This window comes from Centruroides vittatus, unplaced genomic scaffold, assembly GCF_030686945.1.
Source record: "Centruroides vittatus isolate TY-2023 unplaced genomic scaffold, ASM3068694v2 contig_738, whole genome shotgun sequence".
Lineage (NCBI taxonomy): Eukaryota > Metazoa > Arthropoda > Arachnida > Scorpiones > Buthidae > Centruroides > Centruroides vittatus.
The window spans coordinates 2,043,962-2,326,665 of NW_027122474.1; the positions used below are offsets into that span (position 1 = coordinate 2,043,962).

General features: G+C 32.5%; 8 protein-coding genes across 8 annotated transcripts; 5 read left to right on the forward strand and 3 right to left on the reverse strand.

Annotated features, from left to right (window-relative positions):
* Positions 1 to 512: 512 nt before the first annotated feature.
* LOC136980944 (patched domain-containing protein 3-like) lies at positions 513 to 4,553 on the forward strand. The gene is made up of 4 exons (XM_067277143.1): positions 513 to 1,497; positions 3,804 to 4,130; positions 4,208 to 4,446; positions 4,497 to 4,553. The coding sequence occupies exons 1-4, from the start codon at positions 513 to 515 to the stop codon at positions 4,551 to 4,553; spliced, it is 1,608 nt and encodes a 535-aa protein (XP_067133244.1).
* Positions 4,554 to 26,117: 21,564 nt separating this feature from the next.
* On the forward strand, positions 26,118 to 28,100 carry LOC136980994 (patched domain-containing protein 3-like). Its single transcript, XM_067277209.1, has 2 exons — positions 26,118 to 26,558; positions 26,644 to 28,100. The coding sequence occupies exons 1-2, from the start codon at positions 26,240 to 26,242 to the stop codon at positions 27,951 to 27,953; spliced, it is 1,629 nt and encodes a 542-aa protein (XP_067133310.1). The 5' UTR covers positions 26,118 to 26,239; the 3' UTR covers positions 27,954 to 28,100.
* A 3,605-nt stretch (positions 28,101 to 31,705) lies between these two features.
* LOC136980945 (uncharacterized) lies at positions 31,706 to 32,392 on the forward strand. Its single transcript, XM_067277144.1, has one exon. It carries the CDS (start codon positions 31,706 to 31,708, stop codon positions 32,390 to 32,392), a length of 687 nt encoding a protein of 228 aa, XP_067133245.1.
* Positions 32,393 to 41,566: 9,174 nt separating this feature from the next.
* LOC136980946 (patched domain-containing protein 3-like) lies at positions 41,567 to 193,123 on the forward strand. Its single transcript, XM_067277145.1, has 7 exons — positions 41,567 to 41,579; positions 45,940 to 46,931; positions 52,600 to 52,926; positions 172,099 to 172,186; positions 188,775 to 189,766; positions 191,386 to 191,712; positions 191,780 to 193,123. Exons 2-7 carry the CDS (start codon positions 45,947 to 45,949, stop codon positions 193,093 to 193,095), a joined length of 4,035 nt encoding a protein of 1,344 aa, XP_067133246.1. The 5' UTR covers positions 41,567 to 41,579; positions 45,940 to 45,946; the 3' UTR covers positions 193,096 to 193,123.
* LOC136980982 (patched domain-containing protein 3-like) lies at positions 148,812 to 163,407 on the reverse strand. Its single transcript, XM_067277182.1, has 4 exons — positions 163,366 to 163,407; positions 153,374 to 154,365; positions 151,503 to 151,829; positions 148,812 to 150,316 (listed from the first exon to the last, which is right to left on the reverse strand). Exons 2-4 carry the CDS (start codon positions 154,356 to 154,358, stop codon positions 148,998 to 149,000), a joined length of 2,631 nt encoding a protein of 876 aa, XP_067133283.1. The 5' UTR covers positions 154,359 to 154,365; positions 163,366 to 163,407; the 3' UTR covers positions 148,812 to 148,997.
* Positions 193,124 to 208,445: 15,322 nt separating the features above from the next.
* LOC136980947 (patched domain-containing protein 3-like) lies at positions 208,446 to 232,366 on the reverse strand. Its single transcript, XM_067277146.1, has 6 exons — positions 232,286 to 232,366; positions 215,936 to 216,927; positions 213,084 to 213,410; positions 211,905 to 213,016; positions 208,714 to 208,831; positions 208,446 to 208,609 (listed from the first exon to the last, which is right to left on the reverse strand). The coding sequence occupies exons 2-6, from the start codon at positions 216,918 to 216,920 to the stop codon at positions 208,446 to 208,448; spliced, it is 2,706 nt and encodes a 901-aa protein (XP_067133247.1). The 5' UTR covers positions 216,921 to 216,927; positions 232,286 to 232,366.
* Positions 232,367 to 247,372: 15,006 nt separating this feature from the next.
* LOC136980948 (patched domain-containing protein 3-like) lies at positions 247,373 to 248,732 on the reverse strand. The gene is made up of 2 exons (XM_067277147.1): positions 248,559 to 248,732; positions 247,373 to 248,493 (listed from the first exon to the last, which is right to left on the reverse strand). Exons 1-2 carry the CDS (start codon positions 248,629 to 248,631, stop codon positions 247,373 to 247,375), a joined length of 1,194 nt encoding a protein of 397 aa, XP_067133248.1. The 5' UTR covers positions 248,632 to 248,732.
* Positions 248,733 to 264,951: 16,219 nt separating this feature from the next.
* LOC136980949 (uncharacterized) lies at positions 264,952 to 271,606 on the forward strand. Its single transcript, XM_067277148.1, has 2 exons — positions 264,952 to 265,610; positions 271,462 to 271,606. Exons 1-2 carry the CDS (start codon positions 264,952 to 264,954, stop codon positions 271,604 to 271,606), a joined length of 804 nt encoding a protein of 267 aa, XP_067133249.1.
* The last annotated feature ends 11,098 nt before the right edge of the window (positions 271,607 to 282,704 follow it).

The window sequence follows — 282,704 nt, forward strand, 5'->3', positions numbered from 1 at the left end:
CTCACCATGCTATTTTCGTTCTAGTGAAGGAAATTGTAACGTTAATACAAATAATATAAAAAATACTGTTTAAAGAAAAAATTACTATGAAAAAAAAGTAAACAACATTTTGCTACGTTGAAAGAGAAAATAGTAAATACTGCAACATTCATTTAAATAATGGCATTAATATTCATGCATGTTGAGATAGAATTGTATCAATACAATTGTCACTGGAGAAACCGAAGCATTGTCAGTTGGCGAAATGCGGGTAAATTCTAATTGTATGGTAATGTTTAATAATTAAAGCAACTGTTCTATTTCAAGTATCCTTTAAATGTTTTTTAAACTACTTCTGAAGTCAGAAGAAGCAAAGGTTTTCTTCTAGAATTTTATATAGTTACCGGTATTAATAAAACCAATTTCGACTCCATTGCGACGTTTTTAAATTTTTATCATTTTTACTATATACTTATAGATATTTTCACTAATAAAACGTTTTTTAAATAGTTTCAGTTTTTTCCAGATTTGCAATGAAACTTAAATACCTGAGTATTTACTTATCGCAGAAGCTGAAGGAATTAGGATTACGTGTTGGTAGAAATCCTATTTACTTTATCGTCGTTCCAATCATTGTATCCATGGTATTAGCTACGGGTCTTCATAAGTGGCACGATGAAAGGAATATTAAATATTTATTTGAACCCAGGAATACCAGACATGTTAAAGAAGAAGAAATTATAGCAAGACTATTTCCAATGGACCTATCTTCCGATGCATACATGGAAAGGATGAACAGAGAACCAAATATAGCAGTAGTCTTAGTTACAGCCAAAGACGAAGGATCCGTGCTTCGAAAAAAAGTATTTCGAGAAATTATTCAATTAGATGAAATTATTCAAAATATAAAAACTGCAGACAATTTCACATACAAAGAGTTGTGCGCAAGAAATAACAAGAGATGCTTCGAGAATTCTATTTTATTCATGCAAAATGAAATGGAAATGATGGAAAATAAAACTTATACCATTAAATATCCGTTACAAGAAATAAGTAGATACAAATTTCAACTAAATAGTTTATTTTTAGGAGGTGTTCGAAAGACTCCGGAAGATTACGTGAAAGACGCGAAAGTATTGCGTCTCGTTTACTACTTAAATGATAATTCGAGTATTGAAAGAAATAGAATAGAACAATGGCAAAATTTGTTTTTGGATCGAATTGCATCTAGCACTTTTGAGCACATAATCGTTGATCGATACACGTCGATCACAATGGAAATGGAACTACTTAGAGTCATGTATCGTTTACTTCCTAAACTTCCGATTGCAATGTTAGCAGTAGTAATATTTTCAATGCTCACTTGTCTGTATAACAGCTGGATCGAGAGCAAACCTTGGATCGGAGTCATTGCAATAATATCGGGAGGAATGTCTTTGGCTTCGTCATTTGGATTGATCATGTATTTTAATACGCCGTTTGTGGCTCCAGCTGGATCTATACCCTTTCTAATTATAGGTAAGAATCGTAAGTTGTTTAAAATTATATAAAACTTGTTTTTCCTATCGTATTAATATAGTCCTTCACTTTTAAATTAATACTATATGCAGATAAAGATAATTGTAGATTTTGAGGTTTATTCGAATTGCTATCTGGTACTGTATACTGATAATTTATCTGGTACTTGATGTATACTGTATAATATATAGAAATCTATATGACAAAGTTGATCGCAAAAAAAAATTTGTAGATAGATATTTGTAGCATTCTCAGTGAAATATTTGCTGAGAGTTGATCTTAAACGCAATATTCGATCTCTCGATATTCCACTGCTTTTATAAGTTTTGGTTTCATTACGCTTTGATAAGAAATTGGTCGCCTCTTTCAGGTTTTTTTGGACCTGAATAAAGCAAAATGATTCTATATATAAGCTAATGATGATTCAGATTAGTGATTAGAAACTTTCTCTAGATGTAAGCTGCAAGGTAACTTCATAAGCCGGCTTTCATAATTGAAGATTGCTGTATACCCCATACTTCACAGCCTTTTAGTGCGTTAGATACTGAAATAATATATGCTGATGTACACCAGTAATTTATAGTTTATTCTTATCTTTTAAGCGGTCAAATTCGGTTTTAATATTTCTCTACATAGAATATAAGCTTTAAAGAGATTGCATAATGGCACGACATAGAAAACGGGACAATAAAATTACATGCTTTCTAAACTTAATTTTACTTCTATTTATCAGTTTTTATTTTTAAAATTTGTTATTTTTAAACATATTCACCTGTTAATTTTCTACAGGAAATAGCAATTTATATTATTTTATAAGACAAGATTTTAAAAATTTTTTAATGTTATTTATTTAATATTGTTTTACTTATTTACCTTGATTTTATCTCATGCAGAACCCTTTTTCAAACAATTTTATCCAGTCAATTGCCTAATTCTTAATTTCGATTTGTAATTAATAATCAGCTCTATACGTAAAAGACTTTTAAAAAATGTTATCTATATTATGTGTGATATAAATTACATCTATTATTTCTTTTGTAAAAAATAAGTGTCATTAAGACCAGAAATGCATTTCATTTATTAATAAAGTTTATATCAATAACTGTTATTTTTGTAATAAGTTAATAAAAAAATCCACAGATACCAGTAACGGTACGATTAATTTTAAGTGTGTACTGAACGTACGAGTCGCAATAAATGAGCTTTTATTATAGTAGGAGCTGGGCTTCTTCACTTGAATCACGAAGATATCACAAGAATCTCAAGCGAATCAAGAGGAAGCTATGCTTCTTGATTCACGTAACGCTACACCTTTCACCAGGTGCGTCAAAATTTAGAACGAGATAGCCGATTGGCCTCTGACGCACCAAGAACACTTAATCACATCAAAAGTTGAACGAAATGCGAGAATCTTATGAGAATTTGAGCAATATATCTAACAGAATGTTATTATCTGCGTATGAAGAGGTGTTTAGATACCACTTAATATTTTTTAAATATTGCGGTTTTTCTGTGGGAAACACGAATTGCACTAAAACAAATTTGAGATAAAAACAATAAAAATCGAAAAATTGCCCATTAGAAAATCATTTTATTATATTTGCTAATGAGCAAATTTTAGCTTCGTTAAATATTAAAAATGGGTGGAAATACCGAATAAAGGATATGCAGCTTAAATATAATGCATTGTAAATTCGTATAACTAAATAGAAGTTGCCAGTCTGAAATTAAAATTCCGAATCCTTATATTAATAACTGCTGTGAAATTGCAATACAAAACACAATACAAGAGCTAATGAACACAAAATAAACGATTCTGTGAAGAAAGAACATTTATTAGATTAGATCAGTGTTTTTCAGCCTTTTTTGTCTCACGGTGCACTTGAACATATTATTAAATTTACGCGGAAAAAATTACGTGATTTAAAGTTGTGTTAACATTCTATTGCCATGTTACTTGCCACTTAATCTAATTACTTTTATTTGTATTTAATGTGAATTAAATAAAACAGGATTGTTTTTCCTTAAAAATAGAAGCAGGCTACTTAAATTAATAATTTTTATTTATATAAGAAAAGCAATTAATATTAAAACTTGATTAGCATTTAAAAGTGGCACGATAATTGCCTTTAGAAACCTGCCCAAGTCTCGCTATTTCTAAGATAAAATAATTTGTATTCAATGCGGACAATTAGAGATATATTTTTGATTTAAAGAAAATTTCGTTTTAAATGAAATAAGTCGGTACTATTTTTGACATTCAATGTACAATTTCTTGGTTTTCAAAACAATAGATTTCGTTTCAGGTATAGGCATGGACGACGCGTTTGTCTTTTTAGCTGCATGGAAAAAAACTGACCCACAGAAGACCGTACCAGACAGACTCTCAGAAGTTTATTCGGAATCCGCCATTTCTGTTACCGTAACTTCTGTAACGAATTTCATAGCTTTCATTTCAGGACTGTTCACCCCTTTCAGAGCCATATTTTATGTTTCTTTATACGGATCGATTGCTGTTGTTTTCTGTTACGTTTATCAAATAACGTTTGTTGGTGCATGCATGGCATTTTTTGGATATGTGGAGAAACAAGGGAGACATTCTTTATTCTTCACAAAAATAAATACTCAGAAAGGTAAGAATCACATAATGAATCTTTTCCTCATTACTACTGAAACTAACAACAATATTTATTCATTTATTTGTTTACAGAAAGCCGTTCTCGGATTCGAAAGTTTCTATTTTCTACTCAATCCTGGAAATCTACCAAGAATAATGTTGTTCCTACGTCATCAATTTTCATTCGATTCGGTTATATTTTATCTACTTGGTACGTGAAAATAATTATTTTCTTGATCAGCGCCAGTTTCGTTGCTGTAGCACTTTGGGGCATGACTCACACAAAACTTTATGGATCACTTTCCTACGCGGCGACATATGATTCATATTTTGTAAAATATTATAAAAAACATTTGAACAATTTTAATCACTTCGAATACAGATTTCAAATCGTTATCGATCAAGAAATAAATTACGCAGATGTACGAATTCAGAATGAAATAGAGAACCTTTTCTCAGAAATGGAGAGAAAAGGATTAATTGCAGATTTTCTTACCGAGTCTTGGCTCAGATTCTATTTAAAATTCCTGAAGGACGAAAGAATCCGATTATCTGTACAATCGTTTAATATAAGCGATACAAAGGATTTTATCGAAATTTTGCGCAGTGTTTTTCTACGTCATCCTTTTGCCCGACGATTTCGTAAGGATATTGCATTCAACACCGATTATACAGCTATTGTGGGAAGCAGATTTCTTTGTCAAACTAATTTTACTACGGAAGAATCGTTTTTTTCAATTTTTTTAAAAATGAGGAAACTCACTGAAAAAATGCCTTTTACTGTATTTTCGTATCAGTTTTTGGCTTTATGGGTCGATAGCATTGAATTGTATGTAAAATTTACTGGGCAATTGTTGAGTACTGTTGTGATTATCGTAATTTTTGTTACTTTCGTTATTATGGCAGATATTTTCGTCACGTTAGGTGTTCTTCTTTCTATCATTTCTATCGAAATATGCACTTTGGGTTATATGGTTCTATGGAATGTTCAGTTGGCACCAGTATCTATAATCGTTTTAGTCATGTGCGCTGGTTTTTCGGTCGATTATTCTGCTCATGTAGCTCATGCTTATAGGCATTGTCACAGTGAAGATCCCAATGAACGTCTTCGTCACAGCATATATTCTATCGGATACGCAATATTTCAAGGTAGTGCAACAACATTAATCGCCGTGTTACCTTTAGCCATTCCTTCGGCTTATATATTTGTTGCGAGTTTTAAAATAATTGTTTTGGTTATTTTATTTTCCGCCATTAATGCTCTGATATTTTTGCCAGTTCTTCTGTCCACATTGAATCACGTCAAATTAAAAATATGCGACAGAAAGAAACGTAATAAAAATCTTGATACAGTTGATGGGCATACAAATGTCGGTTTTCCTGTTTCAGAAACAGCAGCATAAATGTCTTATAAGATAAATATTCGTGTTCCTTTTCTTTTAAATGTGGATAACTCTCGGTATTCGAGATAGTTATTTTCTTTGAAATTTCTGAAATATCAAAAAGGAAGGTTTACGAGAAACTCGGTTAAATTTAACACTACGGTCAGCAATATGGTCTAAAACTTGTAACTTCTTGCACACGCTATCAACGGCGCAATTTTTGAAAACTTAAAATCTTTCGTTGTGAATATTATTTTTTTCCTGTTCATCATCATCTTTGTTGTCATAAAAATTTTTTGTAAAATTCCGTCCAGTTTATCATCCGTGTATCCTAAATCTCTTTGGTATATAGTATGTTCTCAGCTCCTGATGATTAAATTTGCTAAAACCCCTCAACTCCTACTTTCTTTGCAAACTTTTATCAATTTAGCTTACTATAATATAAAATTGTTAATATTATTATTTTTTGGGAGTAGACAATTAATGAATATATATTTGTCTGTTGCATAAATTTTGTTAGGTTTGTTGCTGTACTACGATGACTTAAGTGTTGTATAACAGTAATTATTGTACTTTTCTTGACTTTATGAAAAAGTGTAAAAATCGGCGTTAACAGAGAGTACTTTTTACAAAAATGTGTTGTATTTGAAATATTGTAAAAGCAATTCGCGGATATTAGAAATGTTTCACTGACAGTCATTTGGACGGTCGTAACTTTCTAATCGCAAATAAGTGAAGTAGCGAGTAACTAGAATTATGTTTATGTGGATCAAATAAGAAACATTGTGTCTTCTTATTTGTTGAAATTATATCTTTAATATTTTATTTACGTTCAAATAAATTTCAGTACTCAATCAAAATTTTCTTATATGAGAATGTTTGGACAATCATCAATTTTATTTAAAGGAAAAGTGAGAGGAAACTTTAATAATTTATGTATTTTCCGTTTATATTTAGTTATTTTCTTTAAAGTGAACTTTTTGTACTAAGTTTAAAATTAAAATGATTCATTAAATATTATCAATAATGAATTTTCGTCGAAGAAGCGCGTAAAATATCAATACTACAATATTTTAAGTATTTCTTTGATTGTACCATGGATGACTAACGGTACGATGTGAATTTCATTTAATCACACGTTCATTAACATTTTTACAAAATTTTAAATCAATTAAAGCACAGAATAAGGTGAATTATTATAAAAATGTAATTATAAAAACACTCAGTTTAATTGGAAGATATATACATAAGTAATGTATTTGATCGATAAAATGTACACTTTTACTTCCTTGATTTTATTATTATTTTTCAATGATGAAAAAGTAATACCAATAAATAAGTTCTTGTAATTAAAATAAGTTTTTTATTAACTTCCAATAGTTTTGTGTCTCGAAGGTATAAAGGCAGTGATTACAAATTTTATCCAAATTAATGAATTACATATCCAAACCGTAATTACTTGCATAGTCCTAATGAACAATTTATTCGTGTATTTTGTGCAAAATTCTGTCATATTGCCCATAAGATGTTCATTTTGAAAAAGGCCGAACTACCATTTTGAAAGGTGTGAAATGTCGAGTCGAGAGATTGTCAAATTTTTGACAGACTTTCAGTTGACAAATTTCGTTAGAAAGTAACAAATAAAGCACGAAAAATCAGTAGGAAGGCCATCAAAATTATCGGCAGGGGAGAATTGTAGAGTTATTAGTGAAATTTCTATCGATGGTAGAAATTTGAAATCTTTCCCATCATTACCAGACACTTCTGTATGGAAACTTAACCGCAGAGTAATATCTTTCCGAAACAGAAGGCATTAGTAACTTATTTATCAATCTTTGGGCTGAAATTATCAGAGGATTTTGCATTTTTTTTAATGCGGTGTGAATGATTGAGCAGTTTTTCGCATTTAGATACATATTTCTTAATATAGTTTAAAAAAGCAGTTTCAGGAAGCATTGGTGTGAATGGGCGAAAATCCATGCATTTAGCAATGTGTCGTCATATACTGGCATAAATGTAGATTTTAGTGGTTTTAAAGTGTTTATTTGCGATAATTACGTAATTGTTCAATAGATTTTTTTTAGAAATTTCATCACTGATTCTTTCTTCTATTATTATCAACCGTGACTTATCGTATTATTAGGACTGTTACACTGGTGTACGCTAATAATACGACGATAATACAATAAGTCCCAGTTGACAATAAAAGAATAAAGTACGATTTAAGAACATAAACGCAATTAAATTATCAGTGATTCTTCTCATCTTGTTATACTAATATGTCGAATTTGGTTAAAATCGGGAAAGTTTTCGTTGAGTCATCGCGTCAGACGATCGATCATTTTCGATTTATAAGTCTTCGCTAACGGTTCAGACTAATTAGATTTGAAAATCTTCAAACATTTCATAAAAGTTCAGTTTTAATATTTCACATTTTAAAACTTAAAATTTTTCTTTTATTTCTTAAACACTTGATTTTCTTACTTTCCCGGTTGTTATATATAACAGGAAAAGTTTAGCGATTGGTCAAAAAATGATCCCCCCAAGACGTTTACGGTTTCAGACTTCAAAACACCTTGAAACGTAAACAAATATAAAATGAATTCGGAAGTAATTTCAGTATGCATCGATGTTAGTGTGCTTATAGTAGGGCACAATGTTGTTCACCCTCTTTGAAGCTTAATAACTCCCGTGCATTTTGTCGAAAATTTCTGAAATTTTGCACGGAGGTTTGCTTATTAAGGGAAATTGGTGCTATTACATTTGTGTGATTAAAGGTTGATGAAGTGGGGAAATAATAGGGGCCTTGTGTATCTCGAGTAGGGTCAAACTTAATGACGATTTTACTCGTCACTAGCATTTAAAATTTTCTATAAAACCCATATCTATCCTCAAAATTAAGGTTTAGGTTGATTTGCAATTAGCTTGCCTTACGAATCTTGGAGTTTATGTAAACAAAACTCAATCTGTAGTTTCAGGAGTTTATCTCCTAATGATAAAAGAAATTCCTGTCTAGTTTCTAATTTCTTTCCAGAACGACTTACAGTAAATTCTCTCGACGAACGATGTATGCATTTATGCACGCAGCACTGATCGCTATTTTCTTCAAACTAAAAAACTTTTCTCTGTACTCAATTAACATACATCAGCAAAAGAAACAAAGATTACAAACAAAAACAGCGTTAGTAGAAACATTCTGAGAACTGTCAGCAATGACCGTAAATAAAGAAGTACGCAAACGTCACAGTGCTAACAAAATACATGAGAGTCAAGAATAAAATCACGTAACTGTATCCAGTATGGCCTACCCAAGCTTTCCGATTGTTTGCAAAATTAAAAAGTGATGGAGAAATTCTAAAGAGGAAGCATTTTTGAACAGTAAATGAAAATATGAGATATTTTAAGAATATTTACATGGGTGCAGTGAAGAGTTATATAAAAAGTGCCACTTAGGCCTAATTACATGTTATCTTTGTTCATCAAAAATTCTACACCAATTGAAAATAATTTAATCCAATGTTACTTGAATAAGTTTGTAAGTTTCTGAGAATATTATTATTTACATCTTTGTTGAAATACTAGCATATAAGAATACACAAAAAACTATGTTTATGAACAAGTATTAAGCCAGTAGTATGGGAGAATTCGTTTGTGTATGACGATTGCTGACGATTGTGGAGGAAAGATGAGTCTTTAATGGCGTTAATATCCCCCAGTTTTCACAAAATTATCTGAAATAATTCTTATCTGTTTGTGAATGGTTGTAACTTCTGTCCTAATGACATAATTATGAAAAGAGGATTACTTTGATTTCTGATGACTGCTGATGATGAAGTGGGACGATGAAATAAAAAGCAAATTTTCACTGATGGAATACTTGAACGACACAGGTACTATTTCATCTTACTCTAGTCAATATTACAGAGAAGTTTATTATTATCATCATTTATATTCCACATTGACTAGCGTTTATTTATAATTGTTTGCAATGAAATCAATTTTCAATTGAAAATATCTGTTGTTAGCTAATCTTTAATTCTGCAAAAAAGAACGTAATAAAACGAATAAAAATTATTGTGACATAGTCAAAATGCCGGGTTTCAATTTTTAATTATGTTTTTAATTTAAAATATATGCTTTTACAATGCCCACTCATGGAAGAGAAAACTTAACCAGAGATCATCTATAGATAAAATCTTGTCTCTAGAGAAACCCGTGAATTATCAAAGGATTAATCATTAGAAAATCATGATGGTTAATCTGCAAAGAAACTGCCGACTTTAGAAATGATTCTCATACCACCAGGAAAGACAAAAACCCAGCCCAAGTATTAAGGTAGTTCTCACTAGCCAAATCTTTGTAATCCCTCTCTCTCGAAAGGTCCAGTTGTCATGATTTCATGCACGTTTGGGACCAGTTAGTCTCCTGCTACTTGTATCTGTTGTTCAAAGTTTTTGCATATATATATCTTTTTATCTTGTGTTTTGACTATTTTGACTCTGACTTTTATTATATATCATTAATAAATGTCTTTAAATTTAATTAATGAATCGAGAGAATTACTTCCGTGTTGTTTCTAGTCAAATTCCTCATTTAGCCTTTTAGCCCAAATCTCCATACCTGACACTCGGAGTGAAAGAGGTTGTGATCTAATCTCAACTGGAGTCAGGGGTAGAATGGTTGCACTTTTCATGTACAGTGCAACAGTTGATTGGTAATAGTATTCTACTTGATTGACAACTTTCTTCTTTGCTTGACGAATGGAAAATGAATGGCTCTTTAGAGGTGAAATGTTTTTATTTTGAGATGATAAATTAATTGAATAAATTTTGCATTAATTCCATCTTTGCTCTCATTGTATATGTTCAGTAGTTATATGGTTTTATTCTGCATTAAAGTTTTATATCGCGTTCTTTGTAAGGATCTTGTGCTGGCCAATTGTGTAACACCTGAGTAAATAAGGATTTTTTAAAGTTATGTCGGTAGATATATGGTTCTCAGACAAACGATTCCACGATGATCGTGATAAAGAAGTTAAGAATAAATAGTCTGTTCCAAAAGTTAATATACTGACTTTTTATTTAATGACTGTTCAGCTTAACATATCATTAATTAGTTTTTTCACGTTGCTAGACATCTTAGCAGCATGTCTAGACCTGTTTCAAGATGATCGGTTAAGTCAAACGTTCACAATCTCTGTTTATGTAAGATAGTGTTTTATCGATAACACATCATTACGTTTGAAAGGGAGAAAAATCTCGAACAATGTTACGCTATCAAGTTTTGTGTGAAACTCAAGAAATCTACAAATGAGACATTTGCAGATTTAACCGAAGCTTATTGATATGCCACTTTATCGAGAAACATGGTGTTTAGATGGCACAAAGATCCAGGGTAAAGACGATGCTTATCATTTTTTCATTAGCTGTGGAATTTTGCACAAAGAATTTTTACTTTCAGGACAGACAGTTAATCAGGCCTTCTACAAAGATGTCTTGTAATGACTTCGAAAACGGGTCAAGCAAGTCCGCAGGGACATTTCAAAAGATTGAATGTTGCACCTTGATAATGTGCCTGCTCACACAGCTGTATCAGTTCGAGTTATTGCCCAAGAAAAAATGTTCACACTACCACAACCTCCCTAAAGCCCGGACCTAGCTCCGTGCGACTTTTATCTATTCCCTAAGATAAAATCCAAGTTGAAAGATCATTATTTCGGGACTGGAAAACATCAAAAAAGTTGCAACCAACGAACTAAACACCCTTACAGAAAACCACTTCAAGTACTGCTACGACCAGTGGAAAACAGTTCGAAACCACTGTGTTATTTCGAAAGGTATTACTTGAAGGAGATCATTCATAGTTTGATGTAAATCTTGTGTATTTTGAAATAAAAACTCAGTAATTTATTTTTGGGATAGACCTCATACATCATTGGAAAATTTTTGTAAGTACCATTTGAATGTTTATAAATAATTACTTGAAATACTATTGTGAAGACACGGTAGTATTTTAAGTAACCAAATAAAACATTAAACTATTTAATATGATTATAAAAAAATGCTTATAATATTTCTATTTGCTCAATTCTTGTAAGATGTTGCATTATTTTAAGCGAATGAATGTAATTATCTTTGGATAAAATTCAAATTTAGAAGAGAAAAAATGGAATTAAATTATATTCAATAATGAAATTTAAGACAATACAAACAATGTTTCAGTCCTTTTTTCTAATTATATCGTTTTCATTCCAATCCAGCCTCGTTCCTCGTCCACATACCTCGTAGCCTACAAAAACAGGTCGAGATCATTTTTAATTGTGTGTAAATCGTTTGACAGTATTTTGTCTGTTATTTTTAGTTTTACTTCAAGTCGCCTGCTGTTTGTGGTTCCTGGATTGAAATGAAAACGATATAAATAGGAAAAAGTACTCAAACATTGTTTGTATTGTCTAAAATTTCGTTATTGAATAAAATTGAAATAATACTGGGCTAATATGCACAATGGATTTAAATTGACGTATTTTCGCAAATATGAAACATACATGGATAACATTTTCATATTTAAATTCGAACGGTAGTGAATTGGACGGATGGCGCCACATTCAATTTTAACTGTTGCCAAGAAAGTTAAGCAATTCGTTGCTGATTTCTTCTAACGTAATTTGTTAATTAAGTTTCTAATGTTACAATTGTAATATTTACCATAAAAATGTATTATAAAAAATATAATATAAAATGACAAAGACGAAACAAGTTAAGCAAAACGTTAGAAAAATGACCCAATTAAAACAATTATTTATGTAAAAAATGACATTCATGAGATGGAAAAAAATTATTCATTTCAATTGATTCGGCTTGTTCGAGGTCATCAACAACTGCTTGAATATAAAGGGAGAAAACTGTAATTTAAGAGAGTAAATATTATATTTATAATTTAAAATGAATAATGCAATTAAAGTTTTGCAATGAATAAAAAATTTCTTAAATAAATAAGCAATATAATATGATATATTTGCAATGAAAATCCTTAAAATTTAATCAATAATGCTCGAAATGAGAAAATCTTATGCTTAATCTTCACTTTGAATCAGTCCTGTAAACCTGATTAAACATTATGAAGTATCGTCGTTAGAATGTTTGGCAATCGATTACGTGATGTCATTCCTTTAAAATTAATAACGCCATTAAATTAAAAATTATGCGAATTTTATACATTAAATGCTCTACGAATTTTTACGGGATTTATTTATTTATTTTCCTTTTGTCGCCTCGCTTCGAATCTTTCTTTTACATAAATGGCAGAAAATATATTATTTATATATAAACCTTTTTCAAAGTATAATTAACCGCATTAAAATTAAAAACTTGAATTGTACATATTTTTAAATATTAGTATATTATTTAATTGTTTTAAATAGCTTTAGTGTAAAATTATACAGTGTTGAGTAATATATTGACACTTTTGCCAATTATTAACAGAAATTTTCACGTATTTATTACATTTTATGCTAATTGTTTATATTGTTTACACCGATCTAAAATTAAAGTTTAAATTAGTAACTGTACGCATTGCAGCTTTATACATTTTTTCTGCTAAAAATTACAGATATGAATTAATTAAAAAGAATTAAATATAAGAAAAGCAGAAAAATAGATGGGTTGGTGTGTACGAGAGCACGAAATTTCCAAAAGGAAAGTGGATAGATATTTTAAAATCCATAAATTGCTATTAACTTTCTATACATTAAATAATGCGAAATTTTTTCATTTCATTTCCAATTTAACAGTAGAAAAAAGTAGAAAATTCGTTATTCTCGAATTGTTTTTGCTAAATAATAACGAAAATTTACATAAAAAACGATATTAAATATCTAATGCAGCAGTAAATACAGTAAAATGGGTCGTGTAATATAACAAATTTATAATTGGTTATTCTTACTATTTATTATTATAAATTTGTTATTGTCATGCATGAAGTATAGACTAATTAGCTTAATTTTATCTAATTTTCTGTTATAAATACAACACGTAATGAGAATTACATACCTCTAGCAATTTCCGTTCTCACAGCGATCATCTATCGATTTAATTGTAATTAATACTTCGATAATTGTAATTAATAAATGAAATTCGTGAATTATTCACAGGGACGTGCGTGCATGACTATAAACGTTATTCCGATGTGATAACTGAGTCCTTCCTTTTAAATGTAAACATTTAATGACGTGAATGTATTTAACGATATATATCAAAGCTTTTTTTAAGGTGTTGGTCAGACTGACCAATAGAAAGATCAGGGATAAATCTTTCCATAATATTAATTATTATTTCAAACAAGTTGGAAGTTATCTAATAGAAAAAGTTATTTTTTATGATGTTTTAGATGTTAAATTGATTTTATTGCTATTTGTTAATGTTTCCGAACTTCAAATCATTTATTATCGTATCATTTGATTAATACAGTTAAATTAAGTTAATTGTTTTTAATTTTCTACATTCGGAGATAATACATAAAAAATCCAGCAACGAACTGCTTAACATTTTCCGGCAACATTTCAAACTGTGTGTGTGTTTTGATCTGTTATTTTATGTAAAATCTTTTAATACTTTTTATAATTATACATTTGGAGCATAATTTTGAGAGTTGGCATAAGTTATAAAAAAAAATTGTAAATGATAATAACGAGTAAAATCGTCATTAAGTCCTACCCTACTAGACGATCCCCTTTATCTTTCCACCTTGTCGACCTTTAACTATAAAAATAGAATAGCATCAATGTCCCTAATAAACAAATCTTTCTGTAAAATTACAAAGCTTTTCGATAAAAAGCGCGGCTGTTATTAAGCTTTAAACAGTATGAACAAAATAGTGCCACCCCAAAACTCCCATACTAATAACCATACATACAGAAAACAACCCCGAATTATTTTGCATTTCTCGATATTTCTTCACCTGAGTCCAATAATCTTGGGGACGTCATTTCTTGAGCGATAACCATACTTTCTAAATTTTTAATCATATTTTTAATTTATATAATTTAAAATATCTGATCTCTACCTCAAATTAGTAGTGGCTTGCCCCTGTTTATCATAATTTTTTTTTAGGAATAGAGTCGTGCCGGTCATCTTTCAGGGAAAATATTCGAATTGAAATAACGTGACTTCCTGTTTGTATCGGATGTTCATTTACAGTTAATCGGGCCCTGCTACCTCCGCGGTTTCGAAATGTGGTCTCGACTTTTACTTATCTGATAAATTTCTTGATATTAATAGTGGGAAAGTATGCAAAAACATTCGAGTTTTTTCTGTATGTATGAATGTTAGTGTGTGTGGGAGGCAAGATTTTGTTCACCGTCATTGAAGATTGAAAACTCTTGTGCTTTATGTCGCAGATTTCTGAATCTAGTTTGAATCTAATTAATATGTAAAAATTATGAAAGGTACGTTGAGAGAAATGTTGGAAGTTTCTGTGAGATTCCTATTTGTAACTCTGTACGATCACTTCATTAATATTTGCTAAAGTTTGCGAATTTCAATGTTGTACGTCGTTTATTTCCTAACGTTATAAATTAAAACCTAAAACGCTTCTTCTTAATAAGCAAAAATTACATTTTCTTTTCGAAATAATTTCGCATTTAATTTATATAAGCAAATTTGGTATTGAAACAAACAAAATAAAAAGACTGGATATGTCCTTGCAGTCGTGCACAACAGACGTTTATAATTATTTTTTTGACGAATAAACGAAAAGTTCCCTAACCATTGCTGTATGATCGTCTACCAGTATCATTATTTGGATTACAAGGACGGTACACACAAAATTAGTATACACAGCAACCATATTTACTACGTTTATAATTATGTTTTTTATAGTAGGGTGTAAAATGAAATTCGTAGGATGCGAAGAGTTTGCTGGTACAAAAATAATAGGAGGATTTGTCTCTTCTGTTTTATATGCCACTACTCCAGGGCAATGATAAAGATATTTTGTATGCATAAAATTAAATGTGAAACTCGTAAGCTTTGAAGCCAGTAACATATGTGAATACTATAAACATTGTTGATATTTCACCAATATTTTTATATTTAAATCAATAAGTAGAATGGTGTTTGGATAACATCTAACCTACAAATTAGAAGAGAATTGTGAGAGTCGGAACTATTATTCCGGATTAATTTAATATTATAAATATTAAATGTTTTAAATTTTAACAAAAGCTAAAATCTTGAGAACTGAACGGGAAAGTTTACGAGATTTTATATTTCGATAACACTTCCTTTCGAAATGACACATCATCCGTCGAGTTCGACCAGATAAATTTGAGATTGGATAAAAGTCTCACTCTCCTATCCGATTTTACAAATTTTTGGCATGTCCAGAGGCGTAGAAAGAAGAACCGAATGAAAGGAAAGGTGAAAAAAGGTCGGAGAATGTATCATTTATCGACAGTTTTATGTTAAATGTAGTTTTCTGCCACAATAGAAGACTAGTTAATCTTATGTTTAAATAATCCTTTGTTTTGTTTTTACTGTTAACTTGTAGAAGTGAATCACTTCTCTCTTATTCCTCCTCCATTTGCTTTTCCTCGAGTAACGTTCTGTCTAAAACAATTTAAATCCCGTAAGTTGGGGCAGGACGTGCACGTCCAACGTCATTACCGACAAAAACGTCAAGAAACGTTTAAAATATCCTCATGCGTGACTAGTAGCCTATCAATTCCAGCAACCACTTGAAGTAAGAAAACATGCGCAGCAGAAGGTCGTGCATGTTAGGCGCCTGTCGTAAATTAAAACCAAAACAAATCGTAGGACTCAATGTAAATTGATTCTAATCAGAAACGGGTTTGACAGAAGTACTGTACGTGATCAGCTTGCAACCGGCAATTGTGCCATAGAATTTACATGGGGAATTCCAAGCTGGAATAACTCGGGGCATAAATCGAATTTCGAAATTCCGCCTTCACACCACATCGGCCTTGCCGAATCGTACAGTACTTGAAATCTTATCAGTTTTTCTTTACTACCAGAACATCACTTAATCGGAAAAAATCTAGCAACGACAGTTTCTTAACTTTCCTGCCTGTTATGAGTTTTTACTATTACAGAAAAGATAAAATTGTGTGTGAAGCAATGTGTTATCAGATTTTGTCATAAAATAATTTTTGTATTTTTAATTACTATAAAATGGCAATAAAAAAACTTAATTCTAAGGATAGGGGTGAGTTTTATAAAACAGTGTAAATGTTAATAACGAATAAAATCTTCATTACGTCCTACCATTCTCGAGATACGTGACATCCTTTATCTCCCTGCCCTCTTGACCTTTAATCACTAAAATTTAAAAGCATCAATGCCCCTCGTATGCAAGACGCCGTGCCAAATTTTGTTACTTAATCTTTACTCCATCCAGAGACATTTAGCGAAATATACGTCAACACACACATACATATATGCATACGTGTTCGCCGACTGTTTTCTTTGCCGTTTTCTTACTTGTTTTGAATTTCGGGGGTCTCAAAATGTAGAAATTTGCAGAAAACTCGGAGGGGCAAATTTGATACGACTCCCACACTTTTCCTTGTTATGTATACATAAAAGCCGGGAAAATAAAATCGTTATTCATTTTAAATTATTGATAGTTGACGTCATTTACCGATTTCGCATTCTCACCAATCGATAAAGGCTTTGCATGCTGCCCAATGTATGAGAGAGTCACAAGTTAGAAGCATAAAATGTTTAATATACGTATACACCTCTAATTCATTTTCCGAAGGAAAATATAAAGGAATTTATAATTTATCAAAAAATATTGAGAGTCAAAAATTTCTTTATTATCTATCATGTTTATTTCTATTTTAATGTAAGTGGAAGCCTTTTAAGACTTACTTTTCCTGATATATTGCCAATTTATAAGGAAATCTTCATTGTTTTTCCATTGGTCAGAATCACGATAACAATCGTTATTTTTCATTTTGACAACGTTGATTTTGATTTAATGGAATGTTTTTTAGTCTGCGAAATACTATGAATATTTTTATACTGGTCAAATTTCCACTTTACTCTGTAATATTTACGAATTCTAATTTGATTTATCAATCAGGATTATCAAACTTTTAATTAAAATTAAGACGACAAACGAAGACGATCTCTTAAAAGAGTGAATAAGAAATCCAGAAAAGGTATGTAATTCGCAAAATAATAATTTCTATAATTCGTTGTTAATTTTTATGGCCCATATGTTGTGTTTAAATCCGCTTTGAAATAAAAATAATAATGATGCTACTTTATATATTTCTGTGTAATTTTGAACCATCTTTATAACATATTCTAACATCTATAATAAATCAGAATAAGTGAAATTAATAGGATATTCCTGTTCTTTTACTGCAGTAAGAAAGTAATTTTAATTAAGGTTTTTTTTTATATAAATGTTTTTATAGAATTTCGGGACATTATAATTATTAACTGTTTAAATCTACTGTTTCTTTCAACTATAATTAATTTTCATTTTAATTAATTCATTTCGAAAAGTTGTGCAGTATTCGTGCTTCTGCAGAATACAACTATCGAATATTAATGCACTCCGAAAAAATACTTAATCCTACTTTATACGAATTTATTTTCTTCGCATATTTAGGATGCCAACTCAAGCATAAATCACGCAATCTTCTATCTAATTTCAAGCTATTGTTTAATGTTGCAATAAAGAAAACATCCTTTTTCATAAATTTTATAAAAAAAATATATTGTTAACGAAAACGTATCTTTATTAACAATTAAAAACACTTTCCACTACAATATACAAAATGCATGTCGAACAATCGTTTCTTGTCGACTGTAATTTACAGTACCGTTTTTATACATAAATTCAAAATATTTTTAATTATGTTTTGACATTAAAGCCATATCATAAATACACCTTTTGATATAAAAATTGCATAACACTTTTAACTTGTCTTCGAATCTTTAAATTTGCTATGTAAATACATCCAAGCGACATGCACATGAGCTGTTTCGTCAGCAATAAATAGCCAGGTAATTTGGAAATTTTACTGGAATTTTCCAAAACATGATTTATATAAAGGCCATCAGGTATTCTCTTTGACAATCTGGCCGTGCATATCTGTGTTCGTTGATCGAAATTACTAGTGATAATGCCACGAAGGCGTATTCGAGCCTCTTACCACGAATTAACAACTTTGAGAGACACTTCGTCGGACTGCGGGAAAGTGGTTGGTGTTAGAATAAATAGCTCGGCACCTTGAACATACAGATACAACGGTGGCAAAGTGTTGAAAGCAGTGGGTATAACAGGGTATCCATAAATGCCGTAAAGACTCTGTAAAGCCCGAAAAGACTACTCGAATAACGGACAAATCGTAAATGATTGAATATATTTTTTTCCTTTACCATTATGCGAGACGTATCGTCTTCTTTACTACATCCTACACCATTATAACATGCCTCCCACATAAAGGATTCCATTTTGTATTTGCTTTTATAACCTCATAAACGGCGATCATACTTCGCAATTTTCATCCGCGCAGGACGAAAAGTTTGTTGCTCTATTGTCCACTGTAGGGCTCAGTCAATGAACAAATGCCTTCTTGTTTATACCATAGTGACTATAAATGGTGGCAAATTGAAACACCAAATTAAAACTGGTATTAATACAATTGATCCGTAATCAAGATTGCCTGTTAATTTTTTCATTAAAATTAATTTTTATTCGTTATTGTTCGCTTCGTGTCAAGTTGTATCTATTGAAGATAATTGTGACAAAAATTGTATAAACGTTAGTGATAGCATTATATTGGTGTTTAGAACTGAACGAATATAATAAATCTTCTACAAATATTTTACATATTTCTAAAAATTTATGACGTTTATATGTATAGAACTTCACAAAGTGAACAGAAAAGAGGTCATATGTCATTATTATTGTTAATTGTCTACTTGGACTTTACTTATTAATAGGACTTTATACTGGTGTTTAAAGATTGGCACAGTAATGAGAGTTAGTTCAGGAAAAAACAAAATTTCTTTATTATATCACCTGTAGTAATAATTTCTGTACACATATTATACGTGTTTCGGGCTAGCATGCCCCTCATCAGCAGTATTACTACCAAACATGTAAATACATATTCCAATCCCGAGTATAACTGGATATTTCTCGTTTTACAATTAAACATTTCACTGTATAATTAAAATTAAATAAATAAAGTAAATAAAGACTGTAAATTATTAAAAACTAACAACATCATGTAAAAAATTTCATTAACATCTCACATCAAGGTTTCGTTAGCCACCATTTAATTGCGTTATGATAAGGAGACTATTAACTATGCTTTTTTTTATAAACGTCATCAAGTATGGTGCTCCAGGATTGGTGGATTATACAACCCAAATTATTCTTTATTCTATTTCTTTCATTCTTTATGTTTAAATGTTCGTATAATTGACGTTTGTAATTATTTGATTCTTTTTTCTTAATTTTTATAGTATTTTTGTCGATTTGGCACCCATAACTATTGCAGTGTTTCTACGACTGCAGAATTTGCATAATTACTCCTTATTGCACGTATGTGTTCTTTTATTCTTGTGCTTAATTTTCTTTTTGCTTCTCCTATATAAGTTTTGGCCGGATCACAGCTGCAATTGAATGAATACACAATTTCTTTTTCTTCCATTAAATCTAATTTTTTATCTGACCTATGATATAAATATCTTTTAAATAAATTATTTTCTTCGGGTATTAAACTCACTTTTCCATTTAGTATATTTTTAACTATTTCAAATAGTTTAGGTACATGTAAAACGAGAAATATCAGTTATACTCGGGATTGGAATATGTATTTACATGTTTGGTAGTAATACTGCTGATGAGGGGCATGCTAGCCCGAAACACGTATAATATGTGTACAGAAATTATTACTACAGGTGATATAATAAAGAAATTTTGTTTTTTCCTGAACTAACTCTCATTACTGTGCCAATCTTTAAACACCAGTATAAAGTCCTATTAATAAGTAAAGTCCAAGTAGACAATTAACAATAATAATATATAAAGGTTATTTGAAAATTATAATTTAATAAATTTACTACAGCATTGGCTCTCTCTCAAAAGGATAGAGTATCAACGTCACTACATGAGAAACAAAATATAAATAAAGAACTTAAAACAACTGATGTAGTTTACAAAATATTTTGTACTTGTTAAAATCAAACTAAATATTATGTAGGAGAAAAGAAAAGAACTTGAAAAATGATTAAACGGGCTTCAAGCCACTATTAGATTAGATATTATCGCCTGAGCATATTCTAACGAGCAACTGGACTCAAAATGTGTATGGAAAATTTTGAATTGTGCAGTAGAAATTCCGTATTTGTGCAGTAATTAATTGTCCGATTCTGGTTTTATAAGAAATTGTTTCTTCCGGATATGTTAAAGTTAAGATATTTACCTAAATTTTATAGTGTACGGCAAAACCTATTAAAAAGAAAATCCGAATAAAAATGAAACCACTGTAAGCAAAAATATTTTTTCTGAACGAAGCGATTTTTTATGTAAAAACAGAACCTGTTCGAAACGGAAACCTGCCAAAACGGAAATGTATTCGACACCTTGCAATTCCGGTTTACAAAGGGTTCACAATATGTTTTTTTTTTCGGTACACAAAAAAAGATCTACAGAAAGAATGTCTGCAGGTTTTACCATTTGAATCGAACATATACAATCGATATTTTTTACGCAGCCGCAACATTAATATTATCATTTAAAACTATAATCCACAAACACACTGCACTTATCGAATCGTAAATTATATAACATGCAGGCGCACATGTAACGATTAAAATTAAACGGTAATTGAAATTAATATATAATTATACAGATATAAAATTTGTATTATTGCCCTTTTTTTCCATTTATGTCTTTTTGAAAATCTTATTTAACGCAAAACAAAACCGATAGTTGTGCAGTAGGAAACAAACGTTAAAATAAGGTGTGATTATGACCTTATCTTGCTATTTACATTGTAATGAAGCAGATTGTAACATTAATATAGATAATATAAAAATTTTGTTTAAAGAAACAATTGCTAAGAAATGAAAAATTAAACTTTTTGCTATGTTAAAGACGAAAACAGTAAATACTGAAAAATACATTTAAATAATAGCACTAATATTGATGCATGTTGAGATAGAATTGTATAATTGTATCTGGAGAGGCCGAAGAGTTGTCAGTTTGGCGAAATGCGGGTAAATTATAATTGTATTGTGAGACCACGGGCGAGGATATTAAGCTATTCTAATCCTCTTATCGTCGGATTTGTAGGATCCGCTCATTGTGTCAGTAGATGGCTATGTAGGAGAGACTTAAATGCGAGCGGGGAGGAAAGTCGCGGGTAAGTTCCGATTATAGCGGGGTGAATGTCCGTACTTAACTTATCGAGCGAATCAACAGGTTAACAAATAACAAATAAGATTTAATGAGCAAAATAAGACAAAGAGATACATAAATCAAGATATATAATATAACTTATCGTAAAGACATACGACCTCGATTGTAGATCTTTTCTGTCTCTGAAGGCGACACAAAGACCGCGACGTGCGCTGGACGAGGCTCGAGGAAAAGGATGTAAATGAGGGAACTAGGAGCTTGCTTCTAAGCACAAAACCCTGCCATCAGTTCTGGCACGTTCGAAAAATCATGAACTGCCCCGAATAACGAGAAAATCGCACTTTTTATCATAAGTTTCGTCCAATAGAATTTTAGGATTTACAGCCGCTGACGGGATGTACAGAGGGGTTAAAGGTGGTGAAGACTTCCACCTTTCATACTTTCCCCAGCTTAAAACTTTTTAATTTGTGAAGACCCGCCTCTTTCCTGAACTGAAAATGCGGCTAGAAGGTCAGAAGTTTGAGACTAATGAACTATTGACGATCTTCAAGACAATGTTGTTAAGACCATCTCAATTCACTGGCGGAAACATTCTATGACAAGCGTATGGAAAAGCTGGTCCACAGATATGACAAATTCCTCAATCTTCACGGTGATTATGTCAAAAAGTACACATGCTTGTACCTAACTTTTGCTAAAAAATTCATTTTATTATTTACAGTTGTCTTTGTTTTATGGACCATCAAAGCTTGAAAAAACCCGCCCTCGTAGTTTCGACTTCATTGCAAAGTTTTTAAATTTTTATCAATTTTATTATATACTTATAGATGTTTCATTAATAAATCGTTCATATAAATAGTTTCAGTTTTTTTTCCAGATTTGCAATGAAACTTAACAATCTGAGTATTTACTTATCGCAGAAGCTGAAGGAATTAGGATTACGTGTTGGTAGAAATCCTATTTACTTTATCGTCGTTCCAATCTTTGTATCCATGGTATTAGCTACGGGTCTTCACAAGTGGCACGATGAAACGAACATGAAATATTTATTTGAACCCAAGAATACCAGACATGTCAAAGAAGAAGAAAGTATAGCAAGACTATTTCCAATGGACCTATCTTCCGATGCATACATGGAAAGGATGAACAGAGAACCAAATATAGCAGTAGTCCTAGTTACAGCGAAAGACGAAGGATCCGTGCTTCGAAAAACAGTATTTCGAGAAATTATTCAATTAGATGAAATTATTCAAAATATAAAAACTGCAGACAATTTCACATACAAAGAGTTGTGCGCAAGAAATAACAAGAGATGCTTCGAGAATTCTATTTTATTCATGCAAAATGAAATGGAAATGATGGAAAACAAAACTTATACCATTAAATATCCGTTACAACAAATAAGTGGATACAAATATCAACTAAATAGTTTATTTTTAGGAGGTGTACAAAAGACTCCGGAAGACTACGTGAAAACCGCGAAAGTATTGCGACTCGTTTACTATTTAAATGATGATTCGTGTATTGAAAGAAACAGAGTAGAACAATGGCAAAATTTGTTTTTGGATCGAATTGCATCTTGCACTTTTGAGCACATAATCGTTGATCGATACACGTCGATCACAATGGAAATGGAACTATTTAAAGTCCTGTATCGTTTACTTCCTAAACTTCCGATTTCAATGTTAGCAGTAGTAATATTTTCAATGCTGACTTGTCTGTATAACAGCTGGATCGAGAGCAAACCTTAAATCGGAGTCATTGCATTAATATCGGGAGGAATGTCTTTGGCTTTGTCATTTGGATTGATCATGTATTTTAATACACCGTTTGTGGTTCCTGCTGGATCTATACCCTTTCTAATTATAGGTAAGAATCGTAAGTTGTTTAAAGTTATATTAAACTTGTTTTTCCTATCGTATTAATATAGTCTTTCACTTTTAAATTAATACTATATGCGGATAAAAATAATTGTAGATTTTGAGATTTATTGGAATTGCTGTCAGACTTGGGTGGTAGCCTGTACAAACTTCGCGCTAATTGTGACGTATTCGGTGTTAATTAAAAGGTTAATGCTGCGTAAATTTCGATAGAATAAAGAAATAAACACATTGGTCTATTTATAAGAAGAGACTTTTTCGAAAGCGTAAATTTCCGTTCGCCCACAAGAGAGTTTATCTGATTCTTGTTGTATACTGTACAATAGAGGTGTATATGACCACGTTGATCGCGCAGAAAATTTTGTAGATAGGTATTTGTAGTATTCCCAGTGAAATAGTTGCTGAGAATTGATCTTAAATACAATATTCGATCTCTTTATGTTTTACTGCTTCTGTTATTCTTGGTTTCATTACGCTTTCATGAGAAATTGGTCTCCTCTTTAAGCTCCTTTCGACATAAAGCTAAAACGATTCCATATCTCAGCTAATGATGATTTAGATGAGTGATTAGCAACTTTCTCTGGACGTAAGCTGCAAGGTAATTTCGTAGGCACCGCATACATTTTTTCTTAAGAAGCTTAAAGCAGGCTTCCATGATTGAAGCTTGCTGTATACTCCACAGCCTTCCAGTGCATTAGGTACTGAAATAATATATGCTATTGACATGCACACCAGTAATTTATAGTTTATTCTGTATAGTTTATAGTAATTGACTGGATAAAATTTGTTTACAACAGAGTGCTGCATGAGATAAAATTAAGGTATATAAATAAAAAAAAATATTAAATAAATAAAATTAAAAAATTAAAAAACTTTTTCTTATAAAATAATATAAACTGCTATTGCATGTAGATGGATAAAAAGTTACGCGAATATGCTTTTTAAACCTAACCTTACTTCTATCAGTTTTAATTTTTAGAATTTGTTATTTTTAAACATATCCATATTGTTTTACTTATCTACCTTGATTTAAACTCATGCAGAACCCTTTTTTAAAGAAATTTTATCCAGTCAATTGCCTAATTTTTAATTTCGATTTGTAATTGATAATACGCTATGTAAGTAAAAGAATTTTTAAAAATATTATCAGTATTATGTGTGATATAAATTACATCTATTATTTCTTTTGTAAAAAATAAGGATCATTAAGACCGGAATTGCATTTTCTTCATTAATAAAGTTTATATCAATAACTGTTATTTCCGTGATAAGTTAATAAAAAATCCACAGATACCAGTAACGGTATGATTAATTTTAAGTGTATACTGAACGTACGATTCGCAATATATGAGCATTTATTATAGTAGGAGCTGGGCTTCTTCACTTGGATCCGGAAGATATCAATTAAGCGAATCAAGAGGAAGCTATGCTTCTTGATTCACGTAACGCTACACCTTTCACCAGGTGCGTCAAAATTTAGAACGAGATAGCCGATTGGCCTCTGATCGCACCAAGAACACTTAATCACGTCAAAAGTTGAACGAAATGCGAGAATCTTATGAGAATTTGAGCAATATATCTAACAGAATGTTATTATCTGCGTATGAAGAGGTGTTTAGATACCACGCAATAGTTTTTAAGTATTGCGATCTTTCTGTGGGAAACACGAATTGCACTAAAACAAATTTGAGATAAAAATGATAAAAATCGAAAAATTGCCCATTAGAAAATCATTTTATTATATTTGCTAATGAGCAAATTTTAGCTTCGTTATATATTAAAAATGTGTGGAAATACCGAATAAAAAATATGGAGCTTAAATATAATGCATTATAAATTCGTATAACTAAATAGAAGTTGCCACTCTGAAATTAAAATTTCGAATCTTTATATTAATAACTGCTGTGAAATTGCAATACAAAACATAATACAAGAGCTAATGAACACAAAATAAACGATTCTGTAAAGAAAGAACATTTATTAGATTAGATCAGTGTTTATCAGCCTTTTTTTTTTAATCTCACTTGAACATATAATTAAATTCACGCGGAAAAAACCACGTGATTTAAAGTTGTGTTAACATTCTATTGCCATGTTACTTGCCACTTAATCTAATTACTTTTATTTGTATTTAATGTGAATTAAATAAAACAGGATTGTTTTTCCTTAAAAATAGAAGCAGGCTACTTAAATTAATAATTTTTATTTATATAAGAAAAGCAATTAATATTAAAACTTGATTAGCATTTAAAAGTGGCACGATAATTGCCTTTAGAAACCGGCCCAAGTCTCGCTATTTCTAAGTTAAAATAATTTGTATTTAATGTGGACAATTATAGATATATTTTTGATTTAAAGAAAATTTCGTTTTAAATGAAATAACTCGGTACTATTTATGACATTCACTGTACAATTTCCTGGTTTTCAAAACAATAGATTTCGTTTCCGGTATAGGCATGGACGACGCTTTTGTCTTTTTAGCTGCGTGGAAAAAAACCGACCCGCAGAAGACTGTACCAGACAGACTATCTGAAGTTTATTCGGAATCCGCCATTTCTGTTACCGTAACTTCTGTAACGAACTTCATAGCTTTCATTTCAGGACTGTTCACCCCTTTCAGAGCCATATTCTTTGCTTCTTTATACGGATCGATTGCTGTTGTTTTCTGTTACGTTTATCAAATAAGGTTTGTTGGTGCATGCATGGCATTTTTTGGATATGTAGAGAAACAAGGAAGACATTTTTTATTCTTTACAAAAATAAATACTCAGAACGGTAGGAAGAAGATAATAAATCTTTTCAACATTGCTACTGAAACTAACAACAATTTTTATTTATTTATTCATTTATTTGTTTACAGAAAACCGTTCTTGGATTCGAAAGTTTCTATTTTCTACTCATTCCTGGAAATCTACCAAGAATAATGTTGTTCCTACGTCATCAATATTCATTCGATTCGGTTATATTTTATCTACTTGGTACGTGAAGATAATTATTTTCATCATCATCGCCGGACACGTTGCTGTAGCACTCTGGGGCATGACTCACACAAAGCTTTATGGATCACTTTCTCAGGCGGCGACATATGATTCATATTTTGTAGAATATTATAAAAAATATTTGAATAATTTCAATCACTTCGAATACAGATTTCAAATTGTTATCGATCAAGAAATAAATTACGCAGATGTACAAATTCAGAATGAAATAGAGAACCTTTTCTCAGAAATGGAGCGAGAAGGATTAATTTCAGATTTTCTTACCGAGTCTTGGCTCAGATTCTATTTAAAATTCCTGAAGGACGAAAGAATCCGATTATCTGTACAATCATTTAACATAAGCGATACAAAGGATTTTATCAAAATTTTGCGCAGTGTTTTTCTACGTCATCCTTCTGCCCGACGATTTCGTAAGGATATTGCATTCAACACCGATTATACAGCTATCGTGGGAAGCAGATTTCTTTGTCAAACTAATTTTGCCTCGGAAGAATCGTTTTTTTCAAATTTTTTAAAGATGAGGAAACTCACTGAAAAAATGCCTTTTAATGTATTTTCGTATCAGTTTTTGGCTTTTTGGATCGATAGCATTGATTTGCATGTAAAATTTACTATGCAATTGTTGAGTAGTGTCGTGATCATCATAGTTATTGTTTGTTTCGTTCTTATATCAGACGTCGCCGTAATATTTTCGGTTGCTCTTTCCATTGTTACTATAGAAATTTCCACCTTGGGTTACATGGCCCTATGGGATGTCGAATTGGCACCAGTGTCTATAATCGTTTTAGTCATGTGCGCTGGCTTTTCGGTCGATTATTCTGCTCATATTGCTCATTCTTATAGACATTGTCACAGTGAAGATCCCAATGAACGTCTTCGTCACAGCATATATTCTATCGGATACGCAATATTTCAAGGTAGTGCGACAACAATAATCTCCGTATTACCTTTAGCCATCCCTTTGGCTTATATATTTGTTGAGAGTTTTAAAATAATTTTTTTGGTTATTTTATTTTCTGCCATTAATGCTCTGATATTTTTGCCAGTTCTTCTGTCCATATTGAATTACGTCAAATTGAAAATATGCGACAGAAAAAAACGTAATAAAAATCTTGATACAGTTGATGGGCATACAAATGTCGGTTTTCCTGTTTCAGAAACAGCAACATAAATGTCGTATAAAGTAAATATTCGTGTTCATTTTTTTTAAATGTGGATAACTCTCTGTATTCGAGATGGTTAACTTTTTATTTTATTTATTTATTTTTTTTGAAATTTCGTAAATACTAAAAAAGGTTTACGAGAAAGTCGAATTAGGTTTTTGTGGATTGAGCCGAAGTGGCTGAACTGAAGCATGTTTCTGTCTCAAAAATGCTTAAAACTTTTTCGGTTAATTCAGTAAATTAATAAACCAATTAGTATTTTTTAATCATATGTTTAATGATATTTAAATTATTAGTTTTACATGTTAAGATGGTTGTTAAGAAGTGATGCAATTTGGAAAAACTGAGTTAATGATGCTTGAAGGGCATTTATATTCATGTCCATTAAAACTTCAGTAACGGAAACCACGCTGCTTTAAAACTCGGTTAAATTTAACACTATGGTCAGCAATATGGTGTGATGCTTGTAACTTCTTGCACACCCTATGAACGGTGCAATTTTTGAAAACTTAGAATCTTTCATTGTGAATATTATCGTTTTTTTTTGTTCATCATTATCTTCTTTGTCGTAAAAATTTTTTGTAAAATTCCGTCCAGTTTATCATCCGTGTATTCTAAATCTCTTTGGAATAGAGTATGTTTTCAGCTTGTTATGATTATACGTGCTAAAACCCCTCAACTCCTACTTGCTTTGCAAACTTTTATTAACATAGCTACTATGATATAAAATTGTTATTATTATTGTTGTATGGGAGTAGGCAATTCCTGAATATATATTTGTCTGTGGCATAAATTTGTCAGGTTTGTTGCTGTACTACGATGACTTAAGTGTTGTATAACAGTAATTATTGTAGTTCGCTTGACTTTATTAAAAAGTGTAAAAATATGCGTTAACAGAGAGAACTTTTTACAAATTTGTATTGCATTTGAAATATTGTAAAAGCAATTCGCGGATATAAGTAATGTTTCACTGACAGTCGTTTGGACGGTCGTATTTTTGTAATCGCAAATAAGTAAAGTAGCGAGTAACTAGAATTACCTTTATGTCAATCAAATAACAAAAATATTAGCAGCTACGCATTGTCTTATTATTTTTAGAAATTATATCTTTAATATTTTATTTACGTTCAAATAAATTTAAGTACTCAATCAAAATTGTTTTATATGAGAATGTTTGGACAATCAACAATTTTATTTAAAGGAAAAGTGAGAGGAAACTTTAATAATTTATTTATTTTCAGTTTATATTCACTTACTGTATTTAAAGTGAACTTTTTGTACTAAGTTTAAAATTAAAATGATTCATTAAATATTACGAATAATGAATTTTCGTCGAAGAAGCGCGTAAAATATCGATACTACAATATTTTAAGTATTTCTTTGATTGTACCATGGATGGCTAACGGTACGATGTGAATTTTGTTTAATCACACGTTCATTAACATTTTTACAAATTTTTAAATCAATTAAAGCACAGATCAAGGTGAGTTATTATAAAAATGTAATTATAAAAACAATCAGTTTAAGTGGAAAATATATACATAAGTAATGTATTTGATCGATAAAATGTACACTTTTACTTCCTGGATTTTATTTTTTTTTTTTTAAATAATGAAAAAGCAATTTCAACAAAAGAAGTTCCTGTAATTAAAAACAAATTATTTACCAACATCCGATAGTTTTGTGTTTGAAAGGTATAAAGGCAGTGATTACAAATTTTATCCAAATTAACGAATTACATGTTCACACCGTAATTACTTGCATAGTCCTAGTGAACAATCTTTACGTGTATTTTGTGCAAAATTCTGTCATATTGCCCATAAGATGTTCATTTTCGCAAAAGTTCGAACTACCATTTTGAAAGATGTGAAAAGTCAAATCGAGAAATTGTTAAATTTTTGACAGAGTTGCAGTTGACAAATTTCGTTAGAAAGTAATAAATAAAGCGCAAAAAAAACAAACAAACAGGAGGGCCATCAAAGTTATCGGCAAGAGAGAATTCTACAATTACTGATGAAATTTTTACCGATCGTATAGGTTTGAGATCATTTCCATTATTTCCAGACATTTTTGTAGGCAAACTTATCATACTTCTGTATGCAAACTTAACCGCTGGGTAATATCTTTCCGAAACAGAAGGCATTAGTAACTTATTTATCAGTCTTTGGGCTAGACTTATCAGAGAATTTTACAATTTGTTAAAAAGCTTTTCATGACGGTTTTTTACATTTAGACGCATATTTTGCAATATAGTTTTAAACGGTAGTTTTAGCAACCATTTGTGTGAATTGTGCGAGTATCCATGCATCTAGCAATGTGTTGCCTTCTACTGGCATAAATGTAAATTTTAGTGGATTTTAAAGGGTTTATTTGCGATAATTACATAATTGTTCAAATATTAAATTTTTGAAAATTTAAAAATCTTCAAAAATTTAATGTAAGTACAGTTTTAATATTTCACATTTTAAAACTTAAAATTTTTTATTTATTTCTTAAACACTTGAATTTCTTACTTTCCCAATTGTTATATATAACAGGAAAAGTATAGCGATTGGTCAAAAAATGATCCCCCAAGACGTTTACGGTTTCAGACTTCAAGACACCTTGAAACGTAAACAAATATAAAATGAATTCGGGAGTAATTTTGGTATGTATCGATGTTAGTGTGCTTATAGTAGGGCACGACGTTGTTCACCCTCTTTGAAGCTTAATATCTCCCGTGCATTTTGTCGAAAATTTCTGAAAGTTTGCACGGAGGTTTGCTTATTAAGGGAATTGTTGCTATTACATTTGTGTGATTAAAGTTTGATGAAGTGGGGAAATAATAGGGGCCTTGTGTATCTCGAGTACGTAATGACGATTTTACTCGTTACTAGCATTTACAATTTTTTTATAAAACCCATATCTATCATCAAAATTAAGGTTTAGGTTGATTTGCAATTAGCTTGCCTTACGAATCTTGGAGTTTATGTAAACAAAACTCAATTTGTAGTTTCAGGAGTTTATCTCCTAATGATAAAAGAAATTCCTGTCTAGTTTATAATTTCTTTCCAGAACGACTTACAGTAAATTCTCTCGACGAACGATGTATGCATTTATGCACGCAGCACTGATCGCTATTTTCTTCAAACTAAAAAACTTTTCTCTGTACTCAATTAACATACATCAGCAAAAGAAACAAAGAGTGCAAACAAAAACAGCGTTAGTAGAAACATTCTGAAAACCGTCAGCAATGACCGTAAATAAAGAAGTACGCAAACGTCACAGTGCTAACAAAATACATGAGAGTCAAGAATAAAATCACGTAACTGTATCCAGTATGGCCTACCCAAGCTTTCCGATTGTTTGCGAAATTAAAAAGGGAGGGAGAGATTCTAAAGAGGAAGCATTTCTGAACAGTAAATGAAAATGAGACATTTTAAGAATATTTACATGGGTGCAGTGAAGCGTTTTATGAAAAGTACCACTTAGGCCTAATTACATGTCTTTTTGTTCATCAAAAATTCTACACAAATTGAAAATAAAGTAATCTAATGTTACTTGAATAAGTTTTTAAGTTTCTGAGAATATTATTATTTGCATTTTTGTTAAAATTACTGGCATATAAGAATACACAAAAAAACTATTTTTATGAACAAGTATTAATGGGAGAATTCGTTTGTGTACGGCGATTGCTGATGGTTGTATAGGAAAGATGAGTCTTTAATGGCGTGAATATTCCCCCAGTTCTTACAAAATTGTCTGAAATATCAAGGCTTACATGACTGCACCTAACTCCAGCCTGCAAGTTATTTCACGTAAACCACCCATCTCTGATATCATTGAGATAGAGTGTGATATATGGAACCTGAAATTGGGAACGGACATCAACTTACCCGCTCATCACCTACAGGCTTGCAACTATGAACACTCCAGTCCCTTCTCTCAAAGTATTCCTCCCTACATTAACGACTTTATTGGTACCACTCCTCCACACCACCCTGATCTTGAGATTTTTACGGATGGCTCCGGTTTAAATGATCGTATCGGCTGTGCTTTTGTCACATTCCAGAATAGCATTGAAATCTACAATCAAATAAACAGATTGGATTGTACCTGCTCTGTCTTCCAGGCAGAATTGCAGGCAATTAATCTAGCCATCAACTGGACTGATCAACACTACAACCATAAAACTGTTCACATTATAGGTGACTCTTCTTCTGCCGTTCAGCTGATTCACGGCAGTGAGCTCCATCCCATAGCTACGGCAATTCGAAAATCCATTCTTAAATCTAATAATTTCTATAGTATTACATGGACCCGTGCACATAATGGTACTGCTGGCAACGAGCGTGCCGATCAGCTTGCTAAGTCTGCCACCAACGATGACTCTCTTGAAATCATCTACAATAAAATCTGTCACCGTAGTGTAAGGAAACTTATATTTGAAGAGCTTCTCAATCGTTGACAAACTACTTGGCATCTTAATCATAATAATACCACCTTTAATTACATACCTAACATTGTTGACTACCTTAGTTACCACTGGATCACACCTAATCACCATCTTACCCAGTTTATTACCAATTATGGCGAGTTCTCTACTTACCTGCACAGATTTGCCGGCAAGAATACACCTCTATGTGCCGTCTGTAATAATACTGACAACTCGGACCACTGTCTCTTCGAATGTATTTCCCTGCAAGTAGAGCATCTTACCATCGAACTTATTGCTGATACTAAAAACATACGCTGGCCATGCCGTCACAATGAACTATTAAGAAACAAAGAACTTTTCATTGCATTCAGCAGTCTGGTAAAGAAGCACGAATCTATTGCTGCTCTTGGCATCAGGGAATAGTTCGTCATCATTCATCCTTTGTACTGGACTATTTACCGTCAATTACCATCTGTTCTCTTTCCCTACGACAACCACTGTTGCCACTCTCATCCTCATTTTTGTTATATGGTGTCTGTTACTGTAATTGTATCTTACATTTTATTTTATTTTATTGTATATTTGTACTCTTGTAATCTGAACCATATTTGCCCCTGTAAACAACCTTGCATTGCCCCACATTTTCTGTACATATTGTATATATTTTTGCATATTTTTATTACTGTCTTATTCTACTTCAACTTTGTATTACTTAATTATATTTTTATTTTATTTTATTTTTATTTTCTTCACTCTATTTCTGTACTGCAGCCATTACTGCCATTTAATGTTCATTGTAATTACATTCACTTACTGTACCCAATATTGTAACCTCATTCTTCTATTATTATGCTCATTTCTGTTATTAGTTTGTACACTATTAATTTCATTATTTTATTTCTTTCTCTTGTAACCTTCACCCATTTGTCTGTAACAATAATACCATTTCACTTGTATTTTACCATTCGGCTATGCCTCGCGGAACCGAGTATGTATCTATATCCAATTTACGTTCAATAAAGGTTGATTGATTGATTAATTGTCTTTTTGTGAATGGTTATAACTTCTGAGCTAAGGACATAATTATGTAAAGAGGGTTTCTTTGATTTTTGATAACTGCTGATAACGGGGAGGGACGATGAAATAAAAAGCAAATTTTCACTGATGGAATACTTGAACGACACAGGTGCTATTTCATCTTACTCTAGTCAATATTACAGAGAAGTTTATTATTATCATCATTTATATTCCATGTTGACTAGCGTTTTTTTTATAATTGTTTGCAATGAAATCAAATTTCCATTGAAAATATTTGTTGTTAGCAAACTTTTAATTCTGCAAAAAAGAACCTAATAAAACGAACAAAAATTATCGTGACATCGTCTCAATAATAGGTTCCAATTTCTAATCACGTTATTATTACTTTTTTAAAATTTAAAACATAGCTTTTACAATGCCCACTCATGGAAGAGAAAACTTAACCAGAGATCATCTATAGACAAAATCTCGTCTGCAGAGAAACCCGTGAATTATCAAAGAATTAATCATTAGGAAATGATGATGGTTAATCTGCAAAGAAACTGCCGACTTTAGAAATGATTCTCATAGCATCAGAAGTCATTGTATATGTTCAGTAGTTATATGATTTTATTCTGCATTAAAGTTTTATGTCGCGTTGTTTGTAAGGATCTTGTGCTGCCCGATTGTATAACACCTGAGTAAATAAGGATTTTTTAAAGTTATGTAGGTACATTTATGGTACTCAGACAAAACATTCCACGATGATCGTGATAAAGAAGTTAAGAACAAATGGTCTGTTCCAAAAGTTAATATACTGACTTTTTATTTAATGACTGTTCAGCTTAACATATCATTAATTAGTTTTTTCACGTTGCTAGACATCTTAGCAGCATGTCTAGACCTGTTTCAAGATGATCGGTTAAGTCAAACGTGCACAATCTGTTTGTGTAAGATAGTGTTTTATCGATAACACATCGTTACGTTTAAAAGGGAGAAAAATCTCGAACAATGTTACGCTATCAAGTTTCGTGTGAAACTCAAGAAATCGGCAAATGTCTCATTTGCAGATTTAACCGAAGCTTATTGATATGCCACTTTATCGAGAAACATGGTGTTTAGATGGCACAAAGATCCAGGGTAAAGACGATGCTTATCATTTTTTCATTAGCTGTGGAATTTTGCACAAAGAATTTTTACTTTCAGGACAGACAGTTAATCAGGCCTTCTACAAAGATGTCTTGTAATGACTTCGAAAACGGGTCAAGCAAGTCCGCAGGGACATTTCAGAAGTTTGGATGTTGCACCATGATAATGCGCCTGCTTACACAGCTTTATGAATTCGAGTTATTGCCCAAGAAAAAACGTTCACACTGCCACAATCTCCCTACAGCCCGGACCTAGCTCCGTGTGAATTTTATCTATTCCCTAAGATAAAATCCAAGTTGAAAGGTCATTATTTCGGGACAGTGGACAACATCAAAAAAGTTGCAATCAACGAACTAAAACCCTTACAGAAAACTACTTCAAGTACGGCTACGACAATTGGAAAAAAGTTTGAAACCACCGTGTTACCTGGAAAAAGTAAAACTTCGAAGAGATCGTTTATAGATTGATGTAAATCTTGTATATTTTGAAATAAAAAATCAGTACACTAACTTTTGGGAGATACCTCGTCTATCATTTAAAAGTCCTTGTAGGTACCATTTGAATGTTTATAAATAATTACTTGAAATACTATTGTGAAGACACAGTAGTATTTTAAGTAACCAAATAAAACATCAAACTATTTAATATTATTATAAAAAAATGCTTATAATATTTTTATTTGCTCAAATCTTGTTAGATGTTGCATTGTTTTAAGCGAATGAATGCAATTATCTTTGGGTAAAATTCAAATTTAAAAGAGAAAAAATGGATTTAAATTATATTCAATAATGAAATTTAAGACGATACAAACAATGTTGAAGTCTTATTTCCTATTTATATTCTCTTCATTCCAATCAGCCTCGTTCCTCGTCCACATACCTCGTAGCCTACAAAAACAGGTCGAGATCATTTTTAATTGTGTGTAAATCGTTTGACAGTATTTTGTCTGTTATTTTTAGTTTTACTTCAAGTCGCCTGCTGTTTGTGGTTCCTGGATTGAAATGAAAACGATATAAATAGGGAAAAGTACTCAAACATTGTTTGTATTGTCTAAAATTTCGTTATTGAATAAAATTGAAATAATACTGGGCTAATATGCACAATGGATTTAAATTGACGTATTTTCGCAAATATGAAACATACATGGATAACATTTTCATATTTAAATTCGAACGGTAGTGAATTGGACGGATGGCGCCACATTCAATTTTAACTGTTGCCAAGAAAGTTAAGCAATTCGTTGCTGATTTCTTCTAACGCAATTTGTTAATTAAGTTTCTAATGTTACAATTGTAATATTTACCATAAAAATGTATTATAAAAAATATAATATAAAATGACAAAGACGAAACAAGTTAAGCAAAACGTTAAAAAAATATCCCAATTAAAACAATTATTTATGTAAAAAATGACATTCATGAGATGGAAAAAAATTATTCATTTCAATTGATTCGGCTTGTTCGAGGTCATCAACAACTGCTTGAATATAAAGGGAGAAAACTGTAATTTAAGAGAGTAAATATTATATTTATAATTTAAAATGAATAATGCAATTAAAGTTTTGCAATGAATAAAAAATTTCTTAAATAAATAAGCAATATAATATGATATATTTGCAATGAAAATCCTTAAAATTTAATCAATAATGCTCGAAATGAGAAAATCTTATGCTTAATCTTCACTTTGAATCAGTCCTGTAAACCTGATTAAACATTATGAAGTATCGTCGTTAGAATGTTTGGCAATCGATTACGTGATGTCATTCCTTTAAATTAATAACGCCATTAAATAAAAAATTATGCAAATCTTACGTGTTAAATGAACTTGTTGCAATACATTGTCAATAAAATTTCTTTACATAACCAATATCTTACATTATGAATGATTTATCAATAAAATTTTTAAAACTTTTTTCATGGCAACGACAAGTCTTTACGATTAAACTCAACGGAATTGACTTTATTTGTTTTTTTGTTGGTTTATCTCCTCGCTTCGGGACTTTCTTTACATAAATAGCACAAAATATATTATTTATATATAAACTCGGTTCAAATTATAATTAACCGCATCAAAATTAAAAATTCGATTATACGTATTTCAAATATTATTATATTATTTATTTGTTTTAAATACAGTAACATTGATAGAGTAAAATTATGCAGTGTAGAGTAATATATTGACATTTTGCCAATATATATTAATAGAAATTTTCGGCGTTTATTATATTTTATGCTAATTGTTTATATTTTGTACACTTTTTCTACAAAGCGAACTAAAATAAAACTTTGAATTAGTGACTGTATGCATTGCAGCTTTATAAATCTTGCTGCTAAAATTACGAAAATATGAAATAATGAAAACTAAATAAAATATGCGAAAAACAGTAAAATCAAAATGTAAAAAAAAGGGAAATTTTAGATACGTCGCGAGTGATATTTTGTGTAACATCCTACATCAATAGAACTGAGAGAACACAGCGTGACTATTCACGTGGTGTTCTTTCAGTCTTCAACATTTTATTTTTGCTAGAAAAGTATTTGTGCATTAAAAATACTGTCAAGTATACGTCATCTGAATTATAAAGTTCAAAGGGTAAAATATTTTCAGATATTTTAAACCAAATATTAAATATAAGAAAAGCAGAAGAATAGATAGGTTGGTGCGTACGAGAGCGCGAAATTTCCAGTAGGAAAGTGGATAGATATTTTAAAATATTTTAAAATCCCATAAATTACTATGAACTTTCTATAAACTTTAAATAATGCGAACATTTTTTACTTAGTTTTCAATTTAACAGTAGCAAAATGTAGAAAATTCGTCATTCTCGAACTGTTTATTGCTAAACAATAACTCAAATTTTCATAATAATTATACCTGTATTAAATATATAATGCAGCAGTATATACAGTAAGATGAGTCGTATTATATAAAAAGTTTATAATTGATTATTCTTCTTATATATCATTATGAATTTGCTACTGTCAGGCATGAAGTATGAACTAATTAGCTTAATTTTATCTAATTATCTGATATAAATGGGGATTACATACCTCTAGCGATTTCCTTTTTCACAGTCATCATCTATCGATTTAATTGTAATTAAATGCAATTCGTGAATTATTGATGGGACGTGCATGCATGACTATAAGGGTCGGGTTATAAATTCCGTAACGTAACCGTATCCCGTAGTTGTAAATGTTTGCTACACTGGATATTAATAGCAATAGATATAAAATACCGTAAGGCCGTTTTTGTATTCGTTAAGGAACGAACTTTTTATGGCTTACGAAACATTCAATCGTGAGCATACGCAAAATCATCGGGTGTGTTACTAGACTTAACACTATAATTATGTATTCATTTTCTTATTTTTCTATTTTTCATGACCAAAGTAACTCTCACCTTAAAATTTTGTTCAAAAGTTACGTTATAACCAATTTGTTACATTTTGCTCAATGTGGCAACACACTGGCATCAACGACTACGATTAGTAAAATGGAGATTATTGGAGAATATAAATAAAGAAATAAAGTGAATTGGCAAAGTGACCCATATACGTTGATGGAACGTACCTCTCTGCTTTTTATTAATAATAGAGAAGTTGCGGCCAAAGTTTTTACCTCTAAAACGTGAACGTCGAACGTTGAGCGCCGCCATCTTGTAAGCTTAGAAGTTTGACAATGGAGTTTGGAATGTCATTGGAATCATGCTCGACGTTCCAAACGCCATTGTCAAACTTCTAAGCTTACAAGATGGCGGCGATCAACGTTCCACGTTCACGTTTTAGAGATGAAAACTTCGACAGCAATTTCTCTAATAAAAGCGACTACACTGATTGCCAACAACGCAAACGTAGCAGCACATTCTTGACGAGTATCCATGATGTCTGTTTGTCTATTTATCAATTTCATCGGTTGCTTCAGGCATAACTTCCGATTGTAAATCGACAGATGGCGACTTAGCGCATGCGCAGTTCGTCAAGTCTTCGTATCCCTATGTAAAAGTTTGATTGATCCAAACTTTTCTTACGTAATACGGTACGATGATACGGAGGTTATAACCACGCTATATGGATATGGTTACAGCTATGGATAAGGTTACGTTACGGACTTTATAACTCGACTATAAAAGTTATTCGAATGCAATGTCTGAGTCTTTCGTTTTAAATAACAACATCTAATGGCGTGAATGTAGTTAATTAACATATACAGCAACGCTTTTTTTCAAGGCATCAATCACACTGACTAATAGAAAGATCGGAAATAAATCTTTTCATCTGGAGATAATACATAGAAAATCCAACAACGAACAAATGCTAATTATCGTTACTACAAGTGTAATTTTATGCTCCTAAGGCAAGCGAATGACGTGTGACAGGTATTACGATGCAGAAAATTAATTGCTTTCCTTAGAAATTTTGTCATAAACAACATCATAAAAAGCCTCAACTAAATATAGAAATAAAATAAAAATTTATATTTGTGAGGTTGTTTATATCAAAATTTCTAAGGAAAGCAATTAATTTTCTGTATCGTAATACCTGTCAGACGTCATTCGCATTCATATAAATTCTATCTTATTTTTATATTTAGTCGGTTACGACATAATAAAATTTAAATTATTTATTAAATAATAATAATAATAAAATCATTAAGTTATATCTAAAATTTGAGATTCCGCATACGGAAATATAGGAAATTAATATACCTTTTGACTGTCAGGGGCACCCACTTTAAAGCTTAATAACTTCTGTGCTTTCTAAAATTTCTGAAATTTTGCTGAGAGGATTTTGTTTATTAAGGGGATTGATGCTATTAAATTTTAGTGATTAAAGGTCGAAGTGGTAAGGAGATAGGGGAGAACTTTCCGGGAAAGTTAAGCAACTCATCACTGTATGTTTTTAATTATTAGAAATTCAGTGTGGTTTTATTTGCTTCAGAATAAAACGTCGACAAATGGTAGTCCTATGTGGAGTGTGTATAGAAAACATTTAGTATATATCCAAACGAAAACATGTGAGATAAAAACAAGCAGTTATTTATTGTGACATGATCACAATGTCGGGCTACAAGTTTTAATCATGTTTTTAATTTATTTAATTTAAATATGCTCTCAACCTCAAATTAGTAGGAACTTGCCACTGTACAGTCACACTTTTCCTTTAACAATAAAGTCGTGCTGGTCATTCATTAACTGCTTTACAGTGAAAATTTTTGAATTAAAATACTGTTCACACACATATAATGTTCACATATATCAGATTTATCCACGTATAATAATCGGGGCCTCTTCCGCCTACGCTTTCCACATCTAGTCGATCTCGTCTTTCATCTATATTACTCCGTTCTCGAAATTAAGAAAAGACAGTCAGCCTGACTGGCAGACAGACGACAGTGGAAATTTATAGGTCTACAATTTTTTCAAATTGCAGCTCAAAGAATTTCGTGAAGTAAAATTAATGGGAATTTAGACCACAATCAAAATGTTTTTAGGACTTTTCCTTGGTAAAGATAAGCTTGGCGCCTGGAAGCGAAACGCAGAAAGCAATAATACAGGTAAAACCTTGTGAGTACCTCTACCAAGAGCCAAGCTTATTTTTACCAAAGAGAAACTAAAAAAAAAAAAAAGAAATTCTGATCGTCTTTAAATTGTCATAAGATTTTACTTATCTTATGTTTAAATAAACCTTTGTTGTTTTACTGTTAACTTAGTTGTAGAGTGAATCACTTCTCTCTTATTCCTCCTTCATTTACTTACCCTCGAGTTCCCATACGCTTGTAACCAGAGTCGATAGATATACTGGTCCTTGCGCTATGCTCTCCAGTAGAATTAATGTCTCAGGTTGCCTATAGCTGGCGTGAGAGTAGCGGTTAGGCAAGGAGTTTGTATATCTATTTGGTTAGTAGATAGTTTTCCCGTTTTCAAACATTTTTCTAAGTTTTTTCTACTGTTCTGTCAAAAAATCTTATTTGTGATTACATTTTTTAATTTTATATCATGTATAAAGAAAGAAAAAGTGTATTTGGTTTATACAAAAAATTAATAAGATGATGATTTTAAATTACAGATGAGGATGTAGATAAATCGAAAATAGTTATATTTTCGATTTAATTTATCCAGTTTTTAAATAGATATCTCTTTAAAACTGTTAAAACTAATATCTCAAATACTATAGTAGAGATAACATTGACTTATCACACTGCTACTGGTAACATAAAAATGACACTTCTATCATCAGAATGCAATCTTCTGTCATTTTAATGTTACCAGTAGCAGTGTGATAAGTCTCTGTTATCTCTGTTAGAGTATTCGAGATATTAGTTTCAACAATTTTCAAGACAAGAAGCTCTTTTATAATGCTTAAAACTATTATATTGCTACATATTATGTTCTGGTATAATATATCTGTTTAATAAATAGGTAATGGTAAAATAAATAAATAAATAAATTTGCCTTTTACTGTTTTGTTTTATTACATATGTATGACAATTAGGAAAACCATAGCTTATTCTTCGATACATATAAATTGTCATAGAAATTGAAATCAGATAAAGATAAACTATTTTTAAAATAATTTATTATCTTTAACACTACATAAAATGTGCTGTACAATTTTACTTGATTTAGTATAGCGAGAAATAGTATCTGGGATGAAATAGTTTTGTATTTTTGGCTCTACATAGTTTCGTAATCTATATATATAATCGAAACGCGTTGATAATAATAATAATCAGTGCAGAGCCCAAACGGTAAGGACTTGAAAGTTGAAATTTGATACGCAGTTAGGGTACTGTACGTCACGAGAAAGTACTCTAAGAAAGGATTTTTCGAAATTCCCCCCACGGGGTAGAGGGAGAGGATTAAGGCTTAACACTTCCATTCTTGATGGAAGTGTTACGTAACAATAAAATTGTTAAGAGAAAGCGACGTGCAAGACGCAGATGAGTTTCTTCGTTTTTGCGGGAAATCGAACATATTTTTAGACCCATCTAAAAATTCTCTAATTAGTCTGGAAACAGGGAGACCTAATTCTTGCATTCTGTGAAAACAAGTAAGATTGGCTATAATGTAATAAATTTAATCTTCGCTATCGTTACTTTTTGCCCGAGCAACGCCGGGCTTATCTGCTAGTTTATATAATATTCTGCACTATCAAAAGTAGAACGTGAATGATGATTAATTGATGGCCTACTATACCTGTTCTTTATATATATAAGTTTAAAATATTACTAACATGTCTTTCTTTTAGCCTCCATGTCATCACTAATCACTATCACTTTCAATATCTAATAATACTATTCTTGCCATCCTACATTTATCTATTTTATTTATCAACCTCTAACTCATCATCCTCTGATCATCTCTAAGTTATTATGTGTCTGTAAATATGTTGAATATGTTGTCTAAATAGTTGAAATTTCCTCTTTTTTCTGTAACACTCTATAATTGAAATCCAAGAACTAAATCTACTGACTTTTAATCTCCCTCTTTAAGCTGTTCTTAACTTTTTTGGCTCAACTTTAATTCCTCTCTATCTCATTAATAAACACAATATAAATTATGAAAAGCATATATAACTCTTTTCTCACTGCAAACTACAACAATTTACCCAATATTAATAAATAAAAAAAAGATATGGGCTTAACCTTGATAAACTCCAAAGTCACCCTAAATCCTAAATATCTTTTTTTTTGTAACACTTTAAATCTATCCGCTCTTAACACATTGTTTAACATTTCTAGACATTTTCATAATTAAATGTACATAATTCTCACTATTCCTTTTTCTTCGTGATTCAGAAAGTTCTCAGGAGTCCCGAAAACATCCATATTAATAATGAATATAGCCTACAGGCTTAACTATACATTTTTAATTACATTTTCTTGCCCTTAACGAAAACTCCCGAAAATATTTAAAAATGAACACAAATTGTAAGCAAAAAACAATCAGTCTAATCAATTTAAAATCTAAAATCGCGAAAGCGACAGTTAATAGAAATATAAATATTGACGACATTTACTAATAAATAATGTACAAAACCAGATTTATAAGCAGTCGTTTAAAACAGATAAAAGAAATATCTGAGTTAAAAACAAGAAAATTTCTTATATTAAAAGAATTTCGAATTGTTACAACAGACTCTCCCTATGCTCCAGCCAAATTTAGGACTACACGCGATCGTAGCGCTCGAAGTGGCAGAAATATTGTTAAACCAGAATAATAGCACTACTGCTGTTGGTAGCCCAAGGACCAATATATCTATTGACTCTGTTTGTAACGATCTGTCTAAAACAATTTAAAACCCACGGGTTGGGGCAGGACGTGCACGTCCAACGTCATTACCGACGAAAACGTCAAGAAACGTTTAAAAATACCCGCATGAGTAACTAGTAGCCTACCAATTCCGGTAACCAGTTGAAGAAAGAAAACATGCCCAGCAGAAGGTCGTGCATGTTAAGCGCCTGTCGTAAAGATTAAAATCAAAACTTGCGGTAGGGCTAAATATAAATTGATACTAATCAGAAATTGGATTGACAGGACGCACGTGATCAGATTACAACTGGCAATTGTCCAATAGACTATACATGGGGAATTCCGACGTGGAATATCTCGGGGCATAGATCGAATTTCGAAATTCCGCCTTCACACCACATCGTCCTTGTCGAATTGTATTGTACATATTTGCCTAATAACACGTTTAGTGGACGTGCCGTCGCTTTAAACTTCGAATAGATATAAAACACGTTCTGGCTTTTACAGAGCTTCGCTCATTTAATAAGCTACAAAAACATTTCGTGTCGGTAAAATATCCAAGAGAATAATCGAAAAAATTTTTTAATTTAAACATGAGCGAAAGATGAATCAAGAATTTTTATTTTCACTTTGTGTGACCATTTTATATACAGTACTTGAAACCTTATCAGTTTTCTTTACTACCGTAACATCACTTAATGGAAAAAGATCTGGCAACGAGAGTTACGTAACTTTCCCGACTGTTATGAATTATCATTACAAAAAAACTGTTATATCATTAATCAAAAATAAAATTGGGTGTGGCGCCATTTGTTACCAGATTTTGTTATATAATACTTATATTTTTAATTACTATAACATGGAAGAACATTAATTCTAAGGGTACAGGTGAGTTTTATAAAACAGTGTAAATGTTAATGGCGAATGAAAACATCATTAAGTTTACCCCTCTCGAAATATATAACTCGCTCTATCTCCTCACCTTTTCGATCTATCATCACCAAAATTTAACTGTATAAATGCCTCTCATAGACAAATTACTATGCCAAATTTCGTTACATAATCTTTACTTTATCCTGAGATATTAAGCGAAATACGCACAAATACGCACAAATACACACACACACACACACACACACACACACACGCATATATGTTCACCGATTTTAGTTTTTTTGCCGTTTTTTTTGGAGTATTTAAGGTTCTGTTGGATGAATTATATTTCCCTCCAGTATTTGATTGGACGTTCGTTTGGATATAAAAATATAAAGGAATTTATACATTTATAAAAAATTATTGAGAGTCATAAATTTCTTCATTATCTACAAAATTTATTTCTACTTTAATATAAGCGGAAACGTGTGAAGATCTACTTTTCCTGATATAATATTAATTGCTAAGGAAATTGTCACTGTTTTTCAATTGGTCAGAATCACAATAACGATCGTTATTTTTCATCTTGACATCGTTTATCTTTACTTAATCGAGTGTTCAATAGTATATGAAATAGTAGAAATATTTTTATTTCTTCCACAATTCCACTTCATTCTGTGATATTTACCAATTGTAATTTGATTGATTAGTTAAAATGCTCAAACTTTAAATTAAAATTAAGACGACCAACGAAGACAATCTCTCAAGAGTGAATAAAAAAGTCCAGAAAAGGTATGTAATTCGCAAAATAATAATTTCTATAATTCGTTGTTAAATTTTATGATTGAAATGTTGGGTTTGGATTCGCTTTGAAAAAAATGATAATGCTACTTTATATATTCCTGCCTAATTTTAGAACAATCTTTATAATAGATTCTAACATGGAAAATAAATCAGAATAAGTTAAATGAATAGGACATATTGCACTAACAAAGTAATTTTAATTAAGGCTTTTTATATAAATGTTTTCATAGAATTTCGGGACATTATAATTACTAACTGTTTTAAATTTAATCTTCCTTTAACCATAATTAATTTTCATTTTAATTAATTTATTTCTAAAAGTTATACACTATTCGTGCTTCTGCAGAATACAACTGTCGAATATTAATGCATTTCGAAGAAATGTTGTTGTTGTTTGTTAAGTTATGGCAACGCAAACACTTGGGCGATCTGCCTAGGAGGGATGCCTTCCGGGAGGTCTTTTAAGGAAACCTGGCCCCTATTTAGGAGTACAGACGTGTAGAAAACTCCATGTGGCCAGCTATCCGAGCGAGGAGCGAACCAATGACCGAACTCCCAGTGTTTAGGGTCCCAAATACTGGTTGGCCACTGGTGGGTCCATTTTGAAGAAATACTTAATCCTACTTTATACGAATTTATTTTCTGCGCATATTTCAGCTGTCAACCCAGGCACAAATCACGCTATCCTCTATTTAACTTCATGTTATTGTTTAATGTAATGTGGGATCACCGGGAGGTCGGACGGAGTCATATACCTCCTTTTTCTCGATTAACAGGTCGGTAAAACCTGCCCACAGTCAAGGATGGCAGTTTCCGGTCTGGAATTAATTGCTTGTCAGGTCGAGTGGAGGAGGATAGTGGGCTCGTCGATAAGACAGAGGCGATATTCGAATAAATGACACCAGTTAACCTTAACAATTAAAAACACTTTCCACTACAGTATACAAGATCATTTAGAATCGTTTCTTGTCAACTGTAATTCACAGTACTGTTTTTATCCATAAATTTAAAATATATTTAAATATGTTCTGACATTAAACCCATATCATAAATACACGTTTTGATATAAATATTAATTTAAATAATGGCATTAATGTTGAAGCATAGTTGAGATAGAATTGTAAACTATAAATACATCGCACCAGGATAGGGTGGTATAATTGTCACTGGAGAGGCAGAAAAATTGTCAGTTTGGAGAAATTCAGGTAAATTATAATTGTATTTTGATGTCATTACGGCCGAAGTTTTCATCTCTAAAACGTGTACGTCGAACGTCGTGTACCGCTATCTTGTAAGCGGCGCTCAACATTCCACGGTTTTAGAGATGAAAACTTCGGCTGCAACCTCGCTAATAATTACCGTATTAATAAAACCAATTTCGACTCCATTGCAATGTTTTTAAATTTTTATTATTTTTATTATATACTTATAGATGATTTCATTAATAAATCGTTCATATAAATAGTTTCAGTTTTTTCCAGATTTGCAATGAAACTTGACAATCTGAGTATTTACTTATCGCAGAAGCTGAAGGAATTAGGATTACGTATTGGTAGAAATCCTATTTACTTTATCGTCGTTCCACTGTTTGTATCCATGGTATTAGCTAGCGGTCTTCACAAGTGGCACGATGAAAGGAACATAAAATATTTATTTGAACCCAAGAATACCAGACATGTCAAAGAAGAAGAAAGTATAGCAAGACTATTTCCAATGGACCTATCTTCCGATGCATACATGGAAAGGATGAACAGAGAACCAAATATAGCAGTAGTGCTAGTTACAGCAGAAGACGAAGGATCCGTGCTTCGAAAAAAAGTATTTCGAGAAATTATTCAATTAAATGAAATTATTCAAAACATAAAAACTGCAGACAATTTTACATACAAAGAGTTGTGCGCAAGAAATAACAACAGATGCTTCGAGAATTCTATTTTATTCATGCAAAATGAAGTGGAAATGATGGAAAACAAAACTTATGCTATTAAATATCCTTTACACGAAATAAGTAGATACAAGTATCAACTAAATAGTTTATTTTTAGGAGGTATACAAAAAACTCCAGAAGATTATGTGAAAAGCGCGAAAGCTTTGCGCCTATATTATTATTTAAACGATAATTCGAAACTTCAAAGAAGAAGAGCAAAAGAATGGCAATATTTATTTTTGGATGTTATTGAATCCAATACTTTTCAGTACATAATCGTCGATCGATATACGTCGATTACAATCGAGGAAGAATTGTCTAAAGTTCTGTATCGTTTACTTCCTAAACTTCCGATTTCAATGTTAGCAGTAGTAATATTTTCAATGCTCACTTGCCTGTATAACAGTTGGATCGAGAGCAAACCTTGGATCGGAGTCATTGCATTAATATCCGGAGGAATGTCTTTGGCTTCGTCATTTGGATTAATCATGTATTTTAATATGCCGTTTGTGGCCCCAGCTGGAACTATACCCTTTCTAATTATAGGTAAGAATAGTAAATTGTTTAGAATTATATAAAACTTGTTTTTCCCACCGTATTAATATAGTCCTTCACTTTTAAATGAATACTATATATGGATAAAGATAATTGTAGATTTTGAGATTTATTCGACTTCACGCTAATTGTGACGCACCTGGTGTTAAAAGGTTAGTGTTGCGTAAATTTCGACAGAATAAAGCAGCGTTTCTCAACGTAGGGGTCTCGGTGATATTAAAGGAGGGTCGCGAAACAATAATGAAACATTTTATGAGAAAAAAAATAATTTATTATAAACTTATAAACATTTTAATTATAATAAGTACACATGTAAATTAATGTGATGGTTGCATTTGTTTTTCATTTAAAATTTTCTCCATACGTGGGGATCTACGCTAGAAACACACAAAAGCAAATTGTTTTCGAGTGATAAAAGACGAATCCTGTATTTAGTTTTTAGCACAACCATAGACGAAAAAACCCTTTTTACAGAGATAAGACGTGGCGAAAGGAATTAATATTTTCAATGCTTCTGTGACTAAATTTCCATATTTATGTCCACGAGCAAGCCAAACGTATTTAAATCTTCAGATGTAAATTGCAGTTGTAGCGTTTCGACGAGCTGGTCGTGAATGTCAACTGGTAACTTAGCAGCGGCAACGTTTTCACTAAACGGATTCAGTACCCATCTCTTCGAGAAATCATTTTTATCTTCCGGAAAATACTCCATCAACTGAGTTTTTAGCTCACGCAAATGCATCTTCATGTGGTAAATAATAGTGTCTTGTTCATTCATATTTTTCTCAATATAATCCGAAGTGAGTGGGAACATATCCAAATTGTTGTTTTAAAGGCGAATAATCCAGATATCAAGCTTCTTAATGAACGCATGAACTTTGTCTGTCATTAATAAAATGTTTTTATTACGTCCTTGTAAATTCACATTCGAGTCGTTTACATGCGAAAATACATCAGCTAAGTAAGCCAACAACAACATACACTCATTATTCTGTAAAAACAATGAAAATGGCGTTTGTTTATCCTGGAAAAATATTATTAATTCATCTCGCAATTCCAATACCCGGGTTAACACTTTCCCTCGCGATAATCGTCTAACTTCTGTATGGAAGAGATTTTTTATTTTCGCCCATTCCATCGCATAGTTTAGCAAACAGCCTGTTCTGTAACGGTCGGCTTTTAATAAAATTAACCAACTTTACAGCTTTACAAAGAATTTGATTGAGATTTTCCGGCGTATTTTTTGTGACAAGAGCTTGTCTGTGAAGGAGCAGTGCGTCCATTCCGCCCTTGGTGTAAGACGATCTCTTAATGTTTTCATTAATCCACTGTTCTTTCCCGTTATCGCCTTTGCACCCTCACTACATACTGCAATCCATTTTGTCCAATCTATGTTAGTATAGTTTCTCGTAGCTTCATAAAAACATCAAAAAGACATTGTCCTATTGCATGACCCGGTATTGTTTTGCAAAACAACATGTTTTCTTTAATTGATGTGTCCCTATCGCATTCATACTTCACAAAACATAAGAACTGAGACACGTTTGCTACATCTGTTGATTCATCAAATTGAATACTAAAAAATTCACTCGAACTCACTTGCTGAATTATCTGATCGCGAAAGTCGGCAGCCACGTCATCGATTCGCCTTGATATTGTGCCGTTAGAAAGCGGAATGTTTTTTAATTTTTTTGATTCTTCCACGCCTATTAAAACACTGACCATATCAATTGCAACAGGCAATATGAGGTTTTCGGCGATTGTATGGGTTTTGGACATCTTAGCTACTCTTAATGCTACGAGATAAGATGCTTCAAATACACTTTTATCAGTATGGCTTAACTTACAAATAGAAGTTTGTTGATTTCTCAAGGTATGTAATTTTCTTTCGGAAAATACCAAGGGTTTGTTTTTATGAGACGGATGTTTAGTTTCCAAGTGTCCAATTAATTTTGATGGCTTCATGCTTTCATCGGAGATAACTTGAGAGCAAACAACGCACTGTGGCTTTCCATCCAATGAGGTGAAACCTTAATTTAAATAGCTGTCATTGTACAACCTTATCTTTTTACCAACCGATTCACTGGATGTAGATGGCTCACTTCGTTTTTTCACAAATTTATCAGTTTCGCTTTAGAAATAAAAAAAAAAAACAATTCAGTTTCACGGTTGACCACACACTAAAATAAAATCACCAGACGCACGCTTCGCATTCCAAACTGAACTGAAGTGGTGCAATCGCCAGCGCCTCTTTTATACTAGTAACAGCACGACTTGTTCAAAGGCATCCATTCGTGTGTTCAAACATGCTCTCACAGCGAGTATTATAGAAGGAGATCAAATTACAAAGAGCACGTACAGTACACAACAAGTTGGAACTTGTAAATTGCTCATGTATGTACACGTCATACCTGCATATTTTATACCCGTCGCTATAAACGCAGCGACATAAAATAATAGGAATAGTTGTACTACATTTTTTATACTGTCGGTATTTTCTTAATGTGTAAAATTAGTGCAATGTGATTATATAATATTTTAAAAAATTTACATTTATAATTACAGTCAAAATGCAATTAGTAATAGTAAGGGTCCTTTGGGTGGGGGTCGCAAAATATTAATTTTATTTATATTTACTATTTGGGGGTCGCGGAGCTAAGAAGGTTGAGAATTGCTGGAATAAAAAAATAAACACATTGGTCTATTTATAAAAAGAGACTTTCGAAAGTGAAAATTTCCTTTCGCCCATGAGAGTGTTTATCTGGTTCTTGGTGTATACTGTACAATAAATAGAGATCAATATGACAAGGTTGATCACGGGGAAAAATTTGTAGACAGATATTTGTAGTATTCTCTGTGAAATATTTGCTGAGGGTTAATCTTGAACATAATATTCGATCTCTCCATGTTTCACTGCTTCTGTTATTCTTGGTTTCATTACGCTTCCATAAGAAATTGGTCTCTTCTTTCAGCTCCTTTTGATATAATTAAAGCTAAAAAGATTCTGTATCTCAGTTAATGATGATTTAGCTCAGTGATTAGCAACTTTTTCTGGATGCGAGATACAAGGAGACTTTATAGGCGCCGGATACACTTTTTCTTAGCGAGCATGAAACCGGCTTCCATGGTCGAAGCTAGCTGGATATCCCATACTCCATAGACTTCCAATGCATTAGGTACTGAAATTATATAAGCTATTAATATGCACACAGTTTATTCTCATCTTTTAACATGACCAGAGATAAAAGCTAAATTTGTCATACCATCCCATTCAAATGCACATTACATCATAACAGTTGCTGCACTTTTCTATCGTATGGATCGAATTAAAATGTAAAAAAACGAACTTAAAACTAATGAAAAAGTATAAATAGTAATAAAATACATTAAAATAAATATTATTTGATACAAAACATTTAACTTATCTGAGATGACAACTTTTTCATCAGTAATTTAAATATAAAAATAGATAATATTTTTATTACTTTGTTCTCAAAATTATTTACTGTCACAGGCTTAACAATATATGACATTTTGTTAGAGGTATGCATCGAATCTTCAAATCATATTATTTTTGAACTATTACTCTTGTTCTTTTCACGTATAATTTATTTTAATTTTATATAATGTGTATTTAAGTTCTTTTTCCTAATATCGTGCCAATAGCTTCTCCAACCGTCTGGCCAACTCATGTTTATTTTCTTCTCATCACTCCTCATAACTTCCCACGTCAGGTAATATTTATCTCTCGTCAAAGACTTGTCTTGATGGCTCCTATTTAGAAGCAGAATTTGTTATATATTTTTTTTGTTTTGTAGCTGATTAGATGATGTGATAGCTCTGTATATTGTTGATTTTGACACATTTATTGCTAAATGAGATGCAATTAGTTTCAGACTCATTGTAGAATTAGTAGTTTTCTGAAAAATTACAATTTTTGATGGGAATTCAGTTTCAGGGGGCCTTTCAGATGACTTTTTTGTTCCATATTTGGCACTAAAATTCATGTATTTTGCTGCAACACGAACTATTTTCTTCATCTTATGGTGAAACCTTTAATTTATCATGTATTTCAGGAATATATTTATAGATATTTACTGCTAACACACTACTATCGCGTATTTTATACTATCCTGTGTGCTATTTTGCGCATTAATTGTGTTTTAACTGCTACTCGTAAGACGTTAGATGGATGACTGTATCACTTTGTTGTTATCAATAAAAGTATAATGTACAGGCGCAAGACAACTACTAATTTGTGATCGAGGCCACATATTTTAAATTTAATCAATTTTAAAAAATATGATTAAAAATTGCAACCCGAAATTGTGACCATGTCACAATAAATAATTGCTCGTTTTGTAATGTTCTATGTAAACAAATACGAAGGAAAAGAAATTACTGTTGATGTGGAAAAACTACAGGAAATCGGAAGCCAATTGGGCCAAGAGGTGACTGACTAATGTTAATTACGAAGCTCTACATTTTCTACATTCGTCCAGTAGTGACATTAAAACAATTTGTGTCTGCATGCAAATAAGTTCAAAAATGTGTTTCTTCTTTATGTCAATATTTCACATTGGCTCTTTTATTTCGTAACAGACTGTATTTGCAAGAAGACATGCTTAATGGTCGTAAACTTACTGCTGGTAATCGACCCATAGAGTTTAGATGACGAATTTTAACCACGAGTATCTCAGTCCACAGATCGAATTTTGAAATTCCGGCTTCTTGACGAGATCGGATTTGCCAAGTTGAACACATTTGGAAAAAATCGCTTTTAATGGTCATGGTATTACTTTAAACTGCGATCACACATAAAATACTTTCTGATTTACGAAGAGCTCTGCTCAATAGCGTCAATTTAGGCCTATACAGGTAGAAACTACTACGAACCTCCCTTTATTTGGTCCTAGGGGAAAATCCCAAGATAGCTTCCCCTTTCGACGGCCCAGCTTCTGGGAATGTACGAGAATTGTAATATAACTAACAATCTTGCAAGGCGGTAACGTTCAGCAGAGATACCTATGAGTCGCAATAAAAGAGCATTTATTACAGTAAGAGCTTCTTTCGAAAATAATTTATTTAATACCATTAAAAGATTTTTGCGACACACTGGTTGAAACTCACTGGAATATATGAAACTCATTTATAGAGCAAACGTAATATTGCAGAATTCAACCAAATCTAGAAATTTAATGACAAAAGTTGCATACTATTTAAACAAATACAATTAATATAGATTTTCCATAACCTAAACATTGTTAATGCGCCTAGAAGTTTCATCGACTTGCTAAAAATTCCAGCGTACTTTATTAATTTTACTATTGTCTAGAATTGTCACAATTCTAGACAATGTAGCATTTCTTTCTCGTTGATAATGCATATTTTCATGGGTCTGTACGGAAGATGCATAATCTGCTATAGAAACACTTGTTATTCTTCTCATTTATTGTGCTCTTTAGATAATGATACACAAAACATTCTATATTAATGACAGCCATATACTTTTTATAAGAAATTGCTTAAATGTTAAGGAAAAACAACCTTCTTATATTTTAAATTTACTTTTCTGGAAATAGATTATTTAGTTTAGTTCAATATTTACGACATTCACTGTACAATTTCCTGGTTATCAAAACAATAGATTTTGTTTCAGGAATAGGCATGGACGACGCTTTTATCTTTTTAGCTGCGTGGAAAAAAACCGACCCACAGAAGACCGTACCGGACAGACTCTCTAAAGTTTATTCGGACTCCGCCATTTCTGTTAACGTAACTTCTGTAACGAATTTCATAGCTTTCATTTCAGGACTGTTCACCCCTTTCAGAGCCATATCTTACTTTTCTTTATACGCATCGATTGCTGTTGTTATCTGTTACGTTTATCAAATAACGTTTGTTGGTGCATGCATGGCACTCTTTGGATATGTGGAGAAACAAGGGAGACATTCTTTATTTTTTACAAAACTAAATACTCTGAAAGGTAAGAATCACATAATGAATCATTTTAACATTACTATTGAGAGTAGCAACAATGTATATATATATATATATATTTATTTGTTTACAGAAAACCGTTCTTGGATTCGAAAGTTTTTATTTTCTACTCAGTTATGGAAATCTACGAAAAATAATGCTGCTCCTACGCCATCAATTTTCATTCGATTCGGTTATCTGTTATCAATTTGGTACGTGAAAATAATTATTTTCTTCATCAGCGCTGGTTACGTTGCTGTAGCACTGTGGGGCACGACGCACACAAAACTTTATGGATCACTTTCTCACGCGGCGACATATGATTCATATTTTGTACAATATTATAAAAAATATTTGAATCATTTCAATCACTTCGAATACAGATTTCAAATCGTTATCGATCAAGAAATAAATTACGCAGATGTACAAATTCAGAATGAAATAGAGAACCTTTTCTCAGAAATGGAGCGAGAAGGATTAATTTCAGATTTTCTTACCGAGTCTTGGCTCAGATTCTATTTAAAATTCCTGAAGGACGAAAGAATCCGATTATCTGTACAATCATTTAACATAAGCGATACAAAGGATTTTATCTCAATTTTGCGCAGTGATTTTCTACGTCATCCTTCTGCCCGACGATTTCGTAAGGATATTGCATTCAACAGCGATTATACAGCTATTGTGGGAAGCAGATTTCTTTGTCAATCTAATTTTACTACGGAAGAATCGTTTTTTTCAATTTTTTTAAACATGAGGAAACTCACGGAAAAAATGCCTTTTAGTGTATTTTCGTATCACTTTTTGTCTTATTGGGCCGATAGCATTGAATTGCATGTAAAATTTACTGTGCAGTTGTTGAGTACTGTTGTGATCATCGTAATTTTTGTTACTTTCGTTTTTATGCCAGACATTTTCGTCACGTTAGCTGTTGTTCTTTCTATCGTTACTATCGAAATATGCACTTTGGGTTATATGGCTCTGTGGAATGTTCAATTGACACCAGTGTCTACAATCGTTTTAGTCATGTGCGCTGGTTTTTCGGTCGATTATTCTGCTCATATAGCCCATGCTTATAGACATTGTCGCAGTGAAGATCGCAATGAACGTCTTCGTCACAGCATATATTCTATCGGGTACGCAATATTTCAAGGTAGTGCGACAACAATAATCTCCGTGTTACCTTTAGCCATTCCTTTGGCTTACATATTTGTTGCGACTTTTAAAATAATTTTTTTGGTTATTTTATTTTCCGCCATTAATGCTCTGATATTTTTGCCAGTTCTTCTGTCTACATTGAATCACATCAAATTGAAAATATGCGACAGAAAGAAACGTAATAAAAATCTTGATACAGTTGATGGGCATACAAATGTCGGTTTTTCTGTTTCTGAAACAGCAACATGAATGTCGTATAAGGTGAATATTCGTGTTCTGTTTCTTTTAAATGCGGATAACTCTCGGTATTCAAGGTGGTTATTTTCTTGGAAATTTTTGCAACACTACATACGAAAATTACGGGAAAGTCGAATTAGGTCTTTGTGGATAGAACCAAAGTGGCTGAACTGAAGTATGTTTCTGTCTCGAAAAAACTTAAACTTTTGCGGATGATTCAATAGTTAAATAAACCAATTAATGTTTTTTTAATCTTATGTTTAATGATCTTTTAATTATTAATCTTACATTTTTAGAGGATTGTTGAGGAATGAAGCAATTTGGAAAACTGAGTTAATGATGTTTGATGGGCTTTTATATTCATGTCCTTTAAGACTTCAGCATCGGAAATCATGCTGCTTCAAAACTCGGTAAAATTTAACACCATGTTCAGCAATAGGGCCTGATTCTTGTAACTTCTTGCACACGGTGTCAATAGTGAAATTTTTGAATGCTTAGAAGTTTTCATCGTGAATACTGTGGATGATCAGTTAACGAACAATCCGTTCCAAGACCGTGTTCGCTACTCGAATTGTTCGTTAACCGATTATCGATTTACCATCGATTTTTATGGGATTTCATTAATTTGGTTTGGAGACCGAAGAAATAAATAAATAATTATATAATTTTTTACTGCGTTTATTTATATGTAATAATAATAATACATATATACACAGTCTTGCATTTTTAGCAGTCATGTTATTTTGTTTGTGGGGTGTTAAAGAATCTGTCCAATGTCGATTGCTTTTCTCTCTTCTTCAGGATTTTTGTTGAAATGGAATACAATAGTATGGAAGTAGTTATGTTTAATAGCAATAGTATGGAAGTAGTTAATAGCACTGGCGTTGTAGCGATCCCTAAGTCCATTAACCTCAACCTGGTTTGGATGCTATTCTAAGACCGTTGTTCTGACATCTTTCCACCCACTTCCAGGGATCTTTAATACCAGATGTCTGCATTGGTCGTCTTTCCTTTTCCCCTTTCTCAGATGAAGACACATCTCGCTGAGATTTTTCTGTCGTCAGATCAGTTTCAGATTCTATTATGAGCTCTTAAATGTTCTTTGTTTCTCATGTGTTAATTTCGTTACTCCTTTAGCTAGTTGAGTCTTCTTGATTATATCTTTCTTAGATAAGATTGTGCCTACTGTAGACCTGTTCAAACCATATTGCCTAGCATCATCAGACATTTGCGCACTCCTCTAACTTGGCCAATTTACTCTCACCTTTATAGTCTTTGCTGCTGAACAGTCTCGCAAAGACTATGAAAAAATTCTTTCTGTCAGAAAGATAAACAAAAGGCTGGAATTACAAGGAAGAGTTTCAAAGTTAGGAGGAATCCTACCTGATCAGTATATACCGGGTTGAGCGTCGATGTCGACGTCTCCCGCGCTCCGAAAGGTTACCTGGAGACAAGGGAAGACCAATCGGTATTCACTATTTTACGTCTCTTCTCATTGTGTCTGTTCTGTAAAGTGTTTGTTGTCCGAACATAAAAATCTTTCGCGAAAGAGTTCGTTGTCCCAATCGTTTGCTGTCCGAACTGTTCGTTAACTGTATTGTATTAGCGTTTTTCCTGTTCATCATCATCTTCTTCGTTGTCGTAAAAATTTTCTGGAAAATCCTATGCAGTACCTCATCCGTGGATTCTAAATCTCTTTGGTATAGAGTATGTTCTCGGCTCCTTATGGTTAAATGTACTAAAACCCCTTCACTTCAATGCTTTGCCACGTTTTATTAATATACAATTTTATGGAATTGTTATTATAATTATTATTAATATTATTATTATAGTATGGGAGTAGGCAATTACTGAATATATTAATATATTTATCTGTGACATAAATTTTGTCAGGCAATTTCACAGAAGGTTTTGTTGCCGAACTACTGTGACTTCAGTGGAGTGAACAGTAGTTATTGTACTTTGCTTCGCTTTATTAAAAAGTGTACAAATTGGCGATAACAGAGAGTACTTTTTACAAATTTGAAATATTGTAAAAGCAATTCGCTGATATAGAAATTGTTTCACTGACAGTCCTTTGGACGGTCGTAACTTTCTAATCGCCAATAAGCAAAGTAGCCAGTAACAAGCATTACATTTATGTGAATAAAATTACAAAAATGTTAGCAGTTACGCATTGTGTTTTCATATTTGCAAAAATTATATGTTTAATAACTCATTTACGTTCAAATAAATTTAAGTACTCAAACAAAATTTTGTTATATGAAAATGTTTGGACAATAAACAATTTTATTTAAAGCAAAAGTGAGAGGAAACTTTAATAATTTATGTATTTTCAGTTTATATTCAGTTACTGTCTTTAAAGTGAACTTTTTGTACAAAGTTTAAAATTAAAATGATTTATTAAATATTAAGAATAATGAATTTTCGTTGAAGAAGCGAGCAAAGTACTACAATATTTTAAGTATTTCTTTCATTGCATGCATGAATGGCTGACGATACGATGGTAATTTTGTTTAATGACACGTTCATTAACATTTTTGCAAATTTTTAAATCATTAGAAGCACGTAATAAAGTGATTCGCGTAATTATAAAAACACTCAGTTTAATTAGAAAATATATACACAAGTCATGTATATATGTCAATAATGTAAGCATGTCAATATATACACATTTCCTCAATAAAATGTACACTTTTATTTCCTAAATTTTATTTTTTTAAATGATGAAAAAGTAATACTAATAATACAAGTTTTTGTAATTAAAAAACGTTATTTAGTTATTTGTAAGCAAACTTATCATACTTCTGTATGTCAACTTAAACGCTGAGTAATATCTTTTCAGAAGCCATTAGTAACTTATTTATCAGTCTTTGGGCTAGAATTATCAAAGAATTTTACAATTTTTAGAAAGCTCTGCGTGACGGTTTTTCGCATTTAGACGCATATTTTGCAAAATAGTTTTAAACAGTAGAAAACTACTGTTTAAAACTATACTGGTGTGAAATGCGCGCGTATCCATGCATCTAGCATTACTGTACTACCATCTGCTGGAATAAATGTAGTAATTGTTCAGTAGCTTTTCTTCACAATTTAATCAGTAATTCTTGTTATCTTGTACTAAATTATCCAATTTGATAAAAATGGGGAAAGATTTCGTTGAGTCATCGCGTCAGAGATCGATCATTTTCGATTTATAAGTTTTCTCTAACGGTTCAGACTAATTAGATGTAAAAATCTTCAAACATTTTATAAAAGTACAGTTTTAATATTTCACATTTTAAAACTTAAATGTTTTTTTATTTGTTAAACACTTGGTTTTCTTACTTTCCCGGCTGTTATATATAACAGAGTATGGCGATCAGTCAAAAAATGACCCCACCCAAGATTTTTACATTTTCGGACTTCGGGACACCTTGAAACGTAGAGAAATGCAAATAAAATTCGGTAGTAATTTCTGTATGTAGGGATGTAGTGAGGCACTATGTTTTTCACCCTCTTTGAAGCTTAATAACTCTCGTGCTTTTTGTTAAAAGTTTCTAAAATTATGCAGGGAGGATTGTTTATTAGGGGAATTAACGCTATTAAATTTTGGTAATAAAATGGCGGATAACAGGGGTCGTGTGTATCTCGTGTAGTGTCGAACTTACTGACGATTTTACTCGTTATTAGCATTTACAATTTATAAAACCCATCCCTACTTTGAAAATTAAGCTGCTTGCCATTTTATAATAACTAATTATATAACATTTTTAAAAATAAAATATCTTAACAGACAGTGCCACTCTCAGTTTTAAATCCTATTGCCTGGAAATGTATGCAACTCGTTTCTGGAATTTTTTTACATTAACAGCAAACTACATTATTTGTGCATTGTACACAAGTTAATTACATGAACAGTATGTGCAATTTTCTTCCAGGTTAACTATTACTTGGAAATACCCTTTGAAGTTGAGGAATGTGTCAGACTTCAAAAACTTACACGAGCTTAAAGGATCAGAGAAATTGTGCCAATTACTAGATAGAAAAACAGCTTCTCATATTAGCGTAAGACAGATGTGTGGTTCAAACCTAACGAATTAAGTAAAGAAATTGTCAACAACAAATGCGTGACATATCTAGTGAACTATTAAGGCAGTATTGATCAGTATATACCGGGTTGAGCGTCGATGTCGACGTCTCCCGCGCTCCGAAAGGTTACCTGGAGACAAGGGAAGACCAATCGGTATTCACTATTTTACGTCTCTTCTCATTGTGTCTGTTCTGTAAAGTGTTTGTTGTCCGAACATAAAAATCTTTCGCGAAAGAGTTCGTTGTCCCAATCGTTTGCTGTCCGAACTGTTCGTTAACTGTATTGTATTAGCGTTTTTCCTGTTCATCATCATCTTCTTCGTTGTCGTAAAAATTTTCTATGTCTCTAGTAATTGGTGCAGATTTTTGTGGTCCCTTCACCATTAATTAAAAACAAAACTCAACGAAGGGGGTCATATCATAAGGTTTATATTTGTATTTTCATATGTATTTTAACCACGGCTGTTCATTTCGAAATAGTTCTGAATTGACGAGAGAAGATTTTACTGCATCTTTGAAGAGATTTTTAGCCAGAATTGATGAATATAATGTAATTGTGTCAGACAACGCTTAGCACTTTATTGGAGCCAACAATGATATGAAACGTCTGTATAATCTTGTTAAATATCCTGATGAACCGTTGGCTAAAGATTTGAGATCGAAGAGAATTCATTCTGCCAAGGGCACCTCATTTCGGGGATCTTGGGAGGCAGGCGTCAAATTTCAAATTCCATTTTAAAAGAGCTGTCGGGGCCACCATACTAACATTTCCGGAATTTTTGACAGTTACAAATCAAATTGAGGGAATCTTGAACTCTAGTCCGAAGATCGAAACGACTTAGAAGTCTTGACCCTGGTCCATTTCTAGGTGGGACATTTGCTATCGTCAACTGTTGAGCCAGATGTTACGAGCTTAAAGGACAATACCCATCTGCTCAAAGTAGATGGATATATACCACTAAATTGACACAGCACTTGTGGAAGAGGTGGCAAAGAGACTACCTCCACCATCTTCAACAACGTAACAAATGATATTATGTTAAAACCAATGCCTCTAAAGGAACCATTGTTGTTGTAAAGGAAAACAATTTACCTACCTCTCCCTGGCTCTTTGGTAGAATTAAAGATGTAACATGTGGGCGAAACAATAAGGTTAGAGTGTGTATTATTAAAACTAAGGCTGATCACATAAACGACCAATAACAAAGTTAGCAGTCTTACCAATACCAACGGAATAACTGTAATTGAAATTTGTTAGTTGGAAATTTTGTAACCATAGTTATTTGAGTATAATAATTGTATTTATTTATATAATGTTGTATTGTAGACAAACCCGTATTTTGTCGAATGTTTCACATACAAAGCGGGGTGTACTGTACGTTCTGGTTCGAGACTATGTCGGACCCTCTTGTAGAGAAAAAGAGAATAAAATGTCTCTGAGCCATGAGTGTTCTTTTCCTTGCGTTTTGAACTGTGAGAAAAAGAATTTTTTACAGTCCACTAACAAGAATGAACAGTTTCCGAAAACCTCACAAAAACAATAAAATAAGCAGGTTCGGGTGCAATGTCGGGTCCACGATAGAGACGGCGGTTAAGTCACCATTTAATGACAAAAGTATGATGTATCCCCTGATATATCCACTCTTGTTAGTCATTCATTTCAACCTCACTTTGAATACTAAATGTGATAATAATGGACCTCATTCTTTTTGAGTAACAAGTGAGAAACGTGTGGTGAGGGTGGCTTTTGAGCGACATTTCTGAATTCCACCCTAAATTTCTATTTTATTCAAACACCTTAGTAGCCTAGTTACTAAATTTCCAAAAGTTGTTTAAAATACAGTAAATACAGCGCGTCGATACTATTTCAGAAAAAGCTAAATTACTTGCAAAATATACAGTTAACTAATTATTTGGCAATTGTTAAAAATTACGATGCTTGTTATTAAATCCGCATATTTTTAGCGTTATATAAGGGCGAGTTCAAAAGTTACCGTTCATGGCATCGTGTTCTCATCGCGTGTGACGTGTACTGTACGTGAGTAATGTGGTGTAATCTTAAATATAAAACAGCATAACGATTGTTTTGATTGATTGGGGGCAAATAATTAGATTATTATAGAATTTACTTGCTTGTTCAATAAAAACACATTATTCTTAATATTTAACAAATGATTTTTATTTCAAACTTATTCCAAAAAGAATAATTTGAAATAATATTCGAATATCTTATTCATCTTCGCCTTTTCTCATGTTTATATGGGGTCGGCGTATCCTTCTATAATATGTTTTATCCAATTTTTCGTATCAAGGGCGTCTTCTCTCGCAAGTCCCCTCAGATTCAAGTTTTTACCAGTCTCCACCTTATTTTTCCAACGCAGCCTTGGTATTCCCCTCTTCCTCCTTCTTTTCACTACTAGTTTTCCCGATCCTCTTTCCAATATCATCTTCACTATTTCGCTCTACGTGGCCAAACTACCTCAACCTGCATTCTTGCATCTTCCTGGTCAAGGAACTCACATTAACAGAACCTCTAATAAACTCATTCCTTATTCTTTCCTTCCTTAATAATCCACACATCCATCTCAACATTTTCATCTCCGCCACCTTTATCTTTCTTTCTTGGGCTCTTGTGATTGCCTATGTCTTAACCCCATACAATATTGCAGATCTAACAACCGATTCGTACAATTTACCTTTCAGTTTGCAGCTAACTTTCTTGTCACATAACACACCGCTAAACTTCCTCCATTCCAACCATTCACATTGAATTCTATGTTGCACTTCCGAATTCAATCCTCTCCCATCTCGACAAAGACCTCTAGATACTTAAAACTCGGAACAACAAAAAGCGGCACATTTTGGATTTTAATATTGTACTCGTCACTGCCATTCGGAGTTATATAAGCTGTTTTAGTTCTACTAATCCTCATGCCTCTTTCTTCCAAAATTTTCCTCTACTCTTCCAGTTTCTTCTCAGCCTTGGTTTGGGAAGGCTCACACAGCACAATATCATCCGCAAACAGCATATTTCACGGAACACCGCACTTCACGTCACAAACACACATGTCCATTATCAGGTCTAAAACACATTAGGGCTAAGAGCCAATGATGTAAATTAACTTTAACGCAGAACCGTTCTGTAGTGTCCACGCTACTGTTGAGTCTCCGCTTCCTCGTACATTTCTTTGACGAGCCAACATATTTTTCTGGAACATACTTTTTTTTCAAACATCTCCATGTCTCTTGTCTTGGTACTCAATCGTACTCCTTTTCCTATGAACACTAAGTGCAATCTTCCTTCGTTTCCCTGTGACTTTCCATCAGCTGTTTCAAAGCAAAGAGCATATCAGTCGTATCCCTTCCCAGTATAAAGCCAAATTGTTCCTCTCTAATTTCAGATTCCTGTCTAATCCTTTCGAATTTCTCCCAAATTTTCGTAGTATGAAACAATAACTTTACACCTCTGTAGTTTCCACAATCCTGTACATCTCCTTTACTTATAAAAACCGGCATAAGAATACTTTTTCTCCATTCATCTGGGATCTCCTTCTGACAGAGTTTCTTCATAAGTCCCAGTGGATATCAATTCCTTTCTTATCCAAACCTCTCCAAGCCTCAAACGGAATGTGATGAGTGCTTAATGCTTTCCTCATCTTCATTTCCCTAGGCACCTTTTCACTTCTCTGCTAATATCTTGCACCACTCTTTCATTTGCCCCTCTCCATCCTCGTATAAAGTTCTGGGGTTTTCCTCATTCAATAAATTCCTAAAATATACTTTCCATCTTTTTTTGATCCTTTCGTAATCTTGTAATACCACTCGTTTATCATCTTTAATCAGTTTAATAGAGGTAAAATCTTTTGATGCCTTATCTCTTGCTTTGGCAATTCTCATCAACTGCCTTTTCCCACCTTTCCATTCGAAAACTTTAAAAGCCTCTTCTAAAGCCTTTTCTTTCTCAATAGCCATCGCCTTTTTAGACATTTTATTTGCCAAATGGAATGTTTCTTTATGTTCAGGCCTTCCCATCAATTCCCACCTTTTTTTGTCTCTTTCTTTTCTTTAATTGCGAATTGTACCTCAGCATTCCACCACCAAAGTTCCTTTCCTTCTGACGATCTCTTTCCTGAAGTTTTTCCCAAAACCTCTGCTCCAACTCTAAATGCAATTACTATTCAACAGCCACCAAGATTGCACATTATCCGGGAGCTGGATTTTTTTACACTTTTACCTTAAACTCTTTCCTTAATTCCTCCTCTTTCAATCTCTACCATTTAATGATTTGTACAATCTGGTTAACACAATTCTTACAATGGCCCATAAGAAAGTCATAATCCACCAGAATAACCCTGTTATGCAGCAACACTTTCTCCATTTAACACCTTACTGTTTCTCACTTCATTCAGATGCGTCCTGTGGCACAAGAAAAATCAATCTGGCTGGATCTTCCTCCACTCATGTATGTAACCAGTTGATTCACTTTCTCCTCAAAGTAGGTGTTAACTAGCGCAAGGCCAAAAGCCACAGCATGATCGACTAGTCTTTCTCCCTCTATTTCTTTCTCTCACACTCCACCTCTCAAGAACTCTTCTTTCTGCATTCTTCCTCTGCCCATTATTTAAATCATCCTCACAGACTAGCGGTCATTCCATGTAATTTTGGCATAGGTTTTACGGCCGGATGCCCTTCCTGATGCCCTACTTGTTATAGTTTTTTACCATATTCCAATCTTCCAGTATTTAAACCACAGCAGTTATTGAAAATTTCCAAGAAAATAACTATCGTGAATACCGAGAGTTATCTTATGTAAACCCTTTTCCTAATGTTGTGGTTAGCATAAATAGTAATTATAATTATATGATAGACAGATAATTTTACTATTAATAAAAAATAAGGTTGGACGAACCACATCTAACAGTAGTGCAGGATGATTGGACGAGTCTATTGAAATATGATAGGTAAATTATGCGTGTCGTTGAACTACAGTTGAAGTACAAATTTCTGAAATTTTGCAAGGAGGTTGGTTATTGGAGGGATTGACGCTATTAAATTTTGGTAGTAAAAGATCAACGAGGTGAATGATTGAGGGGAGGTCATGTGTCAGATATGAGTGGTGTCAGAGTTAATGAAGAGTTCATTCATGATTAGCATTTACAAGTTAAAAAAAAATAATAAAACAAAACTCATCTCTACCCTTGAAATTAAGATTTCTGCCATTTTATAGTTGTTAATAATATAAAAAGTTTTTTAAAATAAAATATCATAGCAAATGGCGTCACACCAATAATAAATGTTTCTACCCGGAATGTTACACAACTTGTCGCTAGATTTTTATAAGAGGTGTGTTAAATATTAATGATACTGGATTGTAAGAACATTCTGTTTGTTTCGAAATGGCAGTGGCGTGTTGTCCTTGGAAGCGGTGGAAGCACAGCTTCCCTTGTATTTCCTAAAATATAAATACATACCCTTGTATTTTCTAAAATATAAATACATACCCTTGAATTTTTAAAATATAAATACATACTGTGTGCAATTATTTTCATATTTTAGCGTACTTTGAATTAATTAAAATTAATGTTTCATTATAACCGCATTATGTATCTTATTACATATCTCTATACTACCTGTGAAAAAAACGATAAGATTGCTATTGTATATTCGAATATCAGTGGCGAAATGGAAAATTATACGGATTCGCGCTTTACAGAGCACCAACCTCACGCGGTTTAGCTGGTAGATACTACACACAAAAATATCGTATAGGCCGCCACACACGTTCAGGAATTCCTTTGAGGATAAACTGTGCAGGCTCGGCCTTGAGGACATTCAGAATTTCCTGTCGCCCACACACGAGGAGGAAAATCTTTCGTTAGTCAGTCGTCCATGGCATCTGATGACGACGTACTGGCTGTTCTTGGATGTTTATTGGCAACAAATTGTATTAAAACTCGCGAAAAAAACATGTGCGCAGAAGTCTATGCGTAAAGAGTAATAGTAGTGGTTTGGATAGCAGTAATTACAAAATTAATTTTTCATACCAATAATTTTTTAATGGCATTATTTCAGATCACAAAATGAATTTTTTAAGAGAAACTCGGACTATAGATGCTGTTAAAAAGCATCAATTACCAGCGAAAGATCAATGGCAAGTCGATTTAACTACCAAAAAAATTCATGGGTTAAATTTTATAAACGAGAAACCATCGGAAATAACTGGCTGGATCGAACATAGTAATTTACAAAACTTATTAAATTATTTCTCAACGTATAAAAAATTATTTTTATTTGAAGGCGGCTAGATAGGGGAAAAACAAGTCTTTTTAAAAACGAGCTACAGTTATTTAGACATCGAACTTCTTGGGTATCCAAGATCAGATAATATTAAAAAGAATTATTACCACAAATATTTTAAAAAGCAGTGTTCTTTTTGCAATATTCTATCTTACGAACAATTCTTAATTGAACAAAAAATAGATATTTCCAAAATCAATACGTTGTATAGATATTTAGTAAATAAGTAACAAATATAATTTAAATAATTATTATATTAAACTATTTCCCTATTTTACTTTGTCTGATTATTAAAATATTATTTTAAGTTGTCATGTTTTAATATACTTCGATATTAATGTCTTAAAGATTTTCCAATCAAACACGTTTTGTGAAAATATAACACACAAAATTCGATTATCATTTAATAAATGATAATCGAATTCTATTCCTTAATTCGAGGAAAAGTGTAGAAATGGAAAGATACTACAAATTTTAAATACGATAAAAGGTTCGAAATAGCTTGCACACAGGGTGTAGACACAAATATTACATAATATAGATTGTTTCCATCGCGTATCAGCTGAATAGAAGTGCAGAAGAAAATAGATACTTCGTAATGCGCTGTTTGATGGAGTTATCATCATGCAACTCTGACATCCTCAAAGTCAATACAAAACGTTTTTCGTCCAATTAAAAAAAATTGTAAGAGGAACGAATGGACATTGTAAAAAATGGGTGAGAAGGAAATTGTGTGAGGCTTTTCTGCACTATTTCCAAAGCTGGAGGATCTGCAGTGAAGTCTCACGTTGTTAGTCCAGCCACAGTTCAATTTTTTATAAATAGAAATGCAAACATACTGAAATAAATAATAAAACCGATGTCATTATACACTATTTAATCAAGTTATTCGTTTCAATCCAGAGAATGTCAAGTATTTACAACGAAAATAATTTCTTATAACGCGTGTATCGTGTGATGAGTCATGAAATATTAAATTTTATTTAAAACGTCTTCGATGAAAATTTAAGTAACATTTTTTTTTTTATCTTTTAACATTCTTTCGTTCGAGGGTTTTATAAAAAATATATCAAAAATCAGAATTGGCACCGTTATATTTCAACGCATATTTTATTTTAAATTAAAAGTAAAATTAAGAAACAATTTATATTAAATTTAACAAAAACTTAATTGTATACTGGTTAATCTCATAAGGAAAAACTTGGAAATCACAATAACTGAGAACACTAGAAATGATAGGATCAGGAAAAATCTAGCGCCCACCTTTAGCCAAGTGGATAAAACCATTAAACACTGTTAGTCGGTGATGGGTTTGCACCAGACCAACAGACTGGTCACGTGCAGTTTTCCGAGTTTTCTTTAAGTAAATAACACCTGAATGGAGTTTCCTATAGAAAGTCCTGATGTTAGGCATCGCTACATGGCAAATTGCTCGTGCGATGCATTACATTACCTTATTAATTCTGTAATTCCAAAACAATCTGACCAGAAAACAAACACCTGAAACCGAACAGAGCAGAATCTGAGAAAAACAATAAACCGAAATCATAAGACGATCATCAATTCCAACCCTTCGACAGGAAATGACCACAGATATAAAATATGAATTATATAATTTAATTTAAAATCATTTGAAGGTTTTTAATCTGATGAAATTTATTCTAAACTTTTATTAAATAGCTATATTTTAATGCATTAATTAATTAATTAATTTAGTATTTAACAAGGAAAAATATACATATATGTACTGTTAGAGAAAATACTAGAAAATATTTTTACAAAAAATCGTAATGTTCTAAACTATAAAAGGAAGTTACGACACAAAGCCTGAAGGTAGCTTTAGAATATTTATTATAAAATTAAATTCTAACCACCTTCAGATTGTTCAATGTCGCCTATGGAAAAAGCATATTTTAAAACTAATTAAAAAATAAACCCAGGTGTAATAAATAAATAACCATAAACATTAAAATCTTATTAACTTTATTTCCTTTATTATATTCTGTCTTAAAAATCTTGCAATACATTAAAAGAAATAAATTTAAAATATTTTAAAGTAAATCGTATCAAACCTTTACATTTAAATTTATTATGATTTTAAAGTTTTTCTAAAGTCTTAGTCACTTTAAATTAATTAATAATTTTTATTAATTTAATTTACATTTCGAAACGTCGTTAATAAACACAATTAACTAAAACTAAATCAAAATGAACAGATCCTAGCTCCAATTTGACTGACTAACATTGCACTTTGTGTCATTTTAATTCGAATTATTATTATATTGTTAATGTGAGAATCGGGGGTTACGCGATGAGATCTAACCCGTTATCCGACAACGGGGAGGTGATTCCCGCTCATGTGGTCAATGGATGGCAACTTAGGAGGGCAAAAAAATCGAGTGGGAGGTCGTGGATAAGTCGATAAGGTGTTGGCCGCGTTCGAGTAATCACACCTATTTAAGCTTCTAAACATATTTAATGAGGATATTATATAAAAGATGCATACATTACTAAAAATGACAATAATGGTTATACTAATAATAATAGTTTAGACGCGACGCGACAATAATCCTTCACGGAATAACAAATGAGGTGACTAGCGGGGGTTTGACCCTCGTACTCGCATTCCGAGAGATTTCTAACCCTTTCCTCTGTCTATTATTAACTAAACCTCGACCAACTGAGGGGAGAGAGAGATTTCCGTATGAAAGGTCAAAAATTACCTTGCTATCCGTAAGTCGTCGGCGTCAATTCGAGTGGAGGGCACGGAGGAAGATTGTGGATTAATTCTTTTCGAGATCCTTGACGTCACACACACTAGTGGGGGGTGTGAACACCTTTTTATACCTAATTCAAGGGGTGTGAACTGTCATATAGCCAGGATTTATTTGCACACCTGTTATTGTGGTCATGTCTGGATTTTGTTGGTACGGACGCCGGGAATTGAGATGTTTGTTTTAATTACAGACCTAAGTGCTTCGCAGAGGTGAACTTAAAATATAAATTTCTATTGACATGACAGCTCGCACCCATCAATTAGCGTGTAGCTGACAATAATTATTACAATCTTGTCTACAATTTCGATATTGTTTATGTCCAATGTCGGGTTCGACGACGATCTATGGGATTTATTACTGCTGCACGTGTCACGTGCAACAAAAAAGGGGGATGAGAACATCGCTTATTCCCGTCTTGTTGATTCTATCGTCTATCGAATTACTGTAATACAAACGATTATTTCCTTCTTGTTTATACATATATTTTTAACAGCTATTTTGTAAAGATCGTTGCGGTTGTTAACCTTAGAAAGCCTCTTTAACTTTCTTACTTCACATTCTTCCGTAGAATTAAAGGTTTATAAAAAGAACGATACTATTCAGAAAAAAAGGGGGAAAGTGGGTGTTTCGGATCCTCGCAGTTAATAATCCTCATTGTCAGTAAGGAAATTAAAGATACAAAATAAAAAAGGCAAGTGAAATAAATAAATTTCATTAATCATTTATCTAAGATATAATAATTGATTGGAATATAAAATTATTTACTTATATAATCGAGATGGGTTGGTGATGATAATAATAATAAGCGCAGAGCCAAAATGGTTAGGAGTTGAAAGTTGAAATTTAATACACAGTTAGGGTACGTCACGAAAACGTACACTAGAAAACGATTTTTCGAAATTCTTCTCACGGGGGAGAGGGAGAGGATTAAGGCTCATCCTAAAGAACTCGGCTTCTACTGCACTATTTTAGATGCAAACGGGTAAGATTGGCTATAATATAATAATCTTCGCTATCGTTACTTTTTGCCGGAGCAACGCCGGGTTTATCTGCTAGTATTTTAATAAGATTCTGCAATACATTATTTAAATTTATTATAAATTGTAAGAACAAAAAAAATATTTTTCCTAAATTTATAGTTGTCAAAAGTAATTGTTAATATTCCAATTGTTAATATTCCAAACAATCAACTGCGAAATTTAAATATTTATTTCAAAAAACTTTTAACTATTATATATTTTATAAATAATAGAAAGTTGTTTAAAATTCAACAAATTGCTAAATAGTCGCAATCAACGAAACGATTGGATAATGACTTGTGTGACCTTGTCCTTTTAATGAGAGCTCCACTATTCAAAACCTGCTTTCTTGTAAAATAATCAAAATAATATATGCGTGTTAACTGACTTTGGTGCCCCATTTATACAGTCGACGAATCGACAAAAATTGAAAAATTTCTAATAGAAATTTCTTTTCGAGTAACCTTGAATACAAACAAGATCTGGAGTATAAGATAAGATTCTCGATTCTGAAAAGTAGTATCGTGCATTTCAAATATAAATTTAATTTTCAGTTGAAGGTTTCATTTAAAATTAAAATTAATTAGTTCATAATTTAATACAAGTACATATACTATATTATATGTAGGTCTAATAGAGAAAACGAAAATATAGGCCTACCTGCAACAGTATTCATTCGTCATTGTTCAAAACAATATTTAAACAAAATTATATCATCGTCTCATCTATAAATTTATTTATTTCGGCATTAGAAACATTTCTTAAAAAGTAATAATTACGCGACTTTTAAATCAAATAGCATATGACTATCATGTAATTGATTTAAAACCAGTTACAGGTTAATTATGCAAAAAAAAAATTAGATTGCTTTTCTGAATTTTCTATTGGCCAGAAGACACACGCTAAAAATATCAGAGTTATACGTAAAGAATTGTTTATGTTTCAAAAGAACTCACAAAGTGCATTGAATTAAATTTTGTTACGATGATCATACTTTCCTCTGAATAATTCACCAATCGTAATTGCATTTATTAATTAGGATTATCATCTTGTTAATTAAAACTATATTGAAAGACGATTATCTTTACTGTTGTGACAAAAGGATTTAAAAGAGGTATGTAATTCTGAAATTATTTAATGTATTTATAGCAAAAAATTAGATGAAATTAAGTTTGTTTCTCTACTTATTTCGTGCACGACAGTAGCAAATTAATAATAAAAGACAGTAACAATATTCAATTATATATTTATTATATCACACGACTCATCTTACTAAATATTTAAATTACTCATTCTTTCCACTCGCGCTAACCACACGTATAATTATATACGCAGTAGCTTGTAAATAAAATAATACTTAAAGACTTATTAGAATTTTCTCTTTATAAATAGCACATAATTATAATTCATTTTTAATTTTCTTAATTACTTGATATTACTTGATTATTATCAAGTAATATAATATTACTTGATAATAATTAGTAAAACTCGTAGTCGTGTTAGTTACCATCATAAATAATATAAAAATATTTTTTTGTGAAGGTATATGTAATTTAGACAGATTCGGGAGATAAGGAACGAATTGCTCTAAATTTTCACACAACTTTAAAGACTACACAATATATTATTTTATTGACGATCTTAATTAAGAATGGACGTTTACTCGATTAATATATTGCTAAATATGATTAAACATAAAACTTAATGACTGAACAGAATATTACCTAATTTTTTTATCGTTCATCGTATTTATTATCTTAAGTTTATGAAAATATTTTATATAAATAAAAAAGACGTAGTCGTTTCCAAAACTTGGTCGATCACCGTTTATTTCGTTAACATGTTCTAGAATAAAGATTCGGACGATCCGACCTTCCTTTTTAGGCTACATGATCGCCCAGAAAACAATTCCTTTAAAACATAGAAATAATCCAATTAAAAATATAAAATTTGTAAAAATTGGAATTAGTGACCTTACGACGCCTTTGAATTCATCCTTGACTTCCAGTCGGGAGTTCTGGGCGATCATGTAGCCTAAAAAGGAAGGTCGGATCGTCCGAATCTTTATTCTAGAACATGTTAACGAAATAAACGGTGATCGACCAAGTTTTGGAAACGACTACGTCTTTTTTATTTATATAAAAAATTTCTCATCCAGCGAAAAAACTAAAATTAAAAAGTTTTAAAAGAAATCGCCGCCAGAGGGAGGAGGATAATCTACATTAAATAGCGCAACTTTTCACGTGGATATAAGGATCCAGAACTCCCGACTGGAAGTCAAGGATGAATTCAAAGGCGTCGTAAGGCAACGCCACCTATAACACAAGGCCTGTCGACAGAGATGGATGACTCATCCTAAGTAGGCCATCCTCTTCTCTCCAATCTTGTGCACGCAGAATTGGGTAGTTTAATTATCGCAATTTTCCGCTATAAATTAAAGATTTATGTTGTATAAATACAAATTACATCGTAAATTTACCTGTTGTCACTGTATTAGGAAGAAATACTTTGATAATCATGCTTTGCTGACGTAAAGATGTCGAATAAAATAAATGATTCATTGTCAAATTATATTTTTATATTTCCCAATTTTGTTACAAAATATTATAGCATACATTGTACAAAATAAAATTCACTTGCAGATAGGACTTTTTATTGTCAAAATCAAGTAAATTATAAAATATTTAATATACAAAAATATTACAGAAATAGTTTACATATACAAAGTTAATTGCAATAAATGATGTTATTGTCTACTCTTTCTGATGTATTGAACTACAAAGGAAAACTGGATCCTATTATGTAATGATCCATAGAACTTCCAAAATATGTTGATACTAATAATTATAGCTGTTGTAATTCCAAAATACGGATGCACAACAGATGTTCATATACTACCTTATTTATTATATCAATATACTTTAAATCATATTTATAAGTATATTGATAATAATTTTGGGTAAATAAAAATTAGTTTCATAAGAGCAAAGATGTTATATGTGTCTCAAGTGTTTGGCTTCAAATCAAAGCTGGCTTTTAATGTTTTCTTAAGCTGAAAAGCTTAAGATTTGACATTAGCATAAATTATCACTTTTTGTATAGTAAACAATAGATTCCATACACTTGTCTTTCTTAAAATATTTCTTGGTTTCTTTAAAAACAAGACTAATACAGTAGAACTCCAATTATCTGGATTAAATTAGTGTATCCTTCCCACTTTCATCCTTTTACATTGTGGCATAGTTTTCTTCCTGATATCATCATTTTTTCTCTTTGTATAATTATTTAAGAAAATATTACTAGCAATATGCAAAATATTCTTTTGCATATTGCTAGTACTATGTGAACGACAGTTATGACCCAAAAATATATTTTCAGGCTTGTTTATTAAACTCAGTGCTACAATAACACCCCTTTGGTTTCTTTGCTGCAGAAAAGTTCCTTCATTTTCTTTTGAAAGCAACTTATTTACAATTACATAAACATAAGACATACAAGTCACAACATCTATGTGAGGATAACATAGACCTCCCCTATCAGTTGCCCTAATCAATCTTTCGGCAGCTTTGTTTTCTTTGCTGTCATCGTCAATTTGTGAACATAAAAACACTTGACAATAATCACATTTAAATTTTTTAATCATTGCATAGCTAGTATACCCAGCTATATAAGTTAATAATGGCCACACTGAATCTTGAATAATATCTATGTCATCATCATCAACATGACAGTTGCTTATTAAACTTTGTGGCAAAACACAGTCATAATCTTCTGCCGCATGCTTTATAAAATGTCTCATTTCAGGAACAGCACTTAATGGAAGAGAAACCTCACCAAAAGTATGTGATTTCAAAATTAGGGGCACTGTTGTTTGAATACGCAGCTTTGTTTCACATTCATACAGTTGGCGGATAGAAATATGGTAATGAGATCCAGCAAGTTGACGATACCTACCAAATCTATCCTCTAAATTATCTGTCTGTAACTTGCCACAAAGGAAGTAGCTGTTCCCTTTATCATAAATCCAGAATTGTGCTATCTGAAGCAATGCATGGGTAGTGTGTTTAAGAGCAAAATGTGTTTCTCTTGTTAACATTGCTGCATCATGTAACTTTTCCCACCTCTGTAACCAGTTTAAAAATTTTTGTAGAAAACTTATAATATGATCAGAATTTTTGGTTATAGGTTCTTGAAATGGATTTCGAAGCCTTAGACCTTTTAAAGGGGTTTTCACATTTACAATATCCCACCACCTGCAAATTACCTCAATGTAATTTGCAGTAGTTTCCCAGTTATCAAAATGTTTCACACAGCCCAATTCCCTCATAGCTATGTAGGTGCTTGGAGTAAAAATGTGCAAGACCAACTTTACATTCTGGCGTTCAATATCAGAAGGATACAAAGATTTCAATGACAAATTAACTCCATATTTTAGCAGATTTAGCTTTTCATTTGAATGCAGCTGTTTTAAAGCTGAAAAGGAAGCAATCTGTGGAACTGTAGATGTATCATTAAAATCAGGATAAATCATATCTTGATTGACTTTGTTTAACCAATTATTTCGTATGCATTTAAGGATGTGAACTGGATCAATAACAAAAAATAGTTTTCTGTTGGAATCACTTGGATGGCAGTATTCAGTTTTCACTGATGGTGGTTTGCTAAAAAAGGACATTGCTTTACTGTTGATTGAATTATTGTCAGAGACAACAGCCACTACAGTAAAACCTATCTCTTCTAACTTAACAATAATTTTCTTAAGAAATGTATGAAGTATATCACCTCTAATAGTTTTAACAGGTAAAATATGCACAACTTCCTTGTAAGATGATGACAAGCTAGAAATCATAAAAACATAAGCACTTGTAGCCAACTCTTCTGTGCCAAATGCATTTCCTACCACAGAGCCTCCTTTGTAGTCAGAATTTGCTCTTAAATGAATTTCATCTATTTGAAGAATGACAGTTTTTTCTTCTTCTTTCAGGAGATGACTTTTGAATGAGACATATCTGAGCATGCTAGAGGTATCTTGTTCTAATTGTGGGCTACTTTGAAACTGTGCACATACTCGACGTATAGTACTTGGGCTTGGTATCTTTATAATGTTAGCTGATCTGAGAAACTTATATGCATGAGGAGAAATAGAATATAATAAGCTGAAAAACACCATGATACTGCAGGAATATCGTGATCTTGTTTTGCATACTGGAAGAAGTAAGACCTGCTCTTTCAGGAATGCAACAATTCCAGTATCATCTTCATGCACTATGCCTTCCAACTTATTGAGATAACTTAAAATACATTGTATGCATTCATCCATAGTAAACTGGGAAGCATCATTTGTGAACTTGGTATGACATTCTTGTACAATTTCATCTATCTCATTAACATTACTTACAACCAGTGGCAAAGAGACTTTGATATTAGACAGATGCTTCACTTCTTGGTTTTTATAAAACACTTACTATAAGTTCTTGATTTATTTGTACACTGCAAAGTACTTTCACATTTTGTGTGTCACTGAGAAGCACAATGCTGATGCAATTTTCTCTTGAAATCATGATCCATTCTTTTGGAAATCTCTCAGCATTACTATAAAGTTTATCCTTCATTTCCTGAAAATTTGCAAAAGTTGTAGTATTGACATAATGATTAAAGGATGTGACACTTTCTTGTATTGTAGCTTTTAAAGCTTCATTTTCGAGACGCTCCTTTCTTTTACTTGGTGCCTCCCTTGCCACTGCAGTCTTTTTATCTGACAAATACTTTGGACAATTTGGTAGTTTTGAAGGTACTGCACCTACAAAGAAATACCAATATTGTTTTACTAACATGTGGAGCTTTAATTCATATTCAACAATGTGCAACAAAAACTTAAGAGAAATTAAATATCAACATTTTTATGACATACGTGTAGTGTAATAGTACAGTACACGTATTAATACCACATACTTGATCAGGGCTTTTTTACAATTATAAGAGGGAATACATGTATCATCATTTGACTACATAGTATAAAGAAATAATGATAACTAACCACGTGGAATAAAAGGAGATAAAAACCAAGATTTGACAAAAAATCAAAATTTTAATAGATGTAAAAAAGAAATATTTAACATACTTTGGGAATAAATCATTAGAAACATGAAAGGAATATAATGAAGTTAGAAATAAGGTCAATATGCTGAGAAGTGAAAAATAAATTAAATTTTGGAAATTTAATGTCTTAGACACAACAGATTTACTATGTGGAAAAGAAAAAAACCAACCTTCTACAAGTCTTGGATGATTAAGGGTTACTGTAAGTTTTTCACCAGTCTTACTGTCGTAATCACAAGCCGTCCTCTCAATTTCATGATCATGAAAATGTAATTCACATACCTGCAATGAAGTAATATCTACATGAAACGACCAATACATGTAAACAGCACTATTTCGAATTACAATTACTAAAAAGCTGACACAGTACGCTTACCTTTGAGTACTTTGTTGGAACAAAGTTTTCCCTGCAAATAGCTCTTATCCACTGGCTCTGTAACTCTGGGTTTTTTGGAAATGAAAAAACACTTAATTTAGGCCCACCCTTATAATTTGTTCTACATCCAGGAGCACAACACTTATATGGCATTGTGGATACTGAAACACAGCAAATCAACACTGAAGATAAACTCGTAACACAGACAAACCCGTCGTCTTCCACGTGTAACACAACGTACAAAATGGCCTACTCGTGATTGCACAACACCCCTTCCAGCTTGCTGTCGACAGGCCTTGTGTTATAGGTGGCGTTGCGTAAGGTCACTAATTCCAATTTTTACAAATTTTATATTTTTAATTGGATTATTTCTATGTTTTAAAGGAATTGTTTTCTGGGCGATCATGTAGCCTAAAAAGGAAGGTCGGATCGTCCGAATCTTTATTCTAGAACATGTTAACGAAATAAACGGTGATCGACCAAGTTTTGGAAACGACTACGTCTTTTTTATTTATATAAAAAATTTCTCATCCAGCGAAAAAACTAAAATTAAAAAATATTTTATATCCTCGTATGAAATTATCGTAATTTAAAATGTTTAATACTACAAGTTTCGTTCAAAAACTAATGCACCAGAATTTATTTTGATGCTAGTATGAAACATACAATTATGAAACTTAGGAAACTTACGTTATTTTACGTCCAAGTCTCGCCTTTGTTTTTGGTCATACGCCAGCATTGACGAAGGACACGTGAGCCGGCTCGAACACCAGTCCTGATTCTGTGCATGCGAACACTTCCTGATAGCACTGAAATCATCATCTTTATCTTTGGCTTGCATCATCAGATACAAACCAAGAATTAGTCACCATCAAACTCGTAACGTTACAAGAGTGTCTATGCAATGGTTTTCCTTAATGGTTTTTGGTCAATCGTCAGCTGCTTCGGAACTCATCGTGAACACATTTTGACATACTTAGGTTTACATATGATTTGAGGCACACTCCTAGTAATCGGTCATTCCTCTTGAATCGTTTCATCCACGGGCTGCATCATAGTTGCCACGACAGATGTGGCGCCAAATCGCAGAGAGCTGGGATTCGTTGACTTCGCTCATTTCATGCAACGACTGACGGTGCTTCGGTTGACAGTTGCAGTACCATATACACGCAATTGTTTGTAAATGTTTCCAAAAGTTCTCTTTCAGCAACGAAGAATTTTATCACTGCATGCTGCTTGGAACGTATGTCACTGACATTCGCGATTTTTTAACAAATTTGTTGTGGTTCCACCCGGCATTGGAACTTTAAATTTTTCACGTTATCAAAAGCTTTTGGGTACAACTTTTTCAAAGTGGAACCAATCATATTCTTCGTTTTTCAGATTTAAATTATGGTGCAGTACTTTTTGAACGACCCTTGTAAAAATACATGCTTTTAATTACCGCAACTAAAAGCATGTATTTTTGTATTGCATGTATTGTCATACAGTTAAAAAAGTGGTTTGTCGAGAACATGTTGCCAAATTTTGGAAGATAGTATCACATTGCATGACAGAATATCAGAGAATCAGTGAAGATTAGCTGTTGAATACTGTTTAAACATTTTCATAAATATATTATTACATATTTTGAATGGGGACTATATCGAGCATTTCCCCTGCAATGTCGTATGTCTCTATATATCTGGATTATCTTGTATAAACACAATGCTTATTGCTAGTAGCATTAAAAGTTCCATAGTAGTCAGTTATATTACTAATAATTTTTTTTTCTCTATAAAATGTCTTCTGCATATCCTTAAATGCCTCCGTATAAAATTTTATTGCTTTTGGAGTGTTAAATATTTATCAGGCCGGTATTAAATTTGGGTACTGTAATTACGAACAGTTAGTACTTTTTACAAAATTCCACTTAAAAATTACTGTAATTGGAAATGAAAATTTGAAGAAAACAGATCTGTTTTTTCTATCCAATTATCCCGTAATGTTCGAGTGTACGTAATTACGTGCTAATAAAATATTAAATATGGAATATTTCTGTAAATATATATATTTTATTATTAACATTTAGAAAACATATTTTTCAAGTATATACAATATAGTACGTACCGGTATATACATACTAGGACCTAATTTGGCACAAGGCAGGCAGGCATGGCACTTGCCCGGGGCCCGTAATTAATTGGGCCAGTAATAGGTTCAGGTAATAGGTATACGTAATAGGTAAACGTGCCACTCTTTTATTAGTTTTGCGAATTACTATATTATTTGTGCCATATTCAAGAGTTAATAATTAACCCTGCATTGCTACTCATGGTTCTTATCAACCCTGTGAACTTCGGAAACACAATTTTCCCACGATAACTTTTAGACACCCCCACTCCCCCTTTCGTATATTTTCACGTCTATTCTTGCGTTTGCACAGGGTGGGTGTGCGTCAGTTGTTCTGTGCATATTTCACGCGATAGCAGTAGTGACATTGCCACGTTGACTCTTGAGTAGAAACGACGTCAGTAAGTGAAAACTATTGTTTTTTTTAAATCGTTCTTTCTAGTGTAAACTATATATTATTTTAAGAGGTTTATATTCGCCATTATAGCATAGGTTTTGCCGTATTTTGTTTTTTTTTTTTTTTCATTTTGGGTTTGTGTTTGCTGCAGGTATGGGTAGTAAAAGTATGCTTACGAATGAAGAGATTGTGAATGCATTGCTTGATGATGATGGTTTTGAAGAGGGGGATATTTTTGCAAGTTCAGATACTTCTATCTTTTCTTCGGCTTCTTTTTCTTTTAGTGTTCATAACAGAGAAAACGCTTTGTCTCGTATACTAAATGATGCTGACTGCAGTGATATCGATTCTAGCGACGAAGAAATATTTAGCGATCACGACAGTTCTCTGATATTGAAGAGGAGATAGACGAAGAGATTTCCCCCACCGCAGATCCACCGCAGATCCGAAAATATTGATACTTTGCTTGGGTCTTCTACAGCGCATCGCTCTAAGTATTAGTTTAGAAAAAATACTTACAAAGTCCAAGGGCGAACTCCAGCTCACAATATTATATCTATATCCGTGGGAAAACCTAAAGGACCTGCGTTTACTTTAGGCCCACAGCAATCACCAGTGAATGATTTTGATCTCTTCATCGACGAACACATACTTGAGACTATCGTTATACACACAAAAGTTAAGATTGAAGAGGTTAATTCAAGTTGCTTTTCAACAAGTCCATAAGTGCTTTAGAACTGGCGTTCACATTATTCTTCGCATGGTAAAATAACATTGTGCATGCGTCAGGGGCTTCTATTGACCTGCCGTCTGAGTCAGCAATATTGAAAAGGTGGCAACACTAGTCAAGGCTGTGATTTTGACTAGGTGGATTGGATATATTATAACCTATCTTTGTAATTATAGTTTTTCTTTCTTTGAAGTACGTTTTGTATGTTTCTATTTAACATATATTATAAGTAATTTTAATATTTGTGTGTCCTGTGAAAACTGATATAACTCGACTTATATCACTTTTACGTTTATTGTTGCACTTTAGTCAGTTTTCAAAGGGCTACATTTCTGTGTTTATAACTTTTTAATATCACTAATAGTTTCTGAGATATTATGATACAAGTTGACCATAAAAAATGAGTAATTACAAGTGTGAGACCGCGGATTTTAGCGGGAAAATTTTTGTATATGAAAGAAAACTTTCATTTTTTTGTCCAAAAATTGATGCACTTAATGTATGAAAGTTTTATGCGCTTAAAATCGGGGAGGAATTTGACCTTCCTTAAGGAAGTTGACTATTATGAAATGTAGTTTCGTACTGTAAGAGCCTTAGGGGCCTCAGAAATCCCATTTCTGACACCAGTGTGACCAGGGAGTCGGCACCTCTTTGATGCCTCGTCGGGATTGTCACCACCGTGTCTTAGTTGACAGGGAAGCCGCGGCGGTTCAAAGATCGGACATGCGAGCGGTCGCGTTACGGAACGATCGGATTCGGGATGGAGGGAGAGACAATGCACCAGGGGTAACATAAGCCTCGTTAACTAAAGTACAACGTTTATTTACACAGAGCATGACTCTACATACAGAGAAAAGCAAAGGGGAAATAGGCCTAACGTGGCGATTCTTAGAGAGAGAGAGTTTACATAAGATCCGCGTGGGAATAAATACCTTGTTGAAGCTGAGGTTGGTTGACCTATTAGTCTGATTAGTCCGTAGGCGAGAGGAGGGGTGAATGGCGAAATTCGTAATGATGACGATAAGCTTAGTCCACTTAAGTCGCCAATTAATTTAATGGACAGCAGATTTAATCCAGGGACAGAATTTTACACATACACAATGGAAATGGCACACTATGAAATTAGCAATTTGGCGAGTGTCGATCGGGGCGGCCACTGACGTATTTTTTATGTGTTGTTTTACTTTGGATCCAACTTAGGTCGAGAAGTGATGAGAAAGCGTCGTTTAGGCGTTGAGATCTAAACAGATGGTTCGTTTTCATGTGTAAAAGTTGACAGTTAATTGCTAAGTATTTGACAAAACGGTGACAAACTATAATGTCATGACATAACACGGAAAATTCAATGTAGGCCAATAATTCAGATCCTCACATTAAATGATGAAAAAGTAATACTAATAAAATAAGTTTTTGTAATTAAAAAGTTATTTAGTAATTTACTAAGGTTTTGTGTGAAAGGTACAGAGACAGTGATTACAGATTTTATCCAAATCAACAAATTATATATTTAAACCGTTATTATTTGTTTAGTCCTAATGAACAACTCATAAAACCCTGCTGAAAGAACCGGAATTTTACTTAAACAAAAGCTTAACCGAACCAATCTCTAGCCGAGTACAGTGGGGACTGATTTCTTCGTAATATTAGATGTAAAAAAGACAGAAATTTTTCCAGTTCAGTGAGAGTGACTGAAAAGTTGTAAATTTTGGAAATTTCCGAAGACACCTGGTCCTAAAACGAATTAGTTAGAAAACAAATGACGGACAATCTATTAAGTTGAACATATTTAGATTTTTACAGCTATGGTGAGAAACGTTTAAAATTTACAACAACCCTGTCGCATCCTTTGAGGTATACTAGGGATGAGTCAAAAGAGGCATTTGACATTGATCAGTATCTGGACCCTCGGGATTTGGCATGCACGCACTGCACATCTACCAGGACCATCTCTGATTCTATCCATAGGGAGCTATTTGACTAAGTGGATTGTTTTAAGATTTAAAAAGAATATTTTATATTATTTTTATGTACGTTTCTTCACTAAGCTATATTTAATTATAATTTTTTTAAAAAGTATATTCATACAATTGAAGAATTTTCTGTACTGGGTATGTATATCCACTGCACATTTTATTTCACCAAGTAAGTTTTTATAATTTTATTTTTAATTTTAGCCTTTATATCATGGCTAGCGATTCAGAATGTAATTGCGATATTGAAATTTTAAAAAAAAGAAGAAAAGAAAAAAGAAACAATACACTTAGATAAACCGAAAAAACAGATTTCTTACATCTTATTTATTTGTGCAAATTTATTACGCAGTAGTCATAAATCAAAAATAATATTTTATTTGTGTTGTTTGTATAGATAAACAGGAAACGCTTTTGGATACATTCCAAAATTTTATTTCGAAAATACAACGCAAACGTAATAAATAAATATAAAAATAATATATATTAAAATTAATAAAATTTTACATCTATAAGCACAAAATTTGATAGTAAAACCGTATAAATTTCTTATATAATTTAGGTATACGTATACGAGGAATATTTCAAATTTTGTGTGCTTTTATTATTTTTTTCAACGATTGCAGTGTCATTTAGTAATAGAAAACAAGATAAAATGTGATATTATTTATAGGAATTAAGTTATTTTCTGTTTAATCGGAAGTAATTTATCAGTGTTTTTATGTTTTGAGTATATTTAATTCTTTGGTGGATGCAGAATTTAAAGGAAACTCGATAAGTAAAGAATGTGTAGTGATTTTTTTAATTGTAATAAACAATTTGATTTTTATTATTATAAAATATTTTAATGAAATAAAGTAGTTTGTAATGCGTTTAAATCACATAATATGATCACTGTGTCGTATATATAAGCGATACTATCGAAAAAAATATGGAAGAGTCAGTTGCATGTTGAATTCCTGTTGAAAATAAAAAAAAACTTTAGAAAAGTAGAAATAAATCTACTTGTTTTTTAATTGATAAATGTCAGAAAATAATGTTTTCTCCGGTAGTATTAAAAATAAGTGGAAATTTTAGACTAGTCAAAAAGTGTCAATTAATTATATACCCGAACACCTATCAAGTTATAAAGCTGCTGTGAGAAATGTTTATTTGAAAACATTTCCTTATATTGGTCAGACAAGCAACAGTCTCGCAAAACAGATTTATACTTCCAGATTTTATCAATAAATAAAAGACTCGAGTGTAATAGTAGATTGTAATAATCATAATGCTGCTACACTTTGTTAACATTTACCAATTCTTAGCGGAGTTATTTTAATTAGCTGAAGAAAAAAGATGAGCAAAAGGTAATTCTGAGAATTTCTTGTTTTATAATTAGATAAAATTATTTTTAATTTACTTTAAATCGTTAACTGTAGCAAACTTATATTAGAAATTACTCGAGAAATTCGACTATAGATGAATTTAACACATCATATCTACATCTTTCTTAACTTATTTTTAATTGTTCGCCTTTTTCTACAGTTATTGTGAAATATTTTACAAACTAATCATTAGTAAATGGTTGTTGGATAATGCTGTTTTCTTAGTTTTACACATGGGTAAACGTACTATAAGGATATTATTTTTCGCATTCAAAAGGAAAATACTTTTTTAAATTCGATCTTGTATTTTCTAAATAAGTTTTTAAAATGTTTAAAATTTTAGGTGTTTTGTAAATAGGTATACATGTAAATTGTGGTGATATTCGAAATATTTAACAAGGGGTTCGCTAGCAGAAAATTTTTCCCTGACAATCACCGACAATGAAATGAAAGTTTTGAATAGAAATATATACAGTATCTTTTCTTGCAACCGTATATCTAACAATCAGTGGCGTACTTGGAACGTAACGAGCCATGGGTGAAGGGCAGGTAACGATAATATTTTAGGGCTGTCGACCTTTTGTGTTTTTTTTAGGCAGGGGTAATCTCTTTACCGCGAAATGGCACTTCTGGAAATACACACTGTCATCATCTCTCGAGATACATTATACTTTTTCTTTCGCTGTCCATAGCCCGACACGTGTTCGACAGCCATCTTGTATTATCTCGCGCGCGTGAGATTGTGGGATCTCTCTTATGACTGGATCTATTTCAAGAACTCTCTTGAATCGATCGCGATTAAACCTCGATTGAAACGGTCGAGAGAGATCGCACCAAGACATACTCCCTGACCTTGCTCACAATCTAGATTGAAATGCTCGGTACGAACGGGGTATAAGGCCCTAGTTTAGTAGTATTACAGAGTATAATACGCATATTTTAATATATTAAAAAAAAAACAAACCCACTGAGAAATGTTCCGTGTGTTTAACAAGGTTCGGGAAACTGAAAATTTTAACAACGGGTTCGGCGGAACCTGTGCGAACCCGCCGAATATCACCACTGAATGTAATTGTTTTTATACAATGGTTAGGTAAATAAGACCCCTCTCTAATCCTTATTGAGGTATTTTTATTTGTTTGTTTAGTTCTATTGTAAAATTGCAGGCGATAGTCATTTATAAAAGTTATAATTGACGTTCTTTTTCGATGTGTTTAAGTTTTAGATTGTTTCAAATGTTTTAGTTTTGTTTCTAAGATAAAGCTTTTTACCTTCTTATTTGTAGGGGAGCTTGTTAATATTGTTATATTGTTATTTATTTTATTATTTATTTATTTACAAATGTGTAGTACGTTTAAATTGTGTTTTGTGAATTCTCACTTAATGACGTAAATTTTTAAATGGCTGTAAAAATTGTAAGTAATAATGCTAATATATTATAAAAATCGCTTTGTATAAAGCGATTTTTATAATATATTAGCATTATTATTAAATGTATATTTAATAATATGTTTATTGTACAATAGATGTGGAAATAAGATAACTCTTATAATGATGCACTTCAATTTATACGCCAACTGAAATATATCAGTTAATACCTTTGTTACTCTTGTATGTGGGCAGAAATAAGTTAACCTCTTAACAGTAAAACAGTCAGGCGTGACGCTACCGCTTAGTTGTAGAGAAGAAGCGTGGGAAATTTTTCAAGAATTTTCCCACGCGTTTTTCTCGTTTCTGTTCAGGAAAAAAAAATTTTAAACAGCTACGTCTAATAAAAAATCTTTCTTTATTGTCACATAATTTTTTTATATGTGAATTTTTTTCGCGGTTATTTTTTGCTAAAATCTTTTTTTTCAAATTTATATTAAATTCTTTTGTGATTTTTTATCCGTTACGATTTTTTCAAAAGTTTTGAATATATTTTCAATTTTATATAATTTTTTAAAGTTTTAGACATTTAAGTTATGACGATTTTTTCCAATCTGCCAATCAAATTCAAGAAAATGTAATTGACAGTTAACGAATTTCATTTACAACGGTAGATGACGTAAAGGTTGTTATGTTTACAACTACGACGCCTGGCGGCCTTTCCCCCCACACTGAAATGTGGGTGAAGGTCGTCTGGTGTTCTACTTTCTGTAGAAGTGACGTAATCATTGTAAATAAAAGAAAATTTCAGTATAACTTTTATTTAAAATTTTAAAATTCGTTGTTCAAGTTTACACTGAAATATTAAAGCGGTTTACAATATTAGCTTTTGGTAATTAAACTTACTTTACACAAAATAAATTTTAAAAAATTAAAGTTTAAGAAACAACAAAACAATAAAAAAATGAAGAAATATTTTTATATTTTACTTCAGATTTATTACATATGTTATCGTCATTGACCGATATTTAATTTTAAAAACAATATTCATCATTGGCACGCATCAGAAAAAAAAACAAAAAGCATAACTTTTCTAAAACACACTTCACTGAGAGGGTCCGTTTCACTCTGAAAAAGTGAACAGTCAGCAATCCAATGTGTGACCTACTTTCTCTAACATAGTAAAACGAAGTAATTTACAGTACAACGATGCACACGAACACTAACCATAATAATCGAAACAAATTGTTAAAGTATAAGTTTCAAAATCCTCCAATAGGCAGACATGTCTAAATAACACGCTTATAAACACTAAGAATCATAAATGTTTCGAAACTAGAACTAGATAATTATATGCACAAATAAATTAGTAGTCCAATAATACATACTTCCACTTATATCCAAGTATTATATCAAAAGAACCGTTCTCGGTAATTGTCAAAAAATAAATTATTTTCAATTTCTCTTTCTGAATTTAGAACTAATTCACAGTAAACTTTACGCCTTAAAATATCCATTAAAATCAACGGGGATACTATAGATTACCACCTATGAAATTTCGGGTCTTTGAGTACATACCTGAACTTATGAGACCGAGACGAGTTCAACAATACCCTACTTTTGGACCGGAAACGAAAAATAAGAAAATTATCATACTTTTTTTCTAGCAATCGCGCGATGATAGGGAGTCATGTCGCTCTCTCCGCTATGTCGGCCTCGCTATCGCGATCGGCAGTCGCCTCGCTTGCTAGTTAAAATTGCCTTTAGTAGACGTTTACCTTCTTTTTTTACTATGTTCAAGAACTACCGTAAATCAATAACTAGTGACGTTTAGCACATGGCGGCCTGCCAGCGGCTCCTCTCCGGCAGGTCAGTCGGGAGAACGAACAGTGGGAACGGCTGCCATGAGTAACATTAACCGAAATGGCGGTCGCGCGATAATCGGAAGTTGCGTCGCTCTCTGCACTCTCGTATCGCGTGTTTAACCCTCTTGGAGATGACCGTAGTCCGACGTCATGGTTTGCAGACTTTACCGCAAGATGGCAGTACTAGCAACTATAGTGCCATTTTCATGAGAACATTAAAAAAGTATGGTAACTTAAAAAGTATGATAACTTTTTACTTTTCATTTCCGGTCCAAAAATAGGGAACCGTTGAACTCGTCTCAGTCCCCTGAGTTAAAATATATAATCAAAGTCCTGAAATTCCATAGGTGGTAATCTATAGTACACCCAAATCAACGCTAAATGTATTGATCCATGTAACAGTGGCGTGCCGTGACATTTGATGACAGGGAAGCTGTGTTTCTGTAAGAAGCCGACTTCCAGGGGCAATCAGTTAATTGCGCGTCAGTGATGGTCTAGGGCAGTGGTTCTTAACCTTTTTATACTCGCCGCCCACCAAATATTTCATAATTTTTTGTGACCCCCATTTTTTAATAATAATTTATATTTGATAATTTAATAATTTATCTATAATAAATTGATTTTTTTATTATTGCTTTATTTTTTATATAATAAATGTAAATCATAACTTTATTATTTCATTATCTATTTAAATAACATTCAAACTTCACAATTAAACATGAAAACTCATTAATTTTTAACAGAAAATAAAATAAGAAACATGTCGATAAATCGATCCAATGTCGATGCTAAAACTAAACTAAAACTAAAACGCCCACTTGTCGTAAGGATTTTGCATATCTTTTGCAAAAATATTTAAATTTTCAAAGCCTACTATTTTTCCTAATTATTTTTAAAATTCCAAGCATTAATAGTTTCTTAAAATTGCTTTGGAATAAAAGAAGTAAATACTGCGGTGTAAGTAGCACATTTACATTTATTTCTTCTGTACTAACAAAGTTGTATGTAGGAAGAAATACAAAATAAATAAATAAAAACTAAATAGGAAAACTTTATCTCTCTTATTTCACTTTTCAATACGATATTCGGATTATACATCAATTTTCTTTTCATTATATTCCGAAGGAAATTTTGCATAATTTGGCGGCCCCCGGCAAACTTCTTACGGACCCCCAGGGGCCGCGGCCCCCTGTTAAGAATCACTGGTCTAGAGTCCATTCGTATTCATTTGTTCGATAAGCCAGTAAAAACTGTAGACTTCTCTAAATGTATTTTTACTATCACAATTACATTCTGAATCGCTAGCCACGATATAAGGGCTAAAATTAAAAATAAATTATAAAAACTTACTCGGTGAAATAAAATGTGCGATGGATATACATACCTGGTACAATGTATTGTTCGATTGTATTAATATACTTTTAAAGAAAATTATAATTAAAATATAGCTTTGTAAAGAAACGTACATAAAAATAACATAAAATAGTCTTTACTTTTTAAATCTTAAAACAATCCACTTAGTCAAATATCTTGATACGAGTAGCTAATGGATGGAACTAGTGCCGGTCCAGGTAGGTGTGTAGTGAGTGTGTGCGTGCCAAATCCCGAGGGTGCCGATACCGGTCAATGTCAAATGCCTCTTTTGTCGCATCACTAGTATATCTCAAAGACGCCACAGGGCTGTTGTAAATTTTAAACGTTTCTCACCGTAGCTGTAAAAATCTAACTATGTTAAACTTAATAGTCATTCGTTTTCTAACTAATTCGTCTTAATACCAGGTGTACACGGAAATCAGTTTCCCACTGTACTGAGCGAGTGATTGGTTCTGTTAAGCTTTTGTTGAAGTAAAATTCTGGCTCTTTCAACAGTGTTTTATTTATGTCCCCATTCCCTAATCTCTTAATTATTTACTCACTTCTTAAGTAGAAATAAGTCGAAACCAGTTACTTTGTACCTGAATATCTGTAGTCTTGGGAAAACAGTGGAAAGACAAATTTTTATGACAACGGATATATAAATCGTAAATTTAAGGAAAATAAATTCTAGAGCTTTTTTTTTGTACCATTGTATGTACTGTACGTCTCATTCATTAAATTTGGTTGTAAATGATGCTGCCAAAGTAACAGTTAATTTTTAACACTGTACTAGAATTGTACACGTTTTTTCTGCATCCCCTTACAGATGGGACATACTAAATCGTAATATCACCGGTTTAACATCGAAATCCGTAAGTAATATAAGATGGGAGAGCGGAATAAACGCAAAATAAATATATCAAATATTTTAATGGAGTTTTTTTAAACTCCTGTCAACTATACAGAACTATCATAAAAACGTGCCAGTAAACTCCTATCGGTTGGGTTGTTATAAATCTAGTCTAGGGTGGGCAACCCTTTTTATAACATGGGCCAGAATAAATTTTACGTTTTTTTCCGCGCCGTAGTAGTTAATTGACGCCTTCTTGTGACTCGTAATTTTTTTAGTCTGCAAATATGAAATAAATAAATGAAAAGTTAATTACTACATTTATTTCTCTTATCGTTTTCGAAAATTACAAAGAATTGGAAAAATAACTATTAATTAGTTATTTTTCCAATTTAATAATCTATTAAAGATCTCGCGGGCAGGATAGAAACTTTTCGCCAGCCGTAGCTGGCCCGCGGGTTGCCCGTTGTTGATCTAGTCTGCTCGTGATTCACATAATCGGGCGAGGGTGGCCGAATATCTAGCAGGCGGCTAACAGCCCACAACCGCTCCGGGATATAAAGTCGCGTACTCTTTACGCGTGTGTCGCTTCTACCAGCTAAACCGTGACGTTTGTGCTATGTAAAGCGCATGCCCCAATGCCTATAATCTGGCTGCTTGGAAGTTGACAGGCAGGCGGATAACAGCCCACAACCGCTCCGGGATATAAAGCTGCACTCTTTACGAGTGTGTCGCTTCTACCAGCTAAACCGGGTGAGGTTAGTGCACTGTAAACCGCATGTGCTAATGCCTATATAATCTGGCTGATTGGAGACTGACCCGGTTTCGACATTCCTTCTGCCACCGAATTATTCGAATATACAATAGCAATCTTATCGTTTTTTTTCACATGTAGTATAGAAATTTGTAAAGATACATAATGCAGTTATAATAAAATATTAATTTTAATTAATTCAAAGTACGTTAAAATATGAAAATTTATATTTTATAAAATTCAAGGGAAGGTCATTGGAAGGTGGAATCGGCGCTTCCATCGCTTCCAATGACGGCACGCCACTGCCATGTAATAAAATTTATCGCAGTGAACTTCGAAAGATAATGAGAATATACAAACACCAAACCGCCCTGTACGAAATCTGGCGCGAACTGATCATATACAATAAACAAAATGAAAATGCTCCTGTCCAGTGACATCACATGACCAAAAGTTTGTGAATAAACGCTAAAAGTTTTAAAGAATTTTTCCACGAAACCCGATGAATTTATTTAAAACACAATTACTAAATTTGTTTAATAAAGGTTAATAATTTACCATTGTAATTATGCAAATTAGATATAAAAAAGGTCATTGCACAAAATCTCCCGCGAAACATCAGATGACTTACGTCACATGGCATTGAAGGTTGTTTTCTGGAAAACACTAAAAATTTTATATAATTATTTTACTAATCCAGTCAAATTTACATAATATAAGATGTGTAGATCTGTTTAATAAAGATTAGTAATGTACTACCACTAATATGCAACTTAGATATGACAAAGATCACTGTAAGAAGTCTGCCACCAAGTTGATCGTGTGACCGAAAGCTAACACCAAGAAATACGAAGAAATATGTTAAAATTTAATTTTTCAGCTTACATAAATTACAATAAATGATTATTTCTTCGAAATAAGTCGATATATACGAATAAATAATAATTATTTAATAATGCTTTTATCTATTTTAAGCTGATATTGTAAAAATTAAGCTATTTGATTTGTTTGGCTTTTATATTTTAGAGTTTTCGAGTATTTTACTGTGAAATTCGATTTAGTAAACAGAAACAAAGATAAGCTATTAAATATAAACAGCACAATACAATAACTTTTGCGTAAATTGAGTGTAAATACAGAAAAAACGAATTACAGTGGTGCTTCATATAACGTACAGGTACTTAATCCGTTCCAGGTGCACGTACGTTAAGTGAAACGTCTGTTATACGAAACGCATTTTCCCACAGAAATACATGTTAAAACATCTAATTCGTTCCGCAGCATAAAATAACCGTACTGTATCATAAAAAATGAACATGAGGTGTGTTCTTTTATTCCTTCACGTAACTCTGCGCGAGCGACATCCGTTTAAAAATTCCTGCGGAACGCGTTCCTAAATTCCGCTGGGATGCACGCTGTCGAACAGCAAAAACGGCCGCTCGTAGGAATAGTTTACGGTGGAAAGCAACATGGCGTCCTCCATGGCTCAGATAGTTTCGATTCCGGGTCCATTATGTGGTTTTATGAATGAGAATTTAGAAATTGTAAAAGTGCGAGTTAACGCACGCGGTGGTGTAAGTGTCTTTACGAATTTTTTCAAGGGTCTTTTCAATGCTCTTTCAACAAACAATCCATTTTATGGTTAAATTTTACAATTGGGACCCTTCTTTTGCCTTTAAAAGCTCATATTTTAAAATTATAGATTCCTCCATCACGATTCTATCGATAGTGCGGGCCCGCCATCTTTCTTTCTTTCACCGTTGTTCCTAAATGCCTACAAACAGCAGCGCACTCCCGTAGTAGTGGAGACGCAGAGCGACCGCTATTAAAGAACGCACCCATGAAGCAGTCACCAATTATGCCAGAAAGTCCGTTGTTCGCAGCATCCGTTATTCGAGGCGTACGTTATACGAGGCACCACTGTATATCAAAGCTGTTTTATGTTGGTAAAAAGTTAATATTTTAAGATAAAAGTACATCTTCTTAGTGAAGAAAGATAAAAGTATCGAAGTATAACATTCACACATAAAAGTATTCATGTATGTCGTTATTAGAAATTTGAAATGAATTATAGAATGTTTAAACCAGTTTAAACAGACTATCACTCGATAGTCATATCGTGTGATCGTCTGTTTCTTCAGGCTTATTTTGTTTTTCTAAGTGAAAATAAGATATATTTTTATAACTATTGATAATATAAACATTTCGTTTCCTTATATGTTACCTTCAATTACAGCTGCAAACTTTAACACGTGGAGCATGTGACAAAGAATTACTATATCCATTATTACTTTATTTTGAATACACCTGAGACCCATGTCATTATATATTAACTTGCTTTAAGTATTATTATTTTATTTAAAAGTCATTTTAAACGTTGTTATTACATCAAATTATGAAATGGAATGTTCCAAGTGTAAGAGTAAAAGGGGGAAAGAAGCCATGCGTGAGAAAAAAAATTGTGTTTTTATCTAAATTATAATAAAATTTACTTATATTTACGTGAAATATCGACAATTTTCTTCTGGAGAAATGTTTTTTGATAAAAGTAATTATCTATATGAATAAAACTTTCAATAATACATTAGTTACAATGACTGACTATCCTTTATTATCCTTTCTGCAGTATATCTTATTTATTAAACATAGTTTCCTAGATTATAGCATAAAAATGTGTATAAAAACTAAAAATTCTGTTAATTGTAAACGCAGATATTTTCAAATAAAAAGCATACTGCACCCTCTGTATATTTAACGTCAGTTATTTGTGATTGAAATTTTCTAAATAAACCTGTTTAATCCATAATTTATTTGACAGAAAGTAATTGTTTATGGCCTGTATTCCATACATCTAGTGTTTTACTCATGATATTATTTCAAATATCGAAAAAAAATATACATTTATAATTTCGACATACATGAATCTTTTTAGGGTGTACTATAGATTACTCCCTATGGAATTTCAGGACTTTGATTATATATTTGAACTCAGGGGACCGAGACGAGTTCAACGGTTCCCTATTTTTGGACCGGAAACGAAAAATAAAAAAGTTATCACACTTTTTAAGTTACCATACTTTTTTAATGCTGTCATGCAGACGGCACCGTAGTTGCTAGTATTGCCATCTTGCGGTAAAGTCTGCAAACCGTGACGTCAGACTACGGTTATTTCCCGGAGCGTTAAACACGCGATAAAAGAGGGGAGAGAGCGACGCGACTTCCGATCATCGCGCGATCGCCATTTCGGTTAATGTTACTTATGGCAGCGAACATGGCGGCCCGACTGACCTCTCGTATGGGCACCACCACACGCCGCCATGTGCTAAACTAGTGATCGATTCACGGTAGTTCTTGAACAAATTAAAAAAGGAGAGGGGAAACGTCTAATGGCAATTTTAACGGCAAGCCACGCGACTCCCGATCGCGATAGCGAGGCCGACTTAGCGACTCCCTATCATCGCGCGATCGCCGGAAAAAAGTGTGATAACTTTTTTATTTTTTGTCTCCGGTCCAAAAGTAAAGTATCGTTGAACTCGTCTCGGTCCCCTGAGTTCAGATATATACCCACACACACGAAATTCTATAGGGAGTAATCTATAGTATACCCTACTTTTATGTGTGAATGTTATATTTCGACACTTTTATCTTTCTTCACTAGGAAGATGTACTTTTATCTTAAAATATTAACTTTTTACCAACAGAAAACAGTCGAAGTAGGAACAGGCTGAAAATGACAACGAATTATAAGCTCTGTTCTGGGGATGTAAGCTTGTTTGTCCCATCTTTGATATAATTCGTTTTTTCTGTATTTACACTCAATTTACGCAAAAGTTATTGTATTGTGCTGTTTATATTTAATAGCTTATCTTTCTTTCTGTTTATTAAATTGAATTTCACAGTAAAATACTCGGAAACTGTAAATTATAAAAACCACACAAATTAAATAGCTTAATTTTTACAATATGAACTTAAAATGGATAAAAACATTATTAAATAATTATTATTTATTCGTGTATATCGACTTCTTTCGAAGAAATAATCATTTATTGTTCAGTTTTTATAAGCTGAAAATTATTCTGTCGCCTTTGATGAAATTTCTTACAGTTTACTAATTTGTACAGAAACATTAAATTTTAAACGATGACATTTATTAAAATTTATTAATTTGTACACAAAAATTAAATTTTAAACATATTTCTTGGTAATAGGACAATCACATGACCGAAAGCCATTTCTATCAACTTGGCAGGAGTTTTCCCCGTAGTGACCTTTGTCATATCTAATTTGCATATTAGTGATAGTAGATTACTAATCTTTATTAAACAGATTTACACATCTTATATTATTTAAATTTGACTGGATTAGTAAAATAATTATATAAAACTTTTAGTGTTTTCCGGAAAACCTTCAATGCCATGTGACGTAACAGTCATCTGATGTTCCGCGGGAGATTTTGCGCAATGATCTTTTTTTTATCTAATTTGCATAATTATAATGGTAAATTATTAACCTTTATTAAACAGATTTAGTTATTGTGTATTAACTAAACTCATTGGGTTTCGTGGAAGAATTCTTTAAAACTTTTAGCGTTCATTCAAAAACTTTTAGTCACATGATGTCACTGGACAGGAGCATTTTCATTTTGTTTATTGTATATGATCAGTTCGCGCCAGATTTCGTACAGGGCGGTTTGGTGTTTGTATATTCTCATTATCTTTCGAAGTTCACTGCGATAAATTTTTGTTACGTGGATCCATACATTTTGCGTTGTTTTTAACGGATAAAACTGAAAATTTTACTGTGAATTTAGAAAGAAAAGTTAAAAAATAATTTATTTTCGACAATTAGCGAGAACGGATCTTTGGATATAATACTTGGATATAAGTGGAAGTATGTATGATTGGACTACTGACTTATTTGTGCATATAATTATCTAGTTCTAGTTTCAAAACATGGAGATACTATAGATTACCACCTGTAGAATTTCGGGTCATTGAGTGTATACCTGAACTCAGGAGACCGAGACGAGTTCAACGGTACCCTACTTTTGGAGCGGAGACGAAAAATAATAAAGTTATCATACTTTTTTCCAGCTATTGCGCGATGATAGGGAGTCGCGTCGCTCTGTCCGCTAAGTCGGCCTCGCTATCGCGATCGGGAGTCGCTTTCCCGCTTTTTTTTTACTCTGTTCAAGAACTACTGTGAATCAATAATTAGTGACGTTTAACACATGGCGGCCTGCCGACGGCTCCCCTCCTGGAGGTCAGTCCGGAGCACAAACAGTGGGAACGGCCGCCATGTTCGCTGCCATAAGTAACATTAACTGAAATGGCGATCGCGCGATGATCGGAAGTCGCGTCGCTCTCTCCGCTCTCGTATCGCGTGTTTAACCCTACTGGAGATGACCGTAGTCCGACGTCATGGTTTGCAGACTTTATCGCAAGATGGCAGCACTAGCAACCATGGTGCCGTCTTCATGAGAGCATTAATAAAGTATGGTAACTTTTTTATTTTTCGTCTCCGGTCCAAAAATAGAGTACCGTTGAACTCATCTCGGTCCCCCGAGTTCAAATATATAATCAAAGTCCTGAAATTCCGTAGATGGTAATCTATAGTACACCCCAAAACATTTATGTTTTTAGTGTTTATAAGCGTGTTATTTAGACATGTCTACCAATTTAGTTATAAAACGTAGAAGTACGTCAAAGAAGAATACAATGTTCAATTAGCAAGTAGTCCCTTTATTAGCAAATTAGTTTGTGTGTAGATATTGATACATTTTAAGTGTAATTAGATGAAACTAAATGGATGTGAATATAGAAAGTGGAATATAGAAAAAAATATGGCAAGACTGATAGATAAAACTATTATTGCGTATTACTCGATCAGTAAATGTTCGAAAAATTTATACTTTAAAAATTTTGTTTTGATAATTATGGCGTAGTGTTTATATCGAAAATATTTTTCAGTTATATTCGTAATCACAGTTCCAAATTACGTAAAATTCAGCTTGATATAATAATATATGATTCGAATCGTTATGGCGCTTAAATATTTACAGGATTAATTGAAGTTTTTGAATTTTGTTTGATGAAAGTGAAAAAGGTAAGAGTATCGACAGTTGTATAATGAACTGAATTTAAGTAAATTAGTTGACTTTGTAGGTTTGGATCTTGTTTTTTCGTAATATTACGATATACGAACTTTTTATTTTGTAAATTGTATTATACTAAAAAAGTTTTATGTAATTTTCCTACTCAATGATGTATTTTTAATGTTTCCGAATTAAATACAGTAATACTTATTAAATTTATTTATTTATTTATTTATTTATTTATTAAGCATTCTGGATTTTTATTCCTTGATGCGGGGAGCAAAACCATCTCCCAAAACAAAACACTTAAATACAATAAACATAATCAAACAAAATTGTACAATGATAAATAACAATTTAGTTGTAAAATAAATTATATAAAATTTACAAAATCAAATACACTAATTAAATAAAGTTTAAAGTTCGGGAGCATCTGTCAATATAATACAAAATACCAAAAAATAGAAACCAAAATGGCAAAATGCTTACCTATAAATAGAAAAAAATTAGTATCGAAGACACAGCACTGACAGATGCTCCCAAACAGCACCAGCAACAAGGCTAGATTTATAGTAGAGGAATCACGCCCCCTAAAACAAAATTTTAACAGATTTTCTTAGAAAACAAAATACATTAAATTTATAACAAGGTTTCGATAAAATTTTAAGAAAAAAAGACCTGGTAAGAACTTCGCAACCAAAAATTTCTTTACGTAACACTTTAAGACGCCCACATTTAGCCAGAATATGCCAGGCATCTACAATTTCTTTCTCAACACAAAAGTTACACAATTCTCTCGAGTAATTATTTAAAAAGTTTAACGAATTACACCTAGCCTGTATAAATAAACACAAAATATTAAGGTAAACATCTGGATTATATAAAGAATTATCAAAAAACGTAACATTCAAATTCTTATACCAACAATTATATACGCTTTTATTTATTTTTTCATTTATATCATAAAAAAAATTATCAAAAATGTTTACAAGGAGAAGAGACCAGTCCATTAGGTCCAAATCATCATTAATAAAATTAATACCATGATTATTGCATGTATCAATAAGATAACGTGTTCAATCTATAGACTTTTTGTTAAGAATAAATTTCAGACAAACCTTACTCAGACGATAATCATCGAGCTTAGAAATTCCATTAATCCAATTTCTTATCCTACTAAATATTATAAGTTTATAGGGGTCAAAGCACATTCCATCATAATTAAATAACCTGGTGTACAACGAGGTAAATAAAATAAATTTTTAATAAATTCGGGGCGCTGCTTGCTGCAAAGAGTGGTGGTGAACTTTTTTGTGAGCTTACTTGGAATTTTAAAATTATGGAAAATATCGAATTTTGGATAATGGTGTTTGAGTTGCTGTTAATAATAAGTGGCATTGAATTAAATCCTGGTCCGGTTGATCGTACTCCGCCGCATTCACAGATCCAATCACCGATATCTACTGTGAAGCGACGTCGTTCTCCGAGCGAACCTTCCTTGAAGTCGGCGAAACTGGAGGATTTTTTCTCTTCAAAGACAGATTCAAGTAAGTCCATTCCTAGGGAGATTATTTCATATTTGGACGACCGGTTTGATAAGCTTTTTTCGACTCTAAATGAAGTTGTTACGAAGATTGACTGGTTGGTTAATTTGCATAATGAACACGACCAACGATTAACTCAGTTGGAGGTTAAATTAGAAGAAATTTTTAAAATTAAAGATGATATGCAGCGAAAAAACAGTTTGATTTTGCATTCTATAGACAAGGTGTCGAATGAAATGAGAAAGAAAAATATTTTGATAAAGGGTTTAACAGACGACAATTCCGATTTGAATAGGAAAGTGCAAAACCTGTTTTCTAAACTGATAGGCGAATCAAGGTCAATTTCAACAGTTAAGATAGTGAAATTTAACCGATCAGATACTGTATTGGTGAAATTGCAATCATTTACAGACAAGAAATTAATTTTCGGTAACGTTAGAAAGATAAAGGCACATGATGCATTGAAGAATATACAAATATTTGATGATTTATGTTGGCGTTCAAGATTGAGACGGAAGAAGCTTCTACCTTTTCTACACGATTATAAGCTGCAAGGTAGGAGAGTTCGACTGTTGGCTGATGTTTTGCAGATTGGCGATGAGAGATATACTTACGACCTAGATAAAGGAGAATTATTGAAACTTGATTTTTTAGTGGAAAATCGAATGGCAAATTCTCAAAATCTTCATTCTCCGATCCGAGCAAGTGTACAGTTGGATTGAAAGTTTCAACATGGAATTCTCAGGGTACCCTCCTGACTAATCTAAGTAATAGTGGTTTTGTTAAACATATTTCTGAAACTGATATTTTGGGATTAACCGAGACTTGGTCTACAGCCCCACTGTGTTCGAGATTTAAAAGCCTTAACTGTAGATTAAAAGTTTTTGAGGTAATGGCTACTAAAAGTTTAGGAAGAGGTAGACCTTCCGGCGGGTTGCTTCTAGGTATAAATGAAGATTTGGGGGAAGTAAATTTGCTGCTGTCGTGGCAACATATAATGGTTGTTAGAGTGAAATTTAACCGGAAGAAAAATAAAGGGCTACGAGAAATGATGGTTATATTGGTATATCTTCATATTCCTATCTTTGAAACTTTAATTGCAAAATTGGAGGATTTGATTTCTGATTATACTCCAGATTATGCTCTTCTGCTGATGGGTGATTTTAATGCACGAATTGGCTTGAGTATGGACACTATTTATCATGGGGATGCGATTTCAAACATCCGAATATCAAATGATAAAATTTGTAATAAAAGAGGAAACTTACTTATTGAACTAGTGAAAACTTATAATTTATACATAATAAATGGTCGATATCCTTCTGAATCACCAGCAGACTTTACTTACATTTCCAAACTGGGTGCTTCAGTAATTGATTTAGTGATCCTGAGTGAAAGTCTGGTAGAGAAATTGAATAAATTTTTTATCTCTGAAGATTATATGTCTGACCATCATTTGGTCATTTCTGAAATCTTGATAGACACTGACGAGGATAGAAAATCTAACTTGATTGACAAGAAAAAAGGATTAATCTGGAAAGAAGACAAAGCCAGTTTATATTCTGAAACAGTTTCGGCCAGATATGTAGGTATTGTCTTAAGTGATGGAATAGAGGGCAGTTATTCTGCTATTCTGGATTTGATCAAGTCATCAGCTGAACAATGTAGAATGATAACATACCTGGGAATGACAAAACTACCGTCTTTGGGTTGGTTTGACAGAGACTGTAGAACAGCGAAGAAAATGAAGAACAAGACGCTGAGGAGGTTTCGAGTGTCCCGTAGTAATGAAGATCTAATAAAATACTGTGATTCTAGAGCAATCTTTCGTTCTTTATGTAAGACTAAAAAGAAGAACTTTTGGTCAAATATTAGTAGACGGTTGCAGTCTGCGCGATCTTCTGTACAGTTTTGGTCCATTGTTAATGGATTTAACAGGAGAAAGAAATTCGATAATCAAATTCCTCTTCATGACTGGGAACGTTTTTTAGACTAACTTTTGCCACCCAAGTTCTGATTCAATTCTTGATTTTGATCATGATAATTTTTCTCCTATTCTAGATGATCCAATTTCACTCTCTGAGTTAAAAACTTCAATTCGCAAACTAAAAAGAAAATCATCTCCTGGCATGGATGGTATAAAAAATGAATTTATTATGCACCTACCTGATGAAATATGTTTAAAATTACTTAAACTTTTTAACAAGATTAAGGAAACATCAAAATTTCCCGAGCATTGGAAAAATGTGTTATTGCAAATGATTTACAAGAAAGGAGACAAACTAAATCCTCAAAACTATTGTCCAATAGCGTTGTTAAATACCTTTAGAAAGTTGTTTACCGGAATTTTGGCAGATCGGTTGAATCAATGGATAATAGAATTTAATGTTATTTCCCAGTTTCAAGGAGCATTCGTTAGAGGAAGAGGGACTATGTACAACGTCTTTATACTTAATGGTTTAATACAGTATGTTTTGTCAAGAAAAAGACGTAAAATCTATTCGATATTTGTGGATTTGGAAAAGGCTTTCGATAGATTCAATTTTAATATTTTATGGGAAAAGTTACATTTATCAGGAGTTTCAACTCCGTTCATTAAGCTACTAAAAAATTTATTTTGTAACACAAGATATCATGTGAGAGGCAATCTGGCAAATACTAAAGGAATCATTTCCGGTAGTGGGTTGCCTCAGGGGAACCTTTAAGCCCCCTGTTGTTTATATTATTTATTAACGATTTACCACAACTGTTTCCTACCTCTGAAACTTCGGATTTTGCTCTTAGAGAATCTGTTGATCTGCATTGCTTAATGTACGCTGATGATGTAGTTCTGCTAGCAGATTCAAAAACGGGCTTGCAACGAAAACTTTCTCTGCTAGTTAATTATGCTAAAAGAAACGATCTTGCAGTTAACTTACAAAAAACGAAGGAAATGGTTTTTCGCAACGGAGGCAGACTACTTAAATCTGATAAGATATTTGTGAATAATACTGAAATTAGTTTTGTGCCATATTTTAAGTATCTGGGGATATATTTTTCTTCGTCAGGTGCGTATAATCATCATTTCGACTTAATAGCCAAAGACATACAGAATAAGACAGGCTATATGTTTACTCTACAAAAACGAATGAAGCTAAGTTCTATAAAAGGTATCTTTCAACTTTTTGACGCTTTTATTGGTTCTAAGTTGACTTATTTATTTCCGGTCTGGGCACTGGAGTTTCTGTCCAAACTAGAAAAAGTACAGATGAAATATTTTAAGAGACTTTTTAAAATAGAACGTTCAGCTTCAAGCTCTGCAGTTCGTCTTGAATTGGGAAGACCTCCATTGGAATTGAAATTTGTCAAGGCTATCCTTCTGTTTTGGTCAAAAGTTATGGAGTTACCCTCATATGATTTGCGCCAAATTACTTATAATGTTTTGCTAACAGCAGTCAAACCTGATAAGAAAAGTTGGCCTGCTTCAGTTAAGAATATTTTTGATAGCTTGGGCTACTCCTTTTTGTTTTCAGCACGATCAGCTTCATTGTTGAGAACTTACTTAAATGATATAATTCAAACTAAGTCAGACCAGCTGTGGAATCAGGATATATCGTCTATTTCAGCTAAACGAGCTAACTTGTTCGAAATGCGCCAGGGTTGGTGTACAAAAAACTACTTAAACTGTGAAACTAATTTTTCCACGAAAAGCCTTATTATGCAACTTAGACTTAATAGATTTCGGATTATGTTAAAGGGTTATCGGATAAATATATCAAGAGAGAAGTCTTGTAGTTATTGCGGTAGTAAAGAGAAAGAGAACCTTTTAATACATTTGTTTGGATCTTGTCAAGTGATATATCAACTAAAGTGTTTTGTACTAGGAGAAGATTTCAAGTATAATCATTTGAAAAATGACGACATGTCAAAATTTACTTTATTTAAGATTTTCTCCTTCTCTAAATCTTTACAATTTTTGTGATAATTTACTTTTTTATGTATATTTAATAACATTATGTAACAATTTGTTCCTCCATTGTAAGAATTAATTTAAATCAATCAATCAATCAATAAATTCAGTCTGTATACCATCACCATTAGTCAGATTAAAACCCCAAATCTCTGAAGCATATAACAAAGAGGGCAAAACCACAGTTTTCAATAAACGTAAATAATCTCTCAGATTACGTAATTTGGCAGATCTCCCCAACTGAATGATTTTATTCATCAATAATCTGGCATGAGTTCTCTTATTAGTGTAATGCGTATGGAATAAACCATTAGACGAAAATGTAACACCCAAATATTTGTAATTGGAGACAACTTGAATTGGAGAACCCTTAAACCACCATTTATCTGCCCTCGCACTCTTACCTCCTCTTCGAAAAACAACAATCTTGGACTTATTCAAATTCAATTTCAAACCATTTTCATCTAAATAAATTGCGAATTTATCAATCAATCTTTGAAGTCCAATCACAGAGTCAGATAAAATTACAATATCGTCTGCATAAGCTAGTATTTTAATTTGGAAACCATCTATTTCTATACCATCACCAGAAGAATTAATAAAACTAAAGAGATCGTTCAAAAAAATACCAAACAAGATTGGACTCAAAATACAGCCCTGCTTAACACCAGTCTTAGAAAACATTAATGGCGAACAGTTCCCACCATCTCTTACCATAAACGAGGAATTTTCATACAAAGCAACAAGTAAAGATATAAATTTATAACTGAAACCATAACGCAACATCTTAGACCACAGCAAGTTCCTACAAACTCTGTCAAACGCAGAAGATAAATCCACAAAAAAAGCATACACCTTCCTCCGTTTCCGTAAAAAAGTTTTCTGAATAACCGTGTACAAAACAAAAATATTATCCAATGTGGAATAACTAGCTCGGAATCCTGCCTGATTCTCATGCAATATATTATTAACTTCTAACCACCGAATCAGTCTTCTATACAAAATAATACAAAACAATTTCGAAACACAAGATGATAGCCATATACCTCTATAATTACCAGGAACATCCTTCCTACCATTCTTAAAAATCGGAATTAGAATACTCATCTTCCAAGACTCCGGTATTATCCCAGTATCAAAAATCTTTGAGAAAAGACACACAAGATGTGGTCTCAGCGTCTCAAAATTCCAAAATTCCATCGGGATCCCGTCAAAACCTGGCGCTTTATTTGGCTTCTACCTCCTCAGAGCATCATTAAGCTCACCTGCAAAAAGTTCATGGTCCAAAAGTTCATCATACCAATTCCTACAATAATTAAAAATAGAAAAATCAACAAAATAAGGGTCCAGGGAACCAAATAAATTAAAAAAGTGATGAAACCAATCATCAATAGATATAAAGCAGAAATTACAAGACTTAGTCCGCTTAACGTGTCGGAAATAATTCCAAAAAAGCCTATTATCTTTCCCGAAACAATTTTGAATTTTTCCAGCAAATAATTTTTTTTTCGCAATGCAAAATCGCTTCACCAAACTTCGTAACATAACAAAACGCAAACGATCATTAGAATCATTACTCTTTCTAAAAGATCTCCAGGCTCTATTCCTAGCGCAAATTAACATCCTACAGTCCGAATCGAACCACGAAAAAGAATTCTTATGTCTCCTAATATTAAATCCACACTTACAAGCCAAATTAAAAAGAAGATTACTCGGGTCTTCCATTGAATCAAACCCATTCAAGATACATATTTCCTCCAAAGCCAACCTTAATTCATCCTTTCTAGATTCATCCCAGAACAATCTGTTAATCCTCTGCCTCTTCTCTAAAGAAACCGATCTATCATTGCCAGTCGTAAAATCAAAGGGTTATGGTCGGAATCCAAAAACTGACCCATCGTTAGAGAGAGAATATCTTTCCAAATTAACGGAGAAACTATGACCAGATCAATAACTGAACAGCCACGACTAGAGATAAAAGAATATTCACCCGCTTCATCACCTAGACATCTTCCATTACCAATAATCAAATCCAAATCATCACATAGATGAAGCAACTTTCTACCAAAAGAATCAATCACCAAGTCTTTCGAATTCCTATGCAAAGGACAAACAATACCAAAAGAATTGCAAAAAGCGTCAGAGATTATATTCCCCAATCCAATCCTAGCATTAAAATCACCAGCAATCATTACATTCTTGTCATGTAATATCAAACCAGTTAAAGTTTCAAAAATAGACTGCCAGTCATTTTCCCTAAAATAAACAAAACATACCAAAATATTACCAAGTTCGGCACCAAATTTGACAAGTATTAGAAAGTTATCTTGATAAATAACAACGCAGGGAAAAGAGGATCTTATTGCCAATAACCAACCTGCACAATAACGACCTTTCGTATGTACTTAAAAGCCTTACCAAAGTAGAGATTATAACCTTGCAAACAATCAGTTACCTCCGAATTTCTATTAGTAGAACCATACCAAGTTTCAGAAAGAAATATAATATCGTACTGCAATAGATACTTCCAAAAAAACTCAGGTTTATTAAACAAACCAGCACAATTCCAAATTAAAAAGGAAGTACCCCTATCCGGCAATTGCTAGGATGAGACAGGCTTAACCTGGTCACAGTCAACATCGTAAAAGTACTTCGTTCCATCAATAATAATTTTATCATAAACTATTTTTACCATTCGCGCTCCAGAAAGTTTTGACTGTCTACCGAAATCACGAAGCTTAAATCTAATATTTCTCAATCTAGGAGAAAAGTCATCATTTACATAAACACCATCCGGTTTTAATTCCAGAATTCGTTTCTTAAAGTTCATTTTTTCATAATAATCAACAAAAGTACAAATAATTAATCTAGGGGAATTAGCCTTTTTCTTTCCCACTCTCATTGCCCTACCAATCTTAATGTCGGGCATCTGTAAGACTCGCGTAGCAAATTCAACTATTTTCTCTTTCGTTTCTAGAAATGATTCATCCCGTACCTCTTCCAGACCGGAAATGACAACATTATTTATACGACGTTGGTTATCCAAAAAATCAAGTTCCCGAGTAATATCATTAAACTTTCTCGTAACATTACTTTGATCGCTTAAACCACAATTTTTATCAGCCAATTTTTCTAATATCTCTAATCTGGTATCTAAGTCACCCAAACCTTCATCCAAATTTTTTAACCATTCCGATACATAATTTAATCTTGAAATAAGTTCGTCAACCTTAGAATTCATGGAAAAATGTAAACGCAACAGAACACGTATACCCTCTTCGAGGTTAAAATTTTCTCCTTCCAGAAGATATGCAAATTCTTCCTCCTCGCGACTCTTCAAAGATTTCTTTTTACTGCTGGTCTCTCCTTCCGTTAAACTCGGTGAAAACGACTTTCTTTTCGGATTAACCGCCATAATTGTAAAGACTTACCTATAAATAGAAAAAAAAAAAAATTAGTATCGAAGACACAGCACTGACAGATGCTCCCAAACAGCACCAGCAACAAGGCTAGATTTATAGTAGAGGAATCACGCCCCCTGGTAAGAACTTCGCAACCAAAGATTTCTTTACGTAACACTTTAAGACGCCCACATTTAGCCAGAATATGCCAGGCATCCACAATTTCTTTCTCAACACAAAAGTTACACAATTCTCTCGAGTAATTATTTAAAAAGTTTAACGAATTACACCTAGCCTATAAATAGAAAAAAATTAGTATCGAAGACACAGCACTGACAGATGCTCCCCTACTTATTAATTTCAAATCCAAGCTTTACAAAGTACTATGAATATTAGAGAAGACCGTTTTACTATAGATTACTACGTTCTTACTCTAATGTTGATTTTACAAAAAGTAGGTCAGACAAGGACCGTTAGACTAATGACGTAGGCTGTTTACTTTTTCGGGTTGCACCGGAGCTCTCGCGATAGCGTGATTTACAGAAGTCACACCTACTTTTTTCTGACGCGAGCCAATTAGGAATATTAATTTTTTTAACCAATCAGATGATGGCGGGAGGTTTAAATTCGATTTATGTCGATGGATGGCCGTCTAAAATTTCATATTTATTTTAATTTTCTCTCTTTTATTGTAATTTCTCGAGAACTAAAGGATACTCCGAAACAAAGTTGGAGAATCCAACTAACCGTGAAAATTCTAAGCCTTCACGAAATGATCCAGGTATTTTATATGATTTTTTTAAAGTTGTGTATAGGAGGTTTTTTTAAAAATATATTCTCTCATATGTAAGTAATTATGTTATTGCAATTTACACGATGTTTTTTGTAATATTATATAATATGTCATGATTTATTGTAAGTTTTTTTTAACAGAACTGAATAGGGGCTAAAACATTATATTAACTCGAAATGCATATGTAATATTTAAAATACAATAAAATTATTCGTCATTAACCAGGGTTGTAGGCTGTGAGAAAAATTAACCTTGATTAAAAAGGATTAAAGTGATTAGAAGATAACAACTTTTACCTTCTGTTTTTGAATGCTCGAATTCATGACGATAATATTTTAAATAGACTGAAAACGTTAGATTTTTAACAGAACATCGCTCTTTATGGTGTTTTTGTTTGCATAAGACAATTATTTGTTTAGGTTGAATTCTTCTCATTCATCTATCCTTTTAAACAGTAAGAGGGCCTCTTTTCCCGGCACATCTTGGCTTATAGGCCCACATTATAGTGACAGTTGTGAAGGATGGGGGTCAACAGATCTCCCACTGAAAACTACTATAGTTGTTCGCACGGATTCGATCTCGTGACGTCAACAGCGTTGGGCTGACGATTTAATCGGACATCTGGATCTCACGATGTAATTAATAATTCTGTAGAAAAACGTAAAAAGCAACTATAAGAATGATAAAAACATTTTAAAAAAGCAGTAATAATAAAGATATAAAAATTGCAACATACCAATTCAGTTGATAATTAACTCCTCTGCTTCTTGTCGAAAATTTCTAAAATGGCATTTTCCGCTGCTTAGTGTTTTTTGTGTCTAGTGTAAAACACTTTGCATATTGTCAGCTGCTACTCTATAAAATCGCTTCACATCCCAGGAACAACAGTAGTTTGCACTAATATCTCATTCTGTTTTTTCACCTTAGAAGCGATAAAAATTTTATGACAGCTTTTATAAAGTCTTTTTTCTTTATAGTCGTTGTCAAACGTTTTGATATTTTCAATATCTATTCAATGCCACACGTTTCACAACGACTTCAACTGAAGCAAAATAGTGATAAATTTTAATATTATGCATCAAACTGTTTTTAAGCATCGATTTTGTGAATGCTAAAAAGAAAAATTAAGCAATATTTAAATGTGATACTTCTTCTGGTGCTAAATTATAGTACAATGAGGTAACCAATCAAAACTCTTCTTACTCACACAGTTTTTTTGTCCAAAATGTTTTCCTACTTTCTTTAGTGTCTTTCTCTGTTCCACTTTATCAGTAGCTTGTAACTGTATATTAAGTTCGATAAACTATATCAAATTTTAACGACTACTTATATAATTTAATAATAATTCATTGAGGTGAAGCGTTAAGAAAGCCTCTTTCGTGTAGCTTTTGTGTGAGAGAATCGCCCCTTTCTTTCAGTCTCCGCCTCACTTCTATCGTCATACGACCGAATCGCTCGATGTCCTAGTACTATAGGCTACTTAATACTGATTGAGGAACGTTATTTTACTTTATTATTATATTTCACATATTATTTTACAGGTATTACGTAGCAGTTATTACTTTAATTATTATTGGCATTTATCAAACGTTTTCCTTGATTTATTGAAGTAGCCTAACTCTCGGATACCGTATTAGATTTTAGTTATTAATATTATATGAAAAATGATAGCAATTGATTAAACAATGACTATTTTTCAGAAACGACATGAAGTTAAATTACCTGAGTGTTTACTTATCGAAGAAGTTTAGACAATTAGGATTACGTGTTGGTAGAAATCCTGCTTACTTTATCGTCATTCCACTGTTTGTATCCACGGTATTGGCTACGGGTCTTCACAAGTGGCACGAAGAAAGGAATATTAAATATTTATTTGAACCCAAGAACACAAGACATATTAAAGAAGAAGAAATTATAGCAAGACTATTTCCAATGAATCTATCTTCTGATGCATTCTTGGAAAGAATGAACAGAGAACCAAATATAGCAGTAGTCCTAGTTACAACAAAAGACAAAGGATCCGTTCTTCGCGAAGATATATTTCGAGAAATTACTAACTTGAATGAAATAATTCAAAATATAAAAACTGCAGAAAATTTTACTTACAGAGATTTGTGCGCAAGAAATAACAAAAGATGCTTCGAGAATACAATTTTACTCATGCAAAATGAAATGGAAATGATGGAAAATAAAACTTATACCATTAAATATCCGTTACAAGAAATAAGTAGATACAAATTTCAACTAAATAGTTTATTTTTAGGGGGTGTCGAAACAAATACAGAAGATTACGTAGAAAGCGCAAAAGTTTTGTGCTTATATTATTACTTAAACGATAATTCGAAACTTGAAAGAAGTAGAGCAGAAGAATGGCAAAATCTGTTTCTGGATCTTATTGCATCCAGTACTTTTCAGTACATAATCGTCGATCGATATACGTCGATTACAATCAAGGAAGAATTGTCTAAAGTCGTGAATCGAGTATTTCCTCGAATACCGATTGCAATGTTAATAATAGTAATCTTTTCAATGCTGACATGTCTGTATAACAGTTGGATCGAGAGCAAACCTTGGATCGGAGTCATTGCATTAATATCCGGAGGAATGTCTTTGGCTTCGTCATTTGGATTGGTCATGTATTTTAATACACCATATGTGTCTGCTGCTGGATCTATACCCTTTCTAATTATAGGTAAGAATTGTTTATTTATTAGTCATAGTATAAATTTTCTTGATTTTTTCTCCAAACTGATGTGAATCATTTTAAAATTAATAAAATATGAAAACGAAAATAATAATAAAGTTCGAAGTTTGCTGGAATCCAGGTCAGGCTCCACCGATATTCTGTTCGAACTTAAACGTAATTGTGATGCACTTTTGTGTTAATTATTACATTTACGTGGATTCCGACAGAATTAAAAGGAAGAAATTTTATTTATTTATAGAAAGGTACATATTACAAAAGTAAAAATTTCCGTTTGCGCTCGAGACATTGGCGATCGCTGAAAATATGTAAATGGATTTATGAAGTATACAGTGTCTTTACAAGAGGTTACCGCCCTTGACAATTGTGTGCTTGCACTAGTAAATGTTAATAAGCTGTTTACTATAAACTAAAAATACATCGGAGTAGCGATTATTTTCTTTTATTGCTAGTTTTTGATTTATGTTTGCGACGTGAAAATTCGGAGTTCTGTTAATCTGCTGATTAAGTAAATAATTTGGATACGCACGTAATTTATGCACAGACTAGAAATTTCATTTTTTCATACATTATGTTCTGTAAATGTGACTTAAATATTTAAATCTTTAAGATATTCGCTACGTATTTCAGTCAGAAACTATTCCTGAAATTTTCGAGCTTCTTCGTATACAGTACACAAACCGCTTTGAACATGAATGATCGTGACTATTACTTGTACTATAATAATCGAATAGAGGCTTCATCTTTTCTCGATTAAAGCAATTCAAACGGCCATTCTTCTTGACTGATCTTAGGTTTAGGTGATTAAGATGTTTTTCAATTTTTAATGGTCACATTCGTGACATTACAATCATTTTACCCCTACAGAAGAGTTAAATTCTGCCACGATTCTAATTTCTGTTAATTTCGTTTTAATGTGTATTCTTTAGGGCGTAAGGTGTGAGCTGCTACAATTGCTGATTCTTTGTTTTGAACCGTGACAGCACTTTAATTTTGTCTTTGATTTTATACCGGAGATTTTGATATTTTACTTCTAGAGTTTATTTAAATGGCATTATTGATTTGCGTGTAAAGTTAGATTTTTCAGCCGTAATAAACTAATACAAGTGTGAAGTCTCGATCAGAGGCCGAAACCTAGACCAAAATTTGTTTTAAAAGAAAAGGGGTTTCAATTAAAAAGCTTTTGATACATAAAATATCGTGAAAGAGCAGATCGGGAATTCGACCAATTTCTTCAACGATCGCGAAAACAAAAAGATAGTATGTATAATAAAAACCAATTGTCACACGTTTGCAGCTGGTGATATTTACAACCAGGGTAAACTCTTGAATTTTAATTACGGGTTGATTCGCGACAAACTTCAATAAAAATTTGCTGCAATTATCCGATCTCCGAATTCTGTTTCGACTGGTCCTGGCAACAAACTAGAGAACAATCGGAGGGGTAGAGAATAAAGATCGCCACCAACCAGAGCGTCCGATCAGTGATGCAAAACCTTTAAGAGGCTCGAATGCAAGGACAGGAATAGCTATTTTTTGTGTTCCTCGCCAGAGGAGATCTTCCCACAGAGAGAGGAAGTTAATTTCTTAAGTTCAGGAGATCTCCGGTTGAGACAGAAAACTTTTATCCTGGATGCTAGAACCAACGAATTGTGTTCTTCGCATTCTCCATCAGTCCTGGGGACTGTGCGTTTAGAACACCGATCCGCTGTTCAAGAGCAACCAACTTGAAAACCCTCCACATTGGAAACTTTCGCATCCTGTCCGGACATTGCAGGTCGGATTCGTTCTAAGGACTTCGGAAGATCTCCTGTATTATGTAAGACACCTTTTGTATATTAATAAACGGGTGTTAATTTGTAAACGAAGTTCGTGCCTCTGTCTAACGTCACCACCCGCATATGTTGTTTACACGTTCTCGCCATCTTGAATTACACCTCGTTAATGAAGTGAGTGTCGATCTCAACGCTAGGAATATCGGTTTGGCGATATAACATCACGGTGGACCTTTACAGAAGTGAAAATTTGCCCAGCAGTACAGTAAGCGTCAAAATTCTCTCAAAGTTTGTACTGTACGTACTATAGAAAACCAGAAAAAAACTATTCCATATGCGAAACTAAAAGGAAATAAATTAGCTGTAAAATTATTACAATGTTCACATACAGTACAGCATCGATTATCCGACTCAATTGGGGACTGGCGTTGGTCGGATAAATGAAAAACGGATAACCGAAAAGTATGAAAAAATATATTATTAGTATATTAGTATATCCCATGTAATTAGTATATTAGTATATCGCTATTAACCTACTTTGCGTTGAATTATCATCGATGTTAAAATTAAACCTAACAATTTTTAAAAAAAATAATAATCGTCGCTATTGTATCGTTGAAAATTATTTCTGTATTTTGCACAAAATAAATACTGGCTTCCCTTTCATGGTCGAGCCAGTGTTACTAGCTAAAACACGCAAAAATTTAACAAAAATAATATTAAAGTAGCCAAGACATAGCTAAATATTGTAGCACCACATCACTAGCCGACATTTTAATTTGCCAACTAGAATGCGGTCGGTTAACCGATGTGGCGGTTGATCAGAGATCGGATAATCGATGCTCTACTGAGTCTACTGTATTACCAAAATATCAAAATAATTTTCATATTTTTGAAATAACTTTGATGTATAAATCCTGCTTGTTGCATTGGGAGGTTTGACATATAAATAAATTTATTATAACATCAACGTTAAACAATGTAATTTTGGGCATATTAACGAGATATTACCGTATAAATATGCAAATGAGCAGCTGTTTGATATGCGTCATCAAGAAGGAGTTTTCCAGTGAGAAGAAAGTACGTATTTTGGACCTGATGAAGAAAAGTTTTTCTATTTAGAAAACTGCATTAGGTATTGGGCATTGGAGTGTTTCCAGAATAAAATATGGTGAGCTATCATATCACGAAAATTTAAGAGCTGGCATGAGAAAACGTTGAGCGCCAAAACAAAAAGACACTATGTATGTTTGTTTGATAACAAGTAGAAGTTACGATACATTATCACACGTAAAGAGGGAATTGAACCATGGCTTAGAAATAGAAATGAATACTTCAACTATCCGCAGATGCTAAAACGTAACAATTTAAAAGGAAGAGTTAAGCCCAAGAAGCTTAAACTTACCAAATTACATACACGAAAACGTCTTAATTTTGCCAAACGCTATAAAAAGCTCGAAAGATTGAAAGAGTATCGAAAGTTAATAGAATTGGTTCAGATGGGCGAAAATGGGTATGAAGTCTATAACTGAGCGAGAAATACAGTATAAACAACATTGAAATTTGGTGATGGTAGTCTTATTGTCTGAGTATGTATTACCTGTTTTTGCCTGGAATGCTATGTTCCATACCTAGTAGAATGAATAGCGTTATTTACACTGAATACTTTACAATTATTTGTTACAATCTGTCGATTTTTACCAGATTGACAGCAACTCTTTCATTTATCAGAAAAAGATAATGATTCAAAACATACATACAGTAGGGCAATGTCGTTGCTTCCAAATCAAAATGTTAGCCTGCTTAAGCAGTCGCCTCAATCGCCTGATATCAACCCAATTGAACACATCTGGCCCTTTCTTAAACGTCCTAGTCTGACTATGCAGCTTGGCCTAAATGTAGCCACCAATCATGGGAACGTATACAGGATGAATGGAACAAAATAACTGCACGATTGGAGAAATATTATTAATTCTATACCTCATCGCATTAGGAAAGTTTTAAAGGCCAAAGAAATACTGATTATTGGAGTAGACTTTTTCCACAAATATGATAAGGATTTTTTTCTACATCAAAATCATCTCCATGCATATGCTTTTTGTATCTTACTAACATTAAGAAATCATTCCGTTGTTTATATAATTATATTATAATTATATACGTAAACATATAAGTACGCAAATAAACATCGCTTTCGTACTAAATATTCTGTGCAACAATTTCCAATTCTTTAAAATAGTATTCTAAGTTCTTGGGAAGGATTTTGACGCTTACTGTATTTTATACGAGACTGTTGTAACCCAGACAGCTACCCTTCCAGATAAGTTTTCCATTAAATAATTTTTTGTGCTGGTATGAGCGGTGGGACTTGATTAACTTCTGTGATTTTCCATCGAAGCCATCTGCGTAATTTTCATTCATAGCAATAGTGGTATAAGCTAAGTGTTTCGAATCTCTTATATCATTATCTACTTTTATCTCTTAAATATTTTAGGCAAAATTTCATTGATTAGAATAACGATATATCATCATAAATAAATTTACTTTTGTGAAAACTGTAGTTTAGTCTTATATTTATAAAATTTACTGTAAAAATTTCAAGTATTTTAAAGAGTAGATTTTGTTTCAGGAATAGGGATGGATGATGCTTTTGTTTGTTTAGCTGCTTGGAAAAAAACCGACCCACAGAAGACCGTACCAGACAGACTCTCAGAAGTTTATTCGGAATCCGCCATTTCTGTTACCGTAACTTCTGTAACGAATTTCATAGCTTGCATTTCAGGACTGTTCACCCCATTCAAAGCCATATCTTACTTTTCTTTATACGCATCGATTGCTGTTCTCTTCTGTTACGTTTATCAGATAACGTTTGTTGGTGCGTGCATGGCAGTCTTAGGATATGTGGAGAAACAAGGAAGACATTCTTTATTCTTTACAACAGTAAACACTCAGGAAGGTAAGAATAAATAACAGTCTTTCAACATTACTATTGTATAATATTTATAAACTGTAATTATATCTAATTTTTTTTTTTACAGAAAATTATTCTTGGATTCGAATGATTCTATTTTCTAATAAATCTTGGAAATCTAACAAAAGTATTGTTTCTTCTACTTCATCAATATTCACTCAATTCGGTCATATTCTATCAATTTCGTACGTGAAAACAATTGTTTTTTTCGTAATGGCTGGTTGTGTCGCTGTTGGATTTTGGGGAGTGACTTATATAAATATTTTTGGATCACTAGCTGATTTGGCGACGTATGATTCATATTCTGTAAAATATTATAACAATTTCTTTAACAATTTCAATCACTACCAATACAGATTCCAAATTGTTATTGATCAGGAAATAAATTACGCGGATGTACAAATTCAAAATCAAATAGAGAATCTTTTCTCTAAAATGGAAAGAGAAGGACTAATTGCAGATTTTCTTACCGAGTCTTGGCTCAGATTCTATTTGAAATTCCTCAAGGACGAAAGAATTTCTCCAATTCTAAAATCATTTAACGCGAGTGATACAAAGGATTTTATCAAAATTTTGCGCAAGGTATTTTTACGTCATCCTTCTGCCCGACGATTTCGTAATGATATTGCATTCAACACTGATTACTCAGCTATCGTGGGAAGCAGATTTCTTTGTCAGTCTAATTTCACTATTGACGAAAAATCATTTGTTCCACTTATTCAAAGAATCAGGAAACTCACTGACAAAATGTCTTTTAGAATATTTCCGTATTACTTTTTTTGTTATCTTGTGGATAGCATTGAGTTGCATGTAAAATTTACTGTGCAATTGTTGAGTACTGTTGTGATCATCGTAATTTTTGTTACTTTCGTTTTTATGGCAGACATTTTCGTCACGTTAGCTGTTGTTCTTTCTATCGTTACTATCGAAATATGCACTTTGGGTTATATGGCTCTATGGAATGTTCAATTGGATCCGGTGTCTATAATCGTTTTAGTCATGTGCGCTGGTTTTTCGGTCGATTATTCTGCTCATGTAGCTCATGCTTACAGACGTTGTGACAGTGAAGATCCCAATGAACGTCTTCGTCAAAGCATTGATTTTATTGGTTTTGCAATATTTCAAGGTAGTGCAACAACAATAATTGCCGTGTTACCTTTAGCCATTCCTTTGGCTTATGTATTTGTCGCGAGTTTTAAAATAATGTTTTTGGTTATTATATTTTCGACCGTTAATGCTCTGATAATTTTGCCCGTATTTCTGTCCGAATTGAATCATGTTACACTAAAAATGTGTAACAGAAAGAAAAGGAGTGTCAATCTCGGAACAGTGGATGGTCACACAAATGTTGGTTTTTTTTCTGAAATACCATAATAAATGTCACATTCGCATTGATATCTTAAATATGTGAATTAGAATCAAAAACTTTTTATATTAACAGTTATATAGTGGTTTGTCACATTTTCTGGAAATAAAACTTAATAATTAATTACGTTTAATAAAGTTTAGGGTGTAGGTAATAATAGTTATATCACGACATTTGAACTGTGAATACTTCTATTTCAAATGCAAATGAAGGATAGGAAATACAATTAGGTTGAAGAGTACTTCAGAGAGCAATGTAGGGATCACTATTTCAAGCTTTCTTATCCGGACTGCTTTCTTGTCCAATGTAACAATATCGTTCAGACGTTGTTAATAATATTTAACTCTGTCAATTGTGCACTTTCTATGTTCGGAGCTTTACCTAACTTATAGCGTACACAGAAACTGTTACTGTGCTTACATATTATTTTCAGATATTTGATATTAAATTGTATTGTTGTGTCGAATAATTCATCATTAAACATCTTTGGCTGCGAAAAACATTTATTTGTTATGCTCTAACGTTTGCAGCTTAATCCATAGGTAATCCTCTGGTGACTGATTTTGGAACATCTGTTACAAACTGTTCCAGAATGGACTACATTTTGTGTAGAATATTAAAACATCAAAGCTTAAATATTTACATAGAATATTGGTAGATATAACTTTAAATATGTGAATATAAAGTAAACAATAATAAAATTTTATCATAAAAGTAACATAAATATTATAAATAACGTTAAGATTTTACAAAAATTAAATAAAATGTAGGACTAGAATAGCAAATTTTAAATACAAAAATATATGTTAACAATTGTAATTAGGAATTTTATATACTGTTTATTTTTACAATGAACTTCCATGTTGATGATAAACTGTCCGCATGTCTTGCATTAATGTAACTCCCTAGTTTCATTTGGTAACTCTAATTTAATCCTACTTTATGAAGTTTCTTGTACTCGACTGCTGTTTTAACGAGCCAGCATTCATCTGCGCTGCTTGTTCAAGTATATTTTATATCTTTTAATATAGAATTGCTTGTTATATGTGTCAATTATGATTCTGTAAGAATTCTTTTGACTTTCCGTATATCAGAAAACTGACCAACGCCAGGCAAAAATACAGAAAAATACATAGTAGATACATGCTGTTAGTCACACAAGGAATACAATAATATAAAGGCAGGGAAAATGGAAAATGAAATAAAATAAAGGAAATGAGTAAAATAAATAAAATAAATGAATTAAAACAATTGGAAATAAGATTAAAAATTAAATAAAAAATTAAAAAATAAAAGAATAGAATTTGAAAAAATTCTATAACGACCTATCGTATAGGTTGTCTTTAAGGTTGTTCTCTGCTGTGAGTACCACTGCTCAAAAATTTCTGCCGAAACTGCATTTGCTAAACAGACTGATCGACTGTTTGATTCTCTGTTGAAAAGTATCCCTCTAGCATAAAAGATAGGAAAGAAAATCGGAACGAAGAAAAGTGCTCTTTTATCTGATTCTCTGTTAACTGTTCTCGACTGTATTTGTTTTGTTTGTAATTATAATGATTTTTAACTGTAAACGAATTGATAAATGTTAGAAAATTTTCTGTTATAATGTTATAATAATGTAAGGAATTATGCTATTGTTGTACGGTGCATTTGTTATGAAAAATAAAAATTATTATTATATGTTACTTGAATTTCAAGTATATATCTATATATATAATCGAGACGAGTTGATAATGATAATAATAATAATAATCAGCGCAGAGCTCAAACGGTTAGGAGTTGAAAGTTGAAATTTGGTACACAGTTAGGGTACGTCACGAGAACGCACCCTAAGAAGGGATTTTTCGAAATTCCTTCCCACGGGGAGAGGGACAGAAATAAAGCTTAAACTTCCATCAACAATGAAAGTGTTACGTAACAATGGAATTGTCAACAATAAAAGTTGCGCGTAACAATTGAACTGTTAAGAGAAAGCGACGTGCAAGACACAGATGCAGTTTTTTTCGTTTTTGCGGGATATCGAACATATTTTTAGATCCATTTAAAAATTCTCTAATTAGTCTGGAAACAGGGGATCCCAATTCTTGCATTCTGTGAAAACGGGTAAGGTTGACTATAATGGTAATAATCTTAATCTTCACCATCGTTAATTTTGCCCGAGCAGCGCCGCGCCCACCCGCTAGTTATAATATATTAAATACTTGCCACATTATCAGAAGCCGTTAGTTGAGATTTGAATATAGGATAATGAATTTTAGAGTACGATTAAGATAAATACTATAATTACCGACTAAACGTGTTGGAATACGTTAATTCATTTATCGTGTTCTATGTCTTTTAGATGTTTGTCATTACGTTTATAAAATAGCGTACGACGTCGGACTGACAACAAATTTCCTCCCTGGAATCTATACGAATTATCGGTTTATGTATTAACGTGTAATCTGGGCAGGTAATCGTGGTGATTGATGTGTCAGTTAGGGATTGCAATTAGAAGATTAATAGAGACAAAATTAGTCGTATTTGTATGTAAATCAGTGTAGTTTGTATCAACAGAATGGTGGTAATAATGACATGTTTTTAAAAACAATGCTCTTTATGTGTTCGATATTTAAAAATATGTATAACTATAATTATTGAATAATTACAGTTTTAAAATATGATAATTCCATCGAAATGGAGCACTGTACGTTCCATGTGCTTGCGAAGTGAGGGCTTATGAACGCCATATTTGTAAATGCGGCATTAAATATTAATTTTATAATTCAGGGACTCGAAACGCAAGAAAAATCTATTCAGTTCATGTTTATAGATTCTCTACAGTAAGAATTTCAATCCAACCGGCAAGAGATTTCAGAATCATTGAAATGAGTATATAAAACTAATTGAACTTTGGTCCTTTTTATAATATTTATATATTTATTGATCCATAAATTGATGATGTTATATTGACGTATTAATAGAATTGTTCTATAGAAAGCTTGATAGAAAGCAATCAAATATTAAGAATCTACAACACCAGGGACAATCTCCGGACAGCGGAGAAATTTCGTCACCCTACCTATTCACTTTCCATTCCAAATTGCATTACCTGATCTGCAAAAACTGGTATGTTTTTCAACAGGTTCTGGATTCGGTTAACATGTAATTTAATAAAATTTTCGGCTATGAAATCAAAATTTAAAAATGACGGCATTAATCAGAAACAAATGTTTAAGAAAAACTATAAAATACAAATTAAAAATTATGTTATTGTCAACAGAATAACATTAAATAAAAAGTCCATCGAATTATTTATTTGAAAACTTAAAACTGTTTTTATATGAAAGTTTTTCTTCTTTTATAGAAATAATTTTAGAATTTTTAATTAGAAATTAGTTATTAATTAATGTATAAAAATAATACCAATTGATGAAATACTAAATATTTTTCAGATCCGTTATGAAATTCAAATATCTTAATATTTTCTTATCGTAAAAGTTTAGACAATTAGGATTATGTATTGGTAATAATCCTTCTTACTTTATCGTCGTTCCAGTGTTTGTATCCGTGGTATTTGTAAAGGATTGCTTTTAAGAGCCGCCGCGAACTACAGGAAGAGGGAGCTAGTGTACACTCGGTAGCGCTCCCAAGCCCCGCCTTTTTTCCCATGAGTCTAAGAGCCATTTCTGCTAGGTAAGCTACGCCGGCAAGAAGCAGCGGCAAATTACACAACGTTTGCACGCGTAACGTAGATCACACGAAGTGGATTCCACTGATGTGGATTGGCTATAGAACAAAGCTTTTATTATAACCTATACTTGTAATCAGTCAGTTTTCGTTCCGAACTTTGAAACAGCATGGGAAAAATATGCCTACTAGTTAAGCCTAACTAGGCTTAAGCCTATTTATAAATAACTATTTTAATATACAACGTTTATACAATTTTCTTTTCAATACTGAATGTATTAATCATGTAATTTACGTACATCAATAAAATTCTATTATTTCTTTTTGGACGTGTGGCATGTTTATGTAGTCATCCATTTTCCCCTGCTCTCTCTTGCTAGCGTAACTGCTCTCGTTGTTGAATTCTGTGAACAGCGAGAGTATTCGTATCGCTGCTCTAGCAAAGGAAAAACCACGTCAGCAAGAAGAGAGGGGCGTTGCCTTTGACGTCATCGGTTGTGCTAAGGCACGTTTGCTAGCATTTTGCTCTGGCAAAGCGCTAGTTTGCGGCGGCTCTAACAGAGTAGGGACAAAAATGACACGACCTTGTGAATTGGTCCCACCTGGTGTTGTATTTGTAAACACGTGGGAAAACAAAAGGAGCACCGTCTTTGTTTATTGGACTTGAGTGAGGTGGGCAATGTGTTTGCCACATGTTAGCTTGCTAGAAAAAAATGTAAACAAGTGACGGACGTTATGGTGAGCTTGTTTCGTCGGGAGAACAGCCGACGTTCCGATGAAAGGCAGAATCCTGATTGGTCGGAAGTTGTCGTCCAAAAACTCTTTAAATAATAAGAGTGGCGAGAGAAAAGGGGAGAAGGGCAAGAGACTGGTACACGGTAGTCTCAGGCACTTGGAAAGCCCGGTGAGCGTAGAGAAAGTGTTCTCCTCTGGTAAACATCTCAGGGACAGGTTAGTGCGGAGACTGGACTGACCGTGCAGTTGAGCCAACTCCACAAACGGACTGAGGCCTCCTCAGAGTCTAATAGTTCCCGGAGACCAAGCTGATAAGTGAGACACCACCCTTTGTTGTCCTGTATACGTTATCTTGTCAAACTTGTATATTCTACGTATTTTGTTTGTAAATAAACTGTAAATATTCTATGAATTGAGTGCGAAGGTGTACGTTCCATCAAACCTGAATCAACTATCGGATCGTGATTCACACGGAACCCATCTCAACGAGACGGAGTTTGAGAAACAACATCACTAGATCTTCACAACAACTTCACTGTATTAGCTACAGGTCTACAGAAGTGGCACGAAGAAACGAATGTAAAATCTTTAGCCACACTCGAAAATACGAAATACGTTACTGAAGAAGCCTCCATAGAAAGATTATTTTTAATGAATCTATCTTCCGATGCACACATGGGAAAGATGAGCAGAGAAACAAACAGCAGCAGTCTTAGTTATGGCAAAAGATGAAGGATCCTTGCTTCTAACAGACGTGTTAGAAGCAAGGGATTAAAACAGTTTATAATATAAAAACTACAGAGAATTTCACATATAAAGGTGATTTGTGCACCGGAAATAACAAGAGATGCTTCGAGAATTCTATTTTATTAATGCAGGACAAAGCCGAAATGATAGAAAGCAACACTTTATTCCATCAAATACCCTTTTAATCGAGAAAAATAAATACGATTTCCAATTAACGAGTCTATTTTTAGGAGGAGTCGAAAAAATGCAGAAGGTTACGTTACAAGCGCTAAAGTATTGTGGCTCGTTTATTACTTTAACGACTATTCGAAAGTTGAAAGAAGCAAAGTGGAAGAATGGCAAAATCTATTTTTGGATCGTATTGCATCGAGTAATTTTCAGTACATAACAGTCGATCGATACACAGCGATTACAATTAAAAATGAGTTATCTGCTCTTGTCAGTAAAATGCTTCCTCGAATACCGATTGCAATGTTAGCAATTGCACTCTTTTCAATGCTGACTTGCCTGTATAACAGCTGGATCGAGAGGATCGAAGAACTTTGGATCGGAATCATTGCATTAATATCTGGAGGAATGTCGTTGGCTTCGTCATTCGGATCGATCATATATTTTAATACACCGTTTGTGGTTTCTGCTGGAACTATACCCTTTTTAATCATAAATAGGAGTTACTTAAAACATTACGATTTACTTTAACCATATAAATAAGAATTATCTACTTGTTAACAATTAATTAATGTAATAAAAATTTGCATAATATTATAAATAATCTTTCAGGATGTTTCACCAATTGCAAATTTAGGGCCTATATTTTTGTATTATTTTCTTATGTTTCTATTGCTTTTATTTCGTTTACTTATTTATTATATTTATTTCTTAATGTATTTTTTTATGTATTTATCTATTGTTTCCCATAAAAAAATGTCTTCGGATATTTACTGTATTTCGCTAAATTCATGTTATTGCTTGATATCATTATAGTTTAAAACAAACGTTGTAGTTTGGCCTAAAGTGGCCTGACTAACATGTTACAATATTGAAAAAGTAATTTCCTTTAAATTTAGAAGAAATTTACAGGCTCCGATCAAACTTTAAAATATTAATTATTTTTATTCTTAGCAAAATACAAAGAAATTCAGTAGTAAGAATTTTAAATCTATAGTGGTAACTTCCAAGCTACAATATCAAAAGATGACATTGTTCTCTTACTGCTTCATTTACGTAGGATTTCTATTTCTCTATAATGTTTTGCATTGTGACATATTGAAATTTTTCAGATCACTCACAACAACAAATTTATTTTAAAAGTTTTGTCTAAGAATTATATAAATTCTAATTATATGACATTGAAAAATGTAAGGCTATTTCTTCAAATTGGAAAAGTTCTACATTTGTAAACAGTCGAAATTATTCCTTTGCATTAAGTTAGTTTTACAACAACAAACAAAATATTTAATAACTTAAATAAATTTCCTGTGTAAATAAATAAATATATAAAGAATTGTTTCCTGTGTAAATACATAAATAAATAAAGACTTGTTTCCTGTATAAATAAATTTTTAGCACATTAAAGTAAGTTTTCATTCTGTAAAAAACGATTACAATTTCGTTTAATCGTAGTGAAATAAATAAAATATTTTATTATTTATATGAATAATTTTTTCTGTTTAACCTAAAGTAATATCATTTCGAATTTACAGTAAATTCGACACAGCTAGAAGAATGCAAGGTGAGTTAATTGCAACATCAATGAGATCTAGTTTTTATAATATGTTTGAATAGTATAATAATTGACCATTATGTCTTATATAACAGCGATACTTTCGAGAATAAATGGAAGTATCTGTTGCATATTTAATTACTGTTGACAAAAAAGAAAAATCTTTAGAAAAGTAGGAATAAATCTACTTGTTATTTAGTTAAAAACAATTGTAAATTAATATTTATCCGGCAATTCTAAACACAAACGGAATTTTTGAAAAATTTGTATTAATTAATTTTATATACTCGAACACCTGTGAAGTTATTAAGCTGATTTGAGAAATTTTCCTTATCTTTCTATTGGTCAGACACGCAAACGTCTGGAATACAGTAATTTAAATTTTTAGTTTTTATTTTAATTATTTTTATTTCAAACATTCGAGTATAATTCTAATAGTCGTAATACCAGTTTACTTTGTAAAATTCACTAATAGTTATTGGAGCTGTTTTAATTAGATTCAGGAATTTATTAAAATTAAATTGATAGACGAGAAGTTAAAGCTGAAGAGAGAAATCACGAAAGGTAATTGTCTGAAAACCATATTTTATAATTATTTGTATTTATTAATTACATAAAATTATCTTAAATTTATTTTTAAGTGATAATTGCAACGACGTTATACTGAATATTAACTGTCACTTAATTCAATTGACACAAATTTAACACGACAAACCTGTAATAAGTTTCTTTTCTTTTTAATTGCTTTTTATTTTCTCGCACTTTTAAACTTGGTAAACTTTGCATTGTCGATAATATTTTCTCATTCGGAAGGAATTAATTTTAAAAATTTGATCTTGGATTATCCTCAATCCTTATTGATGTAGCCTATGTAAGCCGTCATATGATATTTTGTATGGACGAAATTTCAGTAGACGTCAGGATACATCAATCTTGCTCCTCACTAACAGGTCACTCCATTGACGGCCTGATCGAACCCCCAAATGGGTAGGATTAAAACGCTCTTTTAATGCCCATAGGACGGAAAGTGTCCAAAAAATGAATATATACCATGCAGCGGTGTATTTTTTACAAGTAATATTTAATAAAATATTTTTTTATAAAGTATTCATAAGTCGATAAGATCGATGTATAATCTATCTTGCAAATAAATATTTATTAAAATCTGAATAAATGTTATAAAAAATCGAAACATTTACAGTCTACTATACGGACCATCGTCAGGATATCGAACATTGAAGGTTGAAACTCTATCAATTTCGAATGTTTGGAAATGCGCATTAACAACGGCAAACAGGTCAATACAATATAAATATAATTCACTCTGTTATGTATTTTTATTTAGTTTTACATTTTTGAACTCGAAGGACCTTGAAACGTCGAGAAATACCAAAGTATTTCCTTTTTTTTTTTTTTTTTTTTTTTTGTGAGTGTTAGTGTGTGGAGAGAACAAGAGTTTATTCACCTAATTTGAATCTTCACAACTCCTGTTATTTGTCGGATATTTCTAAGAATTTCTAGGCCTGTTTGTGTTTTAGAGGAATTGATACTATTAAATTGTGGTGGTTAAAGGTGAAGAGAGTTGTAAGATACAGACGGTCGTGTGTCGTGTCTCAAGTAGGGTCGGACCTAATGAAGTTTGTACTGATTTTTACTATTTATAATTTTTTTTTAAATAAAATTCATCTCTACATCGAGAATCAACCGTTTTGCCATTATATACTTAATGTATAATGTAATATGTTAATAATATAATAATTAAAAATATAAAAAGTTTTTTTTAATAAAATATTACAACAGATGGAACTATAAGCAGTTTTAAACGTTGTTGTTGGAAAATTTAAATAAGTTGTTCAGTGGCAGTTCAAGAGGGGGAGCCAAGGAGCCCTGACAACCTCCATAAAAAGGCAAGAAACAAAGACTAGAAAATTTTCTACAAATCTTTTCTAGTTAAAATTCACTTTATGTATTTATATTGTATCGTGTCTTCTATTTCTACACTCCTTATGAACTGGCGGCTACATGTGGTGGGACTTTTATTGAATTCTGCATTTAAAAGGCTTTGATCCGTTCAAATCGACTCTCCCAAGATTAAATCTTGAATGCATCATTGAATTCGTTGCTGAATTTTATATTATTATAAAATTGTCGGAGAGAATAAGTTATAGAGAACTTGTAATAATGGACGTTATTATTCGACGTATTTAAATATTCGTGTTTTTCAAATATTTATATTTTGTTTCGAAGAAAAACGTTTCTGCATTCTATTTCTAAATGTTCGTTGCCCTGATGATTGTCTATTGAATAGACTGAAATCATTAGACTTTTAATAACATATCGCTGTTTATGGTGTGTTTGAATAAAGCATTTATTTATGTACAATAAATATGTTTTTTTCTTTTTTCACACACGAGAAACTTTTTCCAGATTCATCATGTGTTTTAAAGGTCACAGTTGGGTGACGATGATGGTACGTCGTTTAAAACCCGGAGTGTTATTCGGCCGGATTTCATCTTGTGACCTCTACAGCGATACACTGACGAGTTATTTACTTCGAACATCCAGTTATAACGACATATCTCAAACAATTTTAATGTATGATCAATATTTATTTCGTAATAACAAATATCAAAAATACTACAAGATAAATAGAGAAAAACAAAATTTTAAGAACATTTTTTATCTTCTTTCCTATTTATGATTAATTTTTTTGAGAATAGTAGAGAAAACATTTATGATTCAAAATAACAAAAAAAAAATATCAATATTAATTTGTATTGTACACAAAATTTATAAAAAAAATATTGGAATTTGTTTAAGTATTTTCCTGAAAAATGTTTGCATTTATGTAAATGTGAATCCGTGTTATTTGGTCTAAATTACGTATCGAATCCTTAGTTCCACAGAGCTAATTTTAAACTATTTTGTAACAGATAAAGTCTGTAATACGATGAGTAAATACGTGATATAGGTTTGTAGACAATGGAAATGTAACTAAAAAATTGGTAAATTGAGGGGGAAAACATTATAAAAGAAAGCAGTAATAATAAAGATATAAAAATTGCAAAATAGCAATTCAGTTGGAAATTTACGGTCTGGGAGGCTATAGTGTTGATCAGTGGTTCCCGGGATGCTATCACCCAGGAAATCAACCAAGGAGTGCTCATTTGAAATAGCGGACAGTGGATGACGTTACCACGATACCCAGAAGCTCTTCCGGATGTCGATTTAATACAGATAGAAAACACTTATTTAAACTATGATATATGCACAATTGATCGATTTAAATAAACGGATTTCTTAGATCTCTATTACACTGATATATACTTTGGCACTTCTTTATCACTTAAGAATTTATTAATACAGATGAATTTTCAATTCAACAATAATGATAATTTTTATGATTTTTCATATAAAGTCTTGCAACATTAATACTGCGTTTCTCGGATCTTGCCTAATTAAAAGAGTTTCAGTTCTTCAAAAGACTAGAGTTAGTCAATTACGCCAATTATATGATAGAATTAGACAATCTTCTGTGCTACGAATGGGTTATTTCATTTTTAACACCCTGGCATACAGGAGAAAAAGGCGAAGTGAAGTTCAGACTAGAGGAAAAATGTTCCATTGGGATCCATTTATTCAGCGTATACATTGGGTTTAATAGAAGTAGCATTATTACGAGAGTATAATGCTACTTCAAAAACCTATGCAAAACCCATATACAGCTCACTGTACTTTCCGGATAGCTCGAACGACTCGTACAAATACAGTATACCGCTAAAAAAAGCATAGATGTATTGCTCTACTATAGTTGACAGACACGAAGAACTCAAGAAACTCGAGTAAACAGAAAATTTCTCAGCAAGCGTAAGGTGGTTACGAAAATTTGTTAACCATTCCTAAATTTTTTATTTTTTGGTTTTGAATTGATTGTATTACACAATTTATTAAAGATTAATAGAACATAAGAATAACGTGTAGTCTAACATTTTGAGGTTATTAAAAGTAGTTTATGTAAGTTATATTCAATATTGTCCGTGATAATACAAAATAGGCGAAAGTACAAACGTTAAAGTTGGAAAAAAGTTGAGATAAATCTTTACACCTAATGCAGTAGAACAATGTGAACAACCTTATACATTATAAATGACTATGCTTTGAATGTATCATCTTAGCCGGAACGGTTAAACTGATCGCCGAAAAGAGAGTACAGTAGACCCTCCCTATAACACGGGTTCATATAAAACGGATTCGTATAACACGGCAAAAAAATTGCGATCCTGTTCGTATAACACGCTAAAAGAAACTCGTATAACAGGGTAAAACGTCATCGCCGACTCGTGTCGCGACAGGACTGGTCGAATCTGGACCAATAGCGCATATTGTACAAACCGTTGAGTTTAAACGAGCACTGGACCTACTAAAAAACAGTTATTATTCAACGGGTATAAAAATTATATTTTTACTAGCTGCAAGTATCTGCTTTGCTGGGGTTTTTTTTTTTTTTGTTCGTACATTTATTGTAATATAATTTTTTTTAATATAAAAGACATGCGTTAAAAGACTTTTCTTTTCCTAGCAGATAAGTCCAGCATTGCTCGGACAAAAAGTAACAATAGCGAAGATTAAGATTAAGATTATTATGTTATAGCCAACCTTACCCGTTTTCACAAAATGCAAGAATTAGGTCCCCCTGTTTCCAGAGACTAATTAGAGAATTTTTAGATGAGTCTTAAAATATGTTCGATTTCCTGCAAAAACGCATAAAACAGCATCTGCGCCTGTAAATCTTGTACTGTACGTCGCTTTCTCTTAACACTTCCATTGTTAACACTCCCATTCTTAACACTTTTATTGTTAACACTTCCATTCTTAACACTTTCAACCCACATATCTCCCAGCTGTTATCTCCAACTTCGTTCGCGCGGATTTTGCAAGCAAACCCGATTTACATTCAATATTTCAACAACCATAGTAAATTGTTATATAACACCTACCGCTGAAAATGATGAGAGTTACTGAGAATCAAACAAATTGTTTTCATTTTGATTAATTTTCTGGAACGTTTACAATCATTCTATAATGGAACCAACATAAAAAAACAAATGCGAATTTAAAACGTTTCGAACATTTGGTTAAAAAATCAAAATATATAGAAATATTTATAACAATGTCTGAAATGTTATCAATTAAATTTTCCTAAGTACTCAATGAAGACTTAACGTAGTTAAATACGAAAAATCGCATATGAAATAGTACGGTAGAAGCCGTTCTTCCGGTTAAGACTTAATGGTTTTCCTCTCCCCCGCGGGTGAATTTCGAAAAATCCTTTCTTCGTGTATGTTTTCATGGCGTACACTAACTGTGTACCAAATTCACATCTTTAGGTGGTTGCGTCAGTTAATCTGTTATCGGAAACGTCCAAAAGTCTTTCTGAAATAATATAGAATATTATGGAACATTCTTGAAAGATCTAAAAATTATTAATGTAATCCAAAACTTTCCAGAATATTTGTTGTTTGTTTTTATCATTTAATTTTTTTAATTATTTTATTATTTAATAAAAGTACTATAATGTAATATTAATTTAAAAAGAAATGAGAGGAAATAGGTTGTAGGGGTGAAGAATGAGAGTGAGGACAGAGAATATGTGTGAGAATTCTACGATATTCCAAAATATTCTGGAACTTTCTAGAAAAAACTGGAACATTTTCATTGAAGCGTCACATTTTCGAAGTCAACTACTTTCAACCCCCATATCTCCCACACCCTTATAGCTATCGAGACGCAACCACCATAGTGCACGCTGGAAGACTTGGGGCTACTACCACACACAAACACCATTCATGTGCGATGTGTAGTTTTGGCTGCAGAGTGAGATATAGGCACAAACACGTCCATATATATAGATTAATGATGTCTCCAAAGTTCAGCGAATTTTTCGCAGAAAAATAACTTATCAGGAAACGGGCCCGCCGTTCGATGAGCCGCTCCGCGACGAAAACAAGCTTAAGCAATGGCGTCGTCGAACGGTGCACACTCGGAAAGTAACCTACAATTTTTTGGTTATAGCATACTTTATATGGATTATTCCAAAAAATTATACGTGATTTGGAAATGTTGAGTCAAATTAGTGTAGAATCGATTAATTTTATGAAAGAAAACCTTTCGAACAGCCGTAGCCCCTAAACTGCACACGTGCCGGGCTGTGATTAGCTCATGTATTTAAGTGACTCGTACAACACGGAATTCATATAACACGGAACGTATCTACCGTGTAATAGGGGGGGGGTCTACTGTATTTCATAATTCATTTGGACATTAGTCAGGTAAAGAGGTAGAATATTCAAGGTTTTAATACAATGAATCCTATGAAATACTAATTTGGTTTCGAGATAAACATCTAAAAGGGCAAACATTCGAAAGGTTTTATTTTATTTTTATTAATAATGACATTTTGATAAAATAATTTTTTTCAGATTCGTCATGAAGTTGAATTATATAAGTGTTTACTTATCGAAGAAGTTTAGACAATTAGGATTACTTGTTGGTAGATATCCTGCTTACTTTATCGTCATTCCACTGTTTGTATCCACGGTATTGGCTATGGGTCTTCACAAGTGGCACGAAGAAAGGAATATTAAATATTTATTTGAACCCAAGAACACGAGACATATTAAAGAAGAAGAAATTATAGCAAGACTATTTCCAACGAATCTATCATCTGATGCATACGTGGAAAGGATGAACAGAGAACCAAATATAGCAGTAGTCCTAGTTACAACAAAAGACAAAGGATCCGTTCTTCGCGAAGATATATTTCGAGAAATTACTAACTTGAATGAAATAATTCAAAATATAAAAACTGCAGAAAATTTTACTTACAGAGATTTGTGCGCAAGAAATAACAAGAGATGCTTCGAGAATACTATTTTACTCATGCAAAATGAAATGGAAATGATGGAAAATAAAACTTATGTCATTAAATATCCGTTAAGTAAAGAAAGTAAATACGACTTCAAGTTAATGAGTTTATTTTTAGGGGGAGTCGAAACAAATACAGAAGATTACGTTAAAAGCGCAAAAGTTGTGCGCTTATATTATTACTTGAATGATAATTCGAAACTTGAAAGAAGTAGAGCAGAAGAGTGGCAAAATCTGTTTCTGGATCTTATTGCATCCAGTACTTTTCAGTACATAATCGTCGATCGATATACGTCTATTACAATCAAGGAAGAATTGTCTAAAGTCGTGAATCGAGTATTTCCTCGAATACCGATTGCAATGTTAATAATAGTAATCTTTTCAATGTTGACATGTCTGTATAACAGTTGGATCGAGAGCAAACCTTGGATCGGAGTCATTGCATTAATATCGGGAGGAATGGCTTTGGCTTCGTCATTTGGACTGATCATGTATTTTAATACACCATATGTGTCTGCTGCTGGATCTATACCCTTTCTAATTATAGGTAAGAATTTTAAATTTTTTACAACTATACAATATCTTTTGTGACGCTAAATTAAGAAGTTCTTGATTTTTAAATTATATACTAAGAAAATTAATTAAGTATAATTGTGATGCACACTCCAGAGGTGGGCTGTTGTAACTTTAACATAATTGTGAGGTACAGTAAGTTTGTGCTGAAAATCACTTTTGCATTGAATCTGACTGAATTAGAAAATAAGCAGTTTTATTTATTTATTAAAGTAGGTTATGCTTTTTACAAATGTAAAAATTTCTGTTTAAGCCAATAAAATAGAATTTACATATTATTTTGTATATAATGTAATATATACATGGGAAAGATTATTGCTGAAATTCGGTTGATGCGGCTTGAAATTATTCGCGATCTTTGAAGTAGCTTGAACTTGCAAACCATTGACTTTCCACGAGGACTATTCTCTGAAGGGCGTCGATAGTGATGCCGATATTTTCATTTTAACAATTTCGTCCGTGTTTGGTTAATGCAGCTATTATAAAAAAGAAAATATTGTCTTTTTAAAATACCTTTGGATATGACTAAAGTCCAAAGCATTCTGTATCTCCACTGGATGGTATAGATTGACAGTTATTCACAACTGCTTGTGTTTATTGTTATCAAGTATGATTCTGCAATGTTCCCATTAATTGTTTTGTAAAGGTCCGCTTTTAGCGTCGTAGGTCGAAAAGCCACGCGAACCGAGATAATTAGTCCCACCTGGCGTTGGGGATATAAATGGCCAGAAAGAACAAAGGGAGTAGCGTCTCCGTTTATGAGTACACGTCAATGTGTTTGCCACGTGTTGGTCGACTTGAAAAACGTGAACAAGGGACGGACGCGATTGTAAGCTACGTCGTCCGGAGGAGGGCAGAGGTCTTTGGAAGCTCCCAAGGGAAACGAAAGACCCGATTGGTCGCAAGTGGTCGCCTTGGAATCCCTTAAATTGGAAGGGTGGCGAGAGAAACGGAGAGAAGGGCGAGAGACCGGGTACGTGGTAGTCTCTGACACTAGGGAGCCCTTGAGGTGCAGAGAGAGCGTTCTCCTCTTAGGAATTCCTCGGAGAAGAGTTAGTGCAGAGATCGGACGGCCACGCGGTTGAGCCTACTCTGAAAAGCGACCTGAGTTCTCCGGAGTCTAACAGTCCCCAATAGACAAGCCGACGTGAGATACCACATCTTTGTTGCATAGTGTATATAATGTTGTCGAACTTGTACATCCTGTAAATATTTGTTTTGTAAATAAACTATAGATATTCACTGAACTGAGTGTGGAGGAGTAGCTTTCCTCGAACCATCGTACGGACATTCTCGAGTCGTAGAAACCAACTCGAGACGGATTATCGTAAAGATGGTAACGGAGTACGGAAGGATCTTCACTTGTTTATTTTAAACTTCGTTTTCTGTTTATGTTTACTAAGTCGAAATTTTGTGTTGAGTTAATAAGCAGATTTTATATTGTCTATTATTTGCTTTAATAACAATTTTAAAGCAAATGATTCTTATCATCGCGTAATAAAAACTTCATATAGTAAAATATTATGTTCTGCAAAACTGACACGAATATTGGAATCATGAATGTAGAAAGGAGAAATACATTGCAACAGTAAGATCAGAAGGTTGAAAAGCATATGATTGAGAAGTAAAACACATTTTTGTACAAAAGCTAAAATTTCAATTGTATTCGAAATTAGTAGATAAAAATGTCTAATATAGGATTTTCGTTATTACAAAACATTATTAATTTGCCTGTGTTCCGTATCTATATATAAAAATGAGAATGGTTATTTGTTTGTCAGTTTGCTTGTTTGTTTGTTTGTTTGTTCACTATACACACCTAGGCCGTTGTTACCAAACTCTGCATTTACGTTTATATCTCTCTAAATTAGACAATTTTCTACATCCTACTCCATAATATCTATTGCAATTCCGTAAATCAATAAATTTCTATCCTGATTCGATTTGCTGATTTACACGTTACGCTATCTATTGACTAAATATAATTTTAAAAAATATATATATACTAACAGGTAGGCCCGGCGTTGCTCGGGCAAAAGTAACGATAGCGATAATTAAGATTATTAAGTTATAGTCACAAAAGAAAAAGAGTAATTTCATCAACAAACTAAATGTTTCTAAAGAAAGGTCGAATTTGAAAATCGAATGTTCTAATATTGTTCGATTTTCACGACGTGTTCTGATTATATCGTTTGATTTTCATCGAATGTTCTAAAGAAGAAAGGTCGAGGAAAACCGAACTAATCTGTTTAAATTTGAAAATCGAATATGTTCTAACATATTACTCTTTTTCTTTATTCTTTTTTTCCAGCGCCCGTAAATCTTGCCGGTCGCTTTCTCTTGTTCTCATTGTTACTTAACACTTCCATTGTTGACACCTCCATTGTTACTTAACACTTCCATTGTTGACACCTCCATTGTTACTTAACACTTTGGTACTTAAATTTGGAACCCTAACTGTGTATCAAATTTCAACTTTCAACTCCTAACCGTTTTGGCGAAAATTAAGATTATTACATTACAGTCAACTTTACCCGTTTCCACAGAATGCAAGAATTGGGTCTTCCCTGTTTCCAGACTAATTACAGAATTTTTAGATGGGTCTAAAAATATGTTCGATTTCCCGCAAAAACGAAAAAACTGCATCTGCGTCTTGAACGTCGCTTTCTCTTAACAATTTCATTGTTACGTAACACTTCCATTGTTGACGCTTCCACTGTTGGCATTTCCATTGTTACTTAACACTTTCATTGTTACTTGATACTTCCATTGTTACTTGACACTTCCATTGTTATTTGACACTTTCATTGTTACTTGACACTTCCATTGTTGATGGAAATGTTAAGCCTTAATCCTGTCCCTCTCCCCCATGAGGAGGTATTTCGAAAAATCCCTTCTTAGTGTGCGTTCTCGTGACGTACTCTAACTATGTACCAAATTTCAACTTTCAACTCCTAACCGTTTGGGCTCTGCACTGATTATTATTATTATTATTATCATTATTATCAAGTTGTCTCGATTATATATATAGATTATATTCACTTAATTACTGCGAAAATAATATTTAAAATATAATATAATATGATATAATACCATATAATATGAAATAATCTATATCATTACTGATACAGATAGCATATACCACTTGCCTACGTACTGTACATTCGAAAGGGCCGTCCATAAATTACGTAAGGTATTTTGGGGTGGGTGGGGGTCAAGGATTTCTCACGATTTTTTACTCAGGGGTAGGGGGTAATAGATCTCGTCTTATATAATATTCTTATTTTTATTTTTTGATCTCGTTGAGTGGTGGAATTTTGAATTTGGCTTCAATTTGGCGGTTTCTATTAAGAACGCTCGTTGTACCAATGCCATCTCGTGTGACTTGATAGAATAATAACGCTAGTAGACTCACGTTCTACATATTTTTTATTACGGGAGAAAGGCAGTGTGGTGGTTTCTCTCTCTTGTTTTGTTTTGTATGACGTTTCTGTTTACGCGTGTAGTAGCTAGTCGATCTGTCAAAGTTTTTTGCGTCCTTTTGTGAAAATTAAAATTAATATAAAAATGAATATTATGGCGTTGATTAATGATGATAATAACGAAAAGATTGTTGATAATTAAAAAATAAAGTTCTTAAAATAAATTGTTCATTCGAATTCATTAAATTTTTATATTTTTAAATTTGTTCACATAAAGTCTTTATAAATAATAGTACATATTAATTAACTGCAATTAATATTAATCAAATTAAAGACAAGTCTGCCCAAGAGGGACCACCATTTATTTTGCGCTCCAGACTAAAAACATACACATATGGCGACAGGCCTTCCTTTTTAGGCTTCATGTCGCCAAAGGTAAAGTCTGGAGCGCAAAATAAATGGTGGTCCCTCTTGGGCAGACTTGTCTTCAATTTGATTAATAATAATCTCGCCATCGGTCGGAAAAATCGACAAAAAGAAATTTAAAATACCGACGCCAGGGTGCAGCTTTAAAACTTGCATTTTCCAGCGCTTGTTCCAGCAGAAAAAAAGCGGAAACACCCACTGGCTGGATGGTTGGAGAGTAAGACGTCTGTGTGTCACCGACTCCTAGTTTTAACTGGATGTTTGTGTTTTTTAAAGGACTTTTTTACCTTTGGCGACATGAAGCCTAAAAAGGAAGGCCTGTCGCCATATGTGTATGTTTTTAGTCTGGAGCGCAAAATAAATGGTGGTCCCTCTTGGGCAGACTTGTCTTCAATTTGATTAATAATAATCTCGCCATCGGTCGGAAAAATCGACAAAAATAACTAATTAATAATTATATATTTTGGACCTAAGATTTTTTGGGTTTCATAAAAAATTTGTTTTGTTAAAAGCTTTTTTTTAAACATGCCTAAATATTACGTAAAGTAGGAAAGGAGAGGGGGATCAAAGAAAATATTACGGTTTCTTACACAGGGGTGGGTGGGGGTCTAGAATGGCCGACATCGCCCTTAAGTAATTTATGGACAGCCCCAAAGTGTTACCCTGTGAAAAATCTATTAAGTATTTAATTTTTTACATCTAAAAACTTGGTTTTTTTTCATTTCTGAACTTTAATTTCATAATTCTAATAACCACCCTCCAATAGCCCAGTGCAGAAAACCATCGAACTGTGGTAGTGTAGTTTGTTGGGGTGGTTCGGACTGGCCTATGAGCCGGCCAAGTGGAGATTTCCGGAGTTTCTTCACCTAAATAGTGTTCAGCTCCCAATAAAAGTTTACCTGGGATGCATCCCTTGGCAGAAAGCTCACGTGTCGCGTTGCAGTAACCAAATAAACCAAATTCTAACGCGGTATTATTTATTGTGACACGTCACAATGCCGGCCAGCAACTTTTTCGTCACAACACTTTCAATTCTTTTATTGGTGGTTTGCCCGTGTGCATTATACCCTTCCTGTTAGCAATAGAGTCGTGCCGATCATCCATCTTCGTTCAGGGGAAAAATTTGAATCGAAGTAACGTGACATATATGTCAGTTCTGCCGAGAACATACTTCCCACATAGTTTATACAATCTGTTCCAAAAACATAAACACTTTATTATAACATAAAGTAATTAACCTCTTAACAGTGGAACAGTCAGCCGTAGCACTTTCACTTAGTTGTGGAGCTAAAGCGTGGGAAATTTTTTAAGAATTTTCCCACGCGTTTTTCTCGTTTCCGTTTAGGAAAAAAAATTTTTAAACAGTTACGTCTTGTAAAGAAAAAATCGTTCTTTATTGTCACATAATTTTTTTATATATGAATTTTTTTCGCGATAATTTTTTGCTAAAAATTTTTTTTTCAAATTTATATTAAATTCTTTTTTGATTTTTTATCCGATACGATTTTTTCAAAACTTTTGAATTTATTTTCAATTTTATAAAATTTTTTAAAGTTTTAGGCATTTAAGTAATGACGATTTTTTCCAACCTGCGAATCAAATTCAAGAAAATGTAATTGACAGTTAACGAATTTCATCCACAACAATAGAAGACGTAAAGGTTGTTATGACTACAACTGGCGGCCTTTCCCCCCAGACTGAAATGTGGGTGAAGGTCGTCTCGTGTTCTACTTTCTGTAGAAGTGACGTAATCATTGTAAATAAAAGAAAATTTCAGTATATCTTTTATTTAAAATTTTAAAATTCCTTGTTCAAATTTACGCCGAAATATTAAAGCGAATTAAAATATTAGCATTTTGTAAATAAACTTACTTGACATATAATAAATTTAAATAAATTAATCTTTAAGAAACAACAAAACAATAAAAAAATGTAGAAATATTTTTATATTCATCTTCACATTTATAACATATGTTATCGTCATTGACCGATATTTAATTTTAAAAACAATTTTCATCATTGGCATGCATCAGAAATGAAAGCATAACTTCCCTAAAACACTTCACTGAGTGGGTTCGCTTCACTCTGAAAAAGCTGACAGTTTTATCTCAGAAATCCAATGTGTGACCTACTTTCTCGAACATAGTAAAACAAACTAAGTTACAGTACAACAATACACATAAACACAAATAAATTAGTAGCCCAATAATACATACTTTCATGTAAATCCATATGTTATATCCAAAAGTCAGTTTTCCCAAATTGTCGAAAAATAAATTATTTTCAACTTTTCTTTCTGAATTTAGAAGTAATTCACAGTAAACTTTATGCCTTAAAATATCCATTGCAATCAACGCAAAATGTATGAATCCACGTAATAAAAAATTATCGCAGTGAACTTCGAATAAACGAGAAACACAGAATTATCGAACCGCACTTTACGAAATCTGGCGCGAACTGTCGTATACAATAAACAAAACGAAAATGCTCTTGTCCAATGTCATCACGTGACAAAAAGTTTCTAAATAAACGCTAAAAGTTTTAAAGAATTCTTTCACAAAAACCGATGAATTTAATTAATACACAATAACTAAATCTGCTTAATAAAGGTTAATAATTTTCCATTATAATTATGCAAATTAGATATAAAAAAGATCATCGCGCAAATTCTCCCGCGAACCATGGATGACTCTTACGTCATCTGGATTGAAGTTTCCTGCAAAATACTGAAAATTTTTATATAATTATTTTACTAATCCAGCCAAATTTAAATAATATAAAATGTCTAGATCTGTTTAATAAAGATTAGTAATGTACTATCATTAATATGGAAATTAGATATGACAAAGATCACTGTGGAAAAATTCCCGCCAAGATAAAAATAGCTTTCGGTCACGTGATCACCAAGAAATACGCCTTAAATTTAATGTTTGTGTACAAATTAATAGATTTTAACTAATGTCATCGTTTAAAATTTGATGTTTCTGTAAAAATTAGTAAATTGTAACAAATTTCATCAAAGACAACAGAATAATTTTCAGCTCATAAAAACTCTACAATAAATGATTATTTCTTCGAAAGACGTCGATATGCACGAATAAATAATAAATATACAATAATGCTTTTATCCATTTTAAGTGGATATTGTAAACATTAAGCTATTTAATTTGTTTGGCTTTTATAATTTAGTTTCCGAATATTTTACTGTGAAATTCCATTTAGTAAACAGAAACAAAGACAAGCTATTAATTATAAACAGGACAATAGAATAATTTTTACGTAAATTGAGTGAAAATACAGAAAAAAACGAATTATATCAAAGATGGGGACAAACAAGCTTACATCCCCAGAACAGAGCTTATAATTTGTTGTCAATTTCAGCCTGTTCCTACTTCGACTGTTTTTTGTTGGTAAAAAGTTAATGTTTTAAGATGTTCTTAGTGAAGAAACATAAAAGTATCGAAATATAATATTCACACACACAAAAATATTCATGTATGTTGACATTAGAAATTTAAAATCAATTATAGAATGTCCTGGATAGAGATATCGTGTGATTGTTTCTTCTGTCTTATTTTGTTTTTCTACGTGAAAATAAGATATCTTTTATAACTATTGATAATATAAACATTTTGTTTCTTTATATATTACTTCAATTACAGCTGCAAACTTTAACACATGGAGCATGTGAGAAAGTATTATTGTATAGATTATTATATTTTTATGAATACAACTGAGACTCGTGACAATATATATTAACCTACTTTAAGTGTCAATATTTTATTTAGAATCATTTTAAACGTTATTATTACATCAAATTATGAAATGGAATGTTCCAAGTATAGGATTAAGAGGGAGGAGAAAGAAGCCATGCGTGGGGAAAAAATGAGTTTTTATCTAAATTATAATAAAATTTACTTATATTTACGAGAAATATCGATAATTTTCTTCTGGAGAAATGTATCTTGATAAAATTAATTATCTATATGAATGAAACTTTCAATAATACATTAGTTACAATGGCTGACATTCCTTTCTTACCCTTTCTGTAGTATGTCTTGTGTATTAAACATAGTTTCCTAGATTATAGCATAATAATGTGTATAAAAACGGAAAATTCTGTTAATTTGTAAACGCAGATAACTATCACATAACAAGCATACTGTAACCTCTGTATATTTAAAGTCAGGTATTCGCGATTGAATGTTTCTAAATAAGCCTGTTTAATCCGTAATTTATTTGACAGAAAGAAATTGTTTATGGCCGTATTTCATTTATATAATGTTTTTCTCGTGATATTATTTCTAATATCGGAAAACATTTCTAATATGGACATACATCAATATTTTTAATTCTGAATATTATATTTCGATACTTTTATCTTTATTCACTAACAACAAAGTACTTTTATTTTAAAAAAATAAGTGTTTACCAACAGAAAACAGTCAAAGTAGGAACAGGCTGAAATTGACAACAAATTATAAGCTCTGTTCTGGGGATGTAAGCTTGTTTGTTTCCATCTTTGATATAATTCGTTTTTTTCTGTATTTACACTCAATTTACGTAAAAATTATTCTATTGTCCTGTTTATAACTAATAGCTTGTCTTTGTTTATGTTTACTAAATGGAATTTCACAGTAAAATATTCGGAAACTAAATTATAAAAGCCAAACAAATTAAATAGCTTAATGTTTACAATATCCACTTAAAATGGATAAAAGCATTATTGTATATTTATTATTTATTCGTGCATATCGACGTCTTTCGAAGAAATAATCATTTATTGTAGAGTTTTTATGAGCTGAAAATTATTCTGTTGTCTTTGATGAAATTTGTTACAATTTACTAATTTTTACAGAAACATCAAATTTTAAACGATGACATTAGTTAAAATCTATTAATTTGTACACAAACATTAAATTTAAGGCGTATTTCTTGGTGATCACGTGACCGAAAGCTATTTTTATCTTGGCGGGAATTTTTCCACAGTGATCTTTGTCATATCTAATTTCCATATTAATGATAGTACATTACTAATCTTTATTAAACAGATCTAGACATTTTATATTATTTAAATTTGGCTGGATTAGTAAAATAATTATATAAAAATTTTCAGTATTTTGCAGGAAACTTCAATCCAGATGACGTAAGAGTCATCCATGGTTCGCGGGAGAATTTGCGCGATGATCTTTTTTATATCTAATTTGCATAATTATAATGGAAAATTATTAACCTTTATTAAGCAGATTTAGTTATTGTGTATTAATTAAATTCATCGGTTTTTGTGAAAGAATTCTTTAAAACTTTTAGCGTTTATTTAGAAACTTTTTGTCACGTGATGACATTGGACAAGAGCATTTTCGTTTTGTTTATTGTATACGACAGTTCGCGCCAGATTTCGTAAAGTGCGGTTCGATAATTCTGTGTTTCTCGTTTATTCGAAGTTCACTGCGATAATTTTTTATTACGTGGATTCATACATTTTGCGTTGATTGCAATGGATATTTTAAGGCATAAAGTTTACTGTGAATTACTTCTAAATTCAGAAAGAAAAGTTGAAAATAATTTATTTTTCGACAATTTGGGAGAACTGATCTTTGTTTGGATGTAAATGAAGGCATGTAAATTTATTTGTGCATATAATTATCTAGTTCTAATTTCGAAACATTTATGGCATTTAGTGTTTATAAGCGTGTTATTTAGACATGTCTACCAATTTAGTGCTAAAACGTAGAACTACGTCAAAGAAGAATACAAACTTTAATTAGCAAGTAGTATCTTTATTAGAAAACTTATTTGTTGGTAGATTTTTTTACATTTAAAGTGTAATTAGATGAAACTAAATGGATGTGAACATAGAAAGTTGAATATGGCAAGAGTAATAGATAAAACTATTATTACATATTACTCGATCAGAAAAATTTACACTTGAAGAATTTTGTTTTGATAATTATTGCCTAGGGTTTATGTCGAAAATATTTTTCAGTTATATTTGTAATTACAGTTAATTCGAATAGTAATGGCGCTTAAATATTTATAGAATTAATTGAAGTTTTCGAGTTTTGTTTTGAGGAAACTGAGGAAGGCAAGAGTATCTACAGTTGTATAATGAACTGAATTTAAGTAAATTAGGTGACTTTGTATGTTTCGATGTAGTTTTTTATAATATTACGATATACGAACTTTCGATTTTGTAAATTGTATTATACTAAAAAATAAAGTTTTTCGTTATTCTCCTACTTAATGATGTATTTATAATGTTTCTGAACTAAATAATACTTATTAAATTGAAATCCGAGCTTTACAAAGTACTATGAATATTAGAGAAGACCGTTTTACTATAAACTACTACGCTTTTACTACAGCTTACTCCAATGTTGATTCTACGAAAAGTAGGTCAGACAAGGACCGTTAGACTAATGACGTAGGCTGTTTACTTTTTCCGGTCGCATCGGTGCACTCCCGATAGCGTCATTTACAGAAGTCACACCTACTTTTTTCTGACGCGAGCCAATTAGGAATATTAATTTTTTTAACCAATCAGATGACGGCGGGAGATTTAAATTCGATTTATGTCGATAGATGGCCGTCTAAAATTTCATATTTATTTTAATTTTCTTTCTTTTATTGTAAATTCTCGAGAACTAAAGGATATTCCAAAACAAAGTTGGAGAACCCAACTACTCGTGAAAATTCTACGACTTCACGAAATGGTCCAGGTATTTTATAAGAATTTTTGAACGGCTATTTCCGTCCTTCACCACTGCCACTCGATCGCCTTGGACGGCTATTTCCGTCCTTCACTGTTAAGAGGTTAATTAATACCCAACTAAATGTTTTTTAACCTATGCAAAAATACCTTATCTCACTGAGAATTATTTATTAACTGTAACGAACGTTCTCAATCTGTTTTACAGGCCATCTTTAGGTTTTAATATTTGGGACATTGATAAGCGTTCTTTTTTGTATAGAACAGACAAGAACACAATTAAAATACAAACGTCTTTGAAATATTGAGCTATTCGAAAAATAAATTATAGTAATATATATATATATATATATATACAATTTAAAATAAAAAAACAACAAAATGGATAAAAACGTTGGTTAAAGGTTGAAAACGTTCTTCACGGTTAAGAAATAATTTTCAGTGAAATAATGTAATTTTGCGTAGGTATAACATAAAAGCAATTATTCCCACCTAAAGTTTTACAATTTTTTTTTAATGTAAACAAGTCATACGAAGTCTGTCGAACGTTAAAGTTAGCAACTTCGATCACATGCGAAACCATCACAACCTGTCTAACACGGATCACACTTCAAATATTAATGGTAGACCAGTATTACGTAGTAGTCGTTGACCACCCTCTCTTCCAACAGTAGGTCAATGAATAAGTTTGGTTGAATTACTTCGCAACGGCCCTTTCTCTCTATCCGACCAGAGGTTTGGTGGCACTGGAATTGGAAAATCCAAAGTACGAGGTTACTAGCATGCAAAAAATATGTTTTAAGTACTTTTTGAGGGTGCCGAATTTAAATATTTGGTCCGTCTTTCGAGAAATTTGATTCGCTGTCAGATATCCATTTGATATTCGGCTGTAAATGGAACAGTTTTTTACAGGTAGATAAAAAATTATATCTGAAAAAATTTAAGATACATTATTTTTAATAGTGTCCACTTGTCTAATAAAATTGTACCATTTTCAACCGTTCGAGTATCGTGATAAATTGTAGCCTAAAAAACTAAACTCTTTATATCGTTTTCGTTCTAATATTTATTATACAGTTTAACTTCGCATAACGAGCAAAACAAATTGATAAAAATGATTCCTTTAACGAGCGATATTTCGCATAATGAGTGACCAGGAGAGGAAAAGTTCCGGACTGTGCGCATGCTCCATCAGATGTTAGTGGAACGAGTTTAGCACTCGTTCCACTAACATCTTAGTGTCGCTTGTGATCACACATCCTTCCACACTTGTGTTCATATCCATTACTTATAAATATCAATAACCATAGCCCATTATATAATAAACACGCGAAACGATATGCCAAATTCTTGGGTTATGTAAAGGCTATAATTAAATATTAGAAATTAATTTATTTGACTAGAGGTAGGCAGTTATGCTGCCATCTCGTATTAAATTTAATGACCGGTTCTAAATTTTAGAAATATCTAAATTAAAAATTAATTATTTATAATTAATACATTAAATACGTTACGCACTTGGTGTTTCAAACTCTTACGTAAGATAACATTGGTAGTTATGTAGATCAAATACTACTACTAGTAGAAAAGAGTTAAGGGCCTCACTCGCATTTATTAAACAGTGAACAAAATTACAATATAGAGTACAAAACAAAAATGATACATAAAACAAAAGAATAGCGCGACAAGTAGGTGTACGGTATTGATGGTATAAACACAAATAATATAAGCATTACAAAAACTTATATACGAAATACTATAATATAATATAATAGAAGGGTTAGAAGTACTAAAGAATCAAATATTCTTAACGTTTGTTGTTATTTTTTGCCCAAGCAACGCCGGGCTCATCTGTTAGTTTCTTTATAAGTTATGTAAATATTCCCAATACCTCGGCAAGTAAAAATCGTTCTTTTGCTGATCAAAAATTCTATTTCATGAAAGGCAAAAAACAATCATACTTGAAACAAGATTCACAGATTAAAATACGTATATTATACCTATATTGTATCATATATACCATTAAATACATACATCATAAACACAATCTTAGAGGTAAAATATTTTGAATTCATTTTAGTATTTCAGAATTAAATTCAGTTGTACAATGCGTTAATGATATTAAAGATACCTGCACAATAACAAACAGAAATCTTTACTTTTCGAGTAAGTTGACCTACTTTAGGGCGATTTTATTACGAAATATTTTTAGCAGTTTTGTTACATTGCCAAAACCGCATGTTGCAATATAAGATGTAGTAATGCATTTTTAAGATAAAAACATTAACTATCTTTGTATCAGTTTTATCATAATATTTGCTAACTATTTGCTAACGTACAAAAAACAAAAGACAATGTATAAAACTTTGTTCACATTGAGCAAATGCGAAACTGCTGTACTCGGCAAAAAGCAATTGCGAATTTCGAGGAGCCAATCATTTAAAAACAAGTGAAACGTCATCAGAAAAACAGAGCACTTCCTACATTTAATTTTAATCGTTATTTTACTGTGCCACATTTCTTACAAAATTGATAAAAGGAAAACGATGTTGGGTTAGAAAGATATTTTAAAAATCTGAATTGTAAGAATATCACGCTAAATTTTACACCTAACTTATGGTGTGATGATGTTGTTACCATATTAAAAATCACTGGAAACACTCGGCAACGAATAGCTCTGTGACCAGTGGCGAAATTTTGAACTGTGAATTAAAAAAAAAAAAAAAAAAAAAAAAAAAAATCCACAGTTCAGAATTTCTGAGCGATTGACCAAATTGTAAAATTCCCCTGAATGACATCAAGTATGACGCGTGATTTACTATATTAGCGACGTTGCGGCCGATATTTTCAACGCGTTAAACGTGAACGTCTGACGTTCAGCGCCCCCTTCCTGTAAGCTTAGAAGTTTGGTAATGGCGTTTGGAACGTCGTGCATGATTCCACTGACGTTTGTTATTTTCTTAACAGTTTAGGAATTTGACTTATATAACCTCCACATAAATTTCATCAAATTTCATTAATTAAAATAGACATTTTATTCATAGTTTTGCCAATGATATCATTATATCTGTTTACATGAAGCTCTTAAATCGTATCGTTACCGATACGATGTAAGAGCTCCATATACATAGATATCATGTGCCATCGTATTTAATCGCCTGAAATTATTTCTGTTTTCGTGTGTTGTTGTTTTTTGTAAAATAATTATTTATTTATGTGCATATCGTCTTACTTTAAGAATAAACGGCCATGTCTTGGGTATCAACGGTAGAAAAATGCTAATCTGTCACCAGGGCTGATCTTCTGCAAACCACTCCATATGGAGTCTTGTTCTTTTTCCGACTTTTTATCACTTTTAATAACGATATACTTAGAGTTCTTTCATTCAGAAAACTTAAGATATTTTACACAAATTTGATAAATGAAATTTATGCAATCATATCTACTTTTTCCTCTAGATGTTAAAAAATAACCTTATTTATATTATAAACTTATATTTATGACATTAGTTTATTCTAATATTTCTACTATTCACTGTAAAAACTGCAGAATTTTCTACAAAAAAAATTTCTTTTCAGGAATAGGCATGGACGACGCGTTTGTCTTTTTAGCTGCGTGGATAAAAACCGACCCACAGAAGACCGTACCAGACAGACTCTCTGAAGTTTATTCCGACTCCGCCATTTCTGTTACCGTAACTTCTGTAACGAATTTCATAGCTCTCATTTCAGGACTGTTTACCCCATTCAGAGTTATATCTTATTTTTCTTTATACGCATCGATTGCTGTTGTCTTCTGTTACGTTTATCAGATAACGTTTGTTGGTGCGTGCATGGCAGTCTTTGGATATGTGGAGAAACAAGGAAGACATTCTTTATTCTTTACAACAGTAAATACTCAAGAAGGTAAAAATAAAATAAGAATAGTCTTTCAACATTAATATTGAAAGTAACAATAATATTTATACTGTAAATATATTTATTTCTTAACAGAAAATCATTCTTGGATACGAAAGATTCTATTTTCTACTCAGACTTCGGAATCTACCAAAAATAATGTTGCTTCTACTTCATCAATTTTCACTCAATTCGGTCATATTTTATCAATTTCGTACATGAAAACAATTGTTTTTTTCATAATGGCTGGTTGTGTCGCTGTTGGATTTTGGGGAGTGACTTATATAAATATTTTTGGATCACTAGCTGATGTGGCGACGTATGATTCATATTCTGTAAAATATTATAACAATTTCTTTAACAATTTCAATCACTACCAATACAGATTCCAAATTGTTATTGATCAAGAAATAAATTACGCAGATGTACAAATTCAAAATCAAATAGAGAATCTTTTCTCTAAAATGGAAAGAGAAGGATTAATTGCAGATTTTCTTACTGAGTCTTGGCTCAGATTCTATTTGAAATTCCTCAAGGACGAAAGAATTTCTCCAATTCTAAAATCATTTAACGCGAGTGATACAAAGGATTTTATCAAAATTTTGCGCAATGTATTTTTACGTCATCCTTCTGCCCGACGATTTCGTAATGATATTGCATTCAACACTGATTACTCAGCTATCGTGGGAAGCAGATTTCTTTGTCAATCTAATTTCACTATTGACGAAAAATCATTTGTTCCACTTATTCAGAGAATCAGGAAACTCACTGACAAAATGTCTTTTAGAATATTTCCGTATCACTTTTTTTGTTATCTTGTGGATAGCATTGAGTTGCATGTAAAATTTACTGTGCAATTGTTGAGTACTGTTGTGGTCATTGTAATTTTTGTTACTTTCGTTTTTATGGCAGACATTTTCGTCACGTTAGCTGTTGTTCTTTCTATCGTTACTATCGAAATATGCACTTTGGGTTATATGGCTCTGTGGAATGTTCAATTGGATCCGGTGTCTATAATCGTTTTAGTCATGTGCGCTGGTTTTTCGGTCGATTATTCTGCTCATGTAGCTCATGCTTACAGACGTTGTGACAGTGAAGATCCCAATGAACGTCTTCGTCAAAGTATTGATTTTATTGGTTTTGCAATATTTCAAGGTAGTGCAACAACAATAATCGCCGTGTTACCTTTAGCCATTCCTTTGGCGTATATATTTGTTGCGAGTTTTAAAATAATTTTTTTGGTTATTTTATTTTCGACCGTTAATGCTCTGATATTTTTTCCAGTTCTTCTGTCCCTGTTGAATTACGTTAAACTGAAAACGTGCGACAGAAAGAGAAGGAGTGTAAATCTCGGAATAGTTGATGGGCACACAAATGTCGGTTTCTTTTCTGAAATAACATAATAAATGTCACATCCTCTTCGTATCTTAAATATGTGAATTAAAATTAAAAGTTTTTATATTAACAGTTCGTAAGATTTGCTGGAATTAAATCTTAATAATTAATTACGTTTAATAAAGTTTAGGGTGTAGGTAATAATAGTTATATCACGATATTTGAACTGTGAATACTTCTATTTCAAATGGAAACGGAGAAAGGGAAATACAATTAGATTGAAGCGTACTTAGTAGAGTGACGTAGGAATCACTATGTCAAGCTCTTTTATCCGGATTGCTTTCTTGTCCAATGTAACAATATGTAACAGATGTCGTTAGTAATATTTGTCTGTCAACTGTTCACTTTATGTCTTAGGAGCTTTACGTAACTTATAGCGTACACAGAAATGTAAAATAATGCTACTGTGCTTACACATTATTTTCAGCTCTTTGATATTAGATTGTATTGTTTTATCGAATAATTCATCACTAAACTTTTGGCTGCTGAGAAACATTTATATCTTATGCAAGAACGTTTTTAGCCTAATGCATAGGCCATCCACAGGTGTCTAATTTTAGAACATTTGTCTTATGTGTGTTCATTATGATTCTGAAAGAAACATTTTAACTTTTCGTGTATTAGAAAACTAATCAATGGCATTTTCACCAAATCGCCACTTAACATATTCCGTAGTGTACAACGTTTTATCGCCATTTATCCTGGGCTGTGATGCACTGTAAGCAGACCTCTTAGCAGATCACCATTTTAAGAAAATATATAACGATAGGTTGTTTTATGTTTAAAAATTTTATTATTACATTAAGACATTGGACGACGAAGTACAATTTCGATAAACCGTTTAGAAAAATCATTATGAGAAGTTTTAATTGACATAAATTTGAACTTTTGTTATTCTGACTAACATTTTGGATAAAATTCATCTGTTTCGATACAAGTTTATCTTTATAAGCATAAAATTAAACAGTAAAACTAAAATTGCTGTATGAGGAAATGCCCCGTTTTGATTTATCGACTCAGAAGTTTCGCCAGCACCTCACTGATAACTAAAATTGTACCCTTTCTCTAAGAGCGTCTGGAGTGTCGAATTAAGAAAAAATGTAGTGTTTTGGGCGACTTTTCACTTTTGAATTGCTTACATTTTGGCAACCGCTTTAGAGAAAATCTTGAAATTCTGTGCTCTACCTAAGAAAACAATTTCCTTTCGAACAAGATATTTGAAATTACGTTAGAATGTTTGAGGGTAGAGAAATCGATTTCCGAATATCGGAAACTCTGATTCATGTATAAATAATCAGTTGGTGACGTTTTTACTTGGCGAGGAGTCAGTGTTGTGGCTCTTGATCACTAGTGCAGGTACCGGAAAATGCTTCATGTGTTAACGAATGTAAATTTTACAAACTGTACACAAAACTATAATTTGATAATCTGCCGTGTTAATTGTTTGCTATTTTTAAGTAGCGATGTGTTTAGAATTTTATAACCTAACCTGTTATGTCGCTACTTATAAGTAAGCGTTATAGTACGTTTTGTTTATATTTTACTGAATTGGTTGAAAATATTTAGTCAGATATTAGCGCGTTTTAATTTTTATCATATAAAATAATGGAAATATAAATCGTTCAAAACGTTATATTAATTATTTGATCGTAGACAAAAAAACTACTGGATTAAAATGTTATATTACAGTCGACTCCGCATAAGTCGACACCTAAAGGGAAAGTGGAAATGTGTCGAGTTATCCGATGTGACGACAAAAGCGAAGTTGGAAAAAAACCCACAAAACTACAATAAGGAAAATACAGTAGTATAGGCTTACAATACATTGTGTCCTTCATTTACAATTACTCTGTAGATGAGAAACTGAAAAATTCGTTTAGTGTTTATTTTGAGCACTTAACTGACTCGACTTTCTTTTTCAACGATCACGACCGCCTTGAAAACATCATCTTCGCAATTGTCAATTGTTGGCAAGTAACGTCTAAGGATTCTTAATGAGAAAATGCAAAATTGGATTCTGGTGTGACGTTGATGTAGATTGTATATTTTCTTTTTGTTTATCTTTTATTATTTTATACATAAAAATACATAAAATGTTAAGGCATTTTTATTAATATGTATATATATATAGGGCCTATATTAATAAATAAATCGACTCTCCCTCCTGAAAAAAAAAAATGAGTTCGCACCACACGTGCGGAGTGAATTCATTTTTTCAGGAGGGGGTGACGACTTATCGGAGTGTGGGACAGCAAAAGTATGTCGACTTATCCAGTGGTGACGAGTTAAACGGTCTCGAACAAACCGGAGTTTTTTTAACATTAATGCCTATGTAAGATGGCCGGGACCACAGAAAAGTGACTACTTAACCGATGGTGTCGAGTTATCTGGGTGTCGACTTATGCGTACTCGACTGTAATTATTTGATCGTAGACAAAAAACTACTGGATTGAAATGTTATATTAATTATTTGATCGCAGTTTCATTTAAAATAAAATGATAAAAATTGAGAAATTTAAAGAAAAATCTCACAACCACAAATCTATTTTAAAAGTTTTGTCCGAGAAAATATATTAATTCTATCTATATAAAATTGAAAGATTTAAGTTTATTTCTTCTAATTGGAAGTGTTCTACGTTTGGAAAAACTCCAAATTATTTGTTTACATTAATTTAATTTTACGTCTACAAACAAAAAAATTGAATACAGTAATCAAACTAGGTAGATATGTAAAGAAAGTCTTTAGAAAAGTGGGAATAAATGTATTTGTTATTTAGTTAAAAATACAATTGGAAATTAATATTTATTCGGCAATACAAAAAATAAACGAAATTCTTGAAAAATTTGTATTAATTAATTTTATATACCCGAAAACCTGTGTAGATATTAAGCTACTTTGAGTAATGTAGATTTGAGAAATTTTCCTTATCTTTCTATTGGTCAGTCGCGCAAAAATAATTTATATTCCCAGTTTTTTTCTTTAATTATTTCCATTTAAAATATTCGAGTATAATTCTAATAGACATAATATTAATTTACTTTGTAAAATTCACTAATCGTTATCGGAGCTGTTTTAAGTAGAATTAACAAGTGATTAATTAAGATTAAATTAATAGACGAGAGGTTGAAGCTGAAGAAAGAAAAATCACAAGAGGTAATTGTCTGAACACCTTATTTTATAATTATTTGTATTTATTAATTACATAAAATTATTTTAAATTTATTTTTAAGTGATAATTGCAACAACGTTATACTGAATATTAACTGTCACTTAATTCAATTGACACAAATTTAACACGACAAACCTGTAATAAGTTTCTTCTCTTTTTAATTGCTTTTCATTTTCTCGCACTTTTAAACTTGGTAAACTTCGCATTGTCGATAATATTTTCTCATTCGGAAGGAATTAATTTTAAAAATTTGATCTTGGATTATCCTCAATCCTTATTGATGTAGCCTATGTAAGCCGTCATATGATATTTTGTATGGACGAAATTTCAGTAGACGTCAGGATACATCAATCTTGCTCCTCACTAACAGGTCACTCCATTGACGGCCTGATCGAACCCCCAAATGGGCAGGATTAAAACGCTCTTTTAATGCCCTTAGGACAAAAAATGTCAAAAAATGAATATATACCATACAGCGGTGTATTTTTTTACAAGTAATATTTAATAAAATATTTTTTATAAAGTATTCATAAGTCGATAAGAACGATGTATAATTCACCATGCAAATAAATATTTATTAAAAATCGAAACATCTGCAGTCTACTATACGGACCATCGTCAGGATATCGAACATTGAAGATTGAAACTCTATCAATTTCGAATGCTTGGAAATGCGCATTAACAACGGCAAACAGGTCAATACAATATAAATATAATTCACTCTGTTATGTATTTTTATTTAGTTTTACATTTTTGAACTCGGGACCTTGAAACTTCGAGAAATGCCAAAGTAATCTGGTTTTTTTTATGTATGGGTGTTAGTGTGGGGGGAACAAGAGATTATTCACCAAATTTGAAGCTTAACAACTCTTGTTTTTTGTCGGATATTTCTAAGAATTTCTAGGCCTGTTTGTGTTTTAGAGGAATTGATACTATTAAATTATGGCGGTTAAAGGTGAAGAGGGTTGTAAGATACAGACGGTCGTGTGTCGTATCTCAAGTAGGGTCGGACCTAATGAAGATTGTACTAGTTATGTGTATTTGCAATTTTTATAAAATTCATCTCTACATCGAGAATCAACCGTTTTGCCATTATATACTTAATGTATGATGTAATATATTAATAATATAATAATTAAAAATATAAAATGTTTTTTTTTAATAAAATATTACAACAGATGGAGCCATAAGCAGTTTTAAACGTTGTTGTTGAAAAATTTAAACAACTCGTTTAGTGGCACATCAAGAGGGGGAGCCAAGGAGCCTTGACATCCATAAAAAGGCAAGAAACAAAGACTAGAAAATTTTCTACAAATCTTTCCTAGTTAAAATTCACTTTTTGTATTTATATTGTGTCGTGTCTTCTATTTCTACACTCCTTATGAATTGGCGGCTACATGCGGCGGGACTTTTATTGAATTCTGCATTAACTAAGGAAGGGTTAAAAGGGTTTTTATCCGTTCAAATCGACTCTCCCAAAAGTATTCTGAGTTTGGATAGAGCATTGTAGAGGAATATGAAGCAATTTAGTTTTCAATACAAAAACCAATTATTGTCGGGAACTGGATGCTTGTACTGTATATCTTAAACTTTATCACAATTGCAATGCTGCTGATGAGGGGCGTGATAGCCCGAAACACAGATGTGAATCGATGTATATGTACAGGTAGCTTAATAAGGAAAGTCTGTTTTCTTAAATAACTTTTTCCTTAATTCTTCCGTAAAACCTTAAAACCAGTATAATTGTCCTATTAATTAATAATTAATGTCTACGTTGACAAAATATATACTAACGATATCAAAAGTTTTTCTCTTTAATTTTTTGAATTCAATTGCACCAATGCATTTAATACAAATATTTGATCCTGGCACCTTCTTGATCCTGACACAAAATATCATATTTAATAATCCAATCTTTTAATCTTTTATTTAATAAAGACGTAAATAGTTTTCCAATTACAGGAACCAAAGATATAGCCTTATAATTTTTAGGATCATACACATCGCCGTTTTTTATATATTGGAATAATCGAAGATTCAATTCATTTTTACGAGAAAGTAGAATTTCTTTTAATAGAATTAAAACTTTTGAATGTTGTAAGAACAATTTTTATCCTTACAAGCAGATGAAAGTATTATGTGACTTTTGAAAGATTTCACTTATATTCAAGATATTCACTTGAATATTATAATTTAAAGAACTAACAATAGAAAAATTATAGATTTTCAATCTCGAAAACTATATTATATAAGTAAAATGGAATTTAATTTATTAATATGTAAAAATTAGATGAAACATTCACCAGATAATGTGAATCACACCTTGATTAAAAATAAGTAGTTCAATATTATATTATTTCAGTCAATTTATAAACATTATATCAATAAATAAAGTTTTGAAATATGAAAAATGAAGTACTCAATACTTAATTATAGTTTTTTAAACATAGTACAATACTATTGGCAAATCAGAGAATGCCATAGGTCGAATTTATATTTTTATTCTACCTTCTGTATACTGTACGTACAAATAAAACGATGCTAACGATAAATAAAGGTAGAATAAAAAAGCTTGTTTCTTTTGTAAATTTTAAAACTTTCACAAATATCAGAAGCAGATTTCGATCTTCGAATTTGATGTAAATACAATTTATGTGTTTTTTCTAGAAAAATTTTAAAATAGAATTGTGCTTGTGTGACTTTTTTCCTTAAAGTTCTCAATTTTTTCATTTTGTTACGTACGTATCAATTTAATTATATATTTTGTTTGAAAGTATTAAAATAAATTAAATTAAATTCATTTTGAAATTGCATTTTACAAGAATTCTATCGGAAACACAAGTAAAACAATTTTTTATTTATATAAAATTAATTAATACTAAATTATATTATTGATATTTTTAATTAATTTCAATATATATTATTTTTTATTTATTTATTTATTTTATATAACCCGTTAATAAATTTATGTATTAACGGGTTATATGTTATTTTATAAAATAAAGAAAACTTTATTAACACTTTTCAAAAAGAAATGAATTTTGCTTTCATGCAATTTACATTAACATTTCAATTCACCAATTAAAATTTATATATTCATGTAATTATATTTGAATAAACTTCTTTATGTAGACTATTGAAATATGTAATAATTTAAACATTGTCTTATTTTTTAAATATAAAAAATTAATTTGAAAACCCCAAAATCTAATGTGTAATTACTATATTGTGTTACATAATTCGTTGATGAACCGCATTTAATGTAAAGATACAAACACAAGTATTACGATAATTATATAGCAATTTCTGACGAATGAAATGCGACATTTGTCTGTCCTTCAGTTCTATGATTCAGATTTTCACTCCTTTTCTTTTCTATACAAAACATTTTTGAATTCACGTAATGCAGAACCGATAAAATTACCGGTAAAAATATCAGAGCAGTAATGAAAGATAACAAAATAACCAAAAAGATGATTTTAAAAGTTGTAATAAATATATAAGACAACGGAATGGCTAAAGGTAACACGGCAATTATTGTTGATGCACTACCTTGAAATATTGCGAATCCTATTAAATCGATGCTGTGACGAAGACGTTCATTGGGATCCTCAAAGTCGCAATATCTGTAAGCATGAGACAGATGAGCAGAGTAATCGACCGAAAAACCGGCGCACATGACTAAGATGATTATAGACACCGGAGCCAATTCAATATTCCACAGAGCCATGTAACCCAAGGTAGAAATTTCTATAGTAATAATAGAAAGAGCAACCGAAAACGTGACGACAACGTCTGGCATGAAAACGAAACACACAAAAATTACAATTATCACAATAGTACTCAACAATTGTATAGTAAATTTTACGTGTAAGTCATTGCTATCGGCGGCATAATACAAGAAGTGATACGGAAACACTCTGATTGGCATTTTATCAGTGACTTTTCTTATTTTGTGTAAAGTCACGTAGAATAATTTTTCTTCGTTAGTGGAATCAGTCTGACAAAGGAATCTGCTTCCCACGATAGCTGTATAGTCAGAGTTAAATGCAATATCATTACGAAATCGTTGTGCATAAGGATGACGTAGAAACATTCGGCGAAGAACTGCAATAAAATCTTTTGTGTCGCTCATATTGTACGACTTTACAATAGTAACCATTGAATCGTCTTTGACGAATTTCAAGAAACTTCGGAGCCAAGACTCGGTAAGGAAATCTGCAATTAATCCCTCTCTCTCCATTTCGGAGAAAAGATTCTCTATTTGATTCTGAATTTCCACATCTGCATAATTTATTTCTTGATCGACAACGATTTGGATTCTGTTTTCGTAATGGTTGAAATGTTTATAAATATTATTATGATATTGCACAAAATATGAATCGTACGCAGAAATGTAACTAAGAGATCCTATAATATCTGTTTTTGTCACTCCCCACACTCCAACAGTCACGTATCCTGCCATTATGAAGAGAATTGTAATCTTGACGTACCACAATGATAAAATATTACCGAGTTGCATCCAAAATGATGAACTTGGAGCGGAAGTGTGTTTAGTAGATTTCCAAGACTCTGTTGTGAAGAGTATTCTTCGAATCCAAACAGAGTTTTCTAAAAGAAACATTATTATCAATATTTTTTTAGAAACCACGTCATTTCAAAAGGATATTTTTATATGATTGTGAGAGCGACTTCGAATAAATCTTAATAAATTATTATATCAAAATTTTTCACTTGGTGGAAATAGAATAAAAACTAAAAACTGATTTTCTTTAACTTTATATCCCTGGAGGAGTTTTATCGGTTAATGTTACCTATTGTTCCAAAATGGCGGCTAGTCTCTGATTCCAGCAAATAGAAGAAAGGAAACAGTGGGGACGCACGTTCTAACCTAATCTAACCTTACCTATTCTAATAAATTACCATAATTATTACCAACGAAATTATTAGAATAGATTAGGTTAGGTTAGAACGTGCATCCCCACTGTTTCCTTTCTTCTATTTGCTGTAATCAGAGATGAACCGCCATTTTCGAACCATAGGTAACATTAACCGTTTTTTCTGTTAAAAAATTTATTTGAATCTCTTCCAACCCAGATAATATATGAAAATTGGTTAATGAAATAAAGACAATTAGTAGATATTTTGAGGATAATATTATCGTGATAGTATTTGCTCCGGTAAGAACTTAAAGTAAATTCAACATTAAAAATAACACATTTAGTTTTGTTTATAGAAAGAAAATTGAATTGATATTATAGGTTTTCATTAGACGTATACGTTATTTAAAAGCTGTACTTAATTACTAAATTTCATTCAAAGACACAGAATTATCAGACATTTGAGCCTTAACGTTAAACATATCTCTACATTCTTGTATGAAACATAGAAATTTCTTTCTTCTATTATCAACCCTAATAAATTATTTTTTACTCAAACCCATTCTACAACTTTCCAAACTCCCAGTTTTTATTTATCTCTTTCAGGCGCACGTCTTTATCTCAAAATCGTCTATTAAATGTCTTTATTTCATTAACCAATTTTTATTTTATTATCTAAAAAATAGAAAGATTCGAAATAAATTTTTCAAAAAAGTTCTTCCTAGACATGTTAAAGAAAAGCTCTTTTTATTTTTACGCGATTTCCACTCAGTCAAAACGTCTACTATTCTAGTACTGTATGCAGTATAAAGTGCCCTATCATTTCATCATTATTTAGTCGTAATCACTCTCACAACGATAGAAACAATCCTTATCATATGACGTCCTTTTACTGATATATTCATTGTTTTATTTACCTTTCTCTGCGTTTATTTTCGTGAAGAATAAAGAATGTCTCCCTTGTTTCTCGACATATCCAAAGAGTGCCATGCATGCACCAACAAACGTTATCTGATAAATGTAACAGAAGACAACAGCAATCGATGCGTATAAACAAAAATGAGATATGGCTCTATAAGGGGTAAACAGACCTGAAGTGAAAGCTATGAAATTCGTTACAGAAGTTACAGTAACAGAAATGGCGGATTCTGAATAAACTTCTGAGAGTCTGTCTGGTACGTTCTTCTGTGGATCGGTCTTTTTCCAAGCAGCGAAAAATACAAAAGCGTCGTCCATGCCTATTCCTGAAACGAAAAATATTAAATAATTTTTAAGATACAGTTTCAAAAATAATTTTATACTGAATAACATGCGAATTCAACTAAACTAATATAAATTTTGTAATACATAATAAGCTAAACTATCGTCTTCACTTACATGCACAAAACGTTTTTTATTAAACATCTATACAACAAATTTTTAATCATACTCTCAATTTATTTAATTTAAAATATATATTTTTTTCTATTTCGAATTAGTATTGTCTTGCCACTGTACATTGTACTCTTCCTGTAAGCAACAGAGTCATGCCAGTCATCTATATAACTCCATTTAAGGAAAAAATTTATGAATTGAATTCACGTTACTTCCAGTTTATATCGGTAGGTCCTATACAGAATGTTGAGCTTTCTGTCTGTAAGCTTTCCACATTTGGTTTCGACTTTCATCTATCTAACACCTTTCGCGAGATTAAGGAAGGACAGACAATAGACAAACATACAGGCAGAAGACAGTGGGAATTCATAGGTTTAACCTATAAATTCCCACTGTCCCGGTCAAAAACGCTAGTTTAAGTGGTGAACGAAATTGATTGCAAGCGGGTTTTCTTTCGTGTTTGAATTATTTTCCTTAAAAAATATTAAAATAAAATAAAATAATGGTTGAAAACACGCATAATATAAGTATTATGAAAATAATTTTTCGGTTGACGAAATAGTAAAATACGTTTTTAAAATTATTAAATGTTTTCAATAATGCTCACTATCAATCTGTCGTTTCGGTACGTACAGGTACGTTGTAATGCAAATAAAGTATAACAGGTCTAATTTTCGAGTGGAAAGAAAGTGAGATTCTATAATCGAGTATGAATAGATTATTTAGTTTCAATGCCATTTTTTATAATAAATAGTGTAATAATAAAAAAAACTGTTTAATAATAAATAAAAATATGCATCTAGTAGATTTAGAGTTAAACTATGAGAGTTTTCCGAGCATGTTGCAAACTTTCCTGGTGGAGCATGGAAACTTATGCAAATCTTTGCTAGATTTTCTTTTTAAATTTCTCATAATATTATCTGTTCTACAAATTTTTATCGTCCAAATCTTCGTAGAACATTTATTCGTAATAAAGATTTTTGTCCTTATTTTAGTGGACGTGAAGATGACAGTATTAAATTTATATATGCTGAACAATATTTCATTCTTAATTACAATTGTTATATTATTAAATTCTTATTACATTATTATAATATTTATTGTACAAGAAACTATGAATTAAACGCTTCCCTTTATAATTATCATATAATATTAATAATGTTATATAAATGTCTGTGTTTTCTTTTTCTGTTATATTCTTTAATATACATATTTATATATAAGAATATGTAAATAATGTAATGTTATATACAGTACAATATAATCTATTTAATAGTTATATGCTGTAAAACACAGTACTCGATTTTTAACTTAATTTACCAGATTTATATTATTAAATTAAAAATGAATAACTACACTAGTTAGGCGTAAAAATCAAGATATTGTATAGTTTTAAATAATTTTTTGTTCTTACCTATAATTAAAAACGGTATAGATCCAGCAGGAGCCACAAACGGTGTATTAAAATACATGACCAATCCAAATGACGAAGCCAAAGACATTCCTCCGGATATTAATGCAATGACTCCGATCCAAGGTTTGCTCTCGATCCAACTGTTATACAGACATGTCAGCATTGAAAAGATTACTATTATTAACATTGCAATCGGTATTCGAGGAAATACTCGATTCACGACTTTAGACAATTCTTCCTCGATTGTAATCGACGTATATCGATCGACGATTATGTACTTAAAAGTACTGGATTCAATAAGATCCAAAAACAAATATTGCCACTCTTTTGCTCTTCTTCTTTGAAGTTTCGAATTATCGTTTAAATAATAATACAGGCGCAAAGCTTTCGCGCTTTTTACGTAATCTTCTTCATTTGTTTCGACTCCTCCTAAAAATAAACTCATTAATTCAAAATCGTATTTACCTTTCTTGCTTAAAGGATATTTGATGGAATAAGTTTCGTTTTCCATCATTTGGATTCCATCACTCATTAACAAAATGGAATTCTCAAGGCATCTTTTGTTGTTTCTTGCACATAAATCTTTGTATGCGAAATTTTCTTCAGTTTTTATATTTTGAATAATTTTATCCAATTCAATAATTTCTCGAAACACGTCTCTTCGAAACACAGTATCTTTATCTTTGGCTGTAACTAGGACTATTGCTATATTGGGTTCTCTGTTCATCCTTTCCATGTATGCACCAGAAGACAGATTCATTGGAAATAGTTTTTCTATGGAGTCTTCTTCAGTAACGTGTCTCGTGTTCTTGGGTTCAAATAAATGTTTAAGGTTCTTTTCTTCGTGCCACTTGCTAAGACCCGTCGCTAACACCATGGATACAAACACCGGAATGATGACAAAGTAAGAAGGATTTCTACCAATAAGTAATCCTAATTCTTTAAGTCTCTTTGATAAGGTAACATTCAAATAATTCAATTTCATGTCAATTCTGAAAAATTAAATTATTTAATATATTGTCATTATTATTTATATAGTAAAGAGTATGTTTCAAGATTAATTTCTAAAATTACTGAAAAATACTAAACAACTTATGGTTATTGTCAATAACGATTTCAAATAAAAAATATGAAAGATAAATTAGTAGTTGAAGATATGTGGGGTAATGGGTGAATTGCTTTTAAACTGCTAGGTATTGTTTCATCAGAACGATTCGTCTTCTCATTTGACAATTCCTTACGTAATTTGCTTAATACAGTGTTTCCTAGATGATATATTGGTCATAGGAACCAACAACCTGGTCCCTAGATCGTCCGATATAACCCCACTGGATATTTGTTACTGGGGCTATGTGAAAGCCATTGCAAGCACATGTTTGCAATCTCTTTTGCAATCTCCAATGTTACACAGAAAATGCTAAACAACACTTAGCAATAAATCAGTTATCGATTGGATATACTGTACTTCAGGTAACTAGAACAGCACGTGTTGAGTTTCACTGAATGTATACAAAACAACTTCAGCTTTTGTATTAATTTTCGTAATAGAAAAGACTTTTTGAATTAATTTTTTCCATCACAAACCACATTTCGATAGTGTTTTTTTAAAATGAAATTATATAATAATGCAGAGTTTTCTCGGACACCAAGTATTTACTTTCGTACTCGTTAACAAAATTAATGTTTTATTTGAATACTTTAAATTGTAAGTCGGGTCAAAGTTTTCCCGAAAATTCAGGCAAATAAAATATTTTGCAATTCACTTTAAAATAACATGTACTACGAAAATGAGAATTTACTTTTTAATTTGGTAATTTTACTATAAAACAAATATGAATAAATCCCATTTTGGGAACATAGAATCAAAACAGGGGCTATCCCAAAAACAAACATAAAGGCAGAGGTATAGACATTCGGTAAGCCCTTTTTATATCATAAGTTGGTGGGTTCGCCTGTCAGTGGCTCATTGCTTAAACTAAGTTAAAGGAGTCGTCTAAATCCTTAAATAAGTTACTGATGCAGCAGAACATTTGAAGAAATGTTTACGCTGACCTTATAATTTTTAGTTCAAAATTCTGTTTAGCCAATACCCATCCTACAAGTTCACCACTAGTAGACTATCTGTGGACTAGAATTGAAATTTACATAATATATGACGAATTAGCTAATCTACAGCGGAATGTTTCTAAGGCCACACCGTTCTCATTGGCACTAAGAGTAGCATCTTCCAGTATATGATATATATATATACTGTATATTATATTGCTCAAAGAAAAATGGATATGGATAACGGGATCTATATAAAACCTCTTACTAGAGTCACGGTGAAGTGGTATACAGCGATTGTAGGGTACCTTTTGAAAATGGCGAGGATGCCTTCACCAAAGCAAGATCGGCAAAAGTCAACAAATACAGGGACTTAGTGTCCTACTTGAGAGGTAAGGGTTTTAATACCTTTTCTGACGCATTTATCATAGGTGCCTTGGGCGGTTGGGACCCCGCAAACGAAGCAATCATCAGGCGTCTGGCAATTCCAAGGAGATACGCGGTCATCATGAAGATGCTGATGGTCAGCGAAACTATCCGGGCAAGCCGCGAAATGTACATCAATCACCTCAGCGGCAACAACTACAACAACTACCATTCTCAAACAAGACCAAGTCCGTTCGCCCGTTTACAACCAGAAGCTTAAGACTAATATGGCTCCTTGTACTCCAAAATCTTCTACTCCTGTAAATCTAATACTCTTAGCTGGCACTGTGCCCATGGACACGCGCCTCATTGTAAATATTGTAACGCGGTATCAGCTGGCTTTGTGCCCTTGTGAAATCGTGTTTTGTCCATCTTTACCATTCTCTGTCAAACATTGTCTCCTTAGCTGCTGGCTACGTGCCCATGGTCGCGCTTTCTGTCAACATTTCAGTTGGCTAGTGTTCATTTGCTTTCTTTATTCTACATGCTTATGTAAAAATTATTATTATTTTTAATAAAAGTTTTTAAATCTGTTAAGATTTGCATTTGCGTAACCCGTTGTATAAGTCGGAGGACTTTCCTGGTTGCAAAGATTTATTTTCAGCGTGAAAATTCAAACTAAATGCTGGCAAATATTGTATACAAAAATACTAATGCTGCATGGATCGGTAGTAAAATCAGGGCAATCATATTCTTTAAAAATTATTTTTAAAAAATCAGTTTTGGACCTATATTATCCAAGATTTTATAAATGACCTATTTAGTTACATACAAAATAAAAATATAATTATTTGTATAGATAATATAATCGTAAAGAAAACTAGTGAAGGTTTCCACAAAGTAATAACTCGAATGAATCTACATTATCAACTATGGGAAAATATGCGAACAAATTAAAGATAAATTATACTAATCAAATATCAAACTCAGCTTATAAATACTTAATGAACTATCAATACATCTTCTGTCGCTGTATAACGGAAGGTGTATTCATAGTCCAATAAGATAAATTATACAAAATCAAAGTATACTATACACGAATAAAATCAAGAAAGGGCAAGAAACGACGGTAAACATTCAATAAAGATGGTAATAACGACAGTATAAAACATTTAGGGGTTCATATTGTTAGAAATTTAAATTGGATTAGTTTTGATAACTTACATAAATAATGTACTTATTATAAATGAAATTGCAAAATACTTTTAAGCTCGGCATTTTTTATTGTATTATGCTCTGTTCCTTTTATGTAATGTCTATATTTATGTTAACATGAGTAATATTTGTTTCTTATAACTTTAATTTCTTCGTCTTCTTTGTTAAAACCAGTAATTGGCTGTTAGCCAATAGTTCTGATACCGATAAATGAATTAATATAGGATATCTTTCAAAATTTTCTGTATTTAATATAGTCACTTTGCTACTCCGAAAATCCAGTTCCAGTAATGTCATGGCCGTCGTTACACTGATCTCGGTCAAAAATGTGAGCCCGCAGGTTTTGGGGGCGAGTCAGCAAATTAGCTCATCGAACATTGCGAAGGACAGGTGGAAAGGCGTCATTCGAACTGCACGGACACAAGTGAAGTGGGAGCCCTTCATTTTAGGGTATGTCAATAATGTACCAGTCAAATTTATTGTTAATCCTAACGTAAATGAGACGCTGTTATCTAAGGAAGTAGCCAATAGACTTATGAATAAAGCTCCAGTCCACTTCGAATCAAAAGGGAAGATAAAAGGGTTGAACGGAAAGGTAACCCAAACCATTGGTCTGGCAGTACCTATTTTCAAATTAAGGGGACACAAGTTCTCCATACCATGTAAGATCGTAAGACCCAAAATAGCATTAGAGCATCCGATTACCCATGTGAGAGGGTAATCGGAAAGGACCTCCTCCAGCAGGAAAATTTGACGCTCGACAGGGACAACGAACGAATTCTTTTGCCCAACGGAAAGGTAGTCCACTTTTGTTCGTGGAAAAACTCCAAGAAGACAAGAGGTAAAACCAATTTGACCAACCGAGCAGACGAAACATCGGTACTCCGCTTTATGCACTCAGCACCTCGAATCAGCCAGCAACAATTAGATCCCGCTCAAGTTACGGAAGCGAAAGTCAAGGAGCCGAATCGAATCCGAATAATACGTGCAACACCTCCTCCAGCGGATAGAAATCATGACCGAGGAAAGATAACTAAATCCGAAACCAGACGAATCAACGTCGAGATCGGAGAAGTTGAGTCGGAAGATCTACAGAGCAACAATACCAGATCGGAACCAGAAACTTCTCCAGAGAAAGAATTTCGACCAAGTTTAGGAAAATTTATGCAAGTGCTTCGACTTTTAATGATTTACTTTGGTCTCCTCAGCAGACAACCCAGCACGAACAGCAAAAATAACCGAAAGGAACGCACAACGACGACAAAGTTATATCCCACTTCCGATTCGTCCCACGACGCCAATGCCTCAAGCTAAGCACCATTCCTTCGGGACTTGTCGCAAATCCAAAATTTGGGCAACGAAATTAGGAAAGCGCATGCTCTAGCATAGGCTTAGCTTCAGGATATTATCAACTTTTTATTTGTGAGAGAGAGTTCATTATAACCAATTTTGTAACTTAGCTCTTTATTATTGTGTGATTATTCTGTGACTGGAAACTCATGTGGAAGTGACTGTACACAAGGCAAGTCAACACTGCAAGTCCGGTATCCAACCCTGGGCAATTCAGCAGAAACCAGCCGTAGCGAGTTACCACCGACGTTAGGACAAGGTCAACGTCCAAGTGATTGACGTATGACATCCGAGTGATTAACATAGCAACCATCAACCCACAACAGACACCTCCGTCGCTAAGAACTGTGACAGTAGAACAATGAACGTTTCAAGGACACTCTGAGACGTGCTATCGAAAAAATTACGGATTTAGATGTTACGCGTTGAGTTGTTGAGATCGTCACGCGAAATGATGCCCATCCAAATTTTAATAATGTCATTGGGAATTCTTTTGTACTCTAGTCGTAAGAATAGGATACATTTGTCGGTCTGGAGAGAGTGTAAAGCAAAATGTTAAAATTATACTGTCCAAAAGGATGTATAATTTTAAAGAAAACTGAGAGTAATGTGAGCCCGCAGGTTTTGAGAGCGTAAATTCGAGAGTTTAAAGGGGTTCATGACCCGCAAGTTCGATAGGAAATTGATCGGATGTTGATTACAAATCCGATCCGATCAGAGAGAGAAAACAAAAGTCCAAGTCATCGCGAGTCAGCAAATTAGTCATCGAACATAATAGACTGGCTCAGTGCCAACAACGATTGTATAAAAACCCGATCGACTCTGGAAAGAGCGCGATCATCCAGGAAGGTCTGAATCCAGTGTTTCCAGTCCCAGACATAAGACGGATTCCAGCTTCCATAGTCCAGGAGGTCGTCGCATACTGTCATCGGACCACATATTAAGGTATATCGACGTAATCTTTGTAAACTCTCTCCCACTCGAAGTTAGGCACGTGACTAATTTATTGGTTAGATCGCGGTTAGCGATAGGGATATTTTATCCGCATTTTAGCAGTAGTTATCTGTATATCTTCATTTTATGTGTATCTTTATTGTATGTTGCTTTTGTTAGTTAATAAACCTTTATTGTTATTTGTAAAACCTGTCTTTTGTCAAAGTAAGGATGCCTGTCGACTTACTGACGCACCTCCCCAGTCACTTTTTGCCCTCCTAGCCATCAACGACAACGAGGTCGGGTTTTACCAACCCGTGCAGCGTAAGTGGTCAGCGAGGTTTTCCCCCTGACCCTCTGCTTATCTCACAAAGGCATTTTCAGCATTTTTTGCAAAATATATGAAATTTAGAACAATTGATCTATTAAGTCACTGTAACTATGTTCATTTGTTTCTACTTTAACTATCTTCATTTATCTACACGAGAGTAAATAATAAATATATATAACATATAAGTGAAAACTTCTACTCTGTAAAACATAGGCATGGATAAACTTGCTATATTAAAAAATCCCATATTAATTAACTATAAAACTTCTTATATTACGTCTTTTTAAACATATGACATTGCTTTAAGAGATCAAGTCAAACATCGGATTTTATGTAAAATTCTACATTTGTAAACTAGACGTAAATGTTTTAGATTACTTTTTATTTAGTAAATACGATCCTTGCAGTTCTAATCATACGAATGGACTCTACCCCAATTCACATTACAAAGAAACAGAATGTACTAAATATAGCTTTACTCACTGTGGGTTTAAGTTGCTAAAATTTAACGTTAGAAATGCTAAATGAAACCGAGTGTGTTGAATCTTCTCTGTGTTGAAACCGTGCCCTCATTTATGTTATATTTTGACTTTACATTCTTTAAACTAATTGTTATAAGTTCCAATTGACACTTTGAACAATTAGTTTAAAGACTGTAAAGTACAGTACATAAGAAAATAAAGCCCAGTGTCTAGTACGATGTCTGAAAATACAAAATTATTAATGTTACTGTCGAATAGAGGATACAAATGGAATGTATTTTATTCCTAACAATTTACTAGTGCGGAACAATCAAGTAACAAACACAACGTTAAAAATTTTTGTAGTAGGCCTATTCACGTTAACTTCTCTATAAGGATACATCTGTTCTTATTTTAGATGCAAATAATTAAATTTTAGTGTCAGATTACTTAGCATTTAATTAACAATTGTATCAATAGCAGTTGCGATATAGTCTGATGCAATTCGGCTTTAAAATCGTAATTAATTAAACTGTCTACAGGACAGCCATTTTTGATCAGTTGTAACTAAAGATAGTGTAAATGAAATTCGCATTAACTATGACGTCAACACACTCCACGCGCTCGGAAGTAGTCCTTCTATAGGGGGTGTTCGTCAGAAAATTTTGTCTGCTGAATGCAGCCATTTTTTACTGTAATTTATTCTTCGAAATGGTTGCTTTTCGGTGAATTTTTTACAATTATAAATTTACTATAAAGATATACGATCGGAAATATAAATTCGAAGATATAAATCAAACAATTGAAGAAAATGCTTGAAAAAATGTACTAACAAAAGGTATTGTTCGATTGAAAGAAAGTAACATCCATCAAACGGAGGACAGTTTAAAATTATATCTAATTGAATGCTAATCAGTTTCAGCTTACTCAAGGTTATATACAACAAGGTATTGCTTGAAGTAGAAAAAATTTATTTATTTAAGAAAATATATTTTCCATTGTTAATATTTATTAATCGCACTTTTAAACTAAAGTAGTATTTTAAGTAGTTTTTAAATATGCATTCGGGTGTGTTTTTTGAAGTTTCAATTAATTTAAATCATAATATTTACAGAATTTATAGCAAAACCTTGACAATAAAAACAATTTACGAAAGAAAGTCTTTCCTGCATATAAATATAATATATATTTACTGTATTCTTATAAAAAAAAATACGAGCAATTATTCATTGTGACGTCGTCTGGACTGCAATTTTGAATCGTATTTTTAATGTATTTAATTTAAATATAGTAGTGGCTTGCCCCTGTACATCATACTTTTCCTTTATCAACAGAATCATGTCGGTGATTTATCTAACTCCTTTCAGGGGAACATTTTTGAATTGAAATAAACGTGACTTCCGATGCAAACAGGAAGTTCATGTATAATTAATCGGGTCGTCCTGCCCCAAGTGTTTCTATCTGATCTCGTCTTTCATATATATACCTCCGTTCTCGATGTTAAGGAAAGACGGACGGACGACAATGGGGAATTTTTATCTACAATTTTTTTAAATTACAACCCAATTATAGACAATTTTGTTAAATATAAAAACATACAAAAGATATTTAAACGCAATTGTAAATTAATTAACTATTTAATTAAAGTTTTATATGCGAATATAAAATGTTCAAATATTAAAATTCACGTGTGATTACAATCGTTTTTATCTTATAAAGATAAAAACGATTGTAGTCACACGTGATATAGGCGAAATATACGAATGAATAGTAAAATTCTCAAAGAAACAGTGGACGTCAATTGTATTTTGTATGTGTATTTTTAATATTATGTCGTCGGTTTTTAAATTTGTCTCCAGTCGGAAGATTAAAAAAGGATTTGAACTGATCTAGAATTATTTGTATGGTCAAAACTTTGTTTTAATTAAATATTTATTGGAAATTTTCTCTATATAATTAACCTTTAATTATCTTCGTCATAGTATTAATTGTTAATGAAATTTCTAAATAAATTTTAACTTTTATAAAATCAGAAAATACGAAACCTGTTTTCGATTTGTATTTCCTGTTATTGGGTTAGAAAAAAAAACACATGTGACGACTTTCCTTAATTAAGAACGGAATTAATTTAATTTATTTATTTAATTTTCCTATTAATAAATAGAAAAACTGATAATATCCTATTCCGGTTAGGCTTCAAATTTATTATTTAATCGTGTCTTAAGCGTGAAATAAATTAAATAAATTCCGTTTTTAATTAAGGAAAGTTGACAAATTTTTTAAAATTTCTAATCCAATAACATGAAATTCAAATTGAAAACAAGTTTCGTATTTTCTGATTTTATAAAAGTTAAAATTTATTTAGAAATTTCACTAACAATTAATACTATGACGAAGATAATTAAAGGTTAATTATATAGAGAAAATTTCCAATAAAACCTCACGTATTTAATTAAAACAAAGTTTTGACCATACAAATAATTCTAGATCAGTTCAAATCCTTTTTTAATCTTCCAACTAGAGACAAATTTAAAAACCGACGATATAATATTAAAAAAAGAAACATACAAAATACAATTAACGTCGACCGTTTCTTTGAGAATTTTACTATTCATTCATATATTTCACGTATATCACGTGTGACTACAATCGTCTTTATCTCTCTCTCTCTCTCTCTCTCTCTTATATAAAATGGCCTGAATAATTAAAATATTATTCAAATTTTCACGAATTATTTTTTTCTAAATCTTTCAATTATTCTAAATTAATTAGATTTTCTTTAGTTTATAACTCAAGGTAATCGGATTAAATGTTAATGATACGTTATTATCGCAAATGTAAAGTTGTTTATTTGACCTACAATATAACAATAGAAAAACGAAGAAACTTCGTTATTCTTGAATTGCTTATTGCAGTAGAATGATAGAATTTTCTATAATAATTGTACTTGATATAAAATAATAAAACAGTAAAGAGGACGGATCATTTAATAACCTATAATACGTTATAAGCTCGTCTGTCATTCTTTAATCTCGAGAACTGAGTTAGAGAGATGAACTTCGAGACACAAAGTTACCGAAACTACAAAATTGTCTTTGTGTTCCGTCGTTACAAACACCAGTGAATTCAAAAAACAAAACAATTTCCAGTTACGGAGACGACCTTCTATATATATTTTAAAGGAAAGGTTTCATATACAGAGGCGAGACACTACTAATTTGAGGTAGAGAGCATATATTTTAAATTAAATATATTAAAACAATTATTTCCTATGTTTCGTGCTAGCGCACTTTTCCTATAGACGGACTTATTAAATTGGACAGAATGACCTTCAGATATAATTTTCTTTTATATAATGATTACGATATGCATTTCCGACCCAATAGGTCCCTTCTCAGTCGAAATACATAGACCTCTTTGTGGATTTCTTCGTATATCCCTAGGCGTACGTGTATAAAACAATAAAAGAAAATACTAAAGTTCAAAAACGCAATGAAAATATGTTTGAAAGAAAACTATTCGAACATTTAGAAAGTATAAAAATGGATAATACTAAACGAATAAACGAAAATACAGGCCTACGGATACATGAATTATGGGAGAGAGTTTCCTAGTAGACAGGGAGTAAAAAATTAAAAAAACTATCTCATATTTGTCAGCCGGAGGAAAACTGTTGTTTATTAACTTCTAAGATACATCCAGACAAATATCTACATAGCACGCCGTCACTGGACAAGTGTAACAAAGGGGAGAAAGCACTGCACAATGTTCCCTTACAAGGGAAGAAGAAATCATCTCTATATGAACAAAGGGGAATTAGCACAAGGTTGCTGTACAGCAATCTTGTAATAATTTCAAAGGAAATACGAACGTAACATGTAAATTTCTAGTATATAAAATCGCGAGGCAGTATGGATTCATCAGATTCCATGTTTTTGTATCGAATAGAATAGAAATTTCTTTCTAAATTTGTGTGTCCAGGATAAATGTACCCTTTTAGTGGATTTTTTTCGCGTACGAGTACATGCGTTTAGAAGTTTTTACTATAAAACTAATAACGTATGTGCAAGTACTGTGCCTAGAAATCCACAAAGAGATCTATGTGTCACGAGTGAGGAGAGACCTATTAGGTCCGAAATACGTATCGCAATAAATACATAGAGAAAAACTGTGTCTGAAGGTCATTCTGTCCAGTTCGCAGGAAAAGTACGCTAGCACGAACCATGTGAAATAAATCAAAAGACAAAAGGCGATCTGAATAAAAAAGAAAGAAAAAAAAAAAAACTATGATTAAAAATTGCAGCCCGTCGTTGTGACGATGTCACAATAAACAATTGCTGGTTATAAATTTGCTACTTTCGTGCACGTAATATGAAGTAACTAACATAATTTTCTGCTATAACTTTTGTAAGTCTGATTAAAAAATCAGATTATAATTCGTAAATTTTTCGAAAAGAATTGCGATTATTATTATTATTCTAGAGATTTCTACGTGGTATCTGAGTTTAGACAAACAATATATATTTAAAAGCCTGCACGTAAACCATTAATCAAATGTTTTTTTATATCGTGTTTGCCTGATTGAAAGATGAGGAAAATTTCCGAATAATTTGTAAAACAGGTTTTCTCCAAAAATTCACACTAATTAAAAATACGTCTATTTACGTCGTGTTCTAAACTGTTGGAAAATATAATAGTTTTGACGTAGTAATGACGTTTTACGTCTTGCTGCATTAAAGAAAAATATAAAAAAATGGAACGAGACGAAGCGAAAAAGTAGAATTCTTTATCAAAGAGGTCAGGAAGTATTCTTTCCTCCATAATAAATAGACAAACAATATAAAGACACTACTCGCTACACTCGAATTAATTCTGCTGGCGATAATCTAGTCCTGTGGAAATAAACTAAACGGAAGATAAAGTGAAAGGAATCTAGTTATTAAGTAGTATGTATATGCTTGAAGTTAAAGACATCAAGGTTTCTTTAACTTCACGTATTTCAATTTAACTTAACGAAGGTTATAAGTATTTAGTAAACACGATTATTGAATTTTTAACCACACGAATCGACTTATCCCAATTCACATTGCTAAAAATGAACGTTAGAAATGCTAAACGAAACAGTGTGTGTCGAGAAAATTTTTAACATTATTCATCAACACAGGACACAAACAAAATTTATTTATTCCGAACAATTATTGACAAGTGGTCAAACACAACGTTAAGACTTTATGTGATATTCACGTCCCAACTTTGCTATAAGGATACAACATCTGTCCTTGATGCAGCTGTATTTTAGATAAATTTTTAGCAGAAAAAAAAAACAACTACATTGCTTGTGTTATAAATTCTCAGACGTTAAATGCAGACGTAGTTTGCCTCAGGTGAGTAAAACTCTCCTTGCAATAATCATTATTCAATAAATAAAATAATGTTCTATAAATAAATAAATAATAAAATTTTCTTGTAATTTACGTTAATAATATATATTTTAAAGCATTCTACTCATTAATGTGCTAATATTTTATTCGCTATAAGGGGGGTAGTAAGATAATTTTTAAGTGTAGGAATGTTTAAAACTGTACGTGTAGCAACTTAATCATTTTAATATCTTAAAACTAATGAATGTTAAAATTGGAATTGTCAACAAATTTCATTTGTTTTTTTTTTCTATTATCAACAGTTAAACGGCTTCTAGCCGAATCAGAAATCGAAAAAATCAGTTGTCGATTATCTTAAACATAGTATGAATGGGCGACTTTGTTTTGTATCTGTACTTTCCAACGAACTTTTGCGCCTTTCATATTATATTTAGGAAAAAATATCGGTATTTTCTTCCCATTTTCTTTATTTAATTGATTTTTACACGCGCACGAACACAGCACCTCTTAATTGAGTATTCACTGTACGTAAAGATTGCACTTTCCAGTATGAAACGAAGATTTATAGCATAAAAAAATAAATGGATAAAATGAAAGCTATTTTAAAACTATTAGCTAAATTAATTATTCAGCTTATTCAAACTTATCTACAACAAAATATTACTTGATGATAATGAGGGAAAAAGTACGTTGTATTGTTTTACTACTTTCATTGTTGTTTCCAACAACACGCATATTCTGAATAACATAACCTATAAAAGTATCTCTAATTTAACTTATAACCTGTATTAAAATATTTCTTCCAAGTCAAAATATTTATTAAATTTATAAAAAAATCCAAAACGTCGGTATATTATTTTTATTTTATTATTATTATTATTATTATTATTATTATTTAAAAGACCACACACTCCAGTTTAATTGATTAATACATTCGTGTTACCTCGTATTTATTTGAATTTTTAAATATTTATCTTTACTTCATTAATATGTTTAAAGATTGGGAAGAAAAAATAATAATATTAACAGGCTTTATCAAGAATTATAATTTAGCTATTAAAGAATAAAGTTATAATGGAGAAAATTAATTTCTTTCTCCTGTATATAAATAAATGTTCTTATAAAAAATGTAAACTATATATACTTGAAGCAATTATTTGATTAAAAAATCAATACTGATGAGGAAAAACAATAAAATTATATATTATAATTGGATTTATTTATTTATTTATTACAGCAAAGTAGTGAATGCTGGCTGGCTGTAGATCTCAACCCCCCAATCAACAAAATTCCATAAGTATATAAATAATTATCTTTATTTAAGATCTAGAGACAGTGTCATCAAGGATCTCTTTTTTGTTTTCTAAATATTAAAAAAAAAAAAGCAACTGAATAAACCCTCATTTTGAATTAAAGAAAATCGGTCCATACTTTACACTGACAAGGTGTAAAATAATTATTAAGAACCACGTAAAAAACCACTATATCTATTGTTTTTTTTACATTTATGACTGAATAAAAGAAGCATATAACAGCTTATAAAATGAAATTTTGGAAATATTTTTTGTCACGAAAGAGAAAATGGTTAATTTAGTACGATTCAATAATATTAAAATGCAGAAAAGTCGTTATTTTTGAATGTTATTGTGATGGAAAGTTCGATAATAATATAAAACAAAAAGCTATTCAGAGCCTTTCCTTCGGGCAGTAGCATTGTTTTCAATATAAAATAATAAAGCAGTAAATAATACGTGTCCTATAATATACAGTTAAGTATAAATTAAATAGTCTAATGAATACGGCTTAAATAAATTTAAGAGCTTATCATATCTTATCTAATAATGTACAATATTTTATAATTTGACACCTTACTATTTTTCATTCTAATTTTGCTACTTGCAGGCACGAAATACGAAGTAAATTAACTTAATTTTATAACATTTTATCTGTTATAAATACAAAAAATAAAAATAAATATGAGAGTAACTTACCTCTTTCGATTTTTTTTTACAGCTGTAAATGAGATTGTATTGATTTAATTTCAATTAAAACCGTTAATTTCAATTAATAAATCGAATTACAATTCGTAAATTATTCACAGAGAATTGCGATTATGACTTACAATGTGTTTTAAAGCAATATCTGAACACTTCCTTTGAAATGTAAGCATTTAAGATGAAATATAAAAGAGAAATCAAACGTTTATTTTAATCACGTGTCTGTTGACTGACCAATAGAAAAATCAGGAAAGGTGGGTAGTTTTTTCTTGTCGTAGGTAATTAATTTCCCAACGTTTCCTGTCACGTATAAAAGAAATAATATTTTAAAATTCTAATGGTTTTTCGGATTTATAAGTGAATAGATTTAAATCCTGAATCAGGAAATCTGTTTAAATTTATATTTTCTCTCTTGTTGATTACCAATATAATTTGCCTGTCTGTCTCTACACTTCAAACTTTATGTTTCAACGATTAAAGTATATAGAAATGATTAAAATAAACCAGCATTTATTCGAGTCTTGAGCTTATTAAGCACACTACATGTCTGTATTAAATATTTATTCTTTCGTTTTCGATTGATTCGTCACAGATTAGCACAAAAGTCGGTAAACCCAGGAATGTTATTTACATTATTTTAACAACAGGAACACAGATGTTATTGTTCGTGATAAGTTAACATAAAGGTCTGTTAATAAGAATCCAGTCGTTTCATTGTTAGCTACAAATTCACGACTCACTGATTTTTGTCACCTGTTATTTATAAAGAATATAACAGTTAGAAACTTTTTGAAATAACATGACATTCGGTTTGGATCTAAAGTTTATATATAGTTCATTTGGGCCTCCTGTCCCAATGGTTTCCATATCTTGTCTCTTCTTTCATCTCTCTAACTCCATTCTCGAGTTTAAAAATGGACAGACAGTCGGACGGACGGACAACGGTGGGAATTTATGGTCAATTTTTTGTTTAGATATCAATTATTTTTTTTGGTTAATAATTGTGTTGTTACAACAATACCTAAGACGACGACGTAAATATATTAAAACGCTTTTTGTCTGTATTATTATTTACAAAAATCCGTCAATGAGTTACGTAACTTTTCCGGCAACATTTAAAAGTGCGTGTGGCGCCATCCGTTTTGATATTTTATTTTTAAAACAGATTTTACATAATGAATTACTATAAAGTAGCAAAAAGCTTAATTTCGAGGGCAGGATGAATTTTTAAACAATGTAAATGCTAATAACGAGTAAAATCGTCATTAACTCCGACCCTACTCGAGATATGTCACGCGACTCTTTATATCAACCCACCCCCTCGACCTTTAACCACCAAAATTTAGCAGCATTACTTCCCCTAATATACAATCCTCCTTACAAAATTTCAAAAATTTTCGACAAAACAGTTATTAAACTTCGAAGATCTCTACATATACAGGAAAAAACCCCGAATATTTTTGCATTTCTAGACATTTCAAGGTCCCCTGAGTCCAAACATGTAAAAAATTTTTTTCGGGAGGTCATTTTTTGACCGATCGCCATAGTTCCCCACTTTTATATATAACAGAACAGGGAAAGTAAATATCAATACTAACTAGAACCCAATACTACTTAACTAGAAGCAATGAATAAGGCTTATACTCACAGCAAATTTAATTAACTCTTTATTTGTCCATTAGAGGAAATATGTACAAAATGACATAGGAAACGTAAATCGAATTTGGTGGTCTCAAGTGCGGAACTGACCACAACACCACGTTATCCGAGCGGCTTTTACTAACCTGTCAAAACGTAAACGCACTCCTCTCATCCGCCCGGGTGCCATGGTCGACGACAAGCGTTGATACGTTACGAGTTTTTTCCTTGCAACAAGTTTTTTGTATAGATGGTAAGTTTTTCGCTATTTTATCTATTTGTGTAGCATTTATTTCAACCCTCAAGAATTTGTTGTTGCACTTAAATAACTTTTTCCATTAAAAATATCATCTTTGTATTTATTTTATAATTTTGTTTTTTATAACGTGGACAAAACGACATACATAGGCAACGGATTTAAAAGCACTCGTATTTGGCTTCTAAATCCTGAAATATTTCCCGATTATATGTACAGTGCAAGCCTGCGGAGACTACAAACATACCGCTGCTGGAAGACACCTCCAATGAGAAACGTCATCAGTAGGGTAGGGACTGCAATCCAGCAGTGTTTTCAATCCAGCTGGATTTTTGCTGGATCAACATCATTCCAGCTGGATCCAGCGCAGATGTATTTTTGGTGCAATAAAGTGTTATCTATCTATCTATCTATCCAGCAATTTATGGTTATTTTTAAGAAATAAAACATATTTCTAAAATACTTAAGAAACTTTTATTTTTTAGACTGGTTACTATAAATCAGTAAAACTTCTTACACATTTAGGTAGTAAACTTAACTTTGGTTCGGTTTAACACTTGAGATAGAGATAATTAACTTTAAATGTTTAGTTAGATTGTAATTATAATGTAATCTTTAAGTTAAATAATAGCAAAGGTAATTCTACTAATTAATTTGTATGAATATATTATAATAATGTAAGGACGGATAATCAGTGGCTAAGTGGCTATCAGTCTTACCAGTTTTCTTATATAGGCTCTACATATCAGTCTGTAGTTATTTATGACTAATTTAATTATTCGTGTTAGTAAAGTAGTGAGTAAGTAATTAGTAGTAGTCTAGTAGTTAGTTATTATTATCACAATCATGAATCACATACATTCATATCATCATATATCTAAGATACTCATTAATTTAATTAACAATTTAACTAACTAGGTAGTCTCAGTTTCTCACTAATTGTCACAATAAAATTGCCTAGCCTAGCCCACTAACCACTTATAGAATAAAAGTTAAAAACTCTTACTTAATAGAATTAGAGTAGAAGTTATAAAATATTAGTCTTGTCTTGAATAAATTATTTTAAAGGATTAAATAAAATTAAATCAATCACTTCTGTTATTTTTTTGACTTTTCTGGAGGTAGGATCTCAAGAAACAAATGGTATTGATGGTGTTGTCTCCCAACCTACTTCTTAATGAATTGCATATATATCCCGCTGCGGAAAAGGCCCTTTCTACCTCTACGCCAGTTGATTTCAGGGTCATCGAACAATTATAAATCGTTCCGTCACGTGATTCATTGACGTCACAACCGACTGTAAATTAGAATTATGCATCAGGATTAGTAGAGGAGTTACTTATTTTATTTAGCGCGAAGACACTTTTTTTAGCGAGAGCGGAAAGTCAACTGGCAATTAGATCAGCAGAGGTAAAAGGGCGGGCGGTGCGGTGTAGAGGGGTGTAGCACATGCTGCACTGAACGGCAACGTCACTCTCGCCGCCGAACAATAGCGCACGCAGTAAAGCGGCAACGCGACAACGTAGACTTTTTCGCCATTATTTAGAAAGTTAATTGAGTATTTGCGGATCCGCAGCGCTGGATCCAGTACCTGGTGCTGGATCCAGCAGGCCGAAGAATGCGCTGGATCCAGCTGGATTACTGGATGAAGGAACCAGCAATTGCAATCCCTAGTCATCAGCAGACAAGTCCTGGTCCAGTTTCCATAGCTGGGCCATCTACACAGCAGCATGATGATTTATTTTCGCTTCCTGTATCCAACATTCTTCAAGTTGCTGGAACTACATAACCTCAATATCAGCTACAGAGATCCCGTGCCGTCACACCTAACGACAATAATACAGCTGAAATAACAGCACCTACCGAACAACAAGACGATAATTCATCTCAGATTCCATCAGCAAACACTGAGCAAGAACTTTCTTTAACTCATTCAATTCAATATTATTCATCTGCTGCTACTAAAGAACATTCATCGTCCTCTACTCTTGCTATGTCTATTGAGGAAATTTCTCCAGTCCCAAAAGGACGTTTTATAAGTCAAAGACGTTCTCTTCACGAAAACGTAAGCCAAAGACTCGACAAACCTGTTTAGTTTTAACTTTTACTCCTAATATGAAGGCAATTAAATCAAAAAATGAGCCCAAAGCTCCGCCGGAGAAAAGGAGACGAAACGTTACTAAAACGTTACTTGAAGAAGACAGTGAAGAAGAAAATTTTCCTGAAAAGTTTCAAGATGATGAAGTCAACGCATATATTGCAATGATATTTTTTCCCGATCTAACCCTGGAGAAGATTGATTAAAGTGCTTAAATTGTTTGCGTTGGGCTCACGTTTCTTACGCTGATGTTTCTAAAAGAACCAGGCTTCGTGAACTTTGTCAGTAATTTTATAGTTTTTACGTGTATGTCATTTTGTCCTTGCGTAATGTGCCATTTTGTCCATAGCCTATGGACAAAATGAATTTTGGCTGATCTCAATTAAATTAACAATTTTTTTCTATTATTTTTATATTATAAATGTTTATTATATTTCATAGGTAAAGAACCAAAGATGATTGGTGTAGAATATCACAGTACAGTGATTTACCAATAAAGAGTTATGAACCTAAAATAAAACCATATGCCATTTTGTACGTATTTTCCTTATGCATTTCGGCATTCCTAATTCTCAAAAATAACAAAACCTAATAAACAATAACAATAATAAACTAATGAAACTAATAACAATACTGTAATTTTTTCTTTCTAGAAAATCATTCATGGATTCGAAAAATACTCTATACTGCCGAACCTTGGAAATCTACTTGGAAAGACACGACCAATTTGAATGAAGCTCGGTAATATTTTCATCATTATGGTACGTCGAGACAATAATTCTCTTCATTATGGCAGGTTACACGGAAGTTGGAGTTTTGGGTGCGACAAAAACAGATATCTGCCAATAATCGACGTGTTACCTTTATCCGTTCCGTTGACTTACATATATTTCTTGCGATTTTTAGAATAATCGTATTGGTTATTTTGTTTTCTTTTATTACTGCTTTAATATTTTTACCGGTAATTTTATCCACATTGCATTACATGGAAATATGTGAAAGGAAAAACACGAGTAAAAATTGACGAACAGACAAATGTCGGTTATTAATCGTCAGAAATTTACACATGAATATGTGACAAGATAGAAGAAAAAGAGGAAATTTCAACTATTTAGACAACATATTCAATATATTTACAGACACATAATAACTTAGAGATGATTAGAGGATGATGAATTAGAGGTTGACAAATAAAATAGGTAAATGTAGGATGGCAAGAGTTCAGACAGTATTATTAGATATTGACAGTGATTAGTGACGACATGGAGTCCAAAAGAAAGACATGTTAATGATGTTTTAGGCTTATATAAACAGAGGACATGTGTATAAAAAGCCATCAATAAATCTTTATTCATATTTTACTTTTGATAGTGCAGAATATTATTTAAATTACCAAGATATATAGAGCCAATGTGAATGTAATAAGAGATGTAATTTCTCATGTCAAAATACAAAGTATTTCATCCCAAATATTATTTCTCACTGCGTTGAATCATGTAAAAGTGTATAGCATACTTTATGTAGTGTTAAAGTTAATAAATTATTTAAAGAATAATTTATCTTCATCTGGATTAAAACTGTTATATTGCTAGATATTGTGAATGCAACTTTTGTAGTGTACATAATGTTCTGGGTATAACATATCTGTTCAATACATAGGTAATGATTAAATAAATTTGCATTTTACTGTTTTCTTTTATTACATATGTAAGACAATATAATTAGGAAAACCATAGCTCATCCTCTGATACATTTAAATAATAATAGAAATTTAAACAGATCTCTAACGCCAGCTATCGACAACCTGACACATTAACTCTACTTGAGAGCATAGCTCAAGGACCAGTATAGCTATCGACTCTGTTATAAGTTTATTATTGCAGAGTGTTTTATAAGTGTCAAATTAGGTGGAGCTGTCAACTTGAATTTTTTTATTTATACACTCATGCCTGTTGTTCGCATTGGGAAAATGTTGAACTGTTTATCCTATTCATCTAAGATGCAAAACATTGCTTTTGTAAATGTTAAAGCTTGCCGTTTGGAAGCAAAATGTGAAAAAACAATAAAAACCATTAGAAGAGTATTTGAGTGCAGTTCAGCGGCGCAACAAAAAGAATGTGTTCTATGCATGACATGTTTTAATGATGCGAACAGCGTCTCCGCATGAATCAAGGTGATTTGAGTGATATGATCATGAAATCTTTATGGAAAACTTTATACTTTGAGTTATTTGTTAATTAGTGTAAAAATGTTAATCACCGTCTATTTATAATTGCCTGTTTCTTGCCAGACCCTGTATAAATACATCATTGATATTGACAATTCATTCGTTTGTGATAAGTCAGTCAGTGATCGAACTTCAAAGCAACGACACGACCATTAATAAAATATGCTTTTTTGCAAATATATACAATTCAGCAAGGCTAATGTCATGACGTATCCGGAATTTTCAATTTCCATTTACGGTCTAAGCTACTCGAGGTAAAAATTCGCCATATAAACTCTATGCCGGCTGTAAGTTTAAAGCAACCGCACGACCACTAAGCACGAGTTTTTGCAAATACAACCTGTACTAAAATAATAGAGCCACTGTGAAATAATGATATTAATAAAGAAATAAGAAGCATATTCATAATTTCTATGTGAGTGCAGATTTTATATGTGATCTTAACCTCTTTGATTATGCAAGAAATGTCCGGCAGATGGCGTTAACAGTTTAATATGTTTTCAATGGGAAAACGGCAAGCGGATATAACCACAGTTCTCTGCGTAAGGATCCTATTTAATTATTCAGAATTTGAATAAACGATGATTTAAGGGATTCTATCTGCTTCTGTTTTCGATAGGATTTACTTACAAAAAGCATTCAATTCTTTTACGTCAACTGTTGGAGATCGCAGGCATAACCAAAGAGGTTATAATCAGCCTTAAAAATCAGACCACTGAAAATTGTTTTAAAAAATTAATAATGCGAAAAGAGAAGAGAATTTCCATTAGTTTTTCCCGTCTGTTTGAAACCTTACAAATCCGTTGATTTATGTTTCATGTTGACGTAATTAAAATGTTTATTTATAAAACGACGAATATATAGATATTGAGTTAGAATAACTTTTCTAGTCCTGTACGCGCTTTCCTCTGAATAATTGACGTATCGAAATTTGATTTATTAAGCACATTTACCGACATTTTAATAAAAATTTAATTGATAAATGATCATTTAAAACAGTGAGAGAGGAAACCGGAAGAGGTACATAATTCCTCGTTATTTTTTCTATATATCACAAAAGTAGATAAAATTAAGTTAGTAATTGTACAACCGGTAGCAACTTTAATGATTATAAATGTGAGAATCCGCGGTGACGAGTCTAATACTCGATTCACCTATCTGCGAAGTCGAGACTGCTAGACCCGCTCACGTTGTCACTGGACGACTATAAAGTTCTAAATTTGTCACAAGATCAGAAGATCTTACTGACTGTTTTCTCCTGACACCAGCTAGGGTAATTCTAAACTCGCGCTCTAATTCACGATTATACGATTGTGTTATCTTTAAACCGAATCCACGTGGTTGATTCGGGGAATAAGGTTTGTATAGTTCGAGTGGGAAGGGGTCGTGAACTCGTCGACAGGGTATCCGGTCCAATTCGGTCTAATTGAAACCAAAGTACTAAATAACATTAGGTTTAATGAATAAAACAATATAAGGGTTACATTCACAAAGATTAAAATATGTCTATTGACAAACTAGCTGCTTATACCTCTAATCGACCGAGAGAGAGCGAGAGAGAGAGAGAGAGAGAGAAGCTTCCATAAATTTGTGCATAATACCTCTGCATAATTTTAATTTATTAGAATTAAGTCATAAATATAAGTATTAATTTATTATTGATAGAACCGGTATTATTTTTTCTGAGGACAACAGTTGAACTTGTTAGCCTCAGACTAACTACAACCATCCATTGTTTTTATTATTGCATTGTTTAATTTTAATTAGTGTTAATTTAGTATTTTATGTGATTGTATACACAGTGCACTGTTTTATTTATAATATCAGTCTGTAAATTGTGTTTTGTTTGTATATTTTATATATTTTAGATATTTATTGTGTTTACTGTCATACGTCTAATCTTAAAATGAACTTTAACTCTTCACCTTTCATCTACTCTCCAGACCAGCTACCGAAATGTTTAGCCGCCTGGAAAGCTGACTTCTCCTCATCACGGAGAAGCATGCAGATCAAAACTCTCTAGACAGGAGATGAGTATTTCTTCTTACACAGAGTAGAGACTACGATTCAGGATCTTGTATGAGTAGGTTTAAAGTATCGTATCATTTAGTAGGCCTACCGTATGGGCCTACTAAATATCGTAGTTCATAAATATAATCTATTCAATATATACATGATACTGACCGAAAATTCTACAAATTCATATATCATTTGGCCTTTAATCTCTTTTTTTTATACACATTACAATAGAATTTTTACAAATACCTAGTACATAATTTCATTGAAGGATTATCATACACTTAAAACCTTATATGTCTACTAAACAGTTTCAATGGATATGAGCATTTTGCTATTATTATACATTACGTATATTCATTATAATGTATTAAATTATATATCGTCTTTATTTAATTAACTGCATAATTAGTTCTTTGTGAGTCTTTTCTCGAAAAAATGCTTTCTTTCTCTTTCCGACAGTGTTATACCTATTACATCAACTGATTCACCATTTTCACTGCACTTCGTGATCGATTCGGTTCAGTATTCGAGTTTGTGCCGTGAACCGACAAATTAAATAAAAATAATATTTGTTGGAGTGAACTATTGAGTCCCTTATTCATAAACTTGTTCTACAGATCAATAATATGATCGAAACTTCAAAATCCGACACGTATAATACATCTTTATAATACATTTTCCAAAAACTTGCAGAAATGTTCTAAGTTAGTCTAGCAATTAAATATTCTATTAAATCTCTATTTACTTCTTTAAAAGCCACTAGACGGTCCCTGCCGAGTGTAGTTGGGATCTCAGCCTCCAACAGAGTAATAGATAAATCAAAAACATATCACACGTCTATTGTTAATACGATGTTTTAAACATACCTACCGTAGACACTTTAAAATAATTTTACATATAATAAATGAAATATGTCTAAATTAAAATTGGAATTAAAAAATTACCGATTGAGATTTTGTTATGTTTGACGTCCCAAATATAATTATTCTTGTTTTTAATTTTTGATATGAAAGTATTAAATATACTAAAAACATTTATATATGACGTCTCACAGGGTTTATAATGCAGGAAATTAATGTTTATTTTAAAAGTTTTGTTATAAACACTCAAAAGAGTAGTGTCGAGATAACACCTATCAAATAAGAGACGTTTCTGAGTTCTGTCTAAACTTTAACATGCAAGAATAAAGTTAGTTATCCATCTTTAAGACTTTGCAACATAAATATTAATAAACTACAAAAATATTTCGTCTTTCTAAAATATCCACCAGATTAGTCGAAAAGAAATTCTAAAGTTTTCATACAAATATAAAACGAATTAAGAAGTTTTATTTACAATTTGTGCTGCTATTTTACGTTCTTGAAGCTTTACCTAAGTTTCCATATACTACTCATATTATTTAATGGGAAAAAATTTGTTAATCATTTCAAATTATTACTTATTTCTCTTTTACACTGTTCGTGATGTAAAAGTAATTTTCGAGAATTGTTTCTTCTTCTTTTCAATTAATCAGAAGAAAAATAATTCTATTTGTTTTCCAGCTTGGCATCGTTCATTTTTATTTAATCGTGTATCCACGACCGTGACTGCTAGCAATACTTTAATAATAGCCGTAATTCCACTTTACTCTGAAATTTTTACGAATCGCAATTTGATTTATTAATTATAATTATCAAAGTTTTAATTAAAACCACAGACAGACGATCATTTAAAGGTGTTAATAAGAAATCCAGACAAGATATGTAATAGCATTTTCTATAATTCGTTATTAACTGTTATGCTGTAAACTTTAGGATTAAATCCACTTTTAAATAATAATAATAATAACAATAATGCTTTATATATTTATTCCTAATATTAAAACAATACTTATAACAGATTATAGCACATAAAATAAAACAGAACACAACAAGTACAATAAATAGGATATTTGTATTATTTTACTGCACTAAGGAAAATTAAATCTTTTCTTATGTTACATTTAACAGCCAGAAAGTTATTTAAAATATACTTAATGTGTCTTTCAATAGCTATATAAAGTGTTCGGTACAAAATTCATGGATTACACTCTATGTAATGAAGTGGTTATACACAGTCATTTTGTATGACGTATGTTTCCACAACGAAATGATTTTACAGGTATATTTAGTTATAAAATCACCTTTCATTTAATTTTATTACTTCCACTTAAACTTACAGATTCATTTCCTATGTATGTAAATAGTTATATTTTTAGAAATATATTCATATCATCAATCTTATAAAAATTAAATTCAATAAATAAAATGTACTAATGAGTTTACAATTATTTTTCTGTGAAGTCAAATCAGGAAAATAATTCCGTTCTGATTTATGATATAATGAATAAATATATACTAAGGTTTGAGTTCTTTCGATACTTTGAAAATCCGTATATTATGTATGGGGCCACCCTAATAGAGTTTTGTTTTTATTGTCCTTTCGCGGCGTATATATAGAAGAAGATCTGTTTGAAGGAAAAAGGGCTGTTAATATAATTGGGTTGTAAACTGGCACCTTTCTGAATGCTTAATCCCAAATTATTCGTGTAGAAATGGGTTGGCATTAAAAATTAGATACAGTACACTTGTAGATGCCGGGTAATAGAAAATAAGTGAAACAATAGATTCTTAGATGACTAGACATGCAAGAAAATTCAAACGTTTAAAAAGTTTTAAAATAAATTCCGTTAAAGAAATCAGAATCATTCGATTTTTCTGTTCCTGAGGAAGGCCATTCAAACTGGCCGAAAACGTTTGAAAAGTGGACAAAAAGAATGCATTTTTAAAGGTTTTTGTGTCGAGATTTGATTACTCTTGAACATTTCCAGAGAAATTCTATTCTTACTCTCTATTTTTATGCACATTAATGCGAATAAATCATGATAGTGGTAGTGGTCATTATCTAAATAATGTTTTCTAATTTAGTTAAGGTTACACTTTTATAATTATTTTGTTTTAAAAAACGGAGTATGTAAAGAAGATGAATATAGAAACAAAGTTTCTATATTCATCTTCTTTCGGAAACGATCAAGTTTAATGTTTAGTGTTTATGTCGTTAATTGTAACGTATAGTGTCATAATTAAATGTTAGTATAATAAACAATTGAGTGTCTTCATTGGACTAAGTACGAGTGAAGTTACAAAAGTAGGAGAATTTAAAAAATAAATAAATAATTTTTTTAAAAATGTTTTCATAAATCATTTTCATCTTCCCAACTATTTATTTTTTTATATATAATATAAGATCCAGAATTGAAAAAGTGTGATTTTTGCTGATTAATCAAAACGTGATTAATCCTCTATTATCATCGTCTTTTTTTATCATCTTTAAAGTTTGTCATATCATTTGAAATCGGCATAATTTTTAAATGATGAGGCAACAGATCCAAATCAGACCCTATAAACGTAACGATTTTCACAAAATTGCACTTTTTACATAAAAAATGATCGATTTTCTTTAAAAAGCATGCTAATTTTATTACCTTTTGAACGATTTTTCAGTTTCTCTCTATTTGATGCCAAAACATGTGGCACAACAGTAAATATATTATTTAAACTATATAAAAATCTTACGTAACAGTTAGTTCATCGGTGCAGTAAAATAATACGAATATTCTATAAATTTCAGTTATTCCGATTTATTTTATCTGCTACAATCTCTTATAGACATCCTTCTAGTATTAGGCACAAATACAAAAAAAAAAAAAAAATTATTATTATTATGAGTCCAATCCTAACGTTTAGAGCATAACAGTTAACAACGAATGGTAGAAAATACTATTACATACTTTATCTGGATTTCCTATTAACACTTTTAAATGATCGTCTTCGTCTGTCCACTTAGTTTTAATTAATATTTTGATAATTATAATTAACAAATCAAGTTACAATTCGTAAATATTGCAGACGAAGTGGAACTATCACTGCTATAAAAATGTTCCTACCAGTCAAGGTCTACTAAACGCATCATTGAATAGACGTGAACGATAACGATCTAGATAAAAAATTTTATTACTGTCCTTGTGACCAGTTAAAACACAAGAAAAATTATTAGAATTTCCTTTTATATCAGGAAATGTAAGTCTTAACAGATTTTCTATTGTCTTGAACAGAGGCGGCGTAGGGCGTCGGGGTCCGAGGGGCCTCGCGCCTCGAAGGTTTATGCATTACTTAAAAGCAGTAAACGCAACGAAAAAATTTTACTCGTTGTTTATTCTCATTGTATTCGCTTGTACTCCGGAAGGACAGGAGGGTGACCGCTCAGCGACCGAAGAGCCGGCCTTATAGAAGACGGCCAACGCGAGGAAGACACGAGAGAGGTCACGAAGCGACCAAAGCCGGCCTTATAGGAAACGACCTAGAAGGAGGGGATAGAATGCCATCCGGGAGGACTTTGATGGGAAGCTGGCCCCTATTCAGGCGTCATCTGCAAGGAAGAAAACCTAGAAAAAACTTCTGCTGCCAGCCCGTCCGAGTGAGGCGTGTACCCCCGATCTAACTTTAGTGTTTAGGGTCTGGTCACCGCCACTATAAAAAAATTTTACTCGTCATAAAGCGATAAATATATTGACATACCAAATTTGTTTTTATTTAGTCTAGCAACATTTGCTGGCGTTGCGTTGCTATCGCGGGGAATCCCCGCCAGCCAGAGCTGGGGATTTTCCATTCTGTTTGTTTACGTTACTTTCACGCTGGATTCGAAAAATGCTTGTCTGACGCTCGTCAATTTATTGAGAATAACAGTTATTAACTGCCAAAAGGCTTTAAAAATGAAAGGGTAGCCAAATAGAAAAAGATGTTCGATTATGAAGGCAGCGATCAACCTATACAGTCTCCCTAAAGCCGGTATGAAACAGATTATTTTAACACCATGATTGATTGTGTAATAAGCAATATGGATTCGAGATTTATGTCTTTAAATCAACATTTTAAAAATTTTGGTTTTTTCTATGATCTAAGCAACTTAAAAAATATTCCAAAAGAGCAAATATTAAAAAACTGTCCAGATTTACACTCAGTCCTGCGAGTGGGTGAGAGCAGTCACTTCCAACCTTACGAATTATATGAAGAATTACAAACAATGATCCCAAATTTGCCCAACTTTATTAAAGATGTGAAACAGCTTCTTTTTTTAAATTTTTTTTAAATGTTAGTCAAAAATATAGTTTGCATTTTTATGAATAAAAATTTGACAATTTCAACAGCTTTTTATTTTATAAAATCCGTCTTCTTGCGCCACCAGAAATGTACCTTGCCCACATCAAATTTAGGTCTTGCCCCGCCACTGGCCTTGAAGATAATTAGCAAATTTCTATCTCTACCATTAAATAAAAGTTTAAGTCCTTTTCTGTTTTCAATTAGAAAAACAAATTGGAGAAAATGAATTTGTATATATTAAACTATGCTTTTAACTTATCACTCTGTCATACGTTATGCAGCATATGTAAAACATTTATCAATTGGTGAAATTGCGAAATTAATAAACGGAGACGTCAGGTACCAATATTTTAAAATAATCAAGAATTTTTATTGCTGTTCAGCACGCAATGACAATGAAGGGAGATTTAAAGTTTCAAAGACATAAAATAATCGCACGAATAAAAAATAAAACTTATTCATTCCTTCTTCTTTCGTATAAAAACTTTAGAATTTTTTTCGATTTTTCTGGTGGATATTTTATACAGAAAAAAAATATTTTTGCAGTTTATTAATTAATATTCATCGTACGTAGTCGTAAAGAACGGCTACCTAAAATTTTATTCTAGCGCATTAGATTTTAGACGAAACTTATAAAATCTCTAGTAATTGATGTTATCCGGACACAATTCTTATTGATTTAACCTTAATAACTTTAGAAAATTTGCATAGACATTTGCTCATTAAGGGAAATGATGCTAGTAAATAAAAAATAATATAGTAAATATGCTAGGTATGCTTATTAGGGCCTCCATGTTCAACCCGCGGGTCGTGGGCCGCATGAAGTCTACAAATTTTTTTTTTTTTTTTTTTTTTTTTTTGCAGCTATTTTAAAACAGTGATTATTTTATATAGATTTTTATTGCAATGATATATCACATGAATAGTTAAATACATTAATGTGATGTATAACACCTTATCATATACACTCAGAAATTAAAACAGTTATTAAATACTGTATTTTTCAACAAAGCTTTAAATGTATTACATATAATATATATGTATGTACAGTACATACTGTGTGTATATGTGTTTAATTAGTAAGTTTACAATAACAATAATAATAAGTAATAATAAGTTTATAAATCGATGTTTCGTTATAATGATATAATAGCGAGGTTGAGGCTGAAGTTTTAAACGCAAAAACGTGTAGTTCGGACGTTCAGCACCGCTTTCCTGTAAGCCTAGAAGTTTGACAATGGTGTTTGGAAAGTCAGTGGAATCATGCTCGACATTTCAAACGCCATTGTCAAACTTGTAGGTTTACAGGAAAGCGGTGCTGAACGTCCGACGTACACGTTTTTGCGTTTCAAACTTCAGCTTTATCCTCGCTATTATTTTCTTAAATTTGTTTTGTATATGTAATGAATATGTGTCCAACAATAGACACATTCTTAAGTTACAAACGTCCTCTGCATTTTCAATAAACGATAAGAGATTTTATTGTTTTTATTAAATTCTTTGGAAATAAGCCTAATAAAATTTAAATTAGAATTTAACATTTACACGTGCATATACATTTAAAATTTAAAATTATTCATTGTTTAGATTTTTAACTGTTTTAATTATGTTTCACTGTGTAAGTTATAGTTTTCGGCACTGTAAACCATGTTATGTCAGCTGTTATTAAAATAGTTAACGCAATAAGAAATAATTCTTTAAAGCTTCGTCAGTTTCAAGATTATCTTCAAGAACTGGAATCTACGTACCGAGAATTTCTTTTTTACACGAAAATTCAATGGTTAAATCGAGGAAAATGCTTAAAGAAATTTTCGAAGTTGAGATAAGAAGTTCGAACTTTTATGAATGAAAATGACCAGAATGTTCCTGAATTATATGATGGACAGTGGCTTTTGGATTTTTATTTCGTCACAAATATCACAATAAAATTAAACGTTCTTAATAAGCAGCTTTAAAATAAAAACAAATTGATCAAAGGCCGTTATCAAAATATAAAAGCATTCATAGCAAAACTCAAACTTTATGAAACCCAGTTAAAATCAAAAACTACAATCCATCTTTTAAAATTACATAAATTTAATAGTGACGAAAAACATTTTTCTAAATATGCACAAGTAATTACTAATTTACTTTAATTAAAAGAGATTTTCATATTTAAAAATTTATATAAATACACTAAATATTTTCTTATGTCTATTTGACATTGTTATAGAACAAGCTCCATTGAATTTGCAGATAAATTTAATAGATGTCCAGTCACTTTCTGAATTGAATTATATGTTTGAGGCCGATGACAAAGTTCCGTTTTATACAAGATACGTCTCTAATGAAAAATCCCCTAACCTGAAAAACTATCGATGAGCATTACAGTTGCAATGGGAATAACCTATCTTTGTGAATATTTCCTCAAAATTGAAGATTGTTAAATGTAAAAGTCGTAATACGATTAACTGATGAAAAGTTAAAAATAACCAGCTATATTGTATAACATCAAAATACCTGTTGATATTAAAAAATTAACTGAAAAAATTGAAAAGAAAATTTTACATTAAAATACATACAAAATGCTGTATAATTGTGTATGCTTTGTTGTAAAAAATATGTGCGCAACACACACTATTTTTATTTTTACTTTTGGCCCAGTAAACTATTTCGATTCGACAGCACTGCATTAGGAAATTGTTGCTGCTAAATAAAAAATAATATAGTGAATAGCTAGGTTTTGTTATTAGGGAGAAAGATGTTAGTAAAATAATATCTCTGTCATCAAAATTAAGCAATTTGGATTTTGTTATAATTAATTAATATAAAAATTATTTTAAAAAATATTCCATAACAAATGGCAAAAAATATTCCATATGTTCATATGTTTCTTAAACAAATATTCTTCGCCGGAAAAGTTACGCAACTTGTTGTTAGATTCCATTCTGTTTGCCGATGGAGTTATTTCTAAACAGAGTAATGATATAAGGCAATTCTGCATATCAAAAACGATAAAGACATATTTTTGTGCATTTGCCTCATAAGTTAGCCTGTTTTTCTGACATCACAAATTAAGTATATTTACAACCTACAACGGGGTCGATCTGTATAAATATTAGTGGCAGGCATGAAAATGAGTAAGAAAAACTCCTCGTTTCAGCTTTTATCCGTATTTATTAGGGTACAAAATAAAAATACGTTTGAGCGGAAACAGTTTTTTGATACAAAATATCGGGGGGAGAGATATTTGTTTTTATCCCATATGTATTGAAGTCCATGACAACGAATAGTTATTTTGTATGCACAGAATTACAAAGTCACGCTGGTATGCTATAAAATACTAAACTATAATATAAATGTTGATAGTACTTTGTCAGTATATTTAAATCTATAAGTAAAGTAGTGTCGAGATAAAATCTATCAAATAGAAGAGATTTCTCTGAGTTTCGTCTAAAATTTAACATGCAAGAATAAAGTTAGTTATCCATCTTCAAGACTTTGCAACATAAATATTAATAAACTGCTAAAAATATTTTGTTTTTCTAAAATATCCATCAAAATAATCGAAAAAGTTTTTAATACAAACATAAATACAATCAAGAATTTTTAATTACAATTTGCGTGGCTAGTTTATGTTCTTGAAATTTAACCTCAGTTTTCCTTTATGCAGCAATATCATTTAATGAAAAAAATTTCATAAACATTTCAAATTATTAATTATTTCTGCTTCTCGCAATCGAAACCTGTTAAGAACTGCTGTTCTTGATGTAAAAGTAATTTTTGAGAATTTTTCCTTCTTCTTTTCAATTGGTCAGAAGGACAATAATAATACTTGTTTCCAGCTTAGCATCGTTAATTTTTATTTAATCCTGTGTCCACGACCGTGAGTGCTAGCAATATTTTCATAGTAGCCGTAATTCCACTTTACTCTGCAATTTTTACGAATTGTGATTTGATTTATTGATTAGAATTATCAAAATTTTAATTAAAACTAAGACCAAAGACAGACGATCATTTGAAATCGTTAATAAGAAATCCAGATAAGGTATGTAATATTATTTTCTATAATTCGTTGGTAATTGTAATGCTCTAAACCAGTGTTTCTCAACCTCTAACGAATCGTCGTCCCCTTCAATAAAACCGTTACGTATTATCGCCTCCCCACTCCGAGAAAAAATTTGTTGGGTTTATTAGTTTATTTGAAAATTATATACTTTGTAAAAAATTAAACATTTATTTACTCAGAATACGTATTAGATTTTAATATAATTAACAAAATTAAAAAACATAAGTGTTAACAAATATAAATATAAACAACAACTAACCCGTTATACATAAAGAGCAACCACTGCAGAATTATCGGGCTAGAAAATGGCTATAGTAATAATTTAAGATAATTTGGCAGTAGAGTTAGGCGTTAGGCGCCATCTCTTGCTAAATTTAATAATTAGAATTTTAATTAAATAATTTAAATAAATTTAGGCCTAACTGGAAGGAAAGAATCGGCCCGAAGCGGGACTCGAACCCGCAACTCCTGCTATCCGTGCAGACACGTTACCAGTTACGCTTCGGCGAGTCCCGCTTCGGGCCGATTCTTTTCTTCCAGTTAAACCTAAATTTATTTAAATTATTTAATTAAAATTCTAATTATTAAATTTAGCAAGAGATGGCGCCTAACGCCTAACTCTACTGCCAAATTATCTTAAATTATTACTATAGCCATTTTCTAGCCCGATAATTCGGCAGTGGTTGGTCTTTATTTAACAAATATAATAAAGAATAACACTTTTTATTGAATATAAAATGTTTAAGTATACAGAAAAATTATTGTTAATGCGAACCTTGAGGCTGATTAAGTTGAGCCAATTTGTTTATCTGTGGTTCGAAATTTGTCAAAAGTAATCGAAAATCACCTTTTTGTGTTAATTGTAACCGATTTCATTGCTTGGACGGTACAAAAATGGTTAAAAGTGTAAGAAAAAAATTATAGGAATGTTATTTATTTAATTATTGTACAATAAAATGAATAAAATATCTAATTATTCTTGATATAATCTTTTGCTCTATCGCACCCAGAAAGTTGTTTTTCGGCCCCAAAATATAAATTGTTACTAATCGTTCCCAACATGAAAAAATCGCCCCCCTTAAGAAACACTATTCTAAACGTTAGGATTAAATCCTCCATTAAATAAGAATAACAAAAATGCTTTATATATTTATGCCTAATATTAGAACAATCTTTATAACAGATTATAGCACATAAAATAAATCAGAATAAGTAAAATTAATAGAATACTTGTATTGATTTACTGCACTAAAGAACTAACTTTTAAATATGATTTCTTTTAATAAATGCATATTCATACAATTAAGAAATACCGTAATTATTAATTGTTTTAAATATACTCTTACTTTAATTATAATTTATTTATATTTTTATTTTAATCAATTTGTGCAAAATAAATCGAAGATTTGTGCACAATTCGTGAGTCTGCAGATTACACTGTCGAATTTTAACGCATTCGGAAGAAATTAATGATCCTTGCGTTTTCGATTTTGCGTATAATTAAGAAGTTAACCGAAGCATAAATCAGGCAATCTTCTATCTAAATTTATATTTTGGTTTAAAGCAAATTAAAGGAAAACCTTTTTTACAAATAGTTAAATAATAGTAGTATCTATTTCGTTGCAGTACCATAATAACCATACAATCGTTTGTAAATGTTTCCAATAGTTCTCCTTCAGCAACGACGAATTTTATCACTGCATGCTGCTTGGAACGTACTGTACGTCACTGACATTCGCCATGTTTTAACGAAAATGTTGTGGTTCCTCCTGGCTGGGGTCTTTAAATTTTACACAACGTTATCAAAAGCTTTAGGGTACAACTCCTGAAAAGTGGATCCAATTCACAGGCTTTGTTTCTCAGATTTGAATTATACAGCACTACTTTTTGAACTACTCTTGTAAAAATATATGTTTTTAATTACGGTAATGTGATATTTAATGTCACCTTTTTATAAATTTTTATTAAGTTGTACGAAAACGTTTTGTATTTTCTTTTATATTTGTTACTTACAAATACATTTAAATCCTATTTAAATAATTTCGAATCAAGACGAATCGTGATCGCTAGCAACAAAAAAGCAGTCTGTTTTGTTACACAGTTAAGAAAGGGGTTTGTCAAGAATATGTTGAAAATTTGCCAAATTTCAAAGACAGTTTGGCATCGAACGAGAGAATATCACAGAATAAGTTAAGATTAGCTGTTGAATACTATTTCAACATATTCGACATTACGTGATTACATATTCTAAACGGGTAATATTTCGAGCATTTACCCTGCGTTGTCTAATATTTCTATAGAGCGTGATTTTCTTGTATAAACACAATTCTTATTGCTAGTAGCTGCAAAAGTGTTATAGTAGTAACTTTTATTACTAATAATAAATATTTTTTTAGAAAATGTCTTCTGCCTAACTAATAATGCCACCATGTAAAATTTGGTTGCATTTGGAGTGTTAAATATCTGTGAAATTCGGAATTTATCGGATTTTTTCTAAATTCTTTACCCTCATGACTCATAAAACAAATCTCGGAGTTCGTGGGAATATTATAACCCTTCCTATTAAAAGAAAACATTCTCACGCGGTAAAGACGTAAAGTTTTCACTTACCGTCCAATTCTGTCAATTGTTTTAATTCTGACCATAACCTTAGCCTCTAAACATTCGGTCTCGTCCCATCGCGAAGCTATAAAACCCGCTTTTTTCTCTCCTCTCGGGGAATCTCTGGTCTTCTGTCCAACAGTGTGTACGGCGCCGACCTTCCATGCCCCGAAGTTTTCCGAGTGCCAGATTCTATTGGATGCATTTGACCTAATTTTATTGGATATTCCGTCTTCTACGAAACTTGCAAAGAGGTATGCAATCAGTATTGTAAACTCTCTCTCTCAAGCTCCCCCTACGCGAAATTGAGAGTTAGGATTGTAGTAATAATTTTTGACTTTAATAAACCTTTGTTTTGTTAAATGGTGTCTTTACTCGACCGTCGGCCACATCTTATCGTCGGCTCCACTGACCTCTTCCACTCGCGTAACGCGTAACAAACGTAACCACCATCCTTGAGAAGTGAGTTGGTCAACGACCTGTTGCCGGATAGGGAGATACGACTACCTCTTACCTCCCCGGCGGTTCACATATCTATCTAGACAGCATTGAATTTGGGTAGAGTAATTACGATCATGCAGTATTTTTTACATAATTCCACTTAAAATTACAGTTATTGGAAATGGAAATTTGCAAAAAACAGGTCCTTTTTCTATCCACACATCCCGTAATGTACGAGTGTACGTAATTACATGCAAATAAAATATTAAATGTGGAAATGTACAGTACCTGTAAATATATAGGCTTATATTTTATTATTTACATTTCGAAAACGTATCTTTCAAGTATACATAGTATATACCTATATATACATACCTGTTTATATTTTCACAAAGTCGGACGGCAATCCAAATAATTTGCATCTGGATAGATGCTAATTATTTGAATTGCCCTCCGATTTTGGTGTTTTACTGTACACAATAAACAATAATTCATCATGTTCAACTAAATTCGTTATAAATGAACTTCGTTGCCTATTGGTACAAATTTTTATTATTTAACTTACATCGAGTTTTAAAGATGACCTATATTATATAATGATAATTAATACAAATTAGTAATTAAGTAAAATTATTTAATATTATTACCATCTTCTAGATATTAACGTATTATTAACAGTTTTTACTTTAAATTATTATTGGCATTCACCAGAAGTTTTGACTTATTAAACTAATTTTACAGTTTTACATTACAATTTAGTTATTAATTAATATATGGAAAATAATACCAATTGATTAAATATTAAATGTTTTCCAGATCCGTTATGAAATTGAAATATCTTAATATTTTCTTATCGAAGAAGTTTAGACAATTAGGATTACGTATTGCTAAAAATCCTTCTTACTTTGTCGTCATTCCGGTGTTTGTATCCGTGGTATTAGCTACGGGTCTACACAAGTGGCACGAAGAAACGAATGTAAAACATTTAGTCGCGCCCAAAAATACCAGACACGTTACTGAAGAAGCCTCCATAGAAAGATTATTTTCAATGAATCTATCTTCCAATTCCCACATGGGAAGGAGAAACGAAGTACCAAACATAGCAGTTGTGCTAGTTATGGCAAGAGACGAAGGATCCGTGCTTCGATCAGACGTATTTCAAGAAATTATTCAACTAGATAATGCTGTTCAAAATATAAAAACTTCAGAGAATTTCACATATAGGGATTTATGCGCAAGAAATAACAAGAGATGCTTCGTGAATTCTATTTTATTAATGCAAGACGAAGTCGAAATGATGGAAAACAACAATTATTCCATCAAATATCCTTTAAGCCAGAAAAATAAATACGACTTCCAATTAACGAGTCTATTTTTAGGAGGAGTCGAAAAAAATGCAGAAGATTATGTTAAAAGTGCTAAAGTATTGCGGCTCGTTTATTACTTTAACGACTATTCGAAACTTCAAAGAAGCAAAGTGGAAGAATGGCAAAATCTGTTTTTGGATCTTATTGCATCGAGTAATTTTGAGTACATAACAGTCGATCGATACACGGCGATTACAATTGAGCAAGAGTTATCTGCACTCCTCAGTAGAATGTTTCCTCGACTAACGATTGCAATGTTAGCAATTGCAATCTTTTCAATGCTGACTTGTCTGTATAACAGTTGGATCGAAAGCAAACCTTGGACAGGAATAATTGCGTTGACATCGGGAGGAATGTGTTTGGCTTCATCATTTGGATTGATCATGTATTTTAATACACCGTTTGTGGCTCCTGCAGGATCTATACCCTTTTTAATCATAGGTATAAACTTTACCTTTTACTTTAATCACATAAGTAATAATCATCTACTTGTTAAGATTTAAAAAATGTAATAAAAAGTTTGCATAAAATTATAAATAATTTTACAGGATGTTTCACCAGTTCCTAATTTAGGGCCTATATTTTTGTATTGTTTTCATGTTTCTATTGTTTGTATTGTTTTCTTATGTTTCATTTACTTAAGTATTATATTTATTTCTTATTGTATTTGTTATGTATTTTTCTATTGTTTTCTTTTTATAAAAATAATGTCTTCGGATATTTACTGTACTTTGATAAAGTAATTCATGTTATTTCTTGATATCATTATACTTTAAAATAAAAGTTGCAAATTTGCCTACAGAAACCTAACTTGTTTCGATATTGAAAAAAGTAATATATTTTTTTAATTTAGAAGAAATTTACAGGCTGCTATCAAACTTAAAAATATTAATTATTTTTGTTTTGAGAAAATACAAAGAAATTTAGTAGTAAGAATTTTAAATCTATAGTGGTAACTTCCATGCTACAATATTACAAGATGGCATTGTGCTCTTACTGCTTCATTAACGTGGGATTTCTATTTCTCTCTAATGCTTTGCATTGTGACATATTGAGATTTTTAGATCCTAATAGGGATCCTCGAATATTACGCAAATCTATTTATTATAAAATACATTTGGAATATTCTCTGAAATCAAAAGTTAAGCCTACAAAACGTTAAAAGGACGACGAGACAATCGATTCTTTACTTTTGTTAAAATGTTAACACAAATCGAAAAAAGTGTTTTACTATCGATTGATATCGATTCGATGGTTTTGGGCGCCAAGTAAAGTTTCTTTATATTTTTACCTCGTTTGCGTGCCAACACCGACAGTTTAATTTCTTCTTTTAAAACCGAGCAAGTCTTTTGCTGAAAGATTGTAACTATGGAAGTAGAAGACTAATTCTTGCATTAGAATAACTTCAGTCTCGCTGGGTGTCTGGATTCGACGTCACAATTGGTGTTGAATTGATTGGTTCTTAGAACTGACCGATTGAAGGAGGGTTCAAGGATAACTTGCATGAGGAGAAAAAATCGATTCTTCTCTCACCTGCTTCTTTAGCGGCTACCAGCATGCTGGATATGAGAGTCTTTAAACGGTTTACGTACTTTTTGTCGAAGAGTTTCTGGTGTGTCGTTAAAGCAATGACCGCAGCGTGGGTGATCGAATAAACACGATCTTCAAGGATTTCGTTTGTTGTGATTTCCCTATCGCTTGCGCTGGAATTTACAGTAAATAATGATATAGTTGTAATATTTCACATAACACATTTGTGTTAAATCTAATTCAGTAACAATCAACTGTATCAGAAAATATTTAACTATTTTCATTAAGTTGTAAAAGTATAGTTTCAAATAATTTATCCATTAAAAGTTTTCACTTCATTGTACTTTTTTCTTTAAATCTTATTCGTTATAGAAATTGTCGATACGAACCGTTTTGCAAATGTAGGAGATAACGCTAGTTATTATAATTTACTTGAAAATTATTTTAGTTAGTTTAGTATAGTGTTTATTCAATAACTCTTAATTTTATAACATTTTCATCATAACTATTGAATGCAATTTTCGTTTCAGGAGTAGCAATGGACGATGCTTTTGTCTTTCTCGCTGCGTGGAAAAGAACCGATTCTCAGAAGACCGTACCAGACAGACTCTCAGAAGTTTATTCGGAATCCGCCATTTCTGTTACCGTAACGTCAGTAACGAATTTCATAGCTTTCGTTTCGGGATTATTCACCCCTTTCAGATCCGTATATTATTTTTGCTTATACGCATCGATTGCGGTTCTTTTCTGTTACGTTTATCAGATAACGTTCGTTGGTGCATGCATGGCACTCTTTGGATACGCGGAAAAACAAGAAAGACATTCTTTATTCTTCACGAAAATAAGTACACAAACAGGTAAAAAATAGAACGAATCATTTGGAAAAACTTTAAAATTTAATAACAATAATTTTTTTGTCTCTAGAAAACCATTCATGGATTCGAAAAATGCTCTTCACTGCCGAATCTTGGAAATCTACTAAAGACACCACCACTGAAACGTCATCAATTTGGTCGCAGCTCGGTAATATTTTATTCTTATGGTATGTGATGATAATTATTCTCTTTATCATGGCAGGTTACGTGGCTGTTGGAATTTGGGGAGTTACAAAAACAGATACTGTAGGATCATTTTCCCATTCTTCTGCGTACGATTCATACTACTTGCAGTACCATAAAAATCTTTATAAATATTTCAATCGTTACGAATACAGAATCCAAATCGTTGTCGATCAAGAAATAAATTATGCAGATGTGGAAATTCAGACCCAAATAGACAATCTTTTCTCCGAAATGGAGAGAGAAGGATTAATTGCAGATTTTCTTACCGAGTCTTGGCTCCGAAGTTTCTTGAAATTCGTCAAGGACGATTCAATGTCTTCGATCGTAAAATCGTACAACGTGAGCGACACAAACGATTTTATTGTCGTTTTGCGCCGAATGTTTCTACGTCATCCCTATGCCCAACGATTTCGTAATGATATTGCATTCAACTCTGACTATACAGCTATCGTGGGAAGCAGATTCTTTTGTCAGACTAACTTCACTGTCGACGAAAAATCATTCTACGTGACTTTACAGAGACTAAGAAAAATCACTGATAAAACGCCTTTCAGAGTGTTTCCGTATCACTTTTTGTATTATGTCGTCGACAGCATTGACTTGCATGTAAAATTTACTGTACAATTGTTGAGTAGCATTGTGATAATTGTAATTTTTGTATGTTTCGTTTTTATGCCAGACGTTGTCGTCACTTTTTCGGTCGCTTTTTCCATTGTTACTATAGAAATATCTACTTTAGGATATATGGCTCTGTGGGATGTCGAATTAGCACCAGTGTCTATAATAGTCTTAGTCATGTGCGCCGGTTTTTCGGTCGATTACTCTACTCATCTGTCTTATGCTTATCGACATTGCGACATTGAAGATTGCAATGAACGTCTTCGTCATAGCATCGATTGTGTAGGATTCGCAATATTTCAAGGTAGTGCAACTACAATAATTGCCGTGTTACCTTTAGCCATTCCGTTGGCGTATATATTTGTGACGATTTTTAAAATAATCTTCTTGGTTATTGTGTTTTCTTTTATTACTGCTTTGGTAATTTTGCCGGTAATTTTATCGACACTGAATTACGTGAAATCGAAAATGTGCGAAAGAAAGAAAAGAAGCAAAAACCTCGACCACAGAGTTGACGGGAAGACAAATGTTGGTTTTCATTTGTCAGAAATTTCCACATAAAAAGCAAGTAAAGTGTTTTGGACATTAATTAATCGATTCTAATCAATGATTCAATAATTTATTTTGTTACAGTACAATTATTGCACAAAAATTTAGCCCTATTCTGTAAATGTAAAGGGAGTGATTAATTTTCGTATCAAGTCATTCACAGTTTATAATATAATTCTGGATTACTAACTTTCAAATAATATAATAATATAATTCTGGATTACTAACTTTCACATATGTGCATGTAAACTAATTCTATTAACTAGTTACGTAACTTTCCTAGCAAGAGTTAAAATTTTCTGTCGCGTTATCTCTTGGGGGATTTTATTTTAAAAAGGTTACTATTATTGATTGTTATAGAATGGCAAAAACATTAATTTTAAAGGATGAGTTTTGTAAAAAAAAATTTAAATTTTATTAACGAGTAAAATCGTCGCGAAGTCCGTTCTACGTAGAAAAACTTTTAAATTTATTTGTATTTATCAAAAATTCGAAATTCCGAACCAAAAATATAAAAATCTCCGGGGTCATCCTTCTGATCGCCATACTTTACATATGTGATATATAACTTCCGAGAAACTAAAAATTTAATAACCATTTATTGAGATAGAAAAAAATGAACAAGAATTTCAATGAGTTACATGCAATCTGGCAATGTATGACATTTTGCATGGTAGATGCGCTTAAGTTTATTTTCTTCCAGTGTCGAATTTTGGCATATTTTCATTTTATATTGTTGCCGATTTGAGTTTACAGCTCTAGCCAGAATTCCACTAAGATTCTTCTCATCGGACTAAGATCAAGAGAGAGAGCTGGCTGATTAATAATAAGTATCTCATTAGCTAAAAACTATTCATACGTAGAGTTTGGTAAGTGAATGGAAGCATTATCCTGTTGACAGTACCATCGATTTCCAGCAAGAAGCAAGAGATTGTATGTCAGCATGTCTTGATAATTACTTGCTTTCTATATTTTCTGAAAAAGCAAGTTAATTCTTTCCTTGCCGAATAAACCACCCCACACAATGACTGAGTCATTATCTTGTTGTTATTTTGAATATGGCCCTCCTTTTTTCTTAAATCGTGTTAGTGATGGGTGGAATTGAGGATCATTTTTTCTGTCTTATTATTATATATATTTAAAATAATGGTAGTTTTAAAGGTTTAAATAAACTAAAAATAAATAAGGTGTGCATAATGTTTTTCTGTGTTAATAATTTTAATTTATAAGTAACAGAAAATGACATACATGCATACAAGAAAGACATCGGCTGTACACGAAGTGTTTAGGCGGCAGAAAGGAGGGTAAGGGAAAGGAGGGTAAGGGGAGAGGAAGAAGAAGGGAGAGAACATAGCAGTGGCGTGCCGTCATTGGAAGCGATGGAAGCGCCGATTCCACCTTCCAATAACCTTCCCTTGTATTTTATAAAATATAAATTTTCATATTTTAGCGTACTTTGCATTAATTAAAATTAATATTTTATTATAACTGCATTATGTATCTTTTGCAAATTTCTATACTACGTGTGAAAAAAACGATAAGATTGCTATTATACAGGGTGACAATAATTAACCCGTACAAGTTTTTTGTATCGTAAATTTATTAAAGAAATGAAAATTAGCAAAACAACAGCATATAACAGTGACAATACTTTACGTATTAATCAGATATTCAGCCAGTTTCAAAGTGGACTCCTTTTGCTTTGATGCAGAGCCCCAAACGCGTTTTGAAATTCTCAACGATGGGCCGCACTCTTCTGGAGACAGTTTGTCTCACTCCCAGCGCAAGGATTGCTTCAGCGACTCCAAACTTTCATGGCGCTTAGAACAGGCCCTGGCCTCCAAAATGGATCACACACTGTAGTCCATTGGGTTCAGATTCGGCGAGTACGGTGGCCATTCCGCAGACGAGATGAAATCGGGAAAATGAGCCTTGCACACTTCTGAGTCTTCTTCGCCCTGTGTGTCGGCGCCGAGTCCTGCTGAAACGTCCATTTCGCACTGACAAAATGCTGCTGAGCCCACAGAAGTACCACAGCCTCGAGAATGTCATGGTGGTACACATCTTGATTGATTTTGGCCCCTTCATCGACGAAAACAAGGGGTGTCTTGCCGCTCGCACAAATTCCGCCCCAAACCATGACTGACATTAAATTTTGTGATGTTCGATGACGGCTGAGCTTCCAGGAGCCCCCGCGGACCAGTTCCTGTCGTTTTGATGGTTGTACGGAGAAAAGCTTCTCGTCTGTGAAGAGAATGCACTCCCATTGTCGACCTGCGGCCCAACGCTTGAGTTAACGGGATCTTTGGAGTCTCACGCACTTGTTTTCATCGGTGAGGAGCTGAACCTTTTGGAACTTGTAGGGCTTGAGTACGAGTTCCTTTTTCGCCATTAACCGCACCGATTCGCGATTGATTCTGATCTCACGAGCAATTTTTTTCATGGAGACCTTCGCATGTCAGTCAACTCACTTTGTGATGATCTTGCGGTTCCTAGACGTGTTGACAGTACGCTTTCTTCCATGTCCGGGACGGTCACCATTGTGGCCAAGCTCCTTGAATCGCCGAACTGCATCTGAGACTGTCATTTTTGGAACACTGAGCAGACGAACAATTTCACATTGATGCTTTCCTTGCCGGAATAGCTCCAAAATTGCACAACATTTGTTCGACACCATTAAAAAGATAAAGAACTAACCCTTATTACATCGAAAGTACATCTACACGGGCAGGGAATCATGGAGAATTAAACAATAGTATGTAAATTGGTGACAGTAAAAAAGTTCAGGTGCAGCATTGCTACAAGCTTTGTACGGTTTAATTATTGTCACCCTGTATATTCGAATAATTCGGTGGCGGAAAGAATGTCGAAACCGGGACAGTTTCCAATCAGCCAGATTACATAGGCATTGGCACATGCGGATTACAGAGCACCAACCTCACCCAGTTTAGCTGGTAGAAGCAACACACGCGTAAAGCATCTAATTTTATATCCCGGACCGGTTCTGAGCTGTTAGCCGCCTGCCCGTCAACTTCCAAGCAGCCAGATTATAGGCATTGGCGCATGCGCTTTACAGAGCACCAACGTCACCCGGTTTAGCTGGTGGATGCTTCACACATAAAGCTTCTAATTTTATCTCCCGGACCGGTTGTGGACTGTTAGCCGCCCGCCTGCTAGATATTCGACCGCCCTCGCCCGATTATGCGAATCATGAGTAGACTAGATCAACGGCGGGCAACCCCCGGCCCGCGGGCCAGCTACGGCTCGCGAAAAGTTTATATCCGGCGCGCGAGATCTTTAATAGATTATTAAATTGGAAAAATAACTAATTAATAGTTATTTTTTCAATTCTTTGTAATTTTCGAAAACGATAAGTGAAATAAATGTAGTAATTAACTTTTTATTTATTTATTTCATATTTGCAGACTAAAAAAATTACTAGTCACAAGAAGGCGTCAATTAACTACTACGGCCCGCGAAAATAACGTAAAATTTATTCTGGCCCATGTTATAAAAAAGATTGCCCACCCTAGACTAGATTTATAACTTAACCCAACCAATAGGAGTTTACTGGTACGTTTTTATGATAGTTCTGTATAGTTGACAAGAGTTTTAAAAAAAATCCATTAAAATTTTTATTATATTTATTCCGCGTTTATTCCGCTCTCCCATCTTATATTACTTACGGATTTCAATGTTAAACCGGTGATATTACGATTTAGTACGTCCCAGCTGTAAGGGGATGCAGAAAAAAACGTGTACAGTTCTAGTACAGAGTTAAAAAATTAACTGTTACATTGGCAGCATCATTTACAACCAAATTTAATGAACGAGACGTACAATGGTACAAAAAAAGCTCTAAAATTTATTTTCTTTAAATTTACGATTTATGTATTGCTTGTTATAAAAATTTCTTTCCACTTCTTTCCCCAGACTACATATATTCGAGTACAAAGTAACCGGTTTCGATTTATTTCTACTTAAGTAGTAATTAAATAATTAAGCGATTAGGGAATTAGAAACATAAATAAAACCCCGACGAAAGAGCCAAAATTTTACTTAAACAGAAGCTTAACTGCACCAATCTCTTGCCGAGTACAGTGGGGTCTGTTCTCTTCGTAATATTAGATGTAGTAAAGACAGAAATTTTTCCAGTTCGACGAGAGCGACCGAAAAGTTGTAAATTTTGGAAATTTCCGTGAACACTTGGTCCTAAAACGAATTAGTTAGAAAACGAATGACAGACAATCTGTTAAGTTTAACATACTTAGATTTCTACAGCTATGGTGAGAAACGTTTAAAATCTACAACAACCCTGTCGCGTCCTTTGATATATACTAGTGATGCGACAAAAGAGGCATTTGACATTGACCGGTATCGGCACCCTCGGGTTTGGCACGCACACACCTACCTGGTGTGGGCGTGCCAAACCCGAGGGTGAATGGACCGTCTCTGATTCCATTCATTAGCCGGCTAACTCGTAGGGAGCTATTTCACTAACTTGTAAGTGGATTGTTTTAAGATTTAAAAAGTAAAGAATATTTTGTTATTTTTATGTACGTTTCTTCACAAAGTTACATTTAATTATAAGTTTCTTTAAAAGTATATTCATACAATTGAAGAATTTTTTTTACTAAGCATGAATATTCATCACACATTTTGTTTTACTAAGTAAGTTTTTTTTATCATTTTAATTTTAGCCCTTATATCGTGGCTAGTGATTCAAAAATTTATTTTAAAAAAGTTTTGGCTGAAGACCATATAATGAAAAAGAAAACATTATTAAAAGAGAAAGACCAATGCCTAAATTAAATATAAATACGTCAATAAAAAATTTCGACATTTTGACGATAAAATTTATGACGAATGACGATTCTTTCGTAAAATTGAAGCAATTTCGAAATCAAAGCGGAATAGAGTTTAACATTGGTAGACAATATAAAATAAATATTGAAAATTATAACGAGATAATTACGATTAATAGATATATCTAAATTAATAGATGTTATATGTTTTTTTCTGAAAGCGAGAATTGGTATTTAGAGGGCGTAGGGAATTTATTGAATCTAATAACAGAGGTAATTATATTGAACTTTCTTATTTATTAAGTACGTCAGATAATCTATTTAAAATACATTTAAAGAAGTATACGGTTTTTACTGGTTTATCGAACAAACGAATACGAACGGGTCCTGACGCACAATTAATTGATTGCCCCTGTAAGTCGGCTTCTTACAGAGACACAGCTTCCCTATCATCAAATGTCACGGCACGCCACTGGGACATAGACATAAAGGTAGAGGAGGTAACGGCCAGTGCCGACTTTGTCCACGTTAGAAAATGAGGAGAAGAAAAGTAGTCTAGAGTTGAAGGGTTTGGGAAGTAGGGAAATTGGAAAGATGAAGAGTAATGAGGACTTCGAGGCGCCTTATCGGCACTATTAGAGCCAATTTATTACAATACATTTACATAGAACAATCAGTAGATATTTACATATTGACCGTTACAGTGATTGGTCCAAGTTGCATAACATATAACAGTACATGAGGGTATACAATATACAACAATAACAACCACTAAGGGTACCGACAATATTATATTATAAAGGAGCAGTTAACACATAGATTACTATTTATGATCGCAGAAAATGGTTGACAAAGGTTTGATACAGTTAAGTAATTTCTGCGTATTAAGTTAACCTAAAAGTAAAGTACCCTAGCTATATACAATACAATACAAAACAGATCTTCAGTTTACATCAATTGTAAACCAAGCATTAATACTTTACATCTAAATTTGTAAATATTGTAACGAATTAGTACAATGCACAAATGATATACGCTTGTGCAAACAAAATTAACCACCGTAACCAGATAACTAAACAATTATTTCCGCGAATTGGTCCAGAGTTATTCTTCCATGTGCTAGCCAATAAGTAAGTAAACCAATGGGTGACAACAGAGAAAAGATATATACAAATAACACAGTTAACCTCTTTACAGTGAAAAACGAGAATAGTCGTCCAAGGCGATCGAGTGGCAGTGGTGAGGGACGACTATAGTCGTTAAAAAATTCTTATAAAATACCTGGACCATTTCGTGAAGTCGTAGAATTTTCACGAGTAGTTGGGTTCTCCAACTTTGTTTTGGAATATCCTTTAGTTCTCGAGAAATTACAATAAAAGAGTGAAAATTAAAATAAATATGAAATTTTAGACGGCCATCCATCGACATAAATCGAATTTAAATTTCCCGCCGTCATCTGATTGGTTAAAAAAATTAATATACCTAATTGGCTCGCGTCAGAAAAAAGTAGGTGTGACTTCTGTAAATGATGCTATCGGGAGAGCACCGATGCAACCGGAAAAAGTAAACAGCCTACGTCATTAGTCTAACGGTCCTTGTCTGACCTACTTTTCGTAGAATCAACATTAGAGTAAGCTGTAGTAAAACGTAGTAGTTTATAGTAAAACGGTCTTCTCTAATATTCATAGTACTTTGTAAAGCTTGGATTTTAATTTAATAAGTATTATTTAGTTCAGAAACATTATAAATACATCATTAAGTCGGAGAATAACAAAAAAACTTTATTTTTTAGTATAATACAATTTACAAAATCGAAAGTTCGTATATCGTAATATTATAAAAAACTACATCGAAAACATACAAAGTCACCTAATTTACTTAAATTCAGTTCATTATACAACTGTCGATACTCTTGCCTTCCTCAGTTTCCTGAAACAAAATTCGAAAACTTCAATTAATCCTATAAATATTTAAGCACCATTACTATTCGAATTAACTGTAATTACAAATATAACTGAAAAATATTTTCGACATAAACCCTAGGCAATAATTATCAAAACAAAATTCTTTAAGTATAAATTTTTCTGTATAAATGTCAGAGATCCAATGTGTGACCTACTTTCTCTAACGTAGTAAAACAAAGTAAGTTGCAGTACAACAATACACATAAACACAAATAAATTAGTAGCCCAATAATACATACTTTCATTTATATCCATATGTTATATCCAAAAGTCAGTTATCCCAAATTGTCGAAAAATAAATTATTTTCAACTTTTCTTTTTGTAAAGTAGCATATTCTGAAAAAACAAGTTCTATATTCAGCGTAAAATTTCCACCTTTTATCTGTTAAAAACAACTCAAAATGTACGAATCCACGTAATAAAAAATTATCGCAGTGAACTTCGAAAAAACGAGAAACACAGAAACATTAAACCGCCCTGTACGAAATCTGGCGCGAACTGATCATATACAATAGACAAAACGAAAATGCTCTTGTCCAATGTCATCAGGTGACAAAAAGTTTCTAAATAAACGCTAAAAGTTTTAAAGAATTCTTCCACAAAAACCGATGAATTTAATTAATACACAATAACTAAATTTGTTTAATAAAGATTAATAATTTTCCATTATAATTATGCAAATTAGATATAAAAAAGTTCATTGCGCAAATTCTCCCGCGAACCATGGATGACTCTTACGTCATCTGGGTTGAAGTTTCCTGCAAAATACTGAAAATTTTTATATAATTATTTTACTAATCCAGTCAAATTTAAATAATATATAATGTCTAGATCTGTTTAATAAAGATCAGTAATGTACTATCACTAATATGCAAATCAGATATGACAACGATCAATGTGGAAAAATTTCCGCCAAGATAAAAATAGCTTTCGGTCACGTGATCACCAAGAAATATGAAGAAATATGTCTACAGTTTAATATTTTTGTACATATTAATAAATTTTAACTAATGTCATCGTTTAAAATTTAATGTTTCTATAAAAATTAGTAAATTGTAACAAATTTCATCAAAGACAACAGAATAATTTTCAGCTTATAAAAACTCTACAATAAATGATTATTTCTTCGAAAGAAGTCGATTTGCACGAATAAATAATAAATATGTAATAATGCTTTTATCCATTTTAAGTGGATATTGTAAAAATTAAGCTTTTGAATTTGTTTGGCTTTTATATTTTAGTTTCCGAATATTTTACTGTGAAATTCCATTTAGAAACAAAGACAAGCTATTAATTATAAACAGGACAATAGAATAATTTTTACATAAATTGAGTGTAAATACAGAAAAAACGAATTATAAAAGCCAAACAAATTAAATAGCTTAATTTTTACAATATCCACTTAAAATGGATAAAAGCATTATTGTATATTTATTATTTATTCGTGCATATCGACGTCTTTCGAAGAAATAATCATTTATTGTAGAGTTTTTATAAGCTGAAAATTATTCTGTTGTCTTTGATGAAATTTGTTACAATTTACTAATTTTTATAGAAACATTAAATTTTAAACGATGACATTAGTTAAAATGCATTAATTTGTACACAAACATTAAATTTAAGGCATATTTCTTCGTATTTCTTGGTGATCACGTGACCGAAAGCTATTTTTATCTTGGCGGAAATTTTTCCACATTGATCGTTGTCATATCTGATTTGCATATTAGTGATAGTACATTACTGATCTTTATTAAACAGATCTAGACATTATATATTATTTAAATTTGACTGGATTAGTAAAATAATTATATAAAAATTTTCAGTATTTTGCAGGAAACTTCAACCCAGATGACGTAAGAGTCATCCATGGTTCGCGGGAGAATTTGCGCAATGAACTTTTTTATATCTAATTTGCATAATTATAATGGAAAATTATTAATCTTTATTAAACAAATTTAGTTATTGTGTATTAATTAAATTCATCGGTTTTTGTGGAAGAATTCTTTAAAACTTTTAGCGTTTATTTAGAAACTCTTTGTCACCTGATGACATTGGACAAAAGCATTTTCGTTTTGTCTATTGTATATGATCAGTTCGCGCCAGATTTCGTACAGGGCGGTTTAATGTTTCTGTGTCTCTCGTTTTTTCTAAGTTCACTGCGATAATTTTTTATTACGTGGATTGATAGATTTTACGTTGATTGCAATGGATATTTTAAGGCGAAAAGTTTACTGTGAATTAGTTCTAAATTCAGAAAGAAAAGTTGAAAATAATTTATTTTTCGACAATTAGGGATAACTGACCTTTGTATATAACATATGGATATAAATGAAGGTATGTATTATTGGGCTACTAATTTATTTCTGTGTATGTGTATTGTTGTACTGTAACTTAGTTTGTTTTACTATGTTAGAGAAAGTAGATCACACATTGGATTTCTGACATAAAACTGTCAGCTTTTTCAGAGTGAAGCGGACCTTCTCAGTGAAGTGTTTTAGGGAAGTTATGTCTTCATTTCTGATGCATGCCAATGATGAAAATTGTTTTTAAAATTAAATATCGGTCAATGACGAAAACATATGTTATAAATGTGAAGATGAATATAAAAATATTTTTACATTTCTTTATTGTTTTGTTGTTTCTTATAGATTAATTTATTTAAATTTATTATATGTCAAGTAAGTTTATTTACAAAATGCTAATATTTTAATCCGCTTTAATATTTCGCTGTAAATTTGAACAACAAATTTTAAAATTTTAAATAAAAGATATACTGAAATTTTCTTTTATTTACAATGATTACGTCACTTCTACAGAAAGTAGAACACGAGACGACCTTCACCCACATTTCAGTCTGGGGGGAAAGGCCGCCAGGCGAGGTAGTTGTAGTTATAACAACCTTTATTGTCTTCTATTGTTGTGGATGAAATTCGTTAACTGTCAGTTACATTTTCTTGAATTTGATTCGCAGGTTGAAAAAATCGTCATGACTTAAATGCCTAAAACTTTAAAAAATTATATAAAATTGAAAATAGATTCAAAACTTTTGAAAAAATCGTAACGGATGGAAAATCAAAAAAGAATTTAATATAAATTTGAAAAAAAAATTTTAGCAAAAAAATACCGCGAAAAAAATTCATATATAAAAAAATTATGTGACAATAAAGAACGATTTTTTCTTTACAAGACGTAACTGTTTAAAATTTTTTTTTCTTAAACGGAAACGAGAAAAACGCGTGGGAAAATTCTTAAAAAATTTTCCACGGTTTATCTCCACAACTAACTGGTAGCGCGGCGTCCGACTGTTCCACTGTTAAGAGGTTAATGGAAATTGTAAACTGATTGGAAAATTCTGCAGCGCCTTCAATATCACTAGACTTTGCTTCACCATAAATGGAAATTTGAAAGATGCTATATCGTTTTTGCCAACTCCACAACCAACCGTCAGAAGCCTTAAAATCTCCTTTTGCTTTTAAGCTTACATGGCATTTTTCAGCCTGCAACTTTAAATCAGTTCCACATATGGAAATACTTTTTCTTCTATTTTGCACAAACCATGAATAGAGACAATCGTCAACATTTTCATTTTTTCCAAGTCTTGTCTTTTTTCGAGTATCTTGGTCAAGCTTATTAACAGATGATTTCAGTTTTGTCTCCTCTGCCATCCAATCCGTTACAGTTCTTTCAGATATGCCGTATTCTCTTCTTATGTTTGCTTTCGAAACTCTGCTCTTTACTTTAACAATAATGTCAAGCTTTTTTTCACACTGTAAGCTTTTCTTTTACTCATCACGCATACAATAATTAAACACTATTCAAAATACATGCAGGAACTCAATACATACACACAGGGCCGGATTATCGAATAGGCAAAGTAGACAAATGTCTAGGGCCCGTAATTCGGAGGAGCCCGGCTTTAGTGCAGAAGATTCCTCTGGTTGAAAACGAGTTACAAATTATTTAAGAAATTCGATAGGACAGAAAAGGGTGTATTTAACAATTGTTTTCTTACTAAGCTCCACTCGACTGGCCATTACCTCAAAAAAAGGTCAACAGCCACCCGTGCAACAGAAGTAATGTACAGTACGCCACGGGATCTCTCGCGCCATCTACAAATATTTCTAGGGCCGCGTCTCATGGTAGTACTGATGTATGGATGGTTATTCTTTATCTTCTAAATCTACATTTATACGTCGCGACATCGCATATTCGATATAGCGTTCAAGTTGCTCGAGTGCAAAGATATTACAATTCAATAGTGTTTTATAAAAGAGTTAAAAAGGGTGACACTACGGTGTGACTTGGGGTGACACCACGATATCCGCACCAGGTGTCACCCATGCTAGCTATGCTAATGTCACATTATATAAGATTTGTATAGAAGCAACTTATTTAAATGGGGCCCCAATTTAAATTTTGTCTAGGGCTCGCTAGAGGCTTAATCCGGCGCTGCATACAGCGCTGCGCAATCCGGCGCTGCGCAGTAACAATAAAATGCACTACTCACTAACGCCGCACGGACCTGTATAAACGTGTTTGAGCTTATCGCGTCGCAAACATCGCCCGCGCTATAACCGAGTGCGGGGTATAGCGAGCAGCGCTATAACGAGGGTCCACTGTAATTCATATTTTATATCTATGGTCATTTCCTGTTGAAGGGTTGGAATTGATGATCGTCTTATGATTGAGGTTTCTTGCTTTTCTCAGATTCTGTTCTGTTCGGTTCCAAGTGTTTGTTTTCTGGTCAGATTGTTTTGGAATTACAGGATTAATGAGATAACGTAATGCATAGCATGAGCAACCTGCCATGTAGGGATGCCTACCGTCAGGACTTTCTATAGGAAACTCCATTCAAGTGTTATTTACTTGAAGAAAACTCGGAAAACTCCACGTGACCAGTCTGTTGGTCTGGTGCCAACCCACCACCGACTAACAATGTTCAATGATTTCATCCACTTGGCTAAAGGTGGGCGCTATCATCCTTCCATTTCTAGTGTCCTCGGTCATTGTGATTTCCAAGTTTTTCGTTATCAGATTAACCAGTATACAATTAAGTTTTTATTAAATTTAATATAAATTGTTTCTTAATTTTACTTTTAATTTAAAATAAAATATGCGTTGAAATATAACGGTGCCAATTCTGGATTTGATTTATTTATATAAAAGCCCTCGATTAAAAGAACATTAAGAGATAAAAGAAAATGTTACTTAAATTTCTGTAGAAAAATTATTTAAAAAAATAAGAAGAACAAAAACGTTTTAAATAAAATTTAATATTATTTCATTCCTCATCACACGATACACGCGTTATAAGAAATTATCTTCGTAATAAATACTTAACATTATCTGGATTGAAACGAACAATTTGATTAAATAGTGTACAATGACAGCAGATTTATTTTTATTTTAGTGTTTTTGCTTTTCTTTTTATAAAATAAAAAATTGAACTATGGCTGGACCAATAACGCGAAGCTTTTCTGCAGATCCTCCAGCTTTGGAAATAGTGCAGAGAAGCCTCACACAATTTCCTTCTCACCCATTTTCTTACGGTGTCCATTTGTTCCTCTTACAATTTTTTTAATTGGATGAAAAAAGTTTTGTATTGACTTTGAGACGCTGCACCAGACTAATTTAAACTGTCTTTGAGAGGCTTTGGCTCCTTGAGGATGTCGGAGTTGAGTGATGATAACGCCATCACACAGCGCATTACGGAGTATCTATGCTCTTGTGCACTTGTATTCAGCTAATACGTGATGGAAGCAATCTATATTATGTAGTGTTTATGTCTACACCCTGTATAGAAGCCATTTCGAACGTTTTAACATATTTAAAATTTGTAGTGTCTTCCCATTTCTACACTTTTCCTCGAATTAGCGAATAGAATTTTATTAAATGATAATCGAATTTTGTTTTTTTTTTAATCACAAAAGTGTTTCATTTAAGATTTTTTAAGAGTTTAAACATGCATTTGTTAATTGACATTTTGCGGGTCTCCTGATTTTTCAGACTTTTATAACAAAATACAAAAACAAATTTTCCGTTGTAAAGTCAAATCTTCTGTAAATTCTAAATGAATGGTTTTGAAATTTGGAGCGGAACCCGAAATAAACAAAATTATACAGGATATTTCATTAAAAATGATGCTGATATAATAATTTTAATGTTTACTCTACATTACTAACGTAAAATAATAGACACAAAATATTTTATATGAAACCAGCATAACTATTAGCAGAAAATTAAAAGTACGTAAATATAAACGTGTTAAATTTCATGTTAAAATATGTCTTTAATTTTCTTAATATTGCATGTTTTATCACACATCTTGTTACATTCCTGTATACGATTTGACACACTCGAATGCATATCCTGTATTTTAAAATTCAATTTCGTTATTAGTTACCAGGGTAATTCCAGAAGTAAAGTCTCCTATTTTTTTAAAATACAAAATACGTTTATTTTCAATAATATTCATTTCATTTTAATGCTTGAGCATTTATTTATTTTTCTACATAATCGCCTTTTCAGTCGATGCATTCTTTTAGGCGCTGTGGCAGGTTTTGTATGCCCATGCCATACTTGCTCGCCGCCACCTCGCAAGACCCATCTTAGACACACCTTCCAATTTTGCAACTTTTCCGTTAAAATCCTATGAATGTTGCTTCGGGAAACCCCAAGAACCAAAATGCAGAGTGAATTCGCCGATCTTCACTCATGGTTTGCTCAACCTTCGCGACTGTCTGTGGAAAATTGACGGTCTTCTGCTTCTTCCTTCGTCGTGAATTTCAGTACGATCAGCTGCAAACTCCCTACACCACTTTAGGACGTTTTTGACATCTATGCACCACTCGCCATACACTTCCGTTATTTGGCAATTAACGAACCATATTTAATATATTAACAATACAAACTAATAAGTATTATATATAGCTATTTCTGACGAAAGAAAACCGACGTTTATTTGTTCATGAATTCGATGGTCCAGATTTTCACAACTTTTCTTATGTTTACAAAACGTTTTCGGTTTCATGTAATGCAGGGCCGATAAAATTACCAATAAAAAATATCAAACCAGTAGTGAAAGAAAATAAAATAATCAAAGACATTCTTTTAAAACTCGCAACAAATATATATGCCAACGGAATGGCTAAAGGTGACACGGAAATTATTGTAGTTGCACTACCTTGAAATATTGCGAATTCTATAAAATCGATGCTATGACGAAGACGTCCATTGGGATCCTAAAAGTCGCAATATCTGCAAGAATGAGACAGATGAGCAGAATAATCGACCAAAAAACTGGCGCACATGACTAAGACTATTATAGACACTGGAGTCAATTCGTCATCCCACAGAGCCATGTAAACCCCCCCCCCGATTTCACAATAGTAATAATAGAAAAGGCAACCGTAAACGTGACGATAATGGCTGGCATAAAAACGAAACAAACGACATCACCATAAACACGACACTACTCAACAATTGTACAGTAAATTTTACATGCAACTCACTACTATCGATCCAGTAAGCAAAACTCTAATACTGAAACACTCTAAAAGCCATTTTGTCGGTGAGTTTCTTGATTCTCTGTATAGTGACCAAGTATGTTTTCTCGTCGTTAGTGTAATCAGTCTGACAAAGGAATCTGCTTCCAACGATAGCTGTGTGAAATCAGGAAGTTAATAGCCCAAAATTCTAAATTATTTCCACTTCTGTTATATAAAAGCTTAGACGACAAAATTCCTTAGCTAAAAAAATATGAGACTCCGAACCGTCAACAAGTCATTGTTCCCTCGCAGCATGTAGATCAACTTGCACGTTAATTTACAGTTAGTGTCCGAATTCGTCATTTTGTTTTGAATCCCGGGAACAGCTATGGCCCTAATTGCAATCCATTTTCGATCACGTGACCGATTTTCCCATCGAAAAACTATAAAAGACGCTTCCTTCTCCCCTCTCAATGAATCTCTGATCGTCTCTCCTCAACTAAGTGCACGGCTCCGAACCCGAAGTTTTTCTAAGTTCCTTCATCAAGATAATTGACTCTCCGCCATCCGGAAGATATATCACTTTCGAGGGAATATTTCCATCTTTGACATTCACAGGACTGTCTCTTACGGAACTTGTAGAGGTATGAACGAATATTTGTAAACTCTCTCTCTCTCGCCCCCTTTTCGCGTGTATGAGGGTAGAAGTGTAGTTTTATTTGCTTCGATGTTAATAAATTTTGTTTTGTTATAAAACTGTCGCTTCGCCTTATCGTCGACCCCATCTCTCCTCCTCCTCCACTCGCGTAACGCGTAACAACTGTAACTGCTATCTTGATAAGAAAGCGGGTCCACAGCCTGTAACCGGAAGGGGAGATATGACTTCCTCTTACCTCCCCCGGGATCTCACAGCTGTATAGTCAGAGTTAAATGCAATATCATTTCGAAATGATTGTGCGTAAGGATAACGTAGAAAATTTGACGCAAAACGACAATAAAATCTTTTGTGTCGCTCATATTGTATGATTTTATAGTAGAAATCACCAAATCGTTCTTCAGGATTTCAAAAAATATTAGAGCCAAGACTCGGTAAGAAAATCTGCAATTCATCTTTCTCTCTCCATTTCGGAGAAAAGATTCTCTATCTGATTCTGCATTTGCACATCTGCATAATTTATTTTTTGATCGACAACGATTTGGATTTTGTATTCGTGATGCTTGAAATATTTATAAAGATTTTTATGATACTGCAAATAGTATGAATCGTATGCTGAAAAATAGGAAAATGATTCTAAAGTATCTGTTTTTGTTACTCCCCAAACTCCAACTGTCACGTAACCTGTCATGATGAACAGAATTATTATATTGACGTACCACAATGATAAAATAGTACTAAGTTGATTTCAAACTGATGAAATTCGCGTGCTTGTGTCTTTAGTTGATTTCCAAGGTTCAGTAGGGAAAAAAATTTTCCGAATCCAAATGCAGTTTTCTAAAAATTAATGAAAAGAATTAATTATATTTTTGGGAAACGACGTCATTTCATAAGGACTTTTTTATACTATTATGAGAGTTAATTAGAATAAATCGCAATAAATAATAGCACACTTTGTTCTGCATATATTACTGGAATATTAGAATGCTTGACTCGGTAAAAATCGAATTCAAAAAAGTGATTTTCTTTAGTATTATGTCTATAAAAAATTTTTTATTTTAAAAAATGTATTTGAATCCTTTTCAATCTAGATAATAAAATGAAATTCATAAAATAAAAAAAGTTAGTAAACATGTTTAGGATATGATTATGACAACACTATTTGCGTGTACAAGAATGTAAAATGAACTCAATGTCGAAAATAACAAAAGTAATTTAGGTCATGGAAGGAAATTCAATTAACATGCATTGGTTTTTATTATTAACATATATTTAAAAGTTGTAACCAATTACTAAACTTTTTTGAAAGAAAACCTTCATTATCAGACATTTCTCAAGCGTCAACATTGAAGTATTTGTCTGTTTGATCATCAACTTTATTGAATTAACATCGACACAAAATTATTTAAAACTCACCTAAAACATTGTACAACTTTCCAAACTCCAATCTTTTTACCATTCACTTGCTTGCACAAACAATCTGTTAACTAACTTTGTTTCATTCTGCAATTTTTATTTTGTTATCTAGGTTGGAAGACGTTCAAATATATTCCCGAAAAAATATTCTTCATAGAAACGATACGAAATAAAATCACTTTTTATGTTTTATTCCATCTTAATCTTTTCAAAACTTCTAATAATCTTCTAAAGTAGTATAAACTAGTATTATATGCACCCAAAATTGTTCTATTTACATTTATTTATCGAAAGATTCACTACTTAATTTCTACCTTTCTCTGCGGTTATTTTCGTAATAAATAAACCCTGTCGGTGCTGTTTCTCCGCATATCCACAGTGCCATTCACGCACCAACAAACGTTATCTGATAAACGTAACAGAACGGCAATCGATAAGTATAGGAAAAAATAATATATTGCTCTGAAAGGGTGGACAAACTTCAACTGAAAGCTATGAAATTCGTTACAGAAGGCTCACGAATTTTAGGCCCGCCAAAAAAAAAAGGTACGAAAAGAATTTTGGTAAATTTTATCATTCACATAGAACATACAAAATAGATATTTTTTGCAGCCGCAACAACATTATTATCCTTTAAATTATTGTTATCCCTATAATTCACAACCACAGTGCACGTATCGTAATGTAAATTATATCATATGCAGGTGCACAGTGCGTGCTACATGTGTCTAACGATTAAGATTTAACGGTGATTGAAATTAATAAATAATTATACAGATATATTATTGCCCTTATTTTCCATTAATGTCTTTTAGAACAGCTTATTAACGCAAAACAAAACTGATATTTGTGCAGTAGGAAAAATTCTTAGAAAAAAGCCGGTATGCATCTCCTTTTCGCAGGCTGTCCGTGTGTTGCGTGTCTTAATCCATCGATTCTATAATCCAAAAATAATATGACAGGAAACAAATACCTGGAACCGAACAGGACGGATCCGAGATATGTAAAAAACCAAGACTGTGGCAGAATAATTATTCCAACCATTTAACAGGAAGTAGCCACAGATATAAAATGAAAATTTATATTAAATAAAAATTTATTTTAAGGTTTTCTTTCGGTTTACAATTTACTGTGGAGTTCTATTTAAGCTAATGGTCATATTTAAATTAATTTATTAAATAATAAGATATTTACCAAAGAAACATACAGATGTTTGTATTGTTAAGGAAATTATTGAAAAATATTTTTACAAAAAGTAGTTAATTTGTAGACTATAAAACTATTAGGAGACAATAGCTGAAGGCAAATTGAGTATATCTCTCCTAATGATATTTTAATCACGTTCAAATTGTTCAATGTCACCTACAAAAAAAATTATTTCTTAACATTAATAATAATAATAATAAATAAATAACAACAATTAAATCTTATTACTAATTTTATTTCCAGTATTATATTCTTCCTTAAAAATTTTGCAATTATACGTTAAAAGGAATAAATTTAAAATTTTTTAAAATCAATTATACGAAACCTTTGCATTTATATTTAATGTAATTTTAAAGTTTTTCTAAACTTTTAGTCATCTTCTAAACATATATTTTTTAAACGTCGTTAATAAATACAATTAACTAAGATTAAATCAAAATTAATAGACCACAGCTTCGGTTCACTGAGTAACATTGCAATTTTGTTAATTAGAATTATTTTTCAATGTTAAAATAACGAGTGTATGGATAATAGCGAAAAAAAATCATCGTAATCTGACACGATATTAATTAAATTCCATTAAATAAAATATTTTCCTAATTTTTAATGAAAATGAATCTTACTCCGCCAATAACCAATGGCGAAGCGTTATAGTACTGTTCTATTTTACCTTTTCGGATTTAGCACACAGTGATCGAGTGGATAAAAACAACAAACACTGATCGTGGATTCGCTCCTAACCAATGGGCTGGCCACGTGAAGTTTCCCGGTTTTGGTCACGTTAGTAACACGTAAATACGAAATAGTTTCACTTGCAAGTTCATAACGGAAGCATCACCTTTTCAGTACGGAAATTAAGGGGAAAAAAGTAGGCCAAAATAAATGTAAAATTTCAAGTAATTAAAAATTGTATTATTTTTGCTAATTTCTGCAGTTTGAATCACGTCATATGGAAATCTATCGTTGTTTTTATATTTACAGAATATGTACAAATTTTTGTTCAATAATTCTACTGTAACCAAATAAATTATTGAATCATTTATAAGAATCGATTAACTAAGGTCGAAAGCGCTTTATTTGCTTTTTATGTGGGAATTTCTGACAAATAAAAACCAACATTTGTCTTCCCGTCAACTCTGTGGTCGAGGTCTTTGCTACATTTCTTTCTTTGACACATTTTCGATTTCACGTAATTCAGTGTCGATAAAATAACCGGCAGAAATACTAAAGCAGTAATAAAAGAAAATATAATAACCAAGAAGATTATTTTAAAAATCGCGACAAATACATATGCCAACGAAATGGCTAAAGGTAACACGGCAATTATTGTAGTTGCACTACCTTGAAATATTGCGAATCCTATACAATCGATGCTATGACGAAGACGTTCATTGCAATCTTCAATGTCGCAATGTCGATAAGCATAAGACAGATGAGCAGAGTAATCGACCGAAAAACCGGCGCACATGACTAACACTATTATAGACACTGGTGCTAATTCGACATCCCACAGAGCCATATATCCTAAAGTAGAAATTTCTATAGTAACAATGGAAAAAGCGATCGAAAACGTGACGACAACGTCTGCCATAAAAACGAAACAAACAAAAATTACAATTATCACAATGCTACTCAACAATTGTACAGTAAATTTTACATGCAACTCCGTGCTGTCGACGGTATAATACAAGAAGTGATACGGAAACACTCTGAAAGGCATTTTATCAGTGATTTTCCTTAGTCTCTGTAAAGTCTCCAAGAATGATTTTTCGTCGACAGTAAAGTTAGTCTGACAAAAGAATCTGCTTCCTACGATAGCTGTATAGTCAGAGTTGAATGCAATATCATTACGAAATTGTTGTGCATAGGGATGGCGTATAAACATTCGGCGCAAAACGACAATAAAATCGTTTGTGTCGTTCATGTTGTACGATTTTACGATCGAAGACATTGAATCGTTCTTGACGAATTTCAAGAAACTTCGGAGCCAAGATTCGGTAAGAAAATCTGCAATTAATCCCTCTCTCTTCATTTCGGAGAAAAGATTCTCTATTTGATTCTGAATTTCCACATCTGCATAATTTATTTCTTGATCGACAACGATTTGGATTCTGTATTCGTAATGCTTGAAATATTTATAAAGCTTTTTATGATACTGCAAGTAGTATGAATCGTTTGCGGAAGAATCGGATAATGTTCCTATAGTATCTGTTTTTGTCACTGCCCAAATTCCAACAGTCACGTAACCTGCCATGATAAAGAGAATAATTATCATGACATACCATAAAAATAAAATATTACCGAGCTGGGTCCAAATTGATGACGTTTGAGTGGTGGTGTCTTTAGTAGATTTCCAAGATTCGGCGGTGAAGAGCATTTTTCGAATCCATGAATGGTTTCCTAGAAAGAAAAATTTATTGGTTTTAATTTTTTAAAGTGCTACCAAATGATTCGTTCTATTTTTTACCTGTTTGTGTACTTATTTTTGTGAAGAATAAAGAATGTCTTTGTTGTTTTTCCGCATATCCAACGAGTGCCATGCATGCACCAACGAACGTTATCTGATAAACGTAACAGAAGAGAACAGCAATCGATGCGTACAAGCAAAAATAATATATGGATCTAAAAGGGGTGAACAATCCCGAAATGAAAGCTATGAAATTCGTTACTGAAGTTACGGTAACAGAAATAGCGGATTCCGAATAAACTTCTGAGAGTCTGTCTGGTACGGTCTTCTGAGAATCGGTTCTTTTCCACGCAGCAAGAAAGACAAAAGCGTCGTCCATGGCTACTCCTGAAACGAAAATTACATACAATAGTTATGATGAATGAGTTATTAAAGTAAGAATTATTCAAGAATATAAACATTATACGAAACGCTTCGTATCGACAATTTATACAACGAATAATATTTAATGGAAAAAGTGCAATGAACTGAAAATTTTTAATGGATAATTTATGTGAAACTAGACTTTGTCTTTATAACCTATTGAAAATGGTTAAATATTTTCTGGTACAGTTCATTGTTACTGAATTAGATTTAACACAAATGTGTTACCTGAAATATTACAACTGCATTATTATTGTAAATCCCAGCGCAAACGATGAAAAGTCACCGCAAAATATCGGATGCGATATGAAACGAAATTCTTCAAGATCGTGTTGATTCGGACAATTACCGCGCGGTTATTGCTTTAACATTACACTACGTCATAGACTTCGACGAAAACTAGATGGTCCAATTGACAACTCTCATATTCAGCATGTTAGTAGCCGCTAAGAAAGCAGGTAAAGCAAGAATTTATTTTTTTCGCTCATTTGCATGTTATCATCGAATCTTCAGTAAACTGTACTCCTTCAATCGGTCAGTTCCAAGAATCAATAAATTCAAAACTAATTGTAACTTCGACCCAAGACACCCAGCGAGACTGAAGTTCTTTTAATACAAGAATTAGTCTTCTACTTCCATCGTTACAATCTTTCAGCAAAAGACAAATCTTGCTCGATTTTAAAAGAGCAAATTAAACTGTTGGTGTTGGAATGCAAACGTAGTGAAGATATATAGAAAATTCACTTGGCGCTCAAAACAATGGAATCGACAACAATCGATATTAAAGGAGTTTCTTCGATATGTTGCAACATTTTAACAAAAGTAAAGAATCGATTTTCTTCTTGTCTTTTTTAATGTTTTGTATGCTTAACTTTTATTTCAAGAAATATTCCAAATGTATTTAACAATCAAACAGATTTGGGTAATTTTCAGGAATCCCTATTATGAACTGAAAAATCTCAATATGTCACAATGCAAAGCATTACAGCAGCCAGTGTTGAAATAGAAATTCTACGTAAATGAAACAGTAAGAACACAATGCCATCTTGTGATGTTGTAGCATGGAAGATACAATTACTGTAGATTTAAAATGATTACTACTGAATTTCTTTGAATTTTGCTAAAAATAAAAATAATTAACGTTTTAAACATTGACAGCAGCCTGTAAATTTCTTCTAAATTTAAAGAACATTACTTTTGCAATATTGTGACATGTTAGTTAAGCCCTGGTCACACTATGCGATTTCCAGCCGCGCAGGCGACCGCAACTGCAACAATCGCAAGTCGCGCGCGTCTTCTCGTGGTCACACATTGTTCGTTGACGTTGCAACTCGGAAACACGTGACCCTATAATAAACCAATAAAATTACAGTAACTTGTTTTTGACTACTTCCGTGAGTTTACCGACATTTTACGTTCTACTTCATAGTATTTACGGAATTTTAGCCACTTTTCTTATTAAAATGGTAAGCAGTTCCTTTTCTGGAATGAATAAAACAAAAAAGGCAATTATTTTGATATAGCTGGCGAGAATACACAAAAAGAAAATCTTCGCTAAAACGAAGAATTAAAACCCCACAGGTATTCGTGAGCCCGGATAAGCTCGCTCACTCTCGATTCTGTAAAAGTATCAATCCTCTAACTATCCGCCATGAGGACGTACTATTTTCAATGTTGTCACCGTATGACGTGGCACAAAGGCGTTTGATGATGGATGCGCGTTTGCAATCAACGCGAGTAGAACAAACTTTTTGTTTCTAGTCGCGGTTGCAGTCGCGCCGGTTTTCGAGGGGGATTACTAGTTAACCGGAACAGCCGTCGCGGTTGCAGTCGCCCGCGCGGCTGGAAATCGCTTAGTGTGACCAGGGCTTTAGGTGACTTTACGCAGTGGCCGGATGACCGAGCGGTCAAGGTGGCAGCCTACCGCTCTGGATTTACCCGGGATCGAAGCCGAACGGGTCGAGAAATCTCCAGGAATGTTTCGGGGGTTGGTCCGTTCGGATATGTCGGGCCCCGTCCCTCACCACCCAGTCCCCCCATTGTGGTCGAACCCATGATGGGCCTCCTAATAGAGGCCCTATTAGTGCCCACAAAGTGAAAAGAGTTAAAAAAAAGGTGACTTTACGTAAAAACCACAACTTTTTTTAAAACGATAATGATATTAAGCAATAATATGAATTACTTTAGCAATGTGCAGTAAATATCCGAATATATTATTTTTATAAAAAAAACAATAGACAAATACATATCAAATACAATAAGAAATAAATATAATAAATAGATAAATGAAACATAAGAAAACAATACAACCAATAGAAACATAAGAAAACAACACATAAATATAGACCCTAAATTAGGAAATTGTGAAACATTCTGAAAGATTATTTGTAACATTTCGCAAATTTTTACTACATTAATTAATTCTTAACAAGTAGATGATTCTTATTTATGTAGTTAAAGTAAATCGTAATGTTTTAAGTAACTCTTACCTATGATTAAAAAGGGTGTAGATGCAGCAGTAACCACAAACGGTGTATTAAAATACATGATCAATCCAAATGACGAAGCCAACGACATTCCTCCAGATATTAATGCAATGATTCCGATCCAAGGTTTGCTCTCGATCCAGCTGTTATACAGACAAGTCAGCATTGAAAAGATTGCTATTGCTAACATTGCAATCGGTATTCGAGGAAATATTCTACTGACAAGGGCAGATAACTCTTGTTTAATTGTAATAGCCGTGTATCGATCGACTGTTATGTACTGAAAACGACTCGATGCAATACGATCCAAAAAGAGATTTTGCCATTCTTCTACTTTCCTTCTTTGAAGTTTCGAATAGTCGTTAAAGTAATAAACGAGCCGCAATACTTTAGCACTTTTAACGTAATCTTCTGCATTTTTCTCGACTCCTCCTAAAAATAGACTCGTTAATTGGAAATCGTATTTATTTTTCTGGTTTAAAGGATATTTGATGGAATAATTGTTGTTTTCCATCATTTCGACTTCGTCTTGCATTAATAAAATAGAATTCTGAAAGCATCTCTTGTTATTTCTGGCGCATAAATCATTATATGTGAAATTCTCTGATGTTTTTATATTTTGAACAGCATTATCTAGTTGAATAATTTCTTGAAAAATGTCTTTTCGAAGCACGGATCCTTCGTCTTTTGCCGTAACTAGGACAACTGCTATGTTTGGTTCTTCGTTCATCCTTTCCATGTATGCATCAGAAGATAGATTCATTGAAAATAATCTTTTTACGGAGGCTTCTTCAGTAACGTGTCTGGTATTTTTGGGCGCGACTAAATCTTTTAAATTCGTTTCTTCGTTCCACTTGTGAAGACCCGTAGCTAATACCACAGATACGAATACCGGAATAACGATGAAATAAGAAGGATTTCTACCAATACATAATCCTAATTGTCTAAACTTCTTCGATAAGAAAATATTGAGATATTTCAATTTCATACCGGATCTGAAAAATATTTAATATTTAATCAATTGGTATTATTTTCCATATATTAATTAATAACTAAATTCTAATGTAAAATCGTAAATTTAGTTTAATAAATCAAGAGAACTTCTGACGACTGCCAAAAATACAGTGGTGCCTCGTATAACGTACGCATCGAATAACAGACGGTGCGAACAACGGACTTTCTGTTTGGCCGTTACGTGACTCGAGCAACGGACTTGCTGCGAACAACGGACTTTTCGGCATAATTGGTGACTGCTCCATGGGCGCGTTCTTTAATAGCGGTCGCTCTGCGTCTCCGCTACTACGGGAGTGCGCTGCCGTTTGTAGGCATTTAGGAACGACGGTGAAAGAAAGAAAGATGGCGGCGCCCGCACTATCGATAGAATCGTGATGGAGGAATCTATAATTCTAAAATATGAGCTTTTAAAGGCAAAAGAAGGGTCCCAATTGTAAAATTTAACCATAAAATGGATTGTTTGTTGAAAGAGCATTGAAAAGACCCTTGAAAAAATTCGAAAACTTCAATTAATTCTATAAATATTTAAGCGCCATTACTATTCGAATTAACTGTAATTACAAATATAACTGAAAAATATTTTCGACATAAACCCTAGGCAATAATTATCAAAACAAAATTCTTCAAGTATAAATTTTTCTGATCGAGTAATATGTAATAATAGTTTTATCTATTACTCTTGCCATATTCTACTTTCTATGTTCACATCCATTTAGTTTCATCTAATTACACTTTAAATGTAAAAAAATCTACCAACAAATTAATTTGCTAATAAAGGGACTACTTGCTAATTAAAGTTTGTATTCTTCTTTGACGTAGTTCTACGTTTTAGCACTAAATTGGTAGACATGTCTAAATAACACGCTTATAAACACTAAAAACCATAAATGTCTCGAAACTAGAACTACATAATTATATGCACAAATAAATTAGTAAACCTATAATACATGCCTTCATTTACATCCAAACAAAGATCAGTTCTCGCAAATTGTCAAAAAATAAATTATTTTCAACATTTCTTTCTGTAAAGTAGCATATTCTGAAAAACAAGTTCTATATTCAGAGTAAAATTTCCACCTTTTATCCGTTAAAAACAACGCAAAATCTATGAATTCACGTAATAAAAATTTATCGCAGTGAACTTCGAAAAAACGAGAAACAAAGAAACACCAAACCGCACGCTATTAAATTTTCCCGCCAATTGATTAATATAGTGATGCTCCTGTAAAAATTTTATCACATGACGAAAAGTTTTAGAATAAATGCTAAAAGTTTTAAAAAATGATTTAATGAAATTCGATGAATTTAATTAATACACAATAACTAAATCTGTTTAATAAAGGTGAATAATTTACCACTATAATTATGCAAATTAGATATAAAAAAGATGCTGCGCAAATTCTCCCGCCAACTGTACGTCATGGAAAAACTTAAGATGTCAATGCGATTGAAGCTTTCCCACTAAACACTGACAATTTTATATAATTATTTAATTAATCCAGTCAAATTTAAATAATATAAAATGTCTAGATCTGTTTAATAAAGATTATCACAAATATTATTACAAATATGCAAATTAGATATGAGATAGGTCACTAGGAAATCTCCCGCCAAGATAAAAATAGCTTTCGGTCACGTGTTCACCAAGAAATATGTTTAAAATTTAATTTTTCAGCTTACATAAACCGTACAATAAATGAGTATTTCTTCGAAAGAAGTCGATATACACGAATAAATAATAATTATTTAATAATGCTTTTATCCATTTTAAATTGATATTGTAAAAATTAAGCCATTTAATCTGTGTGGCTTTTATAATTTAGAGTTTCCGAGTATTTTACTGTGAAATTCAATTTAGTAAACAGAAACAAAGTTAGGTTATTAAGTATAAACAGCACAATACAATAATTTATACGTAAGTTGAGTGTAAATACAGAAAAAAATCGAATTATATCAAAGATGGGAGAAACAAGCTTACATCCCCAGAACAGAGCTTATAATTCGTTGTTATTTTCAGCCTGTTTCTACTTCGACTGTTTTTTGTTGGTAAAAAGTTAATGTTTTAAGATGTTCTTAGTGAAGAAACATAAAAGTATCGAAATATAATATTCACACACACAAAAATATTCATGTATGTCGACATTAGAAATTTGAAATCAATTATAGAATGTCCTGGATAGAGATATCGTGTGATTGTCTGTTTCTTCTGTCTTATTTTGTTTTTCTACGTGAAAATAAGATATCTTTTATAACTATTGATAATATAAACATTTTGTTTCTTTATATATTACCTTCAATTACAGCTGCAAACTTTAACACATGGAGCATGTGAGAAAGTATTATTGTATAGATTATTACATTTTTATGAATACACCTGAGACTCGTGACAATATAGGCCTATATTAACCTACTTTAAGTGTCAATATTTTATTTAGAATCATTTTAAACGTTATTATTACATCAAATTATGAAATGGAATGTTCCAAGTATAGGAGTAAGAGGGAGGGGAAAGAAGCCATGCGTGGGGAAAAAATGAGTTTTTATCTAAATTATAATAAAATTTACTTATATTTACGATAAATATCGATAATTTTCTTTTGGAGAAATGTATCTTGATAAAATTAATTATCTATATGAATGAAACTTTCAATAATACATTAGTTACAATGACTGACGTTCCTTTCTTACCCTTTCTGTAGTATGTCTTATTATTAAACATAGTTTCCTAGATTATAGCATAATAATGTGTAAAAAAAAAAAGGAAAATTCTGTTAATTTGTAAACGCAGATACTATCACATAACAAGCATACTGTATCCTCTGTATATTTAAAGTCAGTTATTCGCGATTGAATTTTTCTAGATAAGCCTGTTTAATCCGTAATTTATTTGACAGAAAGAAATTGTTTATGGCCGTATTTCATTTATATAATGTTTTTCTCGTGATATTATTTCTAATATCGGAAAAAAATATACATTTCTAATATGGACATACATCAATATTTTTAATTCTGAATATTATATTTCGATACTTTTATCTTTCTTCACTAACAACAAAGTACTTTTATTTTAAAAAAATAAGTTTTTACCAACAGAAAACAGTCAAAGTAGGAACAGGCTGAAATTGACAACAAATTATAAGCTCTGTTCTGGGGATGTAAGCTTGTTTGTCCCCATCTTTGATATAATTCGTTTTTTTCTGTATTTTCACTCAATTTACGTAAAAATTATTCTATTGTCCTGTTTATAACTAATAGCTTGTCTTTGTTTCTGTTTACTAAATGGAATTTCACAGTAAAATATTCGGAAACTAAATTATAAAAGCCAAACAAATTAAATAGCTTAATTTTTACAATATCCACTTAAAATGGATAAAAGCATTATTGTATATTTATTATTTATTCGTGCATATCGACGTCTTTCGAAGAAATAATCATTTATTGTAGAGTTTTTATAAGCTGAAAATTATTCTGTTGTCTTTGATGAAATTTGTTACAATTTACTAATTTTTACAGAAACATTAAATTTTAAACGATGACATTAGTTAAAATGTATTAATTTGTACACAAACATTAAATTTAAGGCATATTTCTTCGTATTTCTTGGTGATCACGTGACCGAAAGCTATTTTTATCTTGGCGGAAATTTTTCCACATTGATCTTTGTCATATCTGATTTGCATATTAGTGATAGTACGTTACTAATCTTTATTAAACAGATCTAGACATTATATATTATTTAAATTTGACTGGATTAGTAAAATAATTATATAAAAATTTTCAGTATTTTGCAGGAAACTTCAATCCAGATGACGTAAGAGTCATCCATGGTTCGCGGGAGAATTTGCGCGATGATCTATTTTATATCTAATTTGCATAATTATAATGGAAAATTATTAATCTTTATTAAACAAATTTAGTTATTGTGTATTAATTAAATTCATCGGTTTTTGTGGAAGAATTCTTTAAAACTTTTAGCGTTTATTTAGAAACTCTTTGTCACCTGATGACATTGGACAAGAGCATTTTCGTTTTGTCTATTGTATATGATCAGTTCGCGCCAGATTTCGTACAGGGCGGTTTAATGTTTCTGTGTTTCTCGTTTTTTCGAAGTTCACTGCGATAATTTTTTATTACGTGGATTCGTACATTTTGCGTTGTTTTTAACGGATAAAAGGTGGAAATTTTACGCTGAATATAGAACTTGTTTTTCAGAATATGCTACTTTACAAAAAGAAAAGTTGAAAATAATTTATTTTTCAACAATTTGGGAAAACTGACTTTTGGATATAACATATGGATTTACATGAAAGTATGTATTATTGGGCTACTAATTTATTTATGTTTATGTGTATTGTTGTACTGTAACTTACTTTGTTTTACTATGTTAGAGAAAGTAGGTCACACATTGGATTTCTGACAAAACTGTCGGCTTTTTCAGAGTGAAGCGGACCTTCTCAATGAAGTGTGTTTTAGGGAAGTTGTGCATTTTTTTCTGATGCATGCCAATGATGAAAATTGTTTTTAAAATTAAATATCGGTCAATGACGATAACATATGTTATAAATGTGAAGATGAATATAAAAATATTTCTACATTTTTTTATTGTTTTGTTGTTTCTTAAAGATTAATTTATTTAAATTTATTATATGTCAAGTAAGTTTATTTACAAAATGCTAATATTTTAATCCGCTTTAATATTTCGGTGTAAATTTGAACAACGAATTTTAAAATTTTAAATAAACGATATACTGAAATTTTCTTTTATTTACAATGATTACGTCACTTCTACAGAAAGTAGAACACGAGACGACCTTCACCCACATTTCAGTCTGGGGGGAAAGGCCGCCAGGCGTCGTAGTTGTAATCATAACAACCTTTACGTCATCTATTGTTGTGGATGAAATTCGTTAACTGTCAATTACATTTTCTTGAATTTGATTCGAAGGTTGAAAAAAATCGTCATGACTTAAATGCCTAAAACTTTAATTTATTTTCAATTTTATATAATTTTTTAAAAACTTTTGAAAAAATCGTATCGGATAGAAAATCAAAAAAGAATTTAATATAAATTTGAAAAAAAAAATTTAGCAAAAAATTACCGCGAAAAAAATTCATATATATAATAATTATATGACAATAAAGAACAATTTTTTCTTTACTAGACGTAACTGTTTAAATTTTTTTTTCCTAAACGGAAACGACAGAAACGCGTGGGAAAATTCTTAAAAAATTTCCCACGATTTACTTCCACAACTAACTGGTAGTGCTGGGTCTGACTGTTCCACTGTTAAAAGGTTAATAATACTTAGACATTATAGGTCATGTTTAAAACTATATATAAGTGAAATAATAAAAATTTGTATCATTAGCAATGAAATTCCTTTATAACGAACGAATGTAGTTGAATATGATGCAGTGGCGTGCCGTGATATTTGATGACAGAGAAGCTGGTTTCTGTAAGAAGCCGACTTACAGGGGCAATCAATTAATTGCGTGTCAGGGCCCGTTCGTATTCGTTTGTTCGATAAGCCAGTAAAAACCGTATACTTCTTTAAATGTATTTTTAATAGATTATCTGACGTACTTAATAAATAAGAAAGTTCAATATAATTATCTCCGTTATTAGATTCAATAAATTCCCTACGCCCTCTAAATGCCAATTTTTGCTTTGAGAAAAGACATATAACATCTATTAATTTAGATATATCTATTAATCGTAATTATCTTTATCAATTACCTTGTTATAATTTTCAATATTTATTTTATATTGTCTACCAATGTTAAATTCTTTTCTATTTTGATTTCCAAATTGCTTCAATTTTACGAAAGAATCGTCATTCATCATAAATTTTATCGTCAAAATGTCGAAATTTTTTATTGACGTATTTATATTTAATTTAGGCATTGGTCTTTTTCTTTTAATAATGTTTTCTTTTTCATTATATGGTCTTCAGCCAAAACTTTTTTAAAATAAATTTTTGAATCACTAGCCACGATATAAGGGCTAAAATTAAAATTATCAGAAAAACTTACTTGATAAAACAAAATGTGTTATGAATATACATACCTAGTACAAAAAATTCTTCAATTGTATGAATATACTTTTAAAGAAACGTATAATTAAATGTAACTTTGTGAAGAAACGTACATAAAAATAACAAAATATTCTTTACTTTTTAAATCTTAGAACAATCCACTTACAAGTTAGTGAAATAGCTCCCTACGAGTGGCTAATGAACGGAATCAGAGACGGTCCAGGTAGCTGTGTGCGTGCCAAACCCGAGGGTGCCGATACCGGTCAATGTCAAATGCCTCTTTTGTCGCATCACTAGTATATCTCAAAGGACGCGACAGTGCTATTGTAAATTTTAAACGTTTCTTACCATAGCTGTAAAAATCTAAATATGTTAAACTTAATACTCATTTGTTTTCTAACTATTTCGTTTTAATACCAGGTGTACACGGAAATCAGTTCCCCACTGTACTGAGCTATCATAAAAACAGAACTATCATAAAAACATGCCAGTAAACTCCTATTGATTGGGTTAAGTTATAAATCTAGTCGAAGGTGGGGAACTTTTTTTATAACATGTGCCAGAATAAATTTTACGTTTTTTCCGCGGGCTGTAGTAGTTAATTGATGCCTACTTGTGACTTGTAATTCTTTTAGTCTGCAAATATGAAATAAATAAATAAAAAGTTAATTACTACATTTATTTCTCTTATCGTTTTCCAAAATTAGGAAGAATTGGAAAAATAACTATTAATTAGTTATCATTCCAATTTAGTAATCTCTTAAAAATCTCGCGGGCCGGGGGTTGCCCGCCGTTGATCTAATCTACTCATGATTCACATAATCGGGCGAGGGCGGCCGAATATCTAGCAGGCAGGCGGCTAACAACCCAGATCCAGTCCGGGATATAAAATTGGATGCTTTGTGCGTGTGTTGCTTCTACCAGCTAAACCGGGTGAGGTTGGTGCTCTTAAACCCGCATGTGCCAATGGCTATATAATCTGGATGATTTGAAACTGACCCGGTTTCGACATTCCTTCTGCCACTGAATTATTCGAATATACATATATTTTATAAAATACAAGGGAAGGACATTGGTAGGTGGAAGCAGCGCTTTCATCGCCTCCAATGACGGCACTCCACTGTAAAACTGTAAAAAAAACTGTAAAACATCTTCATAAACTTAACATAATAAATATGATGAATGATAAAAAAAATTTTGTAATATTCTGTTCAGCCATCAAGTTTTGTGTTTAATCATGTTTAGCAATACATTAATTGAGTAAACGTCCATTCTTAATTAAGATCGTCAATACAATAATATCTATATACGTGGTATATAACCCATTGAACGCGGACACGCGTTCAATAAGTTAGGCCGCGTTTCTTTATGCAGCACACGAGAAGCGCTTTACAGCAAACACACTGAAACTGGTTTCTAATTGGCCAACACTGCTCGTGACGTCGTTTCGCTACACTCTCGCTGCATAAAGAAACGCGGCCTTATATACCACGTCTGTCCCTGTAACGCTATGCGAAAAATGGGCACTAGAGGCGCCCCTATCGTGTGTCCCTTCAAACATTTAAATTAACAATGTAAATAAATTATTATTATTCATTTGGCCAATAACAATATAAATAATTTAGAATATTTGTAATAGAAATTTATTATTGTCACGGAATGCCTGTAACGTGCCCTAGGAGGCGAATAACGAATAAACGGATAATTTTGAAGTTCTGAAAATTATATAGTGGACTCCCGAAAGTTTATATTTTAATAATAGAAACCGTTCATGACACAACCAAAGAAATACGGCAGTGGAGAGGAACGTATTAAGAGCATAAAACTTTCATATATTAAGTGCATCAAACGTGTCAGGAATTTGTAATGCTGCTAGAACGCCCACTAGGGGGCGTCCCGGGCTCCTAGTATTTAGAGTCCTGTTGCCAGGTCTACCGATTTTTCGGTAGATCTACCGATATTGCTTCCGGTCTACCGATCTACTGATTGAAGCACCAAATCTACCGAAAAATTGACAATAATTCAAAAAAAAAATTTTTATTAAAGAAATTATATAACAACCACTCCAATCGAAAATACTGATTTTAAAAATCCAAGAAATTATTTAGCTATAGAAAACATGTATTTTGGAGCAAAAGTCATTGCTTCAATGATGCAACTGAACCTTACAGATGAACAGATTAAATTTTTTCGACTACGTTGTTTGGATTTTCACATTGAACGCTGCACCCAAATTACTGTTAGATTTCCTCTTAAAAACAACTTTATAAAAAAATTTAGTTTTTTGTACTGAACCGTTGTTAAAAGTGAGACTATACAATACATACAATTACAGATGTTGCTTTGTTATTTCCTAATCTCATAACTGATCGTGAGCTTCAAAGTGTGTTTGCCTCATTCTTCAGCTAATGTGAAAAGAATATTTTCGTCAATAAATCTGTTCAAAACAAAACAATGAAATAAACTGAGCTCTTAAACAATCACTAGCTTACTTCTCATTAAACAATTAGTTGGAAAAATTTACTGTTACGATTTTTCTGTGAAAGATAATTTAATTTCAAAAATAACAACTAGAGTGTTAAACAACATAGAAATGGAAGATATTGAATAATAATTATTATTATTATTTATATCCGAAAAATAAAAAGTAATTTTTTGTTAGAAACATAAGACAAAATGTACCTACTGAGGATGCTTAGAACAATCAGATAGCTTTAGCTTGATCATTAAACAATTAGATCTGGAAAAGAAATTTGACGCTAGTTACGGGAAATTGACGCATTGCTCACCGGTGGGAGAGTAATTTAATTCAAAAGATAAGTGACGCTAGATAGGTGTTAAACAAACATAGAAATGGAAGAAGATAGTGAAGTGAGATAAAGTTATGTATATTATGTTAAGTTTTGGAATATCCGAAGAGAATAAAGAAGTAATTTTTGTGTAGGAAACATAAGAAAATGTAACCTACTTATTAGTAAATTATGCTCAATGTCAGATGTGGTAGCTGTATATACGTAATGTGAATGTATGTCTCTTTAATCTGAATGAATAAATCCAGTAGACTTCCTTAGAGCTATCAGGTTAGGTACTCCTTTATTAGAAATTACAAATGCATTTTGGGCCTATGTAGCGTTTAAGCCCCTCCTCAGTGTAATGCTACAGAAGTATTAAAAATAAAAATAACAAAAAACTTTGTTAATTTACAAAATACGCGCGTGTAGATAAACGTTACATAGGCCCGAAATGCATTTTTAATTTCCAATAAAGGAGTACCTAACTTGATAGCTGTAAGGAAGTCTACTGGATTTATTCATTCGAATTAAAGAGACATACATTCACATTAGTAAATTATTTTTTACGTAAGCGTTCTGTGTTAGTTTTTTGTTTTTTATTATTTTATAGTTTTTAATAGAATAAATGACAAAAAAAACACATTATTGTTTATGTGCAGCCCTTTTTCTGCCACAAAAAGTCGATCTACCGAAAATTACCGAAATCTCCCGATAATTGCCATCGGTAGATTCTACCGATGGCAAACTAATCGGCGTGGCAACAGTGATTTAGAGTATCTAGATATCAGAGAAGCGACACACGAGTCATCGCCGCCATGTTCTGTCGACTGTCAACATGTGGTCTATAGGTTTACATTAAGAAATGACGATTGTTTTAGTTTAATAAAGCATTTTATTCGTAAAAATGCTTTATTAAACTAAAAACAATCGTGATTTCTTAATGTAAACCTATAGACCACATGTTGACAGTCGACAGAACATGGCGGCGATGACTCGTGTGTCGGTTCTCTGATATCCAGATACCCTACTAGTATTCTCACTGGCGTCTAATTACAGTACGATTCCGTAGCCGTAGTTCTAGTTTTTACCACGAGATGCCGCTAGTGTCGTGACGTTCAGGTATCGTATACCTACTATTGTACGGTGTGATTGGAATTTTTTGACGATATTTTAGCTTTAAAACCATACTTTATCATCGATAATTCGTTTTGAAGTATTTACGCTATGTTGTTAAGAAATCGTTATGGAGAATATTGCATTGGATATATCAAAAAATACTTGTTGTTATTACGATAAGCGCTTCTTCTCAAAAGGAAATCTTACTAACAAGCATGTAAGATTAGAACATTGCGAATACCGTGGAGGAAAAGTCTATATTCTGTAGCGAGATTTCATGTTCCGAAGGATATTCTACTTCCTTTCGATTACGAGCACATATGGAGAAAGTACTGTACCTGTACATGAATTTGCATGCGAAATTGTGAAGATGGAATTCAAAAATACGAAGGGCAAGTAAATTCTGTTCTGAAATTTAAAAAATGCAGTATTTAATTAATATATCTTAAAATAATTGTTTTCGTGAATATTAACAGCTCATTCAGTAGTAAATAAAGATATTATGAACTGTATTTGACAGATTTCTACGAATAGAAAGCCACAGAGGAGTTGTGAAGCAACTAAAATAAACTGTGTCGTTCTGTCCAAAAAATCATGGAATTTATAAATTATGCTCGTGCGTCTCTGGCACATGGGATTATGACTATACACAATTCAGAAATGTACTGTACCTATAAAAAGAAAACATTCAATAACAGATGGTGTATATAAAAATGGTGCAAATGTATAATTTTCAATAAATCTTTTTTTTACCAAACATTCAAATAAATCATTGCAGATCTGTTAAATGAGGCGACAAAAAGTTCACTAATATTTTACTGACGACGATAATTTGTTGATAGATTTAAACTACCAATTCAAAAGACTTTACTCAAATTACACAAGATACATTTAACTCTTGGTATTTACCAATGTTAGGTTTTTTTAAAAATCTCGTGAAAACCAAATAAGGATGCCTATGAAGAAAATTCAGTTCGGTTTTGTGGAACATTTCAAAGATAAACGTTAATTGTAAAATATAATATTGCAAATTTTCTAATATAAAACGTTTAAATTATTTCTAGAAAGCAATGAATAATTTTATTAAATAATACAAAAGAAAACAAAAATTTCGAGTAAAAGACTGAAAATTCAGCAGGGAAATCTTGAGATTAAAAGAATTTAAGAAGAAAAGTTTACATATTCTGTAGAATAACTTTTATAATATACTGTATAATTTTAAATATTTTGATGAAAATAATGAACAATAGTCATCTTTTAAAGCTACAATATAAACATTGAATATTGGACAAAAGACAAATTTGCCGTTCGAGAAACGAACAGTAGCAAATTTTGTTTGTAATAAATTAATTCTGACTGTGCTGTATTTACACCGATTGCGTTTCGTCACGTGATACAGTGACGTCGTAGAATTATGTTTGTCGAGCTTCTTGACGTCATGAAGTACCGACATCTCGTGGTAAAAAACAGAACTATGGCTACGGAATCGTTCTGTAATTATACGCCAGTTATTTTCTACTCCTTAAAGTTGTGTCAAGATTTAAGAAAAACCAGTTCCTTATCTCCCGAACCTATCTAAACTAGTTAAGTAACGCTGTGTCAGTGTGTTGTCAGAGCCAGGCTGCTCTCACCTTCATTTTCCAGATTATGAGGGGAAAAAAAAGAAAGAATCATTCGTTCTCAACAATATATTTGATTTCTATTGTATCATTCAAAGGTACAAATTTGAGGTCAGACTAAGCCATTAATTAATTGATATGCCAACGTCTCATAAAATTCTGTCTATTACTATGGACCTTGGAGATTGCGTTTGAGATTGACTCGCAGTGATTTTTATTGTAACTGTTTAACAATACTATGTCAGTTATTTTTTTGCTCTACTGAATGCAACATAGGTAAGACCGATAGCTATCTTTTTTTTACCTATATCTATTTTGATTTTTAGAAGTTAATCCCTGTGATTTATGTATATAGTCATCGAGTTTCATAAGGTAAGGAGAAACTATCTAAGAGATCGCAATATACTGCTATCTTGTTTAGAGCGTGTTATAGGGATTATTGGAAACAGATTACCATAGATGAAAGGAACGTATGAGGTCTTGTCAATGGTTCACTAGGAACTATACGTTTCTAGTGAACCATTGACGAGGCCTCCTTGCACCCATAAGTTGTCTCTCATCACGATTCTAACATTGACTGAGAAATTAAAATATTTGGAGAGACCAAGAGCTGAGTCATCTTTGGACGAAGGCAAAGCAATATCTGGAGTGTTTTCAGATGCTATATAAGCAACAGGGCGCCCAGCCAAGTGGCAGGCCAGAAGACTACCTGACTGCAAGTAGTCTTCGTTGCTTTCTTTAACTTGCTCGTTTGTTGGATATAGCTCTTCTGCCGTTCGGAACTGATCAAGTTTATCTCTGGATAAATACGCTCGATAAATAGACGCTGCGGCACAATTCTAGATGTTTATGAGGGGGTCGGGACCTTGACAGGGCGTTAGAGCATATTAATAGGAACAAAAAAAGTCTAATAAACCATGGGTGTACGGGCGACCCTTCGCGAGATATAGGCCCCCAAAATGACTATCGACGTCGGAACTGACGCCGCTTTCTCCGCTAAGCCTATCGCGCGTTTAACAGGCAGCAAGCCCTATTGGGTGTACTATAGATTACTCCCTATGGAATTTCAGGACTTTGATTATATATCTGAACTCAGGGGACCGAGATGAGTTCAACGGTACCCTATTTTTGGACCGGAGACGAAAAATAAATGTTACTTATGGCAGCGAACATGGCAACCCAACTGACCTCTCGTACGGGTGCCACCACACGCCGCCATGTGCTAAACTAGTAATCGATTCACGGTAGTTCTTGAACGAAGTAAAAGAAGGGGGGAAACGTCTTCTAAAGGCAATTTTAACGGCAAGCGACTCGACTGCCGATCGCGATAGCGAGGCCAGAACTGACGTAGGCGCATCTTTCGAGGGCTATATCTCGCGAAGGGTCGCCCGTACACCCTTAGTTTATTAGACTTTTTTTGTTCCTATTAATATGCTCTAACGCCCTGTCAAGGTCACGACTCCCTCATAAAAATCTAGAATCTTGCCGACGCTGCCACGTAGGACGTAGCCTTAGTCAACTCATTTTCATCTCTAATATTGAAGAAACGCGCGACCTTCGTTTTGACCCCTATCGTAAGTTCTACAAAAGTGGATCATTTTTAAGAGTTGAAATTTTAATCATTTCATCCTTGAGTGATGATGAGTCGTCCAAGAAAATTTCATCAAGATCGGACAACTGATTCTAGAGTTATGATGTTGACAAGGAATGCATGTAGTCGAGGTTAGTCATCGCGCAGCTCGCCTCGTTCCGACAATTACATATACCTTTATTATGCTTCATAAACATAAAAAATTTGTATATTCTTTATGACCGTGCCTAAATCGATTCGAAGTCTCAGTAATTATAATCAAGTAGTATTATAATTATAATTATGGGTTAACGTTACCTTAGGTTCCGAGATGGCGGCGGTGGGAATTTTTCCCTATCTTGGCCACTGCGGCGAGGAAAAATTTTTTCCCTACAGTCGTAACGTCGACGCCGCTGAGAATTTTTCCCCGTTCGGTTTCAACCCCGAGTACGACGTTGCCGAGTATCCTCTAACCTCGAAACGGCGACGGTCGTGTGTAAATTTGCGACGGTAGAGGGAGCCTTGTCGTGACGTCGTGCGAGAGTAATATCGGCGGGAAATTCGTAGTGGTGTTACGAACGAATATGCAAATGCTCGATCTGTGACGTGATATCTGTTCATTTCAATGCAATTTTATGCAAATCGACTAGTTTCCAGTTGGAATCGGTTACTGCAGTGTTGCGACGAATTGCGTATTGGAATAATTGCTGTGGTTTTTTTCTGGTTACGTTATTTCATTTTTTTTCCTCACCACCTCCCCGCGTTTAGTTTATTGCCTATTATTCGATAATGAGTAGTTTTGCCGATTTGAGTTTCAACGACGAATTTCGGTCGAGTTGCACCACCCGTGATTTCTACAAGTCAATGGAAGACGACTTTTTGGAGCTACGTTTGCCTCCCCGTATCGATAACGCATTGAAATTTCCGAAATTTGCTGTAAAAGTAGGCATACAGCCGACCGAGTTCGTTTGCATTCCGTGCGATTGTAAATGCAAATTATATCATCGGAGTAACAGAGAAAGCTGTTTCTTGCGATGTAGTAAGTGCGGAACGAAGACTTCTGCCTTTGAAGGAACGTTTAAAAGTAAATTAGGTCACATTTCTTGGGGTTGCATTCTGTCGTTTATATGGCCAAGTAGTAATAAATCGAACACAGGGAAACGCCAATCGACCAATAAAAGAGCAGCCGAATCGAAAAGAACAGGGAAGAAAAGAGCCGCACCAAGAGAAAAGGAAAGTATCCAAGCTGGCAAAACCGGAAAAAGAATGGATCGGAAAGGGGAAAAAAGTAGGAAAAAGTAGGCAACCACCATCGAAAAGTGAGTAAAAAAGATCTATTTTTCTTTTTTCTTTCTTTTGGATATTTTGGTTAACGTCTGCGGAGTCTGCAGAGAAATTCAAGATGGCGGCCGGAAACGCGGCCATCTTGAATCGAGGGAAAAATTTTTTCCCCGTCGCAGTCTCCAACGTAGGGAAAAATTTCCCCCGCCGCCATCTCGGAACCTAGGGTAACATTAACCTAATTATGTACTATTTATAAAGAGAAAATTCTAATAAGTTTAAATATTATATTATTTACAAGCCTCTGCGTATATTATTATACGCATGGTCTGCCCGAGTGGAAAGAATGAGTAATTTAAATATTTAGATTATTTTAATTTAATTGTATTTTTGTAAATTTACATTTCATTTAATTCGCTTCGTTGATATTTTGATTTCATTTATAATTTTAACTCAGAAAATAAATTTTAATTTCACAAAATATTAATTATAATCTGTAAATTTAGAAACAGAGAGGAGTTGATAGCGATTTTTAAAACTTTCTGTTGATCATATAATTAATAAACCGAATAAAAGTGTTCAAATCTTTAAATTGGCGTAACCATTATATGACGCATTGGCAATAAACTTTAAATTAAATTTTAAACCTATTTTGATTACTTCATCTACGATTTAAAAGTACAAAAGATGTAGAAAATTCTTACTAGCGAATTATCAAAAATTCCATAATCAGTATTAAACTTAAAATAATGATGCAGTGAATACAGTAAGATAAGTCGTATGATACAATAAATATATAATTGGACACTCTTGCTGACTTTTATTATGAACTTGCTACGGTCGTGCACGAAATAAGAACGGAAACTAACTTAATTTTATCTGATTTTCTGCTATAAATATATTAAATAATTTTTAGAATTACATACCTTTTTCGAATTCCTTTATCACAGCAGTAAATATAATCGTCTGCCGATATAATTTTAATTAACAATTTGATAATCCTAATTAATAAATGAAATCACGCTTAGTGAATTATTCAGAGGGAAGTGTGAGACCATCACAACAAAATTTATTTCAATGCAACTCGTGAGTTCTTTTCAAACATTAACATTTCATTACGTGCAAGTTTGACGTGTCTGCCTCCTGACCAATAAGAAATTCATAAAAACACTTAAAATTCCTTTCTGCATCATTAACCTAAAACTTGTTTTAACTCAATTCTTTAAACGTATCATTTTAATAGTTAAACTCTATTTGATTTAAAAGTCACGTCATTACTACTTTTTAAGAAATGTTTATAATGCGAAAATAAGCAGATTTATAGATGAGCCTATGACATAATTCTTTTTAAATATATAAATTTCTTATTTTTGAACAATGAAGAAAAAAACCTGTTGCCGATCTCTATGAAAAGATTTTTGTCTCACAAGCTGAAGATTTAGGCCTACATTTTCGTTTTCTCTATTAGACCTACATAAAATATAGTATATGTACTGTACTTGTATTAAATTATGAATTAATTAATTTTAATTTTAACTGAATCATTTAACTGAAAATTAAATTTATATTTAAAATGCAAGACACTATTTATCGAAATCGCGAATCTTATCTTATACTCGACATCTTGTTTGTATTCAAGGTTACTCGAAAAGAAATTTCTATTAGAAATTTTTCAGCTTAAAACTTTCAGTTTAAAATTAAATTAAAAATTTCTATTAGAAATTTTTGATTTAAATTTAGTTAATTATGTTACGTACACACGGGTTTAGTTTTTAATTAGTTTTAAAATATGCTTTTCCATAGGCGACATTGAACAATCTGAAGGTGGTTAGAATTTAATTTTATAATAAATATTCTAAAGCTACCTTCAGGCTTTGTGTCGTAACTTCCTTTTATAGTTTAGAACATTATGATTTTTTGTAAAAATATTTTCTAGTATTTTCCTTAACAATATATACATCTATATTTTTACTTGATAAATATTATATTAATTAATGCATTAAAATACAGCTTTTTAATAGAACTTCAAAATAAATTCCATCGGATAGAAAAACCTTCAAATAATTTTCAATTAAATTATATATTAAGTAAAAATCCACTATAGGTACGTGGCCGGCGCTATTTACATTTAATAAAAATATAAATACGACTTTTACAAAGAAAAATCTTTGCATGTTGTCTTCCTTTTTCACCGTTCGCGCCATCAGCAGTCCTTGAACAATTCACACAAATTTCGGAGACGACCTTTCTTTGTATTAAAATGTAATTTTTACGATTGTGACCATTAGCACCAGAGGACGCTTTACCTGTTTTACATTCTTTTGAGGAGGCAACAGCCTACAAAGGAAGGTCGTCTCCAAAATTTGTGTGAATTGTTCTAGGACTGCTGATGGTGCGAACGGTGAAAAAGGAGGACAACATGCAAAGTTTTTTCTATGTAAAAGTCATATTTATATTTTTATTAAATTATATAATTCATATTTTATACCTGCAGTCATTACCTGTCGAAAGATTCGATTATTTTGAAATTATTGGTTCAATGGGATAATGTAATGCATCCCGTGAGCAATCTACCATGTAGGGATGCCTACCGTCAGCACTTTCTATAGGAAACTCCATTCAGGTGTTATTTACTTGAAGAAAACTCGGAAAACTCCACGTAACCAGTCTGTTGGTCTGGTGCCAACAATGTTCAATGATTTTATCTACTTGGCTAAAGGTGAGCGCTAGATTATTCCTGATCCTTCCATTTTTAGTGTCTTCAGTCATTGTGATTTCCAAGTTTTTCTTATGAGATTAACCAGTATACAATTAAGTTTTTATTAAATTTAATATAAATTGTTTCTGAATTTTACTTTTAATTTAAAATAAAGTATACGTTGAAATATAACTGTGCCAATTCTGGATTTGATTTATTTATATAAAAGCCCTCGATCAAAAGAACATTAAGACAAAAAAAATGTTACTTAAATTTTCATCGAAGACATTTTAAATAAAATTTAATATTTCATGACTCATCACACGATACACGCGTTATAAGAAATTATTTTCGTGATAAATACTTGACATTCTCTGGATTGAAACGAATAATTTGATTAAATAGTGTATAATGACACCAGTTTCATTTTTTATTTGAGTATTTTTGCTTTTGTGTTTATAAAAAATTGAACTGTGTCTGGACTAACAACTTGAGGCTTCACTGCAGCTGCTCCAGCCTTGGAAATAGTGCAGAGAAGCCTCACACAATTTCCTTCTCACCCTTTTTTTTACGGTGACCAGTCGTTCCTGTTACATTTTTTTTTTAATTGGACGAAAAAAGTTTTGTATTGACTTTGAGACGCTGCACCAGACTAATTTAAACTGTCTTTGAGAGGCTTTGGCTCCTTGAGGATTTCGGAGTTGAGTGATGATAACGCCATCAAACAGCGCATTACGGAGTATCTATGCTCTTGTGCATTTGTATTCAGCTAATACGTGATGGAAGCAATCTATATTATGTAATGTTTATGTCTACACCCTGTATAGAAGCCATTTCGAACGTTTTATCCTATTTAAAATTTGTAGTATCTTTCCATTTCTACACTTTTCCTCGAATTAAGGAATAGAATTTTATTAAATGATAATCGAATTTTGTGTGTTATTTTTTGACAAAACGTGTTTGATTGAAAAATCTTTAAGACATTAAACATGTGTGAGATAACGTAATCGAGGGTAGGAAATACTTTATGATTTATCTACGACTTAATCGAATCCAAATCGTGAGATTTGTTCTCCTTTTGTCAAATAGGGATGGCTTCTTTAAGATGAGACAAGTATTTGTCAAGATATTTTCTAAAACAAGGAAGCGTTGGAGCTTCTGTTATCGGGTTTTTCCTGACATCAGTTAACCAATGAATTTTTGCGGGTTAACGCGCTTTTCGTTTCGCGGAATAACGAGTGGGAAGGTCGCGAGTAAGTTTGCAAGGGTGCTGAATAATCTTGAGTCAAAGATGAATCCATTTAACAATAACAAACAAAATTTAATTGAATCGAAATAATAAATGGAGATTACAAATAAATTTATTACAAATTGGACGATCTTAAATCTAAACTAACGCGCGCGAGAGAGAGAGCTTACAAATAATTCCCGTAGTAAAAATACCTTATCAATATTTGCAGACTCGATGTCTTTCGATGTCTTCTATTTTTAAGTTTATACTTCTTCTATAAGCACATATATAAATCTTTAGTACTTTTGTATAGGCGAACATATCGAGGCCCTTAGTCAAATATGTGTGGAGAACACCTACTATACTTCTTCCTCTCATGAATACTTTCGGCGGACTCGTAATTGATATTTGGAGAACTTCCAGGTTTGCTTCTACTTTGCGGGAAAGTTCTGGTCGGACTCCTCGATTTAGGTAATTTCGATAATATGCGATAATATTCTTGGAGTTTACCCAATCAAAATAGAGGATTTTCTTTACGTAACCTGGAAGTTTGGGGGTAAAATCTGGGGAACAGAGTCTTGGATGACGCTGAAACTGATTGATAAAAATGTTGATAAGAGTTGTCGAACTTCCTTTTCAACGAAAGGGGGGAACCTTTCCTTTTTACATTAACAATAAATTTGTTTAAACTAATCCTTTCTTTAACAGATCATTACAATTCTCAGATATTATTAAAATAAATTCCACGTATGATGGCATAAATCAGAATGTATTTCTTCAATGACATATTACAGGGGTGGCCAACAAGTCGATCGCGATCGACTAAACCCCTCCATCGTGATCGACTGGCGATCGATCGGTCGATCGCTAGCGATGTCTTGACTTAATGTCTTGTGTTAACTTGACTTAAACTTTATTATATTTGTAACCGAACGCAACTATATGCATGCAGTTATGACTCGACTCATAAGCAGTGAGTGCACTTCGTACTGAATCAGTGTATAAACATAGTGTGTATTTCACACTTCCCCCTCCCCACTTAGATTATGCCTATGACAACAAGTCGATCGCGACACATTTTTACGATAAAAAGTAAATCTTATGTGCACAAAAGTTGGCCACCCCTGACATATTACATGAACTTTGAATTAAAGATGGGGGAAACAAATCGAAATTAAAAAAAAAAAAATGAGTAAGTTCCGTTTTTATTTGTCAAGGAAGTTCTAAACGGAAGCATTTTTGTTACATTATAATGTTGCGTTTAAAATTTAGAAATATTATTCTTTTAAAAATTGCAATATTTTAACAAAAATTTATATAATTTAAAAGAAATATAGCTCTATTTCTCACACATGCATTTGTTAATTGACATTTTCCGCGGCTCATTTATTTTATTATTTCAAAGGTTTTTCTAGCAAAATGTTGATGTATGTTAATGTTAATAACAAATAAAATCTTAATTAAGTCGTACCCCTTTCGAGATATATGACCCTCTGTATTTCCCCACCTCTAGACATTTCACCATCAAAATTTACTAGCATCAATGATCCTTATATGGAAGCCACCGTGCCAAATTTCGTTTATTAATCTTTACCATATCCCGATATATTAAGGTAAATAGAAAAAACACACACACAGATACACACACTTTCCATTGTTATGTATACATAACAGAAGAACTGGGAAAGTAAAAGTCACATTTTCGATAAGAGAAATGCTCAATTCTTTATATTTCGTTTTTCGTTATATTGTAGTTCTTTAAAACGCTACTTTTGGCTGTAACTGTAATTAAAGAACTGGTTTTCTGCTCGAGCTAAACATGCATGCCATTACGGCATGCATGTTTAGCTCGAGCAGAAAGCCTTTCTAAACTATAATGCAACTACGTGTAGCACGTCATTTTCGCGCTACACTTTCGCTACATAAAGAAACACAGCCGTGTATGAAGTTGCCAGATGACCAAACTCCGTTTGTCTATGGACCAGCATCTAGCACAGGTGGATCGAGACAACACGTTTTCACCTTACCTCAGTGTCCTGTGTGGAAGTTTTCGAAATGTCGTGTTTATTAGTGTTGGACACAAACGATTCTAAACATTCGACTAGTCAACTGTTTAGGATAATCGCATCAGTCGGGAAGGGCAATCGCATAAGTATTTACCACCTGACAGGTGGAAAATAAAGACAGCTTTTTCTGATAAGCTTTCTTAACTTTTTCTGAACTAAGACGTCGGTATAATATGTCCTGTTAATAAAAAAGGTCCGAGTAAACATTTTAAATACTATACAATAAGGACACAAAGGCATGTGATTTAAGACAAACATATGCAGAGAGAAGTGTAAAGTCCATTTTTTGAGATGAAAGTCTTGGCTTTTCTGAAATTCTAGTTTTATGCGATAAAGTCGTGTTAGTTCATTCGTCGCTTTTTTCTCTCTCCATTAGCAAATGTCGATAGCAGAAGATTGCATCCAAAATGCCTTGTTTTGCTTTTGCACCTGTTTCAAAATCTGGATCATTCGCTATAATATGATCAACGATTTCGGTTGTCATTATTAAACTTTTACTAAGGAAATCTGTAGAAAAATTCTTTGAGTTCATCGTTTTCAGAATCACTGTTTTCCAATGAAGAGAAAACGGGTTGTTGGAACTGATTTCTGATTATCAAATTTCGAATTATGTATTGAGACTACCGAATGCACTAAATGACACTAAAGGTTTTAGAAACAGGAACGCTGTAGTAAGGAGGAAGTTTTTAAAATTCTTCTTTTTTATATAGGTTCAATGTGAACGATAAATGAAAAATTTTCAACGCAGTATAAGGGCTGTTTCACACTGTCACCGACTGGTCCGACCGGTCCGACCCGACCGATCCTATAATCGGATCGACTAGTAGTAAAAGAATTCACACTGAGTACGATTATGTCGGTGGCCGACTCGTAAGGACCAATCGGAACGCGTCTTACAGGTCAGAACACTAGCCAATCGTGGTAAGTTTTTCAATTTTAAACAGAAAACATGGCCGTCATTGAAAGGTTGTCGTGTGTACGCGTGTTCGCGGGCTAACGACACCATTTTAGCATTTTTAATGTTGCTTTCTCTTGTAAATGAAATGTATTATGGTGAATTAAAGTAATTCGTTTTGTTAATATCGATGAGTGCCTGCGTATTTCTTAATAAAGTTGTTCTTAAACGAAGCAAATAGACGGAAATAAAAAATCGTTCGTAACTTTTAAACGGTTGATCGTAAGTAATTTTTTTTAATACCAATCGATTCAGCGTATCAAATTACATTTAGATATGTCTACGTCTATTCGTTAATATGAAGTTTAAGACTATTTTTTAGCTGGATACCTTTCGCTTTACTCTAACCAATTATTTTTTTCAATGTCGCCTTTATAATCGGCTCGCCGAATATCATAAAGCCATGGATATTTTCTGACTTCGTTTATTAAAGCTTCCGAGAAAACTTTACCTTCCGCCATTTTCTAACTTCGGATAAATCTAAACTCTGATTGGTTATAGCTTCGAAGCTCTCATTGGCTGTAGCTCACCGACTGCTCCGACGCGACTACAAATATTTAACTTTTTAAATCTGTCCGACTGGAACGACCAGTCGGTCGACCGACTGCTGTTGCCATGGCAATACGACTAGGAGTCGGACCGGTCGGCCCAGTCGGTCATAGTGTGAAACAGCCCTAATCCGACAAAAAACATACAATGGAAGTAGCACGAAATAGTATGTTATCGGATTTTCTATATTTTTAAGTTTGTACAAATCCAATATATTAAAAGTTAATAATATTTATTTGTGTAACAAAACTAAATAGTTTAAAATATATTTACACATTTATTCATTTTCAAATTGTTTCAATAAGATTTGGTTTTTATATTCGTGACTACCACATTACATTTGAGTTCGTTTAAGATAAACATGGAAATGTTGATAATGCCGACATTCACACTGTTAAATCTGAATTTCATTTTTATTTTGACGTAAATTTTATAAATAAGTAAAATTATTTACAGATCGAAATTTTACGCATTTTTTAAACTATCTAAACTGATCTGTAAAAATAGCACCTACGCTAAGGAAAATCTGGGCGAGTCGAAAACTTCCAGGAGAGAACCACCCCCAAAAGTTCGAAAAATTGAAGACCTATAAATTCCCACTGTCTTTCCTTAATTTCGAGAAAGGAGTTTGACACACGAGACTAGATGTAGAAACCGTAGGAGCATGAGGCCTTCAATTAATTGTATACGTACTTCCGGTCTAAACCGGAAGTTCATATATAATATATACAGTCGATTCCGCATAAGTCGACACCCCAAGGGGAAGTGAAAATGTGTCGAGATATCCGATGTGACGACTAAAGCGAAGTTGGAAAAAAAACCACAAAACTACAATTAGGAAGACACAGTAGTGCGTTATACAGTAGTATAGGCTTAAAATATATTGTGTCTCCATTTACAATTACTCTGTAGATGAAAAACTGAAAAATTCGTTTAGTGTTGTTTGTTTTGAGCACTTAACTGTCTCCACTTTTTTTTCAACGATCACGAACGCCTTGAAAACGTCATTTTCGCAATTGTCAATTATTGGCAAGTAACGTCTAAGGATTCTTAATGCCTCCAGCGTGAGAAAATGCAAAATTGGATTCTGGTATGACGTTGATGTAGATTGCATATTTTATTTTTGTTTATCTGTTATTATTTTGTACATAAAAATACATAAAATGTTAAGGCATTTTTATTAATATGTATTTATATTTAATATATATATATATATATAAAAATCGACTTTTCCTCCTTAAAAAAATGAGTTCGCACCACACGTGCGGAGTGAATTCATTTTTTCAGGAAGGGTGACGACTTATCAGAGTGTGGGACGGCAAAAGTATGTCGACTTCTCCCGTGGTGACAAGTTGAACGATGTCGAGTAGACCGGAGTTTTTTTAACATTAATGCTTATGTAAGTCGGCTGGGACCACAGAAAAGTAACTACTTAACCGATGGTGTCGAGTTATCCGGGTGAAATGGAAAATTTGAACATCATAAGAATGAACCGCATAACCAGCAGTTGTTTTTTGGTTATTGTTATATAATATAAAACGATAATACTTTTCGACTCCATTAGTAACTGCAGAACAAAAGATCTATCTCCTTGAAGAGAGTACGATTGTCAGTTATGAGTTTGGCGGTTAAATAAAGGTCATCAATCATCAGTTCGAAAAATATTTATTGCTGGAATTTAATAATTAGTAATATAAAGTTTACAGGTAATACAAATAAGTTAAAGCAAGTTGTAAAGACACACATGCAGTCTTAACAATTTACAAAATTGTTGATTTAATTATTGGGTCTAATATAATGAATGTGATACTTTATTTAAATCTAATCATATTGGCTTCTATCATGTTAGTTACCGTAAATTAATATATTTGTTTTACAATTTTTAAATGTTAATATTATGTAAAACTATTTGTTACGGTGTCCCTTGGTCATTTTCTGATAATTATAATTAAACTAAAATTATTAATACAGAAAAATTTGCACGTTTCATTTATCTTTAGTTTATTTAAACCTTTAAAAATACACGTCTTATTATTATTATTATTGTGTTAAGTGAGATATACTCGGTTAACACCGGTGGCTGCATACTATGCCGGACCAAAGTCAAGGCATAGTAACCAAGACAGAAATTAAAGAAGTGTATCAGTGTGTGCGTCTGTGTTCAGGAACTTTCTCACAATATGACATGTATTCAATATAGTGGCCTTCTGTAGTGTGATGTATGTGTTTCTATTCAATTGTAATGTGCCCAGGCTTTTGTGTAGTGTGTGTGGTATGACACCTGTAAAAGAGAGAACAACAGGTACAATAAGCACCCTATCCATCCTCCACAGATGCCTTATTTCGTGGGCAAGTTCTGTGTACTTGCTAATTTTTTCAGTGCATGCGTTTTGTATATTGTGAGTGTTTGGAATGGATATGTCTATAATGTATGTGATTTTATTGTGTTTGTCAATGAGTGTGATGTCTGGTCTGTTGTGGTAAATTGTTTTATCTGTGATTATGGCTCTGTCGTAGTACATTTTGTGCGTGTTGTTTTCCAATACTGTCTGCGGAATGTATTTGTAGTATGGTTTGTGGATGTCTACTAATTTGTGTTTCTTTGCAAGCTCTTGGTGTATTATATTTGCTACTTGATTATGTCTGTGTAAATAATCTGTCTGTGCCAAGAGCTTGCAACCAGAGGTGATGTGTTGTATAGTTTCTGGCATGATGTGACATTTTCTGCATGTGTCATTTGTGAGTGTTGCATCTTTGAGTATGTGTTTTCTGTAGTTTTTAGTATTTATGACCTGATCCTGTATGGCGATCATGAATCCTTCCGTCTCCCCAAAGAGGCATCCCCGAGCTAACCAGCTGTTTGACGCAGTTTTGTCAACAAAATCCTGGGCCAGATCATAAGGATGCCTGCCATGGAGTGCCTTTCGAGCCCACGATTGCTTAATGGTGTCTATGCTTTTTATATGTTGTGTTGTGTCCATATGATGTGAGTGTAAGTTTAATGGTGTGTTATTCGAGTCTGCTAGAGTTACTGCTTTATGTAATTGTGATGTTTCTTGTTTTTTGTAAAAAAAACTCTCGCAGTGACTGTATTTGTTTGTAGTGAAGGTTAACTATGTCAATCAGGCCACGTCCGCCATCTTTACGTGGAAGGGTTAATCTTTCTGTGGCGGATTTAGGATGATGTTGTTTATGCTTAGTAAGTGTTGTTCTTGTTTTCCTTTGGAGTTGCTCGAGATCTGTGTGAGTCCAATGTATAACTCCAAAAGAATATGTGAGTACTGGGATGACATATGTGTTTATTGCTTTAACTGTGTGTTTTGCATTTAACTCTGTTCTGAGAATAGCATTTAACCTACTTTGGTATTCTTTAATTAATCTTTGCTTTATTTGTGTATGTTCTGTTAGTTTGGCCTGTTGGAATCCTAAATACTTGTAGAACTCGCCCTCTTCCATGGATTCAATAATGTCTCCATTTCCAAGTGCAAAATCTTCTTTCTTCAGGATTCCTTTTTCTATGTGAACTGTTTTGCATTTATCTAGGCCAAATTCCATTTGTATGTCCTTGGTGTATGAATGTGTGATTTGTAGGAGTTGATGAAGTTGTTTTTGTGTGGATGCATAAAGTTTTATGTCATCCATGTACATGAGATGTGACAGTGTAAACTGTGTTGTTTTTTCGTGTCTGATATTGTAACCATATTGCGTGTTGTTTAACATGTTGGATAATGGGTTCAGGGCTAAGCAGAACCAGAGAGGACTCAAGGAATCTCCTTGAAATATTCCTCGCCTAATAAAAATTTGGTTTGTTTGTATGGAAGTGTTACTAACCCTGAGATGTAGTGTTGTTCTCCAGTGCTGCATAGTGTTTTGAAAGAATGCAATGAGTGATGGATGTATTTTGTACATGTGTAGAATATGTAGCAGCCAACTGTGTGGAACACTGTCGAATGCTTTTCTGTAGTCTATATATGCCATGTGTATGTTTCTGTGTTGTTTGTGTGCTTGCCGTAGAATGACTGAATCTATGAGTAACTGTTCTTTGCATCCCCTGTGGTTTCTACGACAACCTTTTTGCTGTTCTGTTAGAATGTTGTGTTCTTCAACGTGTTTGTATATTTTGTTTGCGATACAGGATGTCAATAATTTGTAGAGTGTTGGAAGACATGTAATTGGTCTGTATTGTGTGGGGTCTGTGGTATTGTTGTTTTTAGGTTTCATGTAGGTGATGCCCTGGGTAAGAAAATTTGGCATGTCTTGTGGATTGATGATGATGTGTGTTAGATGTTTAGCTAGTTCCTGGTGCAGTGATGTAAACTTTTTGTACCAGAAATTGTGAATGTTGTCTACACCAGGTGTCTTCCAGTTGTGTGTTCTGTTAACAGTGTATTGGAAATCATGTATGCTTATTTCAACACAGGGCATAGTTGGTATGTTGTGCAAGTTTCTGTTCTCCTCCTCGATCCAGCCTGCATCAGCATTATGCGTGACAGCACTGGACCAAAGAGAAGACCAATATGTTGTGAGTTCTTCTTCTGTTGGTGTGCCACTGTGCTGTGTAACAGTGTTTGCTTTGTTATTAATTTGTCTGTAAAAGAGTTTTTCATTGTTTGTAAATAATTTATTTTGTTGTTTTCGTAGTGTACATGTTTTGTATCGTTTGAGTCTACGTGCTTTGGCAGCAAGTTTTTGTTTTAGTGTATCAATGTATTCTGTAATGTGTGTGTTGTGATGTTCATGTTTTGTGTGTGTTTTTATTTTCTTGAAAATGTTTTTGAGCTGTTTCCTTAATTTGGGTGTTATGTTGTTTTTAGCGTATTGTGTCAGCTTGCCTAATTGCTGTCTAATGTCATTTATTTGTATTTCTATTCTTCTCTGCCAGGCAGGCTTGTGATAGAATTTTGTTTTCTGTGTGTTTGTCTGTGATTGTACTTTCAGCCCATGGTGTGTCACTACTGTGACTGCTCCAGCATAAACTAATGTATGAATGTCTGCGAGTGTAGAAATTGAATGAATGTAGTGTGGTAGTAAGTGAGTGTTTACGTAATTTAGTGTTTTTCCTACTTCCTTTGACGTGTTGATTTTTGGTATTCGTGGTCGTTGTGTGGGATCTGTGCCTGTATATTTAGTGAGTGTTTCCTGAAATATATGTGAGAGTGTATTAACTAAATCCATGTCTATGTTATCAGTGATGGATGAGGAAATGTCTGTAGTATCATTAGTGGTAATTGTTGTATGTGTGTTATTATCAATGCTTGTTGCTGGATTATCCTGACAGGTTACATGATCTTCATTAATGTTAGATGTTTCTGTCTGTTGATGTATTTGATCAGCAACCTGTTGTTTGATAAGTTCAAGTGTTGTTTGTGGAATAAGGTTGTTGTGTATAATTGTTCTTTTTTGATCAACAACCCTTTGTTCGGTGACAGTGAGGTGAGGATACTGTTGTGTGAATCTATGGTGTAGTTGTTGTCTGTATGCTGTCATGTTTGTTTCGAGTTTTGTGATGGTGTAGTAACTACGGATGATAAACTTGTTCATTTCTACTGTCCATTTCATCCGTTGGCGTGGTTTTCCAGCCTTTGTGGTCTGTGGATGCATTGCCACAGAAACACCAAGGCTGGGTTTGTTCCTCACATCTGTTGAGGGCATTGCAGTAGCCATGCTTGGGCCGGTGCTGCTTTTGCCACCGGTAACCAAGGGAGACTGTGGCCTATTTTTCGAACGTGAGCCTCTGCCTAACCCACGAACGCGGACCTTGTTAACCCGGGCGACGTCCGAGCCGGTATCACACTTTGATCTAGTTATTACCATAATAAATATCTCCACAGAATGTGGGTGTGGTCACTCTTAGCTTCATTTCTCCCCATAGACCTTACTGGCATGGGTGTCCCTACCAGGAGCTTGTGCTCCAGCCTGCATTGCCCTATGGATCAGTAAAATTACTGGGCTCTCCCACCACGACCAGGTGGTGACCATGGGAGAGTTATTATTATTATTATTATTATATATATATATATTATTATATATATATATATATATATATATATATATATATACATATATAATAAGACAGAAAACATTAAATAACAATTTTAAAATAATTAGCATAAATTTGAAAGTATGTTGATATTAAGAGACAAAAGATTAACATGAACCCTGCAGAGAGTTTTAGTTGGTTAGAATCACGCATTTAAGAACGGACCGAATCAAACTCTTCACGGACTTAAAGAAAGGTGAAATTCTTGCTCTTAGAAGTGAAAGTGAGTCTGCAAAAACAATTGCTATAAAAATTAATTAAATTAGTCATCCACTGTACCCGACAACTTTATTAAATTTGTAGATCAATATGGTCAAAATAAATCAACAAAACGTGCTTCAAAGCTAACAAACAGAGCAAAACGAATAATTTTTCGCTAGATTGCAAGCAACAAATCATCATTTCGGAATTTAATTATTATGCCTTTGTGTCCTTTCTATCTTAATTTAAAATTTTTTGTATACTAGTACTTTCTATATATTAACAGGACTTATACTGGAAAATATGGATGCAGATATTTAGTCTTACAGATCAAAAATGATGTTATTTATTTAGTTCACCTGAACACATACACTTTAAACTTGTTTTTCGGATTTGTTCGACCCTCCTCAGCAGGCCTTTAAACGACACTTTCTACAATTAACAATAAAAACATTTTTTGGTACAATTATAACTAAAATTAATTAAAACACAAACATTTCCCGACAATAAATTAAAAATTCTTACAAATTCTGTATTTCTGACCTTCTTTACATTTCCAATTAAGCTTATGATCAACAGCGACCATACAATTCGACACATTTCTAATTTTTATACATTAAAATCAGTTTAAAACGATAAATTTAATTTTTATCTAAAATATTATTACGTCAATTAACTTACTTCTTTTCGTTTATTCGTTTCTACTTAGTTTCTATTTTTCTCGTTCCTATTTCTTCTTTTATACCTCTTCCTCCACCCTTTTTATAATGTTTATCCACGATTGGTGGATCTCTCTAACCATTGTTGTTATTCATTTTATTAGTTTGCCTAATTATATTTAAATGCTCATACAGTTGTCTTTTATAATTGTTTTTTTCTTTTTCCTGATTTTTACCGTCTTTAGATCAATTGCACAACCTTCTGTTTTTATTGTTAATTGTAGAAAGTGTCGTTTAAAGGCCTGCTGAGGAGGGACGAACAAGTCCGAAACACAAGTTTAAAGTGTATGTGTTCAAGTGAACTAAATAAATAACATTATTTTTGACCTGTAAGACTAAATATCTGTATCCATATTTTCCAGTATAATAAGTCCTGTTAATATATAAAAAGTACTAGTATACAATAAAATTTTAAGTCATCATTTCGGAAGTTCGGAAGGTCAGACTGCATTCACAAAGCTATTTTAGCCAAATTTCGCTACTTCAAGATGTTGAAAAATAAAAATAAATTTGAAAGTTTTTTCTACGTGGGACTGACTTAGTAAAGATTTTACTCGTTAATAATACAGTAGAGCGTCGTTAATTGGAACGTCGGTAATTGAAATGGCCGGAAATTGGAACGATTTTCAGTCGGACTGTGTCGTGCTGAATCGAACGTTTTTGATACTAGATTTACTTCTAAAGTATAATTTTCATGCTTTTTATATTCTTCAATATATTTATTTTGTTTGTACAAAATGAAGAATATAATTTTTAACGATACGATAGCCTCGATTATTATTATAAAAATTTTCGTTAGGCTTAAAATCGACGAAAATTCAACACGAAGCGACACGCAACGGAGAAAAATTCAACAGGAAGCGATACGCAACGGAGAAAAATTTGAACATCGGACAGGTTAATATATTTTTTCGTACAAAGTCGGAAATTGGAACAAATGACTAATTGGAACAACCCCAGTCCCCAATTGACGCCAATTTTCGACGCTCTACTGTATTTACAATTTTTTTTTACAAAACTCATCTGTACCCTTAAAATGAATGTTTTTGTCATTCTATAACAATCAATAATATAAAACTTTTTAAAATAAAATCCCCTAACAGATATCGCCACAGAAAATTTTAACTCTTGATAGGGAAGTTACGTAACTAGTGAATAGAATTATTTTACATGCACATTTGTAAAGGTTTAAGTAATCTAGCATTAAATTCTTTTTGTTAAGTTTTTGGTTTGAATTATTTCATATAAAAATCCATCATTGTCTTTATCATTTAGAGAATATATATAAATAAAAATAACTGTACTGTAACCAAATAAATTATTGAATCATTTATTAGAATCGATTGATTAATGTCCAAAACTCTTTATTTGTTTTTTATGTGGGAATTTCTGACAAATAAAAACCAACATTTGTCTTCCCGTCAACTCTGTGATCGAGGTTTTTGCTACTTTTCTTTCTTTCACACACGTTCGATTTCATGTAATTCAGTGTCGACAAAATAACCGGCAAAAATACCAAAGCAGTAATAAGAGAAAACATAATAACCAAAAATATTATTTTAAAAATCGTAACGGAATGGCTAAAGGTAACACGGCAATTATTGTAGTTGCACTACCTTGAACTATTGCGAATCCTATACAATCGATGCTATGACGAAGACGTTCATTGCAATCTTCAATGTCGCAATGTCGATAAGCATAAGACAGATGAGCAGAGTAATCGACCGAAAATCCAGCGCACATGACTAAGACTATTATAGACACTGGTGCTAATTCGACATCCCACAGAGCCATATATCCTAAAGTAGAAATTTCTATAGTAACAATGGAAAAAGCGACTGAAAACGTGACGACAACGTCTGGCATAAAAACGAAACATACAAAAATTACAATTATCACAATACTACTCAACAATTGTACAGTAAATTTTACATGCAAGTCAATGCTGTCGACGAAATAACACAAGAAGTGATACGGAAACACTCTGATAGGCATCTTATCAGTGATTTTTCTTAGTCTCTGTAAAGTCACGAAGAATGATTTTTCGTCGACAGTGAAATTAGTCTGACAAAAGAATCTGCTTCCCACGATAGCTGTATAGTCAGAGTTGAATGCAATATCATTACGAAATCGTTGGGCATAAGGATGACGTAGAAACATTCGGCGCAAAACGACAATAAAATCGTTTGTGTCGCTCATGTTGTACGACTTTACGATCGAAGACATTGAATCGTCCTTGACGAATTTCAAGAAACTTCGGAGCCAAGACTCGGTAAGAAAATCTGCAATTAATCCTTCTCTCTCCATTTCGGAGAAAAGATTCTCTATTTGGTTTTGAATTTCCACATCTGCATAATTTATATCTTGATCGACAACGATTTGGATTCTGTGTTCGTAATGCTTGAAATATTTATAAAGATTTTTATGATACTGCAAATAATATGAATCGTATGCAGAAGACTGGGAAAATGATCCTATGGTATCTGTTTTTGTAACTCCCCAAACTCCAACAGCCACGTAACCTGCCATGATAAAGAGAATAATTATCATCACATACCATAAAAATAAAATATTACCGAGCTGGGTCCAAATTGATAACGTTTGAGTGGTGGTGTCTTTAGTAGATTTCCAAGATTCGGCAGTGAAGAGCATTTTTCGAATCCATGAATGGTTTTCTAGAGAAAAAAAATGATTGTTATTAAATTTTAAAGTTTTTCCAAATGATTCTTTTTATTTTTACCTGTTTTTGTACTTATTTTCGTAAAGAATAAAGAATGTCTTTCTTGTTTCTCCGCGTATCCAAAGAGTGCCATGCATGCACCAACGAACGTTATCTGATAAACGTAACAGAAGAGAACAGCAATCGATGCGTATAAGCAAAAATAATATACAGATCTGAAAGGGGTGAATAATCCCGAAACGAAAATTGCATTCCATAGTTATGATGAAAATGCTATAAAATTAAGAATTATTGAATAATATAAACATTATACTAAACTAAAATAATTTACAATGAACTCAGAATAATCTAGCGTTATCTCTTACATTTACGAAAGGGTTTGTATCGACAATTTCTATAACGAATAAGTGCAATAAATTGAAAATTTCTAGTGGATGAACTATCCGAAAGTTAACATTGTTTTTATAACTTATTGAAAATGGTTAAATATTTTTTGGTACAGGTCATTGTTACTAAATTAGATTTAAAGCAAATGTGTTATGTGAAATATTGAAAGTATGTCACTAGCGAGGTTCAGGCCGAAGTTTTAAACGGGAAAACCTGTACGTCGGACGTTCAGCGCCGCTTTCCTGTAAGCCTAGAAGTTTTTTTTTTTATTTTTTTTTAATTTTTTTTTAACTTTTTCCGCCCTGTGGGCACTAAGAGGGCCTCTTTTAGTAGGCCCATTATGGGTTCGGCCAGGCCCACAATGGGGCGACTGGGTGGTGAGGGACGGGGCCCGACATATCCGAACGGACCAAGCCTAGAAGTTTGACAATGGTGTTTGATAAGTCAGTGAAATCATGCTCGACATTCCAAATGCCATTGTCAAACTTCTAGGCTTACAAGAAAGCGGCGCCGAACGTCCGACGTACACGTTTTCGCGTTTAAAACTTCGGCTTCAACCTCGCTATTAAACCGATCGAAGTTTAATATGTTCGTAAAAGACGACATTTTGCATATGTTAAGCCGCCGCACTCAACCCATGGCCAAATTAGGCTATGGCTATATCTTGGCTATGTAGTGGCTATAATTTGGCTATGGGAGAGCGGCAGATACTTCCTAATTTCTTGACGCCATTAGCATTTTGTCACAGGGTGTGCTAATCGTCCATGTAGTCCATATATAGCTCGTGAGCTGTTTTGTAATCTACAATAAAGTCGTTCCATTGTTAGAAGCTTGGATTGATTGTGTATATGAAAATTATACTGCGATAATACCGGAATGTCCACAAGCAGCTTTCTTGAGTAAGCGCAGCCCGAGCCGTTCCAAATGTACAGTAGGTTCGTAAAAAATACATCTCCACACTCAACTCGTTCGGTATATACACTTTATTACGGCACCACACTGTACCGATTGACACAATAGCAATCAAGGATAGGTTGTAGTAGTCTGGATGGGATGTCTAATTGTTAATTTCTGTACCGTAGACAGGCTATGACTTCACTTTTCTCAAATCTCAAACCTCACCCGTATTTGAACGTTCTTCTTCGAGGAGTATCACCTCTCTCCCTATACCAGCGGGCCTACCGAGTATCTGAGATTCAAGTACTATCAGTACTGAGCCTTGTCTTTCACCCCTTTTCTCCGATTTTTCCCCAATTTAAATGTTTTTTAAAAGCCAACTTCCGATCAATCAGAAAGGGGATCGCGCGAGCTTTTCATTTTACGTGCACGCTGACCCGAATGTGGGTGGTCGTCCTCCCACTTGTTTACTTGTTTAATTGCTGCTGTTTTCATGCCACTGAAAATGATTTTATGACATGACCGCACCTGGATCCAATTTAATAAACCACTAGCATACCCGGGCCACGCGTTGTTGTGGCTCAAAATGTAACTAATATAAATGTATAACACTTTCCCCGTGGGGGAGGAATTTCAAAATATCTCTTCTTAGTATACATTATCTTGACATACCCTATTAAAACGCAATCAAAAACGCAAAAAAACCGCATCTAAAATAGTATAAATAGAAGCCGAGTTCTTCACGGTAAGCCTTAATCCTGTCCATCTTCCCCCAGTGGGGGAATTTCGACATGTATATTATATAAAAACACGTGCGTATTCGAATGCAACGTTGTGTCAAAATTTCAAAGAAATCGGTAGGCACAAACGAACATTACATTTTTATTTATATAGATAGAGAGATGATTTGCTTTAGTTTATCCTCACAGAAAAGCATGATGCCTCACAGTAAAGCAAACTTAGGTCGTCGGAGTTAGCGCCATCTGTTGGACATAAAGACCTTAATCCTAGATGATATCTTTTAATTTACATAATTTATACGAATGTTTAACGGAATAATATACAGCCTATGTCCACCCTGAAGGTCCATTCTAAATATTTGTTAAAAAATTTTTGAAATCGGATCAGTACTTTCAAAGATTACCTGTTACATACAAACTTACAAACATTTCCTCTTTATTAGTATAGATAGATAAGATTGGTTTGTTTTTCTCCCAAATTAATATTTTACAAACATGTTTTACTGTATTGTGCAAATAGCTTCTCCACCCATCTGGCCCATTCTTTATGAATTTCTTCTCATCACTCTTTATCACTTGTTGCCATTTATCAGTCCACGTATGTAATATTTAATAAAGAAGCTGTATATTCTTCCAGTAGCGACATTAAAACACTTTGTGTGTGAGAAGGAATCAATTCCACAATATAATTTTTATTACTTCATTATTATGATTACAAAACAGTAGCCTAATCATTTCGGAACCAAGTCTATTTCAAAATTTTGTTTTTATGGTCATGTTGGTTTAAACTTATAACCAAAAGAGTTTATGTGACAACTTTTAAACACGGATATTTCCACCCATTCATGATGAATAGATTGAATTCAAATTTTCGGATTAGTTACGACATCAGCCTTATCGAGTTGCAGATATTTGCATAAAATTAACGGTCGTACGTCTGCTTTAATATTCGATCACAATCCTTTTTGGCTTATGAAGCGCTTCGCTTACACTAAGATTAACCTGAAAATTTCATTTATATTTACTTAAATTCTCGTAATATTATTTTTTCAATGTTGAAATAAGTTACATGCTCCTATCCAAACTACACCTATTTAAAAAATAGCTGTAGTTCGGATTTTAAAGCAATCAATAGAAAAAACAGTACGTAAAACTTTACGTTTTACTTTAACCAGATAAATATTAATTATTCACTTGGTACGAATTGAAAGTAACTCTTACCTATGATTAAAAAGGGTATAGTTCCAGCAGAAAGCACATACGGTGTATTAAAATACATAATCAATCCAAATGACGAAGCCAACGACATTCCTCCAGATATTAATGCAGTGACTCCGATCCAAGGTTTGCTCTCGATCCAATTGTTATACAAGCGAGTCAGCATTGAAAAGATTGTTATTGCTAACATTGCAATCGGTATTCGAAGAAATATTCGATTGACGACAGTAGATAACTCTTGCTCAATTGTAATCGCCGTGTATCGATCGATAGTTATGTACTTAAAATTACTCGATGCAATAAGATCCAAAAACAGATTTTGCCATTCTTCCACTTTGCTTCTTTCAACTTTCGAATAGTCGTTAAAGTAATAAACGAGCCGCAATACTTTAGCACTTGTAACGTAATCTTCTGCATTTTTCTCGACTTCTCCTAAAAATAGACTCGTTAATTGGACATCGTATTTATTTTTGTCGCTTAAAGGATATTTGATGGGATAAGTGTTGTTTTTCATCATTTCGACTTCGTCTTGCATTAACAAAATAGAATTCTCGAAGCATCTCTTGTTATTTCTTGCGCATAAATCTTTATATGTGAAATTCTCTGTAGTTTTTATATTTTGAATAGTTTTATTCAATTGAATAATTTCGTGAAATACGTCTCTTCGAAGCACGGATCCTTTATCTTTTGCCATAACTAGGATAACTGCTATGTTTGGTTCTCTGTTCATCCTTTCCATGTATGCATCGGAAGATAGATTCATTGAAAATAATCTTTCTATGGAGGCTTCTTCAGTAACGTATCTGGTATTTTTGGGTGCGACTAAGTGTTTTACATTCGTTTCTTCGTGCCACTTGTGTAGACCCGTAGCTAATACCATAGATACCAACACCGGAATGACGATAAAGTAAGAAGGATTTCTACCAATACATAATCCTAATTGTCTAAACTTCTTCGATAAGAAAATATTGAGATATTTCAATTTCATAACGGATCTGAAAAACATTTAATATTTAATCAATTGGTATTATTTTCCATATATTAATTAATAACTAAATTGTAATGTAAAACTGTAAAATTAGTTTAATAAGTCAAGAAAACTTCTGATGAATGCCAATAATAAGTTAAAAGTAAAAATTGTGAACATTACGTTAATATCTAGAAGATAATAATAATGTTAAATCATTTTACTCAATTAGTATTGTGTATTAATTATTCTTAGATAATATATGTCATCTTTGAAACTCGATATAAGTAAAATAATAAAAATTTGGACCATTAGCAATGAAATTCCTCGATAACGAATTTAGTTGAATATGGTGAATTATTGGTTATCGTGTACAGTATCCGGATGCTAATTATTTCTATTGCCCCCTGACTTTGTAAAAATATACATAGGTATGTATATACCGGTATGTACTATACTGTATATACTTGAAAAATATGTTTTCTAAATGTAAATAATAAAATATATGTATTTACAGGAACATTTCCACATTTAATATTTTATTTGCACGTAATTACGTACACTCGTACATAACGGGATAATTGGATAGAAAAAACAGATCTGTTCTCTTCAAATTTTCATTTCCAATTACACTTATTTTTTAAGTGGAATTATGTAAAATGTACTAAGTGATCGTAATTACAGTACCCAAATTCAATGCCGGCCAGATAGATATTTAACATTCCAAATGCACTAAAATTTCATACGTAGGCATTTAAGAAGAGATTTTATAGAAAAAAAGAAATTATTAGTAATATAACTAACTACTATGGAACTTTTGGTGCTACTAGTAATAAACATTTTGTTTGTACAAGATAATCACGTTATATAGAGACATTAGACAATGCAGCGAAATATGCTTGATATAGTCCACATTCAAAATATATAATCATATAATGATGAATATGTTTAAACAGTATTCAACAGAGGATCTTAACTGATTTTCCGATATTCTCTCATGCAATATGTGAGATCCCGGGGAGGTAAGAGGACGTCGCACCTCCCTTCCCGGCGACTCACTTGTCAAGGATGGCTGTTACGTTCACGACGCGTTACGCGTTACGCGAGTGGAGGAGAAGGAAGGATGGGGTCGACGATAAGGCGAAGCCGACAGTCAAAAAAGACACCTTTTTATAACAAAACAAGATTTATTAAAATCGAATCGAACAAAGCTACACTTCTACTCTCATATACAAAAAGGGGGTCCGGAGAGAGAGAGAGTTTACAAATATTTGTTCATACCTCTATAAATTTCGTAATAGACGTAGTCCGGTGAATGGAGTCGGAGTCTGGACACTGACACTTAAAAACTTAGAAACTTTTTGGGTTCGGTCGATGGCACAGTGCACGTCGTACTGGAGAGACGATCGGAGAGCCCTTTAGGGGGGAAGGAAGCGTCTTTCATAGGTTCTTGATGAGAAAACCGATCACGTGATCGACAACGGATTGCAATTAGGGCCATAGGTGTTCCCGGGATTCAAAACAAACGACGAGCGCGGACGCTAATGGTAAATTATCGTGCAAGTTGATCTACCGGCTGCGAGAGAATAATGTCTTATTGACAGATAGGGGACGATAGTTGCCAGTCAAGGGTCAACATTGTTTTTGGTTATGGAATTTTGTTGATTAAGCAGTTGTATATCAGAAGTGAAATAATTTAGAAATGTAGGAGTTTAACTTCCAAATTTCACAAATGTGATACTATCTTCCAAATTTGGCAAATTTTCAACATGTTCTCGACAAAGCACTTTTTTAACTGTATGACAAAACAGACTGCTTTTTTTGTTGCTAGTGATCACGATTCGTCTTGATTCCAAATTATTTAAATAGGATTTAAATAATATATGCAAATAATCAGTAGGAGAAAAAATACAAAACGTTTTCGTATAACTTATTAAAAAATTATTTTAAAAATGTCATTAAATATCACAATAATTAAAAACATGCACTTTTTCAAAGGTTGTTCAAAAGTAATGCACCATAATTTAAATCTGTGAAACAAAGACTGTAACATGGCTCCACTTTTCAGTTGTACCCGAGAGCATTTGATAACGTTGTGAAAAATTTAAAGCCCCCGCAACCCGCGACCGGGCGCGGGGGCTTTAACTTTTTCACAACCCTTGACGACCCTTAATGACGACCCTTTTCCATTTCGATATTTAATTTCGTCGCCAATACGGTTTAAAATACGAACAAATCCATATTTACAAAATTTATACCGAATTTCAAATTCCTCTTCGGAATAGATTTTTAAGGAATTATTTCGACATTGTATTACTGTCTCCCTTCGTAACTGTCCAAATGAATAACTTTAAATATTTGATTATTATTATTATTACATTTTTTAATTATTTCTATAAAAATATTTCGGTAATTATTAAAATTGTCTCGTTTGTTTAACAGAACGTTCTGACTAAGGGATTAACTACAATGACCCCGAAATGCATTAACGTTTTATAACCGACACGATACTCGAATTGTAAATAAATGCATCCAATTTAAATTAATTGTAATTCATCATCCATTGAAAGTCATCACCCATTTGAATATCGAAATTCAAAGATTTAAAACAAATTTGAAGTATTTAATTTTGTTATTTTTGCTCCAAGCAATTAATTAATGAATAATTTTGTCGATTCGTACCGTTTACAACATTTATCGAAGGAACGATATTCATTTCTATCTAAACTTTTCCACCAACAAAACTTTCACTCGAATTAAACAGCCCCTTTAAACCTGTTGTCGAGTGAGTCTAGAAAGTAGGTCAAATAATTTGTTTGTAATCGCTGTCTACTTTGTGGCAAGAGAGAAACGCCGTCTCTGCAATGACACTTTTCTGAACTGCAGTATACCCAAACTGTAAACTGTCGTCGGCCTCTAAACGTTGTCTTTGCAATCGGCTGTACGAGTTTGACGGTGACGAGTTCTTGGTTTGCATCATCAGATGCAAACCAAGATTTCTATTATCCAGACTTTCTATTATCCAGACTTCATCAAAAACTCTTCGGGATTATTTAATGAACATCAACAGACGTAGAAAATTGCTTTTCTAAACAAACAAACTTAGTCGTTTTCATCAGCAGAAGCTCCTAATGGCCAAACTAAACTATCTCATCTGTATAAAAGTCCCCAAGGTTTCTAGCTTTGACATTGCCACATTCTTTTATCCCACCCTTTGTTATTCAATGAAGAGAAAAATCTTTAATAATTGTAAACGGCGTGTTTGACGAATAAGTAAATCCACGTGTATAATTAGTAGCATTAATCACGAGAATCACAGTAGAAAGAACATCGCAAACACTAAATTGAACGATTACTGTTAGTGATGTAACGAATAGTATATTCGGCCTCAGGCCGAATACCGAATATTCGGCCAGGAGCGTGGCCGAATGGCCGAATATTCGGCCAAACTATTCGGCTTGATGGAAAATTGGCGCGCAAACTGCATTATGGCAAGGATCGCGCACCCTGCTCTCTATTGGCCCGCTGTCATTACGATTTTTTCTTCCAGTAGGTCTAAATTATTTAAATTAATTAATTAAATTATAATTATTAAAGTTAATATGAGATGGAGCCTAACGTCTACCTCTAGTGCCAAATTGGTTTATAATTTATGTAATAGCCGTAAATAGCCCGATATGATTCGGCAGTTGTTGGTATTTGGATGTAAGTTATAACTTACATCTAAATACCAACAACTAAATACCAAGTTATTAAATACCAACAAATAAATACCAAATTATTTTATTTGCAATCAATCTTTTTAACTCTTTAATTAAGCACTAAAATTTTGTTTTTACCACGTATTTGTAGACTGAATAGTACCCCAAGGATATACTTTAGTGGGGACGTATGGTCTAGTTTCTCCCCAGTTGTGGAACAGTTCAAATATATTATCTATTTGTGAAGTTTTGTGATATTTTGTTGCTATTGTTTTTGTCGATGTTTTTGAAATTAACATGATTTCAAATGTTATCTTTTGTATATAATGAGAAACGCTCATTCTTTGCTTTATATATAAAATAAATTATATATTAGTTACTCATCTTCTGGAAATAGATAAATAATTCTTTCATTAAATACTATTAGTTTCAATAAAACGTTTCGTAAATCATTTTAAAATATCGTAAAAATATTAAAATATACGCGAATACGAATATAACATAATTAACTAAACAATAACATTAATGCCCGATACATTCTGACCTACACGCCATCAATGCCATAAGATATCGGGCTAGATAAAGGCTATAATATTATTTAATTACGAAATAATTTAATACTAGAGTTAGATGCTATTTCTTATTAATTTTAATAATTATAATTTCATTAATAAAAGTAACCAAAATGATTTATTTACTGTGTTTTTGTTATTTCTTACTCCTGTTTTTAGGTATTCGGTATTCGGCCGAATACCGGGTAGTAACCTAATATTCGTTACATCACTAATTACTGTATGACTTTCTACACTAACGCAAAGGTAACCAGATAAACAATTGAATAGTTTGGCAGTAGACACGGATCACGAGCTATTCACCAGCACGTGAAGTTTAAACACGAGTAGTGTATTAAATTAACCCGAAATTTTATTAAATTTTGTACACGTTAATTGTATATTCAAATTTATAAAATATTTTTATATTATTTGAGGAACTTTTTTTAAAAAAAAACTAAAATATTACAAGATTTTAATACATTCGAACGCGTGTAACGATAGTTACGATACACGCAACATTTACAATTTAAAATATTACACGCATATAATATTTTAATGAAAGCTTGTAAATTGTTACAATACTCAAACTTATTAAATGGTCTTCCTCTTTCTAGAATATTTTTAAATCAATTATTTTTATAATAGAATTGTATACAGTCAAACCTGTTTTTATGCGGTCTTTTATTGTGCGATTTTTTATTTGTGCGGTATAGTTGGCGACTAGTCTCGTGCGATTTGTCATGTCTCACGTTGACTTATTATAGCTAAATAAACTTATTATAGCATAAATGAACTTATTATAGTAATATTATTGCATGAATATACGAAAAATGAAATAATTTATTTTATAAGTCAACAAAACACCACCTGGACAAAAATATGTAAAACAGACGATAGACGAGACGATGCAGTCAAGTGCTGACATCTGTTGTCAATAAATTCTATTTCGTACGGTTTTGAGTTATTTTCTGAGAGACTTTTTTTATGCAATCCCTATTGACCGCATAAAAAAATTTTTTTAAATTGTGTTGCGAAAACTATTTTTTATAGCCACTCGTAAAGTTTCGTGCGATTTTTTATGCGTTTTTTTATGCGGTTCCTATCCACCGCATAAAAACAGGTTTGACTGTACATACATTCATTTATATATGTGTATAATTTTAGAATAATTAATTATTTATAATTTTATATTATATGATGATGACTACTATAAGTCTACATATATGAAAGAAATTTTATTCATTTTTCTTTCTCCGTCTGGTTCACTTCTTCGACCAATCATCAAACGTTTTAACTTTTATAAATTTTAAAACGTTTTTTCTAATAAATATCGTAGTTGACTGCCTATAAGTTTTTTAACAACGATTTTTATTTATTATTTTTTTACGATTGTCAGGATTTTTTGCATCACTAGGAAATATCACGAGCTTTTTCGTGTGGTATTTGCCAATATTATTCATTTACAGTACTGTACGTTATTTTCTTCTGAACCTTTGTTTGCACTGGCAATGAGTATACTAAACAGAAAACTATTTTTAGATGCTCAACATAAAAAAGGTGCTGTTTTCTCTGATAAATGAATAAGTTGGGAATTTTCCTGAAGTAAATTTACGTCCTTATCACTATATTTTAATATTGATTTAGTTTAAGATCTTGTTATAAGGTATATTTCCAGTGAAACACTTTGCGTAGGATTCTGTGTAAAAATGCAATTTATCTTGTACAAAGCCTGCTAATTCCGTGTTTTTTTAGTTGTTGACGTTTCAGGAATGCAACAGCTAATGGCCGAGTTTGCGTAACGTCACGTAACAGTAACCAAATACTCAGAAAGTTGTTTTTATAGGACCTGTTGGACTTCTCTCGTCATCGTGCGATCTAAAGGATCTTCGGATGGTTTTTCTGTTTATAAAAAATTATTACTCGTACAGAATGACGTACGGATGTGCTAAACGATCACGTTAACTGTTTTGTCACGAGATGAAAGCATGGTTGACACTAATTTAAAACTTAAATTCGATTAACTAACTATTGAAGGATGCTGCAAATTGGTGATTCGCTATTGGTGCTAACGTTTACAATTAAGTTTAATTCGATTTTTTTTTAAATACTTAATTGTAATTAAGCGAAAGAATTGAATCTGCTACGAATTTAATAATACTAAACATGAAAAAAATCGAGCTACTTAAAATTATTAAGAGATTTTAACTGACTAACTTGTCTTGTCGCCTGAGGCTCAATTTGATCATCTAAAGTTTTTATTGCTTTATACGAGTACATGTTTAAGTACTTAAGGTAACCAGATGTTCCTCTTATAGCGGGACAGTCCCGATTTTTAACAATTTGTCCCTCATCCCGCGGCGTTTTAAAAAAGTCCTGACTTTTTGGAAGGATTAAATTTTTGTCGTAAACTTGTTACAATTAAGTGTCATAAACTTGCGTCTTATGTTTAAGATTCGGTAAAGATCGTTTCGTATTGTGGCTGTACGCCATATTAGATATATATTTTGTACCTTGTAGAAATTTCCTTTCCAACCCTTCCTACTTGGGTGGTTGTGACTAATCCCTTTAGAACAAAAGAGAGGAATGTGACCCGGTCACATTCCTTTCTGTGTAAACAACGGGCATTCTTTGCTGGGACATTACAATGATATTGAACATTTTCATTAGGTCATGTTAAAACAAGAACTTAATTGGGAAGATGTGCAAAAATCATTCGATCACATTAGTCAACATTTTCCAGATAGCAATATTTCCGAAAATGATCTTTTTAATGAAGTATCATTATTTAAAAAATATATATTGATAAGGAAAAGGTTAAATCTTGGGCATCAGCAAAAATCTCAACAGAGAACAAATGGCTAGAAATATTTCATCATTTTGAAACAAACTATGTTCCATACAATAACGCATTAAAAATTGTGGAATACGCACTGTCTTTACCAGGAACAAATGCTCCCATTGAACGCGTTTTTTTTTACCATGAATAAATTGTGGACATCTGACAAATCACAATTAAGTGTTGAGACTATAAAAGCAATATTATGTGTAAAATATAAATTAACAAATTCTTGTGAAAAATTTTATGACATTTTAAACAACGACAGCGATTTATTTAAAAAAATTCACTCAAATGAGAAATATGTAAAAGAATAAAGAGTTTTTAAAAATTTATAATAGTATATATATTTATTATATTTGTAAATTTTACATATCTTGAAATTTTAAAAAATACAATACAATTTATGCGGTTTTTTCATGATAAAATTTTGTTGCTCTAGAACAATTTTTTTTAACAAAACAACACCTCTCCTCTCCCTCCCTATGTATTTTGTTCCGCTTTACCAATGCTAAAATCTGGTCACCTTATAATTGTTGCTTTTAATGCATTTATGCATTATATCCTAAAACTAGGAAAGACACGAATTTGAAATTATTGCATTATACAAATAAAAATGTTTGTTTTTTCAACAGATAATTAAAATATTTAAAACCTCTGAATGTTTAGGCAATATTACTATTTATTATATGTCACATACATTCTAATCTTTATTCCTAATTCTACATCCTTATTATATGTCACATACATTCTAAAGACAGGCTTTACACCTGCTTCTGTTTTACCGGTTTCATACAAGCTTCTACTAAAGGCTCACGTCATCCATCTACAAGCATACAAACTTATTTCCATATTCTTGTAATAAATGCGGAAGAGGGTTCATTTCACCTAAATAAAAACTCGATCATTATGGTCGTAAATTGTGCTGTAAAAAGGATATGAGCTGTGATTCTAATTAATGATACCTATACATAAATAATTTTGTTTCGCAGTAAAATACTGTTTTTTCTCTCATTACTTTTTGTATAGTTTATCAAGTTCTTACATTAAAATAATTTATATGTTATTTTGTATAAATTTAATTAAATTATTAACAATACATAAAACATTCGTGCGCTAACATCTACTTATATTAAAGCGTTATTTATACAGAAAATAACTGTTTATCGAGTTCTTTAACTACTCATAACATTAAAACCTATAAAAGTCAATATCTGTTAGATGAGAGAGATAGCATATAGACGAGACTATGAATGATTTACACGACTCAATGTTAACATTAATGAAGAAAACTTTATTTTACGTCTTAAAAAAGTCGACAATATTATCACGTAATGACTTGAAGTAACGAGAATGAAGTAACGAGAATTGAAATTAACATATCTCGACAGTATATGTTTACGATCGAAATTATAGTATCAATATCATTTTAAGTGTATGATCAGAAGTGTATAAGGTACTTAGAAAACCTAAACTTATAACATTCGTTACATAAATTATTTTGTAACCTGTCGTTAAGTTTTAAAAAATGCATATTTTTTAAAGATGTAGGATATGTCTCTGAGTTATGAAAACTTGATATATGCCTACAATAAAATATTTGTTGCTTTAATATTCAGTGTAGTGTAAGGAATATAAATCAACCATTTGTTTTCGTATATATGAATAACTTTTTGTTTTTGTTATAAAGCTTTCAATTTTAACCATACAATATAAAATATTTTGGCAAATAATTAATACTTTTAAACGTAAAAGTCCATCACGTTATAATTTAAGGATTTTCTTGGAAAGATGGTTCAATTTTTATGCTACTAAATTCTCCAAAGAATATTCTTTATATATTAATGATTAACTATAAATGTTTCTAAAACAAAAGTAATGATATTCAAGAAAGGAGGCAACTGATCACACAGAGAGAAGTGGATTTTTAATAAGTAGCCTTTACGGATCGTCTCGAATTACATATACTTGGGAGTACTTTTTTGGTCTTCTTGACAATTTTTACAACGCAAAAATTATAATATACGTAAGGCTAAAATGGTAACGGGTTCAGTAGGGCCTATTCTTTCAACAGCTAAAATTAATTCTGTCTATATCTATGTAAAGTTATTTCGTTCGATGATTTCTTCTGTATTACTTTTGCTGCTCCTATATGGGCAATTACTTATTACGATAAACTGGAAATTGTCCTTGTGTGAGATACGGAAATTCCCCTGAACGTAAAATTTTAATAATTGTTCCCTATATTAAATTGAGAATTTTCCTATTATAAACATTCTGTCTAGAAAAGATCTTGGCCGAGAAAATATGCGTCCCTGGCCGTATAACTGTCAACTATCCGTTGTTCTTAAGCTGTATACAGATCATCTTGCAACCTAAGTTTATAGTTAACGTCCGAATTCGTCATATATTTTTGGTCCCGGGAACACCTATGACCCAAATCGCCATCAACCATCGATCACGTGACCAATTTTTCCAGCCTAAAGCTATAAAAGCCACTTCTTTCCCCCCTCAGGGGAGTCTCTTATCATCTGCCGGACGAACGCCATCGCAGGTCGTCACCGCTCTGGACCTACAGTCCCAGCGTCTCCGCGCTCAGTCGCGACTTTATAACAATGTGCCATTCCCGGATACCTATCTACACTTCTTCGATATCAAAGTGCTAACTCGATAAGAAACGTATTATGAGGTATGAACTGAACCTGTAAGCTCTCTCTCGAACTCTACGCGACTTAGGGAAATTAGTCAACGTTTGTAATTGTGTCCTTTGTTTAATTCCAATAAATATTGTTTTAATGGTTAAATGGTGTCCTCTCTGATTCGAATATCGCTTTCGTCTTATCGTCGACCCCATCTCACCTCTCATCCACTGGCCGACAAGAAGAGTCCCGACTCTCGGGACCGAAATCGAAACTTTAGCCATCTTGACAAGTGAAAGGTCAACGACCTGTTGCCAGAATGAGGAGATACGACTTCCTCCTACCTCCCTCGATCTCACAATTATAACAATTTGATTTTATACGAATTTTTAAAATAATACTAGTACATTGACCTTGATGACCTAAACATGAAATGGTAACAGGTAAACTACTTGAGACCACGCCTCCGTGAGCTTAAAAAGGTTAACTTTCGAACAAAAAACAATATCGTTCTATTAAAAGAATACCATAGTTTGAAAAAATTCAAATCATTAGTAACGGTCAAAAAATAAAACAAAGAGGATGAACATGGTAATAAAAATAAATAAATATACATAAATAAATAAAAATGGTAATATAAATAAATAAGTATACAAAAATATATAAAAACAAAAAAAGAAAAAAAAGGAAGAACGTGGTAATATAAATAAATATACAATAAAATCGTAAAAGATACAACAAATGTAAGGTAAAAACGTTTTACTCGTGCCCATATATACTACTATCTATCCTAACCAGAAATACTTCCCCATAGAACTCACGTGTCTCTTATAAATTTTTAACTGCATATTTCCAAGCTGAAGGAAGACCTTCTGCGTCCCTTGCGTTAATACATTTATCTCTTAGTTTGCTTCTGTAAATTTCTATCTTTTCAGCCGCTCTTGCCAAAGTTGGGGAGTGTACCTGCTTTATGATTTTCGCCTCATTCCAATGTACTAAGGATCCCTCCGTCTGCCCCATCTGGGCTAATACCGTCGTGTTGGAACCTTTTCTAATATCATATTTATGTTCCTTGATCCTTATTCCTAGGTTTCTAGTAGTAACCCCTACATAATCTTTATTAATACCTAATAGCTGGTTCTCGTAGGGAATCTTATACACACCCGCCTTATCTTCTTTTTTAACTAACCCTTTATCGTTTCTAAGTATTTTATACAAATTCGGAGCTCTTTTCAAGATCACCCTTGTATCCTTAGTTCTTGCTATTTCTTTCATAATCCCTCCCAGATACTTATTGTATGTAAATTTCGTGTATCTGTAAGGCCCGTGCCTGGTGTTCTTATCATTACTGGCCTCAAATTTTCTAATAATTCCCTCAATGACTTTCCTCCTATAACCTAATGTTCCTGCTATCTGTATAATTCTTTCTATCTCTGTATCCCGGTCTATCACATTTTCACAGTATATAAAGGCCCTTCTAACCAATGCTCTAAATGCTGCTAACTTATATTTATAAGGGTCATTAGAGCTTGCAGGGATATATAGTGGGCTATGTGTAGGTTTAATGAAAACGCCGGTGGATATATGCCCTTTGTTAAATATAACATTAATGTCTAAGAAATGTACTATCCTGGAGCTTTTCTGCTCTAGCTTCAGGTTAAGGCCCTCTTCGTTCTCGTTAATTCTATCTACAAAGTTAGCAATTACTCGATTGTTCCTCCATATTATAAAAACGTCGTCTACATATCTCTTGTAGAATACTATATCCCTTTCGAAGCCCCGCAATACCTTTTCTTCTACTTTACTAACCACAAGCTCGCAGAGGAGCCCCGAAATTGGGCTTCCCATCGGTACTCCCCTTTTTTGCTTATATACTTGTTCTTCGTACCCGAAGAAGGATTCGCAACATACTAGGTTAGCCATTTCTATAACCTCATCTCTGTGTTGTGTTAACGTTGGGTTATCTCTGAACAAGAACTCCATAAGTGCTTCTACACAGGACTCAATCTTAATAGACGGGTACAAACTTTCGTAATCTAACACAGTTCCCACTTCTTCATCCTTCAAAGCGATGCTTTGTAGCTCTTTAACTACCATAACAGGATCCTTTACCACTAATTTATTATTTTCCATCCGTGAGGAGAGGTACTCTTGTAATCTTTTTTCCAGGAAAAATGTAGGTGCTCTTCGTTTTTCCACAATAGGCCTTATTTCTTTTCCCTCTTTATGTGTTTTGGCGAAGGCAAAGAGTCTAGGGAGCCCTGGTCTAGGGTTCCGGCATTTACGGACAAACGGTAAGATCCTCGCTAGTTTGGTTTCCTCCAGTTTTTTAACCCTTCTATCAATAGCTTGAACTATTTTACTGTTGACCTTCACACATTCCGTTTTTCTGATATATTCCTCTAAGGCTCTATCATATGTTTGTTTCCTCATTATGACAATTTGTTTGCTTTTATCTGGGTATTATGCTTCGGGTACGAAGAACAAGTATATAAGCAAAAAAGGGGAGTACCGATGGGAAGCCCAATTTCGGAGCTCCTCTGCGAGCTTGTGGTTAGTAAAGTAGAAGAAAAGGTATTGCGGGGCTTCGAAAGGGATATAGTATTCTACAAGAGATATGTAGACGACGTTTTTATAATATGGAGGAACAATCGAGTAATTGCTAACTTTGTAGATAGAATTAACGAGAACGAAGAGGGCCTTAACCTGAAGCTAGAGCAGAAAAGCTCCAGGATAGTACATTTCTTAGACATTAATGTTATATTTAACAAAGGGCATATATCCACCGGCGTTTTCATTAAACCTACACATAGCCCACTATATATCCCTGCAAGCTCTAATGACCCTTATAAATATAAGTTAGCAGCATTTAGAGCATTGGTTAGAAGGGCCTTTATATACTGTGAAAATGTGATAGACCGGGATACAGAGATAGAAAGAATTATACAGATAGCAGGAACATTAGGTTATAGGAGGAAAGTCATTGAGGGAATTATTAGAAAATTTGAGGCCAGTAATGATAAGAACACCAGGCACGGGCCTTACAGATACACGAAATTTACATACAATAAGTATCTGGGAGGGATTATGAAAGAAATAGCAAGAACTAAGGATACAAGGGTGATCTTGAAAAGAGCTCCGAATTTGTATAAAATACTTAGAAACGATAAAGGGTTAGTTAAAAAAGAAGATAAGGCGGGTGTGTATAAGATTCCCTACGAGAACCAGCTATTAGGTATTAATAAAGATTATGTAGGGGTTACTACTAGAAACCTAGGAATAAGGATCAAGGAACATAAATATGATATTAGAAAAGGTTCCAACACGACGGTATTAGCCCAGATGGGGCAGACGGAGGGATCCTTAGTACATTGGAATGAGGCGAAAATCATAAAGCAGGTACACTCCCCAACTTTGGCAAGAGCGGCTGAAAAGATAGAAATTTACAGAAGCAAACTAAGAGATAAATGTATTAACGCAAGGGACGCAGAAGGTCTTCCTTCAGCTTGGAAATATGCAGTTAAAAATTTATAAGAGACACGTGAGTTCTATGGGGAAGTATTTCTGGTTAGGATAGATAGTAGTATATATGGGCACGAGTAAAACGTTTTTACCTTACATTTGTTGTATCTTTTACGATTTTATTGTATATTTATTTATATTACCACGTTCTTCCTTTTTTTTCTTTTTTTGTTTTTATATATTTTTGTATACTTATTTATTTATATTACCATTTTTATTTATTTATGTATATTTATTTATTTTTATTACCATGTTCATCCTCTTTGTTTTATTTTTTGACCGTTACTAATGATTTGAATTTTTTCAAACTATGGTATTCTTTTAATAGAACGATATTGTTTTTTGTTCGAAAGTTAAAAACCTGAAGATGGCTTATTGAATAAGCCGAAAACGTTAGTTAAATTAATAAATTTCTCAGCGAACATTAAGGTGTTTGTTTAAGTTTTTTGTATATTGAATTCTGCTGGGTACGAGTGTGGTTTATACGACCTTTCCTTGTATTTTATAAAATATAAATTTTCATATTTTAACATACTTTGCATTAATTAAAATTAATATTTTATTAAAGCTGCATTATGTATCTTTTACAAATTTCTATACTACATGTGAAAAAAACGATAAGATTTCTATTGTATATTCGAATAATTCAGTGGCGGAAGGAATGTCGAAATCGGGTCAGTTTCCAATTAGCCAGATTATATAGGCATTGGCACATGCGGTTTACAGAGCACTAACCTCACCCGGTTTAGCGGGTAGAAGCAACACACACATAAAGCTTCTAATTTTATATCCCGGACCGGTTGTTGGCTGTTAGCCGCCTGCCTGCTAGATATTCGGCCGTCCTCGCCCGATTATGCGAATCATGAGTAAACTAGATCAACGGCGGGCAACCCCCGGCCCGCGGGCCAGCTACGGCTCGCGAGAAGTTTCTATCCGGCCCGCGAGATCTTTAATAGATTATTAAATTGGAAAAATAACTAATTAATAGTTATTTTTCCAATTCTTTGTAATTTTCGAAAACGATAAAAGAAATAAATGTAGTAATTAACTTTTTATTTATTTATTTCATATTTGCAGACTAAACAAATTACAAGTCACAAGAAGGCGTCAATTAACTACTACGGCCCACGGAAAAAACGTAAAATTTATTCTGGCCCATGTTATGAAAACGGTTGCCCACCCTAGACTAGATTTATAACTTAACCCAACCGATAGGAATTTACTGGCATGTTTTTATGATAGTTCTGTATAGTTGACAGGAGTTTTAAAAAAATCCATTAAAATATTTGATATATTTATTCTGCTCTCCCATCTTATATTACTTACGAATTTCAATGTTAAACCGGTGATATTACGATTTAGTGTGTCCCATCTGTAAGGTGGGGGTGCAGAAAAAACGTTTACAATTCTAGTAGTGTTAAAAAATTAACTGTTACTTTGGCAGCATCATTTACAACCAAATTTAATGAATGAGATGTACAGTACAATTGTACAAAAAAAGCTCCAGAATTTATTTTCCTTAAATTTACGATTTATGTATGGGTTGTCATAAAAATTTCTTTTCACTTCTTTCCCCAGACTACAGATATTCAAGTACAAAGTAACCGGTTTCAACTTATTTCTACTTAAGAAGTAGTTAAATAATTAAGCGATTAGGGAATTAAAAACATAAATAAAACCCTGATGAAAGAGCCGAAATTTTACTTTATCAGAAGCTTAACCCAACCAATCTCTTGCCGAGTACAGTGGGGTCTGTTCTCTTCGTAATATTAGATGTAATAAAGACAGAAATGTTTCCAGTTCAATGAGAGTGACCGAAAAGTTGTAAATTTTGGAAATTTCCGTGAACACTCGGTCCTAAAAAGAATTAGTTAGAAAACGAACGACAGACAATCTGTTAAGTTTAACATATTTAGATTTTTACAGCTATGGTGAGAAACGTTTAAAATCTACAACAGCTCTGTCACGTCCTTTGAGATATACTAGTGATGCGACAAAAGAGGCATTTGACATTGACCGGTATCGGCACCCTCGGGATTTGGCACGCACACACCTACCTGGACGTCTGATTCCATTCATTAGCCACTCGTAGGGAGCTATTTCACTAACAAGAAAGTGGATTGTTTTAAGTTTCAAAAAGTAAAGAATATTTTGTTATTTTTATGTACGTTTCTTCACAAAGTTATATTTAATTATAAGTTTCTTTAAAAGTATATTCATACAATTGAAGAATTTTTTGTACTAGGTAGGTATATTCATCACACATTTTGTTTTACCAAGTAAGTTTTTCTGATAATTTTAATTTTAGTCCTTATATCGTGGCTAGTGATTTAAAAATTTCTTTTAAAAAAGTTTTGGCTTGAGACCGTATAATGAAAAAGAAAACATTATTAAAAGAGAAAGACCAATGCCTAAATTAAATATAAATATGTCAAAAAAAATTTCGACATTTTGACGATAAAATTCATGACGTATGACGATTCTTTCGTAAAATTGAAGCAATTTGGAAATCAAAGCGGAATAGAATTTAACATTGATAGACAATATAAAATAAATATTGAAAATTATAACAAGATAATTACGATTAATAGATATATCTAAATTAATAAACATTATATGTTTTTTCCTCAAAGCAAGAATTGGCATTTAGAGGGCGTAGGGAATTTATTGAATCTAATAACGGAGGTAATTATATTGAACTTTCTTATTTATTAAGTACGTCAGATAATATATTAAAAATACATTTAAAGAAGTATACGGTTTTTACTGGCTTATCGAACAAACGAATACGAACGGGCCCTGACGCGCAATTAATTGATTGCCCCTGTAAGTCGGCTTCTTACAGAAATACAGCTTCCCTATCATCAAATGTCACGGCACGCCACTGCGATAGGCGAATATTCGGGCAAGCAAGACACCAGTTAACAGGATAACAACGATTTATTGGAATCAAGAGAAAACGTTACAAACGTCTAACACGCATATACATATATATTCCTAACTGCGAAGAGAGAGAGAGTTCACATGGATGGGTTCCATACTTCTTAGACCAGGGATGAGCAACACACGGCCCGCGAGCCGCTTGCGGCCCGTTAAACATGTTTATGCGGCCCGCCAAGCATTTCTAAAATTGAATTTATTTTATCGACTTTCTCCCATCAATATAATGTTATAAAATTAATTATAATAAAATGGTAGTACATACTAAACCGAAACAGTTTTTTGTGACGAGTTACTCACTTGTCGGCGACTTGTTTAAACATGCAATACGAACGCGCCGCGTCTGTGCTTGTTTGTGTTTGCTTCTGCCATTCAATCAGTCAGACTGATAAGCTGTTAACTAGCAATTTTAGCAATTCTTGTGTTTCTTGAAAGGCGCGAGTGCAATATTATTGTCAAAAAGGTAATATTAGAGTTTTTTTTATTCAAAATTAAGTTTTCCTACAAATTTTTTTAACTTTCAAATTTTTAATCCATAATAGCATGTCGGAAAAGCAAACAAAGAAACGGAAGATTGCGGATAAGCACAGGCATTTCCAAGAAAAGTGGAAATTTGATTATTTTTTCACTTTCCTCAAAGATAAAGCTGTATGCTTAATATGCTCAGAGACTGTGTCGACATTAAAAGAATATAACATAAAAAGGCATTACGATACAAAACATGAACAACAATATAAAAACTTAACACGACAACTCCGGATAGATAAGTTTAATCAAATGGAGAAAAACTTGGAAAACCAACAGGCTATTTTTAAAAATCAAGCTATTTTATCAAATACGGCAATAAAGGCTACTTTTGTTGTCAGTCAAAAACTGGGAAAAAAATGAAACCCTTTGCGGATGGAGAGATGATAAAAGAATGTCTGACTGCTGTTGCAGAAATAGCATTTCCTGATAAAATAAATATTATTTCAAACATTAGTTTATCAAGATTCACCATTGCAAGGGGAATTGAAGACTTGTCCGAGAACATAGCAACACCGCTTCGTGAACGCATTGCAAAATTCGAATACTGTTCTTTGGCACTTGATGAGAGTTGCGATATTAGCGATGCAGCACAACTGGCTATATTTTTACGTGGTATTGACACCAAATTTAATATTACCGAAGAATTGTGTTCAGTGATTCCAACGCAAGGGACTACAACCGGCAAAGACCTGTACGATGAACTAAAGTCTGTGTTGGAAAATTTTTCAATTTCATTAGAAAAGATTATTGGTATATCGACAGATGGAGCACAGGCAATGTCAAGCATGGAGGTAGGAGTATCAAGAAGGCTATTTCAAGACATTAAGAAGGTCGCAGGAAGGGAAATATTCGTTAACCACTGTATCATTCACCAGGAAAATTTGTGTGCGAAAAGATTGAGTTTGCCAAATGTCACAGTACCAATAATTAAACTGATCAATTTTATAAAGTCGCGCGCGTTAAATCACCGTGAATTTAAAGAATTCCTGAAAGATTTAGAAACTGAATATGGCGACGTGGTTTTTAATATCGAAGTACGTTGGCTTAGTAGAGGTGCAATGCTGAAAAGAGTATATAACTTAAAAAGCGAAATACAATTGTTCTTGGATATGAAGAGATATGCCTTTCCTCATTTTGGTAATAAAGAATGGATGTGCGATTTTCGGTTTCTGATCGGCATGACTCAGCATCTGAATGATCTTAATGTGGAACTTAATGGCAAAGGACAGTTTATTCACAATTTGTATGATAAAATTCAGGGCTTTGAGCGCAAATTAAAATTGTGGAAACAGCATCTTTTGCAGAATAATGTGTCTCACTTTCCACATTTAGAAAAAGAAAACGTTACTACTTCTCAAAAATACGCACAATATATAGACATTTTAATCAACGAATTTCAATTACGATTCCAAATGTTCAAAGCTGAGAAGACAGCGGTTTCCATGAAAATGTTTTCCTCGCCATTTAATATCGATGTGGATACAGTTCCCGAAGACTTTCAAATGGAAGTGATTGACATGCAGAATAATACCGATTTAAAAAATGTATTTTTCTCAGTAAACATCGAAAATTTTTATAAATCTTATGTGAGCCCTGAGAAATTTCCGCTTTTGACGAAAAATGCAAAGCAAATGATGTCTCTGTTCGGAAGTACGTATGTTTGCGAACAATTATTTTCAACCATGAAATTAATCAAAAATGACCACCGATCAAGACTGAGTGATGCACGATTAGAAAGCTGCGTACGTGTAGCTACCTCATCAATTCCGGCTGATATTGATCAGCTTGTATCGAAAAAACAGTGCCAAATTTCTCATTAAAAATTTCAAGTAAATTCATTTTTCTGTTCTTTTCTTGTTTGTTTTTATTTTGCATTAAAATTTGTATATGAAATCTTTACCTTTTTTTAAATTTTATATTTTTTTCATTCTAATGTTTATTATAAATAAAGTTTTGTAAATTATTAATAAGTGTTACTTTATGTGCGGCCCGCCAAAAAGTTTTAAAATTTAAATTGGCCCGTTGATTAAAAAGGTTGCTCACCCCTGTCTTAGACAATCCAATGTTCTACAGCGTCGTACCTTTAAGCCAAACCGGTAGGATATCCAAAGTTTTCGCACAAGAGACGTTAATTCCTTCGGATTCAGAGACGTTACTTATAGAGCAAGAGAAGGATTAGAGCAAGAGACGTTAATTATTCGGAGCGAGAGACGTTAATTACCTTCAGCAGCACACCCTCTATCTACCGGTTGACGATCGACTCCCTTGAGGGGGGCAGAAGCATCTTATATAGCTTTTTGCTGGGAAAGTTGGTGACGTGAATGTAATCAGGCTATAGGTGTTCCCGGAATTGAAAACAATACGGCGAATTCCGGCGCTAACTATAAACTTAAGTTGCAAGCTGATCTGTACTCAGCGTAAGAACAATAGATAGTTGACAGTTATACGACCAGGGACGCATATTTTCTCGGCCAGGACATTTTCTAGCGAGGTTGTTTATAATAGGAAAGATTCTCAATTTATAATAGGGAACAATTATTGCAATTTTTCGTTCAGGGGAAGTTCCAGATTTCACAATATAATTTTGTTTAAATATTGTTTTGAACAACGACGAATGAGGACTGTTGCAGGCAGTGGCGTAGCTAGAGGGGTGCGGTAGGTGCGGTCCGCACCAAGCCCCTGGAAAGCGATAGGCCCATGGAGGCCCCAAAATCACAAAAAAAGACCCGAAAAATTTTTTCTGGGGTTCACAAATCTGGTTCCGCACCGGGCCCGGAGAACCGTAGCTACGCCACTGGTTGCAGGTAGGCCTATATTTTCGTTTTCTCTATTAGACCTACATATAATATAGTACATGTACTTGAATTAAATTATTAATTAATTAATTGTAATGTTAACTGCAACCTTCAACTGAAAATTAACTTTATATTTGAAATGCAAGACACTACTTTTCAGAATCGAGAATCTTGTCTCACACTCGACATCTTGTTTGTATTGAACGTTACTCGGAAAGAAATTTCTATTAGAAATTTTTCACTTTTTGTCGATTCGACGACTGTACAAATGGTCAATTAAAAGTCAATTAACACATATATATTATTTTGATTATTTTAACAAGAAAGCAGGTTTTGAATAGTGGAGCTTTCATTAAAAGGACAAGGTCACACAAATCATTATCCAATCGTTTAGTTGATAGCGACTAATTTAACAATTTGAATTATTTATAAAGCATATAATAGATTTTGAAATAAATAATTAATTTATTGCAATTCGTTTTTTGGAAAATTAAAATATTAATAATTGCTTTTGACAAATATAAATTTAGGAAAAATATTTCTTTTGTTCTTACAATTTATAATAAATTTAAATAATGTACTACAGAATGTTATTATAATATTAATTTTATTTACAAAGGAATTATTATATTTTAGATAAATGATTAATTAAATATATTTATTCACTTGACCCTTTTCATTTTGTTTGTTTAATTTCCTTACTGACTTGGAAAATTATTAAAAAATTAATAATAATTCGAATTAAAATGACACAAAACGCAATGTTAATCAGTCAAATTGGAGCTGAGATCTGTTCATTTCGATTTAGTTTTAGTTAATTGTGTTTATTAACGACGTTTCGAAATGTAAATTAAATTAATAAAAATTATTAATTAATTTAAAGTGACTAAGACTTTAGAAAAACTTTAAAATCATAATAAATTTAAATGTAAAGGTTTGATACGATTTACTTTAAAATATTTTAAATTTATTTCTTTTAATGTATTGCAAGATTTTTAAGAAAGAATATAATAAAGGAAATAAAGTTAATAAGATTTTAATGTTTATAGTTATTTATTTATTACACCTGGGTTTATTTTTTAATTAGTTTTAAAATATGCTTTTTCCATAGGCGACATTGAACAGTCTGAAGGTAGTTAGAATTTATTTATATAATAAATATTCTAAAGCCACCCCTAGGCTTTGTGTCGTAACTTCCTTTTATAGTTTACAACAAAACTATTTTTTGTAGAAATATTTTGTCGTATTTTCCCTTAAAATATATACATCTATATTTTTCCTTGATACATATTATAATAGTAAATAAAGCATTAAAATATAGCTATTTAATAGAAATTCCATCAGATAGAAAACCTTCAAATAATTTTTAATTAAATTACATAATTTATATCTTATATCTGAGGTCATTTCCTGTCGAAGCTTTAGAATTGATGATCGTCTTATGATATCGGTTTCTTGTTTTTCTCAGATTCTGCCCTGTTCGGTTCCAGGTTTTTGTTTTCTGGTCAAGTTGTTTTCGAATTACAGGATTAATGAGATAACGTAACGCATTACCTGAGCAACCTGCAATGTAGGGATGCCTACCGTCAGGACTTTCTATAGGAAACTCCATTCAGGTGTTATTTACTTGAAGTAAACTCGGAAAACTTCACGTGACCTGTCTGTTGGTCTGGTGCCAACCCACCACCGACTAACAATGTTCAATGATTTTATCCACTTGGCTAAAGGTGGGCGCTAGATTATTCCGGATTCTTCCATTTCTAGTGTCCTCAGTCATTGTGATTTCCAAGTTTTTCCTTATGAGATTAACGAGTATACAATTAAGTTTTTATTGAATTTAATATAAATTGTTAATTTTACTTTTAATTTAAAATAAAGTATACGTTGAAATATAACGGTGCCAATTCTAATTTTTGATATATTTTTTATAAAACCCTCGAACAAAAGAACGTTAAAAGATAAAAAAAAAAAAAAAAATGTTACTTAAATTTTCATCGAAGACGTTTCAAATAGAATTTAATATTTCATGACTCATCACACGATACACGCGTTATAAGAAATTATTTTCAAGATAAATACTTGACGTTCTCTGGATTGAAACGAATAATTTGATTTGTGTATAATGACATCAGTTTTGTTTTTTATTTCAGTATATTTGCTTTTCTATTTATAAAAAATTGAACTATGGCTGGGCTAACAGCGTGAGGCTATACTGTCAGCTTTGGAAATCGTCAAAGAAGGTTCACACAATTTTCCTCTCACCCGCTTTTTGACGGTGTCCATTTGTTCCTCTTACAGTTTTACAAACGAAAAACGTTTTGTACTGACTTTGTTGACTGTGACTGAGGTATGTTGATGACATATTAATTATATATAATAGTGTAATAACGACACCTGTTCATGTATTAAAACAAGCTAATGATATTAACTCAAATATTAAATTTACGCAAGAGACTGAAAATGATAGTAAAATAAATTATTTAGATATAACAATTACAAGATTTATAGATCATCTTGAGTACTGTAAATGTGAAAAACCTGTAGCTGCATTCGTGACATTATTTTCGCTACATATAGAAACGCTGCCGTGTATGAAGTTGCCAGATGACAAAACTCCGTTTGTCTATGGAGCAGCATCTAGCACATGTGGATCGGGACAGCATGTTTTCACTTCACTTCTATGTCCTGTGGTGAAGTCTTCGAAATGTCGTGTTTATTAGTGTTGGACTCAAACGATTGTAAATATTCGACTAGTCGATTGTTTAGGGCAATCGCATAAGTCTGTTGTTGGATTGCAATTTGAAAAATTGTAAAGTAATAAATTCCTACTGTCATCTGTTTTTCCTTAAAGTAAAAATATCGAACTTCCAAGAATGTTAGCTTACCTGCAATACCACAGACTTCTACGGCGAAGCACCATTCGCAGGCGTTGCCCTTGTCCCTGTAAACTTGTTTATCCAGAGAGAAAGGAGTTATTCAGGCACCAACTTCTACTCCTTCAGAAAAATTAAGAAATTTTTTTATCTCAATAATAAAAAAATAAGATTTTCTCTACATCCCTAGTCTAATAAATACGGCATTACAGGAATTAATCTCGAGAACGGAGTTAGATAGATGAAAGTTCTGACCAGCTGAAGAAAACTTAGCGGCAGGAAGCCCGATTAACAATATTCGAACTTTTAGTATAGCCCGAAAGTCACGTGATTTCAATTCTGTAATTTTTTCCAGACCGAAGTTAGATACATCACCGGCATGACTCTTGTGCTAACAGAGAAAGTGTAGTATACAGGAGCAAAACACAGATAATTTGATATCCAGAGTATACATTTTAAATTAAATAAATTAAAAATATGATTAAAAAATGCAACCTGGCATTGAGACAATGTCACACGAAAAATTTGAAGTGATATGGAAGAAAAATATCAAAAAAATAATAAAACTTTAGCCTATAAGACCATTTATTATAATACTTTAAATTTATATGACTTTCTATTTATATTTTATAATTAAACGAATCCAGAAATTAGTTATAATCTTTTAATTAAGTAATTTCTAATCTTAGGACTGTACATTTGCGAGTGTAACGGTAATATAAGTATGTGATCACAAAATGAAAACAAAAGGATCATTTATTGCAGGAAAAACTACAAATGAAAAGAGATTTTAGCACTCTGTTGGGCATTTCTAGTGTGAATATACATGACACGGGCGGGTATGGAAGAATATAGGTGCCATATGGTGTCATGCGACATCTCATTCCACATTGCTGCAGGAAATTTTCTTGCGCGACCAAACTCCTCTGCTGTCCAATTTGGTTTCCCAGAACATTCCAGACATGTTCCTCGGTGACAGATCGGGGACCGGAAAGACCAAGAAAGTGTGGCAACGTGGCGGAGACAGTCCTGTAACACCCTTGCTGTGTGTGGTCGAGTATTGTCCTTTTCGAAAATGCCTGTTGAGAGCCTTGCCATGCGAGACAACACCTTTGGCTGCAGGATGCCACAACGTTGGGCTGTCGTGATCATTTGGATAACTACTAGATGTCACCGACTGTCGTATGTGATGACACCCCAGACTTTTACACAAGCTGTGAAGATGATGTGCCGCTCCAAATCGAAAGCAGGATTGAGACGTTCACCATTGGGTCTCCAGACACAAACAGGACCATCGTCAGTGTTCAAACTAAATCTGAAATCGTCGCTGTAGACGACCCGGTTGCATTCCTTTGCGGGAGCGTCACCCTTTCAAACGGAGGGAACGGTGAGTGGATGTCAATGACAGAACACAATGCCGACGTGATACCAAGTGATCTTCACTCGGACGCATCGAAATGGTACGGACAGACATAGAGGCCTGTAACGATGGTAGCACCCGTGTATGGATGGTGTACAATGATACGATTGGCCATGTGCGTGCTTGTCGGAGGACCAGGAAGTCCTCTCTGGTTAGTGGTCTGCTGAGGGCATATTAGGCCCTGGTGCCGTGTGTGAGAGCCTTTTCTCTCGTCTGCTGATCCCAACACCTTGCAGTGTTGTCAGAATGGTCGAGGTGGAGGAATATTCGGCGAGATGATCATCTGGTTTCACTGATCAACCCAATGATTCTGCTCCTCTCAACTCTATTAGTTGTTTAAATGGTCATTGATTGAGACGAAAAACATCTCTAGTGATACAGTGTTCCTCTGCAACAGGTAAACTAAAGACAGATGGCCTTTAAAAAAGTGTGCAAAGGCAAAGTGGACACAATTTAATGCCTTCTGCTGGCATTACGCAATGAGCCATCACGCTTTAATTACAATCATTTCCATATCTGCTTAGAATTATCTGAATGGGATATTACAACTCCTTCTTGGTGCACTAATTTTTATGGCGATGAGTATATTTTTAACTATAGAGAATAGTTCAAAATGTACAGAAAGAAAATAGATCGGATGTTTAAAATTATTCTTACTTTTCGAAAAAATATCTCGATATTTTGTAAAGTGTAATATTTGTCAGAAAACGATCAAAACTTTGTCATAATTGACCTAATTTAGCAGTTCATTTAAGACGTAAACATGCTTTTTTACTCCTTACCATAGCCACAAAACTTAAAAGTAGATACCAATGCATCATAATCCCAAACATAATTACTGTATGTTTCATTGTCAGATGACAATGAAATATACAGTAATTATGAAATTTGCAAATATTGCACTTGTATTAACGTAACATTTTAAAATTAATTTGTCCGGAGACCGTTGATTTTCTCTTCTTTAAACAATTAAACAGATGAAACAATAAAATGACAAAATACTATAAAACAATATAAAGACAAAAACATTTACAGATAAATATACAAAAGTATTTGTGAGGACCGAATTAAGCCGGTCTGATTTTAAATTTTTATTGTTTCAAATCCCCTCGGGAGATAACAATCAAATCAGAGATAACAATCAAGAGTCAAATGATGTGCAGCCTTCCGCCGTCAAACCCGCTTCCCTCCTCTCCGGATCAGACCTCTGAGTCACGGAGATCGAGTCATCGTCTACCGTCATCGCAGCGGACGGGACTTGGAGTATATAAGGGGGAAAAAAGCTGAGAACGGGGTCGCTGAAGGTCCGCACAAGACACCCGACCCGTAGGATCCGTCTCGAGAAGCGAGGGCCGAGGCACGAAGTCACCGAAGCCCGCCGACGACGAGCCGCCCGCCCGATCCTCCCGCTTCCCTCCACGACCGGAGAACAGAGACGATTAACCTTACGATTACAGCTAATTCTTCGACTAATCCTAGGAAGAGATATGATCCCCCCCGCATTTGTGAACTCTCTCTCTTGCGGTTAGAAACGGAACGCGTTAGATCTTTTGTATCTGTTTACCGTCTAAATAAATCGTTATTTGTTTTCCTCATGGTTCCGTTACTTCGAATATCGCCTTGAACTTATCGACGAACCCACACACTTCCTCCACTCGACCTGACAATTAATTACCCGATCCCGACAAGTCGGGATATCGGGAAAAATTAGCCATCCTTGACAGTGGGGTGGGTCTTACCGACCCGAACGCCGACCAGAAGGAGGTACGACACCGTCCTACCCCCCCCCCCCGGCGTTCCCACATATTGCCTAATATAAGAACAATATGAATTAAGTGTTATATTAAATACTTCGACGTAATCGTTTAAAATTCATAAGATCGTAATGTAAAAACTGTTTAACAGGAGTAATATATTCAGTATTACGGTAAAAATATGATCTATAAAATAAAGATAATCGATAATAAGAAGTGTATAGAGCTAGTGGAACTGCGTTGAGCGCCACCTGTACGCAGGCAAAGGAAACTTTTTCGGGAAAACACGAGCGTCTTTGGGTTAGATACGTACTGAGACGCGGTGCTTGTTTTCTGCCTGTGATAATGAAAAACAGCTTTCTGCCAACAAAACTTCAAAAAATAACTGTTGTGTGGTCGGTTGTAGTGTTACCTATACAGGGTGACAATAATTAACCCGTACAAGTTTTTTGTATCGTAAATTTATTAAAGAAATGAAAATTAGCAAAACAACAGCATATAACAGTGACAATACTTTACGTATTAATCAGATATTCAGCCAGTTTCAAAGTGGACTCCTTTTGCTTTGATGCAGAGCCCCAAACGCGTTTTGAAATTCTCAGCGATGGGCCGCACTCTTATGGAGACAGTTTGTCTCACTCCCAGCGCAAGGATTGCTTCAGTGACTCCAAACTTTCATGGCGCTTAGAACAGGCCCTGGCCTCCAAAATGGACCACACACTGTAGTCCATTGGGTTCAGATTCGGCGAGTACGGTGGCCATTCCGCAGACGAGATGAAATCGGGAAAATGAGCTTTGCACACTCCTGAGTCTTCTTCGCTCTGTGTGTCGGTGCCGAGTCCTGCTGAAACGTCCATTTTCGCACTGACAAAATGCTGCTGAGCCCACAGAAGTACCACAGCCTCGAGAATGTCATGGTGGTACACATCTTGATTGATTTTGGCCCCTTGATCGACGAAAACAAGGGGTGTCTTGCCGCTCGCACAAATTCCGCCCCAAACCATGACTGACATTGGATTTTGTGATGTTCGATGACGGCTGAGCTTCCAGGAGCCCCCGCGGACCAGTTCCTGTCGTTTTGATGGTTGTACGGAGAAAAGCTTCTCATCTGTGAAGAGAATGCACTCCCATTGTCGACCCGCGGCCCGACGCTTGAGTTAACGGGATCTTTGGAGTCTCACGCACTTGTTTTCATTGGTGAGGAGCTGAACCTTTTGGAACTTGTAGGGCTTGAGTACGAGTTCCTTTTTCGCCATTAACCGCACAGATTCGCGATTGATTCTGATTTCACGAGCAATTTTTCTCATGGAGACCTTTGCATGTCAGTCAACTCGCTTTGTGATGATCTTGCGGTTCCTAGACGTGTTGACAGTGCGCTTTCTTCCACGTCCGGGACGGTCACCATTGTGGCCAAGCTCCTTGAATCGCCGAACTGCATCTGAGACTGTCATTTTTGGAATACCGAGCAGACGAACAATTTCACATTGATGCTTTCCTTGCCGGAATAGCTCCAAAATTGCACAACATTTGTTCGACACCATTAAAAAAATAAAGAACTAACCCTTATTACATCGAAAGTACATCTACACGGGCAGGAAATCATGGAGAATTAAACAATAGTATGTAAATTGGTGACAGTAAAAAAGTTCAGGTGCAGCATTGCTACAAACTTTGTACGGGTTAATTATTGTCACCCTGTATGTACTGAGCCGCCAAGTACAAAGTTTTATTCGTTCCCGCATGAATAATAGGCCTACCCTGGGACGAAAGAGAAATGGCTGACTGCAATTTAATTCCTGAGGTTAATTACATAATGATTGGAGATTGGTTAGAATGCAACACATCTCCTGTTAACCTTAGTTGGCTCTATTTTAAATTTAGTTCTCTAATGTAAAGTTTAGTAATTATTTTTCTATGTTATTTTGTTAATCTGACAGATATTAATTGGCATATGATGTGATATTTGAATTTACGAGATCTGTGGAAGAAAAGAGTAAGAAGCAAAATTAGTATTTTGAGGAAATGAGGATAAGGATTTCCTTATTAATACAATACTATTAGCTATTGCTATGGTCCTTATTGAAGTTCCTTTATATATATTGTTAGTTACAAATTTCATTATTTACCATGAAATAGATATATAGTTTACTTCTTCCACGCCACCCTTTAAATTGTACAAAATTAAGAGTATAATAAATATAAGAATATTAATACTTCTCAGTCCCAATGATCTACAGTCACTTCTCGAGTTACGACCTACTTATGACGAAAAATTTCATTAAAAAATTTTTTAAATGTATCAATTTTTTATAGGTTTCGTGGAATATATATCATATACATATATATCTTGCACGCTTTTGGCGATTGATTGCGTCATCTTTAGTTTTGTTGTGTAGTTAGTTACCCTTCGAGTGTGCTTGCGTAAGATGGCTTAATTGTTTTGTTAAAGTACAGTCACTTCTTGACTTACGACCATTTCGACTTACGTCCGAATTTGCGGAACCGAACCCCGTTGTAAGTCGAGAAGTGACTGCATTGACTAATGCAGGCATTACTTTGACCTTAAACTGCAGAATGTATGTATATATTATATATTATTAAATATATACTTATAAATAATATATAAATTTAGAATTTATCAAATTTCTATTTATTAAAATATAAATAGTTTTACATGTAACATACAAAATTCATACAGGATAAATTCATATGTTGCAAAAATGCTATTATTCCTCAACAACAATCAAATGAACAAAATGATGAAACAACAGTAATGAACATGAAATACTGAACTTTAAAATTATCACATTGAAAAATCACTGGTAAGATCGTCATCATCAGAATCTTCCTCACTAGAATGTTTTTGTATGGTTGAAGCAGATGATGGTTTCCAAGTGTAACATTTTATCATTGTTGCTTTTAAGAACTCGATTTTGTAGTTTAATTTTTATTAAATTTAATTGCAAAAAAATACGTTCAACTGCTGCACTTGAATGAGAAAGCAATAAAAACATCTATTTACTGCCAAAGTAGAAAAATATAGAAATATAGAATTAAAATGAATGTTTTGAAAGGTCCTAAATTGAAAGGAAAGATATTAGGATTTCATAAATAGTACTAGGAAAATGTTGTTGGGTATCTTGGTACTGGAACAAGTAAAAAGGTATTAGATTAGTACAAAAGTACTAGGTGAAACAACACTGGTGCTGCCTTTGTAGCCCCGATTTTGTTACCCGGCGTCGCCGCTAGAGGCGCCTCAATCTAGTTTCGCCGTTCCTTCCACTAGCTCTATACAGATGACAGATTGAGGGTTCTTCTCAAAGATACTCTTAGTTTTAGCCATTAAAATATTTATAACATGAAATACGATTAAAGTACAGGGTGACTCAAAAGTTACAGAAATTTTAAAGAATAACTCACAAACTATTTACACTAAGATGATGCGGTTTTCACAGAAATGATTAGAAAGAAGCGAGATCTTTTTATCTATAATAAAAATGTTAGTACCAAAATAGTTACATTTCTTGCCATCAGATGGCTAGGGATTGCAATCCAGCAGTGTTTTGAATCCAGCTGATTTTTGCTGGATTGAAATCATTCCAGCTGGATCCAGCGCGGATCCGGCGTGGATGTATTTTTGGTGCAATAGTGTTATCTGTCTATCTATCTATCCTGCAATTTATGTTTTTTTAATGAAATAAAACATTTTTAAAAAATACTTAAGAAGCTTTTATTATTTAGACTGGTCACTATAAATCAGTAAAACTTCTTACACATTTAGGTAGTAAACTTAACTTTGGTTCGGTTTAACACTTGAGATAGAGATAATTAATTTTAAATGTTTAGTTAGATTATAATTATAATGTAATCTTTAAGTTAAATACTAGCAAAGGCAATTCTACTGATTAATTTATATTAATATATTATAATAATGTAAGAACGGATAATCAGTGGCTAAGTGGCTATCAGTCTTACCAGTTTTCATATATAGGCTCTACATATTAGTCTGTAGTTATTTATAAGTATATAAAACTATGCACTGGAAGTAGAATAAATTAAATAAACTACACCTTTATTAATCCAGCAAAATTTAATAAAATAATAACGTTTTCAATCGTTTTTAACGATCTTCCTCGGTTACAAAAAAATAGAACATTAAATATAGAACACAAAATGTGTTCGGAATAAATATAAAAATTAACGGAAAACGTCCAAACGGACAAAATATAGATAAATAAATAAAATAAATAGCTGAAAAATATATACAGGGTGTTTTTTTTTAAACTGACGGTACTCAGAAACATCTGTAGAGCAATCTAACAGCCGGACTGTCGCCAAATTTGGGAGAGTTACTAAGGACGACATGGAAAAGAGATTCCGCGAAGAAAAAAGTAATACTTAAATTCGCCGGTAGAGGAAAATTTGGCGCTGTTGT

What these genes read in the sequence shown, in the direction of transcription:
- LOC136980994 (XM_067277209.1), top strand. Translation starts at nt 26,240, where the DNA reads ATGGACGACGCTTTTGTCTTTTTAGCTGCGTGGAAAAAAACCGACCCG. An exon ending in AAAAATAAATACTCAGAACG is followed by an intron (nt 26,559 to 26,643) that starts GTAGGAAGAAGA and finishes ATTTGTTTACAG; the next exon opens with AAAACCGTTCTTGGATTCGA.
- LOC136980945 (XM_067277144.1), top strand. Translation starts at nt 31,706, where the DNA reads ATGACTGCACCTAACTCCAGCCTGCAAGTTATTTCACGTAAACCACCC.
- LOC136980949 (XM_067277148.1), top strand. Translation starts at nt 264,952, where the DNA reads ATGGGAAGCCCAATTTCGGAGCTCCTCTGCGAGCTTGTGGTTAGTAAA. An exon ending in ATACTTAGAAACGATAAAGG is followed by an intron (nt 265,611 to 271,461) that starts GTTAGTTAAAAA and finishes TTGATTAAAAAG; the next exon opens with GTTGCTCACCCCTGTCTTAG.
- LOC136980982 (XM_067277182.1), bottom strand. Translation starts at nt 154,358, where the DNA reads ATGAAATTGAATTATTTGAATGTTACCTTATCAAAGAGACTTAAAGAA. An exon ending in TATACCGTTTTTAATTATAG is followed by an intron (nt 151,830 to 153,373) that starts GTAAGAACAAAA and finishes TTTTCGTTTCAG; the next exon opens with GAATAGGCATGGACGACGCT. An exon ending in GAAAATAAACGCAGAGAAAG is followed by an intron (nt 150,317 to 151,502) that starts GTAAATAAAACA and finishes TGTTTCTTTTAG; the next exon opens with AAAACTCTGTTTGGATTCGA.
- LOC136980947 (XM_067277146.1), bottom strand. Translation starts at nt 216,920, where the DNA reads ATGAAATTGAAATATCTCAATATTTTCTTATCGAAGAAGTTTAGACAA. An exon ending in TAGCCATTTCGTTGGCATAT is followed by an intron (nt 208,832 to 211,904) that starts GTATTTGTCGCG and finishes ATTAATTTTTAG; the next exon opens with AAAACTGCATTTGGATTCGG. An exon ending in AGTACTATTTTATCATTGTG is followed by an intron (nt 208,610 to 208,713) that starts GTACGTCAATAT and finishes CCTATTTTTCAG; the next exon opens with CATACGATTCATACTATTTG.
- LOC136980944 (XM_067277143.1), top strand. Translation starts at nt 513, where the DNA reads ATGAAACTTAAATACCTGAGTATTTACTTATCGCAGAAGCTGAAGGAA. An exon ending in TATACCCTTTCTAATTATAG is followed by an intron (nt 1,498 to 3,803) that starts GTAAGAATCGTA and finishes ATTTCGTTTCAG; the next exon opens with GTATAGGCATGGACGACGCG. An exon ending in AAAAATAAATACTCAGAAAG is followed by an intron (nt 4,131 to 4,207) that starts GTAAGAATCACA and finishes ATTTGTTTACAG; the next exon opens with AAAGCCGTTCTCGGATTCGA.
- LOC136980948 (XM_067277147.1), bottom strand. Translation starts at nt 248,631, where the DNA reads ATGGCACTCTTTGGATACGCGGAGAAACAAGAAAGACATTCTTTATTC. An exon ending in GAAAATAAGTACAAAAACAG is followed by an intron (nt 248,494 to 248,558) that starts GTAAAAATAAAA and finishes TTTTTTCTCTAG; the next exon opens with AAAACCATTCATGGATTCGA.
- LOC136980946 (XM_067277145.1), top strand. Translation starts at nt 45,947, where the DNA reads ATGAAACTTGACAATCTGAGTATTTACTTATCGCAGAAGCTGAAGGAA. An exon ending in AAAACTAAATACTCTGAAAG is followed by an intron (nt 52,927 to 172,098) that starts GTAAGAATCACA and finishes TTTTCTTTCTAG; the next exon opens with AAAATCATTCATGGATTCGA. An exon ending in GAAAATAAGTACACAAACAG is followed by an intron (nt 191,713 to 191,779) that starts GTAAAAAATAGA and finishes TTTTGTCTCTAG; the next exon opens with AAAACCATTCATGGATTCGA.